Source organism: Hippocampus guttulatus, chromosome 4 (genome assembly GCF_054856545.1).
Source record: "Hippocampus guttulatus isolate MCC_2025c chromosome 4, RoL_Hgut_1.0, whole genome shotgun sequence".
In the NCBI taxonomy this organism is placed as follows: domain Eukaryota; kingdom Metazoa; phylum Chordata; class Actinopteri; order Syngnathiformes; family Syngnathidae; genus Hippocampus; species Hippocampus guttulatus.
In genome coordinates, this window is record NC_141264.1 from 20,221,946 (window position 1) to 20,503,050 (window position 281,105).

Below are 281,105 nucleotides of genomic sequence, written 5' to 3' on the forward strand. Positions count from 1 at the left end.
CTGTTATTCTGTTGTATGGATAGCAACAGGTGGATACACAGGTTGATTACCATCTGCCATCTAGAGCATTTCATTGTTCTGCCTGTCACTACTGGCATAGAACCACAAAATATTAATCGTAGTACATATTTTAGTGCACTGTATAAATCCCATTTTAAAAAACGATATAGGATGGTTTTGGATTTGACAGGGTTTTTACAAAGTATTGTGAATGTCAACATTCAGGCAAAATGAGCCAAAGCAAGAGTTGCATGTGAGAAATAATGTCAAGTGTTTATTTATGTACACAAACTATCATACTACAGAAATATTATCCACATCGAAGAACAAAAAAAAAAAGCGTGAGAAAAAGATATGTTAGGCTTTTGCCTGTTTCCCTGGTGCTGTTATTCGTTGTAGCGCGACAGCTTGAGTCGGGGGATGATGTTCATGGACTGAAGCTCCTGAAAGAGCAGCTTGCAAGCGTAGGGGATGCGCAGCGACGACACGTGACATGACGACTTGCAGTAGTGACACCTGTGGAAGGTTGGGGAGCAACCGAATAGTAAGACGGTACCTGGTACCGGGCTGTGGATCATTTTCTTGAGGACCACAACATTTATAACAATTAAAACAGGGGAAAAGGAGTGACAATTTAAGACTGTCCATCCTTCTAGGACACCTGTCCACTTGGACATGCAGTGCTAATCCCCCAAAAAACCCAAATGTCTTAAAACCAAATAGACAAGTAACTTTACATGTGACTTACATTTGTCTTGCACTACAATTATAATTAATGGTGCATTTCAGCATCCCGATGTGTGTGCATCTTACCAGCCAGAATAACCCAGAAGGCCACACTGCCCGCACACGTCCACCTCAAAGGCGTCACTGGAAATCATGAGGCGCTCCAGCAGTAACATGCTGGCGCCGTAACCGATCAAACAATCGCGCTCCATCTCACCCAGGCGCAAACCTCCGTCTCGAGAGCGACCTTCGGTTGGCTGCCTGAAGACGAACCGGGGGGGGGGATTCAAATGTGTTCTTTGTCAGAGTCCCTCGCAAGGGCGATGGAAGTAAAAGCTTACCTGGTCAGGACAGCTCGGGGACCACGCGCTCGGGCATGCATCTTGTCCAAGACCATGTGCTTCAGTTTTTGGTAATACACGGGTCCAAAGTAGATGTATGCCTCCAGTGGCTCACTGAGGGGATACAATATTTGTTACAATACAATACAGTTTCTTTTAAAAACTTTTTTTTTTTAATGACTGGCCCCCAGGCTTTGAGTTTGTCACTTAATGGTATAAAAGACCCACTATGCTAACCCAACAACCAAGGGTTTGAAGCAAACAACAAAATAACCACACACTGTAATTATTTTTTCCGGCGCAAAGGACTCCCTTGCCAAAAACAAAACAACTAAACACACAAATATAGATAAATAAATACACAAATACATAAATAAATAAATACATCAATAAATGAATGAATGAATGAATTTTAAAAAATCCCATTCAAGGGCGTCACAAAACTTCTGAAAAAGAAACCAATAAGCACAAGAACTCCTTTTGTACATTTTTTCACAATAGTTAATTTACTCCAAACTTTAATATTATTGTGTTACTATTTTTGTCCTGCATATCATTCCAAAACCGCCAAAATACACGTTGCAGTATAAGGCACTATAACTAAGGCATCGGTGTAACTAAGACGCCTGCCATCGATCGCAATCGATTAATTTTCAAAATCGTTCAGCCCTAATAAGATGCAACATTTCAAAATGCAATGTGATATTCATAGTGATGTTTACCCAGTGATGCCAGAGGTAACGTAGTCCTTCCCCTGGTAGTTGTATCCATAGCGGATCAGGTCCTCGCACACATCCTTCACTTTGCTGCCCCCGAAAGCCGTCCCGTAGTGGAAGCGTCCGTCCAGGACTCCCGCCTTGCCGGCCAGCAGCTCGATAAGCTTCCCCACCTGACACGAAAAAGTTTGTGTTTATTAGTGCTTCTGTGTGTCACTCATATTCCACTCCTTGATACGATAAGATGCATTAGATCAGGGCTTCCGAACCTGTATAAAGCCTGGACACACATTTTAAGATGAGAAAATGATCTCCCACAACACACTGGTTGGGAATCACTGCATTAGGGAACACGTGTAACTCCCAGCTGAGGGTGACTGATTTTGGCAATTTGGCTAAGGTTGCCCCCGCACAACCCTTGACCCCACCACATAAAAGGCCGACACCTACTCTCCTTCTGGGGAGATGTCCTCCGCAGCCAAACATTGCTGAGCGCTCGCCATGGCGATGGCGGCGGCTAGCAACCACGCTGGCACCGGCAAGTTGAGCAGTAAAGATCACTGCTGATTTTACAGGCAGAGATGCTGCAAACGTTTTCTGTGAACGTTTGATAAAACTTGCAACACCCTGGTGGCGTCCGTCGCCATGGCGACAGCTATCTGTTTGTGCGGTGCAGTCATACTGTCTTTCAGTCAAAAGGACTAGAGCCCTGGGTGACAATGATAACCTCAGGAGGAGATAATGAGGCTTTTGTAACCCTAATGGGATACGCACAGATATGGTTTTCAATACAAAAATCTGTCACAAATTGGAGTCGTTAGTATGTTTTTCTTGTGTGTCAAAAGTTCTCTATATGACAATTTCCTTCGATTTGTTTTTTAAATCTATCCTTGGGGTGCACCCCACCCCCCGCGAACTGTTCCCAAGTCGATCGCGGGTGGTGTTACAGGGAAATTGGCGGGGGGGGGGGGGGGTCTATGTCTGTGTGTGTGTGTGTTATTAATGTTATTATATTTTTATTTGTTTGTGCACACTGCACCATAAGCATCCTATCAGTTTCACGTTCACAAAAAATATATACTGTATATTTCAAAAATAAAATGATAAAGGAGTTGACCTTTAACCAACTGTGTCATGTGACCTGCATCACCGCAAGTGCTTAGCGGTCAGAAATCTGCAATTGCAGCTTGCGATTAGAACTGTTGCACTATATCTGTTTTTTTCCTTTTGCTTTTCTTTCTTTTTGTTTTTTAAAATTCTCATTCAAAGTTCGTTTCATCTGCAATTGACCGATGGCACTGGCGAAGAATGGGTAACTGGAGCACCAGGAGAAGCATTTCAAAACGGTACACGTATGAACAATAGTTTCTGCACTTAACACACTGCAAGAGTGCGTTTCGCATTTTCTGTTTCGTTCATGTTAGGGGCCATTATGGCTGTTGCTCATCATGGCATGCGTGCGTGTGTGCACGTGCGGGAATGGGTCGACCGCGGAGGATTGTTGCTTGAAAAGTAGATCTTTGGTTGGGCACCCCTGAACTATCTCCCATTCAAGTGCAATGACACCTTGACTTACATGTGGCTAATTCCGGGTTTTTCCAGTTACGAGCTATCGATTGGTCAATATTTTGCTTTGTGTTGAGAGTCAAAATGTTTGATGCACTTCCAAAGGTTTATTCAACAATACCAACAGACAGACTCACAAATACAAAATGTGATCAGCTCAAATGTACTTACATTTCAGGGTAATTACGCCACTTGTTGCATAACCAAGCACTTGACAGCCCAAAATTGTACATTGGAATGTGCCATGCACTCTCTCTCTCTCTCACATGGGAGTAAGGTCATAATTAGAGTAAATATTTGCACGGAAAACACTTGCAAGCCATAAGTACACAGCAATCACATATTCCCACATGACTACGTATTCCTATGCGTTAACTGCACACCGTTCGTAACCTTGGAACTGACCATGTTGGCACGGTCGTAAAACGAGGAGTAATGGATGCTGAAAATAGCATACCGTCATTCGGGAAGGATAGCCGTGTGGGTTCATGATGATGTCGGGACAAATGCCCGTGTCACAGAAAGGCATGTCCTCTTGAGGGACGATGAGGCCACAGACACCTGAAATATACAAACGTATTGTTATTATTGTAAAGCATTAATAGTACAGCTTCGTTTTTGTCAGATGTTTATCCGTTTACTGTGTTTCTGTCCTTTTTTGGGTTACATTTTTGCCTGAGTTCTGTACAAGGTTTTTGCTGGATTTTGTTTTGCCGGATTTTTTAATTGAAGTTTTTCTTGTATTTTTGGCTTTTTTTTTTTGGCACATATTTTTAATTCAACCTACTGCAGGAGTTCCAATCCTATCTTTTTCTTAGTGTGGACTTCTGCTGGATCATTTCCTCCCTCATGTGGACAGACGGGCTCGCCTTTATGATTCGTCAAGCAGCCCCGTAGACGAGAGTTTAAGTGGGAGTGCAAATGTTTGCGGAGGGGGCCACGGTACTCTTGCCTGGCCAGGACAAACAGATTTTAGGCCCATTTGCAAATGAAAAAAAAAAAAAAAGAAAGAAAATCGGGAACACAGAGAATGAGATGCAGAGCAGGAAATGGAGAAAAGGTGCTTAAACTCGACAGTGAGAGCAGGATTACACATGGCCAACCCTCAGCTCAACTCAGAGGAAGTGGAGGGTGAGCGTTTGGAGAGGAGATATTGAAACCTCTGCACGTGGGAAAAAAAAAAAAAAGATAAATCCTTTTTTGGCCTGCCTGGCCCATGTCACTGACTGCTAATGTTGGGCAGGATGTTGCGACAGGATGTTGACCGGCAACAAGCGCTGCGTTTTACTGGAAAGTCGTCCAGCAGCAGGAAGCTGCAGTCTGAATGGGAGCGGGAGGAAGGCCAACATAGTCAAAGGAGTGAGGGAGCGAGTAAACGTGTCGAAGAAAAATATAGAAAGTGGGGTAAAATAGTGGGGAAGGTGAACGGTGAGGACCGGGCAGCGGTTCCCATGGCAGACGTGCTCTGTGTTGTTTGTTTTGTGTGAAAGTGGATGATAAAAGAGGCATGAAATCAGCAGAGAAAAGCGAGACAACAGTGAGGGTCCAGCGCCCTTCATCACAGCACTTACAGCTCCATGCCGGCGGCTTGCACAATGGACCACCCCCCCCTCTTTCTCACTACGTCCAACACACACACACAACCTACAGCTGTGTGTGTATATGTGTGTGACCGGTAAATAATTAACTTATTCTGCTCTGTTGACCGGGACTTATAGAACCAGTCATGAGAAGCTGGAGGACACTCACATTCACTATCTAATTAAATAACAAAAACATATACTGTAGGTTATACAAAAAATTAAAGAGACCACCAGCAACCGGAATATTCAAAATTCGGATCAATACCATCATGGCTACTACAGCTGGGAGATTTATTGATTTTAGTGATTCATTTTAATGAATTTATTATTTTTCATGCTAATTTTATTGATTGAAATGCTGGGAACTTTTCATAAGGAGTATGTGAGTCCAAGCTGCAAATATTTTGTCATGGTGATGTGATAATGGTAAATTATTGAACATTCAAAATACTAATAATGTAACAAGCTAAAAATAAGAGATTTTGCTGCTGACAATCTTCTCTACAGTAAGTGACCACCTTGACAAAAAACCCCACCCGGACTAACCCTTCAGTGACCCCGCGCTCTCCGTCACGATGCGAGACAGGAGACATTGTCCCGTTCTGAGCTGACCGCCCTGTGGCCACCGCCTTAATGAAGAGAGTAAATTATGCACGGCGCCAGTTAGCTTTTTTTGATTAAAACATCATAGAGGCACCTCTATAGGGGAGGTTCCGGCCGCCAACAATGAAGGTTGTAAACACTTTTTTTTTTTCGGCCAGAATACTGTTGGGGTGTAATAAATTTGCATAGTCTGGCACAGGACAAAGAGCCAATTAATTGAAAAGAGCTGTTGAGGGATGAGGACACATGCAGTAGGGAGGGAGGGAGCAAGGGATTCAACAACCTGTGGAGTTGTCTTGTACAACAGGTTTCCCTTGCCCCTCGCTCACCTTTCTGCCCGTGCCGACTGCTGAACTTGTCCCCGATCTCGGGCCTCCTGGTTTGCCTGAGAAGAATCTTGATGAGGAAGGCGTCTTCGGCGTTGGACGAGATCATCACCTTCTCAATGTATGAGTCTGTTGAGCCCTTGTAGCTGCGAAGCGAGAGGGCAACTTATTATTTATCGCAAAAAAAAATAGCACAGCTGCACCTGATGGTGATGCGCCTTAATTCCCAATGTTCATTGAGCGAAATTTTACCTTAAAAAATCTCACAAAAAGGTACAGTGAGTAGCAGCTTTTATTTTTGAAAAATAACACAAAATTATATCAATGCAGGGAGGAAAAGAGTAGTGAAAGAATATTTTATAAAGAGTAACTGTTTGTTAGGATAAGTCGAATCCCACCAACAGCTGTTTTGTTGTATGTGTGCCTTGAGGAGGCGTTGCTGGGTGAGTGACGTAAGAAACATGACTGATTAGTTTCGTGTGAATTTTTCAACGTGAGAGCTGGCTTATTGTAGCTCTTTGTTAGTGTTCTCTAATATTCTCAATGTATCGCCATAAATACTGAAACAATGACTTTGACTAACTTCAAATCAAATTTGGGCTTGTTTAGTTCAAAGATATATAGTTTTTTGTATGAATGGCAACAGGTGGAAAGACGGGAAAACTGTATCCTCAGCCGTCTAGTGGAAGAGCATTTCATTGTGTCTGCCTGTCACTCACAAAATGTCAGGGAGGGTCCAGGGTATGGTATAAGTTTTGCCTGAAGTCGCCTGGGAGAGGCTGCAGCTCCCCGCAACCCTGACAAGGATAAGCAAACGGATGGATGGATTAAGCTCACCTGACGGGCACTTCTCTGTATTGAGGCTGGCCTGGCTGGGTGCTGCCCTCTAGTGGCGTCTGAGTGACGGTCGGCATGGATTTGTTTACCAGCAGCTGCTTGTTCTCAACTCGCTCACCTGCAGCGCAACATGGGAGCACAATTGCCAGAGTTCAACGCACTTGCAAAGGGTCCTCGGTTTATGACGTCAACAACAGTTTTGAGGTTAGGAATGGTGCACAAATAAACAGTTTGCTGGATAGTGTGAAAATACAGGGTCGCACGGCGCATAAAAGCGTGTTCAGTTACTGACTGACTTGCACTTTTGTGTTAGATTGTTTCATACTTTTTGTTTTACCTTCCCATCCTTTAATGGAATGGTGCAAAAATGTGGTCCATTATTTTGGTACTTTACAACACATTTGCTAAAGGAAATGCAAAACAAGTGATCGAATTATACTGCTGAGTGGAAAACAAACAAAACTTGTAACATTCTAATTCTAAATATTTGAGAAGGGGCATCGATTACTTGCGCTTTCCGCGGCAGGGCTCAGCTCAATAAAGTTAAATACACCAAATCATGCTGGGCAACATCCGGTCCTCCAGCTACTCACCTGGGGAGCAGATCCCATCAGCATCCAGGACATTGTGTCTCCAGATGGGCTTCCTGGTGGCAGCATCAAGCATGGGGCCCAACACCTTATCGAAGGTTTGGTTGGTGTAACGCCGAAGGGTGCACTTGGCGTTTTTGTACACCAGACAACGACCAAAACCTGAAGGGAGCGTCGGTATTAGTACTGGTGGAAGATGAGGGACAGCAATACCATTAATTCATTCACTCCCAAAGACGTTTTTAAACGTCTTTTCAGACATGGTCCAGAATTGGCTGGTACTAAATGAGTTAAAAGCACTGACCTACTACATTTACAATGTCAATTTGAAACTTAGTTCCATGAAATTAAAATAATTTGACAACAGTCAATTTTCCTTACTTCATAGCATTTCCCTTGGCTAAATTGCTTCTAATCCATGTATGAGGATGTCTAGATTTTTTTTTGTCCAATCAGATTTCAGCCTCTATGTGTTGCCACTAATCAATCTGCCCAGGGGCTTCAAAACACCAATTAGCAATGGGACGGGTTGCTTTAACCAATCAGATTTAAAATTTGTCCTCACAGGGGCCAGTGTGCTGGCCCGGGCTGACATCTGCATTTCTCTATCTTCTGATTGGGTGCTCAGCCCAAAACTTGTTACAACCAACTTAAACAAGCAAAAAACCTCAGTAGCGATTTAAACACATTCATAATAATTTCATGTTGTTGTCATCTTATTAGATAAAGATTATGCTGTTATTTTTTTATTTTTGTCCAGGATGGACTTCAGGTGTTCCTTTGTCAACTGTCCCCCACCTCTGTCCAGCGATGCTTTATTGAGGACAAGTGCATCCTCGATGTCGTAGCCGCTATAGCTCATCACGGCCACGGTAGCGTTCTGACCAGCAGGAAGCTTCTCAAAGTCGATCAGCTCAATGGTTTTGGTTTTGACCATAGGCCTCTGCGGGTATGCCAGCAGGTACATCAGCGTGTCAATGCGGTTCCTCTGGTTGTAGCCAATCGTACCTAGAGACAGGAATGCTCACTTTTTATTGGCACCGTCAGAGAGATACTCATTTCAAAATATATTTGTTTTGTTTGGTTGTAGCTTGATGTTGCGTAGGAGTACACTGCATTAACTGAGAGCTACTTCAAATACGGATGTCTTTCAGCGCTATGGTCTGCTAGGAGAGATGCAGTGTAATTAACAGCAATAACAAGAAGCAGGAATGTCCTGACCTGATCTCGAGAATAGATAATTGTAGTACTCACAAAGCAAAAACAAAATAGATGTCTGTGAGTATTGTTATATGCTCTGTTTCTATTTTGACATTTCTTGGACATAAAAGGTTCATAATTACGAAAACATTTATGCTAGTTAGCCCAACCCATTTCCCCTGCTAGCATTAAGCTATCTGATTTTCACTACACCAAATTATGAGGATAGAAAATCAATAGAAGTGCTTTTTATTCTCTTTTGTTTTATGTTACAGGTTTATGGTAAAATTCAGAGCTTGAGGCAAGCATGCCTTACTTCTTTTTTTGAAAACTATTGATACACACTTTCTCCATTTTGCTTCAGTGTTATGGTACAATCCCTTACAATATATAAGTTGCGAAAGTCAGAACAGGCACTCAGGAATCTGAAAGCTACCACCCACGATAAATTAGTAACCTCCTCTGAATTTTTAAATTTCTCATCGCTTTGATGGCCATTTCAGTCAACTCCGAATAAGAATTTGGTTTTTTTTGGGGGGGTGCAGTTTTACTTCGCCAGTGAGGCGGAACTGGCTGAGTTATGGCATAATTAATGGCCTCCCCGGGAGTCTTTGACATTTGTCACATGCGATTACTTGACAATTGGGCTACAAGCGCAGAGCCGGTGATAATAGGCCCAGGCCGCACAAGCAAGATTTGCACATGTATAGGCTTGTCCACACAAAACAGAGCAGGCCGAGGATATTGGGCCAAATATAGTTCCAGTCTGTGTTTTTTGTAAAGATGGGGGGGCGAAAGAGTTGCAGTGGGGGTTACGAATGTTAGCAGGGCCGTTTGGGGAAGTTGTGGTTACCAGGGAGCTGCGGGTGTGCTCTTTCGCAGCTGAGCACACCGACCCCCCTGAGCACAGCCAAAGCAGACACAATGAATTGCTAATGACACTCGGGCTGATTGGCAGGGAAAGGGCCTCCGCACACACACGGTACAATGGAGGACCTACGCAAGCGCTCCATGTTTGATGTCCATGCGCATACACTCACATGCAAACACGTACACAAGGATACACAAAAGAGCGAGAAGCACAGGAAAAACACTTAAATGATTGTGTTGTGCCCTATACAGTGATTTTGTTGCGCTTTTGAAATGTGTATAGGATTCCGCTATCCAGTGCCATCAATGTAGCCCAAAATGCATTTAAAAAGTAGTGAATGGTCAATACAAAAATGTTAGAAAAATATTCTATTACCTAATATAATTTTTTGGTTTTAGAGTGAGGATAAGAAACAACACTTTGTGAGTGTCTCTAACACTAATATTGTATGATCACTTTGCTGTAAAACAGAGTAAACATTTTTTGCGTTTAAAAAAAAATGCATTCCATCCCACATTGCGCTGATAATTGGGTATGTGTTTGAATTTGGCACTAAGCAAATTCACAAGTGGAGCACCACATAACAACACGGATGGACATAAAATACTTGGCATTAATTCTGTAATATATACTCAGCTTAAAACAATTTTATAATGGGAGAAGGGAATTAATGGAAGACCCTAAACACAGCCAATGAAAAGCAGCAGATTTAGTAGTTTACAATTGTGTTCAAGTGATATTAAACCACTTTGATGGTTTGAGGTATGGCGCCAATCTCAAGGGGGGATGTTTGAGAAGGAATTGGAAATCTTCCTGAACCGACGACTGAAATTACTTGCTCGAACGTGTCGCTCTTACCCATGGCCTGCTTGCCCATAGCGCACTGGTATGTGTTCCTGGGCGACTGGTTGTGGTGGGGGTAGGGAATGAGGCCGGCGCACACCCCCAGAAGCGTGAAGGGCTCGATTTCCAAGTGGGTTGTGTCTCTACAGGGGAAAATATCAATAAAACATAAAATGCTGATGATTTTAGAATTGCATTTATATTTGGCACAATAGTGCTCTTGCTTATGTATGTATGCATATATGTATACAAGTACAGTATGTAGTGTGTTCCAAGTACCGTACCGGTACGAGTATCGTACTGTGAATTTTAGCTGGTAAAAATTACACGATACCTAATTCCAAGTCTAAGGCTTGAACACGCTAAATAAAAACCAAAGTTAAGATGTGTACATTACCACATTCACAGCTATGCCATGGTATTGTTCCGTGCCAGCATCAAGATACTTTATGCGGTTACAGCATCAAAGACAAAATATTGGAAAAGCGACATCCCTACAGCTCTGTATGTGACATGCGATCTAAACTAAAGTAATGGTAAAATATCCATTTGGAGTAATTTTTAGGGGGAGCTTTTTGTGTCTGTTTTTATTGTACTTATTCCAAAACAAGGACCTTTTTTGTTGTTTTTGTAGCCCTTCATATGGTTTCGTCGATTGGGATGAAATAACTGTATAGCATAACACGCATAACGTACAAAAAAAAGTCTAATATTCCATGCGCAGAATTGAATAGAAGATCCTTGGTCATTTCCATCAGTCGTTATTTCAGAACAAATCGGTGAACACTACTCACTTGTCTATCATGTGCTCGTAAAGGGCGATTTGACAGTCGTTCTCCTCGTTGACGTCCAAGTACTCCACCAAACCTTCGTGCAGGAAGTCCTCAAAGGATCTGGGGTGGATAAAAATGTGTATCAGACAAGCACCAGCCAAGGCCAAGCGACAGCTGCGATCTTAAAAATGGTGGGCATTACCTGTAGCCTTGCGACAATTCCTCAATGTGTTTGTTTTTTACCATGGGTTGACCCTTTTTGACGATAATGTACGGCCTACAAAGGGAACAAATGTGAAGACTTGACCTTTACCATGACTTTCTAGTTAATTCAACCCGTGACCTGACCTACCTGCAGAGGCGTCCTCCATCCGATGAGATGTACACGCAGCGGTCGGCCATATTGGTGGAGATGGACACAAACTCGTTGATGAATCCAGCCCTGCGCATCAGCCTGAAGGTGCTAACAAGCTTGGGATGGTCGCGAATGACACCGAGAATGTTTCCTGCAGACAAGGGCAGTGAATTACATCAAATACATCGTCTATGTTCCGCAGTACGACATTCACAAAACGTTTGACATATTGGTGACATTTCTGGATGAACCCAGAATGCATAGGAATTTTTGAGTCCAACTGGTCAATGTTGCAGTAATTTTTGGGATACCAGCTCACCCCCGATGCAAATGAGGACATGTGTTACACAAAATAGAGGACTAGATGGATTACGCTTACTTTTAATACCAATCAGTAGAAATCTTCACTGATGCTTCAAAAAAGTGTCATCTAACTGAAGATTTACAATTTATGTAAGGTGCAATAAGTGGCAAGCTAAAGATGGAAGTACAATATCGATATTAAAAACTGGGTATCTACAGTATGCGGAGTCAAAAACAATAAAATGGCTAACAGCAAAGTAATTGGCATTTTTACAGGTTGCAAAACTGCAGCATGTATGCCAGCATTCTCGCAGTACTTTATTTAGTTTTAGTTAATGCTGTCAAATGAGATAAGATTTTAAAGGCTTGAGGTGGGGTGTCCACATTTGTAACCATAATTGCAATTTGCATTAGGTTCACGATGTGGGCAAAAGGAGCCGTTCTGAGGTTCTCTTCATATCACATCAAACAGGCGAGTCAGTAGAGAACAGAGTAGACTGTGTGTGTGTGTGTGTGTGTGTGTGTGTGTGTGTCTGTGCGCGCGCACGTGCATATGTATGCACACCGAACACACTTGAACACCTGCTGCTTGTAGTTAATTAAATACTACAGCAGCTAACGACATGTGACAGTTATCAGTAACCACACAAACACGGAGTAATTAAAGCGCAGTAAACTGCTGCTGTGAAATGAATGACACATTATAGAAAAAGGAACATTTCCCTGATGCACTCACAAGGAGGATTAAGAGTTTGCTCTGGAGTGATCTAAAGCAGTGTTTCCCCAACCTTTAATGAGCCACGGCACATTATTTTACATTTGTAAAAGGCCACAACAAGTATCCTGAAATAATGAGGATTTCATCTAAATTCATTCATAAATTCCTTTTGTGCGTATTTGAACACGAAGCTATTCTGTTGTGTGAATGGCAACAGGTGCAGACATAGTTTGTTACTTCTGCCATTTAATCGAGGGGCATTTCATTGATAAGCCGGTCACTAGAAGTCGCTGATGTAGACAATTTGTTTGTAGAAAATCCTTTTCAGACGCCAGAATTAAGTGAAACTGGATCATTCACAGCGGCACACCTGTTGATCGTTCATGTCACAGCGTGGTCTAAAGCAAAAGAGCATCTCATGCTGTTGCTCAGCGCGCGCATAGAGTGAATGTTTTACCATTGAGGAAGACGAGGAAGACGCTGGGGTAAGAGAGCTCCTCTCCACACAGCAGCTTGACGTCCTCCACACCCAGGTTGAAGGCCAGCTTGATGATGGGACCGTCTTCCATGTCGGTGGTAATGTGCGTCATCAGAGCCAAGTTCTTCACCAGCCCGCAAGCCTACCACAACAAGTTGACAAGACATAGCGTATTTCAAACCAAACGTTCCCATTGAAATTAATTGAAATGCCATTAAAATGTTACAACCCCATAAAACACCACTTTGTGTTTTAAAATCAAACGCAGAACATGCATCGGCAACAGAAACTCTTCCTTGCCCACAAGCAAAAGCATGTAAGTCATGGTACCACTTAACCAGGAGCAACAGAACCAATGAGGAGTGCATGAGCGGGCTCACCTCGCCTTCAGGTGTGTCAGACGGGCACAGCATGCCCCACTGCGAGGGCTGCAGCGAGCGCGGCCCGCTAACTTTGCGGGTCTTCTCGAACTGCGAGGAAATCCGGGTCATCATGCCCAGAGCCGAAATGTAGGAGAGGCGAGACAACACCTGCGTCACACCCTGACGGTCCATCTTGAACCTTTTCAATGACCAATTCCCCTATGACATGAAAAATATATGGATGTGGTTAAAAATCAATTGAATTCATGCTTGATACATCCATTCATTTTCTCCAGTGATTGTCGCTGGTCGTGAGCCAATTGAACGGCGACTGTAGCGTAAAAAAATTCACACTCACATTCACACCTAAGGACAATTCGGGTCTTTAAGTTTAATGTAATTAATAGTTGAGCCCTACTTACATGTGACAAAGCCAAACAACACCTAAATGAGATGTGTCGAGTCAGTAATGACACACATGCACACAGAGGTGCAGAGACACACCCACACATACACACTCAGACGCGCACACTCACAGTGGAAATGGCATTGATCATGCCGTTGGTGATCTGGTCCTGCCTCATGTGCTTGACCACATCAAACTGTGCCGCCCTCTGTTTGGGGATGATCTGGTCAGCAATCTTCTTCAGCTCAGAGTTGAACTTCTTGAACAGGTCTTCAAAGAGCAGGGACAGAAGCTGCGAGAGGCCAAAGTATGTGCCCATCAGTTTTGCTTCAAATGCATTCAGAGATGTCAGTCAGTGTGACTTGTGTGATTTTACAGTTATCGACAATAAACAACAAACGACGAGATGGGCCAGAGTGATGTTTGCTGTCCCGTCTCCCTCCTCCCCGCCCTTGCCTTAGCATACGTTACGATAAACAGGCTTGAAATTAATCAAGAAATTAAGCTTTCGTTGCACAGCCAGGCCAATTAGTTGAATGTCAGGGAAGCATAATTGGAGAGTGAGAAGATTGTTGGAGTAAGCCCCTTTTAAAAGAGTACTCCCTCCCAGCTCTTGCTCTAGGTTGGGGAGGGGGGAAATTAAAGGCCTTAAGACAGCAATAATGACATTATCAGAGCCGGGCCTGCGGATTAGCTCAATCGCTCTAGTCAAGGCAGCATGTCTATTGTCAGCGTGCTGAAAAATCCCCACCGTTCTGCAGCTTTGGGATTTCGGTGCCACCGCATATCTCCCGCCTGACAAAGGCAGGCTGCAATACAAGCAGAGTTGGTGGGGGTGAAGAAAACAAAACAGGGAAAAGCAAAGCCGGGGAAAAATAATGAGTCTTATTAAAAGGAGGAGGCAGGAACAAAAGATATAGGTGAGCTTTGAACCGATTCCTGTGTAAATGTTATTCTTCTCTTAAAATCTTCAAAACACCAAAGAAAAATCTAAGTACAAACAGAGAAGATCACCGTGGTTGTTGTTTGATGGCCACTGACCGTTTTTGTGTGTACCGGTATATTTTGGCAAACAATTGTGAGGTTTGTCATCTTTTGATGACATTTAGGTCGGATGACCATGAGCTGTGTGCACCTACCATCGGATACAATTTGTTATATCCACATACGAAAGAGGGCGGATTACAAAAAAAAAATAAAAAATAAAAAATAATAATAATTTTTTTTTAATTATGCTGTTCACATTGACTTGAAAAGACATCCAATACATGTTGAGTTAGATTAAAAATAATAATTTTAATTGGAATTGACCTGCAGTGGGAACATAGCCATAATGTAACACATTGAAGTGTAATGGTGTACAGAGTCGTACCTGTCCGGCCAACTCGAGACGTTTGTTGCCATAGTAATCTCTGTCGTCCACCTTGTTGTCCCCTTGAGCCAGAATCACCCTGCGTACCATCACCGCCAGGTAAATACACTTGGCTCTGAAGTTAAATTCTTTGACCTGTACACACACCATTATTACATTTTGTGCACCTGACTCACTTCACCAAGAACACACACATCTGTTTTCATTATTCCACATACAGGCACATGTGAGAGAATCAATGACGCCAGCAGTTCCCTGGCCTCCTCCATTTTGGTTTTCTTGGGTCCTCCCCACATGCGCTGCCTGCGCACTTTATTCCCAAGGTACTTCAGAGCCTGAAAATAACACAAGACTTCTGATCAAGACAATCATTATTTGTCAATATAGGGTCATTGGTGCGAGCTGACCCCGATTTGTACGCATGTCGGAACCTGGTGTAGACTATCACTAACCCAGTGCCTATTTGTCAGGCTGTCTTTGACATTGAGTTTTATTTGTTTGTTGTTTGCTTTTTGTCTATTTTTTGCCAGAATTTTGGCAACATTTTGTTGCAATCTGAATATATTGGACTACGTGTGTTGTTTGTTGTTGGTGCATTTAAGCTTCCATGACAAACTTCCCAATTGTGACATTTGGACTGAGGCAGATTACTCATCATAATCTGATAAATGCATTCCTTAGCCTTATCTGCCTTTAATGATATAGATTTAGGTCTCATTGTGCATGATACAATGACTCAGTGAACACCCTGAAAAGAAATGAGGGAGGCAGAAACAGGAGCGCGGGCAGCAAATGGTTGCTAGGACGCAAATGATGCCTCATCAGTGCACCGGGTTGCTCCTCTTAATGACATAATCTTTAGGAGGGAAGAAAAACACAAACAAATTGTATTCACGGGTGTCAAAAATAACATGACTTAACAGGCTGAAGGTGACAAAGAAATTTAAGGGTCTTCTGTCAAGAGGCGACATCCTGCTCTTCAGTAGACACATCCCATTCAGTGACATCACTCAAGTGACTCGGTCATTATTCTCTTACAAAGACATTAATTTAAAAAAAAAAACTGAGATCTCATCGGAGCGTAATTGTGAAAATAGTCTATTATAATGTAGTACGATAATAATATTTGGTAAACCTCCAAAATCCACCAGGTTCCAGAGCGCAGTTTGAAACTAATAATGCCAAAACGATAACAGACTACGTGTCTGACTGTAGTTGTAGTGGTGTGCAGTGAACCCTCGTTTATCATGGGGGGGTACATTCCGGACCTACCCGCAATAGATGAAAATTTTAAACACAAATTAAGACACAGTTTTCAAATACATTTAAAACCTTTGCAGTAACTCTATAAAACCAACAACTGAAAACAATGTCAGGTACTCCAATCGGGCCTTTGCTGATTTGACCAAAAGGGGAGGAAAAATGTTCAAATACCACCTGATTGTCAGTAAGTAAGCTACCTGGGTTTGTGTAAATATTTGGGCTTTCTGACACTCCTCCAAGCTTGGGGCAAAGCTGGCCATGACGTGCTCCTCTGTCCCAATCATCTGTACGATCTCCTGGTCACTCTCCACACCCATTCCCTGAGTGAAAGACACCCACAAGCTGTGTTCATCAATGGCTAATACATTTATGACAAGATCAATTGTGAAGCCTTTGCCAGCTCCTCTGATGAGCCAACAAAATGCATCCCTTTTCTGTTTTGCTTTTTTAGAATCTGAAGCACCTGTGGGAATCTCTGTGAAAGAACATTTGAAAACTGAAAGTGGAAATTACACAAAAAGATTTGTGTCGACAGGACCTCACTGTGGAGGTGAACACACAGTGGACTTCTTACATCCACAAAAAGTGAGCAGAGGTGAACCAAGAAGAAAAATGTGTGTGCGTGTGTGTGTGTGTGTGTGTGTGTGTGTGTATATGGAGTCACAGGAATTGTCTGTGACATTTGCTTATGGAAATGTGAGGCTGTGGGAACTGACACGCTCATCGCGCACTGGACACATTTAGTTGAACCTCCTCCATTTCCGTGGAGAGCCCCAGCAGGATGGGAGACAAGCGCATGCAAATAAAGTGAGCACACAAAAGTGATAACGTCAGGATAATGACCCTTGCTCGGAAGACAGTCGGCGCTCAGGGTTGACGTGAGATTTGCTCTCGGCGGGCAAAGAAGTTAATCATGATGCCAGCTGGCAGATTGACATTTTAAAGGAATGAAATCAGACAAGGTGCAGCATACTGAGCTAGTGGTTAGCATTTCACAGTTTTGAGGTCTGAGTTTGAATCAACAAATGTCTTCATCTATACGAGTGACAGTACAAATAACAATTTCTTTGGTACTCCAGTACGGTCCTGAGTCACTTTTTTCTTTCACTTAATGTAGGTACAGGAGTTGAATCAGTACTTCTACTATTACCAGTCTTTTTTTCAACTTAAGTATAAAGTGTGTGTACTTTTCAACCATTGTAGCATAACAACGACATGCTGTAAAAGCAGATGTGCCAGTTTTGGGTCTTGCAACTTGCTTAGCTAAACTGATGAAAGACTCGACTTGGTATTCATGAGACTCGACCTCATGGATAATGATTAGCATAAAGGATATACATGTTATTTTATACTCTCAGTTGTTCATTCAATCCTAGGTGTAAATATAGTCAGCAACGTTGTATTGGATTGGATTGGATAAATTTGCAACGTTAACCAAAGTGATGACTTGACTTGGTTGAAATATAATAGGGACTCAACTTTACTTTGCCACAGGGACTCAGGACTTGCTTAAAACGTGAAGGAAACGAAGTGGATTTATCCCAGTTGAGTGGGAAAAAGAATGATCTACCTTAAGAATTATTTAGCTTAGGATAAGGGTAACTTTTCTGAAATTCAGTTTTTAGTTGATAATTAGCTAGGAATACAGTACTGAAATGAACTGCAGTACTCTGATGTGACGACGGACCTCAAACGACTTCTGCTGGGAAGTCTTTCAGTGCGCTTGCCTCCAATGGTGATATGAAAGTGGTCTTGCGACGCCCCCTGGTGCACGCACCTTGAATATAATGGCGATGGGCGCATCCTCCGTCAGCGTGTTGTGCTTCAGGTAGAATCGTCCTTGTTTCACAATCATGTTTGTTCTACTTTTCTTCTCATGGGTGGAGCTGGAATAGTTTGGGAGGAGGGTGGAGGGGTGTCACAAAGGAAACGGTGATACGGAAGACAAATGTATCGCACCAACGCTGCACCAACAGAAGAAATGTGAGTTTGAGAAGAGACGGCCAATTTCAGGTACAATGAGTGCTTGGCACTGCTCCTTCTCTCTAACTCTCGCTCTTTGTTCCTGCTTTCTCCAGGGGGAAATTTAACCTGTGCCTTGGTGGCAACATCTGCGACATTTTGGTTGCTCCACATGATTACTGAACAGGCTCTGCTTTTATGTTTTGATTCTAGGTAACGTGAAGTATTTCTCCTATTTTTATCTGAGAAATGTTTTGATACCCCTTTGAATTGTTGTTTATGGATTATACTAATAGCAGAACATCAGTTGAAAATTCATTTAAAAAAACACCAATAATTAAATGCATTTGACATCTTCTAACTTGTACATTGTGTTTTGTTTTGGGGTTGTTGTTGTTGTTTTGGGTTTTTTTTGCATTTTTGACTGATACACAAATTCACCAGGGGATAGAATGGTTATTTTCTTCACCGTATGTCTTATGCAAAGCTGCTATGTAGTGACGCTTTCTGCTGGTTGTCTCTACCTGGTAACTGAGGCTCCCACCGCACCTTTCCTGTCCTGCTCCACAATTATCCTGTTCTTGGACAGCTGCTCCTGGATCAGAATGACTTTCTCTTGACCTTTTACAATGAAATAACCACCTACATTGCCAGAGGGGTTAAAAAAATTCATACCTCATGCGACAAAAACAATGGCATATTTAAAGACTGAACTTAGTTTTAACAGTTAAAATGACACCAAGTACCTGGATCAAGGGGACATTCGTTGAGTTTGGAGAACTCCAAGGGTGTCTTCCCTGTGAGGACACAGTTGGAGCTTCGCAGCATGATGGGCATCCTGACCAAACACATTCAAATTAATACGTTAAAATTGCTGAAAGAGGTTCAGATTTATCTGACAGCGAGGCGGATGGAGCCCTTGAAACATAGGTGTCAAATTCAAGAAATGACAAACTAGTGTTGCGGCAATTCCCCAAAAAAAGAAAAGATTTAAGATAACATATTTGTAATTAATAAATAATCATTTTCAAATGAATTAAGCGAAATTGGATAATTTCTCAAGCCACCTCTGATCATATCTGAGAACACACTCAAGGTACTTCTACATTCAGTCATAACTTTCCCGCTGAGGACAAGCATAACTAAAATGTGGCCCATGATGAAAACAAGTTTGACATCCCTGACTAAAATTTATGGGTACCTTCCAATGGGCAGAGCATTGCGGATGATTCTCTGAGTGCCGCGTGTGTACTCTATGTCCACAGTGATGGGTGCCGAGTAGGTCATGTCTCGGAGACGACACTAGCACAAAGAACAAAATTGGAAGACTTGCATAAAAACACTGAATATTTTCAAATAATAGGTGGTATGCTTTCTCTTTTGTTCATAATGCAGACTAACAAAATGAAATTATATTTAATTCAACAAGAAAACATTTCCAAACCAACTGTGACAGGTTTTCAAATGCCCTGAAATCGATCTGTACATGCTGCTATTCCCACCAAGAGTTAAAAGGAGGGCTCGTCCGGGATTTGAACCCGGGACCTCTCGCACCCTAAGCGAGAATCATACCCCTAGACCAACGAGCCACACAGATCCAGGCAAGACAGATGTCTACAAAAAGTGGTGATGTGGCACATCTTCAGGCTCACTTTGGACAATAGCGCCCCCTATCGAGCACTTTATGAAAGCCTGAGCCAATGACACATTTGGTACGATGGCGTTTTTTTTTGGGCCACACTGAAAAGAAAATATAGATGAGACGACAATCGTACAAAGAAAAAAAAAAGTAAATTCAAAGTTTAAATTAAAAATATTAAGACTTTTTCTAGAACAGAAGTTATTTTAAAGATTATTTATATCAGAAAAATACATTTGTTAATTTTTATGAAATACTGTATATTTTTTAGATAAAAGTTTTGATTAGAAAAAAAAATTGTGATTTATTTTTAAGTCATATATAGAGGATGGAAAAACATAAGAACAAAGACATTATTCAAGAAAAATTGATATTTTTACATTAAAAAATTTCTGGTTTACAATATGTTAAATATTAAGAATATTTGAGGATAAAAAGACAGAATGACATTGTGGTGTATTATCTCATAGTGCAATTTATTTTTCTTTTCAGGGTGGCACTGCTTTCGACTGGATTTACATACATCGGGATTTTTTACATTTTCTTCTTAGTAATGATAGAAAATGTCACAGATGACATGGCAAGTGTTGGCCTTTCTAATTACAGTATCCCAAATAATACAGTATTAGTATATTGTGTATTAACGTTTACAGAGTAAATTGGCTTACCTCATGAGGGGAGACTGGCCGGGTTACGTTGAAGCTCTCTTCTACATCAGGCATACCTATGTAGATATTGAGATATCTGCAAGAATAAAGGGACATTAAACGGAACGTAGCAATCAAAAATTTGGGAGGTCAATGTCTAGAAATATCAAAGAGTGGAAATGAGCTGGCTAATAAATGTGGAATGGTTGGTGAACTGGTTTGGTGAACTAACAGATAAATTTAAAAAATCTGATCATTAGAGGAATACAAATCATGGAAAAGGTCATTGGTATGTCCACATTTTGAATAATGTCAATATTTGTCACTCTGCAGCCTATTGTCCAACTAGTCTGGTGACTTACTTGATGTACCACATCGGGTCCGCGTCACTTGTTATCTTCTCGTTGGCGCTCATGATTTTCTTGATCTGTGGAGTGGGATGTTGATCGTGTACATTACAGGCTAAGGGACACGCACATTTATGGACTCACACTAACCGATGGTCGTTCACGACATACGACCACACAGACACACTCAGATTTACATACATTCAGACACACTGGGTTGGGCTTGGGTTTTACCTCCACGTTGATGAAATAATTGAATGAGTCGATGTGCTGCTTCACCAAGCCTTTCACCTTCAAAACAAATGTCAGGAATTCAATTTTTTTAAATGTGACTTGATTTGGAGGAATTGCATTATGTTGTTTGGTGTGCATACACGTGTGCTAGGGGGTCATTCAAATATAAAAAAAAGGTAGACATAGAAGGTTCTGTGTGTTTTACCTTCAAAAAGGCAGGCAACAGCTTCCATTTTTCCTGTTGAATTCGACATACATGAAACAAGTTTGTCATTGACCATGATTTTCTGGATTTGTAACAGTTTTGTCATGTCGGGTTGCTGGCAGTTACAAAACTACAAGTGTGACGAAAAATGGAAAAAAAAAACATTTGACATTTAACCTTGGAGAACCCACGGGGACAAATTTGGCCCCTATAAATTCTGCGACTCAAATGCTATTGTTAAATCCCATAGGGTCAAATTTGGAAGTTAGAGGTTAAAGAAGTGAAATATTGTAATTATTTGATCGCATCTGTCCTCTCTGAGCTCATCCGCCCCTACACACCTGCCCGGCGCCTCAGGTCTGACATTATTAGAAGTACCAAGAACTAAACTGAGGCTCAGAGGGGATCGAGCCTTTTCTGTTGCTGGTCCCTCTCTCTCGAATGACCTCCCACTGAACATTCGGCAAGCCTCCAGCTTTAAAACCCGCCTCAAAACTCACTTGTATTCTTTGGCATTTGACTCAGCATGACTCAGATTTGTTATTGGTTTTGCTGTTCGGTGCTTTCTACCGTCTTTGTTATTGATTTATTGCTTTACTGTTGTGTATGTTAGTTGCTCCATGTACAGCACTTTGTATGCACCGATGGCTGTTTGAAAGTGCTCTATAAATACAGTTGAGTTGAGATGAGTTGAGTTCTCTAGGGGGACTGAAGATACTGATGGTAAGACCGCACGAATAAAATGATTTGGATGGGGCCTTGACTGATAACAGGATTCGACTTGACTTGCCAAAGACAAAACGACTTGGAAGTTCAATTCGTGTGACCCCATCTTTGCATATTTGAATCGAACTCGTGGTGTCAACATGTCGGCGTGTTTCGACTTACCTCTACAGTGCTGACAGGAGCCGCCAGTTCCTGCTGGGACATGTTACAAAACTCGCCTCCCAGCACCTCCATCCTGACTTTAAATCTTTTAAAGTATTTTAAAATGTTTATGTTAAACTCTTCACCATTTTGTTAGTGTTTATTTGCTGTCGGAAGTCGCTGCAGCATGCCTCCAATTGTGTGTTTCACTATAACACATCCGTATGGGTAGCGAAAAAAAGATATTGTTCCGGCATAGGTAAGGTCCCGCGCGATGAAAACCGAGAAAATAACACACTGTCGTTTCGCAAACAGTAAATAACTTTAGACTTTCATCCGCAAAAAAAACCCATAAAACAATGAAATCCAATACTATTTTCTTTATTTTGGTGCCCTGCCTTGTGTTTACGGTTAGACCGCCGAGAGGAACGACAGTTGATGTCAAATAACACATTTTTAAGAAGTACATTCAAAAATTATTTGCAAATAATAAACCGTAATATCACGTTCAAGTGAAGAAATTCAGACAACATGACAATCAAAATCAATATTGTTTGGTTCACGTTCTGCCTGAGACCATGGTGCGTCACTGTAAAACCACCGCGTTGCTGGGAATAATTAAAAGTTCCACTGTTAAACTAGGAAAATAATTATATGCTGTATTAAATTGAGAATATTAGCATTAAAATTGTATTTGGCGTGTGATGTGAATAAATTAAAACGTGACTTTTAAAAAATGCAACAAAAAGCCAATATTACTTGTGTTTCTTTTCTTCCCCTGTACTGTATACTGATGTCCTAACCGTAGTACAGAGGCTGAACAGGCATATAACGTTGTCTTATTGCACAAACTTTATTGGCTTCCAACTTAACACCCACACAAGCGTGAAGAACGCGCCCTGCTATAACTGCCCGCTACCCTGCGCTACAACACAGAACGATCACACTACATTTCCCATATGGCAATTTTTCTTAAAGGGACAGGTAAGGCCTGTAGCACTTAGATTTGCGACCATCCGCCCATCCATCCATCCATCCATCCATCATTTGAACCGCTCTATCCTCACGCGGGTATCGGGCGTGCGCAGGAGCCTATTCCAACTGGTTGCCAGCCAATCGCAAGGCACACATAGACAAAACACCCACCATTCACACTCAAAATCACACCACGGGACAATTTAGATGTCCAATTAACCTCCCGTGCATGTTTTTGAAATGTGGGAGGAAACCAGAATACTGGGAGAACACCCATGTAGGAACAGGGAGAACATGCAAACTCCACACAGGAAGGCCACAGCCCAGAATCAAACCATGGACCTCCCCACTATGAGGCAGACGTGCTAACCAGTCAACTACCATGTCGCACACTTTTCCACCAGTTGTTCATGATTAGACCTGCATGTAGTGAGGAGGCAATTTTTTTAACAATCTGCTGTAGGCAGGGAACACCCTGAACCGGTTGCCAGCCAATCGCAGGGCACACAGAGACAAACAACCATACACACTCACACTCACACCTAGGGAAATTTTTGAGTGTTCAATCAGACCTGCCATGCATGTTTTTGGAATGTGGGAGGAGTACCCGGAGAAAATCCACGCAGGCCCAGGGAGAACATGTAAACTCCACACAGGGAGGCCGGAGCTGGAATTTAACCCAATACCTCTGCACTGTGAGGTCAATGGGCTAACCACTGGGCCGCTCGAACTGGCATTAGTGAAACATATTTTCAGTGGTTTTCGTGATATGACTTACATGAAGAACTTTGGTCGAACTTATGCCATTGGTGGCTGAACACTTACCAAAACGCAGAAAAGAGTGGGCTCGTCCGGGATTTGAACCCGGGACCTCTCGCACCCTAAGCGAGAATCATACCCCTAGACCAACGAGCCACAACTTTAGGTGGAAGGTCCCCATTAAAAAAAAGAAACGTGGTAACGTGGCAAAGTAGGGTAAAACTGCGCCCTAGTGTGGTCGTAAGTAGACATTACAGTTTGGAAACACGGATGATCACCGGTCACGACATTCGGGGTGCCTTTTTGGCTGTGAGAATTGGAAGGGAGAAGGCGCATTAACCACAGAGGCGGACAAACTCATCTATATCAAGAAAATTTGGGCTCGTCCGGGATTTGAACCCGGGACCTCTCGCACCCAAAGCGAGAATCATACCCCTAGACCAACGAGCCACATTAATCAGAATAAAGTCACCATTTAAAAAATCATAAACTCAGGCACGGAGTAAAATAGCGCCCTCGGTATGGTAACATGTAGACATTACAGCTTAGAAACACGGCATATCACAAGTGCAGAGATTTTGGGGTGCCTTTCTTTATTGCTGTGAGAATTGGAATGGAGATCGCGTATTGCCCACAGGGATGGACAAACTCATTAATATCAACAAAATTTGGGCTCGTCCGGGATTTGAACCCGGGACCTCTCGCACCCAAAGCGAGAATCATACCCCTAGACCAACGAGCCACGTTCACAGCTTCAAACATTCACAGATATAACAAAATGACTACACTACAGCACAACCGTATAAGATGCTTTGTAATATGATGAATTCCACATCCGGTGGGCATTGTCGTGGCAGTAAATCTTAGTGGTATGGGTGTTATAATTAACATCAAAAAATTGTTTCTGAAGCCAAACGACTCAAGGTTCGGTTCCGTCGGATTGATTTCGTTGAAGACAATGTCATGTTGCGGTGTGACGAATGAAAGCAGAAGAAGATAGTTGTGTAGGTTCCACATGCTGTGGCCATAAATAGCATATTAACTACCTCTTTTCTGCTAGCTATATTTTAAGGAACAATAACCTCAACCCCCTAATGCATTTTATGCGACAGCGAGCCAAACACGCCACGGTGGTCTACTGGTTAGCACGTCGGCCTCACAGTGCAGAGGTGGAGGTTTCGATTCTGCCTCCGACCTTCCTGTGTGGAGTTCGCATTTTCTCCGTGTCCCTGCGTGTGTTTACTCCAGTTTCCTCCTACATTCCAAAAACATGCATGGCACTCCAAATTGCAAACGGAGTGTACCCCACTTAGTGCTGGGTGAAGATTCAGCACCCCGACCCTTGTGCGGATCGGCTCTTTTTCACCAGGGGATGACATACATTGCTGCCCTGCTGAAGCGAGGTAACTCCTGCAACATATGTTCCTCCACTGCATCACGGTTCATCAATCGCGCCCACTATTTTGCTTCCTGCAATCATGTTTTTTACTATGGCTGAATAACTTAATCGGAATAGAGTAGAATTAAATTTTGATGGAAAATGCTGCATCTCAATCAGTTATATTTTTCAGATGTTTTTTATTCATTTTTGATTGAATGTCAAGATAAATTCAGCATTTAAGAAATGCAGTCCATGCAAACATATAGTTTCATGAAACATGAAAAATCTGAAGTGATAATGCCACAGATGTGTTTGCATTATTGTTGTGATCTGATTTATGATTTATGTCTACACTTACCACACACATCAACATGAGTTCTTCACGTGGGAAAAGCTTTCGATGGCACCACTAGTAAACAAATTGTTGTTTGACCAAGGCAAAATGATTGAGAAAACAGGGTAAAAGGCTTGAATGATGCCAAATGAGCTAAACATTTTGAAAAGGATATTTCCTGTTTCCTCCTCAGAGAAGAACTCCCTGTAGAGCACATCAGAATGGGTGCCCCTCCTGCTGGCTCCGCTGTATGAATACACCACAACGTAGTCCAAATGGATACCATACCTGTCATTATGGACGAACTTCAAGATGCTAGACCACCCCATGTTCTGCTGAGTAAAGAAACACAAGGTATGAAATCATAAATGAAATCAGTTGGACAAGACACCTAATTTCTGTGCAAATAAGAGTTCAATTTCAACTTACAAGGTGTGTCAGAAAATGTCAAGGCAATTAAATCAAAAATCAGGGCTCGTCCGGGATTTGAACCCGGGACCTCTCGCACCCTAAGCGAGAATCATACCCCTAGACCAACGAGCCATGTGCTTCTTGATAATTGTTTTAGGATAAAACATAAAACTTGGTGATGTGGCAGGTGAATACCCGTGTCAAACAGCACCCCCGCGTGGTCATACCTAGACACTGCTCATGGTCCACTCAGGTCCAAAGAGGGGCGAGATTTACTACTGCGGGGAACCGGTATACCCGAGGCGGAGGACGAAGACCTGGTTAACATCCAGAGGGATCGGTCCAGTGTAGTCCGTTGTTTTATGTTCTATTTTGGAGAATCATCAACACGCATGAGTCTGTGGGTACTCGTGGTATGACAAAAAGGTTCGGCGGTACCCAAACCAAAAAAGGTTGGGAAGCACTGGCTTAAAAGGTTATAAATGCCACACAAAAAGGGATGGTTTCATTTAACTAAAGTATCTTAATATTAATATGTTATATAATATTCATGAACCGGCATTGTCGTTGGAGTGAAGCTTATTGGTAGTGGTGATATCCTGCAAGTAATCATTCAGGGTAGAAATTGGACAATTAAACACACGTTCAAATATTGACAAGTTTCTAACGCTGCAAAAAATAACACATATTTTGTCATCAGCAGAGATTCCCGATAACAAAATGCTGCTTTGCTCTGACCACATTTTGTATTAGCTTTATCGACCCCGAGTGTCCACACGGTGTCCCTGCTAGTCTTCGTACGGGGTCTTCTGGCTCATGTACTCAAGTAAGCCATGGACCGTGAGGCTGTTCGAATCCACTTTTCCGCTTGACAGGATTCGTTAAGACACCAGAAAATGGCTTGCGAAGCTAAACGACCCAAGGTTCGGTTCCGTCAGATCGATTTAGTTTAAGACAATGGAACGTTGCGGTGCGACGAATGAAAGTACGAGTAGATAGCTTTGTAGGTTATACGTGTTGTGGCGATAAATAGCATATTAACTACATCTTTTCTATCTTGCTAGCGTATGGTAGATATACAGTGATAATATATTTTAAGTAACAGTAAACCATCCCAAATGCATTTTATCTGACATTTAGCCAACCACGTCGGAAGCTAACTTCAGTCGCGTGCGGGTGCGTAGAAGCGTACATGCATTTTTTTCTATCCAAAACTTTATTGTCACCTGCTGGTGTACAGAGAACCAAAATACAGTACTGATTCCAAGTGCACAAAACTTTGTCACTCAGTTTGATAGAAAAACTAAATATTGAGTATGAGAAAATCAAAACCGTTGATGAAAACATTGCGACGAGTACCGAAATATTAATCGAAATATATTTAAAGTGATTATGTTGTCTTGTAATAGAGAGAGCAAAAAGTGTCCCCCCAGAGTACTTTTTGTTTAATATTTTTTGAACCTTTGGTCACATAATCTCCGCCGAAGTGGTAAATTTACCTCAGTAATGTTTTGAGTTCAATGCTCTTTTCAATGAGCTGTCGTGACTTCGGCTGTATATTTTATTTATGGTATACATGCCATTTGAGGGGTTTGCAAAACAGTTTTGGTTCTTTCTTTTGTGCAGGTGGACAACGATGCTTCCTTGCAGAACTTCCTCCGGTGGTGCGATTGCGTCAGTCTAGTGCTCAGCAAGAAAGTACGTGCTCTCAAGAGCAGAATCCTTTCTTGTGTCTGTCGGATCAGTGTTTCCCCAACAGTGATTGAGCTAAAACACACATTTTACATTACAAAAAAAAAATCACGGTGCACTCCCAAACAAAAGTGTCACAGAAAGTAGATATGTCCCTTCTGCAATCAAGTGGAACATTATTGATTTGATCTGCCTGTCATAATAGGTCACAGGTGTTGATCTTTGAACAATGATGGAAAGTAAATATTGTAGTCCCGTAACGTGAGCAATTTTTGGACCATTGAAGTGAAATGGAATACTTTCCTGCGGCACATAGGGCGATCTCGAAACGGAATACTGGTTGAGGAGAACTGTTGGATCATTTCAATTGTTGATTCAGGTCCAAGTGTGTAAGGGAGGCGTGGTGGCTGACTACGGGATGGTAGCTCAGGAAGACATCGGGGAAGGCGAGGTGTTGTTCACCATCCCCAGATCGGCTCTTCTTCACCAGGGCACGACACACGTTGCAGCCCTGCTGGAGCAAGGTAACTACTGCAATCATACAGTGTTTCTCTGCTGTATCATCAATCGCCCCCACCATTTGGAAGATTTTCCTGTAATTTTTTATTTTTTTGGACTAGAACAAAGTATTTATATATTCATTTTAATTTATTGCTTCATTCTTAATTGTCATGGGAAAATGACCTTGAAAAAAAAACAGCTTGAAAGAGAGACCCAACAGTTCGCAGTTGACTGATCAATTTCCGAAGTCAAACCCAATTTTAAAGCCCTCGATTCCTCCTCAGAGAAGGACTCCCTGGAGAGCACATCAGGGTGGGTGCCGCTTCTGCTGGCTCTGCTCTATGAATACACCACAACACAGTCCAAATGGAAACCATACCTGTCATTATGGACGGACTTCAAGATGCTAGACCACCCCATGTTCTGGTGAGTAAAGAAACACAAGTTAACTGGATGAAATCATAAATTAAATCAGTTGGACAAGACACCTAATTTCTGTGCAAATAAGAGGGATCAATTTCAACTTACAAGGTGTGTCAGAAAATTTCAGGGCAATTAAGTCAAAAAGTCAGGGCTCGTCCGGGATTTGAACCCGGGACCTCTCGCACCCTAAGCGAGAATCATACCCCTAGACCAACGAGCCACACAATACACTTGGTTAAATTTCTGGGGTCTGACATCAAACTTGTTGATGTGGCAGGTGAATGCTCCTTGGTTGAACAGCACCCCCGTGTGGTTATAACTAGACACTGCTAATGGTGCATTCAGGTCCAAAGAGGAGCGAGATTCATTACTGCGAGGAACCGGCATTCCAGAGGCGGTGGACAAAGACCTGGTTAACATCAAGAGGGAATACAGAGATGTAGTCCTGCCCTTTATTTCCAAGCATCCTGACATGTGGAACACCCGTACGCACACTCTGGAGCTGTACACTCAGCTTGTGGCTTTTGTCATGGCGTACAGGTTGGTCAAACATAGTTTTTTATGCTTGTACTGTATTGAACATGAAATTCCACCCCTTCTTCCTCTTCTGTTAATGCATACACTATAGTGAACCCCCGTTATGTATTTTCTACAAACATACAGTTAAATAGAAGGCAAAGAGTGAAGTTTTTGCCACATTTTCTGCTTTAGTGCAATGGATCTTGTGCAGCTTTGTCTGTTATGGGCACTGTGGTCATCTGGGAGCAGTATAACACAAATATTCAGCTATACGTGGAGACGGTCTCAACTTCTCAGTAAGACGCAGTAATAGTCCATTCTTCTCAGGAGATACAAATGCGTGCCTTTGAGCATTTTAAGCATTTAATATTACTTAAAGCATTGTTTCCCAACCAGGGGTACCTCTGGGGCAGGGGTGTCAAACTAATTTTTGTCACAGGCCACTTTGTAGTTACAGCTTCCCTCAGAGGGCTGCTTATGGTGGTCAAATCAATTAAATGTTTAATTGTCTCAATTTACTATTACATATACACAGTGACTCTCTGTGTGCCCTGTGATTGGCTGGCAACCGGTTCAGGCTGTCCCCCGCCCACAGCCCGAAGACAGCTGGGATAGGCTCCAGCACCCCCCGTGACCCTTGTGAGGATAAAGCGGATTGGAAAATGAATGAATGAATGAATGAATACATATACACAGTGAACTGTTGTTAACTGTTTGAAATCATAAGTTAAACCGGTTGGACAGAACGCCTCATTTCTGTGCATCTCAGAGTGATCTATTTTATTTAACATGGTGTGTCAGAAAAGTTCAAGGCAAATAAGTAAAAAGTCAGGGCTCGTCCGGGATTTGAACCCGGGACCTCTCGCACCCTAAGCGAGAATCATACCCCTAGACCAACGAGCCATATGATATGTTGTAAATTTTTTAGGGTTAGATATCAAACATGGTGATGTGGCAAGTGAATGCTCCTTGTAGGTCAAACAGCACCTCCGTGTGGTCATAACGAGACACTGCTAATGGTCCATTCAGCTCCAAAGAGGAATGAGATTCACTCCTGTGAGATACCGGCATACTCGGGGCGGTGGACAAAGACCTGGTTAACTTCCAGAGAGAATACAGAGATAATGTCTGGTGTAATCTGTTGTTTTATGTTCTGGTTTAAAGAGTTCTAAAACTGCAATGCAATTTAGCCTGTCTATGGCGTTTCACATTGTTTGTTAGTATTAAGTTAAACGGACTTTACAGTGTCGAGCTATCCGGTTGTTTTAAATACACAATGTGTAAATTTTGTTTTATGTTGAGTTTGACAGTAAACCGAAATAAAGGCCTTTTCCTCTCCTTTTGTAGCTTCCAAGAGCCGCAAGAAGAGGATGATGATGAAGATGATGAGGAGGACTCACCCAATCCACCCATGATGGTTCCCATGGCCGATATGCTCAACCATGTGTCCAAACACAATGCCAATCTGGAGTTCACGCCAGTAACTAACTACATGTTTGTTTAAAGGACACCCTATGTACTCTTTGAAACATTTTCCAGGTGTCTTGAGATATCTCTGACATGCTTTTGTCAACTCCCGCTGAAAAGTTTTGCTTCTGACCTCTGCCCCCTGACTCCCCAGGATTCTTTGAAGATGGTATGCGTGCGCCCCATCAATAAAGGCGAGGAAGTGTTCAACACATACGGGCAGATGGCCAATTGGCAGCTGCTGCACATGTACGGCTTCACCCAGACGCACTCCGACAACAATGCCGACACCGCCGACATCCCCGTCGTCAACCTGTACAAAGCGGCCACAAAAGGTTCATCTCTTTATGATAATTCCGAGAGCAAATATAGTGATCCCTTGTTTATCGCAGCTTATGTGAATTTAAAAACCATTCTTAATAGGTGTTTTTTGTTTTTTGGTGATTGTGTGTTGCTTAACCAAACCAATTAATAACGAAAGGCCGCTAGCTTCATGCTAATATAGAGTGCAAAACACCAAAGACAGGCTAACGGAAACTAACATATATGTTACGGTAAATATCTCAGTTGGTCTTGGGGGATCTTCTGTGCCTCTTTCTCTTGATCTTGATTTTGTAATTGCACTTGAAAGCTCTATGAGCTCTATTGAAAGAGATACATCTCTGCACTCAGCACTGAGCTCTATTGAAAGAGATACATCTTTCAATAGAGCTCAGTGCTGCCACGCATGTTGTGGCACAACATGGTACAACATCACAATTCAGACTTGACTTACCTAGATATATACTGTAATGACCGATAAAAAACAATTTACGAAAAATTCGCACTATAGTAGAAGCACGACCGATGAGCTGCAATTTAGCAGGGAAATCCCCTATCATAAATCATCATTTCACTTTACAGAGCCGGATGCGGATCAACAGCTGTTGGCAGAGATGTGGGAGTTGCTCAGGGATAAAGAAGCGTTTGTTTTCGGCAAAGACGGCTGCTTCACTCACTCGGAGCTACACAGTATGCTCAAGGTTATGCATCATTCATGCCCAATTCATTTTTTAAATCTAAATTAATACCATAGAAGAACGTACGCATTGATGTGGTGTGGATGGTTTCAGGTGTTGTGCATGTCCAGCGAAGAGTTCTTGGAGTTCAAAAACAATGACGGATGGGAGGATGACGAGGATGAGGATGAGACTATTTCTCAGGTCTTCTCCAACGACGGGCTCTTGGAATTAAAGAGCAAGTGGAAACGGCTCATCCACGAAGCGGCACGTTTGACCATGATGGGCTACCCCAACCTGGACGAGGACCGGGTCCTGATGGAGGACCAGGCTTCGCTAGAGAGACTAAGCCGCAGGCAGATAAATGCACTTCTGGTCCGATATGGGCAGAAAAGCATCCTGGACAAAGTCATGAAGCTCACAAAGTCATGAACGTGGAACCCTTTCTTTCCTTCATCAATTAAAGTTTCATCCCAATGTATATGTAGGTTACTTGATACAGTTTTACACCTGCCACATGCTGAAAACCTATTTCGTTATTAAAGCCATTTTAAAGAACAATGGACCCACACATACTCGCTTAGCACTCATGGATTTGCTAATTTTCTTTTTCAAGAGTTTCATCTCCTTTTTTGTGGAAAACATTGAATATGAATTCATTTTTTGAAGAATTGGGGGGTATCAAAAAAATAAAATAAAATCCCCAATGCATTTCAATGGGTGTGAATCATACAAAGATTTTCGTTCCTCATGGACTAGCCTGTTCCCTATCCCCCGCGAATGGTGGGTGTCCACTGCAATTCCAAGTGTTTACAAAACAGTTAATCATAACATGTACATGATATGCTGTATATTTGCATATGCCTTTGAGAGCTGGAGGCCTGATGGGGTCGCATTTGCCAATCAGCCGTGGCTGACAGTAGCTCCCGAGTGATACACATGATAGTACATTACACTACATAGCTATACTAGATCACCCCAATCTCCATAGTAGTATTTTATAGACAAAATGTGACGAAGATACATTACAATCCTGATTTGCAGTCTGAATGCTTTATTAACTGTATGTACGCATACTGCAATTAAGTAGCAAGAACTAAAGGCAAACTAGAAAGGACTACAAAATACACATGGACCAATACATTTACAAAACATTCAAAATGTTACAAAATGGGCTGTATTGGTCCTTCTGTTGTTCTTCAATTTGAATCTTTGTACAAATTGTCAACATATAAGGTCAACCATTTTCACTTTGCACAATTTTACAAGAACCAGGGAGAGAGACGTGTCCGTACCACCCGTCAGTAAACCATCAGTAAAGCATCTCCATCCGACACCACAAACACGAGCCCCTCCCCCGGGAGTTGAAATTTCATCTTCAGGTCCATTTAAGGACAGGAAAAAAAATAAAATAAAATAAAGCAAAACGTTTTTTCTTCAATTATTTTTAGCTTTCAGCCTCAGAGCAAACAAGGTGAAGGGCAAAAAGGATTTGTGAGAGGGAAGCAAACCAAAAACTTTGGTAAAGTGAAATTATGTTCAGATATTTTTTTCCGTCTTTTTTTTTAACGTCAGTATACAATTGTTGCGACATGTTCCCCACTCTCCACTTATCGACTTTCCCTTCCCCCCATTATTTACATCAAAGCGTCAAAAAAGTAAACAGCATTTCTCACATCCATTATTTCCTCCCAGAAACGGCTCGAAAAGGGATGAAAAAAAAATGTAAATCTTCAGAACCTGGAGCAGTAGTCCTTATGTCCACATTTCTCAACAAAGACTGTGGTTGCCAGTTTATCCAGTGCTGCCAACAGTGAAGGGGGAGGTGCGTACGTCTCTCTCGAAGGCTACGAGCTGTATGTGAGCCAGGCTAGCTGGCGCCGGTTCCTTCCATCACCTGCTGGGCCTGCTTCTGACCCATGCAGCACTGAGCCACCGACTGGAACAACCTGATTGAGGACAGGGGAACATTGTCAACACATCAAAGCCAACAAGCAGAGCTGGGAAGTATCCAAGTACAGTGGGACCTCGATTTCATGCCCCTTGAGCCATTGGACAGAAAATAGTGTCTAGTCCATTGCGTTTTAAGTGAACCCTTCTAAAGCAGCTGTTTAAGTCTGGTAGTTTCAGAATTGGCCATAATTGGTGCAGCACCAGTAAACAGCGCTGTGGCAGCATCAATAGAGAGAGTGGTGCTCACTTATAGATAAGGGCTCATATGTATAATATATAGGCTTACAATAGACTTGAGCGGGCTAAAAAAAACACCATGCCAACATGTCAACCATTTTGGCAGGGGCAATGACCCCCCCCCCCCCCCCCCCCAAAAGTAATGGACATTTGGTCAGCACTGGTGTAGACACGCAGCTCAAATCATACATTCCTTTGTGATCACGGTCATACCTTTAAGTACAATGTGGCCCTCGCCAAAAACCAGTTTGACACCCCGAGACTAAACCTACTTTTCAATCTCCGGGGCACAGTGCACAAAGTCATGGCTCCAGAACTTGAAAGCGGGATTCTTGATGAGCTCGATGAAAGTGATGAGGAGACCCCACGGGTGGGGCCGGTTCACAATCAGCCGCTCCAACAGGACCCTGTGTAAAAGGATGCGTTTTAGCAGTTGCATTTGTTCTGTGACCAAACCCACAACTATTTACTCAGATATCAAGTGAATTATCTCCATTGAAATGCAATTCATCATTTAATGATGTGATCGTGCCTGCACACGAGAGAGGAGCCGAACTGACCTGGTGATCTGCTCCTGGATGGCCTCAGTGTTTGCCTCGGCAAACAAATAGAGCATAGTGCAGCTGAAGTAATGTGTGTGGCTGTTCGGGTAGCGCAGCTGATTGGCAATGGCGTTCAAGAACAAATAACGTCCTGAAAAGCAGCACATACGTGTTTCAGTGTCATCTTTAAGACTGCCCAGTCATGTGCGTGCACCCAGCCAAGTTACCCTCTGTGTCCAGGTCCACAGCCAGGTTCTGGAAGATGTCCATGTGTGCAGAGTGGGTGATGGTGCTCATGGAGGGCGTGCTGCCCTTGTTGTGGATGTGCGCGATGGCCTGGGTGCCCACGTACAACACTAAAGCGTTGATCAGCTGGATGTTGTAGCGGTTTCCTGGCTCGTTCGAAACCTGACAGACAAACAGATTTTAGATTTCTAACAGCCCCTTCCCAATGAGGGTGGGGCAGGGGGAACACTACCTGTAGATTGCTGCGCAACTCTGAAAGGAAAGTGACTGGCGAACGTGTTTTAAGATATGAGTCCAGATCCTTCTTGAACTGGGAAGGCATCACAGCTGTGAAGTTGGTGAGGATGCGAGGAGCGATGTTGATCTCACTCAGCATGTCCACCTGCACGACATCACAGACACCCAGCAAATGCAGGCAAAAAGATCGTTATGGTGGTTAAAGTCAACTCGTCTGTAAACCCCTAGTGTGCAACCGTTATCGGTCTGTCGTCTGCATGTGGCAGCGCCTTCTACCTTGAGATTGGGAGTGAAAGGGTCAGGAAGCCTCATATTGCGCGGAAAGGCACTCAGAATGAGGTTGCGCAGCTGAATGCAGTTGGGTGGGATCACGTCACAGAACCCATAATGGTAATCGCACAAGAACTCTGGGAAGTCGTGCAACAGGACCAGCAGTACCCTCAGTGTGCCCTGAAAAGAAAATTAAAACAATTAGGGGTGTGGGAATCTGCTAACTTGGCTACACAAATATTTGGTTGACAAATGTATGCCTCAAAACTATAATTAATCATTTGTAAACTGTATTTGGGCCACTCTGAAGCATATTTGGCCACTGTCCATGTTTACCACACGGACGCACGCATTCAGTCAATGAGAACTGACTGCCAGTGAGAAATACTGAGAACGACAACAGACTGCCAAAAAAATAAAATAAACGACAGGATGATGGAGTCTAAATAGGATTGTTAGCGACAGCCCTAAAACCAACACAAATCAAGAAACCATTGTGGAAATGAGATGAACACAAAGAGGAACAGAAAGCACACCTTGTAGAGGATTTGCATAGGTTTGTTGAGCTCTACATTCCTCAGGAAAGGTGCCAGGTACTTGAAGAGATCAATGAGTAACTGCGCATACATCGGCCAACCCTGGGAGACAACGAAACATTGAGACTCCAATGATGTTTGCCATTCATTCATCTGCACTGCGGAAACATGGGAAGCTAACCTTCTGCTGTGGCGTGTGTGCAAGCATGCGGGCGATGAAAATGCGATGAGAGATCAGTTCAAGCCACGCGTACACAAAACCTGGTGCCTTGGTGGGTCTCAGGATGTGGAAGGTGTTGCTTAAAAGAAAGAAGGCACGGTCAATTTCAGTAAAACAATCTTCCAAAGATGAGAGAGAGAGAGCCTCCTGCTAAGGCAGCTGTAGACGCCTGTCTTACCAGAAGGCGGTGAGCGTCTGGAAGTTGATGGTCTCCAGGACGTGCTCGGGGGCGTTCAGCTCCAAAAGCAGCATGATGAAAATGCGATGGTAGGGCAGCTGCTGGAATTCAGTTTGACGCACATCATGATCCTGGATCAAAACCCCAACAACGATTCCCAGCACCTAATGGAGGAATGCAGAAGGTGCAGTTGTGGGGAGCAAAAATTGATTATCTCCCATTACGTGAGGAAGCTCCTGTGTAAATTCATAATCCAGGGAGGTCCTCAGTTGATGACATGAGTGACATACGAGGGTACGAACAGGCATATGCAGTGTGGTATGAATAACACGATCACGCAACAAGATACACTCGAGTAGTGCCGAACTTGATGAAAGCAATTAACTGCCTGAGCCCATTCATACACATTTCGACTTAAAAAAAGTTTGGTTATGCTGCTGCAATTGGAACAGAACTCAATTGGAAACCTAGGACCACCCGCCACATGTACACAATGTACCTTGTTGAGGAGGTTGATCTTGGTCACAGTGTTGGAAGCTTCTCCAGAATGCTTGACAAGCAGGGCTATGAGTCGAACAAAGGCGTCCAGGTTGTGGTAGCACTTGGCTCTGATGATGGCTGCGCTGGCTGTTGGGTTGTGCTGCTGTTCAGCCTGTGCACGGTAACTGATCTCCACACACATCTCGGTACACAACCGGAAAAAGCGCGTGATCAGGTCATCCGTCTTCAGAATACCTTGCTGGTGCATCTGAGTGGCAAAAGGTCAGAGACTATAAAGTCATAATAGTGGTTATCTTTGCTTTTCAAAGAGTTGCTGAATACCTGGCCGACAAAGGCAGAGAATGCTTTGGTGCTGTCCCGGCCCGCAGCAGCCGAGTGGTACAGGTTGACCCATTCCCTCAAGAGATACTCTGCCTTCTCTCGTAAGCCGGGAGGATCGTCGTACTCCGAAGCCTGGGAGATCCCAGAGTGCATCATGAAGTTTGGACCACCGTGGGCCCGGTCAATCATGGCCTCGTAGTTGGAGCGGACAACATCCATCAACTGTGGAAGCCTGGGCAAAAACATTGAACGTTTTGAAATACAAAGCAAGATGCTGAAACTTGAGCTTGCCATGTACTAAAACACATGTAAACAGTGACTCTCCTTTTATCAGGGGGAATACGCATCAGTCCCACACAAAACACGGGAAGAGAACCAAACTTTGCATATTTAGCAAAGCACAGAATTAAGTCTGATGTGTAAGGTCAATTATACAACTTCATACAACTACTATTTTCGCACACGGAGCAGCAATACATACAAATAGAGCAAACTGTGATACTTCAGCACATCACACTGCTCTGTTGTGACAACTAATATTAAAATGACAAAATGTGGTACTGTATGGCACTGAAAGGGTCTCAAAACTTTTACACTATTCATTGCAATTCAATGAAGGCACTCAACTCAGGTAAATCCAGACTTGCTTGTATAATGTAAAGGCCAACATGAAAACAATCGCCTTATTAATTTGTCATTTTGTGGCGCCATGAAAGCCGACCCGATATAACAGGTTCACTGTATTCCAACCGTGTCATTTACCCTTCTGGTGCATTTGCTCGAGAGTGTGCACAGGTCCTCATTAAAGTCTCAATGGTGTGCAAGAGGTCCGCTTCGGTGACATGACTGACACTGCGCTCATCCACCAGCAGCAGCTTCACTAACTGCATCGCAAACGCCACAGCCATGTAGTGAAGTCCATTCTCCATCGACTGAAAGCCAACAACCACGGAACAATTTGTTAACTTTAAGGGGCACCGCACACTGGTTTTGCCGCAATTCAAAACCCGGGTTATTAATGAGCAAGACACAGCCACACGCAATGCACCGCTAAGCGATAGAAGTAGAGTACACTTGTTTCAAAACAGTACTTAACCATATTTATAATTTTATAGGTACCATGAAAGAAATTGTGAAGCTTGTGGTAAAAACATAGTATACGCGAGCAGCATACATACTGTACCAGTTACAAATGAATGTGAGCGAGCCTTGCCTTTCAAGGAATTCACATTTTTTCGTCTAAATGCTAACGCAGCTCCTCTTTCTGTAGCAACCTGCGTTTTCCTTGACTGACAGTCCACTTCATGGATTTAAAAAATAATGATACGGTACTACATAGTATGAGGAGCCTCAGAACAGAATAAAGACTCATGACACACATTACAAGGATTTCTTGTGCTAGAGCGCCCCAGGGCGAGGGGCCAACTGTCATTTTTTTGCGGTGGTTGGGTCCTAGTCAGAGTCGGAAGCATCATGCGGTGTGTGGCCACACTAAGATTTTGGAATCCCAAATCAAGACCTAGTACAACCTCTTCAACATTTGCAGTGAGACAATTCTATGTGGAGGTTTGTTGTACCTGGGCCAGGTGTAGATCATACTGCTGCATATTAACAAGATGGTTTCGGATCAAAAGCTCCACCGCCTCAACATTGTACTTGTACTCATCCCGGCACTCAATTAGACACCTGTCAATAAAAAACAAAATCAAACAAGTGCTTTACTGTGTTAGATTGTGGTGGGCATAAATTATGTTTCCATTCTTTGCCATAACAACAGAAAACTGTCGTAACAAGGATCGCCTGTATTTCCAAACTGAAATGACCATACACTCACCTGGTGATCTGTTTGTTGCACCACTGCGGTCCGTATGCACGCCCATCCTGGAGGGCTTTAAGAACCAGCAGGTGGCACTCCCGATACCGGAGAAGCAAGTCATTATCAGCCCCGCTTGTGGCATCCAGTAGACCTTCCACAGCCTTCAAAAGGAGAGGAAACATGGTATTAGGCAACATTGAATTCTAGATCCAAGTCTCACACCACATTACAACTATGGGTTCAGCAGGCCGGTGAGCAGAAAAGTGTTTCCCCCAGTTATAATCAGGGTTCACCTAACGGAGCCCTGCTGCATTGTAGCTTATTTTTGTGGCCCACATCCACTGGTCTAGAACGAAAATGTCAGTTATAGCAGAGAAACCCACGGTTTATACCTGCGCACGCACTTTTATGATCATCCAGTGCTTTAAGCACCACCTCTGGCCATCAGTAGGGATACAGTAGAAAATAAGTTATGCGTGTAAACGATGGTTCTACAAATCCTGGATGAACGTGTTTTTGCAAGAATATTAACGGACTGCGCTAACGGTATGGCGTGCCAATACAGGCTGCCTGGTGTGCTTCACCGGTTGGTCACAAGTAACTTTGTTGGTATTAAATCTTGGATTGCACATGCGTAAATTATCATTCTATTTAACAACTATTTACAGTAATATAGTGACAGTAATGAAAAAAAAATTGAGAATTTCCACCCATTGCAGGTGGGTCTGGAACATATCTGCCGCAATAACTTGAGAACTTTTAAAAATTGTCTCTGCTACCAAAGAAAGCCTCAAGTCTTACCTTCTGCAGCAGTCCAAGAGCTGCAATACCGTCCCTGGAGTTTCTTGCCAATGCCACAGCCTCCAGCAGGCTGCGCAGGGCTTGGGTCAGGGGATTCATGGAAAGCGCCTGAGGGATGGCGTGAAGATGCTGTTCCAAGTCTGCCATGCACTTGTCATAGATTTGGGCAACATCATCTGTGGCCCAGGCTTGTTGCTGATGACAAAGATAATTGCAAGAAACCATCACACTACTTTGTGATGTTAAGGAGCATTTTGTGCACATTTACTTGACAAAAGAAATACATACCTTCATTGGTTGAGCAAGGAAACCAGTTGGTTGAGAAAGATCATTACTGGGTAAGAAACCAGGAACATTCCTTGCAAACTCCTCATACACTGCTAGCTGCTTGGGGTCGACTCCTCCCACCTGAAAAACAAAGACATTGAACATGAATGGTGAGTTAGGTGGATGTATAACTAAATTACTATTAAAATGAAGTCATCAGTTGAACATTTACTTTTAGTCTTATCTGCTCTGGCATACGTTCGGCCTGGTAAGTCAGAACAACTGGATCACAGTAACGCCGTCCTTCTTGACGTGCATGCTTCCTCAACTCAAATTCCTGGATGACAAGGGATATACAAGTTGATTAGAAATAGACAGAGTGCACCAAAGGTAAGCTCACTTTTTAATGAACTTCTGGGAAGAAAAGTATGAAAACAAGGAAGGAAAAATTATGAAGGAAACAAAGAATAGTAAGTGATGGAGGAGACGAGAAATGTCTCAAAATAAGGCTGGAGGAAGGAGCTGCCTCACTCCATCATGTAAAAGAAATTAAAAAAAATTTAAACCATGACCCTTTGATATTGAAACCATAATTTTTCAATGTACACTGTAGATATAATTTAATAAAAGCATTTTGAGTGTACACCCAAAATCTTCGCATCCATCTACACTTCGCTGCGTAAACACTATCATATAATTTCATGGTAAAGCTATGTTTGAAATTCCATAAGAATTTGGAATTTGACCAAAAGTGTTTTGGGATCATATGTTGTAGGCTATTTATAATGTCAAATATGCTTATGCAGTAGGAAAATATACTCATTTTTAGGACATTTTAAATCATTTGCAGAAATTTGCGGTCGGGCTCCTTCCCTTTGCTCCTACAAATAGCAGGGCTCCGTTGTATACAAATTTTTGGCTCACCATGTATGTATACACTGATGGAAAAAAAAAAGGTAGAATTAATTTGTGGTTGGTAGTAAGAAAAAAAAAAACTGTCTCGTTAGGTCAAAGCCACAGATGCTTGAATGTGACCTTCCCAAGCCCTTACCGTGGCAAGCCTCTTGTCCATTTCAGGGCCAGCCTTCTCTACCGCCGTCTTCTGAATAAAGCAACATGCTAGTTCACAGTTCTCCTGAGAAACCCTGGCTGCAGCCTCTTCCATCATTTCCCTCTGCTGTGGAGTTGGTGCCTGACAAAAAAACAACCCAAAAAAAACAAAAAACAACAAAAGGTGAAACATTTGAGTACTTTGTCAAAGAAGGTAGGCTGAAGCAGCAGAACTAAGTTTACCCGCAGCGCAGCCGCAAAACTGTTCTTGAGATTAGCAGCAATGCTGACGAGCAGGGGCTCCCGGCAGGTGATCATGGCCATGCCGGCAGTCAGGTTCCTCATCATGTGGTGGGCCGCCACACGCATGCGGGACTCCTCCGAATCTAGCGCGAAGTCCTTCCGAATGATTTGCTCGCATGTCGTCATTGCGATTTTGATAGAGCGGTCAACCACCGGGTGCACCAGCTCCTGGACAGCACGCTCAACTGATTGCCTCACACACTGCTTCAACTGAGGATGGGCTTGTAGAAGAGGGATCTAAAGAGAAAAAGAAAGTGAGGGAACATCGAGAAAATTAGTAGCAATTCCCTTAATCAACCTGGACTATAATATACAGGGTGATTGAGAATTAACTGCCCATTTTAAAATAAATATACTACAATTAATGGAGAATTGAAATTACAACACCCCAAAATATTCAAAAAACCCTAACAAACATTCAAACACTCTCTCCAAAATACGGGGAGGAAAATGGAACCTCCCAACCCCGCACAAAAAAATAATGTGTGTGTGCTTGACCCAATTCAACCAATACTTACGTTGGCATTTATGTTAATGTGTGGTGCCAGGCCTGCCAGGGCATACACATTGATGTCGTGATAACTGAACTGTGGGGTGGGGGGCCCCGTGGTTGTGCAAGGAGCGGTGGTGGCAGCTGGAGTGGAGGGCGGCGCTGAAAACGGAACAAAGTCTCCTGTTGGTCACAAAAAAGTCTATTTAATATCAGGGAAAAAAAGAAGAAAAAATACAGGCAAACAGAAAACACGTTTTACAATAACACATTAACTTGTGTCGAAATACAGATTGACCTGATGTGGAAACTGGGAGCATTTCGTCCGGAGGCTTTGCTTCTTTCTTTGGTGCCGACAGCTGCTCCTCAAGACTCTTAAGTTTGTCTTTGTCCTTCAACAGGTTCCCCGGCTTTAGGTCATTGATGTCCAGAGACAAGTTCTTACAAAGAACTTCAATCTCAAATTTCAGGTTAAGCTGCAATTAAACACAAACGTCATCCCGTCTTCAGTGTTTTCAGGTTAAGTGTGATGCTGCCAATTAATGTTAACATTGCAAAAAAACAGCCACATTTTTTTCAAGCAGTTTTTTAAAAAAAATGCCCAAGACATTTGTGCAATGATATTCAAGACTCAAAATGACTCAAATGTTTCTTTAGGCTTCCAATACCAGTAAAATTACCTTGAGGTCATGTTCCTGATGTAGCTCTGCAAGAACATTCATGATGGCCATGGTCCAAGGATTCTGAGGCCTGAAAACCTACAAGAGTGAAAACAAACCATAAAGTTGCAGGCCTGGGCTGCGGTGATCTTTCTCAATCCATGATGCTTACCATGCTTCGTAGGCTGGACTCCAAAACTTTGGCCACAAAGGGAACCACATAAAGTAGCTCCTGTTGGCCTTTCACATAAGCTTCCAGTAGCAGCGACTTTATTTCCAGATCCTGGAAAAGTTATGGGAGGAAAGATTGAGCCATTTCAAATAACTGGGGCAAGGGGAATATAAAGTTATTTTAAAATCCAACTGAGCTATCAAGGGATCAAAGATGTTAACACATCTTACTGTGTAAAGAATAGGCTTGTTTTTGGCCAGTGTAATCATGCCCAGCCAGTGACCAAGGTTCTTCAGCAATGATCGATCAGAGAAATTGGCAGCAGCCTTGTCAGATGTCAACAAAACCTAAATGGAGAAGAGGAGGTGGCTTATAGAGTAGGCAGCAAAACAGTATTTCCAGGAGAGATCCCACAAATATCCAACCTTAATGTTCCTGTACGTCTCTGTGAGGACCATTTTGACAAACTCGGGATTCTTGAGCGTGTCCAGAAAATTGGAGTAGAGACTATGGAAATTGGGCTCAATGCTGACACGCTTCATCACCAGATATTGAGACACCCACGGCATGAACTCTTCCTTCACAGTCTCTTTCAACTCCTCGACCTAATTAAAACAGAGTATTAGAACAGCTTCTCTTCATAGGCTGCATGGCAAGTTGATATTTTCACCACATTTACCTTTTGTGTCATGTTTGACTGAGAAAGGTTATTGAAGATGAAAGCAATCTTCTCCTGGACATTGTCCAGGGGTTCGACAATCCTTTCCGTTTGGTCAGTGGCCACCAGTAGAGTGTCAATATTTGTAGTGTTTATGGAGGGCTGTGAAGGAATACAAGGTGCAGCTTAGTTTACCTTACAAATTTTGTAATGAAGATTCATGAGTTTTTCCAGAATATAGGCACGGCCGAATTTTAAAGTCAGGCGACGCAAGTCTTGGTACACGACTGAGTGCCACAACTTGTAGGGCAGCACAGAGGTCTTTCAGAAAAGACACAACGTAAGTGTATGTCCCTTTAGTTTAATACGTACAGGACCACATTTGCCACTTAAAATTCACGGTTTTCACAAACCAGATAAGTGTGATGGCATACTGTGTTTGAATGTGTTGCTGCTTCACGTGTGTGTGTGTGTGTGTGTGTGTGTTAAGTAGCAGTGATTTATAATGACCCTAGCATCCATGCTAAATTCTGTGACGTTTATCATGTTTGGCTTAAGATAGGGGGACTTTTGTCAGATAAAATTACGGTATATGGTTTGGTTGTACATTTTGGTGTTTAAAACTAGAGTTAAAAATGTATTTTTTACAGAAAACTTCAACCGGGAGTTTCAAATAAACACCTTAATGCAAGCACGTTGTACCAGTTATTTGAAGAATTGCGCGATTGAGTCTTATCACTTCCTCCAAATTATGTTACAGGCATCTCCCATTTCTTGACAGCGAGAGTAATGGGCAATGAATACTTTAAGGGTGTTTTACAAGTTTCTGTTTTTACAACTAAATGTGTTTAAAGCGTGGTGGTGGGGGGTCACTTGTTCACTGTTCAAACTCACAGGCACATCCTTCTTGAAGCTGCTGGGTGTTGGCCTTGTGATGGTCGTGGTCTTCGCGGCCGTGGTTGTGGTCGTAGTGGTCGTGACAAGGGTACTCGTCTGCCCCGGTTGTGGTGCTTTTGGAACACCGGGCTGCTGTGTTTGGGCTTGAACCTGTGCCAGCGCCAGACTCCCTGGGGTGGTGATGGAGCCTTGCATCTTCACCGGGGGGTCCCGTGACTGTTGGCCATACTCAATATACTGCACACACAGGATATTGGAAGATGCAGAGCGTAGGATTTAATCTGTCAGTAGCCTCTCCCTGGAGACAATGCTAGGGCATCTAGTAGAGCTGAACGATTAGAAAATACTGAATTGTGACTTTTGGAAAAAGCCCGTGGGCTACTCATGCAGTCCTTAGAAGAAAAACGTGTCCTGGCTGACGTCACCGATTTCAGTTTTTTTTTGAAGCGTGTGCATTCTGTCACTGTTCGCTATCCTACCTCCTAATTTGCTGTTCATAGCCGGCCTCTGTCTGCTGAAAAGCGGTTCTAGACAGTCTTCTCTGAAAAAGGTATTGTACAACAAAGCACTTTTTCTGGGGTTTGGATTAGTTACTTAAATGGGAGATTCTGCACCCTGGGAGGATAATGTTTACACCTGCCAGCGAGCATGCGCAGCTCGTAGTAGCTTGAGCCTCAGAGCAATGCATTAGTGCGAAGTGTTCTCTCCAGTTCACAAGCAGCAGCTTGGAACTGATGGGTGTGCATGAGCCATCACGAGTAGCACATGCCTCTTCTGACTGATGAGTTCGGAGTGAGTGTGAGAGAATAGTTGACACAATAGATTCTGGGTCAATAAGGAGTGCCACAAAATAATCATAATTTAAAAAAACAAAACAACTAACGATTATGTGGTCACACTGTCTGGAATCGCGCTTTCAATCAAAAAATACGATTAATCGTTCAGCCCTAGCATCTGGACTTAAAAATGCTTTGAGCTAAATTAAGGAAACCTGGTTACCTCTTGTAAATGGTGGGGGAACTGCAAAAAATGACCGATTGATGCAAGATGTTGACAATACTGGGGATAGTCCTTCAATCTAAAAATCACATGGGATTTAACAATTTTAGCCATACAGAAAAACACCTGTTGAATTAAGCATAAATTTCAATACCTGTTTTTGAATCGGTCTAGGGCAGCAATTCCAAAGTAATACATTTTGGATCCATACGGTTTTCTTAAGGCTTCAAGCACATATCTGAGTGCAAGCCCGAGAGCCATGTAGGTGACAAGACCCTTTTCAATGATGCCACCAAACAGGCAGGCTGTGATGTGCAACTCCTTGTCTGGATATTGTGGGAAGAAGCGGTACTCCTCAAACAAGTTCCGAAGCATACAGTTGAACACTTCCCGTTCCCTCTTGATGGTGGAATCTTTGAATCGCTGCAGCATCTCTAGAACCTGTAGGATGATAGTTTTGCTGTGACATATCCATGTTAATCATTGCTGTTATAGTCCAGGCAAATAAGTTACACCTCAACAGCCAGCATACTCGATGTATATAACGCACAATTCACAAGAGAATGCATTTAGCTACTTACTTCATCAACAGACATCGTCGGGTGAGGTGGGTGGTTGTAGATGCGCTGGAAGTAACTGTTGGCTTCATCATCTATCTCCTTGCTAAAGTGCTGGTTTGCCTCGGGCCAAACCTGAGAAAGGTCAGCTGGGAGGAGAATTGTACAGACTTGAGACAATTTACAGGAGGGCAATGATTTCATACAAGCAAAGCGTAAGCCATGTAATTTTGTCTTGTGTGGAAAGTCACATGTACAAAGGTGCATCATAATGAATTATATCAATATATGATATTATGAAGTGTGGGTCTAGCACCACTCATGGTGCGCCGACTCCTAGAGGTACGCAAAAGAGTCAGGAAACTTAATGTTTAAATAAACTGCATACTTTACAGTGGCTTGAATTTTTCTTTTAATCCAGTACATTTGTTAAAAAAAAAATCCAGCCACGCATCAAATCAGTCTTTCTTACTTCCATCTCAAAAACACCCGAGTCTGGCCCTCACTCTCAAACCCAGCTGCTAAAACACTTATCCACGCCACCATCTCAACCTTGACTGCAGTAAAAGTGTCTCGTTCGTCACCCTTGGTTTCTTGAAAAGCATCACTATAATTTGAAATTGTTAATAAGTTGTAGCTCCTTTTGCATGAATTACTGTAACATAAGTACCGGTAGTCTACATTCTTAAATATTCTAATTTTGTGAGATCATCATTGTATTTTAAAATACTTTAACATCTATGCGTTTAATGAATCTAAATACCGATTTCACCTGTTGACTTGAACTACTGAATGAACTTTTCCTGTCTAATTTACTGAGATGCACCTGTACACTTACAGATTCACAAGGATTAAAAAGTAAAATAACTAAAGTGGGGCTGTCAGCTGAAGCAGACAAGGAATGGAAGACTGGACTGTATTTCCTCTACAAAATATTTGAAAGGTTAAATGGCATTTCAGGGGCAGGGGTGACATGTCCAAAACATAAGACAGATTGTTCTTATATGACATTTGTCAACAAAATAATGGCCCTCTAAAATATAGGTTTGCAAATGCAGTAATAATGTGACAATTGCAGAGGAAATACAGTGCTGAGCAGCGCGGGGCGAGGCTCTCAGTCACACCACTACCACCGCCACTTACAGGCCTTCATCTTACTCTGCTGGAAGGTAGGTGGGTTCAGGCTCGGTGTGCTCATCTTTCTGGTGCTGAATGGATCAGTGCTTACTGCTGGCATTCCAAGACTAGAACCAATACCAGTGCCGATCCCTGAGCCCAAGGGACCTGGAAAGAATCATCAGAGATTTCATTTCATGATCTCCTCGAACTGTCAACCTAGTGGCGTTAAAAAAATCTGAAATTTACTTCCATTGTGGATATTAAAGGAAAACGCTTTAAAAACCACAGTACCAGAGTCCATACCAGGGAGCTGCGAGGACAAGCTGCCAATACCGCCAAATGGTGTGCTTGGATTGGTGTTTGAGAGAGGTGGGAATGCCTTTGCTGGCGACTGGGGATTGTTGAAAGCTGAACTAAGGGAGGTGGGGAAACCCTGCATGCTCTGAGTGTGGGAGGTGGCTGTGCCGCCCAGGTTCAAGGAGCCCATGCCAGTAAGAGGGTCCGTCTAATGGAAGCAAAAGAAGGAATGTTGGATTGAGAATGAGGCAGGAAGTTGTTCAGCTAATAGAGTATAATAGTTTTATTTCAAAAACAGTGTTTCCTTCGTTGCGTCACTGCGCGAGTTAAACTCTAAACCGACCTATGATAGGTGAAAATCTGTGATGGGAAATTTAAAATTTTTTTGGGGGCGGGGGGCGACTTCCCCTTTAAAAGGACACTTATCTCTCACAACTTTAAAAGCCTGTGCAATGGCTGATATGCAGCTTCTTCCGGGAAAAATTGGCGTGGAATTCTTATTCATCAATATACGCAGTGTTACAAGGAAATTGAGGCAGTATAATATGTCGTTACTCGGTACGGAGAGGTGACAAAGCAATTTTGTACAGCGTGATGGTTGTGCCACAGATGTACCGTATGTGTCAAAGTTAAGATACCTGAACAGGAGAAATGGCATCCTGGCTGCTGGTGCTGGGGGCCCGACCTTTAGGCATGACTCCAGGTGGTGGCTGACGGGCTTTGTTCATCACGTTGCTGCAGTTGGCAACCATGGTCAGGATTGTTTCCGACAGTTCTTGCGAAACACTCCTGAGGGATAGGTAACAACAATTTCAGTTGGAAATGTTGCACTCAAAAGAACCTTTTTAAGCAAAGTGCAACACTGAACTACAGGAGGCCCCTCACCCAGCACATGACTGAAGACAGGCCAGCATGGTGGCTAAGGTCTCTGGAGGCAACTGAGAACTTTTAGGCTGGTCCTTGTCTGGGGCCAAACCCCCCATAATGGATGGGCATCGCCTCTTAAGGAATGTGACGCAAGCTTGGATAAAAGGTTCCTGATTCAGGAAATAAATAAATAAATAATACTTCCGTATAGATTCCAACTGGTGTGCTTGAGACATTTACATAGAGACATACCCCGTGCTCTCTAATTTTGTCAGTCAGCCATTTATCAAGTTTGAGGTATTCACGGCGAGAGGCAAGTGCAGCAAGGTCAATAACAAAGGCAAACGGAGTACCATTCAGCAGCATCGAGAGAGACTGCAGAACAAACAAAATCATACTGGCATGTGGGTTAGGCATTACAAAACAATCACAAACATAACTGTCCATTAGCCTTCCATTAAATAAAAGGAAGCTTCTACATATTTATAGTATTATAATAAAAAACAAACAATATTGTGCCATATTCTGTATCAATGCTTTTGGTGTCTTTTGACAAACCTTCAAGTCTTGGGCCACATCCAGGATGCGAGACAACTTGGCTTGGTCATACTGCTCACCTCTCATATACCACTCTGCCATTGAATGCATAATTAACTGACGGATGGAAGGAGACTGTCCCTGGAAAAAAAAAAAGCAATCAGATTTAGTACAATGTTTACAATAAATAAATAAAAGTGCAGCATTTTGTTCTTCCTCGAATACCCTCTTATTTCCGTGAACGCTGTGAGGGAGAAGAAGTCAAGCTAACCGCAGCAACGATTGGTCATGCTATTCATGGCAGTAACACGCCGCTAATGTGGTGAGAAGGCCAATTTCAAAATAAACATTAGCTTACCAAAAAATACGGACATCAATTCTTCAGTATGGTTTTATTTTGAGTTGTTCCCGGCAGCATTTCATTGCGGACAGGCCGACTTTACTCATCGTCCAAACTGTATTTGGGCAGTTTGTATTTATATCAGCGTCACAAACTGTTGCTATCGACGCCAACAACACATCGCCATCTTGAAATAATGTTCAATCACTGAATAAGGGTGCAAAGTTTAAGTGTGTTTTATGCATATGGGAAGTGCAAAACGCTTTTTTTATGGTGGCAATAGCATGGATTTTCACCTACTGCATGTGGATCTTAAACCTATCAACCAGCGATAGAGGTTCACTGTATTCCAGACGAGCCAAAAGGATAAGGGACGAGAAGTATAACTATACATCTTGATTTGTGGACATCAGGTATCCGTAACAATAATTGACCAAGATACGTTTAATGACCAACCTGTCCATGCCAGGCATAGTGCAGGATGATAGCAGAGTTAGGGTGGTTGCCCAGAAAGATTGGCATCAGGGTAGAGATGAGCTCATGGCGCAGTGTATGCCAAGATGTGGAGATCTGCAGCAATGCCATAACAAGCATATCCGGGCAGTGCTTGATGGGGAAGCTGAAGAGTTGCTTCACCTGCTCGTACTGGCCAACCTCTGATAGCCTCAGCAGGCTTTCCACCAAATCCAGACTTTTCCTATGATGAGTTCAGAAGTTTCAGGCACATGTGTGATATGCACTAAGTTTGTGGCTTGGGCGTTCCATGATATTAGGACACATGTCTCAAAATGGACCAATTCCATACCATGTTGCAATCTCCCTGTTGTCATCCTCCGGTGGTGCTTTAAGGATGTCGATTGCTACTGTGTGGCAAGGGTACTCAGCGAAGCAGAACACTTCAGGGCTCATAAGAGAGTGCTGAATGAATGATAACTGGAAAACAACAACATAGGCGTTTAGAGATTGGTAGTCAACATTTTTACATGTTTAATATGATAGATCCATTACATCTGCAACAAATTATCCATATTGTGGTAAACGTGACATGTAAAACTACACAAGTTAACCTTGCTGTAATGTTACCTGTCCTTCTGCGTGTTTCCATGGCCGATATATGAGATCAACAGGAAAGACCTCCATGCCCAAACCCCGTTGAATGCCATACACCACTATGTGCAGGCCCTTACTGTCCCGGATTAGGAATCCTGCATGATCCAGTTCGTATGTCACCTCTTTGAAGTTCAGGTTTGGATTCTACAGGATTGACATGATCAAAGTGAGTATTGGCTGGAGGTGAAACATTAATAACAGTCAGAAAAACAACAACCACTCATTATTGCAATAAATAAGTCTTCATATTTGACTTGTCTGATTTTTATGAGTGCGATGCCAAAGGTCGGATGTGGCTAACACTGGCCCTACAGCATGTCAAATACTGGGAACTCCTTTACTCGCACACTCCGTCTCCATCCACAGGTGTTTAATCGCGTTAGTATGCACAATATCATCTTAATGCAAGAGTCGAGTGCTCAATTATTTGAATGGAGTTATGCCACGCTTTCGTTCAGCTTGACTATGCCGCACGTGTGCGCATTCTTCTTCCATCGTTGGTATAAGCAGCTTCTTCTGCGTTGGTTTAACTGCTGCTTCTTCGTGTTTGGAGTTGGCTGCAAGCTGACTACGACATGCAAAATGCTGCAGTCGGAGTTTGATTTTTTTTTTCTCTATCGAACATTTTATCGATGGGATTTTCTATTGATATCGATCCTGTGTCTGTCAGGATAGATTATATTGAACTATCAAGCAACCCTATTAAAGGATATTGTACCGTTTCATGTTTAACATGTTTGATTGCTATTCCATTTATTAGTTATTTTAAATTCGATGACTGGGACTGTTATTAATCAATATAAAACCGCTAATTTAATGTTATGTACCTTTATTCGAAGCATGGTATCTAAGAGTGGTGACTTACCACTTCCTTAACCACATCGATGAGCACCTCAACATTCCACGTGTGTGCTTGTGAGCTGTCATTCTTATCCTTCCCATCACTCCAGATGCCACTTCCAGGTGCAGAGATTGACTAAGAGAGAATAGAAATCGCGCTTGAACCTATAGAAATATTGTGGAGACAAAATGCATACAACCAACTGACTCACCTGTAGGGGGATACCATCAGTTAGGCCAGAGTGGGTACGAGCCATCATGCCCAGGACCCTGGCTACCTGGCTGGCTGTCACCTCCCTCACCCCATACTGGAGGATTATGTTTCTGCACTCGTCCAGACTGAGTAGAAAGGACAAACGGATCAGTACTGACAACAAAGGGGAGCACACAACTTTGGTACCAACTCAAGCCGAGAGCAAAAATACCTGGCACAGAAGCCATAGCCTACTTCCTGCATGAATTCTGCAAGAGAACTCTCCATTATGGTCTTGGCTAACTCCCCGGAGTCAGGCAGGATCCTATCCATGAGAATGTCCCGTTTTTCAGGGTACAAAAGTGGTGCGAGCACCACAGGGCAGCGCTCCTGCGGGAAATCTGAAACATAAACAAAGATGACAGTCAATATTACCATCCCCAGTGGCGGGCCTTCTCTGTTAGCCTAAACACTATCAGAAGCACAACAGCATTAAACTTTTTCATAACATTCCCGGAAGTCTGTTATTTTCACTTTGCATTATTTTTCTTGGATGCACATTTTACTAGCCAGTCAGATTTCAGCATCTATATACCGCCACATCACTCCCAATCTCATATGTCCAAGGCCTTCAGAATAAGTAGTGCAATAGACATTAACAGAGGAACGCTCTCTAAACTATCAGATTTCAAATTTTACGACACGAACCCACAGCGCTGACTCTCAATGATGTCTAAAACTTTCAATGCGTGTATTTCCTGATCAAAGCAAGCCAAAATTTAGCTAGTAAAATATTTCGTGGTAGGGGTGTTTTTTAAGACGATTCACTACACATCTCAATGCATGGAATGAGATACGATCCATAAATGGTTGATTTTAAAGTGGAACGATTCGGCTCAATTCAGTGGAATTAGAATTTGATATGTTACAAGTCAGTCAGATTGTATGATGCAGTAAGTTTCTTATCGGCATTTTACAATATGAATGAATTTGTCAATTGGTTAATGTAGATGTGGCGTTTCTTTCCAAGTTAGAGCTCTCACAAAAAGACGATTCGATAAGTTACTCGATTTATATATACAAGTGGAACAATGATTTGATGCACCCATCTTTTAAATCAAAGCTGTATTTTTCAGATTCAACTCTTTTGTTACACCCCTATTCAGTAGCCATCGGCACATTAATACATGCAATAAACAGTATCTCTTGAAAGATGTACTTAAAATATATATTTCTGTCATTGTATTATATAAATTGATACTGAACTACTCCAAATGATGTGTGTGCCAGATACAGTACGTGCTGCAAAACTTGTACTGATGGGTTCTATCAATGCAATGACAAAGTGGTGTATCAAGAGGTGGGCTGCCGGATAGATCCCCACTGAAGGCCCAGGTACCAAATGCAAGGCCCATCACTGACCATTTAAACAAAAATTATATGAATTTCAAGCGACATACTGTATGTTTAATGGTTGACATCTGAACTTTGAGGACCTGTCCCAGATCGCAGGATTCAACTTACCTCGGCAAAGTGTCTTCAAGAAGGCGTCAATCTGCTCCTGTCCGACCCCACTGGCTCCCTTCTGGCCAAACAACAAATGGGAGAGCAGCAGGTGCAAGACCTCTATAGCGATGTCCTGGAAGCCACCTTCTTGATTTCCGCCAAGATCTGCGTCAATGTATGACCGCAAGAGGTCGGGGAGCTTCTGCTTTATGAACTGTGCAGCTGTGGAAGTTTAAGAAAAAAAGTCAGGACACAAATATATGATTTTTTAAAATGTTTTTTTTTTTAAAGCAGCACTTTTAAATCAAGCTCTAGAACTGCTTACCAAATCCCCGGAGGTCAGTGTTGCAAGAGTTGAGCAGTGCAAGGCCAAATATCACCTAGAATGTAAATGATTGCAAGGAACTTTCAAAAAGCACTTTCGCCCATTTCAGAATACTGTACATTTTTTGATTTATTATTTTGGCCCACTAACTGCAGCAGTAGGATTGAGTGGCTTACCTCTTGAACCTTGCTGAGCTTAAGAACTTTACTGAGTTGAGTGAATAAGTGGGCAGATGGTTTCAAACTCTGAAATAAAACTCATGTCAATTTCTCATTTACTACTGAATATGACAAGAAAAATTGCTGTAAACAAACTATACAAACACTTTGCACTGTTTTATGAATATTAATGTAATTTCAGGTGGTGTTACGTCAAAAACTGCTCCATACCTTTTGGTAGTGCAGGGGATTGTCGATGGCGTAGCACAGAGTCGAGATAAAGTTGGGCTTTGATATCAGTGACACACACTCCTGGATCAGAAACTGTGTCTTGGCCAAGTTGGAAATACAACATGCCGGGGAGGAGACCGCAAAGAGAATAAAGGCATATGAAGGACAACGAAGGGAAAGGTGTCAAAAGAATCAATGAGATGGTAAAAAGTAGTCTGCACAACATATTCTATATCCATAGCCACAATCTGCACAAAGTGTGTGAAAGGAGAATGAATTAAGGGTGATTTAATTAGCCCTGAAAAGACTATTTTAACAGTCAGTCAGATGTCTCTTGGAAAAAAATTATTGCGAAATCTATGCTAACCATGTATGCTAAAAGTTTTATGTTGAGAGGGAAGAAATTTCATCTGTGCTGTATGTTACACATACGTACAGCACATTTGACAATAATGTTGTATTCAATGAAATTAAATTCAAAGTCATAATCAAATACTGTTCCACCAGATGACAGAGGTTTAATCTGTATATCCACTTTTTTTATGAATCGTTTTGCTCAGTGGTGTGCCGTGAATTTTTTCAGATGCAAAATGTGTCTTGGCTCAATAAAGGTTGGGACAAACTGCTTCGTGGCAACTGGATTCACTTTTCAGACACTGCATTGCAAACGATTGACTGCATTGATGGATTTAGTGGACTCCTACTGTGGATGGAAGCATACCATGCCAACAGGGACCCCAAAGTAATTGCGGACTACCGGTACTTCATGAAGACAGTGATGTGTGTCGGAGGCTGTCCACAGCATCACACACATTTGCTAACATTTACATTTCAAACTCCTCATACTCCTATCAATGTGATCTTGGTGTGCCAAAATAATAGTGTTTCATTTAACTATTGCAATATTACACTTCGACCTTGAAAAAGTGACTTGTAAGTGCCCTATGTGATATTTCCAAGATGATAACTTTAATTTTGTACTATAATTTTTTTATTCTTTTGAGAGTGGCCATAACTCTACTTTGCAATATTTAGTGTCAGGCTGACATAAATAGGGGAAATTCAATGGTTTCTGATTTTTTTTTAATTACCTGGTGAAAATCCTTGCCGCTGCTTTTACCATCGCCACTAAAATCCACATGTGAGAAAAGACAGCGAAGTAGATGCCTGTCTGCCTCAGGACCGTGACGATTTACAATCTGGAAAAAGGCCCAGCGATTTATTAACGCTACACCTTCACAGACTACATGCTTGTTGATGTCAAAGTGTTTCTTTTAAAAACACTCACATGCTGTATTTCTTGCTGGCTGGCTCTGTAGTTTTTCTTTGTCAAATTGTCCACCAGATAGCTGATTTGAGACAAAGCCAGCGAGAGCGAATCAAGATTCATTGCTGGTTGGGGCGGAAGCAGGCGGCCGAGCACGGCGCAAAATCACCATTATTCCCCTTTAGTCACTTCAGTGATAGGTTACTTTTTCTCCCCCCCCCCCTAAAAGGTGTTAAAAAAATGGTGACGTCCAAATGAGGTTTTCTGTCAGTGGCTCCCGGTCCCAAGTAGTCTTTCAGTTTAAAATAAGGTTCAGCATCTGCAAGGAAGAGATTTAAAAATTAATAATGAGGCTATAACATATGCAATATAAAACAAGTATGTTTATGAATTCTCCATTGCTTCCATACTGGTCAATAGGTGCAAAGTAAAAACTCCAGATTTGTAATTTTTCTGTATAACAGAAAACCAATTTGCTGCAAAACACAACTATTCACATTCAATTGGGTATTTTGCCATAAGGTGCCCCCCCCCCCCCCCCCGCAAAGGTGCCATTCACGGAGCAGCAGCTAGCCTTGGCCTCCGGCTGTTAGCTGGTTGATTTGACAGTGAACAGACATGTGACGAACGGTTCTAGTAGAGGAAGACAGGTAAATACTGCTTGTGGGGGCGACATCAGAGAGAGCAGGGTGGTAACATTCAAGATGATGCGAAGAAAGGTCCGGATTAATTTAGGAAATAATGGAAGTCAACAGCTGATCAGTTGCTAACGGGTAGTTGCTTTACATAAGGTGCAGTGACCAACTGAAGCAATGCAGTCATTACCACTACATTTAAAAATTAGATGATCTATGTATCCCTGACTAAATGCCATAATATGGGTAAAAGGAATTTAAAATTGGTCTTTTTATCAAACGGTGACAGTCTGACAGTCACACAAGTGTCCTTCTAGTTGTGATGCATTTTCTCCACTAAACCAAATTATCAGTAAGCTATTTATTTCCACGGGTAATGTTTACAGAAGGGTGTGAAATGATCAACATTTGGATGGGTACGATTAGGGCTCAAATTATCATGATAGGCAATTACAAACGTTTTTTTTAAGGGAGAGGCAGGCCTTATTGGCAAATATATTACTTTTCTCACCGGATCTTGGCCCGAAACAGCCATCAATAGCGTGTATTTACCAACTCCTTGTCATGCCAAAATAGGATAGGCTTTTTGAGGCCTTTGGGCATGACATCTGAAATTGTTCCATTTAGCAGATTTCAACGTACATTAATGTGACATTTAACAGGTCGGGCACATGAATCTGGAGATCTACGACACAAAGTTTGGTGGCTATCTAATTCAGCACGGGAACTAAACCCCCAAAACGAGGCTGTAGATTGTTCACACTAGGCCTCGGTTGAGCTAAAACAAGAGGCAGAATCGACAGCTCCTTCCAGATAACACACCTCTATTTTTCCCATAATTAAAAGGTACGCAGACAACAAAAAACATACGAACGTTCACATAATAGACAGGTGGAGACGCTATCCCGCACAGGGACAAAAACAATCAAACAAAAAACAAAAAAACACCACAATGAAACAAAGGACAAGTGCATGGAGGGAGCAAATGCTCCGCGAGCCATAAACAAGCAATCGAAATGCTGCTGTAATTGATTATCCAAGTGTCCAATTGGCGTCCTAATTTCATACATATGATATAAATTCGAGACGGTTGACTGCTCTATTCAACATTTAATCGAGATTTCTAGAAGTTGGGTTTGTTTCCTAGCGTCGTGTATAGAGCATATCTAGCCGTCGAAGCTAACAGCATATTATAACGTGACCTGACTTTTAGCCGATTACCTTTAACATAAAGAGCTCGTTTAACTAATTTAGCAGTATAACACAGCGACAAAAACGGCCACCGACATTTAAAAAGCCAATTAATGTCGTACATATAGGAAAGTGTTTAGTAAAGCACAGTCCAGCGGTCCTTCACGCTACTATACTGAAGCTAACCGTGCTAGTATCCCAGGCCCAAAACAGGGTTAGCATTGTTTGCTGCAAACTTTTGATGAAATAACTCTTTAATATACAACTGTACTGGGATCTTATTCGTAATTAGGTCAAGAAAATCTGACTTACACATTGGCAGTCAACTATAGAAACAATCCCTATGGATTGGCATACGATAGCATTAGCCTTGTTAGCTCATCTCCAACGAGACCCGTCTAGTCTACGGAACTGCAATCACTTGAGATGCAAGCATCTCGTATCCAACAAATGTATGCGACCTCGACTCTAATTGCACTAAATATTAAAGTGGAGTTTGTACAAGGTACAGATTCATCACATACGAAAATTAAACACGAGCAACTGTCAACCTCAGTAATTTGATCGTTTTGATCATTTATGACAGCTGGTTCCAGTAAATAGTCCATCCCCGACGCTGGTGGCTAACCGCCGTCCTGTTGATTTCAAATCGCTCCAGTACGCGTTAAAATCAACCTGAACCCGCGCGAGAAAAGGACATGTCAGGAGGCATTTGGTCCAAATCTCACCGTGCTTCGACGAGGGTGATTCAGTAGCTCATTCCTCCTTCGTTCTCTCCAAACAAACTTGGGCGAAATGGAAGAGGATCGCGGCGCCTTCAAGTGCAGTTTGATTTTCAAAATAAAATGGCGACTGTCACCGTCGCGGCGCGCTCTCGACGCAAGAAGAGTGCGCGAGCGTAGGCGTGCGTGCGCGCGCCAGACAAGCAAGAGTCCTGCGCTCTTTGCGCGTTCACCTGCAAGTGCGGCAACATTTGTTTTCAGTATCATCGATAGATAGATAGATAGATAGATGGATGGATGGATGGATGGATGGATGGATGGATGGTGTAGATCTGTTTATTATTTTGGTAATGTCCCAATTACATAGCCATTCTAACCCGCTGTTTTACCACCCGTCCACAAGGTGTCGCGGGAGCTCTAGGTTTGATTGGCAACACGAGGAAGCCGGTAACGCATTCTTGGTGCTGCTGAGTAAAAACTATTTTCAAGCTCATAAACGGACTGGTCTCTTCATATCAAAACTACAGATGGATGGATGGATGGATGGATGGATAGATAGATAGATAGATAGATAGATAGATAGATAGATAGATAGATAGATAGATAGATAGATAGATAGATAGATGGATGGATGGATGGATGGATGGATGGATGGATGGATGGATGGATGGATGGATGGATAGATAGATAGATAGATGGATGGATGGATGGATGGATGGATGGATGGATGGATGGATGGATGGATAGATAGATAGATAGATAGATAGATAGATAGATAGATAGATAGATAGATAGATAACCTGTAGGTCGGTTGGTCAGTAGCCCTAACCCTGGAAAGAAAGGAACCATGCGAATAACATGGTTGTATTTCATCACCCTTTTGGTGCCAGGACTACAAATCAATGGCGCAGATGTGAAAGCATGACTGGCTAAGTTAACCATGTTGGGACTGTGGCCATTACTTGAAAGTCGCTCTGGAGCTTCAGGATTTTTTTTTTTTTTTTTGAATGAGACAAGTAACAAAAAATTGTCTTAGTTGTTTAATTTCACACTTGGTGCGTTGTCAGGCACTCCAGTAAACAAAACCAACTGTGGTACCTTGAGTTCCATGACCAAGCTGGTAACTCAATCTGAAGCTACCACTATTTATATACAAACAATGAATCTGAAGCTACCACTATTTATATACAAACAATGAAAATACATTTTCCAAAATATGACCCCTTGAAGTATCGACAGTTCCTTCCATGTATTTCATTGGATCTTTTTGTCTGCAGCACTCTGAAGATTCTGTGGATCAAATAGAGTATTATCAGTGTCAGTGAACGCATAATCTTCATGAATGTGTCCATGTTAATTTACCTGGAGCTGATGATGCTCGCTCAGCAGTCGATCGTACTCCTTGGCCAGACCTTTGGTCTGACTTTTCATGGTCTCCACTTCAGCATGGGATTTGTGAACGGCTACACACACAAGCAGGACTTCAAATGAGTTACTTTGGGGTGTTCCACCCTCCTCTGTGGCATTTCAGCTTTTATTCAGCATTTTTTTTTCCATTCTACCCCGCCTACTGCCTGAAACAGCTTGGATAGACTCCAGCATGCCTGCAACCCTCGTGGGGATAAGCGGTTTGGATAATGGATGGATGAATTGGAAAATTCTCGATTTCATTTCAATGTGTCGTTTGAGGTTTGGACCGCTGCATATGGCTGCCTCTACAAACACTAACATGACTGTTTCCATCAGGTAAGTTGATTGCTTCCCTTATGTTTTAATTAATTGTATTTTCTAACATATTCAACATCAAACCTGTACCATTTCATTTTTGGCAATACTCCATGGTAAACATTTTGTGCTACTCAGTTCACTTCGCTATCAAAACTGTGGGAACAAGTTGTTCTGAAAGTGTCTCTAAGAGGCTAGCATGAATAATCACCTTCTTGTGCCATCTTCAGCTGATTGGACAGGCTCTCGACTTCAAGCTTCAGCTGATGATTCTTTTCTGAAATGACTTTTTCCTCACCTAAGAGAGTCTAAGGATCAATGGTTACATTTACCAAAGTCACACTTTACAATATAAAGTGCTGTCATGAAGCTATGATTTCTTCTGACTTGTTTGAGTGCACGGTTGTCCTCTTGATGTTGGTTGGCGGCTTTGGCAGCGTTCTCCATCTGCGCTTGAAGAGCTGCATTATTTTCTGCCGCGACAGCCACCTGGTTGAGCACGATGATAAACCGCCGCATGACACTGGAACATGAAATACACAGAAATTCCAAATGAAGAGATTGGGGGGCAAAATTATATCACCTTTGCATTGGGAATGATATATAATACTAACAGCCACAGGAAGAGTGAGAAGCCCGCGATGTAGAGGTTCCTCTGAGCTCTGAAGAGCCTCATGTGAAGGTGGTCGAAGAGATTGGAGTTCACATTCACCTCTTGTATGGATTCAGGGCTTGAGTACTTGTGCACCTCACGAGCTGCATCTGAGGGTGGCAGAGGTGGCAAAAGTATTCTACTCACACTCTGTAGTAAAACTGAAGTTGCAGTCACGAGAAAAGTATCAAATGGACCAGTTTTGATGTCTTAACACAATTACATTAGCAAAGTGCTTGTGCTGAAAAGAAAGAAATAAATCCGTGACACGCTATCAAAATTACATGTTCCCATATTCTTCCTCTAATAATGTGAAGTGACACATAAAATAAATAGATAAACAGCAAAGTTAGTCAATGACAAAGTGGGGGGAAAAAAAACATCTTACCGGTACATAACCGTGTGTGTGTGTGTGTGTGTGTGTGTGTGTGTGTGTGTGTGTGAGTGTGCGTGTCTCAACTCTCTGTGATTTTAGCCCTCTCTGTCCTCCAAAATGGGTTGAAAAAGTTAAAAGAGTATTTTGACAAAGTAATGAGGGGAAAGTAACTTTGCCCACTGTGTATTCAAATGCAAGGTGTTTGAGTAAAAAGTCATCAGAACATTACTCAAGTACAGATACCAGAAAAATCTACTGGTGGAGTAACAAAGAACAGTGCACTTGGTTACTTTCCTTGATCGGAAAGTGGGCAAGTCTCAATCAATACTACGGTCAATAGCAATACATCGGTAGCTTGGACCAGTTTGCAGTAACAGTGGCTCACCGAGGAAAAGAACAATGAGAACCATGATCATGGTGAAGAAACACTTGTTCCAGTAAGGGGATAACCACGTCCATATTTTCCAACTGAAAACCAAGCGCCATCTGCAAAAACAGGACATCAATTTTATATCGACTGCAACAGGTCCAATCTTTATAGTGTGACCTATAACTGGGTTTAAAATTAACCAATTACATTCAAACTCAGGGTAAACAGGAGTCAGCACACGCAGATCACCATTTAAAGTGCCCCTGAGGAAGAATATTCAGTTGTCATTTGACTTGTCTGTCATCAATTGCTACAAGGCTGTGGGACATTATTTGTAGGAAATGAATACATTTTTGGACAAATTAGGTGAATATGTATAATTTCCTTTTGCCCACCTGTTGATCGCTTAGAGCACACCAATATGGGTTGGGAATAACTGTACTACAATTCATGTTTATTCCAAATAGTCACTTTTGCACTACTGTATATACTCCACCTCTGTGCTGATATGAATGGGACACACAAGATGAGATTGATGGCTATCTCTGCATAGAGAAAGAAGGCCACTGCCGTCCACTGAAGAGTCATCCTGCTCTGCTTCCTGGATCAGAGATAGACAGGAGGGGCACTTTTCTATTTGGATCAAGAAGAAAAAAAACAGCTTTGCAAGGTAATCAAGTGGGTACATGTAAGACAGTGTGTTGAGGAAAAAGTAAACGGATGATTTTGGGCTTTGATGGGGACGTAACGTGAGAATGTTTTACCTTTTAATGGCTTGTACACAAATAGCTGAGTGTCCAGTGTCTGCCATTGCACCAAATATGAGTTACTCTACCAATGACATAATCAGTTAGGCTGGGAGCATGCAAGGGGCAAGGAGGGGATATAGTCCCATCAGAAATCTCTCTCGCCCTCCCTCCCAGCAATTTATTTACAAGTAGCCATTCTGTTCCAATACAATTCCTGTGTCCGTGTTTGTGCTGCAGCTGTCCCTCGCGTGTGTTTGTGAGGGTCCTGCCTCTCCCTTTATGACACTGACTGTTGGTTTGCAATTAAGGAATATTCCATACTCTGATATAACTGTCAATGCCTGTAATCACAAATTGTGCCCAAAGACACATATCTTGATGACTAGCCTGGTTCTTTCTTCATTACAGTATAAAGAGTCAATTTCACTTGAGCTATCACGGACAATCTACCTTTTAGAAAGATAATACTGATTTCACAGAGCTCTCAGTGTGTGTGGAGTCATAACTACAAGCACTAACAAATCAAATCAAATATAAATCAAAACCTGTCATTTATCAAAGTAGAATTTTTGAGACCGTGATTGTTTTGGCTTTTTGTGTATTATGCAGGTGTATCTAAAACATTGTCCACTGTTACAGTTGTCATAGATGGCAAGAAGCACAAGGGATTTCCAGACTTTTTCTATTTATAGGCTTTTTCTCACTCGCCCACCAGCGTTTAATTTCATAACTCCAAAAGCAAGAATGATATATATCTTGTGATCAATTTTGATTAAACAAAGCAAGCTATAGCTATAGTTTATAGAAAATTTGACTCACCAGAAGTTGTGTGAGCACAGCACATCCAGAAAGGTCCATGCACACACACTCACACACATATATGCACACACAACAGCTGCATTTGTGCTACACGACAGGCTCATATGTCAATCACTTTATGAGCACAAAACAGTTGCCCACGGCATCATGAATTGATCATTGGTCAATTAAAATTATTTTCTTTTACAGTACATATTTAGAATATGTGTTTGTATTCGACTCTTACATGTCACGGTTAAGTACAAAAAGAGCAATGTGAACTTAGGCCTTTTTTTGCATTATATTGTGAAATGATATACAGTATTTGCAAAAATAATAATGCTCATTTCCCCCAATACTGAAAGAGATATTAATTAATAACAATAGCAATATGCTCGATGGCCCCAAATTGCAAAACGCAACACACGCGCACAACACACACACACACACACACACACACTCACACACACACGCACACGCACACGCACACGCACACGCACACGCACACGCACACACATTTGTGCTGGGCATGTCATTTTACTGTTTTGTGAATAGGGAGAAAAAAGGACCACAGCGACATCGAGTGGTCAAGAGACAAAATTACATAAAGACGCTAACCTTTTCAGCCACCATTAACATTCGCGGAAGTAATCGAGCCAATGTTTTGATCCAGACGAGGGGAAGAAAACATTGACCTTCGCGTGGATAACGTGATCTTAAACATGGATGACGAATGGGAAGACGAGGTAGGTGCTATTATCAATGTATATACATGCTTTTGGACTATCCAAACATGAGTGCTTTATGGCCAGCATATTCGATTTTGAAGGGGTTTTACGACACGTGCATGAGTTTTGTCCGCGAAGTGCATGTTCAGTTATTGGTTAACATGCGGCTGTTTTTTGCGCTTATTTGACATATTAAAACAAATACACATAAACACCTAAATGAGGAAGGGGGCAAATACTTTTTCACAGCACCGTAGATTAGTCCTTTTTGATATATGATAATATGTATGTATGTGTGTCCAGGAACAGCTCGTTGTTGTCGAACTCTCTGGAATCATAAATAATGATGCTATGTTCAAGTCTTGGGGGACCTGCAAAATACTGGTACGTTTTGACTGTTGTGGTGTTTTACGACGACATTAAAACAACAACAACAACAAAAAAGCGGTTGTCTATCACTAGGATTGTTAAAAGCAGAAACTTATTTGCATTTGCCTGAAAGGATATTGACAGTGAGCAGCCAATGATGCAAGTGGGGCAGTATGTGTTTGCAGGAGAATATGAAGGTAAGGCTCTTCACTAATGTGGGAAACAAATGAGTCAGAGAGACACGGAGAATACCGGAAACAAGTCTTTGAAGAGAAAAAAAAACGCGCCTTTTGTTATTTGGCAAAGAGGACAGGTAACATATGTAACCAAATGGATCAAGATGTGTAAAAAAAACCCCACTCTAATACACTAATTAGTCTTTTTGTAGATCTTCACACCTTACTAGACAGTGCCAGATTGTAATCAGAAAAATGGGAGTCATCTTGTAGTCGGTCGGATAAATGCAGGTGTTACTTTGCTCTTCACGGAGGTCAGGGTCACTACTGAAATCAGTTATTACACTCGCAGGCATGATAATGTTCTTTGAAATAAAACGGTCCCTTCTACAGGTTATTGCTTATGTAAAATGCACATCACAAAGCATATATAATAAGAAATCATAATGTATTTGCTCTTTTATTTAATGATACTACTGATCACTTTCCCTTTCAAGATGCCCTGGGAACATGCGTTCTTTTTGAGGAGGGACCAGGTAATGGTAACGTCTCCACGCACCATGTCTTCTCGAAAGGGTTACTGGCGCTGCTTTTGTCACAGTTATGCTTGAGCTTTGTGTTTGTGTGTGTCTATAGGAAAAGAAGGCAGTGTATCTGAGCTCAAATACAAGTGTCACACAGTGAAGAAACTCATGATGCAACGGGTCTTCCTCAGTGAGAAGAAAGAAAATGAAAGCGATGCAGGTAAGAGTTAGCTCTCCTGTCTGGTTTCAAAATCAAACGAGTGTACTCTAAACCAGTGATTCAACCATTGTGGTGCGTCACTTTTGTGTGGTGAGAGATCACCAGGTGTGTAGCAAGGAATTATCATTTTTTTCACTTAATTGATATGCAAATGATTATTTACTACAAATAATATATCTCCTACATTGTACTAACTTTTTTTTGGGGGGGTGGGTCCTTTGCGCCAGCTGGCGAAGGCGATAAGCAGGGCGACACAGTCTGTCAGTCGAGTGAAGAAACAAAAAAGGAGGATGAAGACCTGGCAGCGGGATGAGATGAAGAAGCTGTCAATCATCCAAGTGAAGAAAAGACCTCTGTTCTTGAACTTAAGAAATTAATGTTAAAAATAGAGTCAGTATCGTGTGAATCTGACGGAGAGTTTAATTTAGTGTATTTGGTCATGTAATATTCCAGAACTCAATAGTCATTACAAACGCTTACTGATGGATCAAACAAAGACCAAAAGGAGTAGACTGAAGTCAAGGCTTCCATTGTACACGTCCTGCACACTGTGCCAGATTTTTTGTGTGTCTTTATGTTCGTTTGGTTTTCCTACTAGGTTGACAGTTGAGGTACTATGGTTGAATGGTTGAAAGGCATAGTGTGCCTTTGGTGTTCTCAACAGACTCACTCAGTTATCTTGAAAATGTAACGGAATAATGATAACTGATTAGAAGTAGCCAAACATTTGCACACCTACCAGTACACCAGTCTCTTTCAATGCGTTTCCTTCATTTTATACATTTTTTTCCCCATTGGATGTACTTAAATTTGCCATGTCCTGCATACTGCTCTGCCACCTACAGCATGTATTACGTGGTTAAATGAAACTGAATCTTTATTTGAAGTTATTTAATAAACCATTCATTTTGATAATAGATTTTCATTATCATACTGAACACTTTGCATCTGTCCTTGTCTATTTGGGGCAACAGCCCCTTAAAGAACTATTTTAATGTGTTTATATATTTAATATATATTTATATATTTAATGTGTTCATTTTCCTTTTTCGCTGGAGGCTAAAATGGTGGATCCCTGCAAAATATTTACACAATGTTTGAGAATTTCCATCATATGAGTCTGGTTGGATGTTTTCAAGCTTAACATGTCCACTGTCACAGTTAAATACTGACATCAAGAAGAAATCTGAAATATATTTGTTGATAATTGAACCTTTCACATATATTTGTAATTTGTCATCAATCACAAGGATTTCCACAGAAAATATGAAAATAGCCAAAGTGGTTCTATTCTTCAAAAAAAGGAAATAATTATTTTACATTTCACACCCAACCATTACAATCAAGAGTTCTCCAAAATCTTAAACGTCATTTAATGAGCATTTTTCACGTTCCACCTGTAGGTACAGTAGTTGGAAATCATTTTGAATGAGAGGATAACGTTGCCTTTGAGGACGTGGCGGTTTTCGGCCAATCCAATCACCAATGCTCACAGGATATGGACCAATGAGCGAGCGACATGCCACCTGCGACCTCGCAATGCCATTGGCCAGTCGGCACTCGACCAGCGGAAGTGGACGGGTGTGTTTCCTAGAGTTGAGTCGACAGCCACATCGACGAAGTATTCTGAAGACATTGGTAAGTGTGCTTGGAGTAAATTCGGGCTTTAAACACAAATGTTGAAATCAAACGTCGCTAGTAGTGTTTGTATGACTGATATACAATCTTGAAATTAAATTAGCATTAGACGTTGTAAGATTTGTGAAGAAAAATTGTTGCGCTAAGCTAGCCGGTGGATTGTAGTACTAAGTCAGTTTTGAACATAACCCTCACTCTTTCCTGAACGGAATCGTGTTCACTTATTCACCAGTATGTATTTTTCAGGATTTGAGCACTAAGTCAGTTTTGAACGTAACCCTCACTCTTTCCTGAACGGAATCGTGTTCACTTATTCACCAGTATGTGTTTTTCAGGATTTGCCAACTGTTCTGATGTGTTATTATTATTATCAAAGCGTCATCCCGCCGGACGTAATCTATATAAAAAACAAATAGCTATGCTGCCCTTATTTGTAACTTGATAGTGCCGGTCTTCTGCATTTGCGACTCGAAAACAAATCTGAAATTCTGAACCAAGCATATTTTTGATGAAATTTGCTGTGTTTGTTGATGGTGATGACCCAGTAGTTCCTTAAATATAAGGGTTGAAAGTAAGGTGGCCATACCCCTTTTTGCAGAATGTCAACATTCAGCATAGAGTAGCTCCCAAACCCCTGCTCCGATTGACCTAAAATCTGATATTTACTGTTGTGCCATCACGATCAACAAGTACAGTAAGTTGAATTAATGACTTCATCAAAAACCGCTTGGTGAAACGTGCAGTGATTTGGCACAGAATGAAATAGCTCAAAGTGTCGTTGTGGGATGCCCATTCGAAGCAGAGAGCTGTGATTGAATTTCTATTCCTTTGTGGATCCACTTTTGGAGTCAGGCTCAAAGTGATGAAGCCATGTCTTATCTCAAGTCACTATACCTGAGGCTCCAAACAAGCTTTAAAATTGGCAGCAAACACATCTACTCCTGCAAAAAAAACAAAACTATTTTTCAATACTATGAATTCAAGATGTTAAATATCTCCAATTAGAGTGGAAGTGTTTCGCAGTGTCATCAGGACACACCCTTGTCTTTTCCTTCCCATGCTCACAATGGAACATAATTCACCACTTCACCCTCTCCAGGTGCATCTACTTTGGCTGGATGGAGCTGCGGCCGTTTTTAATGTGCTTTGCCCTCTGCGTGGTGTACGCCACCAGCAAGCCCATGGAGAAGAAAGACCGCGTCCACCATGATGACCCTCTCAGCAACAGGGAGCATGACGACACCGCGAACTTTGACTATGACCACGAAGCCTTCCTGGGCCAGGAGGAGGCCAAGACCTTCGACCAGCTCACTCCTGAGGAGAGCAAGGAGCGACTCGGGTAAGGTTTCTCTCATAATGTGGGGCCAATTTTCACAGTGGCTTAGAAAAGCAAAGATGGAAATTCCATTTGGTTGAGTTGCTGAGAAATGTGTGGAAGACTGGTGCCAAATATAAAAAGTGAAAGCAGGACTTTGTATCACAGTGTATCATATCATTACCATGAAAGACACCAAGAAAGTGGCTGCGAACAGATGATTTCCAAACCGATAGTGTCAATGTAACTGAACTTGGTTGCAAGTCAGAACAAATTGTACTCACGAATTGTGCAGTGATTAAGTCTGTCATCAAGGTATGACCAACTAAGATAATAATATCATTTACATGGGCTTGCCATGTTTGTGTTGCCTGCACGGCTTCAGGCCATCCAACCACATACCTACCACCTTTCAAATTTGGCGTTGATGGAAAGGTTAAACCAACCTAGGACAATCATTTTGGAGAGGGAGGGAACGAATGAAGCACACACAATAAGAATAAGAAAACCTTTATTAGTCTCGCAATGAAGAAATTCCCGATTCACAGCAGCAAAGTTATGAAAGGAAGAAGTAGAACAACAAAATATAGGAGCTGCTGGAAAGGCAGCCACTCTCGCGGCGCCATTTTGAAGTCAAAATAACAAAAATAACACAACACAACACATTGGACACAGACAGTCGTGCAATCTTCACCACTTTTCTGCATACACTTTGTTGTCTGAAGCAGTTATAGATGAAAGAGGAGAGGATCAAAGTGTCCTTTCACCAGTGGATCAGAGACGTCATGCAGAAAATGTGCACACGTACTTAACCATATGAATAATCTAAAATGTACCTGTGGATAATACAGTGAGGCTCGTGGTAAAACCGTACAAGCAGTCCACGCCTCGCCGGCCCATTTATCTGAATAGGAACAATTATTGGCTTTAATTATGTCCACACTTTCCTCATGATTACCGCCTATATTCTAGTTCTGCAGCAACCTGTGTGTTCCTTGACTGACACACCAGCATCAAGCCACACACCGCATGCATTGGACAAAATGGTTTAGAACAAACAACGCACACATTGATGCAGTTAACGCACACAAACACTTACATTGTAGCATAAGATAGTTATCATTGAAGTACAGTTGCAATTTTCTTTTAGTCTTTGTTGACTTTGTCGATGTCTTTTTTAACCAAATTCTAAAAACAGTATGTTCCAAAGATGCTTGGTTTTCCCCAGTAGTATTATCTTAAGGTACCACTGTAGTTGTATAATTTTCCATCTTATATTTTGGTGTATTCTTAAACTTTGTGTTTTGCAATCAAATGAAAAGCAGCAAGCATGGCGTTAACAAACCGTGCCTGCTTGTGTCGGATGACCAAATATTGTGACTTGCAAATATATTCTTCTCGGCATAGGTCTGCTTTTCACCAATTTGCTTTTGCAAATGCATTTCACCAATTTGCTTTTGCGGTGTCCGCAGCATCCTTGTGGAGCGCATTGATGAAGACAAGGATGGTTTTGTGACAATAGAAGAGATGAAGAAGTGGATCAAACATGCGCAGAAGAGGTGGATCTACGAGGATGTGGATCGCCAGTGGAGGACGCATGACCTCAATCAGGATGGCATGGTGTCATGGGAGGAGTACAAGAATGCCACGTATGGGTACATTCTCGGTAAGAACATTCAGCCGCAGGTTTAACAGTCAGCCGCAACACCGCCCAAACTCAGTCACACACCTTTAACCACAGATTACCCCGAACCCGATGATGGCTTCAGCTACAGACAGATGATGGCGCGCGATGAAAGGAGGTTCAAGTTGGCTGATAAGAATGGTGACTACGAGGCTAACAAAGAAGAGTTCACTGCCTTCATTCACCCCGAGGAGTTTGAGCACATGAAAGACATCGTGGTGATTGTAAGTGATAACATCGGCCCAGCGGGTAACACCACTGTCACAGCTATTTAATTATCTTTTTTGCCCTGCCCTCTTTTCTTCCCTGTAGGAAACTATGGAAGACATTGACAAGAATGGAGATGGTCTAATTGACCTGGAAGAGTACATTGGTAAGTCATGTTTGGGCCTGAAAGAAGATAGACGTCATTCTGGGTAAATCCACGGGATTTACTTAACCGTTTCAGCTACAGTGGTTACTGCAATGGATGACGGATATTGCGAGAGAACACTTTTGAATAAATTTGCTTCTGTCCATTAGCTTGTCCGGGACACACAAATGGAGGTCCAGGGAAACAAGACAAAACAAGGAGAACCTAACCAAGATGTTGTTGACCTTCCCAGGTGACATGTACCATGAGGCGGGCGCTGCGGAACCCGAGTGGGTGAAGACGGAGAGGGAACAGTTCACCGAGTTCCGGGACAAAAACAAGGACGGCAAAATGGACAAGGAGGAAACACGAGACTGGATCTTGCCAGATGACTACGACCACGCCGAGGCCGAGGCCAAGCACCTGGTCCACGAGTCTGACGCAGATAAAGTAAGCCGTCGCGTCTTATATTTCCTCTCTGCAGTAGGACTGGCTAATATGGCCTTCAAATAACATCTCAGATTTCTTTCCACAAAATTTAGCCACTGTAATATTCTGCACAGTTTGAAATTTACCTTTCAGCTTTTAATATAAGGGGAAAAAATACTGAAATGATTGAATTGAAATTGAACACAAAAGCTAAATGAAAAATGTTGCAAGTTAAATGAAAAACATGGCGAAATAAATGTGTCAAAACGGTTAAATACAATTGACCTCTATTTAAATAATGTATTTTCCCAGTATTGACTAGTCTCAACTTCTACAGAGGTAATGGAAATAAACATTTTCACTGTGGCGAGGATGTGAAAATAACTGTTTACTCTTGGGGCGGTCCCTATTTGTCAAAAGAAATTATAAAAATGCTCCTTAATGTTTTTAATTAACATTTTTAATGTTCAACATTTTAACATCACAATATAATCGAAACGCAGCACCCTCACAACATTCAACCCCCGCCCCCAAAAAAAATGCCTGTGTTTTAAGCTGTAATTAAAGCTCCTAGACACGTTTTTGAAAAGATGACCAGACAGTTGGAACAGTGGCTAATTTGGTCACACTCCCTGTGGTTATAACCTTATATAACTTTGCAGCCAATGTTATTAGAAGCAGTGCACGTCACCGGCAGCACGTTTTGAACTACATAAGCTGCAAAAAAAAAAAAAAGTATGTATGGTAATTTTATTTGAACTTTCCTTTCACTAGGATGGCCGCCTGACAACGGCTGAAATTGTGGACAAGTACGACCTGTTTGTGGGCAGCCAAGCCACCGACTTTGGAGAGGCCCTCACTCGGCACGACGAGTTCTAAATCTAAAACCATCCACAAAGACTTCGTGTCCACTATGCCTCATTACTTCTTTTCACAGTGGACATCTGTTTTTATATATACATAAAAACACACACCATGAGGTCATTTAATTTATTTAATTTCTTGAATGTTTTCTGTCATGCGCATGCACGGACACACACTACTTTTTCAAAGCAGAATTATTTGGTCCTGTTTGGATCAAAAGATTTTCATGGTGATAAGTAAAGGTCACCACATGCAGAATAGTGTGGGTGCGTTTAGAAATACTTTTTTTTGCAATGCACTGGACAATAACTCCGCCCCATTTAATGATATTATTGTTAGGGTGTTTGTAACAAGGGCTAAATTGGATAATGTGGGGGAAAAAAAATGAGCCATTTGCTCACTTTTAGTTGAAGGGACCTAAATTTATGGACAGAATGATGCTGTGTCCTGTCATCGCTTTGTGTATGTATTTGCGTGGACAGTGCATTTTCTTGTCTTTTTGACCACTGACATCCACTACTCGGCATTGTTTTTCACTTTTGTTTTTTTATGTGCCAAGTCAAAAACACAATGCCTTTTCTCCATTGCAAACACATCACTCAAAATACCTTTGCAGTGCTTACTTATATAATCACCACCACCATTTACAACCACTGTTATTTTTCCATCATACTCACTTTTTTGGGGGCTTTTTTTAAAAACTGGCTCACTGCATAAGTAGCCTTTTGTAGGGATTTAACTGTAAATATGTTGTTGGTCTGCAAACTGAGCTGACGATCAAATACAGTTTTTGTGATTGAAAACATTTGAATAAAAATACATAAAAATTGATCTTTATTTAAATTGTATAGAATTACAATGAATTATGCTACAGCTAATTGAGATGATGTGGAAATAGCTCCTATTGTCGCTCACACAGGTTTGACCTCCCAAATCCTGGGTTTGACCACTTGTGTGGAATTGTACATCACATGCTGAAATAAACTGTACAATGGATAAGTGGTAACACAAGATGCACTAGTCTAAAGTACGGTTTTATAAGACATACAGCTAAGGGGTCTTAGGGTTTTCGGGTATTGAGGAGACAAGCTGTTGGCAACTTTACTATTTGGCCACGATAAAATGGACGTGAGGGAAAAACACCTATGTGGCGCAAAGAAATACAGACCCTAAAACTCACATTTGCAGAATTCGCGAGCTGCTAAATGTTCTAAATTGTCACACCAGCAGTTTCTGTAGCCCCCCTGGCAGATCTAGTACATGTAACGTTAGCCGATGGCTGGTTCGCTTAAATCATAGGTGTCAAACTCGGGTCCTGGAGGGCCACTGTCCTGCATGTTTTCCAAGTCTCCCTGTTGCAACGCACCTGATTCAAATGAACAGGTTCAATGTCAGGCTTCCGCAGAGCTTGCTGATGATCTGTTCATTTGAATCAGGTGTGTTGCAACAGGGAGACTTGGAAAACATGCAGGGCAGCTGCACTCCAGGACCTGAGTTTGACACCTATGGCTTAAATCTTTTACACGTGTCCAGAACAAATGTGTGTGTGTGTGTGTGTGTGTGTGTGGGGGGGGGGGGGGGTTACATTGAATGTTACCTTTTCTTGATGTTTGTTCAAATTAATAAAGTGTGTAGTCTTTCATCCCTTTTCAATCTTGTTAATGAATACATTTGCAACATTCAGTAAAGTATTATTGGTTGGGGGGCAGGGGGTCAGATTTGCTTGAAATGTGCGTTTTGCTTTTTTTATGGACTCCCAGGAGACATACCAAGGTAACCATTTGATTTTTAAAAAGAGCACATTTGGCCCAGCCTCGAAATACTGCACTAAGTTTACTCTAAGATGCCATACATTATCATGCTTACACTTAAAGTGAGGCCGCACGCTATTGGAAAAACATGCAATGTGCGATATGGGTGTTGCATAGTGCAATTATCAATATTGTGATATTTAACTGCTACCGCAATAAATTACATTTGTTTCACGCAGGAAATTAAGAAAGCTCAGTATTCTTATCTAAGTAAGTTAAATGTCAAAAGGATGGCGATGCTCAGTGGCTTTGCAGTTACTTTTGCGTTGTCACTGTTCTCTACTCCAAACGCAATGCAGGCTTGCATAATTCACATTGAAATGAGTCCCTTACGTTAAATCACCCAATGTGCAGGTACAAGTGCAAAGTTGTGTTGCTGCATGGACCGCCGAAACCATTCGGCAGCGAAGACGCGGAATGGTGGCCTATGTTGATTTCATGCAAATTCATCCGACCGATTATTCGATGGGATAATAGGATGACAGATTCTAAAAAAAAAAATCTAAATTTAGCTTTGCTATCAAATACCCAATTCGTCATTTAGAACACAGCCACCCCCAATTTGTTTTGCCACATATGTAGGTCGTTTTGCAAGAATCTTCCAAGAAACCTTCCTACCTATAAACTATTAAAAAAAAAAAAAAGTAAATTATAATGCATCTCAATGCACGTCATTCTTACATAATCATACAGGTCCCATGTAAAATGTTACCATTGTTAGCATAACCTGTAAATACAATAAAACACTGCCTTGGCTTAGGTTCCTGAGATTTCTCCTCGAGTAGGTCTCACAAAATATAAAAAAAAAAAACGGAACTCTTGGAAGCCAAACGGGGTCGAGACAGCTCAAACTTTTCCACACCTTTCCCAAAAGCACTACAGGAGCGTGCATTAAAAATAAAATAGAGATTAAGAATTGTATTTAAAATTTAGATGTTCTTAATCACACAAAAATGTAACTTTTATTCCATCAGCTAGGTTTTCAGACCAACAGTTAGCATTAACATTTAGAATTAAATCTTTACAAAGGCGTCTTTTGCCATGATTATTATTATTAAAAATTATTTTTTACATGACAAAAATCTCGTGGTACATCAGCAACCAAAAATAGCAACGTTTATACTGTGATTTCTTGACCTTTGAATTTTTTTTCTCAGTAAAATAATATAATACTGTTATGTTTCAGTTGGTTACGTTTGGTTTTGATTCCTCATGTGCCCTTTTTTCGCCACCTGTTCTCGTTATCAGTGTTCCTTGTGTGTAACCAATTAGCTCCCTCAACCCTTTGTGTCTTGTCCAGGTGTTTCTCGTTGTCTTGTCACTTAGCTTGTATTTACCGGTAGTTCCCTGAGTTTCTGTCAGTCTTTGTTGGGTCATTGTGAGCTGTGAGTATACGTGTGCTCCTGTCATGTTTTGTTTCCTGTTATAGTTTTGTTTAATTCTTGTGATTTCCAGGCATTTTTGAGTACTTCGACTTAGTGGTTTTTTTTTTTTCCATTGTGCTCCTGTGTGTATTTTTTGTTAAATACATTTTGGTCAATCCACCCTGCTCCCCCCTGCCTCCCTGCTTTTTGGGGTCCTACAACTACCATCACACAAAACGTGACAAATACTATGTTCTTTTATCCATCCATCCATCCATTTTCTGAACCGCTCTATCCTCACTAGGGTCGCGGGGGGTGCTGGAGCCTATCCCAGCCGTCATTGGGCAGTAGGCGGGGGACACCCTGAACTGGTTGCCAGCTAATCGCAGGGCACACAGAAACGAACAACCATCCGTGCTCACACTCACAACTAGGGACCATTTGGAATGTGGGAGGAAACCGGCGGACCCGGAGAAAACCTGCGCAGGCCGGGGAGAACATGCAAACTCCACACAGGAAGGCCGGAGCTGGAATTGAACCCGGAACCTCTGCACTGTGAAGTCGACGCACTAACCACTCGACTACCAGGCCGCCCACTATCTTATTTTACTTTTTTCAATTTTTGTTAGTGATGGTAACTTATTTTAAAAGTAATTGGTGTGAAACTTTATGGTTGAAAGGCTCGACCAAAGCGATACATTCAATACGGATCCAGGTGAAGGTGCAGAATTCATGCAGAGTGCAGAAAGAATATCAACCAGTCGTCATTCGTCATTTAGAAAATTCTCTTTAATAGGAAAGATAAGTCTGAAGTGTGGACAGGCTAATTAATTCCTACAATTTGAATCGCGAGTGTTCACTATTAGGATAAGGCGCCCCTTGTGTCCACTGTGTATCCATTTCTTCCATCACTGGGTGAACGTGATAAACATGGGGTTGCACCGGGACATTACCCTTAGTAGCTCAGCCTCATCCGGCTCTAATTCGCCCTCACTGTTCTTGTCGGCGTCTTCGTCGCCCAAAATTCCATCGTCATCCTCTGAGTTTTGCGGAAGCTCTTCCTGCTCCTGGTGTTCTGGTTGCTCTGGCTGGTCCAGAGACGTGCAGGGCTGTTCCTCCTCTTCGCTCCATCTCTGCTCCAATGGTTCAGGTGAGGCGTCCACCATGACCAGCATGGCCTTCAAGGGTGCCTGCTCAGGGGTGGGCGGCGGCGTGTTTGTCTGTTTGGCTCGGGGCGAGAGCAGTTGAGGCGAGTGCACAGGGTTAGGGGGTGATGCCGCGTGAGGCTTGCTGAAAGGTTTCTCGATCTCAGCTGCGGCGATCCGAGTCTGGCTGCGGGGGACGCTAGCAGATGAGGGCGAAGGGCTGGAGGGGGTGTCTACAGAATCCTCGGTGGTGTTCGTTTGGAAGTCGAGACAAGTGGATGGTCCAGCTGCATCCAGTGGAGGCATATCCGAGCTGCTGTCTTTGGGCTCAGTGGGGTTGATGTCCACCGAGTTTGGCCTGAAGGTGGACAAGCAAGACACGTTTCTGGTGGGGGTGGCGACACTGTTGCTGAATGTGATGGTGGTACACTTGGCTTCAGCCAAGCTCATCGTGGCATCAAGGAGGGCTGTCGGGTTGTTGTTGTTGCTGTTGTTGGGCTGGACCGATCCATGGCAAGATGAAGAGTCTTTGCCCGAGAAACTGAATGAAGGGTTTGCAGTTCCGTAGTCTTCACTGCTGAAGCTGACATCATCCGCACGTGCCGTGCCACTGCTCGGATTCACCTGGCGTAGCAGTTAAGAGGTGAGCAGGGGTGTCTGGAATTCTTCCACCATCAGTCAATTGCATCCATTCTTTATTTCATTTTTTGGGGGATTACACTATTGTATCAAATCACTAATCCATTCAATACATCCATTCACTAATCATCCAGTTCAACAGTACATGGTGGATAGACACGGCGGCGTACTGGCCTTGGGCCATCAGGTCACAGTTGATGTCCAACTCTGCTAAATTAAAATGGCATCTGCTCATATTTTTACTTAACCGAATATTTTTTGGGGCTAGAAAGCAGTAGAATTCATCTAACTAGAATCCCTGCATTGTTTGTCTATAATTTCTTTTGCCAATAATTCAAACATGAAGCATACTTTAACCAGCCATCTATGCATCCATTTAGTCATTATTTCCTCCATCCATGGTAGCGATCCATTATTTAAGATGCACTATATTCATTTCCAAAGAGAAAAATTGTAATACATCCATTCCTAGATTGATCCATGAATCCATTTTTGTTGAGCAAGATTTTGTAGATGCTTACTGTAGGGTACTATCTCTACAGTTTAGCTGTACTTCACAACTCACCAGTTGGAACCATCGAAGACTCTGCGGACAAAACAAGCGTGTTCAGAACACAGAACACTTGCATGCTTTCTAAGCTGATGCCGATTGTGCCGACATCTCACCACATTGGGGTGCTTGCCCTGGGCCACGCAGCCCCTCTCCAGGGGGTCCAGATGGCCCTTATGCTTCCTCTTGAGCCACAGAACCAGCATCACGGCGCAGCCTACCACCGTCAGGAAGGCCGTGGTGAGGAACAAGGCTTTGCCTAGGGTGCAACTGATGACACGGTCGTCTACCAGTGCACTCAGAGGAACTGTAATGTAGCGTATACATATGCTGCATAGATTTTATGTTGTTTCACTTTGTCAGGCATTTGAGGAGGGTTCTTACTCACTTGACTGGCTTTCGGATAATACCTCCACCACCACAGTAGAAACAACGGTGTCACCTGACTCCCGGTCTCTTGCCATTACCTGCCACACATTGATATTGTTGCTATATTGATGTGCGTACACTTTTTGTCTTAAGGTGCATTGTTTGTGGATGGATCTTCCAGCATGAACCATACTGCTTGGTCAACAAAGGAGTTGCTCAAGAAGAAGCATGTTCAGGTCTTGCAGTGGTATTGGAGTTTCCAAGAAACGTAATGGATTTTGAGAGTTTTGTATGAAGGTGTGGGTCAAAATACCTCCTGAGCTATGTGTAAACCTGCTGATCAACTGCAAGAAATGTCAAATCACCATGCTTACCAGTGAAGGTTTCGCTACTCAATCCTTACCTTGAGTTAACTCATTCAGTACCAGCCAATTCTACATCAAGTCTGAAAAGACGTTTAAAAACGTCTTTGGGAGTGAATGAGTTTAAAAGTTGATGAATTCTTTTGAAAGTGAGAAAACCTACAAATTTTACCCGGGTATTAAGTTGTTAACCCTCCACCACCACCACTGTACACCTATTTTTCAGTGGACAGCAACACATGCAATGATTCAGTTTTTGGTTGCTGGGGCTTACGTGCAGAAGGTGCTTTTGTCTTGCTTTGAGCTGATTGGCCCGGGCAATGAGGAGCCCCTCCTGCGTGACCCTGTAGATGCTCGTGTGATTGGACGCGGGGCTGAAGGTGAAGTAGATCATCGGATTAAATCCCTGCAAAACAGCATAGGGAGGACAATTGAACAACGGCCAAGGACTTCATTGTACTGTGGATGCTTTGTAGGTGGACCTACATGTTTAAAGTCCTGATCCTGCACATGTAACATCAACGCCCTGTTGCCGTAGGTATAAACCAGGGAGGCGGGATTCTTCGCCGCTGTCACAAAGCCGTGGTATTCAGCCATGTCGAACACTGGATGAAATCGGTTCACCGCCAGCACACGGACCAACACAGTGGCAACAGAGTACTTCCTGGGGTCGTCATCTTGAAAGGCCTGTGTTAAAGAACACTGAATGAGTCCAGTGAGAAGTACTCAGTGGCGGGCCAAGCATTTTGTACCTGGGCCTTAAGTGGTGACATAATCGACTTGAGCCACTACTTACCACCACAGCCAAATCAAGTCATAATTATAGAAAATTATACGAGACTAAAAGGCAAAGCCTGCGATTGGCTGGCAACTGATTCAGGGTGTCCCCCGCCTACTGCCCGAAGACGGCTGGGATAGGCTCCAGCACCCCCCGCGACCCTAATGAGGATCAAGCGGTTCGGAAAATGAATGAATGAATAAAAGGCAAAGCATACAACGTAAAAAATAAAATAAATCATCCACATAGAAATAGTGCAGCCAAAAGAAGAACATAATTAAGAGAGAAAACTGTTGGGAATAAATTAAGTGAAAACAATTTTACTGCTCAATTATTCAAATTAAGTTTCTAAATGTAGATCAAACACAACACCTCTTGAGTACATGATTTGAGTCAATCTCACCATGACTTGAAGATGCAGTGCTGGCGTGGCGAGTCTGTCATTCACCGCCCTGGTGAACCTCACCTCTCCTGTCAGTCGGTCCATCAGGAAACGGCCGTGGTCGTCTCCTGGCACAAACACCACAATATGGTTAAAATTCGGGTTCAAAGATGATCATTAACTAATGTTACTGCACACCTGAGAGTATGGCATAGTTGACTGTGGCACTGAGTCCTCTGTCTCCATCCACTGCATGGATGGGACCAGGAGAAAAATCCAGTACAAAGTCCTGCATCAGAATAAGACATACAGCATGTTTTTTTTCCTTTTTTTTTAGTAAAGTACACAAGTACAGAACATGCCAGGGAAACTAACAACAAGCATACATATCTGGCCAGGATTGTTTGAATTAATTCCTGGTTTACATCCACGGGGGATACTGTTTGTTGCAGACATTTTCCCTTTGATCCCACAGGTTAATTCAGTTCAATTTTTTTTAGGTGTGGAGTCTCCCTATTTATATGTTTGTAGTGAGTGTGTCCATTGGAGGTGGTTGCACTAGGTTTGTTTTTGTCCATTGTGGCTGGTGACAACAGAAGACAGAATGAGCAGAATCACCATCAGGAAGCCTCTTGCTAACTGTTATTATTCTTACTGGACCTTTGTCAACTCCGCCAAGCGAAGGGCCACTACATCCGAGGCCAAAGTTGCAACAGGCTGAAGCCAGACGACAACCAACCTCTTTGCCTTCTGTGACATTGACGGTGTACACTGGACTGGTGCAAATCCGATTGGTACGATCCTGAAACAGGAGCGTGCAGGGCAGGAACTGAGGATACTGGTCATCTACATCCTGGACGTCCACCATGATGTCGGTGCTAGTGTTGAAATGCTCAGCCGTGTTCATTTCCTGTCATAGAGTGGCATTTTTGATTGGTAGACATTAGCAGTGTCTGTATGTTAATCAATTTCCCATATGAATGTGGGAGGAAGGCTGAGGCTGAAGGCTAAGTTCTGAAGCTTGTGCAAAACATTCAAACCTCATACAGGAAGGCCAGAGTTGAGATTTGAACCCTGAAACTCAGAGCTCCAACGTAGACGTGCTAACCACAAGACTGCCATGCTGCCCTGACGGCATTAAAAATCTGTATAAGAAGAGGTCTTACGGACGCAAGGATGGTGAGAAAGAGCTGAGTTTTGGTCTCATAGTCGAGAGCTTTGGCGAGCATCACCTCACCACTATTGTGAAGATGGATTTTGAAGTAGTCTGCATCAGGCTGCAGAATACATAAGCATACATTATACAGTATATCATCATACACTGCATTATCTTCTTCATTGTAGATCAACTTACAGATGACTGGTCAATGGAGTAAATGATGTGGTCATTGTCTGCATCAGTTGCCTGGACGGTAAACACGAGCGTATCGACTGGAGTCAGCTGTACAACACAGTAATGTGATTAATTACTAAAAAGTGCATCCCCCCCCCCCCTTTTTTTAATATGTCTGAGTGTCCTACCTCGCTGACAACAACAGATCGGATGGTGTCTTCTGTAAACTCAGGCCAGTTGTCATTCTCGTTGAGAACCTCCACTATGATCCTGGAAACGCTCTGCAGTGACAGTAGCAGACACAAATTTGTGACTATAGTCTTGTGAATGGAGGTTTTTCAGGTCTCTCTGTAATTTTTGTTATGACAGCTTTTTAATGTTATTTCCTTCATTTGAAGACACTTTAGTACTTTCTACTTCTTACTTTGTCAAAATAGAATCGTCACTTTTTCTAGCCGTTGTATAAAACTGCCAGTAAAAATAAGTTTTTACTTTTTACATTTTTGTATTCCTGTAAATTTCAAATTCACAATCTGTTTACAACTGAATCCAGGGATGAATCAGTACCACTATATTTACTTATAATGATTATGTAGTACTTCTACTCAAATACAGAGCCTGAGTACTTTTACCACCTCTGCTCTTTTGATGTAAAGAGTGTACCTGAAGCACGTCGTCTTCATAGCATGACAATTCCGCCAACAGCACAGGACCCTGCAGCTGAAACAGAGGAAGCTAGTGGTGTAGTAGGAGTAGGACACGTTACAAACATGTCAGCTTGCCGCTAGCTTGCTTAGATGACTTAGACTTGTTCTTGGTTTTACTGTTTGGTGCTTTCTACCGCCTTTATTACCGATTTGTCTTACTGTTTATTGTGCATGTTAAATTGCTCCATGTACAGCACTTTGTACGCAGCGATGGCTGTTTGAAAGTGCTCTATAAATACTGTTGACTTGACTTGACTTGACTTGCTTGTTCAAATGATTAACAAGACTTAAATCTCGGTGTGTATTTGAGGAAAGACGAGAGTGACAGTTAATCTGGTCGACCCTTTGACTTTCAAGCAGTTGGCTGGCTGGAGGATCAGAGAGATTGTGAGGCACCTTAACATTTAATCCTTTCATGTTTTGCCATTCAAGTCGATAACATTGACAGAGAGATGCATTTAGAGTTATCAGGAAACACCTCTCGGTCAAGAACTTTCTCAGGTGATGAATTCAAACGTATGACTCCTCCATCCAAGAAGAACCAGTCGGCGTCTTTCCCGTCTAGTCTCCACTCAATCCCCTCGGCCGGTGTGTCCACCATGAGGTCAGCGACCACTTCTCCACAGAGGCTGTTTTCCGCCATTTTGGAATAGATGTCCTGGCCATCCAAGCAACCTCCCCATCCTGACATCCCTGCATCGCACACGAGAAAGTTCAGAGAAAAAAAAGCACTCCTTGGCTTCATGGAGGTTCACGTGATGTACCCGCAACTGCATGAAGATGCAGGAATAGCGTCAGTATGAGTGTCCACTTCAGTCCGGCAATGGGGGCCATCCCTAAGCTCAGATGGGCCTCAGGATTTCGAGGTAGCTGAATGATGCAAATTACAATACAATACAATACATGCTGATTTATATAGCGCTTTCACAACAGCGGCAGCTGTAACAAAGCGCTTAACAAAACAGTTAACATAAAGTAAAATAATAAACACAACACATAACATAAAACTCGGACAGTCGTGCAAATTAGGGTTGAGAAACAATCAATAGCAGGCCAAGAGTGTCTTCTTGCTATTAGCTAATGGAAAGTCAGGAGAGTATTTATTCGATATCAAGGATGTCAAAGTGGGATAGGCAGATTAGAAAATGGATGGATATCAAAGCCATTTATTCGATATCCTTGGTTTCATGAAAGAATCACCACCAAATACAGTTTGATTGTATTTATGGTTTAAGTTAATTTACATGTAATCTTTTCGAGATGTTTATTGAACAATAATTATTTGGTACAATGTTATTGTCCTTTTATGGGCTATACATTTTAATGTAATCATTATTTCAATTCAGTTTTATTGTTATTTACTAATCTCTATATTTAAGTGCAGTGTTACTGGAAGTTTGTAGTTTTAAACCAGCAAGCAAGATTTTAATGTACCCACACTTCACAACCCCCCCCGCACCCCAACCAAGTCAGACTAAAGCTGCGCCCCTTACCGATGTGCATGAATGCGATTCTCAAACATGGCCTGTCATAGTATCATGTAATCATGAAAGTGTGTGCCTGTGATCACAGAGACTGCTGCCCATCTCCAACAAACAGTGGTAGTAATAGTAAGCTAGCATTTGTATTGTAGCTAACATTAGCCACACCCGCTACCTCATGGCATGACTCATTCGCAGTAAGTGTCACAAACAAATGTAAATAAATGCCTGAAATCCATTGTAAATTATAATTGAAGACTTTTATCAGTTTGAAGGTATATTTTATTTTTTGGAATATACTGTACATTCAATCAAAAATTGTAAATAAATAAAATAGGCAGTAAAGGCTTTTGTCAAATAGAATTTTTGCTAATGCTGCATCGCTTCTGATTCCTCTCAGTTTGCAGAAGTCCTGTTGCTCTGCTTTTATTTCTTCTTCTTATGCCCACTTTTTACTCTTTTTACTTTTTAGAGGTATCCACCAGTGGAAACTAAAGAAATCCAACAGAAAAACTTCAACAAAGCTCCTGAAGCCCACATTTACAGGTCAGCATGAAGGCATGTGCATTTGATCGGCTATGCGTGTGTGAGTGTGTGGCACATGATTAGTAAGTTATGCCTTTTTTTGTCTGGTCAGTTTTTTACTCCGGTGCAATGGGTTCTTAAAAAAAAAAAACAACAAGCAACAACAGCAAAAAGTCCCTTTATATTAAAACGGTGCATAATTTTCTCTGGCGTAAGATAAAATTAAATATACTTTTCAGGACTAAATCCTCTGCTGCGCTTTAGATGAACACTTAGGCCGACTACACAACTGTATTTTTATCATGTGCATGATGGTGATACTTTTAACAAAGTTTGATAACCACTGTACTAAAATACAGAATTCTCAAAGAGTGTGTTTGTGTTAAAGGTGGCTGTCAAGAAGATCTCAAACTGCTCAAACAGCTTCTCATACTGACCTGCTGTTGTCAAATCCTATGCGGTGGGTGCATCAGCCTCCATGTTCGCTGTCCGGATGGGAAACACATTGCTGCTTTACAAATGCAAGAAAATGCCACTTTAGGACCAACTACTTCAAAACAAAGGTGGCAAGAGAACACGCACCCGACCCACCAACGCCTCCGCCCGCGCACATTAAAAAGCAGACAGCAGCTTACGGGGGTGTATCGAGGGATAAACGTCAGCTCAGTGGATAAAGCCCTCCAGGGGGTGGGGCTTACCTGGTCAGCGGTAAAATGGAGCCAATCAGATTACGATGCCCGCAAGATGCAGGCATCGAGGGCCAGACTGTTGCTATCGGTGAATTTAAGAGATTTGTCTGGCTCAAAAGACACCATTTGACCTTGGGAAACAGATTGTTATGCAAATGAGGCACAGCAGTCGGGTCGCAGTTGATTATTAAAAAATGAAACATTCCTTTTGTAGCCTATCGAGCACACACAGAAAGAGCTTCTGCCTCACTTTATTTAATTTATTTTTTGTTTTGCTTTTCCTGCAGGTGTGTTTTTTGTCGTCGTGGCGACAGTTCAATTGCCATGAGAAAAAATATCCCTGTTATCATGTTGGTTTAAAAAACGCAAAGCGCGCGCATTCAAACAACGCACCTGAATTAACTTGATGTTTTCTTTGTGTTTGAACAAGCGAGCCGGCAACAGGTGAGATGCAATTATGAGAGCTGACCACCAGATGTCACCAGAAATCAGGGTTGTCGTTAAAGTATGTGCCCAATCAGCCTCTTCAAGACATAATTGTCACACAAGTTAGAGGAGCAATATCAGGTATTGTGCCGATGCCAGCATTATTTGAAGGTGTCGGTACTTGTTGAGACTTCTGATACCAGCCACTGATACTTATGGCAAACGAAATCTGACATCCAGTAAGTCCTTCTCAGCAGTTTTTGGCGCTATACTACAGCAGTTTGACAAATTGGCAACTCATCATCTGCTTCAGAAAGAAAGGTTTTTGTTCACAATTTCTTTTTCATGATTCTCACCTCCATTATGCATTTTTGGTTAATAAAATCAAAGTTAATCAAGTGATTAGCTACAGCATATTGCCTGTTGCAGTGGAACACTTCACCCGGGTGACATTTTGACTCTGCCACAAATTATTCCTATTGCCATGATTTCCTTTGGGTGGAAAAAAAAACACATGTTTCTTATCCACTGGGTATCATGGCTCCTCTCCAGTCTCCACACCAGGTTTAGCTGATAGCCAGGGGGATTGAGGAGAGAGAGAGAGTTAGGGAGGGAGGCGGGGGTGTATGAGAATCAACACTGCTTGCCGTGATGGGTGGAGAGTGTCCCAACAAAACGAAGGAAAAAACAAAGGGGGGAAGACGAGGGTGGGAAAAAAACCCATTGAGAAAGGGCAAAGAGTTCCCGCTCACCTTGCAATTCCTTTCAAAAGCAAAAGAAGAATGAAGACGGGAGAAGGTGACAGTGAGCGAGGAGTGGAGCGGTGAAACAAAGTATGCTGTGTGGCCTTGTGAGGGAATCCAGATGTTTTATGTCCACGCTCTCTGCGTGCTCTTTAGTTGAACCTCCAAACTCAATGATATCATAGGGCAGAGAATGGAGAGTGTCCTAGTGTTGTTGTTGGACATCCTGTGGGTGATGGCAGTGTCTGCACAAGGAGGGTCTGCTCCATATCAGGACAATGGTAAGTGCATTTCATAATCCTTACAACTTTATTCCAGCAATACTCCAAATGCACAGTTGCCGGAATATATTCAACTCGATCAGAGTAGACGACCACAATTGTTCCTCACCAACCACCCATCAAGAAGAAGAAAAAAGTTGACTTTAATCACTAGTGTGTTCTTGTGTTCTTGTCCATCTGCTTCCACTTCAGTGTATGATATGACATGCCTTTAACATTTGGGCTAACTCAGACTTTTGACATGAGGTCATACGAATTAAACATGGATTTGAAAAACATCACACAAAATGAAACATGTGGATATGCGATTTAGAAGAAGCATTTTATATATTGTTGTTGGATTGTATTGGTGACGTCAACCTGTACTCCCAATATGATGCATTTTCTCAATTCACACAAAATAATGGTTTGCAAACATAGTTTGGAAATGTTTGCTTTATTGTCATTTTTTTTAGTTTTTTTCCTTTCTGCCAAAATACAACTGAGTGGAATCATTTGGGATAAAAATTTTATGTAAGGTGGCCCGGTAGTCCAGCGGTTAGCACATCGACTTCACAGTGCAGAGGTACCGGGTTCGATTCCAGCTCCGGCCTTCCTGTGTGGAGTTTGCATGTTCTCCCCGTGCCTGCGTGGGTTTTCTCCGGGTGCCTCGGTTTCCTCCCACGTTCCAAAAACATGCATGGCAGGCTGATTGAGCACACTAAATTGTCCCTTGGTGTGAGTGTGAGTGTGAGCGCGCACGGTTGTTCGTCTCTGTGTGCCCTGCGATTGGCTGGCAACCGGTTCAGGGTGTCCCCCGCCTACTGCCCGAAGACGGCTGGGATAGGCTCCGGCAGTCCCCGCGACCCGAGTGAGGATTAAGCGGTTCGGAAAATGGATGGATGTTATTTAAGTAAAATAAGTGATGCATACTTTTATTGGATATATTTTTTAAATCACTCATCACCCTATTACAATATATGCAATGTGCATCCATCGTCCATCCATCCATCCATCATTCAACCATCCAACAAACTATCCATCCACCTAACCAAAAATCCAACATCCTTCCATCCATCAGTCCAACCAACCAACCAACCAACTAACCATCCCTCCCTCCATACCTCCACCCATCCATCCATCCATCTCCCATTGCTATCTCTGCCCCACTGTGAAGTCATACTGTGTTCACGTTGCATTCCACAAACGTTGTAATAGCCTGCAATAAGCCTGCATTACATCCGTTATAAATCAGACTCCAAAACCATTGCAAATAATGCCTCACCTTGCTTATGTTAGCGTGTCAGTGCTCCAGCATAATGTCAAGTGTTGTATGTGTTTCCTTAGTGATTGACCTGCTGTCAGCTCTCCACATATCCCACCCAAAGAGCGGCGTGTCCAGACTGCACAGTCCCACGGGGGCCATGTACAGAATCCGTCCCAGAGCGCCTCACCTGACGCTCTCCGCCCAGTATTCCCGAATCCTGCGCTCTGAACTCCAGGGAAGCTTGGGGCTGTATTTTGTGGGCCAGCAGCTGCAGCGCACCAACGTCACCCTTTTGTCTCTCTCCACGTCGTCATCATCCGTTCTTCTCCAGCTTACCTCCTCCACCCTGGACGATGTTCTGCATGTGGACTACCGGGCGGGAGGGGCCGTCCAGGGTTTTCTTTTACCCGGAAGGAACCCCTTCTCTTCAGGGGAATGGGTGCGGTTGGCCGTCAGCCTGGAGCCAGACAGGCTTGTGTATTTTGTAGACTGTCAAGATGTACAAGTCGTCCTCATAAAACCAGAGCAAAGGTTGCAGCTGGAAGTACCGCAAGATGTTGTTGTCACGCTGGGAAGCACACCAGGGAGAATAGACAGCAAATTTAGTGTAAGTTCTAGCACACGTGACAGATTTCGAGATTTACCTTGACACCCCCCCACCCCAACCCACCCACCTCAACACACCCACACAGCAGAATAATCACTCAGGATAGTCTTTAGAGACATGCAGTAATCGAGCTTTCCAGACTTTGATCTGTAGGATGGAAAAATGCCGCAATACTACCTGAAGTTCAACCACATAGGTAGATGCATCCTGTATAAAGGATATCAAAAGAGTAGCCCACAAGATGCTTTAACAAGAAAGTTACAAACCAAAGGATTGAGACTAAACAGCCGCAAAGCGAAGTGAATAAGGAAAGCAGACTTCAGTGTAGTTAAAATTAGTTCTCCATAGCAATGGGAAAAGGGGTCAAGTGGCCTATTAAGGATACATTTAAACTATTCAAGATTTATTGTCAGATCAGAGAGGGAGACGGAGGGAGATGAAGGGAGTGAAGTGCCTCAATGGGATGTGTTTTGTTTGACTTCTTTGCAGGGTCAGTTAAAAAAAGCAGAGATCTCAATGAAGGCCTACGAGACACGTCCTTGGCACTGTGATAACATAACAGGTAAACATTTCCAACTGCTACAGAAAAGAAATATGAGTGCAAATGGGTAATTATGTTTCAAATGAAAGATGAGCTGCATCCATGCATGTGTGTGGTCTTCTGTATGTGTGATAGTTCGTTTTTCAAAAACGGATGTTTAGAAAAAATAGATTAAATTAAAAAATATACGTAGTTGAAAATCAGATATGGAAAAAAATGTATTTTAAAATCAGACGAAGATTTAAAATGTCATGTTAAAACAAATCAGAAGACAAACATATTACCGAATTAAATCAGTTAAAAAATATGTTGGATTAAATCTTGAAAATGATTGAAAGAAAAAATGATTGAGGGGAGATTAAAAAAATCTATTAAAAGAAAAACACGTGCTTTCCATATGTCCTTATGTTAGACATAGACTTTTTATGTGTGATGTCTCTTTGTTGTGTTCTCCATGTCTGTCCATGCGCCTTTGGCGTATGGTCAACAATACATTGTGGAGCGCCAGCATGAGTTCGTGACAATTTAACAATTTCAGTACGCTGAAGGCCACTTTGACAGTCATTTCCTGCCTCTTGTTTACATTTTTAACATCTTGTCTTGCCATCGGCCACCCGCTAAGCAAACACTTAAGTCCATTAACTCGGCGTGGTAACTTTCCAAGGCCTTGGGCCAGGGGTCCACTGAACACTATATTTACATACTAGACCCAAATGTGCTTTTCTTTATCGAAGCAATGCAAGGATATCTGCATTCTCTGTGTCTTATTTGTTATTTCTTCTTCTAGATGCTCTGCCTGCATCCACTCACAAGCACAGTGCAGATTCACATAATGACAGCGGCTCAGAACTGCAACGGGAGGCTTCTTCCACCAGCAGTAAAGCCAAAAGGAAGCACAGGGCGCCCCTCCAGAGTGCTCATTATCTAACACACAGCATCCAGAGTGAGCAGCTGCAAAGGGGAGCGGTCCTGGGCCCACCAGGACTCCCTCAAGGGGGGAAGTCCTTTTCGCAGGCCCACAGGGACGAGGGCCTGAGCAGGCTGGAGAGACGGCTGGAGGACCTGGCTCGTATGCTTGACCAGTTCCAAGCTCAGGTGAAGAACACGCGTACTGAAATCTCATTGGACAAAACACACACACACACACACACACACACTAAGACGCGTTTTGAAATGAAGAAAAAAGTCAGTTGAAAATGAATTGTTCTACTTTCACCTAAGCTGTCAACGTAGATCCATGCTTCTGATCATTTTTGGCCCAGCGGAGGAGGCCTTGAAGGCCCTGACTGTGCCCCACCAATATACTATATATACAGTACATTCATGCTTTTATTTTAAAAATAAGGACATGTACAGGTGACCCCAATCATTTGAACAGTAGTGTGTTCATTGTACACAATAGTGTACACCCTTAATACAGAATGTATGTTGTGACAGAACGAGGAGCTGCAGTCGCGAGTGCGCCACCTGGAGGGATGCGAGTGTGTGCGGCGGTCATGTGTGTGGGAAGGCGCAGAGGTTGAGAACGGCCGACGCTGGCAGACCGACATCAGCACCGTGTGCACATGCACGGCCGGAACAGTCACGTGTCAAGCCAACATCAGAGGTACCTGTATATGTGCAGTGTGTGAAATCTGGGAATTAACGTAAAAGTATCAAATAGAATGAATATTTGCATTCCAAGATGATTCTTCTAGCTTTCTTTGATCCTTAAATACAATTATTCTCTTGTAAAATACAGCTGTTGAACAAAATGATCAAAACTGACTTTACAGGCATCTTTCTTATTCTTCTCATAGAAACAATTCCCAAAACCTCTCACTCACAAGTTTAGTTCTGCCCTTGGGCACCATAATCCAGCAGCGTTGATTTGCGAGGCTTTACCTTTGACAGCCGTTTTATAAATATAGATTATGTATTTATTTATTTATTTTGTTATTTAGGAGAACACAATTTTAAGATTTTTTTCCTACGGAGATCACCAAAGTTGCAGATGACACAGGAAGCGCTGGTCAAGGTCTTGGATCAATACAAGCTCTGTTGTCTCTACTGAGACAACTGTGTTGGCGTGTGTACTGACTGGTCGGCTATCTGGTTTCATCCCATTAAAAACATTTGGTGCTTGTCAGTCATGACTCACAGTTCACAGCTGGCAAGCGATTATACATTTTGTGCGGTTTTTTTTGGGCAGGAGTTTTTGTTTTTATTGGCTCTAAAATGGGATCGGGAGAGGGAGTGGGGGGGGGCGCACAGGGGTGTTAAGAGAGATGTCCCTACATAGTAATCATGGGCCTAATCCTCTATTATGAATATGGCCTCAGCAGTTTATGCTCTAATAATCTCAGGCTGTACAATAGGTGTGTCAATTTAGGAGAAGTGGAAGAAAAGTTGCCATTTGTAGGCATAGTAAAGCTCCATAAAGACATGCTTGGATGAATTTGGTGCAGAAGTCAACAGTGACCCCATCAGACAACTTTGGGGTGAAATCAAAAGTCCTGCTTCCATTTTCACTCCCTGTATAGGTCTGGTGTCCAAATACTGATGTCACAATCTCATTGACACTTATGGACAATTTAGTTTCTGAAATGAAGCTAACATGCATGTTTTTGAAACGGGCATAGAGGGCAACCGCCCGGAGAACATATACACTCAACCAAGTAGATTCAAGCCCGGATCTCCCTACCGGAATGCAGACACGCAAACCACTCCCAAGCCACCAGTGGCATGTGAAGCACAGTTGATGCCTGGGGCGCCCACAGGGATATGTACTATGCCCCCTAAAAATGGATGCAAGATTTATAGTCGACATGCATCTGGTGGACAGTGTTACCTAGCAAAAGACATTTTGTTGCCTAGTATACATTTTTAGTCGACGAGGGGGACGCACGCCAACACTCACAGGCGAATGCTCAGGGCCGCCCCTGCCCCGCCACTGTCTACAACTTGGCCTTTTCAGTGTGAACAAGGTCCTCACATAATTATTTCCCTTTGCCTGCTCTTCCATCACCCCATTAATTGTTTGTGCATGTTGGACTGATGAGATTCCAGATGCGGGCACTCCATTCACACACACACATACTTTGATCTCATTCACGCTTGGCTTGCTAGAGGAAATGTTTGTTGGCTTCAGGCCACTCCATAGTCTTCCTCTCTCTGTGATTACTACCTCTATTCCCGCCCCTCTCACACACAATTAAAGTCATTATCTCCCAAAAATTCCAAGCCAAGCAAAAGTCATTTGATAAACTCCCACAGAAGCACTGATGTCACTTATGTGTGATATGTGATCGACAGGAAATCCTCCAGATAAGTGTGGCCCCCGAGGAAAGCCCATTGAGCATTTGTTCTATATCATGACCATCTACTCGTGCACCCTTCGTCCTCATTCGTGAGACAGTTGGGTGCACAGTCAACGAGTGCATAGTTTTACCTCACTAGTGACATTTCATTGACCTACTAGTACGGCATGCAATAGATGTCAGACTGCGACACTTGTGATGATAAAGCGGATCAGAAAATGGATGGATGGGCTTGAGCATTTATTTCGTATCGCTGATATCAGCTGCAGTCGAATGCTTATTTGTCCTCACTAGTAAGACAATTCGGCTTATTACTGGAAAGGACCATGTCTTACTAGTAATGTTTTTTTTCCATTCCTGTTTGACGTTTTTACACATTAGTAAGACAACTATGACATACTAATTGCACAACTACATATTACCAGTGAGGTAACCCAATAAGTGAGCATTTTTGTGGGTCCGGGAAGCCATTAGTGCGTGTCATATACCTACCAGTTGGAGTGTGCAGCACAGTAGGTAACGAGTACATTTCAATTGCGTACTGTCGGCCAAAAGTAGCAAAAATGGTCACTGTTCAGACACAGTCTGACAAAAAGTGTCCTCGTACATGGACCTTGCAGTGAATATGAAGAGAGTAGCCCACTCCCTCCTCACAAAGAGAAATGTGTGACATCACAGACGCACCCGCCCTGTCATTACAAGTGGAGCCAGATGTTGCCCATGCAGTTTGACCTGGTGAAAACCTGCTGCTGATGGAGAGGGGTGGTGGATGGGGTTGTGGGGAATGACACCATTATTTCCACGTTCGTCTTTATGTGGCTCAGCAGCTGCTACTTGGATCTCACACACAGACGTGCGTGCATGATACACGCTACTGTATAACTCCAACATGATGCTTTTTCTCCTCAGACTGTGAGCCACCCGACACAAGAGTACATAATGTGTCCCACAGTGCCAACACGTGTGGGGTGAGTTTTTCAATCACTTACATCCACACCAGACACCACATCCGCAAATTTTGTACTATAGTGTACTACCAAACAAGAGATGTGATTTCAACACAAGGGGAAAAAAGTTGCATATTTTAAAGAAAAAAAATATTGATTTCAGTAGAATAAAGTAACAATATGAGAAAAATGTAGGAACTTTATAAATAAATGTATAAGAGGAGTTAATTTTCCATTAAAATTAAATACACTAATAATATAAGAAATGAAAATAATATTCCTGGAAAAATAACATGACAAGCACAAAAATACAACTATTACTTGAAAAAAATGTAATTGCAACAAATGAATCGCCTGTGAAATATTAATAGTGCCAGTGAAATATTAAAAGACAATCTGAGAATTAGCAATAAATTGCATTTAAGGAAGAAATCATAATTAAATCAATAGTCTGAGTAAGAAATCGTAATGTTGTGTCTCGATACACTTAGAACTGAAATGATTTTTGTTTTATGTAACGCAGGGGGGTGAGAGGGATTGTTCCGGCGTGGCGTGCCCACCGCTGGACTGCACCCAAAGGGAGAGCCTACCTGGAGAGTGCTGCCAGCGATGCACAGGTAACACATTGCGATGGCAACCTTTGCTCAGATAAACCCCACTCCACAACAATCCTATATCTTGAAGAAAATAATTAATATCATTTTGAGAAAGGGTGGCCCGGTAGTCCAGTTGTTAGCACGTCGGCTTCACAGTGCAGAGGTACCGGGTTCGATTCCAGCTCCGGCCTCCCTGTGTGGAGTTTGCATGTTCTCCCCGGGCCTGCGTGGGTTTTCCCCGGGTGCTCCGGTTTCCTCCCACATTCCAAAAACATGCGTGGTTAGGCTGTTTGAACACTCTAAATTGTCCCTAGGTGTGAGTGTGAGCGCGGATGGTTGTTCGTCTCTGTGTGCCCTGCGATTGGCTGGCAACCGATTCAGGGTGTCCCCCGCCTACTGCCCGGAGACAGCTGGGGTAGGCTCCAGCACCCCCCGCGACCCTCGTGAGGATCAAGCGGTACGGAAGATGAATGAATGAATGAATGAATTTTGAGAAAGACCTTGGACATTGTAGCGAAAATGCTTTTTATATATTTATTTATTTATTTTAAAGGTCTTGTATTTTAGAGAAAAAAGGGAATATGGCATCATATATTTGATAATGTTATTATATTGTATAAGACAAAACGTATGTTAACGAGTTGTATATTTCCAAGTAAATGAGTTCCATATTTTTAAGTTTGTGTATTTCTTTTTCAAAAATAATAAAAAATAATAATCTTGCTTGATAACACAAGATTCAATTTGTGCGGTCAGGCTGCATCCACTCTGGCGTGCGTTATGACCACGGAGCAAAATGGAGGTCAGCTGAGAGCCCGTGTGATGTCTGCCACTGTTTAGTGAGTGTTTCCCAAACTTTTATTACATGTGAAAAATCTCACAACACACCACCAAACACAAATGGCCCCAAAAGTACATAGTGTGTGCTCGTGGTGCAGCAAAAGTAAATGATTCCGCCTGTCAGCATACGTCGCTAGCAGAGAAAGATGAACCACAACAATAAGTGAAATTTCATGTTGTGCTCTGGTCCCAGGAGGGTGACATTCGCTGCGAGAGGGCTCCTTGCCCACCGTTGCCCTGTACCAACCCGGCGCCTCCTCCACACCATTCCTGCTGTCCAGTGTGTGAAGGTGTGTGTGTGTGTGTGTGTGTCTTGCAGGGCTGTAATAGTTTGGGATTTTAAATTAAGCTTACAGTTGTGTTTTAAAATTCAGTTTGTTTTAATTAGCTTCTAGACCTAATTTGCTACTTTTTATTCCCATGAAAATGCTTCGTTGTAATGGACTTGTCATTGGTTTTAGTATTAGTATTGGGTTTTTTTTTTACTCATATTTGGAATACATGTTAAGTGCAAAATTAAAAAAAAAAAACTTCTGTATGTGCTGTGTAATAAAGTGCAGTAAACAACAATTCTCATACTTTCTTCTATTGCTTTGGATGTCCAGCAGTATATATATATATATATATATATATATATATATATATATATATATATATATATATATATTAAACTAACCCTGAAAGCTCATGTATGATATTACCTGATAAAGTCAAAAACAAAGTCAGCTTTATAAAGGCAAATGTAATGACAGTTATATTTAAAAGCATTTTTGTGTTTATTTCATGAACAAAAATGTTTTTTTTTTTTTCGTTAGTTTTGGTTAGCGAGTATAATCTCGGTCTCTTGTCATGTAAATGTGCGTGCGTTTGCGTGACTGCAATGGTGTGTCTTCCAGGCTGTGGTGTGAATGGTCACCACTTCCCAAATGGAGCGACGATCCCGAGAGGAGATCGCTGTGAACAATGCTCATGTGTGGTATGTCCAGCAAATCAAGTGGCATGTTTCAAGCGTGACTGCTTAGTGAACACTAACGTTATGTTTCAGGATGGCAATGTGGCATGTTTACCTCATCCGTGTCCTGCCTTGTTTTGTCCAAATCCGGTGCACCACGCCGGAGACTGTTGCCCACGGTAACGCCTACTGCCCATGAATCGATCAATCGCTTCTATTAGACAATGACAAGCGTCCACAATGTTTGTGTGACTCACAGGTGTGATGAGTGCGAGTACGAGTCTCGAGTGTATCTGGATGGACAAAAGTTTCCCTCCACGGATGACCCTTGCATCGAGTGCCGCTGTTCTGTGAGTTGCACTTTGAGTTAGTAGTGTTGAAGGTTATTTTATTGCAGGAGCTTTTATTACGTTGATGTGAGTGTGATGCAAACAGTCCATGTGTTTTTGTCAGGCAGGTGAAGTGTCCTGTGAGCGCACGGAGGCGTCATGTCCTGCGCCACGTTGCAGCCACCCGGTGAAACGCAAGGGAGAATGTTGTCCAACGTGCAATGGTTTGTTCTCTTTGTTTGGACAAAAAGGTTTTATCATTTGTAAAATATGCCATTGGCTGGCAACGAGTTCAGGGATCCGAAGACAGCTGGTGTCGGCTCCAGCATGCCCACAGCCCTTGTGAGGATAAGCGGATTAGAAAATGGATGGATGGATCATTTTTAAAATATACACTCAAGAGTGTTTTTTTTAACTACTTCTGAGAAACAAAATGGTATATTAAAAAAAAAGTAATATTTTCATAAAGTTAGAGACATAGAAAGTTAGACAATTTTAAAAAGGTGATTTTCAAGAGCAAAAAATCTCTCTCCACATACATATATATATAATTATTATATTATATTGATGTATTCTCCAAAAAAATGTCAAGCAATATCAAAATTTTTTTAGGATAAAATTTATATAGTTTTTAAAATTTGCATATAAAAAGCAGTTTATTTTCAGTGTTTATGAGACAAGAAGTTGTTCATTAGCAAGAAAGAGCTTACATTTTTCCCAGAAAATAAAATCTATACTTAAAAAAAAATCTGTATATTTTTAAGTTAAAAGCTCATGTATTTTCAAGAAAAGTTTACTTTATTTTTCAGGAAAATTTCAGAACTTTTGATGAAAAAAAGTTTATTTTCAAGAAAAAAGTGGTACCTATTCAAAAAAGATTTTTTTTAAAGAGTTTCAAGATTTGAGTAGTTTTCAAGGAAATAGTCATATTTTGTAAGAAAAGAGCCATTTTTCTGGTAAACCTTTGGAAAAAAATATTTTCAATGAAAAATGTGAGACAAATTTCATCTATTTTCAAGATTTTCTTTTTGTCAATTTTCATGAAAAATGTCCAAATATTTGCATCATTTTTTTTCTTGTACTGTTCAGAAACAAGTTATTTTTTTGTATCTAAAATGTATACAGTATATTTAAAAAACAATTGAGTATACTTTCAATACTTTCTGGACACGTCTGCTCGGACAGAGTGCGAGTTCGAGGGGCGGGTGTACACTGATGGAAAGGCGTTCGTCCCGCCTGGAAGTGGCCCCTGCCTGCAGTGCAAGTGTAAGGCAAGTCCTCACACACCCACCGTTTTATATTCCTTGAAATTCCGCATGGCTCTGTGACGTGCGTTTACCGCATTACAGAGCGGCAACGTTGTTTGCCACGAAGAAAAGTGTCCTCCTGTGAGATGCTCCAACCCCGTACGAGATCCGCATCGCTGCTGCCCCTTCTGCAAAGGTAAAGCTGCCCTCAATCGGTCGTAGTGGCCACTTTATTAAGCACACCGCAATGAATGGATGTTATCATCTTAATCCCCACGCAGAATGCGTGCTGGACGGATCCGAATACGGAGATGGCTCCGAGCGGCACCCCGAGGATCCGTGCTCTAGCTGCAAGTGTGAGGATGGAGACCCCCAGTGCACCAGCATCCACTGCCCCCCCATCACTTGTTTGCATCCCACCAAGACCGCAGGTAACTAAACATACAGTATATGTTTGTAATATTCTCCCTGGAAAATATTGCAATATGATAAAAATGTGTAGAAATCTGAAATAATAATAATGAAAATTTAAAATAAATCATTCTTGCAAGAAAACATATGAATAATATAAAGAAAAAGTCAATCCTCTAATTAAATTTTAAGAGTGAATTTAATATTTAAAAAATTGTCATGAAAATGTGATATTTTTAGACGAATGAGATGTATTCTTATTATTATTATTGTTATTATTATGGATTTATTTAAAAATCAAATCATTACATGTAAAAAGAAAAGTATCATAAGAACAAACGTGAAACAAATATAACTATTCCTTTATTGCATATGACAATATAAAATATTACAATATTTCTAAAAATAAAATTAAAACCATACTATATTGAAAAAAAAGATGACAAGCATTACAAACTACAAGGGAAAGTCATCATCATAGTGGAATAAAGTTGGAATCTTGAAAGGCAAAAAGCTAGTGTGCGCATGCGTGTGCGTGTGTGTGTGTGTGTGTGTGTGTGTGTGTATGTGTGGTGCGTTCCTTTGTCAGGCTCCTGCTGTGCAGCGTGCGACAGCTGCACGTATCATCGCCGTATCTACGGCAACGGACAGACGTTTGGGACGCCCGAGCAGCCGTGTCACATCTGCACCTGCCTGGTGAGCATGCCACCAACACATTCCCATTCACACTCCTTCCTGCTCACCCTGCGACCCTCAACACCCCCGCCGCCATTTGACCCCACCTCCCCACTCCAGCACGGCACTGTGGAGTGTGAGAGAAGACCTTGTCCAGCACTCAACTGCAGTAACCCATACACAGTGCCCGGAGAGTGCTGCCCTAAATGTCCAGGTATCTTTCAGTAGTGTCTGGGAGCATTTCATGAGTGTTTCAGCAGTCTACGCGATAGCATTCCAGTATGTGTGAGAGGGTTTCACTAAAGTGCATGAGAGTGCTTCGGTCATGTGTGAGTGTCTTATATTTTTCATTGTCTATGCGAGAATATTCTGGTAGAATGTGAGCTATTCCATTGGTAATGTGAGAGTGTTTCAGTAGTATGTGAAAGAAATAATGTTTTGAGTAAATAAAGTGAAGGAGTTTTAGTATTGAACGATAGCATTTCGGTTGAATGTGAATGTGTTTCATCAATGTGTGAAAAAGTAAAAAGTGGATGCATGAGAGCAGTTCAGTAGCGTAAATGAGTGTTTCAGTAGTGTTCAGTAGTGTGTGAGATATTGATGTTTGGGTAATTTGTGCGAGTTGCTCAGGGTTTTTTAATGGTAGGTGAGAGCGTTTTAGCAGTGGATGTGAGAGATTTTTTTGTTTGTTGTGTGAGAGCGCTTCAGTAGTTGTTTGCTCATGACTGTCACAAATTTTCAGTTGTGCGTGAGAGAGAGTGTTTCAGTAGATGGTGTTTTCAAATAATATTTTTTAGTAGTTTGTGTGAGAAGCGATCCTGCCCAATTGCCTCATTTTGCTGTTGTCTTTGCTTCTTGATTCCAATCACTTGGCAAGACTGCTTGTTGGAGAATCACGTGTTTGTGGACGGCCAGGCCTTCCCCAACCCGACCAGCGCGTGTGAGGAGTGCAAGTGCGCGAGCGGGGCAATTGACTGCCGGCAGGCTCAGTGCCCTCGGCCGCACTGCAACGCGCCTCTCTCGGGCGCCTGCTGCAGAAACGACTGCAACGGTGAACATGGCCGTCCATCCATATAACATCACTCACGTTACTTAAAGACCCTCACACTCACTCTCACACCGACTGACCCGTTGTCACACATGCCCCTGAAAATTCTCGGACGTACGCCCATCTGTGGGACGGAGGATGAGAAGAAGACAAACTAAGCAAGGACGGGAGTGGGTTTTCGTCCGTCCCTTTAATCGCTTTAAAATGACAAAGACGGATGGGGAAGGAGAACGATTATTAAAGGAATAAGGAACGGAGGGACGATGACGGAAGGGTAGCCAGGTCACGGACGGAGGACGGACCAGCAAAATAGCGTAAAATGCCAATCTCTGCCATTCAGGATGCAGCTATGCCGGGAAGGAGCATCCCAACGGTCACCAGTTTGCGCATCCCACTGACCCATGCAGGACCTGCAGCTGCATTGTGAGTATTCACATCCGCAGCCAACTAACTCTGCCCTCTCATTTGCTCACGCCCATGTCACTCACCAAGCCTGAACCCGCATTTTCAAGCCACTCACATTGAAAGTTGCAGATACTACAGTACATTGTGAGGATGGGGACCTTAAGTGAAGAAAAAAATATCTGCACATAACATGCCCGATTTGTATTGCAGTAGCAATATATCTTATCTTATCTTATAATCAATTCTAAAAATATTCAATGCCTGCTGCTATGAAATATTTCTGTAATTCTCAATATTTTTAAAATCACATTTTATTTGTGTTCTATTTTGAGGGGAAAAAATATGTTATTATTATGATTCTTTTAACGCGAACAACATTCTACTAAACAAGCAACAACAAAAAAAGGGGTCCATATGTCATTCATTTGCTAAGACACCCTGCCCCTCCTCCCTCAGTTTGAATTTTGAGAAAAAAAAAATTGAACTGCGCTGTCTGCGCATTTGACTTTGGAAGTTCACCTGTGTAAGTACAAATTTAAATTAAGGTGTACAGTACTTCGGGAAGTCATTTTGTCTCCTGCAGAATGGAAACGTCCAATGTCTTATGAAGAGGTGCCCACCCCTGTCATGCTCCAACCCGCACGTGTTGCCTGGAGACTGTTGCCCTCAGTGTCCTGGTGAGGAAGCGCAAGCAAAAGCACAATTTGGATTTAGAAATGTACTATTCAAAGCCAGCGCGATTGTCCAACAAGCCCACTTGGAGACATTGTTTTTTTTTTTTTCCATTGCCTCATATGTGGCTTGGTGTGGCTGCAGCGCCCCCTCTGGATTGCGAGTTGGACGTCCAAACGTACCGACACGGCGAGCGCTTCTACTCGCCGTCGGACCGCTGCCAATTGTGCTCCTGTGCCAATGGCACCGTCCACTGTCAGAGGAAGCCTTGCCCCTTCGACTCGTGCTCCCATCCTGTCACGCGGGATTGCTGCCGCACCTGTCAAGGTATGACGGTGGGGCGGGGGGTGGCATCGTCATGTTTTTCAGGCAGGGTGGACAAAGAATGGCCCACGGGCTACAATGGCTTAGTCCTTGCTTTAATTTGGCCCACCGAGCATTTATGTTATCAGGACTACTGTAATATTTGTTGCAATTATTTATTTGCTTCTTATTCTCTGAAACGCTTTCATTTAACATCCTTTATTCATTTAATTAAGTCCTTTGATAACTACACCAGTCCGCAGGAAATTTTAATCCGAGATGTTATATGTGTAACTTAATGTATTTTTAACGCTGATTTAAAAAAAAATGTCTTGGCTTTCTTTGTAGCATATCAGGTTTTTGAGATATTCTTTTTTTTTTTTTTTGTTCTTAAGCCTGACCCATAAAGGTTTGCATGATACGGATTTTATCACCGATTCTAATTTAGCGCTATGACGTTCCTGAAAAAAATTCCACCTTTAATTCACAAATATTTGCCCTCATGTGTTACTGGCTGGCCAGGTTGGTTCCACAACTCAAATTGGATGGATGGATTAAATGTTTTACATCTGCACGTTAACTTTTTTTTTTTTAATACTTCATTTATGAGTGACCCAATTTGAAAATACAACATGGCCCCTGAGCACAAAGGCCATCTCTATTTCCGGCAGGCTGCCTGTACGAAGGTCGAGAGCGAGCCAACGGGGAGATGTGGGACGACGCCTCGGACCCGTGCGCCGCCTGCGTGTGCCACGAGGGTTCCGTCAGGTGCGAGAAAAAGCGCTGCCCCCCGAGCAACTGTAAGCACCCTGTGCAGCGGCACTGCTGCAAGTCCTGTGACGGTAAGGAAACCTTGAGCAAGTGCTCACAAAATGGTGGGGATCAAACTAGGCTTTCGGGGGTAACTTAACGTATTTCATTGTCTGCTTTGGGCAGCCTGCTTGTATAACGGGAAGGAACATGGCGACGGCACTGAGTTTGTTGACGACAAGGACCCCTGCGCTGTGTGCTACTGCTATGCAGGCGAAGTGGTCTGCACCAAGTTGCCTTGCCACGGAGACTGCCGCCACCCGTACAAAGCACCCGGACAATGCTGTGCGGAGTGTGAACGTGAGTGAGTTGGAGCAAGAAAAAAATCTTAGGGGAGTAATCTTATATTATTCTGAGAGATGAACTCTATTTTGCTTTGGCGGAGAAATGCTTCTTTTGTGACCACAAGGTCAAAATATTTGTCTTCATTGGTCAGGCTGCTTTTACACTGGAACGGTGCTGGCTAATGGACAATCCATTCCTGACCCAGGGAATCCTTGCTCCGAGTGCACCTGCCAGGTAGCACACTGACACACACACACACACACACACATATACACATGCCATGACAACTTCACACACTATAAAATGTCTGCGTTTGTTTTCAGACTGGCACTGTGCGTTGTGTGAAAAAGTCGTGTCCCGTGACGCTGTGCCCTCACCCGGTCACAAGCACGTGCGGTTGTCCCGTGTGCGACGGTAAGTCATCCTTTGGCCCCATACGTTGCATATTGTGTATGAGAAATGACGGTGAAAAAAAGCGCCTTTAAGTGCATGTTCACGACATTGTCATGTAATGTCAAATTAAATCATTGATAGTGTAGTGAGTAACACGTAATTGTACTGAACTTCAGGGTGACACTGGAATACATTAGATCAATATGAAATAAGAACTTGGAGGCTATCTATGATGGTGGAAGGTATTGTGGTTGTTCGTGGCATTGTGTTTGTTTACAAAAAACATAAAAAATGCTTAATTCTATGGTAATTCAATTTTCTTTTATTTATGTCTTTTTTTTATTGATGGATAAAGGTTTTTAATTTTTTCATGTACAGTATTAATATTTAATATATATTGAGTTTTTCCCTTTTTTGGGGATTTTTATGTTGAATTTTAGCCTTTATTTCTTATTTTATTTTTTATTTCCAATTACAAATTCATGTAATATATTATTGATACAATTTAGAGTCGATACTACTATTTCTTCTAATAATTTTAGTTTGATTTATGATTTTATTTTAATGTGAAATTGAATCCATTTTATTATATTATATCAATTAACAATATAAGAACATCTGGATTTCCAACTTTTAGCAAGTTTTCAATGATCAATTTTTTTAAAATCAACAGATTAAAAAAAAATACTGTATATATGTTTTGCCCTGCTATATAATGTTTGTCCATTTTTGTAACTTGTCTGTTTGACATTTTCTGTTCAATTCGTTCAAAACTCAATCTTTTTTTTTCCTTAGGCCAATGAGGCAACTCAATTTCATTTCTGGTCACAATGTCATTCTGATTTCACTCAGAGGGCAGTTGACTGTGAAAAATAATAGAAGTCAATACACTTCTTTTCTGCTGCAGACTAGATTAGAAATCAAATGTTAGCGTTACCACCAAATATTTGAGTACACAAATACTGTTCAATTTATGAGAATGCATTTGAGACTTTTTTTTCCACAAAATGAAAAGAACAAAATACATTTAGCAAGAAACAAAGTAGTGCTTGCTTAAGAAGCCCTCACCAAATAAAGTGGGTGCCAGGTCTGGCGTGGGGGGCGATCGAGTTTGACACCTTTGCCTTACAAAATCAATTTTAATTATTTTTCTAAAATTTATGTCGGCAAATTATTTATATCCTGTCAAAGTGATCTCAATTTTTCTTCTTCACAGGTTGCCACTACCAAGGGGTGGATTACATCGACGGGCAAATCTTGGCAGGAGGAGAGAGCAGCTGTCAGGAGTGCACATGCTCAGTGAGTACCAACAATCACCGTCACGATACACAACCAACACACTTAACGGTGCCCGTGCATGTTGCGGTTCCTCTCAGAGGGGCGAGGTGGCTTGTACGCAGAAACGATGTCCCGCCGTGTCCTGCTCTCATCCGGCGGTGGACGGATGCGCGTGCGGCGTTTGCGACGGGTGTCACTTTGAGGGGCGGAACTGTTTCAACGGGGAACGATTTCCTCATCCAACAGATGGTTGTCAGCTCTGCTCTTGTCTGGTTGGTACCAAACACTTTGGAGTTTTGTCACTACGAATACAACTTAATTTTCACTATTTCAATCCAGCAAAGTACATGTACCGTGCATTACAGTTGTGCAGTACAGTTCAATTGTATTTAACTTTGAAGTGCAATACATTTGCATTGAGTACTTAAGAAATGTTTGTATTTACCTTTTTGAGTACCATTTTTTTCAATTGATACATGCAATACATTTGAATTCAATCATCCTTTCAATTTTTTTATTTATTTTTTATGTGTGTGCGCCCAAATGCATAAATTGCAAACTTCCCCAGTGTGGGACAAATAAAGGTTATCTTATCTTATCTTATATGTGTGTGCGTGCAGAATGGCGACGTGGTGTGCTCACACGTGTTGTGCCCGAGCACCACCTGCTTGCATCCCGTCACCCCCCCAGGCGAGTGCTGCCCCATCTGCACGGGGACGTGTCGGCATCACGGGAGGGAATATCAATCTGGCTCCACCTTCCCGTCGCCCTCTGACCCTTGCTCCTCCTGCTCCTGTCTGGTTAGTCCTCTTACAAGAAACCCCCTCCCCCGAACCTGTCGCCCTGGATGAAAACCCATTTAAGCATGTATTCCATATCCAGGTTACTAGTTTACTCTTTGTCTTCACTCGTAAGTCAATACAGTGCACTAGTAGAGTGTCTGTGTTGTACTAGTAACATGTTCTCACTCGTAACGCTGCTTTTGGCTCAGTTGTCCTACTCGGGTGCAAAAACCTTACGAGTAAGTAAGACACAGTCGTTCTACTAGTGCACTGAATTGAAGTGAGATGTGAAAGAATTTGATGCCACTCGTCATACCAGTCACAACTAGTGCACAGTTTTGCCAAAGTTGTCCTACTAGTTTGCAGGAAGGCAGTAGTCGGGGGGAAAAAAAGTTACTGGTAAGACTCAGCCGTTTTACAAGTGCAATGAATTGTCTTGCGAGTGACGATAAAAGGCATACTAGTACATGGACCTTAAACTGGACCTCAAGGAAATTGAATACATGCTTGTCCCGGCATCCTGAAGGAGGAGGTGGTGAGCTGTCAGAGGAGACCTTGTCCCGTGCGATGTTCCCACCCCGTCCCTTCGGAGGCCTGCTGTCCCGTGTGCGACTCCTGCCTGTACGAGGGCCTGGTCCGCTCCCACGGCCTGGCTTTTGCGCCCTCCTCCGAGCCTTGCCAGCGTTGCACTTGCGTGAGGGGCACGGTCACCTGCGTGCCCCTCGCGTGCCCGCCAGCGCCCTGCAGCCGAGCCGTCACCATGCCGGGGCAGTGCTGCCCTGAATGCACAGGTACGCTACGCACTGGAGGCCGATGTAGTTCAACTGTCATGATATAAAACACAAGGCATTGTAAAGTGAAATGCTGCCCCAAAGTCACACAGTAGCAGTAACAAACAATGACCATAACATGACATGTAAAAGAAGTCTCAGGGACCCCAAAATAGAATAGGAAAAGAAAAATGATCAATTCTATGAAAGACAAAATACCAAACAGCAGTTCCAAGAGGGGCCATCACAGTGCCTTATTCTCAAACTCTAATAGAAACATCGTCATCCGTTATAAATTATGCAAACTGTGCGTTGTAAGGATGTATGCTGGATGGACAAGAATACCGCGATGGGCAGAAATGGACCCTGACCTCAAACCACTGCTCTACATGTACCTGCCAGGTGGGAATCGTCATCCTTTCCCTCAATTTAAGTGGTTGAAATTTTCAAGGGATGACATCTTGGATATGTTCCAGGCTGGCGAGGTGCAGTGTGCGTCACCACAGTGCCCCAAGTTGGCTTGCATGCATCAGCTGACCGAGCCGGCGGCCTGCTGTCCTCGCTGCAGAGGTAAACGCCAGCACATGGTCGCCAACGCACAAGTGGTGGGAACTAGCCAAGGACACATATGAGCCTGTTTTGACAATGTAATGAGTAGAAAGTAAAGATATCTGCTTTCAAAAGTGGAGAGTAAAAGTAAAAAGCGGTCCGAAAAATGTGTACAAATACCTTGAAAAATCGATTCACATTTATATACAATAATCAAGTAGGGCTGGGAAATTCAATTGTGATTTCGATTTTGGCTAAAGCTAAACACACAGCAAAAATAATTACGGCCATTGACTAGTACATTTAAAAACCAGAAACTTCGTTTTATAAACATCCCCCGCGGTAATGCTAGCAGTCAATTAACATGCTAATAGAGAATTAGCGTTAGCTGTGACACGACTGTGTGCTGCCAGGTTGCATGTACGACGGAGTCGAGTACGCGGAAGGAAGCAGCTGGTTTGCCGACTCGTCCCAGTGCCGCAGCTGCATGTGCGCGGACGGGGTGACGACATGCTCAGAAATCCGTTGCCTGTCCCCATGCAGCAACTTCATCAAGGTGCCCGGGGAGTGCTGCCCCATGTGTGCCGGTAGGACAATCCAGTGGTGATGGTCCGCTATCTTGTTTGATTGTGTCATGTGATTTTTGTTTGTTTGTTTTTTTGCGGAGACTGCGTGTTTGAGGGCAAGGTGTACGGCCCAGGAGACAGCTTCCATCCGGCTGGAGACCCCTGCCAGGTCTGCACCTGTGAGGTAGGAATAACATGGAGATTTTCTTATCACTCTCCAATTCAGGGATGGGCAACGTCCATGTTGGAAGGTGCCACATTTTTCATCAGTGCTTTTGGAGGGGTGGCCCATAGGACCAAGCGTTTCCTAATCAGATGTACAATATGACAAATATGCTATCTCAAATATGGACAAAATATGTGCATATGTGTGAAACGTGTGCTCTTAATGTATTTAATCTCTCATAATACATTTTTCATTGGGTGTATGAAAGATCCACTATCCTCACCCAACAACAAAGGCTTGGAAGCAAACGAAAAGTAACCTGTACATACTGTAATTTTGCTTCCAATGCAGAGGGATCGCTTGCATATAAATGACCATTCAAGGTTGGCACAAAATAGCTATTAAAAAAACAACAACAACAACGACAAAAAGAACAAAAACTCATTTTTATCAATTTATTCACAAAATCAACTCACATGAAATGCTAATCCTATTCAAGTGCTATGCTTGTCCGGCATTTAATTTCAGATCTACAAAAAAATATTAGGCCTCCTCAAGTTGCACTCTCTGAATTTAAGACCAGTGTAAGCACATCGAAGACATGTTTGCCATCTGGTGATCGTTGATATTACAACTTGAAACTACTTTCAACCACTGCATATTTGCAGTTTCATATTTTGGATTTTACCATTTTTTTCAGAATTGTTTTTGTCTCCCTTTCCCTCTGCTTTTCATGGAAAACATGTTTTGAATGTTAAATCAGTATTTTTTGAAGATTTATTTGGGTTGGGTTGGGTTCTGCTCTACTTTAAGTGGATTCTTCCTGAATTGTAAAATTTGGGCGCTCACATCACTCATTACAGCCACAAATAACCCTTTTAATTTAATTTGAATTGTCTTGGTGTTCAGCACTGTTTGGGACACCCTGTAAAAGAAGTCGACATTCTTTCATGGTAATCATAGACTAGAACATTGGTGTCAAATTCAAGGCCCGCGGGCCAAATCTGGCCCGCCACATCATTTTATGTGGCCCACGAAGGCAAATCAAACATGTCAACTTCCATGATGCTTCCTAAAATCTCTACCAAATTTAAACATTCTCATATGTAATAAATAAGCATTTTCTTGTGACCAAACCCCTCATAACAGTAACTTAAACAATAGTTGAATAATCCGTGATTTTTATTTATTTATTTTTTTATATGGTTTCAGTCATAACAGCCCTCCAAGGGAAACGGTAACTAAAATGTGGCCCACGACAAAAATGAGTTTGACACCCCTGAACTGGAAGAACGAAGAAGTGATGCAAGCCGCGTGTGTATGTGTGTTAAATTCAGGTGATGCCAGACGGAGAGCAGCATCTGCGCTGTTACCGCAAACAGTGTCCTAGTTTGGTGGACTGTCCCAAGAACAACATCTTGTTCTCTGGACCCGACTCCTGTTGTCCTGTCTGCGCACGTTAGTAGTCGTCATACACAAACTGCACTATTAATTAAAAAACACTTGATATTGAAATGCGGTTGCAAGAAATGATGTGTGTGTGTGTGTGTCCAGAGCCTCTGAGTAACTGCACTTCTACACTGATCGGCAATGAGGTCCTGGCTACAGACAACCCCTGTTTCACCTGCCATTGCAGGGTAACACAACACGACACAAAATGTGCACATTTTGACCTTGTTTTGCAGCGTGTGTGTGTGTGTTGTATAGGATCAAACATGGACGTGCCTGCATCGAGGCTGCCCCCCACTGACTTGTCCTCCCAGTGAGCAATTCACCCCTCCAGACTCGTGCTGCCCCGTGTGTAAAGGTGACGTGATTGCAATCCTGCTCCATCTCTCCTTTTGTCAAAGGGGTGTTTCAAATTTCGCTGATTTTCTGCTTCCGGTGCAGATTGTGTGATCGAGGGTCAGAATCGACGAGTGGCGAGTGGCAGCAGCTGGACGGACAGTGACGACAATTGTGTCACTTGCACCTGTAACGTAAGTCGTACCTTGCTTAGGGTTGCAAAAATTCTGGATTTTCTTTTTCAACAAATTTGTGTGTGTGTGTGTGTGTAATGTTGTTTAGTTGGGCTACATTGAGTGTAGCATTGAGGAGTGTTCATCCGCGCCCTGCCCCGATGGTCAGAAGCAAGTGAAAGTTGCAGGGAAATGCTGCCATGAATGTCAAGGTAACACAAGCAGCCATCTTGTGTTTTTTTTTTTTTTGCCGAATGTCACAAGGTGTGTTTCTGTGTGTGTTGTAGACTGGGCCATGTCATGTGTGCACCTGGGCATGGTGTACCAGGCCCACGAGCAGTGGCAGGTGGACGAGTGCACTGGCTGCACTTGTGTGTCTGGAGAGGTGCACTGTCACAGTGAACGCTGCCCTCCCCTCAGCTGCAATACGGTCAGTACCCACCGGCAAGTAAAGCCTCGCTATTCCCGAGGTTTGGTTGCGGACCAACAGCCAGGACTGACTTCATTGTGTGTGTGTGTGTGTGTGTGTGTGTGTGTGTGTGTGTGTGTGTGTGTGTGTGTGTGTGTGTGTTAGGATGAGATGCCATCGGTGGTACCAGGCTTGTGCTGCCCTCACTGCATCCCCCGGCCGGCCACGTGCATTGCGTTCGGTGACCCTCACTACCGCACCTTCGACGGGCGCATGCTTCACTTTCAGGGGACGTGCACCTACGTCCTGGCGCAGGATTGCCACGACGGAGACTTCAGGTCAGAAGGTCGCCATGGCAACGGGGGGGGGGGGAGCAGTGTGACACTTCGATGACGCCCTTCTTTCTGCTTTTCAAAGTATCCACGCCACGAACGAGGACCGCGGACGTCAAGGAGTGTCGTGGACCAAAGAGGTGACGGTCTTCATCGGTGATGTCACGGTGCAGCTGCTGCAGGACTGGCTTGTAAAGGTCTGTGTGGAAAAACAAAAACACAGAAAATGGAACGCAATGCCTTCAAACTCACTCACTCGCATTATCATGCCATTTTTTTCATATTATAAAACAGTTCACACCACGGCTGAGTGATTACGGAACAAAAAATGTTCCTGATTCATTTGCCCAATTGTGCTCCTCAGGTAGACGACGAGACAGTGACGTTGCCGTTCCTCCGAGAGCCCTACATCTACTTGGAACGGAAGGGCAACACCATCTTGCTCAACAGCAACATCGGGCTCAAGGTCTGCTCTTGTTCTATTTGGCGACGAATTACAAAGTATTCATAGCGCCCTCCCGTTCAGGTCCAGTGGAACGGCCGTTCCCACCTGGAGGTGAGCGTTCCGGGCTCCTACAAGGGACTCACCTGCGGCCTCTGTGGAAACTTCAACAACTACCACCAGGATGACCTCGGCATGCCCAGCGGACAGATAAGCCTGTCGGAAGCCGACTTCGGCAACAGCTGGAGGGTAAAAGAAATGGGAGAGAGGCCAATTTTTCTGACTGACTGAAAATATTTGGCTTTGACATCCAAAATGATTGTAGTGATGTCAGCAACACAAAAATAGAGAGCTGTCCATGTCCATCTTTTTTTCTTGTTGATTAATTCTAAAAATCTCGGGTTATTTTTTCTGGAAATTGTGATTTCTGGATGTTGATGCAAACTATTTGAACATATACTTTATTCTATTTTTTTTATTCCTCACACTTTTTTGACACGCATGTCCTTCCATGTAGTCTATCCGATTGACATGATTCCAATTTCCGCATACAGTATTCCAAATTGGTTTCCCCACATTGTAGAATGTGGACCAGCAAACAGCTCAGGCTTACTTTCTTTTATTTTGTCCAAAAAGATTATTCTGCAAAATAACATAACAAAAAACATAAAACAAGAAATGCAAATGTTTTACATGCATGATTCCTGTCTGCGTACATGCCATCAAAGTTCGCCAACAAATGCGTGCATGACTGTGCTACACAGGTGACAAACGGAAGTCACTCCCTGGCAACCTGCCGCCCGGGCGAGGATGTGGACCCCTGCAGGGAGGCAGGCTATCACGCCCGCAAAAGCGCCAACGCCCGCTGTAAGGTCCTCAAGACGGCGGCATTCAGGCCATGCCACCGCGTGGTGCCCCCTGAGGCCTGGTACGCCGCTTGCGTCTACGACCTGTGTGCCTGCGGGGCCAACACCGATGAGTGTCTGTGCGACGCCCTGGAGGCCTATGCTGGACAGTGTCGGGAGGCCGGCGTTGTCCTGCAGTGGAGGGGACCCTCACTGTGCGGTGAGTCGCAAGGCTTGGCTTTCCAAAAGCAGCGCAAAAGGAGGGAAAACAGGGTCTGGGACAGTGTTATCCGAGAGGAGACTGAGGGCACTGTGAAAATGCAGCATTGCAGCAAAGTGGCATATGGAGTGGCTGGTTTTCCCAGGGGAAATGCTGAAGGAAAAATACAAAAAGAGAAGGTTATATTATTATCCAAGAGGAGACTGGGGGCAGCAAGGAAACTAAACACTGTAGCAATGTGGATACAATGGATTAGTTAATCTTGTAAATGCTGAGGAAAAAAGACTAGGGTGTTTTTTTTTTTTTTTTTTTTTACTTCTTGGCATGTGATAGGGAAGCATTCTTATGCGAGAGGAGACTAAGGGGACAAGTCTCCTATTGGCTAAAAATACTTATACCATATGCAGAGAAGTAAATACAAGGGGCATGTACTAGCAAAAGTGGCAACCCCACATTCTCCACTTTGTTGAAGCAGTCCTTTTCCTTATCTTCTCCTCTTGGATGCCGTATATTGTACTGTATTTCCCTCCAATATGCCAAGAACGAAACACAAAAGGCACTACTTTTCCCCCAACCAATTCAATGTCAAAACAAACAACTCCAGTCTCCGCTTTTTTGCAGTGCTTAATTTTTCATCTTCTGTCTCTCCAAAAAATATTTTATTACCACAGAGTATTTAACATTCTATGAGACACTCATATTTTACAGCAAAGTTGAGACTGTGGAGTCTTCAGTTTTGGTCATGGAAAAGCCCTTAGTCTCCTCGTTTCCTTACCACAGGCCGAAAAACTACTTAATGACTCCACAGTCTCCACTTTTCTGCAACACTATGCTTTGCACTGCCCTGAATTTGGGGACTGTGGAGTTGTTGGTTTTCGGCACGTGGTAAGGAAAGCCCTTTATTTATCCAAGAAAAGGCTGGTGGCAGCAAAAACGTGGTGCGCTGCTCTCAATATTGCGATTCCGTATGTGATTTTTTTTCTCAAGGTCTTCACATTTTTTTATTTTAAACAAACACAAGCAATACATTAATTCAGATAAACAATATCAGGTATACTATATATAAATGAATGAATAATAAACAGTTTCCTGACGCCCCCAGCGGTGAGGTGCCCGGTGGAGAGGGGCTTCGTGTTTGACGAGTGCGGACCGCCGTGCGCCGTCACCTGCCTGAATGTGGGCGCTCCACTGGGGGTGCTAGAGAGCCACTGCTTCAAGCCCTGCGTGCCAGGCTGCCAGTGCCCTGCCGGCCTGGTGCTGCACAACAATTACTGCATCCATCCCAGCAAGTGCCCCAAGATCATCCACGGCAACCAGTCGTGACGCGTCGTCCGCCACGAAACGCCGCAGTCATCAATCCATTCACGATAGCACACGTCCGTCCTCACTTGAGTCGTCGGTAAGCTGGAGATGGCCCGGCTGAGATTCGGACGAGAAGTGGGTTGCACCCTTGATTGGTTTGCATGCCAATCACATAGCTCCTACAGACAACAAACCATTCACAGCTACACATGATTTGGAGTCTTCAGTGAAGCCAACATGCATGTTTTGCAGGAGAAAGCCAGAAAGTCCAGTGCCAGAGGCAAAATGCAAAACCCTGAACCTTCAAACTGTGAGGGTGACGCGCCAACCACTAATTCCACTGTACTCCCTACATTCAACAGTGACTGACTATGCAGTGCTATTTATATAGACCACGTTCACTTCTCATTTTTTGTTCTTTTTTTTTTTTTAAATAAACACATTTCTACATGTTCAAGCACTTGTCACATTATCTCAGGTTTTTCGGGGGGGGGGGGGGGGATGAATAAAGCTCATACAACTACTACCAATGCCGAATGTCTATCTGGATTTTCCAAATAACATGGGTCAGGTCAGCAACAAATTTTAATCAGAGATGGCTTTGTGTCCCTGTGGAGTTTTGACGGTGATTTCAATAATATATAAACTTTTTTCCAGCACATCATGTTTTTGAGATATTTTCATTTTTGTTGTTTAAGTTTGACCTATAAAGTATGCACACTATGAGTCGTAATTTATAGTTATGACGTTTCAGCAAAAGATTCCACGTGTTGCTGAACCCCACCTTTAAGGGCACGTGCAAAACAAAAGCGGAGCTCGACGGACCAGTTTCACTTCAAGCAGGGGTGTCAAAATCATTTTTGTCGTGAGCCACATTATAGTCAGTGTTTCCCTTGGCAGGCCGTTATGACTGTCAAGCCATATAAAGAACTCAAGAATAATGGTTTATTCAATTATAGTTTAAGTGACAGTGATGAGGGGGTTGGTAACGATGCTTACGTGCTCACAATACATTTTATTACATATGAGAATTTAAAAGTTTGCAACATTTTAGCAAGCCCCCCGGGCACTTGAGTTTGACATCTATCTATCTATCTATCTATCTATCTTTTATGCTCGTTTATATATATATATATATATATATATATATATATATATATACTGTATATATTTTCAATTGAAGTACTGTACAGTAGTTATGTTGGGTGTACGTCTTTAAGGGCGTGGTCAAGTGGATGACATCGGGTTGACAAAGTCACTTTACATTAATTAATGATTCCAATTTGCTCATGGGTATCAATCTAGGCGTGGGTGGTAGTTTATTTTTATGTGCCCTGCAATTGGGTGGCCCAGGGGTGCCCTCTTTTTATTGCAAGAAAGTCACTTTTTTGAAGACTAAATTGGCCATAGGTTTGAATGTTAGTGTGTTTGTGGTCATGTATTGTCCAGCAAGCACCGACTGCTTCAGGATTATCTCAATCAATAAATAAATAAAGGGAGATTTGTCCAATACATAGGCGGGTTGAGAAAATAATTAACAAATATAAATATCAAATATATTGCTGCAGGTCTTAAGTGGGGCAACACAAATTTCTGACGAGGCTACAGCATCTCCTACCCCCGGTATAGCGTCATCCCTTCTTTGTAAGGTAGGCCTACGCCAGGTTCTTCCCACATTCCAAAACATGCATGTTAGGTTAATTAAAATTCTCTAAATTGCACCATGGGGTAAATGTGAGCTGAAAGCTTGTGTGACTATGTGAACATTTTGCCTTGCGATGTTGGGGATCGGCAGAGGCTCACCTGCCAGTCGAATAAGAATAAGCGCTATAGAAAATGGAAATGGACAAAAAGGGGGGGAAAAGAAAACCAGAGATCAGGTTGTCGTTATCTAGAGTTTTTTTAAAATATTTACCTCTTCTACAAATGAACAGGCCAATGTGTCCGTTTTTAAAATCAAAAGTGGCCCTGCCCACCCGTGGTGTATATTGGTCTTCATACAAACACAATTGGTCTCTGCATTCGAGCGTCACAAAGAGCGTCATGGCACGTAAGGCTAATAATAAAACCTGATAATGGCCCCGTGTGAAGTTCTAGAAGCCCCCTCCGCCGCCCCCTAGAAATGCGACTGCTCTGGTTTGGGGGCGTCTACGTCAGACGGGGGACTTTGTGTGCGAATCTGGCAACCCTGGACGATCCCAGCCGGCTTAGCTTGTTTTCTTCCTCACTCATTTGAACGTCCGTAGGAAGTAGCCGGCTCCCAAGCATCATGTCAAAAGTCGCGGACACGAAGCTCTACGACATCCTCGGCGTCTCACCGTCGGCCTCCGAAAATGAACTGAAAAAGGTGAGGACGTTGCCAAGTGACAATGGTGATCTAGTGATGTGGGACACCTGTAAAATGGGCCTAGACTAGAAGCTGCTTACCCAACATGAGCTCGGTGGCTAACTCCCTAAATGGCTTGTCGACGAGAAAAACTGAAGCAAACTGCACGGCTTCACCTACGGTGACGGTGGGATACATTCCTGCTTGGTATCTAGGGAATATTTCACATTTAGACACTGAAAAAAATATGTCTGCCGAACGTTAAAAGGAAACTCAAGTGACCACGAGTGTCGTAGCTCACCGGATATTAGACGATACATTTCAGGAAATAGTCGTCGCCATGTAGCCATGTAAACGAAGTCTAAATTGAATATAGTAATACAACGAGCATTGCTTTGTGCCCCCACATTTTGTGTCGATCGCGTTCCCTTGCTTCGTGCGGGGACATTTCGATGTATCTTAAATAATCCCAATGTGAATGTATGGTAACGATTATTGTTTAATAATCTTTTAAGTCGATGCCCTAATGTCATGTATCTCACATCTATTGGTATTGTCATAGAAAATTGAAGGAATTCAGTTTTTTTTTCTTTAAAGTAAAGAAAGTTAATTTAAAATTAAGCCGGTCATAACGCCTGATGTTCTAATCGTGAAATTGTAGATTCTTAACTGCCATGAATCAGTTGATTATTTCACAATATCAAAAAAGATATTATACTGTTTTGCTGTCGTGCTATCAGAAGAGTAGTTTATTGAACAAGTTAAGCACATGAGATGGCATTTCAAGATGGCTGGAGGTGTCAAAGGCAGCAATGCTCCTGCTGGTGCCCTGATGTTTTTGACAGCATCCAATGACTTGATATCTTCAACCTTTTAGAAACATAGCTGGTACCTGACTGAGATTAGTGCTCTGGTTAGTTCTTTCTTGTAGGCTATTAGCAACTTCTGTGCCAACCTTGTTTTACAGGCCTACCGCAAATTGGCTAAAGAGTACCATCCCGACAAGAACCCGGATGCTGGAGACAAGGTATGAAACACTTTGATGGGCTACATATGAATCCCATTTGAAATAAGAGAACTGCAAAATTTATGTTTTAAGATGTGTAGGCATTTAGCTGTCTGGACAATGTTGTATGGAACATTTTAAAATTCAAAACTGCCATCCAAGTGATGGAAAAAAGGTCTCTGTATGTTGTATAATTACAACAACAAAAATGCTTGCTTACCCACAGGGCTCATGTATAGGGAACTGTAGCAAATACTGTACTGTCATTCATTATGGTTTACACATTCTTAACTCATAGAAGTGTAAATACGCATTGTATGTTGTATAGTATAACGTTGTTGGCTCATTTTACGGTGTACAGTCTGCTGTAAATGTATTCATTGTGCAGTGGTACAGTCGCCTGGCTTGTGTGCTGGCAGCGTGGGACCGGAAACATGTAAAGATTAAAAAGTATTGGGCCTAAAATTGAACCTCGGGAATCCCACATTTAATTTCATGGACTCTGAAGGAACAAGTATACATACTATATGAACTTTAAGAAACAGCTGTCTGCGATAGGAATAAAACCAATATAATATGTGTGTTGGTCGCTTTTCTTTTTGTACTAAAAAATGGGAGTTCAATAACAGAACAGAGACTTAATACCCACTGGAAGAAACGGGTATGCAAAAATTAATTTGTCTTTTGGTAGCACATTACATATTCTTTTGTCCTGTTTGACATTCAAAATAATAGGCTTTGTTTTGTTTTTAAGATAAAGGATTAAAGTTTCATTTTAGGTTTTTGTGTGTCGCTAAAGCTCTGACATGGCACATAACAAACAAAATTGTGTGTGTGTGTTTCATTATGTCACCCAGTTTAAAGAAATCAGTTTTGCATATGAAGTACTGACAACCCCGGAGAAGAAAGAGCTTTACGACCGCTATGGAGAACAAGGGCTACGAGAGGGCGGAGGTGGCGGGCCTGGCATGGACGATATCTTCTCTCACATTTTCGGTGGAGGACTCTTCGGGTTCATGGGGGGACAGGGCAGAGGACGCAACGGAGGACGGAGGCGAGGCGAAGACATGGTGCACCCTCTGAAGTAATTGAGACCTTTAAAAAGGGACACGTTTATGAAAAAATGACTTTTTAATTTCTTGTATATAAAATAGATGGGTCTCTTGCAGTGCCAGTGCACACATCAAGTATGAAATTACACAATCACATCAATTTTATGTGAGGTGTCTTATTTTATTATTAATAAAATATGTTTTAGAAAGCCATGAATTTTTGGGATGTGGGCGAACTGGGTGTCTAATTTACACAATTCCAACACCCCCATACCCCATCCATGCACCCGCAGTTTCTCTACCCATGACTTGGAAGCTAGTCTAAGATTTGCCATTTTCCCAAATGTGAGTGACATTGTGTTGCATACTAATGAATGTTTTTTTTTTCTCCCCCGCCATAGAGTTTCACTTGAAGACCTCTACAATGGTAAAACTACCAAACTCCAGCTGAGCAAGAATGTCCTTTGTGGTACCTGCAATGGGTGAGTCTTTTTTGAGTGTTTTGTACTGTTACAGGAAGACAAAGTACAGTGCTGACATTCTGTCATTTGCTATCCAGTCAGGGGGGCAAGGCGGGCGCAGTGCAAAAGTGTGTGCCATGCAGAGGACTGGGTATGAGGGTGGTGATTAGACAACTGGCCCCTGGTATGGTCCAACAGGTGCAGTCAGTCTGTACAGACTGCAAAGGAGAGGGTAATGTGACTGCAAGCAATTCACACACTTTCATGTGGGGGATCAAGAACTCATCATCCCAAATATTGGTCCGCCTGTTGTGTTTGTGCAGGCGAGGTCATCAGCGAGAAAGATCGCTGTAAAAAGTGTGAAGGTCATAAGGTGAGTAAGGAAACCAAGCTGCTAGAGGTGCACGTGGACAAAGGCATGAGACATGGACAGAAGATCACCTTCACTGGGGAAGCTGACCAAGCGCCGGGTGTGGAACCTGGGGACATTGTCCTGGTCCTACAGGAGAAAGAACATGACGTAGGAAAAGATTAACACTTACGTGATACATTTAGGAGGTCATCATTTGAGTCGAGGCTCACATTTGATTTATTTTATTCTCCATCTCAGGAATTCCGCCGGGAAGGCAATGACCTTCGCATGGTGCAGCGCATTGGTCTGGTCGAGGCTCTGTGTGGCTTTCAAATGACTCTCTCGCATCTGGATGGCCGGCAGCTGCTTGTCAAGTACCCACCCGGAAAGGTCATAGAGCCAGGTACGCATACCTAATTACCAGTACTCCGGAACCTGAGAGTGCCTCAACTTCAAAGTTCAGAGCTACTCCCTGATTGATTGATTGCTTTTAATTGCACAGCTGCATCAATATTTTGGGGTCCGCGGATTAACATTAGTTCCGGATAAGTGACACATACTTGAATGTTCACAACATATGTCGACAACAGATGGAAGAGTTTTGTGTTTGATCATATGTTGTACACACCTGTGTGTGTGTTTATAAATTATCTTTATTTGTGTTCTTCTGCACTTCTCTGTTCCTAGTGAGACTCTTGGCTCAACAAGTACTGCAATAGATGGCCCCCTCAGCGAGGGTGTTCAAAGTATATACATGCAGTTTTAAATTGTGACAAATAGTGGTTATAACTTCCATTCATCCATTTTCTAATACGCTAATCTTTGCGAGGGTCGCAGGCGTTCTGGAGCCTATCCCAGCCGTCTTCAGGCAGTAGGCGGGGAACACCCTGAGCTGGTTGGCAGTCAATCGCAGGGCACACATAGCCAGACAACCATTCACGCTCACAATCATACCAATTTATTGTGGTCCATTAGCCTGCCATGCATGTTTTTGGAATCTGTGAGGAAATCGGAGTACCCGGAGAAAACCCACACAGGTGCGGGGAGAACATGCAAACTCTACACAGGATGGCCGGGGTCTGGAATCGCACGATTCCCAACATTTCTCTTTGAGTTTTACAACTTGTTAAAATTCATATGATCTGGATTTGCATTTGAAGCAAAGTTTCCTCATTATGTGTTTGAAGTTTTCGGTATCAAGGGTAAATTGTTGCGATTTGTGGTTACGGGACAGATTTGCTCCAAATGACAAAACTTTGAGAATAGGCGATGTCCCCTTAAAATGTTCATACTTACCTGTATTTATAGTTTAAAATATAATACCCCCTAAAAATAAATGCCTTTCGGGTTATTTGATGATTTTCTATTTTTGTGTTCAAATATTTCTGCAGTGTGTTTATGGGGCGCCTGAAACTATATTTTGAAATGTTTTATGTGGTCTCTATATTGTGGATTTCCACCAATTGGTGGGTCTGGAACACGGTAAATGGTCTTTTTGCGTGTGTGGTGTGTGGTGTGTGCTAGTACACTAACAGTCTTGTTTTGCTGTCTCTTCAGGCTGCATTCGTGTGGTTAAGGGAGAGGGAATGCCACAGTACAGAAACCCCTTTGAGAAGGGAGACCTCTACATCAAGTTTGACGTGCAGTTCCCCGAGAACAACTGGATTAGCACCGAAAAGCTGAACGTGAGTCACATTAGTCAGACCCATTGTAAAAGCACCAACGCTGATAACGATCACTCATCACTCTTCCAGGAGCTGGAGTGCCTGCTTCCGAGCCGCGCCGAGGATCCCCTCATTTCCGCCGACGCCGAGGAAGTGGAACTGACGGATTTCGATAGGAGTCAAGGGTCGGGCGGGGGCGCCAGGAGAGAAGCCTACAATGACAGCTCCGATGAGGAGGGCGGCCATCATGGCCCGGGGGTGCAGTGCGCACACCAATAGAGAAGACGTTGATGCGTTTTTACATGCACCATTCCTCCAGCTCCACTTTTGCATCATTATTCAAGACTTGACACACATGCACATTTCTCTCCTGTCGTGGAGACACACCCAACACACACACTTCGCACCCTCCTCAGTTCTATGGTGCCCATAAGCGATGCTGGAGTTGGGGTATCTTTTTGTGTTTAGTGCTCAGCAAAGCCTCAGGCCAAAACTTGACTCAGACCTCAGTTTCGGCTGTTTACTCTGACAAACAGCGGTCAGTCTAGCGTTAAAAATAAAAAAAAAAGTGAATAATGTTGACTAGTGTACATGGTTTAGTGTAATCTTTCTCACACACAAAGCATGCCGCTTACTTGCTGATGACGTACAACCTGGGTCCACACACACACCGCTGACGTTAAGCCTGAAGATTCCACATAGCCTCAGCCATGATTTTCCAAAATGGTCCCAAGTGCTGTCACCTTGCTCGAAAATAACAAAAGTCTTGATTTGTAGTACCTATCTTTTTAAAGTTTTGTTTCAGTGTTTCTTGAGACCACTCAACCTGATCTGTGAAGTGTGTGGGTGTGTGTGTGTGTAATACCAAAGCAGCCCGCCAAGTCGGAGCTGCTTTGGAATGTTCCGGCTTTCTCGGGTGATCGCTACCGCTGCCTTGTTAAAGCTGTATAATGTGCACGGATGCTGTCAAACTTGAATGTTTGCCAAGAAATCTCCCACACACACAAGTCGACAGCTCCCGACTCATTTCACAAGGGCAAAAGACCGTACATTATTTGAGAAAAAAAAAAAAACTTGCGTTACTACAAGATTTACCCCCCCCCCCCCCCCCAAATCAGCCCTTTTATTGCGTTAACGAAACAGCGCCCTCTATCATACCAATCTTTCAGCGGCCAACTGTTTATGCGGTAAAGACTTTATGGCGCTTCTGTGTGTACATCTGGACGCAGACTACAGGAAGTTGTCATTGATTAAGTGGTATTACTGTTCATGCTCATGTTTGTCCAGGTAATTAAAATGTATAATAAACAATCTGCAAGTCCACCCGTTGTTTACGTACAAAGAGTTTAATTTTCAAATGAGGGAAGTAGACAGTGCCGCACGTTCTGCTTCTCGCCACTCATTCTAATCCGTTGTCTTGGTCCAACCTGTCTTCAATTCCTCTGCTTTGGAGATTCACTGGAGCCAGAAGTTCCTTGAAGCCGACGGTGTTCCTTCAGGAAAAAAAAAAAAACACAAAATGCCGGCGTTTAGAAAAAGTGAGATATTTTGCTTCCAGGGGAAATTTTATGTTGAAAAATTCCCTGTAACCCATCACAAAGAGGACTTGAGATACCAACTAGTTGAAGCGGGTCCATTCATGGTTTGAATGGCCAATTTTCTCATTCAGCTTGCTAGGGAACAACAAATTATGCATAACCCAAACTGTGTGTGATTTGTACTGTACATACCTTTTTCTTCTGGACTGCATGATAAAAGAGCGTTCCCTTTTGAGCTGCTCCAGTTGTTCTCTGACCAGCGTCTTCTGCTGACTCTTTTCCTCATGAACAGCGAATGCATTGATTTGCCATGTTTTGTAATTAGTAATTACAAATAACAAACATCTTTACTTGTGGTATGTCTTTACTGAGGTGCCTCATCCTCTCTCTCTGCTTAGGCCCAAATAAATCCTCATCCGCCTTCCTGCTCTGGATGATGGACAAACGTTCTTGGACCTAAAGCAAGAAAGGTCCACATTATCATTATCATCATCATCCGATTGACATCTTACTCACCCTCAGCTGCTGCCTGTCTCTGTCCCTCTGCTGCTTTCTCTCCATTCGGCGGTGCACGTCCACCAGCTTCCGCATGGTCTTCTCTCTCTCCACCGCAGACATCGGTTCTCCCGGTCGGCCGCCCTCCCTCCATGCCGATCTCTCGCTGAGGCTGCAGTGGCCCTTCGGTGGACCAAACGGGAGGAAAAGTTATGAAAGTGAAATCATTCAAAGGTAAAGTTGGTTGGTGTCTTTATCCAAGTTGTACAGTGATGTGAAATTATTAATTCTAAAATGATTTGCAAATCACAGACTCTAACCTTGACTTGAGCTTAAGGTGGTGTCATAATCCCCAAATTAACCGTAACTGAAAGACTAACTATTTAACCTCCCAGACACATTGCTTCAAAGTAGCAATGTACCTTTAAGAGAACCAACGACTAAAAGTGCTATTAATCATCTTAGTGTGTCTTTGGCTGGATGACTGTAATGCAGCCAGTGCTGAATCCTCTCCTTTAACATTTTTCAGTTGGTTCTGCTCACCTATTGACCCCCCCCCCCTTACTGGCTGTATATGCATGATTGGAGTGCCATTTTCTGATTCTGCCATTTTCCAATTTCTCAAATGGGCTCGCACCACCTCACCTATCTGAGCGACTGCTTCCCCACCTTCCCGCCTGGTGCCTCAGCTCGGCTGACCAGCTGCTCCTGGGGTTACTGAAGTCTAAGCGGACGGAAGTCCAATGGGGATATTGCTGGTCTCAAACTGTATAATGACCTCCCGGTCCACATTAGACCAGCCCATGCTCAATGTCCACTTTTAAAAACCTGCCTCAAATCTATTTATATTCCTCGGCTTTCAGCACGTGAGACATACTGTAGCCTGTGCGGTGGGCTCAGAAGCTCGAAGCTCCTTCACCATGTCGCTGTCCTCGTCAGTTGTCTTCCTATCCCGCGAGTCAGCCGAGGTCTGCCGTCCACACACAAGCTTTGTGTGCAGGTCGTTTTCTTTGCCGGATTCATCCGAGTTGAGCTATAGTGAATCAAAAAAAGGACGCGAATGACAAGCGGCAGTATTTCATGGCATATGTGTGACATGATTTAGATGAGTACCTCCACTGGGCCGCGGTGTTGCTCTGCAAGTTGAGCCTGGCTTATCACTCCTTCTCGGCTTTCTGCGGCCGCGTGTTCGGGTGCGCCGCCTTCACCGCAGGGCTGCACTTGGACATCAACAGCGTGTGCTGCCTCCCCGTCGTGTCCCGTGTTGCCCTTAAGCCGTGCGCTCCAAGCCAGAGTGATTAGCGAGTCCTGATCCTCACAGTTCTTTGTCTCGTTGTCTTGTTCCTCATCATCGGGTCCTCCTCCGTCAACTTTACTGGATGAATCTGGAACACACAAAATCTCCAAATAGGGCAGACCTCCCAGGGTCACGCCACAGTCTGGAAGGAGTAAATGTAAATCACTCACAGGACACTTTATTAGCTGCACCTCAATCAAAATATCTGTCTTTGCAATCAGAACTGCAAAGTACAATGAACAAACCCAACACCGACTGGAAACGGAACCTGAGGCCTAACCCGAATTTGAAATTGCATCAATTGCAGTTTCCGTTGTTTTGGGTGGTACCTGCGCAGACACCCTGTTTATCAGGTACGTCCTCAGATTGGACTCCATCATGTCGTGTGCCGATCGTATCAGCTGCCGTCTGAGATTCAAGCAACCCGGTGGTGAAGTTCTGGGCCTCTGCAGCTCCACGAGACTGATGCGGGACTTGCCCCTGGCCGCTCAGATTAACGTGTGAAGTAGATGAAGAGGCATCTGGATTGAAGAGTTGGAGCAGGTTGGCGCGCAGGTGTTGTGCGTGGACTTCGGACTGGTACTCTTGTCTCAGCTTTTGGAGATGCTCATTCTTAAACCAAGTCAAATTCTTGCGTCACTTTCTTGTCGCTGGGTTTGATGACATCATCGCTCACATTACCCCATCCAACAGTCCCCGAAGGAGTGAAGATGTATCCCTCTCCTGGATCTCCAGGAGGTCAACCAAGAGGAGCAAGGCGGCTCGCTCTAGCTGGTCTTCGGTCCACTCCGTAGGGGGGCTGCTGATGTCACAGTCGGGTTGATTCTCACCCCTGGAGCAAATTTGTTGCAGCCTTTTTATGCAACCTATTAGGCAAAGAAGACTTTTAATTTTCCAGGCGTGAGGTCTGCAAACCAGTTTAAAGTAATAATATGAAGACGATACTTGTTTTAAGAGAATCTGAGGGAGCCGGTCTTAGCACATCCGCCAAAGTGACTCCATGCAACAGGCGGACCAGCTGCTTCCTCTCCTGCTGCTGAGTCAGCACCAATAACGGCAGTAATGACTGCAGGTGGAGTTAAAGGATTCTATTTAGGATGTAACGCAAGAGACTTGGTATATTCACACCACAACATCTTTTGGATTACGTTCCTAGCCAAAACCCAAATGCTCAACCCTAACCCAGAAAACAGTAAATCAAAAACCCAACCCTAACTTGATACCCCAGGTCGAAACCCGAACCCGAAAATCTTAATGCCCTCCAACATTGGGCAGCACCTGCTGTGATAATCCTAAATCGTCGTCATCTTTCATGTGCCCAAATATGTCGTCATCACCGCGCAGTAATGCGGCAGCCCGCTCTTCTCTGCACGGACTGTGAACTTGTGGCCTGCAAAGACACGGAATCATCTTGTGTCATATTGTTGATATTGCAATTGTTGCACCTCACCATTTGTGCCAGGATTGTCTGATGGCCAAATATGCATCATAGGCTGTTTTTTCTCTTTGAGCTCCAAGTGTTGCTGAGCGAATGTACAAACACAACAGTCTCAAGCTCTCCTCGTCCAGCCTACAAAGGCACAAGAAGCAAGACTGAATCATTGAAAAAAAAATGTCGAAAAGGTTGAGGTGTTATTTGTACCTCTCCACTAAGGCTGTTAGTTCTTCCCTCTCTTGTCGTCGACACGCGTTTAATTTATACAAGAGAGAAACTGCAGTGAAGCTGGACTCTGGACAAACTCTGGAGGACAAAAGTGATTGAGTTTACTTTTCAATTACATTCCAACGTTGGTTGATAATAACGAAAAAAGTCGTAATTCTTGGAGGAACAAATACATACAATTGTATACAGGCCTGGCCCACAAATAGTCGAAAAAATTCATACAGTTGATGCACCTCAAAATTCTTGAAAAACGCGGATAAACTGCAAATCAATTCCATTTAAAAAAGGGTGTTGGATTCAATCACCTCACCCACAAATATAATTTAAAAATGCCTTTTAAAAAAAAAATCTCAGGGTGTCTGTTTTACAGATTTAGTAACACTGATGAGAGTGGGGGAAAAATATAAAATTAAAAATGTCATTTCAGAATATAAACTGGTCATTTCATGAGAAACGTGTCATGTTGCAATCAATGAAAGTTATAGAACATTATAGTGAGGAAATATTTGTAATAAGATTTTATTTTTTCAATTTGTGTTATTAGACCAAAAAAAAAGTTGTAATGTTATGAGATAACAGATTCATGAAATTACGAATGTTGTAAAATTAAAGTCGCAATGTTTTGATTTTTTTTTTAAGTTGTAATTGTAAAATGTAAAACCGCAGGATAATTAGTTTCAAATCCCTACTTTTAGGATAACAAAATCTGTTATTTAAAAAAAAAAAACTCCCAACAATTCTAAAGTCGTACGTTAGATTTGCGATGCCATTCCAGTTGTATTGCAGGTCTTATTTTGCTACGAAAAAAGTGAACCTGTATATCGTGAACGCTCCCGGCAGCTCGGCCAAAGCGACCATGTCGTCGGACGCCAAAGCTTCCTGTGCGAGCTCCTCAAGCCAAAGCTCTTCCTGGTGACGTCGCCATGGCGACAGAGCCTCCCACGCATGGATGCCTGTGTCATCACCGCCGTCACCCCAAAAAAAGTGGAGTTCCAAATTGTGAGGGTGGAGAAAAAACAAAAATCAATGGCTTGTATAAAATGTTGTCCTTACTGTGGTGTTTCTGCAGCATGTCATCATAAAGCAAACGGGTCACCGCGTCGTATTTGACTTCGTTGAAGAGGAGCACGTCTGAACAGGACACCCAGCCCCAAACTTCACCTCTGACCCCTGGCGTTAGAACTGGCCGGGGGCAGGCCAGTATGCTTTGCACGCCTTCTGTCACCACTCTGAACTCACACACACACACACACACACATGCATCCACGCAAATGCATTAATGTTAAGTGGTCTTGTTAAGGACCACTTGTCCTCACAAGGGTCGCAGGGGGTGCTGGAGCCTATCCCAGCCGTCTTCGGGCAAAAGGCGAGGAACACCCTGAACTGGTTGGCAGCCAATCGCAGGGCACACATAGACGAACAAACATTCGTGCTCACATGGGGTAAAATACATTGGGGGAGAGGATTATATTTTCACCGTTTTGATTGACACCGTTTTGTTTGTTGATCTTAAATGTGTTGACTTTATTGCTGTAGTTTGTGCGGCACTCTACTGTGTGCTTTTGCTAATATTTTGATTCTCTTACCTGGCCCAGCTCTGTCGAGCTGCCTTGTGGAGCTGCCACACTCCACTCATGTCTTCTTTCGCTCGTGTCTGTGTCGAAGAGCAACATACGTGAATGTGGATGATACATAATACACCACATTGCTCAATAAACATGATTTATATTCTATAAAGTAGCATACCTGTGCGGTTCGGTGTGGGCACTTGAGCACAGGGGCATCAGCGATGGCAGGAGTCTCGCATAAATGCAGCTCCTCCAGATGGCCTGCATTGAGCAGCTGCACTTCCCAGTATAACTGAACACATTCATAAATTTCCCATCAAGATTATTGCTTGGTCGCTTTTTTATTTGTTTATTTTTTTGGGGGGTGCTTCAAGCCAAACTTTGAGTTTAGCAAGCTTCACATATGCCGGCCGCTCAAAACGGTCAAAACACACAAATACAAAATGAGAACATTGGTAAGCCACATCTGTATGCTTGTTGAAAGAAGGAATTAACCACTAAGTCAAGATAGCATTGTGTTTACCTTTTCCTTTTTCTCCTTCATTTGCTTTATTTCGATGAGAACATCCAAAATACGCTCACCAACGCACGACCCCTCACTGTCACTTTCTGAAAGCTAATAAGATCAAAGTTTGTTCATGTTACTCATTTAGCCAAATTTTTTTTTCCTTTCACTTCTAAATGCAATTTAGCGTATTGGTTCTCACCTTTTTCACGGCCGTGCGCACTTCATCCTCGGTGCAGGCGTCACGAAACACTTTGCGGTAGAGGCGACTCGCATCCTCGCAGGAGAATTTGTCTCCTTCGCTCACGCCCGCCGACTGATGCACAGCAGCCATGCACGCCCGCAAACGGCAAGATGGAACCTCGTGAAATGAGTCCAAATAAAAGCCTTTCTTACCTGCTGCATGATGCACCACCTGCAGGCCTATGAATTATACAAGCTGTTGCTATGGTTACCATAGTCACCAAGAGGACAAGGAGGATCAAGTGACAGAGTATTCAAAAGTGGACTCTTTTCTTTTCTTCACAATTCTACAGGCAAGAACCTTCATGACAACTTGAAGTCATTTTAGGGATTAAAAAAAATACATGTACAAAAGTATTGACAAAGTTTGCTCCATACTTTGTGGATGCACATTTGAGAGCAATTACAGCCTCATACTAAGTGAACAGTGGTTTTGTAAAACAGTCAAATGTTCTACCAGTAAATTGGATGCTAATTTGAATTTTTACCACAGTGTCCTTATTTGTCAGTCAGAGCGCTTCTTTTGCTACATTCGGTTCACATCGCAGTCCGCTGGGGTCAAATGGCTCAAGGCTCCCACCACATACGATTTTATGAGACATAAAATTGTTAGCCGTTTGGGATTCTTTGTCAAGAAGGGGGAAAATCGGATTAAAAACAGCCCGATTGTTTTTATGTGCGTATCCAACCTAAAATGTCCAAAGAAGGGGGATTAAAAATAGGTTGCACCTCAGCAGAATGACAACACTGCTCAACAAATGTTCATAAAATTGCAATTGAACTTTTCTAAATGATTTTTTTGCAGTGATTCAGAATCGACCCTAGTTTTTTCTCTCTAACACATCAGGTGTTCATAATAATAATCTGTAATAATTCTAGATGTATGATTTAAACTCTTCGGCTGAAATTGTGAAAATTGAATGACACTCCCTAAAGTCATCACCACAGTATCTATAGAAACCAAGTGGAATAATCATGGCTTGGCTTTGTGAAATATTTCGGTCCGAACCTATCTGTAATTTTCCTTGTGTTGAGGTGAATTATCACGCGACACCGTAGTTGTTGTTATTTTACATCCTCTTGACTAACTCTAACTGCTGACAGCGTCCCCTGCACGTCGTCAAAATGTCACCAGGCTGACGCTTGCACTGCTTGACGGACACCCGAATTTATGGACTACGTTTTATCTTCTCCGCCATTTTGATCGGTGACACCACCGGTCGTCGTCGCCCGCCCGTTGAAGTTAATTTCGGCCTGTGTCGGTGTGGTCCACAGCGTCTCCAAGACCAGCGCGCACACGGCGAATGGATGGTGACGGGAGGACACTGCAAGCGTGAAGCTAACATACGCCACAATTGGAATAGAAGAGCCCCGCTATGGGCCGCTGCGGGTGACCTCACAGCCCAATCTTACATGATGACCCAGGACAATGCCGACTGAAAGGTAAGCCTCGTTTGCCATATAAAAAAAAACATCCACATATATCTATTTTTAAAGAAAGTCAAGTGGAAATTGGTGACGCAGAGCCCGAGGAGGCTGACCGAGGAGGTCAGCTAGCTAGCTCGTCACATATAGCACCGCTTCTTAAATAGCTTCGGGATATAATATGTAAAACGTTTATCTTTCCTTGACTGTCACGGTATGAGGTGAACACGTCGGTCGCTAGTGGAAACTCTCTGGGGAATGTGTTGTCAACGGAAGAAAAACAAACAAAGCGCAGTGTATGAAATCAATGGCAATTAAAAATGTGCTGTTATGGGTGTTATGGGTGCGTTACATGATGAGTGACGCTATTTTTCAACAAGTCTGCTCTAGCGACTTGCCAACATTTTTTTTTACAATTAAGGACTGTATAAGATTTTTATATTTTGCTCAAGCATTGTATCACGAAACACTCTGAAACTACTGTCTCTCCTGATGACTTTACGTTGGTGGAGCTAGACACATATTTTACAGGAGAAAAATCACGCCATAGGTTGCTCGGACCAACCTTTACAATTTTTTTTTTAACTTATAATCCTTGACGGCAGCAATATTGAATCAACAGGCAACTGATGAAGTCTACTGATGGTCCGCAAAGAGACTTGAGTGTAAGAAGCAGAGAAGATAGAAATAACTAGCCTGTGAAGACGATGTAATGATCAAGAATGTCAATAATATCTGTTATTATTAGACAAAAATAGTTCTTTTCCAAGCCCCTAATTTACACCTCCAGAAATTAAAATGCAATCCTCACGTTTAAGATAGCCCACCATATTAAATCACATTATTGAGGAGAAAAATAAATAAATTACATTATTTTTCAAAGTGAATCAGCTCTAAGGTCAATCAATGTTAGTCAATCATTAGTTTCCACAAGTTTGCAGAGTTGTTTTTATAGCACCAATCAAAATGCCAAATTCTCTTCATACAGCTAAGAGCACACATCGCTGCGGACATCAGCCATGTTTTGGAAATTTGACCTGCACACAGCTTCTCACCTGGAGGCGTTACTGGACAAGGAGGATGTCACGCTTGCTGAGCTCATGGACGAGGACGATGTGTTGCAGGAGTGCAAGGCTCAGAACCGAAGGTCATTATTATAACATCTCGGTTGGCTCCATTGTTGGCATCCCGCTGAATCAACTCACTTTTCTTTGTAACTTCTGTTAGACTCCTCCTGTTCCTATGCCAGGACCAGTGCATGCAGGAACTAGTTCGCAAGATTACTACAGAGCCTCCTGCTGGGATAGAGGAGACCAAGCGATTCAAGTATGTGCCATGGAAGTAAAATACAGTAGCTTGACTTAAGAGTGTCCCAATTTAGGAGTTGCCAGTTTACTTGGTCATTGTTGTGAGACAATCTGAGTCGTGGGCGAGCTTTGAATATGTTGCCAACAACTGAGGTACTGCAACCCCTCGCATGTGGCCAAAAATGCTGTAGTTGTCAGTGGTAGCTAATGCTAATATGTTAACAGTGCAGCTCTGTGTACCTTATGGTCTTTACATGATAGTGTTTTGATGTCGCTTGAAAGCTGCTCTGGAACCTTGAGCAGTCTAGCTGTCAAGTCATGTGCGGAGAAACTCTGAGAGCATTATTAAGAAAATAATAATGTAACAGCAAGAGAGAAGTGTAGAACAGCTCACTCACAAAGACCTATTTTCACATATCGGCATCTCACGACAGATTTTGGAGCTTTGGTCATTTTAAACCTGATTGGTGGATAGGCAGGGGTCTCCAGGCACTCTGGAGACTCCACTATTCGTATACAGTACAAGTAACAAAATGTCAATTTCAGAATCAGAATAATTTGAATAATATCTCCCCTTTTAGCTTAATACGTTGCTGTTGCAACACAGTGTCATTCTCAGTAGTGTAATGGTTACATAGGCAAATTCTGCCCAACTCAGTCAAATCATGTTTCCGCTTTCCATGTTACAAGCCAGGTGTGTGTTGTTCATTCACAGGTATTCAAATATCGCATGTGAGTTGTTGACAAGTGATGTGGGCGTGATCAACGACAAGCTGGGGAATGAGGAGCCTCTCCTGGAAACCCTTTATGCCTTCCTGGAGCAACCCTCCCCTTTGAACCCATTACTGTCGTCCTTCTTCAGCAAGACCATTGGGAATCTCATCGCGCGAAAAACTGAGCAGGTAGCACCCACCAAGTCATGCATTACCTATGAGAGATGAAACATGATTCATTCCCATCCGTCCAAGGTTCACAGGACCTAATTGTCCCAGCTTTCTATGTATTCAGAGATTGACTAAGCTGCTGTTCCGTGCAGTGGAACCTGCTACCTCAGATTTGTTCATGATTCAAATGATATAAATAATCTGTTCTATGTTCAATTGCCATCATGAAACCTTCATGTATTCTACTCGTACTGGTTTAAATGACCTTTTCAACATTTTAACTGAGAGCTGACTAAATGTAATTGGCGGTGGTGATGTTCTCCTCAGTTTTTAAAAAAAAAATTAAAATTTGTTTTTTTTAGTCGTAGTCATAATTTTAGTCATTGAAAAAAAGCAACACTCGCAATTTTCGATGTCAGTCATTGTCCACTGTACCGGTCGTGCAGTGTATCGTGTGTTTTGCAACTTACACTTGCACGACTTTGTGACATTGGTGTCTCTGTTCTGTTGTGATCAGGTGATTAGTTTCCTGCGGCGGAAGGAGGGATTTCTCTCCTTGGTTCTAAAGCACATCGACACGTCAGCCATGATGGATATCCTGCTTCGGCTTATCAGCTGTGTGGAGCCGCCCCCTCTTCGACAAGAGACTCTCGCTGTAGGAGACAAAGAAATGCACAACAACAACACAACACAACACACTCACATTTTCCGCTCTAATATTATTCTCTGTTCATTGCTTACAGTGGCTAAATGAAGAAAAGCTGGCCCAGAGACTTGTCGAAATCATTCATCCGAAGATGGATGAAGAGGTACATGCACATTCTTGTCATTTTGCAGCGACTCTATAGGAACCCCTGTTTGAATTGAATACATTGGTACCTTGACTTCCAAGTGCCCCAACATGCAAGTTTTTCGAGCCACGCCTTGGTCAATTCGAGTTTTAATTACGTTACAAGCAAACTTCGGATATGTTGCATCTTGAATGACTTGTGTATAAAAAAATGTAGCCAATTAATGTAATATCCTTGCATGTGGGAAAGGAGAGCCACAGTCGGCAATGCACTGTCAGTCATTAAGTGAGTGAGACAAACAGTCAAACATACAAATACAAAATCATTGAGTTACACTTGTATGTCAAGGTACCACTTAAATACTTTATCAGCACTCTATAGCTTCGCTATTGACAATACTGAGAGTCCACGTCGGTGTGTGTTATTTCTGTCAAGAGGCAGTCCAACGCGTCTCAGACTTTGTGCGACATCATCCGTTTAAGCAGAGACCAGGCCAATCAGCTTCAGGAGATGTCCCAGCCTGACCCGTTGCTGACCGTGCTGGAATCGTACGACACACCGACAAACATGCTCTTAATCGCGCTCTTTGGACGGGATGCACCCAAAGTTGATGGATGTCTCTATTCTGCAGGCAGGAGTGTGTGGAGCAGCTGCTACGGAACATGTTCTCCGGAGACAGGACTGAGAGCTGCATCGTCAATGGGATTCAGGTTCTGCTCACTCTGCTGGAAATCAGGAGGCCTGTGTGAGTTGCCAAATTTTCTTGCTTTTATTAACCTTTGTGTCTTTCTGTTGGTGTGAAATCGCCCAAGCTCTCCATTTAAAGCTCCTGTCAATTTGTGTATGTGTTTTTTGGGGGGTATGGGCAGCGTGGATGGTGTAATGGACACTCAGGGGTTTGAGAGAAGTTACACCATTAACAGCAGCATCCTTTTGGCCATTCAGCCACACTTGCTTCATTTCCACCAGCTACTTCTCGAGCCTCCCAAAGTATGTAAATAAGACTCATAAACAGGTTTGGAGGGCTTCATGAGAGCAGCACAGTCACTTTGGTCTCTTTACCTCATCTAGCGAAATCCTATGCGGACCACTTTGGGTGTGCTGGAGGAACCTTTGGGGAACACGCGGCTACACGTAGCCAGACTAGTGGCCTCCCTGCTCTACACCAGCTCCGCCAGCCATGCGGTCATAGCGCAGGAACTCTGCCGACTCAATACAATGGACCTGCTTTTGGTGAGGCCAACCCGCACTTTTCAATGTATGCTGTTGTTCCAAAAGGACCCCATCGTACTTTCAGAACTCGTTCTTCAAGTACACGTGGAACAACTTCCTGCACCTCCAAGTGGAGCTCTGCGTGGCAGCCATCCTGAGGCCCTGTGCTCACGAAATGAGACTTCAACCAGGGCCCCTTTCCCAAGACAACGGCAAGCCTCCTCAGGACATGTCCCAGGAGCAGGTTTTGACGGAGGTCGTAGGCACCCAAGACAATACTGCACATAATTTATTGGTGACTCATGTAGGTAACTTTAACATGCTGATGGAAACTCGGTGCTGTTGTCTTGACAATTGATCACCCAATTTGTTTTTTTAAGTTGTTTCAGCATTGCCGCCTCGTTCAGAGAATTCTACTGGCCTGGGAAGAGAATGATAAAACCCAGTAAGACTAATTGCGGTTATCGGGCTGTTTACTACTGTATGGGATGATCTAAGGGCGGAAATTGCTTTTAGGTCAGAAGGTGGAATGAGGAGAGGCTACATGGGGCATCTGACCAGGATTGCCAACACAATTGTCCACAATCTGGAGAAAGGGCCGGTTCACACCCAGATTAGTAATCTCATCAGCGGTATGTGTTCGGCAATAATTCATTTACATTCACTCCATCACTACTTGACTATCAGTTATATTGCGTGCACCTATGCTAGTTCATGGCCACAATCTACACATTCAACGCCATGAAATAGGTATAACATTCATGTGAATTTGTGGATTTAATAACATATTCATGAACAATTTGGACATCTGGGAAAGCAAATTGGAGCACAACTTCGCCAGAAAAGAGAATCGTGATGCTGTCTGCCTGACCCTCTATAGAAAAGATGCCAGTGATTTGCTAACCCAAATGTCCACAAATGATTAGCATCATCATTATTATTTCCTTCACACATTACACTCACTTTGTGGGCACAAATTAGCACTGTGCATCTTAAAAGTAATTTTTGCCCCCTCCATGGCCTGCCTGGCTCTGCATAATGCTGTTTGTTGGTTTTGTTGTGTAGAGCTACCAGTTGACTGCAGAGGGCGCTGGGAGGCTTTTGTGAACCAGACACTTTCATGGACTAACAAGAGAAACACCATAGATCTGGTACATACTGTACATGCAATACATAACCTATTTTTTGATCGTATAAACTCTCATTGTTCTATTTGTGTGTTTTAGGTCGGCAGCGGTAATCCACGGCCTTCCTCGGAAGATGACATGGAGAGCCCCTTCCCAAAAGAACTGACGCTCCAGCAGGTTTTAGCCCGGACGTGAAATGTAACGAGTGTCTGATAGGATGCTTTCTAAGCAAACTGTATTCGTATGTATGCTTCAGGCTTTTTCGGACTACCAAATTCAACAGATGACGGCAAACTTTGTGGATCAGTTTGGTTTCAACGACGATGAGTTCGCTGATCACGACGACGGCATTGGGTGTGTGTACTACAGTGGGCGTGCATTTGCTACTTGGCCCTTACCTCACTATACTTACTCAGCGAATCCTTTTCTCATTGTAGGGCAACATTTAATCGAATTGCAGAGATCAATATCAACATTGATGTGGGCCAGGACAGTGTGAGTTTAAGAATCACGCCGATTATTATTATTATAGTTTAGTCTGTTTTTATACAATATGGTGTTGCTGTTCTTTATGACAACACAAACATTTCTTTTTGTTTTTGGCATGTGGAACGGATAAATGACATTTCAGTTTATTTCAATAAAGAAAATTGATTTGATACACTACCGTCAAAGTAAATTTAGTCACAAGCTTGGTCAAGGGAAAAAAAAAAATCAACTTTGTAGGTAAGGTACTCCTGTATAGGAATAGGGCAGATGGACCTGCAATGTAAATACAATCCTATTTTCCATCTACCAGCTTGAACCTCTGACAGTGACACGTATACTTTGCAGCCCAATGCAGCTTCGTTTGACGCTTGCGCCAAGGAGAGAATTCAAGCCTTTGATGATGACGAAGAGGACATCTGGGAGGAAAAAGAATTCAACTATGCAACACAAACCAAGTCCAGGAACAGGTTTGCAACCGTTTGCGGACCCCGTTTTTGTCATGGTATATCAATGCTGATTTGATCTACTCCGTCAAGGTTCGGTGGGTCGCAGGTAGCCCAAGGCCAAGCCTCGAGCAAGGCTTGTGATGGGTCGGCCACTTCTGACAAAGCGGCAAGCTCAGACTCTGATGAAGGAGAAGAGCTGAAAGGTGACATCGACCCTTTCTCCAGCCAGGCAGAGGCCACAAAGAGTGAGAGACAGCATGTCATCATCATACCATTGTTTCGGTCGCTCTGAGGGAATGACAGGTTTTGAGTAAGTGCCTCGTGTACTTTGTTCCCCAGACTCCGGCTGGATTGCAGACTTTGGGGAGGTCAACTCAAAGGCTCCCGCGGCAGGCGTCGGCTTTGCAGCCTGGGACAGTCCCCAGCCCGCCGCCACCGAGACAGACGACAAGGGCTGGGCCAAGTTTACAGATTTCCAGCCTTTCTGTTGGTGAGCCTGCAAAATGCCCGCCCATAGCCAGCAATACTATCGGAGCTGAATATTTTACAGTCAATGTCTCTAACCACCATGAGAGTTTTGTTTCCGCTCATTGACCGCACAACTTGAAAAGAAGCAAACCCCTAAATTCAGTGTCAAACTATAGCAACGTGCAGTTAGTGGCATTTATGAGGGGCAGACCAAGGCCAGGGCGACATTCCAAAAGAGAAACCACGAAACATGCTCAGTGAATTTATACCCCAGTACAGAACTACAGGCATCTCATCCAGAAGAGTCCGTGTAAATTAATTAATGGCTTAGTGGGGTGTGCATGGTCCCAATGTAACAATAAGATGGTGTTCCTTCGCTATATTGCATTGTTTTTAAATGTTAATAAAAAAAAAAATTTTAATTTAAGCAATCAGTATTGGTTGTACAGTCAGTATACTACTTACTATAATGCCCTCGCTTGTGGGAAAGGAGAGCCTCTTGCAACACACTTGCGCATAGGTTGCTGTCACCCATGGCCAGATACACACACGTTGACTTGCTGACATCACACGCTACCCCACCTAGCCCCCCCCACTCTTAAAAGTACACGCATGTACCGTATAGATAATACAATACATACAATATTTTTTCATACATATAGTATATACGTTATATGTTTGCAGTACATTTTGTTGTGTTTGAAAAGTGTGTTTTCATAAATTGAAGAGTGTTAATATGTTAAGTGTGCGGAAGGAGTATTCAAATAAATTAGTGTTTTATGTGGTCCCTATTGCAATGTTTCATGGGTGTGTCTGGAACCCCGCAATAATTGGGGGATCACTGGAGGTCGGTGTGCTTTTTTTTTTTTTTCCCCTTGCTAGTCTAAGGTGTCACCCGCTGAATGTTTGGATCATGTCGGAAATTAAATTTAGAGCTGGGAATGCGAGGAATGTGACCTCCCAGACTTTTACCCGACTTCTCAAAATGGTTGCAGTGTGTCTGTTGTGCTCGCACTCCCTCAAGTTTTTGACATGATATTTATATATGCCCAGTTCTGAAACAGGCCCCCGATGCAGCTCGCCTGTGGACTCGGACCTTAGCACCAAACCAAGCCAGAATCGTAAGATGTGGCTGCCTGTTTTTCCATCACAAAAATAAAAAAGTTTAAAAGTGAAGTGAATCCATCCAGGTTCAATAAATTGGACTATCTAATCTTTTCCCTCCAGCCTGCGTGTGGAGCATATGCGGGGTGAGGAAAGCCCCCCTTGTGGCTTCGGACAGCTCCTCCTCCAGCAGCTCCGACACTGATGAAGATGAGAGTAAGACGGGGGGCGCGTCCACCCACACGGAGACCATCAACACGGGTGATGGCAAGGAGACCATCCGGCTCACCGTGGACGCCAAAAACGAGCGCGCCGTCTTCAGCAGGTACGGGACGCGTTCTCAATAGACCGATGCTCTGTACTCCTTATCATACAAAATCTGCCATCAAACTGCATGGCTCGGTTCATCCATAATGTAAGAGCTAACCTCTCTCACACTTTTATGTATTGGTGAGACAATGTTCAGCACCAGCGACTGACAATTCAACTGGAATTAATCGATAACATCGAAGAATCAGCCTGGCCTGGTTATGAGTTTGGTGTGCGGTGTAAGAATATTTATTTCAAGTATTTTCTTACACTTCGTTTACATTTCAAATGGCCTCTGAAAACAACTTTTCATCCCCCCTTTTCATCCCTCAAAGCTTTTTCCCTGTGCCTCCCTCTCCCTTTCTTGCTGTTTTGATATCACCCCCACCTGTCTCTTCCCACCTGTTACGCCCCCTCCCCTCACCCTCAGAGTATTCAGACCGGCCACTAGACGGTATGTGAAGCGTGTGATGATTTCCTGAAGTTTGTATGACAAAGCAAATGCCGTTCATAACTAAAGACGGCACGCGTGTTTTGCTTGTTGCCTTGAGCAAGGATGGATGCGACAATCGAGACTAATTCATCAGTGGACTGCACTAACCCACTACATACCCTTACATTAGCTTAGCTGATCCCTATTCTCAACACCAGTCAGGCTTTAGCACATCCACGAATAGCAAAAGGAGTGTCTGTGGCCTCACATGTGTGGCGCAGATGTTTGCAATAATGACATATCCAGTGTATCGTTTCCTATTAAAAACCCAACTGGTGTCTTCCCTGTGCACAGAGCAAGTGGGGAAGTTTTGCCCACACTCCATGCTTAGAACAAAAATCTTTTCAATCCAAGTCAATGCATTACCGCGCAGTTTACTAACAAATACCACCCTCTTGACAAGCATGCACAAATTGATCTTTGTTTGGGCTGCGGGGAGGCAAACCGTCAAGAGCAGATAACCGCCGAGAGCTTTTAACCAGGACCTGCGACCACTGTTTGTTTTCTTTCCTTTGGGACCGCACTTCACTCTCTATTTCCTTCCTTGGCAAGAACACGGTTTGCTTTGTTTTGAAGTCACGCAGAGAAGACAGCAGAGGACAAAGGGGAAGGAAATGAGCCGGATGCGGAATCTGGAAGGAAACACGGAGACTGTCCCAGTCCAACGAAGACCAGTCCCACCCAGCAGCCTGATGCTGTCACACAGTAAGTAGTGTCTGTGTACTTTGAACACACGGTAATGGAGGAATGTTCTCAAGTTGGATCTCGGGGCGTTTGTTTACTTAACTCCAGAGGGAACAAGGCATGTACAGTATTAGGGATGAGATATTCAACACCCTATTTCCTCATATACCGGCTGGAGGTATTGGTTTACTAGAGTGCCAAGAACAACAGGCATTTAAAGAGGTATGGTATTTCAAAATGGCTGGGGGGCATTTATTTACTCAACTGCCAAGAGTGCACTCTTTAAATTCTCCCATAAACATCAGCTTTACAGATTCCAGATCCACTCTTCAGGTGCTCTGTTGTACTAAAAACGTCTGCTCCACAACACAATGGAGGGAATTCCAGTCAGCTGTCCCGAGGAAGCAAAAAGGAGGCATCCAATTAATTAAGGAATGGCATCCAGCACCACGATATGAGGAAACGTCACGCATGCTCAGAATGTTTCATTTTAGAGGAGATAAACACGAACAATTGTGGCCCGCTTCCATTCTCTCCATTGTTCTCCTGCGCTTGAACATCCTCTTTGTCACACACCTCCGAGCCCAATGCTGTTTTTCTGCTTCCCCGTCACAGTCAACCTAATTGCAAATCTGTCCCTTTTTGATATTGTTTTACAGAGAGAAGCAGCCCCCCGCCAACGGACCGGCCTAACCACATCATCATTCTCAACGATGACCCTTCCACGCACAGCCACGCCTTTCTATGATTTCTCTCAGCGGCCATGTTTGCCAGCCCAGTGGCACGTCTGAATTCATTGCTCGGGAAGCATGACCAACAGCCAAATAGGGTAACACATTAAATGATCTGCCCAAAACAAAAACAAAAGTCGGCAAGGGGGGCTTATCTTGCGCATGAATCGGAGCCTGGTTTGAGTCTCCCAGCAAAACGAATTTTTCATTTCATGCGGATGGAAAGCTGTCGAAGCATTTATTCCTTATCCTTGATATCAAGCTGAAGGTCATAGGAAAAAAAAAGTGACGAATATCGTTCTATTAGTGCGCGCTAGTTGGTTTATTAGTGTGCTGTACTGTGCTACTCGCGAGAACAAGAGTGTATGCGCACGGACCTTAAAGTACATATCAAAGATATGGTGAGAAATATTTTCAACATCATGCCCGACTGGGCCTATTAGAAATCATGCGTGTCACTGCTCAAGTTTAAATGAGTGCGTGTGAGTGTGAGAACGCTCTCTTGAGGTGCAGAGGTTACTCTCAGGTCTGAGTTAGAGGTATGCCCGATATAAAAAGAAAGTACATTTGTGTAAAACACGCGCGCACACACACACATATACATACATACACACACTGTATTATAAAAAAAAAAAAAAAAAACCCTCCAAAAGACACACAGATGTGCATGTCCCCATTCATACCCCCGCCCCCCACTCCTCCTCAGAAGCTGTCAGTGAACTATTGTGATATTTGCACCTGTATTAGATTGTGGCTACTCTTGGTAATAAACATAATCTAAATGTAGAATATACACTTATAATCATATCTATTTTTGGAACAAAAGATGGAGAAACTGATTGTGTGCGTTGTATGTGTGTGAGCGTGCTGTTGAAATGAGGCAATAATGACGTTTTGGAATTCCAGCAGCAGTTCCAGAGGACAGCGTGCGCGTGTATGTGTCGTCTTCCATGTCATTGGGATAATAACGTAGCACATTAGGCAATCTGCTGGAAAATCTAATCTGTTGCATCGCCATTGCCATGTTGTTACTCATATGATGTCAATGACAAAATAAAAATGGCTCGTTCCAAGCAGAATTACCCGCACAGTGGCCAGGGATCTTTGTTTGTACCACTCCAGAGAGTAGAATGCGTTTATTCAGGATAAGGTGTTTGTTTGTCTTTCCACTTGTTTCAGGGCTGGTGGTGACCCTGGTTACTTATTGGCTCTGTGGATTTATTTGCTGGTAGTCCACTTGTGGCATGCCTGCCACACATTTCTGGGGTTCAGGGTTCAAATCTCGGCTCAGGATCCCCCTGTTTGGAGTTTGCGTGTTCTCCCGTGCTTGCAAATGCGCGTTAGGTTCATTGAAGATGAAATTGCCCCCAAGTGCGAGTGGTTGCTTGTCTATATTCCCCTCTAAGATTGGCTGGTGACCAAGCCAGGGTGTATGCTGGGATAGGCTCCCATATAAAGACAAGCGTAATGGAAAATGGACGAGAAGAATCTTTTGGGTTGATCTGAATCTGATTCACAAGCGCTTTTGGTGAAGGCTTTATTACAATGTTGAATGGTGCTCATGTTATTTACAGTGCACACGTTCGAATACGCTTTGCTTTCTGCCAAAGCCTTTGAGTAGTTCCAGCTTCTATTTTGGCAGCCATTAAAATCCAAAGCAGTGGTCTGATTTGTTTTGTTTGGTTTTGTCGTATTTTTTTCCAAAATGAATGTGACGCTTTTGCTTGTTCCACGTGTGAAGTGCACAAAGAAATCAGGATTCAGGGAGAAGGAAAACTGGGCTTTTTAACCACTGAATATGTCAAACAGTGCAGGAGGTTGCTTTGTCGACGTGACTGTGTAACAGCACCATGCTTTGTGGGCATCTCAGTGGCTGTTGCTCATTCCAAGGTGTGTGTCTGTGTGTGTGTGTTTGCGGTAGAAAATAAAACTGTGTTGTAAAATGCCTTTCTTTTTTGGTCGGAAGCTAGTGTTATTTATTTATTTTAGTATTTTTGGAAGCAATGTGTCCGTTACTCGTTGTCACTTTAGCTTGTAAATTCATATACAAACTGAATAAATATGTCCGAAGAAATGTGAGTCAGTGTATGTGAGGCCTACTGTGACACGCATGGACACACAATGCACTGCAAGAACGGCAGGCTCAAATATGTTTACCTTGAGGGCAGGTGGACTCATAGATTACAGAGCTTCTTGTTCCACACTATCGACCGCTGCTTGGATGGCACTTGATTTCCCACAGAAAGTGCTAAAGTCTACTCCTTTATTTTGAATATTTTTAACCCGTATATAGACAAATGGAATGAGACGTGCCTACATACTTCCCCTTATTTTTTTGCTAAACAATTTAAAACAGTTTCCAGGTGTCGCACATTATCCTTTTTTTTGGCCTCGCTAAAATTAGCCTGCGTTGAGTGTCGACCGCTGCCCCCCGCCGCTGCCCCCCCGCCTTCTCTCTACTCTTACACTCATGTTTTCACAGCATGCTGAATTCGGCCTGTTTTGAGGGGATGGTCCCATCTCACGCAAATGAGCAACTGCTCTGCTCCACTGCGGAGCCAATACGGAGTCAGGCTTGTGTTCCCTGACAACAAGGGAATGCACCACCTGTTGATCCCGCAGTCGAAAGTGAATGTGGACAATCAATTGGATGTCGCTTATCAGAAGTTGATCTGTCCTCCTAATACTGCAGCTCTTATCTTTTGGATTTGACATGCGTTGCCTGTTGGTCGCTTGAAAATCTTAAGATTTTCACCTAGCCTTCCTAACAGGTCATGGGCAGGAAACGGCTTTAATAAGCATATGTAACTGATATTTAAGAAACTGCTTTTTTTTTTTCATTGTATTGAGCAGCCAATCCTTGATGTACCTGCTGATATTTGTACGAGGAAGGTTTGAACTGAGTTTTGGGGCACATTTTTAATTTTTTTTTTTTGCCCTAAAATGTTTTGTAAACTTGTGCTACTGTGGTATTTGTTTTTGATGTTGAACTCAACCGCAGAACTGTGAGTCAGGTCTTGCAAACCACAAGTACACGCTGCCATCATCGGATCAAGTTTTACAAACAACACTCATTGCTCTGGACATGTTTGTCCATCCTCTCTTTTCAGTCACTTTTACTTTGTCATGTGCATCTGTTCCTCACACACACGCACGCACGCACGCACGCACGCACGCACGCACACACACACAATCATTATGGAAGGCGAAGGGGTGGAGTTGAGTTGCGTATTTCAACTAGTGTTGGAGAAACCTGCCTGTCCGCTCAGAGCTTAGGAGGCGGGCGCTTGTGGGGCGTGGGACTCCAGACAAAGAAGACACACTCACTCACTCACACACACAGAAACAACGCTCACGCGCACACGACTGGAGTCAGACAGCTGGAAACGATCGTCAACTCCTGGGACTATTTTTTTTTCCTTGCCCCCCCGATCCTCCTCAAAGGCTAACAAAGTTGTCAAAAAAAAGGGGGGGGAGAGGTGTGCTTTCCAGCTGTGTTTATCCATAACTTGTGTTAGCATATGTTGTGCGTAAAAGTGCATGCGTATTAGTGTGCTCGGGATGGAAAATAGGGGCTGGCTCTGCTCTTAGCTCTCCGCCATGGGGGGTTGCCATAGTTACCCCACCGCCACCAAAGGGGACAGCAATGCACCTCCCGACGTCTGCGATGGCAAACTGTAAGTTGTGCTTTTACATTTTCTTCATTAAAAAAAAAAAAAAAGAAGCAGGAATGCGCTCCAGATAAGAGCTTATGTGTGCATTGCATATTTGCGCGATGGCATCAGTGGATTCCTCCGGCAGACGAGTAGGGCGAAGCGAAAGCAGGGAGCTGAAGTTACTGTGCAAATGTTTGCTCTTTGAATACATGGTGTTGATTCCAACCCTGGCGACAGGACAGCAGCAAAAAGGTAAACATGCGTCACCTCCACTTGCGGCGTGTTTATGCACAAACACACCAGCTGTGGGTGCATTGTGTGTTTGTGCGCGCTGCACCACGAAAGGCCCTGAGGCCTCAAAGGGGTTGAAGGCAAAGAAGTCCAGGCAGGACAGGATGTTCGCTTCATTTCCTTCTACCAAGTAGCATAGTTCTTTGGGGGAATTTCCACGAAGGGGTCCCAAAATGGGCATGGTGGACTGATCGTTAGCACATCTGTCTCACAGTCAAGAAATCCCTGGTTTGCCCTCTTTTGTGACGCAACTTTTTTTTTTTTAAATTAGATCAAATGTCAAGTGTGCAGCATGACTAAAAGAGGGACGACCTGCCAGAAGCATTGAGTGCGTCTGTTGAATTTAACATGATGGTGGAAGCCGTGGTGAGCACATCTGCCTCGCACTTCTGAGGGTTCCAGGGTCGATTCTCATCATCTGTAGAGTTTTATGTTCTCCCATTCTTGTGTGGGTTTTCTGCTGTTAGTCTGACTTCCTCCCATCTTCCTTCCAATCCCAAAACATGCATGCTCCAGCTCACCTGCAACCCAAATATGGACAAGGGCATTAAAAAAAATGGATGGATATTAAAATAATAATTACAGTGCTTTAGGAATTTGTTGTCTTCAAGGGTAAACATGACTTACTCTCTGTCGAATCATACAGAATACTCTTTATAAGTACACTAGTTCCGGATTTATTTATTTTTTTAAGAAGAAAAAAAATTAAGCCATCAGAATACATTTTATTCAAATGATTGAACACAATTTTTTTTAAGGGTCAATTAACCCTTTCAGGGACAGCGGTTATCAGGTTACAAGTTATCATTATTGGTGCATGAAAGGGTTAAAGATGACACTCAAACCTTGTGCTATGTAGTGCCTGTCAAATTGACCACTCCAAAAAAATATGACAATAATTATAAAAAATTAAAAAAAATAGACATATTTATCTAAAACTCTGCTGCTTGCCTTATTTTCTGTTTATTGTAAATGTAAATTTTAAAAGTATATTTTAATAGATTAAATATATGGAGGCGGCCCGGTAGTCCAGTGGTTAGCACGTCGACTTCACAGTGCAGAGGTACCGGGTTCAATTCCAGCTCCGGCCTCCCTCCATGTTCTCCCCTGGGTTTTCTCTGGGTACTCCGGTTTCCTCCCACATTCCAAAAACATGCATGGCAGGCTGATTGATCACTCTAAATTGTCCCGAGGTGTGAGTGAGGGTGTGCATGGTTGTTCGTCTCTGTGTGCCCTGCGATTGGCTGGCTACCAATTCGGGGTGTCCCCCGCCTACTGCCCGAAGACAGCTGGGATAGGCTCCAGCACCCCCGCGACCCTAGTGAGGATGAAGCGGTTCGGAAGATGAATGGATGAATGAATAAATATATGGACCTGGTAGTGACACACAAATGTCTAATTTACAGTATAGCTACTTCCTATAAGAAAAGACTGAATGAGCAATTTTAGTCGTGCAAATTGTTGACCAAACGATGACAAGCTGATTTTTTTTTTTAATGTTGATGGTTTAAACCTATTGACGGTCACATACGTTCATTCATGAATAGTTTGAGTGTACCAATGAAATCAACATAGCATGTGGGTTAAAACACAACAATTCATTGATTGACTATGGGAGGGGGGGGGGGGGTAGGGTGCCCAATCGATCAAGGAAATGTACAGTTGCCAGAGTTGCCTGTCCCTTTTGCGTACCATTTTGGTCATACTATTGTTGGAGGTCTTTAAGCACATTTTTGGGGGGCTAAAACACAAAATTCAAAGAAACAGTGATACCCTGATTTATTGTAGGCGGTAACCACTGGAGCCAAATAGTGTCATATCTGTAGACCGCTGCTATATAAAATAAAAAATATAGCCGATATAAATCTATATACTAAGTGACGGCTAATAACTCGGGAAACTGATAAGTTGAGGCACTCGGAAGTCAAGGTAGCACAGTTAATACTTTTCATTGCACAGCACTGATGCATTTGGTACTAAAAAGACTTGCGATTCAATTGTGAAATTAAGACTTTTGAGCCCCGCGTGAACTCTACCTAGTAACACAAACATGTGACATATCTAAGGCGAAGAATCCCAGCAATTCCAGCAATCTACATTGTTGCATCCGCTAGATAGCGATCAAACAGCACGTTGTTTTCTTGTCACTCACAATGTTCTCTGTTGGTCATAATTGACACGAGTATTTTCTTCATCAGATAATATAAATAGTTAATTCGAAGTGTGTCTCGCTGATATGATATCCAAATATTTAGAAAGCCATACAACAGGGGAAACACAAGACAGGTCGGGATATATTGCTCAAAGAAAGTTGAACTGAAATGCACTGCTTGGTGGAAATGTGGATTAATCACACTCTCGGTAACTTTGCTGACCTTCAAGTTGGGCTCGGACCATTAGACTACTTATCGCTGGGAGCACGAGCCCCCACAGAACAGATAGGAAGCGGGAGAGGTCACTACAAGTAAACGCCCAGCTGCAGTCTAAAAGCAGTCACGCAGCTGCACGATTCCATTCCAAATAATAGAATTACAGTGGTACCTTGTCTTACAATTTTAATATGTTCTGTGATCAAGCTTGAAACAGGTCCGTGTTCCCCCGCGAATAGGGGAAAAGCTGCATATAAGCGACGTCCATTCGTAGGCGGGGGGTTAACTGGATATCAAATCCATCCATCCCTTTTCTGAACCGCTTTATCCTCACGTGGGTTGCGGAGCCTATCCCAGCGGACTTCAGGCAGTATGCCAGCCAATGACACAAGCAGCCATTCACACTCAGCACTAAGGACAATTTCGAGTGATCAGTTAACCTACTATGCATGTATTTGGAATGTGGGAGGACACCGGAGTACACGGAGAAAACCCACGCAGGCAGGGGGAGAACATGCAAACTCCGCACAGGAAGGCCGGGGCCCGGAATCAAACCCGTGACTTCTGCACTGTGAGGCAAATGTGCTAGCCAGTCGACTACCGTGCCACCATATATCAAATCAAATTTGCCAATTGAATTTTATCGAACTGTATAATATCCATCCATCCATCCATTTTCCGAACCGCTTGATCCTCACTAGGGTCGCGGGGGGTGCTGGAACCTATCCCAGCCGTCTTCGGGCAGTAGGCGGGGGACACCCTGAATCAGTTGCCAGCCAATCGCAGGGCACACAGAGACGAACAACCATCCACGCCCACACTCACACCTAGGGACAATTTAGAGTGTCCAATCAGCCTGCCATGCATGTTTTTGGAATGTGGGAGGAAACCGGAGCACCCGGAGAAAACCCACGCAGGCCCGGGGAGAACATGCAAACTCCACACAGGGAGGCCGCAGCTGGAATTGAACCCGGTACCTCTGCACTGTGAAGCCGACGTGCTAACCACTGGACTACCGGGCCTTCATACTGTATAATATAAGATAAGAAAACCTTCATTTGTCTCACAATGGAGAAATTCCCAATTTACAGTCGCAAAATTATGAAAGGGACAAAGTGGAAGACAAAAAGTATATAAATAAATATAAAATATAAATAAAAGCTTATTCAAATGGGTGAGTGGGGGTGAGTCCAGGTTTTCAGGACTGTCTATTCCAGGGTGGGCAAACATTTTGGCTCAGGGGCCGCATTGACTTTTAAAATTTGACAGAAGGGCCAGGTCAGCACGAGCTATGGTACATTAAAAAAAGAAAAAACTGCATTTGTTGACAGTCCATATCAAACATCAACAGAACAAAAGCATGAAAGTACTATATTAATATACTTTTTTTAAATGACAAGAGTGTTGTTGAAGACCTATTTTAGCCTGTGCATTGCTGCAGATGGGTTGTGATCAGACCAGTAGAAGTAGAGCGATACAGAGGTCCTAGGTGGTTGAAAAGACCCCCCCCCCCCATATTTCTGCAACTTCAAGTCAATGCGCCACCTGGCGGTGAAAGGCCTGTCATTACAAGTCCAATTGAAATGAATGCAATCATTCACATTGAACCATAATTGTGGACCAACCTTTGGCGGGCCGGATTAAAAAGACCAACGGGCCGGATTCGGCCCGCGGGCCGTAGTTTGCCCACCTCTGGTCTATTTAATCATATCCATCGATCCATTCCTCTATTTTGTAAACTGCTTATCCTGTTAACTCTTTGAACGCTGTTGAGGTGAAATGCCATCAACTGGATTCCTCAACTCTACAGCCCGAAGCCAGCTGGGATAAAAGAATACAAATAACAAATGTGTGTGGTACTTCACTATATGCAACAGGACTCGCTCCCTATTTTCTGCAAATAGCAAGGTTTACCGTCATCGCTCTGAACTGAGTGTCAACATCAACATTGCACAATTGCCAGTAGATGCGTCGTTACCGAAAGAGAGCAAATTGTCTCATCTGCTGATTGTTTCATAACCCCCGGCACTGATCTTCACAGGGGGATCAACAACAACATCCTGGAGACGCGTCCGTACCTCCATCAGGAGTACGCGTGCCAGCACATCAACCTCATGGACATGCGAGCGCTCACGTCGCTCCCGCCCGGCGTGGACAAGGCCGAGTGGTTGGCCAGCAACAGTGAGTAAACGCTTCATTTTCAGCCACTGAAGATGATGTGCCGTTTCATTTGCCCCCCTCCTCTCCACAGCCGTGTCATTTTTCAAGCACATAAACCTGTTCTCCAGCGCACTGTCGGAGTTCTGCACTCCCAGCACCTGCCCGACCGCCTGTGGACCGGGCGACACGTGAGTTAACGGCGCACCGCACTGTGAAATGGAGTTGTCAGATAATATGGTTATTTATGGTGTCGTTATTTTGTGAGGTGAACCTTTCAAAGTCATGTGTGTTTTATGCGTACTGCTGCTGTTGCTGCCACCACATAAAAAGGTGAAACCCAGTGAAGCTTTATGGAACATTTTAAAGAGACATACAATAAAACCTCGCTCTATTTTCTGTCCGCTTTTCAGAATTTTTTTTGTCCTTTCTGTGGAATCGACCCCTAGCTCTTTTGTTGGAAAAAAACTCACCTATTTGCAATTCTTTGTTATTTTTGAAACGCCATAATAGGATGATAATAACAGAAAGAGTAATAATAATAATTATACAGTGGAGCCCTGCATACACATGGTTAGGCAACTATGGATTTACCTCATCACAGATGTAAAAAAAAGAAAAAGAATATTTCAAAATAATTTGAAGGAGGTAACTCCAATTTTTTATGGAAAATGCTTTTTGTCGCTATGTTGCTGCCTATTGAAGTATTTGGGGAGGTTTGGGGTGAGAGTCCAAGCGATAATGTTCTTGGTTTTGTTTTTTATAAATTACAGGTACATTTCCCCACCCCCAAAAATGCAATTTATACTCCAGTGCAATTTATAGCCCTGTACTGACTGAATTGTGATGTGACCATTCGGCTTGTTCCAGGACATAATTTGGGAAATAGGTCGTTCACAAAATTTACTTGGTGAATTTCACTTTGTGTCCAAGCAGTCCAGAGACCCGCCTACTTTATTTGGATAAGACATCCATTTTCCAAAATATGTCCCTCTGACTGATCTTGCTTTCTACCCTTAGAGTTTATGTTTGGACTGATGACCATGGCAGGAAGCTGAAATGCTCAGCTCCTTTGTACTTCGACTATGCCATGTCCTACATTCAGGACCTCCTTACGGATGAAGAGGTGTTCCCCACAAAAGCAGGTACAAGTCCTGAATGTACACAGCAACTTTCACTGCACTGCTCATTGCCTTTTTAGGTGCTGTTTGAATTTTAGGGGTCCCGAACGTGACCTCCCAAAACTCAATCAGTGGCGCCCCCTCGGGAGTGAAACAAAAAATACCCCCACAAAATTTGTTACGCTAATTGACACGAATTAGTGTGGTAAAATATGGAACTCTATATTGGGACACACTTACACACACACACACACACACACACACACACACACACACACACACACACAGTATATTTATATAGATATAAATAGGGATTGGGAATTTCCCAATACACACACACACACACACACACACATTTTGGTCTGAAGGTGCCAATTTGGGTGAATTCCAGGGCTTGAATGAACTCCTATGATGAGCCCCAATCGTAACCAAGCATCAAAGACAGATGGGGAAGATGATAAATCATAAAACCTTTTTGCCGACGTCATGTAGGCTGAGCTATTTATTATGTGGGCAGAGCATTGCGTCAATGTTTGAGATCGTAATAGCTTTGTGTTCAACTAAACAGGCCCAGATTCCACAGAGTAATTACTTTGGTGAGTAAAGTGAGACAAGAGCATTATCATTACCGTATTTATACTCTGACGGTTTAGTTTGGTGGTGTGCCATGAGATTTCTTTCATGTAACATGTGTCTTGACTCAATGAATGTTGGCATGCACGGCACCGGGAAATGTGCCCAAAATCCCTCTCAAGCGTTTACCTTTCAATCTCAGGCTCGGTCTTTCCCACCGGCTTCATCTTCCTGGTGCAGAAGGTGTTTTTGTTGCTGTTCAGGACTCTGGCCCACATCTACTGGTCCCACTTCAGGCAGACGCACGCGCTGGGCCTGCACGCGCACCTCAATACTCTCTTCACGCACCTCACGCTCTTTTGCCGGCAGCACGCGCTGCTGGATGCAGAGGACATTGAACCACTGCAGGACCTTATCTTGGCGCTGGGATTGCAGGGAGGAACCTATGACAAGAAATGATAGCAAGGATTACCTGGGAAGCCGTGCTTTGGTCAACAGTATCTGGCTCTCGTCGTGTAGAGTTTGCCTTGTGATCTGGTCATGAAAAAGCCAAACCATTATTTAATTGAAAGAAAAACCGCACAGGATCGAAGGACTTAAGTGACAATCGAGTTGAACCTGCAATCATGTTAAACATGTACACCCTCCATAAAGTATGATATAACATTGTCAAGACTGCATGATACGCACACAGTATATCCTCCGCTGAATGATGTATGGAATGACTTAACTTGTGTTTGTATGCATTCTTGTGCCAGAAACATTTGTGTTTGAAAAATAAATATTACGTGTATAACTCCTTTGCCTGTTTAAATGCTAAATTGTCAAAATGGTCATCCATCCATCCATCCATCTTCTATTGGGTTTGTTGTCATTAGGCTCACGGGTGAATTGTATCCCATTACAACTGACTTGGGGAATAGGCGGGGTACACCCTAACCTGGTCAACCAGTCAATCACAGGCAACATAAAAACAATCAATTCACCTACCAGTGTTGTGTCCAAGGACCGGCAACCCGAGGCCAAGGCCAAGGCCAAGGACTTGGAAAATTTTCCGAGGCAAGGCCAAGGCCAAGGACTTGAGAAATTTTCCGAGGCCAAGGCCAAGGACCAAGGACTTGCCTCCAAGGCCAAGGACCAAGGACTGATTTTGAAGCTGAGGCCAAGCCGAGGACATGTATAAAACAATGCTATCATACCACTTGGCAGGTCTTCATGATTTGCAACACCCCTCCATCATAACCCCTTGCACTCCCTAACGCTTGAATGAATTGGTTTTATTCAAAGAGTAGAAAAGTCAGGGTACGTGTTATTTATAGTGAGAAAAACAAAAATAAAAGCATATGATATACATTTATGAATTAATGTTTTAGTGCAGTAGTTTCTTAATCTACGAGTCCCATCTCAAAGTTTCATCCGCGCAATTCCTCAGTTTGCGGAAAGAAATATCCCAGTCAGCAAAATTGGTCTGGCCCAGCTCTGGGGCAGACACGGCACGTACACTCGGCCCACATACCTCAATGAATGACGAATGAAAAACGCCTTACTATACATGGTCGTTTTTTTCGGCTAAAAATTTCGTCCAAAAACACCTTACTATACATGGTCGTTTTTTTCGGCTAAAAATTTCGTCCAAAAACGCCTTACTATACAAGGTCGTTTTTTTCGGTCAAAAACGCCTTATTATACATTGTCGTTTTTTTCGGCTAAAAACGCCTTACTATACATGGTCATTTTTTTTCGGCTAAAAACGCCTGCTATACATGGTCGTTTTTTTCGGCAAAAAAATTCCTCCAAAATTGCCTTACTATACATGGTCGTTTTTTTCGGCTAAAAATTTCGTCCAAAAACACCTTACTATACATGGTCGTTTTTTTCGGCTAAAAATTTCGTCCAAAAACGCCTTACTATACAAGGTCGTTTTTTTCGGTCAAAAACGCCTTATTATACATTGTCGTTTTTTTCGGCTAAAAACACCTTACTATACATGGTCATTTTTTTTCGGCTAAAAACGCCTGCCTATACATGGTCGTTTTTTTCGGCAAAAAAATTCCTCCAAAATTGCCTTACTAGACATGGTCGTTTTTTTCGGTCAAAAACTGGTCGTTTTTTTTGGTCAAAAACGCCTTACTATACATGGTCGTTTTTTTTGGTCAAAAACGCCTTACTATACATCGTCGTTTTTTTTCGGCTAAAAATTTCGTCCAAAAACGCCTTACTATACATGGTCGTTTTTTTCGGCTAAAAATTTCGTCCAAAAACGCCTTACTATACATGGTCGTTTTTTTCGGCTAAACATTTCGTCCAAAAACACCTTACTATAAATGGTCGTTTTTTTCGGCTAAAAATTTCGTCCAAAAACGCCTTACTATACATGGTCGTTTTTTTCGGCTAAAAACGCCTGACTATACATGGTCGTTTTTTTCGCCTAAAAAAGCCTTACTTTTTATGGTACATGGTTGGGGGGTTTTCGGCAAAAAACGCCTTACTAGATACATGGTTGATTTTTCTCGGCTAAAAACACCTTACTATACATGGTCGTTTTTTCTTTTCGTCTAAAAACGCCTTACTACACATGGTCGTTTTTTCGGCTAAAAACGCCTTACTATACATGGTTGGGGGTTTTTTTCAGCTAAAAACGCCTTTCTATCCATGGTCGTTTTTCTCGGCTAAAAACGCCTTACTATATATATATACATGGTCGTTTTTTTTGGGCTAAAAACGCCTTACTATACATGGTTGTTTTTTTGGGCTAAAAACGCCTTACTATACATGGTCTGGGGTTTTTTTTCGGCTAAAAACGCCTTACTATACATGGTCGTTTTTTTTCGGCTAAAAACGCTTTTCTGTACATGGTTGTTTTTTTCGGCTAAAAACGCCTTACTATACATCACTGGTGTCAAACTCATTTCACATGGTGGGCCACATACGGCCTCGGTAGATGTCAAGTGGGCCAGAACATTAAAATGATACCATACTTTGCTATAAACAACCAAAACAATATGTCTTTCCTTTGTTTTGGTATAAAGAAGCACAAGAACATTTGGAAAATGTTGAAATTTAATGAACGTATCTTTTACAAAACATTTCATGAAGCACCTTACATTTCCTTCAACAAATGTGCAATTTACTTTTGTCATTCACATATATGCATTGCAACTGATCCCACTGATTGTACAAACTTTAACAAGAAATCGGTATTGAAAAATATAGTAATGCACTTTATGATTAAACAAGATTTATAAAGAAAGGAAGTTTTAAACCATTTACACGTGCATATAAAATCGAAATGTAATCCCTGCCTACACCTTACAAACTAAGGAGAGTGCTATTAAATGTGTAAATGTGAGAGTGCTATTGATAGCGTCTGCTGACATGGGTCTGTCTCAGTGACGGACTGAGGCTGCTGTTGTCTTCTTCTCTGATCAAAACAGTGCTCCCCAGCGGATACTAAATGAATTGCATCTTATTAAAAATATTAATTCTGTGTCTTTTATGCATTTGTGTGTGATGAATGGAATTCCGCACCGGTGTGCAATTGTAAAACAAGGCTGTTTGTTGAAAAAATAAATCTGAAACTGCATTTAAGGGTGGCTAAATACTGGCTGGCCATATACGGGCCCGAGTTGTAAATTGATTTCTGGCCCAAATACTTCACTCCGCAACTGGCCCTCATCTGGTTTGCCAGAGTCAAGCCAGTGCCTCCTTTGCCACTCCTGGGCCGTGTTCGGCCCACATGCATTATGCCAGTGCCGACTCAAGGCCAGCTGTGCCAGCTTCATGCAGAATCAGGGCCAGGTGCCTTTGCTGACTGGGTAGCAACCCGCATGCGCACATAACGTTATCTGTTGCACCCCCCCACCCCCCAACACCGAAAAGAAAAACAAAACGAAAGTAAATTAGAAGAAAGACACTCACACACCACAAACACACATACAGGCACAGTGAAATCGCGTTGATCACACATTCAATCCGTGTGCAGTGACTTTTATGGTTAAACTATTTTTCGGTACCGTTAAAATGACGCCACGGAAACGACATGCTACCGGTAACGATTGTTACCGTGAAATCCTCAGCCTTTGCGTAGTTTTTTTTTGTTTGTTTATTTGTTTTGACTGAGAAATTTACTTGCGTCCCAAAAAATGCACATTATTTGGAACTGTGCGTCCCGCGGGAAAATTATGCGTCTAGGACGCGGGACGCAGAGGTAACGAGATGGCTGAATCTCTACACATTCTCTGAGTACTACTATTATTACCACTCCCACTAATACTACATTAATTAATTTAATACCTTCAACTTCACAATAATAATAAAAAATAATTAAATCAACCATGATTTTAAACTATGTATTATCAATATTCATTATTCCAAACATGAGAAAGCATTCACATACCTGTCAACTTTTCGGAGCGCCAACCTGTATAAACTACCAAAAAAATCCTTATAAAGAGCAAAAAATCCTTATAACATACCAAAGCATTTTATATGTCAAAATAACGGCAGAAAAAAACCCATGAAATTTTCAATTATATTTATTGTAGATCTCCATAATACAATGTCTGGTTAATGTCTAATCATCATTCTACTTAGTGGCATTACTGTGTTCAGAGTTGTATTCCTGCGTTACTTTTTTCACCAACTCCAAATGATTTGGAGCTAGTGAAAAAAAACCCGGAAATTTTCAGAATCCGTATGATTTGTGCGATACGGCCATATACGTAAGATTCACCACAAAATCCGTATGAACTATGGCTAAACCGTATGAGTTGACAGGTATGCATTCTGCAAAAATAACTGGAATCGAGTAAAAGGACTCCAAATCCCAACGGCCAAACCCGAAAGTGAAGTGCCGACATTATTGACTCCAGCTGTAACGCAAATTACTTGGTTCAAACAAACATTCCAGTGCGACCGCACAAACGTGACGACTGTGCAAAAATAACAAAAAAAAGACACCACTGTTACAGAAAAGCTTTACACAGTATTTAAACTGCCGATCGCGAACGGAACGAACCGTGATTGAAACGAACTGTGATGCCGCTCTTTACACGTTGTACTGACGATCAGTGACAGCCCCGCCCCTTTAAAAGCGTCAAGCAAAGTTATCAACGTGGGTTTCCCTGGATGGATTTTGTTTCATTTCTTTGTGATTTTTGCGGTCCTCTGGCCCACTTTATACCTGTGGACGAAGGATTAGGGGCTCCAATTCCTCGTTGTATCCGAGGACCGGCAACCCAAGGCCAAGGCCAAGGACTTGACTCTGAGGCCAAGGCCGAGGACCAAGGACCGCCCTTCGGTCCCCGAGCCGGTCCTCGAGGCTAAGGACCGGCTCGAGGAACACATCACTGTCACCTACATGTATTTTATAGTCTTCAATGAATCGAGCCGCATAGTTTTGGGATCGTGGGAGGAGCGTGCTCATTATTGGTCAAACGGCGCCGCCTGCTGGCAACAATGTATATACTATGAGGTATATTCATTACAGTAGTACTGCGTATGTTTGCAATCCTGCATTGAAGAATGCTACCAGCGATGGAAAACAGGCTGACCATAGAATAAAAAAATGACACTTGTTGCAACAACAAACGAAAATAGAAAACTAGAAGAAGACACAAGGGAATGTTCGCCGTGAAGTTGTGTTGGGTGTTTAATCGCATTAACGTGAAGAGACCCACCTCGTAGGTTACCTTTTCATCAATATTTTGCGTGTGTAGTTGACAGTAAATCCCGAGACTCGTTGCGTACACCCTTTTGCATTTAAAGTAGTTATTTCTGTTCCAGGCGCTGGCACTGGCGTCCCAGTGTAGCTGGTCATCTGAAGGCACAAAGCCACAACAGCTGTGTGAACACGCAATTTAGACATGGCAATGTCTTAGAAAGTTGGAAAAATTAGCCCATGAAAACATTTTTTCCCATTGCTCCCCTAATGAGCCTAAAATGAAAGTAATGCTAATCTTTTTTTGCCGATGATCTCCAATACGCTGCCCAACTATGATGTCACGGCTCGGCTATTTTTTGGGGGGTTTGGTCCCAATTTCGATCGGCAACAGGGGGCGGTACTGCATAAAATGTCCACCTCATTGGATGCCTGAAAATTGGTGTATTCATCATTAAATTATATTGCACAAACACAATAGTCATGAGAATACATATAAGAATGATTATTGCAAAGAACATTTTTACCTGATCGATGGGATTCAGTTTTGTGGTAGTTTCAACAAGAGCAAATTACTGTATTTACATTTCCAATATTTGCTCTGGGGCTTGTGGGGTGATTGTTAGAAAATAGAAACTAATCAGAAGAGGACCAACATCTCAGAATAATTGCTGTTTGGAATCAGTCATCCGATGCAAAGAGTAAGGTACGCAAACATGTAAGCACACTGCTCTGAGATTTTGTTGGATGAGCTTTGTGGGCACATATTATGAAGCCTGAGTTGAGGCTCACGGCATTGGAAAGTGAGCTTAAGAGTGTAAAGCTGCAAAGTGCTGAGTGAGAGACACCCCACAATTCAGCAGTTTAATTAAAGGCTGAAACCACTTTCGTCGCGTACAGGACGCCCTTCTAAATCTGCTTCACAGTCTTAGCTCGTCACCTGTGTCCTCCGTTCGGTACTAAAACACTGAACGGGAGACTATGGCTGGGAATCAACTCAAACATGTTCAAACTTTTTGTCACCCTTACAAATAAATACACGTCGTCTCCAATACTCCCATTTTATGGGTTACGCCCTTTTATATGCATTTTATAGAGTCATTTTCACCTTCTCGGGCTGAACGTTTGGAGGCCCGAAAACATCAAACATAGGGTGGGCAGTTAGTTCCAGCAAGGCAATTCTATGCTGACATTAACACTTTTTAAACTGAATAGCGTTCACATTCGTTAAAATGCCAAATATCGGTATATCCCTATTCAAAACTCTTGCTTGCTGCTCTCCCAGCGATTTTATTATTGTCATCCGTATCAGCTCACATGTAGGATTGACAAGTTCATGTGAATGTGGGTCAAATTCTATCTAGACACAATTTCACTCCTTTCAAATTATTTTGGCAAAAGTGGTTTGCCCATGTTAATGCCCATGAAAAGTTTCCAACTTACACAATTGTAGATTGGCATTGAATATGAAACTTTTAAATTCTACAGTATATGCGTGTTGTTCATCTTTCAAATGCTATTCAACTCACCGCAATGCACAGTTCATTATACGAGCCCAGTGTTGTGCTAAGCTTGTACAGGTGTTTTTCAAGGGATTGTAAGACACAGAAAGCCTGCCTCCTCCTCCGGTCCTCACTCCTCATCCTCTTGCTCCCTCCTCAATCATACTTTCGAAGCAAGAAACCCAAATGATTCCAGCTGCTCCCTCTCAAAAGAGCACTTCTCATCGACTGAGAAGTCACTCTATTTAACACAAGAAATTCCCCAAGTTAGAAGCCACCCGGGGACAACTGCGGTTGTTTTATCATCACAACCCGTGTTAAACGCACCTTCCTCCTGTGTGATAAAGGGGCTCTTGTGACTCTGTTGAGCCGTCATGTGTGCGCTGCTGCCGGCGTGGACGTGTCTTCTCTTCGGCCTCCTGCCCCTGGAAACCCAGACTCGGGCGCATTTGAGCCAGAATGTCCAGAGTACCAGACACAGGTAAAACGTTTCATCTCATGCCGTAGCTACTAAAAAGGCGCTTGAGAGGCAGTTCTGCTGAAGACAATTGCACCATTTAAGTGCGCGCCTAGCAGTGACGTAGAACGTAACCACGAGCAAATAGGAAGCACTGTTATATCGTTGTGTTTTAATAGCTCTTCTATTCATACGTGTATTTTGAGTAGCCTGAATGCCAAAAACAAAGAAACAAACAAATAAAAAGTATCAGACTAGTAAACGATACCTGGGTTAAATTAGGACCCCAAAAATAGTTTCCCCAATGGTGCCTTTTCTATATTTTTGTGAGGGGAGCAGCTATTTGAGAATGATTATTTTCTTGGTGTTTTAGTTATCTTTTGTTGTTTCGTGCATGAACTAAGAGTATTGTTGTATTAAAAAAATGAAATGCATGAAAACCTATAGTATACATACCTGTCAACTCATACGGTTTAGCCATAGTTCATACGGATTTTGTGGTGAATCTTACGTATATGGCCGTATCGCACAAATCATACGGATTCTGAAAATTTCCGTCCCCCCCAGAATGGTGCTAGTCTACTCGAATGCTTTCATTTCCAAAGTAAATATGAATGGATGCTGTAACTTCGAGCCGATGGGTCAGCATTTGGAGTTGGTGAAAAAAGTAACGCAGGAATACAACTCTGAACACAGTAATGCCACTAAGTAGAATGATGATTAGACATTAAGCAGACATTGTATTATGGAGATCTACAATAAACATCATTGAAAATTTCGTGGGGGTTTTTTTCTGCCGTTATTTTGACATATAAAATGCGTTGGTATGTTATAAGGATTTTTTGCTCTTTATAAGGATTTTTTTTGGTAGTTTATACAGGTTGGCGCTCCGAAAAGTTGACAGGTATGAGTATAGTACAGTTCACGTACTGTATAATATATATTTTTATAAGCATTTATGATCAGGCATTTGTTCACCTGTACGCTTAATTTATAAGAGACAAACTTTCCATTTGACGACGGTCCGTTATTTTCGAGAAGTCTACTGATGTCACTTATAGATAGATAGACAGATATAAATGTGGCAATCTCAGAATACAGTATACTGTATCTAGTAATACAGTATAGTGTGGATGGATTTAAGAAAAGGAGACAAATTTGAGATTGAATGACGTGCTTTTTTTCTCTCAATCCTTTTTTATTTTCTGGGTGTTTTGTTTTATATATACAGTATATATATATATATATATGTATGTGTACACACACACACACACACATACCAAAACTAAACAACACAAACATTTTGATTCAATGTTTTTGAAAAGGACAAATAGCATTGCTTTGTAAAAAAATAAAATAAAAGTTGAATGACAGTATGTACTGTAGCATTCGTGTTGGATGTATGCCTGTAAGGAGCATCGCCTAGTGACATCAGAAGCTAGAGTCAGATTGGCCAGTTAGCAACTCTGCGCATGACCGTCTGGGAGTTGCAGCTGACAACAGCTCCTTGTGTGTGACCTCATTTTGTATTTGACTTTTGTTCCTGTTCAGTAAACGGCTAAAAGTGCATCACAACTGTGGCTCTCCTTGCCCACATCTTAGGGCATTACAGGACTTGAGTTATAATGTCAACAAAGTTGGCTTATGGGGATGTAATCAACAGCTTTCGTGACACGGTCACAATAGCTTCTCAGGCGTTGCAGTGGAGTACAGCAAAGTTGTGAGAATGAGGAATGAGGTCACTCCTTTCAGCGGCCCAGAGGTGAGACGGAGGTGAGGGTGATTTAGCGGGTTTTAGGACAAGGACACGTGTTTAGTTGAGGGGCCGTCTCGCCGCCAAAAAGCCCCCTAGTGAGATGAGGTAGACTACGCGTTTTGTTTTTTTAATATGACTGTCATTAATAAGTAATAATGTAATTTCATTGAAAAGGAAAATATTTATGACTACAAAAATCTGCTCCTATTTTATTTTATTTTTTTGTTGCACAGTGAGATCTTGTTCTCAAGCTATTACATAAGGGGGAAAAAACGAGCTTCATAAAAGTTTGCACAGCAGGGGGTCCCCTGAAGAACAGCGGCTGGTGGGAAAGAGGAGGATGAAAGTGAGCGTGACGGATTTAACACAATGCTGTCACTGGCAACAACCACGCTAGAGGCCCCCTCAAAAAAAGAAAGTAAAACATGGAGATATCTTCTTTAAGAACAAAGGATTAAGGACTGTGACAGGATCAATCATTACCAGGAAATGGAGTGAAATTTGGGGGTTGTTTTGGTGTTTAAATATACAGTGTTTAATTCTCATTTTGACAGTAAACTTGCTTCACAAGAGCAACTGATAAAAGTATCGGTTTTAATCAGTTTTTAATAAGTTTAGGGTGTGTTTTTTTTAAAGTGTGTGGGCTAGATAAAACTATATATATATATCGGGTTTTTTTCTATCACAATTTACATTGAGCAGCACTGCTCACTACAAAGAGTATGGATTTTGTTACCATGACAACGAGGGGTGGAGCTGTCTTGCTCCACTTGCTTGTAGAAGCGGCATCCCAGAGTCTGATGAAGAAAGCAAGTGCCAAAAAAAAAAAAAAAAAAGGCAAGCACTTCAACACCGAGCCTTCGAAAGTACACGTTTCACTTGGTGTGCAGATCGGTTTAATGCGGGGACATGCAGTGGACAAATTGCCAAATACAAATACCACCTCCATGTCGATAACAGCGTTCTGAAGCAATCTAGCACGTTCGGATCAACATGCTAGATTGCTACAATGCTCACCTGCGCATCCAACAACACTGCGCCTCTGCTTAGATTTTGGCTTTGGCACTATTGTATCTTCATGTAGTCCAACCAGCGCTTAGAAATCGTAGCTCTTGACACTGACCACTGCCAAATAATGGGAGGAGATGCTATGTATTTGAGTGTTGTTTAAATTATCGCAATTGTGACGTCCAAATCTGTAAAAAAAAAAAAGGGGGTCTCACTTTAGGAAATGGCGGCTCATTAAGTATTTAGCTTGATTCAGTAAACAGATGAAGAGTTGCTAGACAGTGACACTCAGAGCTGCTATTCATTTGAGTCTGAAAATCTGTAATTCCTGGTCACCACTGTGAAATCCAGAAATGCCCTGGAATGGGAAGAGAAAAAGTTAAGTGTATTGGGGTATTGTCATGATTGGCGAGACAGCAGCGAGGTGAGAAGAAAAGTACTTGAAAATCCCTCTTCAGAGTAAGTGGTCGAGCCTTTTAACAGACATTTTTTAGGGTGGGGGGGGGGGCTTCTTGTGCAACCCTCTAATTCCATTGTTGATTATTGGAACGATGGAATCTTGGAAATAGCGCCATAGACCACAGGGTCCACAAGTCAAATACTTAAACCTTTGATGAAATAGCCGCAGGACTCGTGAAGATGATGAATCAAAAATTCAGTTGAGTGTCATAAATTCAGAGGGAGACGTTAATGCGGTTTGCAGTGAAACCTCTGCCTTTTCACAGTTTACTGGTACTCTTTTTTTTTTTTTTTTTGTGGGACATCCCCAGCTATTTGCTCAAAAACTGACCGAAATATTCTTGTGTTTTTTCTCGAACTTCCTAAGAGGCCACAAGTTGGTGCCCAAGCCTGGCTTATACGAATGTCATAATTGGTGTCAAAGAAGTATCGTTAAAATGATTGAGAGAAGAAGACTGGGAAGTAGCGAAAAAAGGGGACGAGCCGTGGAATTTGCCCAAAATGGCTGACCTCCTGCTCATTTTTTTTAGTATGAGTCCTTGTGATGTTTTCACGCATTTTATTATGAAAGACATGCCTTCGTATTGATGGCTGAAGCTGGTTTTGCGGGATGATATATTTTAAAACTTTTCACATGCCCCTATCAAGTGACCCGTGGGGGTTTGTGTTTGGCACAACCAAATTGAACAAAACGTTCTTTTGTGTTTCCCAGACCATCCAAATGTTTCAAACACATGGCACTGCCTACGTCAGATTACGCCATCGGCCTTGATGACACCGTCACCCTGGCAGAGAATCGTTTTATCTGGCGGGTCCTCAGGATGAAGGAACCCTCGCCGAGGTGGTTTGAAATGGAGCGGGAAGCATGGCCAAGCGCACGGGGTAGGTCCCGAGGACGTCGCCACGCCGAAAGTCGAAGGACCCACAGGCAGATGATGAGGGCGGGCTGTGTCCTGGGCACCTGTCAGGTGCAGAACCTCAGCCATCGTCTCTATCAGCTGATTGGACGCAGAGGCAGGCATGACTCCTCCCCCATCGACCCTCGTAGTCCTCATAGCTACGGCTGAGACTTGCACTTTGTCTGTTTGGGATTTCATTTGTTATCATAGACCTGCTGTCCATTTTAAGTGACCTTAATTTGACCTCAAAACTCTTCAATGCACATGTCCAACTGTGGAGCGTATCAGTACTCCATGCTGAATTTGTTGTTCTCGAACAAGAAACTGAATGGCAAAATTCACAACTGGCGTTTGATCGTTGGTCAATACAAATCCCCATTCTATGAGAATTTTAAACAGCCTTCCTGAGGATGTTCTCGGAAGAAAATGGACATTGAGCTTAGAGTGTCATCAGCAGGTTGCTACAAAAAGACTGAAGGTGTCACAGAAAGTCATAGATGGTCCATTCATGTATTCAACCTGAGGCATCCTATATTGAAACATTGAACAGTTAGACATGTGCATTGACAGCGAATGGCTGGCGACCAGTTCGGGGTGGACCCTGTCTTCGAGCGGTAGGCGGGGTAAACCCTGAACTGGTTGCCAGCCAATCGTAGGGCACACATAGATGAAAAATCATTCACGCTTCCGCTCACACCAATTATTACAATTCAGAGCGTTTCAATAATCTGCCGCGCATGTTTTTGGAATGTGGAAGGTAACAAGGACTACCCTGAGAAAACCCACGCAGGCACGGGGAGAACATGCAAACTCCACATCGAACTCTGCACCTCTGCACCGTGAGGCCGACGTGCTAACCAGTCACCCACAGTGCCGCCAGTTAAAATGACCATTCAAGGCTAATTTAATAATTCATTAATAAAAGATCCAGATTATGAAATAAATTATTACATTAACCTCATTTACGTATGACCTTGCCTACTTGTCCATTTTAAAAATCAAATGTGGCCTTTGAGCACAAAAGTGCTCTCCAGATTGGGAAAAATAAAAGGGCATCAGATGGTTATTGTACTTGATTCCTATTGGTGGCAGTAATGCACATTTGACCATCCACTTTCAAATATTTCTGAAAACATACGTCGACACAGATACATATATATCAATGTTTATTCTTTGTCACTGTACAGTATATTACTTTTTTTGTTGTGACTAATGACTGAAGAACTTTGGTGTCTTAAAGGTCTTTCGATAGAAATAATCATACAATAACAATGTCAACTGCCACACGCCCACAAGCAAGCCCCCCCCCCCACAACAGGTGGTCACTTCCCCACTTGAACCCAATGCAAGCAGATCTTGAACAAGTTAGGTGTTGCCAGATCTTCACCAAAATTGTTCTTCCTTGGCTCATGTGACAACTGTGTTAACTAAATAACTGCGGTCGCAACGGTTTTCATGCTAGGAGGAGGTATTGCTCAATTTGACATTTTGTCCTTTTAGACTAGTTAGTTGAACCTCAAGTTGTGCCTTTGACTTTCTAACAACAAGCCACGCAAGCAGCCAAAAGTACCATCCGTTCACTGACAACTAATCAAAAGAGAATGGAATTTCCAATGGAAAACATTTTTACTGCAACTCATGGAAGGCTTCCTTTTTTGCTTTAACTGAATGATTTTCCAGGCCTGAACACTGTCTGCTTTTGATGTCTTTTAATTTAAGCATGGTGGATTATTCAAGTGATATTTGAGGTGAAAATTACAAGGCAAGCACTGTATTGATTCTCGTATTGAGTATTCCTGTTACGAAAGATGTTCTTTTTTCTTTATACAGCGCTAGCATTATGGAATAAACACAAGTGAATCCTGTGTGTGTGTGTTTTGGTTTCTTCATCTTGTTTTGAGGTACTATGCTATTGCTTTAAAATTGATAATAGCAACATTCATAATTGGGTCAAGACACGGGGGAAAACACCCTCAGTCACTCACACTCTGTCCTTCATACACGCCATATTCACTCGCAGCTCACGCACACACACGCACACACACTAGTGATGGGACGAGCGACACTGGTGCGTCAGCACAAAGCCGAGAGCGCAAGAGTGAAACCCCGCATTGGTGCATGTATTGCTTAAAGAAAGAATCACATGACCAATACAGGAACTGAATCGTTTGTATGTACTGCGCCAAAGTGTGTTTATAAGGACACAAACTGTATCAACATGTCGTGGGTTTGTTGGCTGGAGTTTTGCGAAATTATGGATCGTTCTAAGAAATTTTCCCCAGTGTGGAATAATATTGATCTCGGTAAATCTTTTTCTCCTTTGAGCATTGTTTACTGTTATATACAATTGTTTTACGGTGGCGCATTGCGCCCACTTTATCAGTTTATCAAGTGAATGACCTGTTATACATATGAGAGTCAGTTAAAGAGCCTTACAGTTGCTTTATTCATTTTATCTTATAATTGTGAGATCCTCCATAATTGAAGTCCAACGCTCCCCGTCAGAAGCAAACACACCCAGAAACCAAGACCCTTTACAATATTGGAAATGGAACCAGAAAACATATCCACATCTGCATCAACTTTCATTTAAAACTCTCTGCTCACTATCGTCATCTGAACCATGTGAAAGAGTATTTTCTGAGGCTGGGGAGCTGGTGTCTAAGAGGAGCCTTGAAGCAAAGACACTCCAAAAACTTTTGTTCCTTAATAACATTTCATAAACTAATCACTTTTTTGTCTTTTATTTCACGTGATTTAATAAAGATTTTCTACATAAGTTATACAATAATAAACAGAGCTTGAAGACTGGTTGGACAGTCGCGGGCACTTTTTGACATACAGTCAAAAAGTTTGACATACAGTTTACTGTAAGCAAACAAAATCCACCTTCGTGCATGTTAAGACACCACACAAAGGTAACATATTGTGGAAAATCGACTTTTTGAAACGCTTCAATGCAAATAATTGCATCTGTGGAGCAGCTGCCCACCCATCAAATGTGAAATGGCACAACCAAGTCAATCTTTTATGAGCTGCGAATTTCCCAAAATGTGTCCGTGACTCAGTAAAGCTGTAAAAATGAAGGCAAAGGCCCTGTTTGGATATCTGTGAGTTACTAAGTGCCTCACTGACGCGTGTCTGTGCCCTCTGTTGCCAGTGGAAGTTGATCTTGTCTGTTCTGTCCTTGATGGATCTCATCACTCTGAGCTCGAGTTCCGATGGGTGAGTCAAAGAGGAGGCACTCATCTGTATGGGTTTTGCCACCGACCTCAATATCGCAATTTCCGCCCTCCTCTGAACACACCTCACAGCCCAAAAAAAAATGGTGCTGTTTTAACTTTCACGCCTTCCCAATTGAAGCGGATGTTTCAAGTGAACACTTTCTCGGGTTTTGATCCAAACCAATGTGCCACAGTTCGCCAGAAGGAGGCCAGGTCTTCTCTACTGTGATAAATGGCCACGAGAGTGAGTTGTTCTGGTGAGAGTGAAATGAAGTCCCTTGAAAAGCACGACTTTCTCGGGCCTGCGTTTGATCATTTCTTATGCATTTTTTTTTCTAGTCTGATTTTGTTTTGGAATCACTGTACGTATGCCTCTCTGGGTAAGTCCCCTGTGGGTGGTCAACAAAAAGGGGTTTTGTTGTTGCTGCTTGGCATGTAAAATCAGACTTTCAAATGGAAAAGAATAACCGAGCGCTTCTCGACGGGTGAAAACAAGGTAACGTGGGCAGGATTACATAAACACACACAAGGTCAAGGTTGAGCACAGACATCACGTTAGATTCACTGAAGTCTGGTTAATCTGTGACCGGACACAAGCGGACGCAACATATAAATTGGCGCAACAACAATAACTTGTCATCTACAAGCATGAGCGTCATTAACTTGGTAAGTGGGCATCTTCAGTTAAAAAAATTCTTAAATAAAATATCTACCGTAAGTTATGGAAAGCAAAATTCAATTTTGGGTTTGTTTTTATACCTGCAGGGTCTTGACCCAAACCTGACACCTAAATCCGAAAGGAAAGACTTCCGAAACTTTGAGGTAAGTTCAACAAATTAGACATTTGGAAACACAGTGTTGTCAATGTGTTACGTTCATGTACCAAGCTCAAACTGAACAGATTTAATGATTGTACAAGATTAGAAAAATACAGGGGCATTTTCAGTCCTGAATTCCTACCTACCGAACCGGTAGTTTTGACATTAAATAAAAAATATTTTCTTTGTGTAGTATCATTTCTTGAGATGTTTTGGGTTTTTGTTAGCTATAAAAAAAAAATGTAGTTACTCCTCAGTCGTAACCTTCGTCTTCCACCATTAGTTATTATTACTTGGACCTTTCTGTATGAATGTGAAGGAATGCATTGACCAATTGTTTTACAGTACATTGCATTTTGCTACTCGCTGCACATTTCATTAGGTACACCTGCACAAATCGATTCACAAGAGCTGTCGTATATTCCCTGCCAAAAAAACAAACTAATCTCCAACACACACGACATTTCAAAAATGTCATTGTTCACGTCCTTTTTCGGAATTAAAATCTCAGTTGCTGTACATTTGAAATGCGCTGCATGTTACTGACAAGTTTGCAACCTTGTTGCGTTCACACATTTCAGACGGGGAGTGTTGCCGAGCATGTGTACAACACATACAAGCTGATGCACACTAACCAGAATGTGGACTTTGTCAAGCGAAAGGTGAAAGCGCACAACACCAACACAGATTCCCTGAATCCAAGTTCTGTGATTTTTTTTTTGTTTTTGATTCATCGATTACCAAGTGAGTCACCAAGCTAGGACATTGGTTGTCTCATGCAAATGAAACTGCTCGCCCCTCCTCATCTACTGCAGGGCGTTCTTGCTGTTTGCTAATGCTCTTCTTTTCATCCAACAACATTGTCTTTTTGATTTGCTTACAACCAGTGGACCTTTACTTAAGAGTGCTGCAATTTACATTTTTTTTTTTAAGTTCCTAGCCTTCGCTTGGGCATTTGGAGTTTTAGAGGTTCCACTGTTTGGTCCAAAATCAAGCCATGACTGTGCAATTCTGACATTCAGACAGCATCCCAAGAAGAGTTATGAAGACTAGAACAGAAATAAATCAAAGGTTCCGATACCTTTGGGCCTTCCCCGCAGCACTTGGAATGGAGCGGCTGCAGCCACGCCGAAATGTCCATGATGGACGCCGTCATGTCTCTGGACCAGCTGGTGGACGAATCTGATCCAGACGTGGACTTTCCCAACTCCTTCCATGCCTTCCAGACGGCCGAGGGCATCCGCAAGGAGCACCCGGACAAAGGTGTGTGGCTCCAAACATCTTTGTTCAAATTCATCAAAATGTGACGGTTAACAATAAGAGACAAATGGACACCTCTAATCAAATAAACAACAGTTGATTAAATAAATGCCACGGGGTACTCACCATTGTGAATGGAGACTGATTCGTGTATGCCTTGAATGTCTTTTTTTTTTTTTCAGACTGGTTCCAGCTAGTTGGTCTGATTCATGATGTTGGGAAGGTCATGGCGCTGTGGGGGGAACCGCAGGTAAGACGTGATTACAATTGTTATCAATCCTTACCTACTGTTGGGGTCAAATTTGACCCATTTGACATATGACAACAATAAAAATACCCTAAATGTTGTTCTTGGGAATTGTGAAACGGTGATCCTTGCACATGCTATAAATGTGTGTACTGTACTTTTTTTTGGGGGGGGGGGGCCTTGGCGACAATTTTCAAGAGGGAGCCACTAAAATCCTGAGAACTGTCTGCATCTTTACCACATTTGCTCTGAAACATTAAGAATGAAGAATATGTACGTTAATGTTACACAGACTACATTTTGCATCATTTGATATAGAAAATGATGAGGACATTCTCAAAATTGACTCGCAACATTCTCTGTGTGCATGGAAAATACACAGTGGGCCGTGGTTGGTGACACATTCCCTGTGGGCTGCGCGTTTCAAAACTCCATTGTGTTCCGAGACAGCACCTTCCAGGATAACCCAGACGACACAAATCCCAGCTACAAGTAGATATTCGCCCGTTAAAGCTGACACCTAAACACATGATTGGTTGTCAAGGTTTGAAGGGCCGATTTCTTCTTAAGAGAAAACTGATGGTGCAAGTGAAGTACAGCAATTTAGTATTTAATTGCAAAATGTCTTCCTTATTAACAGGAGACTCACCATTTTGTTAAAGTTGACGTACTTTTCATGCATTGTTTTCGTCAGCTCTAAATATGGAATCTACAAACCAAATTGCGGGCTTGACAATGTGCTTTTGTCCTGGGGTCATGATGGTGAGTACCGGTATATTTATTTAAAGTATGTTTTTTATCACTTCAGAGAGAGAGTTCTGCCTTTACAAATACATTAAAGCTTAAATAAACAATCTTTATTATTGTGGTTGTACGTAGTCAGTGTGACATATTTGATTAGAAATTCATATATTTAAACATTCTAAATAAAATGATGAACAATATCATGCAATTTTACTTTGGTATTTCACATTACCGGTAATAAAATCTTGATTTGTAATCTAAGCCTGAAATTACACCTTCCATTCCTGAAATATTTAGTTGTGAAATTTATCTCTTTGAGAAGCATTGACGTAAAATGTCAACAGGAATCCTCACAAGAAGCATTGTGGATGTTAATCGCCGTGAAGTGTGTGTGTTTTTTTTTTGAATGGGCAAAGAAAAGTGTTGGTCAACTGTGGTTTGATCATTTTTTAACTGTGAAAGTAAAATTAATTAATATGGCCAGCAGGTGGCAGCATTGAATCTGTTTTAGATGAGCTCAAGATGTTTGACGTGTTATTAAAGCAAAAACTGATTAGCATCAAAGATATCTTTTCACAAAACGCTTTTCATGCAAAATACGTGAATTGATGAAACCAATCTGTGTTTTGGTGATGTTTACGCGAAAACAGGTCGAAACTAACTTTTTCTGTGCGATTGAAGAACGGTCTAATCTTTCATTTTGTAGTTTGCGTTTACTGTAAACGCAAAATTATGTAAACGGTTTACATAATCACACACAATATTCTGTGAGCCTTTGAATAGTCACAATGCTCTAAATTGCCTGGCTCTCGATTTTTGTTTTTTAAGGGCTGCCATTGAAAACCTAAAAGTTCAATCAAGTTAATTTATAGCGGTAAAAAGGAGACCCTAACCCTCCTTTTAGCCCTTAACCACCCAAAAAACAGTACCGTTGTCTCAACACAAAATGGTCTCCTGAGATAAGTTGCACACTCTTAATTCGTCGTAGCATTTCATATTAGTATGATGATGTTTCTTATGCATTTAACTTGATTTGACTGATATAATTACAGTAAATATTCCAAGTCTTCTTCATGTCTTGTGTGCCTCAGAGTACCTTTACCGCGTTCTCCAGTTCAACAAGTGCAGCATCCCCGAGGAGGTGAGTAACCTCCTTCGTTGAGTCATCTTCCCTCGAGGTCACATGCTGACTCAAATCGCCCTGTGATTTGTGTGCCGTCCACGCAGGGCCTCAACATGATCCGCTACCATTCCTTCTACCCTTGGCACTCCCAAGGTGACTACATGTACCTGTGCAACGACAAAGACCTGCAAATGCTGTCTTGGGTTAACGAATTTAAGTAAGTGGCGCACAATTAGTTTGAATAGTCTCTCCAAGTCCACTGTTTACACATACAGTTTAGGTCAACATGATTAAAGCCCTCTTCAAGAAATAAAATAATTCCTATTATGACATGATGACTATGAGACAAAACTGTTTTTAGTTTAGGTTCACAAGAACAAAGTCAACAGCTGAAAAACAAAAATGCAACCGGTACTTTTTGACTGCAAAACATGTATCCCACCATCCTGGTTTAAAATGTTTTTTTTTTTTTTTAAAACAAAGGAATACCTCACCCCTGTTTAATGCTGCGCTCAAGGGCCATGTTCAAAATTGGAAAACAGGCATATGGGCCAGGTCATTTTTAAATGAGATTACAAAAAAAGTGAGCGTATGGAAAATGTTACTTTATTTAATAAGACTAGTTAACATAAGCCAGTTTTTATGTTCTTTCAGAAACACCCAAAGATGCCACCAAACCGTTGGTTAGTTGAAAAGTTGTCACAGAAGTATGTCGACTGTTCTAACATCCTTCAATGTTTGGGAGGAGCTAAATTTAACCTGGACTGTTACTGGAGAGATTTGGCCGCATTTCTAAACAGTTTTGGCATATATTGATTGGCTATTAATGAACTAAGTCAAATAATCTGTAGGTCATTTATTTTAAAGGGTCATATTGAGTATTTTTTTTTATTAGTCTGATTGTATAATTCACATCCATATTACATAATTTACCATATAAATTACGATTGTCAACATTGTGCGGTATTTACATAAATGTCAAAATTTATATCGGAGCGAATAACTTTGACCTTAACTGTACATTTGTATTTGCGTGTGTTCCCTGCAGCAAATTCGATCTCTACACAAAAGTAGCTGAGCTGCCTAACGTGAAGAAGCTGTGTCCATACTACCAGTCACTGATCGACAAATACTGTCCTGGGATACTGAAATGGTGAAATAGCGCCACGAGAGCTATTCATTCACCACCAAACAGCCCATTACGAATTTCCAATATGTAGTAGCTATACATAGTTTTTTTGTGAAAGATATGAATGAGTGCTTGAATGAAAATGACTTTCAGGACAATCATTTATTGTAATTCAATACTGTATTTTCTTTAAAAATGTTTTTGGTGTTGTGCACACAAAGAAAAGGCATTTGTGTATGGAAAAAAAGTGCTGCATTGACAACTTGACCCACAAATAGAAAAAAAAAATGCAACTTCGGGGTTCGTATCGGTTGCTGACAAGTTAGTGTTTTCCCCAAATATAATTAAATCATCCATATGAACATGTACACCAGAGAGCCAAAACAGAAACTACAAATATATATACACACACACATACCTCTTTGCTCAATTTGGTAACATCAGCCCCTTTTTCATCACTGTTCTTCCACTTCCGACTCTACTTTTTCCTCCTCTTCATCATCAGTGGTGACCCCCTCTCCATCTTTCTCATCACCATCCTCCTCAACCTCACCCACGTTTTCACTCCCACGCTCCTCTTCGTCCTTACGAGGTTCGTCATCCTCATCCATCGTCTTTTTTGCGTTGGGCGCAGTGTCTTTCTGATCGGAATTGCCCGTGACGTGCTTTTGTTTCCTGGGCAATGCCAGCAGCAGGCACAAGGTGGCGCTGCAACCAACCAGGGTCCAGATGAGCACAGGGGCAGGGAATCCCGACACCTGGGCGCGCACCCACTGCACCGCCCGGGTTACGGCGGAGTTCAACTTGCGGCGTGGTGGTGCCTTTTCCTGCGAAGTTGTTATTAATACGATAATGTTTAGACTGAAGTCAGGCAGCATCTTTTTTTTTTTTTTACGCCATTGAAACTCATTGAAATGCCGTTAAAGTGCAAGAACGAGAACAGGCGTCACACTAGGTTTCATCAAAAGGTGCCTTCTATGCCTGCCTAAACATCAGAAGCGACTACATTTACATTGATTTGAGATCAAGGTTTGAAGTTTTTGTTATGTCATTAGATAAATATTGATTCTCAACTTCTCTAGATTTAGGTGGGTACGTTTTGTGATTTTTGTACACTATTAAAGGTTTTTATCATTTTTGACATGATGGTAGCAGCATTAAGAGGTGAGTTAGGTCGGGGGGTAAATCCTCAAGCGCCAAATGCACCCCTCCTCCCTGCACTGAGTGACCACATGCAGTGTGTGTGTGTGCGTGTGCGTGTGTTTTAAGTGCCTTGAGTCCATGTTGAGTCAGCATGCCCTCGAGGAACGGGTGGCCCAGATGCACCACAGGAAAAAATTCATCACTGTAGACCCTCCTCCACCACCTCTGGGGGTATGATCTGTACAGAGGCAGCAGTGTGTTATTCATTTTCTTGTGACTCAACCTGTTGTTCAATATGATCTCTGTGAGCTCGTGTTTGATTTTGAAACTGTCTTGTTGCCATTGGTCAGGGTTGGAAAAGAGATCTTTGATCTCAATGCAACTAGCCTGGTTAAATAAATCGTAAATCTTTCTCGCTCTCATATATGTTATTTTCAAATGCTTTTAAGCAAATGCAGTGGCTGCCAATTGCAAAATTCATCAAGAAAACTTTTATTAAAATCTGCCGATTACCCCAAATGTGTTTTATTAATTTTACCAGATTGTGATGCAATAGTGGGATTCATTTACATTATCCCACCCACACACTGAGTTCCATTGCACATGACTTGAGAGCTTGGCTGGGTGAAGATCAGACATTTTCAAGCAATGGTTTAACAACTGTGCATATTATCAAAATATGTCAAAGTGGGTGAAACTGTGCCGACGGAGGCTCGTTTGAATGTGGCAATTTGGATTCACTATTTTCGACTCAGGACTCAACAAATACCGGTAGCCCAAATGGCGCTCGGTCGGCATAGTAACAAAAGTATTGGAAAACCACGCAATAGATCAGGGTGGGTGACCAGTAAACCCGCAAAACAAGCCGATTCCGACAAGGAAAAAAAGCGTAATACATTATCGAGACATCTGGGGATGGTTTTAAATTGTGGAAGAAAAAAATGCACAATTGGTCGCCTGTAAATCAAATGGCAACATTATTTCAGAAATCGCACTAAACTTGCTTCTTTTGTGGTTTAAAAGTCGAGGAGAGTGGCAGTGTGAGTATTACTAACCCGTCCTCTTTGGGTTCCGTGAACCAATATCTGTAGCGGTGGGCTCGTACATAGGTCGGGGGCTTCTGGTGGAAAGGGTAACGAGTGACATCCGCCTGGATCAGCTCAATGACTGTGCAAGACAAATTACGTGCCGGCCATGAAAGACAGGAAATGCACAATCATTGCGAGCCTCTATACCAGTGACTCCCAAACATTGAGCTGGGGGAAATTACCCGTTATCATTTCATCAGTGTGAAATTAATTTTTTTATTTACTGAAAGTAATCAAAATAAATTTGTTAACAGGCAGAACAATTAAATGGCAGAGTGTTCAATTAACCCCAGCATCTCCCCGCAAGTTTTCAGAACTGTCCTTACCGTCCATCTTGCCCTGCAGCAGTCGGTACATGAGGCTGGTGAACCACGGCGCCTGCGAGGAAGTCCCGAGGGCGGCGAACCACATCTGCCAGTCCAAGCGGGGTTGGTGAGGTGTCACAAAGGGGGGCGGAGTGCTCAGGTTGCCAGGTTTGTACATAAAGTCGATTTCCTGCAAGGGAAGATGGGAAAAAAAACGTGACACAAGAACAGATTTGGGCTACAGTATGTTTGGAATCGATAGTGTGTTGCAGATGTGAAATCAGTGAACAGCATTTTGAGCTTGAAAAAAATGCATGGTTGAAGCTTATGTTCAAATCAAGTTGTCAATGTCTATTTGAGTCCTACTCATATTCACAAAATGAAAGTCAAACATAAATCATACAATTACAGCTAAATAAAATTGCAAATCAAAAATGCCGTCTGCTTCGGTGTTATGTCGGAATTTAAACCATGCGTGGCTGGATGTGGTGAAGTACACTGCCGCCATCTAGTGGCAGAAATCCTGAAGCTCACTTGAAAATCCAAATTCCAAAAAACAAAGAGCAAAAAACTATTTAAAAAATTATTTAAAAATAACAAAGCGACGGATCCTAACTCAAAAAGTTCTTTAGTCGGAGAACTTGGAAGTCAAGGTACAAGTTTATAATATTTTATTTTATATAGAGGAGAATATAGTTGCATTTTTTTATACTACTACTCTCGCTTGCCATGATGTCATTGCTTACTCATAACTAGAATGTCCTGGATCAAAATCAGCTGGGAGACCTATTACTACCATTATGTTTTCAGAAGATGAATGTATTTTGCAGAATTAAGACAAACAAAGCACTTTGTCCATCCATGATGTGAGGGACACATTTAAGGGCATAATGAGCTAACAGCAGATAACCAGTGAAACTTACATAAACAGTATTGGAAAATGCCAACCTCCCTATATAGGACACTTTAAACCTCTCACCGTCCAGGTGACGCCGTCGTGACTTCCCTCTATGACGACCTCGGGCCGCCCACCCACGCCAGTCATCCTTCGGAACAACCCATACGAGTTAACCAGCTGGTAGTTATCCACAAGATTGTAGACTTGACGCACGCTGGGCCACAGTTTGGAATTTGAGTCATATTCTATGTAGGTGAAAGGCATCTGCAAAAAAAAAAAATATATATATATATATATATATAACAATAATAATGGCAGAAACAATCCTTGCTAGTAGACACATATTCAGTTATTCAAAGTAAGCCAGCAAATCAGGGCGATCCAGCAAAGCAAGCTCCACACTTGGATGACTTTAGTGTGATAAAACGTGTGCGTGTCCCAATACTTTTGATGACGCAGTGCCTGCATGTTGGCAGTTAACGCAGACAGGAAGTTCGACTCACCAGGCTGATGGTGAACATGGTGGCCGCAGCAGCAGCAAATGCCGTCCATTGGAGAGTAGACCACAACCTCCTCAGAAAACCAGAGACACACGCACACCTGGGAAGAAAATTTGTTTTGCAAGATCACAACAAGTCACAATAAACAGTGACATAAAAACAAACAAGAGGAGTGGTACCTGTACATGGCTCCAAGAATCTCCCAAGTGAGGGAGAGAACACCGATCCACACGCATGGGAATGTGACACTCTTCAGAAAGTGGCTAAAGTGGTGGAAGGTGAATGCTGAAAGAGTGATTTTTAAATAAATAAATAAGAATTTGGTACGAGTACAATAAAAGACCTCCGATAGTCACATTACCCATTTTGGAAGTGATGGCTCTTGCTGTCGTGTCTACTTTCAGGTCAAAACAAACGATTGCGCCAAAAATAATCAGAGACAAGACAGTGAGTTCCAAAATGTTACACAGCCAGGACCGCAGTTTGGACTCTGAATGGAGGATAAAATGTATGAAGTAGTATTAGGGTCACACAAAATAATGTCAAAGTCAAAAATTTACAAGAACAAAGTTGCAATTTTAAGCAGCATGGTGAACTAGTGGTTAGCACGTCTGGCTCACAGACAAGACATCCGGGTTCAAATCTACGTTGTGGAATCCTCATTGAGAGGAGAGGGAGTGGAAGAGATGCATAACAAGAAAGCTGGGTTCAAATCTCTTCTTGCAATAATATTCAGAAAAAAAGGGGTCATAAATCAGTGGTTCGTAACCTGGGTTCGATCGAACCCCAGGGGTTCGGTGAATCAGTCTCAGGGGTTCGACAGAGCCTCTGCCATGGAGGGTAAGACACACTCGACTACAGATGTCAATTAGTTATGACACGCCCGCTTGGCCATCGCTGGCTGCAGATGATCACATGACATTGCTTGTCCAATCAGTGCTGCGAGAAATTTAGTTCACTCAGTAGTCATCGTGTGACTGTCGTGATAGTATGTTATAGAATTTAAAAAACCTATACTTATGCCATGTAATTTTAATTTACATTTTTTTGTTTTTAATAAATGTGTTTTTTTTAAAATGTCTTGACTTTGTAAAAAATCATATTTTATTTCTCACTAATGAAGGGTTTGGTGAACGTACATATGAACTGGTTGGGTTTGGTACCTCTAACAAGGTTAAGAACCACTGTCATAAATTAAAGAATAATGTGAGGGAAAAACGTTTTAATAGTAAAAAATTACCATCAAGAAAACGTAGGGGGAAAAAAACCAACTGCAGCTTACATTTTATAAGATATACTTTGAGGAAAATCAAAATATTTTTATTTTTTTATTTTGATATTATGAAAATATTTCAACATTGTGAGAAAATGCTAGGAAATCTTGGTAATAAAGCTAGCATAAATACTGCATAAAATAGACCTGGGTTGAACTGAGGCGAACTTTTCTTTTTGTATTTTGAGGTCAACTTTTTTGTAGTATTTTGTAATTCTGTAAGTGACCACCACTTACAGAATAAAAAAATAAAGTTTCCGAACGTAAAAAAAAAAAAAAAAAATTCCTTGTCCATTAAAACAAACTAGGAGTGTGATTTACTGTTCAGGGTTCATGGTCTGTCTCACTTTTGTGTTTGGCGTGTTCTGATGTGCGCAGCCACGAGCGTACGTGCCGGTCGTCCAGCAAGGACAAACAAAGGGCCATGGTCAGAAGATTAAAGAAATTGTAGTTGCCCGACAAAACGATCAGCACTTGCAGCAGAACCTGCACAGAAAAATGAAAAAAAAAAAAACGACACAGTATATAAATCATTGAAATGACATGGAAAAATGACTTCAGGCACATGTGCTCAAGATAAGACACGTGGCACAGCTCACCTGCAAGTAGAAAGCGCCGAGTCGCAGTCTGCGCATAGGACTGAAGAAAAGCAGCGGTAGGGCAATCTCAATGACGAAGGCGCCCACCACGCTCAGCTTCTGCCACCACACGGGCAACTGGTGGGCAAACCAAGCCAGCGGGGTGGGAATACACTGGGTTTCATAGTGGTAGGTCATCGCTGGTTGATGCAAATATTTTTAATGTGGTTAATGCGATGTATGATTTTTGGCTGCTCATTTAAAGGCACAAACAACGAAACACTAATACAAAATGAACACTTGAAGGAGCTGATGTAGGCTACGCTCATCTCCCAGACACTCACACTGAACCAACCAGCCAACCCGACTCCAGCTTCTGTCTCTTAATATTGATGTCAATCACTGCAAAGTTTGTCTACACAACATATTACGTTTTCATCTTTCTCTATTCCTGCCAATGTTTATGATAAAATCATTGTTTTCACAGTTCGAAAGAGATCTCAGGTATGACTGGCAAGAGGTGACATACCGGTTAAGCCCCACCAAGTAGGACAGCGTGAGGTGAGTTTCACCACTCCAGAGGCAAACATGAGGCGAAAGAGCAGCCACCGGACCAGCCAAAATGTAATGCGGTCATGCTCGTAGACCGCTCGAGAGCCCCTAATGAGCGTCATTGGAGCCACAAGGATGCAGAGGAAGCCCGCCTCCAGAAGAAGGTTGTCCCTGGAGAGGTTGGGGGGGGGGGGGGGGGATAAGTAAATAAAGAGAGAGAGAGTGCTTCGTCTGGGGTTTACAACAGTGATTCTCAACCATTGTGAGACTCATGAGAAATCAGATGTGCTGCAGGAAAATATCCACATTTTAGGGCAGAGCAATTAAGCACCATGAATGCACCGTGTTGCTTGTGCAGTAGGCTCAGGGAGGGCAGAATAACCAATGTTATTCCTGACGTGAGTGTGCTATTCCACAGAAAAATACAACACTTCTAATGTATATTGGTCATGTATAAATCCATCAAAAGAAGTTGTGTGGGATTCTGACATTTTATGAGCGTTGACCACTCACCATTGGAAATAGAGGAAAACCTGCCCCACCTGCCACAGAAACAAAGTGAGATCGACACCACACACATCATCATCATCATCATCTCCAGCAGTGTGTCAACAATACCTGGTACATGGACAAGTACAAGGCCCAGAGGCAGAAGAAGACCACGCTGTCCCGCAGCGCCGATACCAGAGTGGCGGCCAGGCTGAGCGCCGCCCCCACCAGGCACAGTAACTCCATTGCCGACTGCGTGTCAAGGCCCAGGTGGGGGCTCAGCCACAGCAAGGTGGGCGAGGCCAGCAGCTGCTCGCCCAGAGGCTTGCCGGTGAAGCGCAGCTGCTTACGAGCAGGGAGGAGACCCTCGTTGCCATATAGACCTACAAAAACACCACCAAAAAATGATTGAAGAAAAACACTAAATTCATTTTGTGTGATTTGTCTCACTGTCGTGAGTAAAAATCGAGCTAGTTTGCCTTCACCAAAACATACTGTGAATTTAACTTAGCAGGCTTGGAAGTGTTTGTTTGTCTTCATTTTCTGTAGCCTGTGCACTTTGTTTAGCTGCTGGTGTATACCATACATTAAATTCAACTGCTGTTCCCAAATTCCTAAACACTTTGAGAGAAATCATGAGGTATGGCGCAGAAATGATCCAAATTTCAGTTAAACGGTCCAACAATAATTTATTTGTTATTTGAATTGATGTGTACATTTGAGGTCGTTAAAATCTGAATAGTGGCCCTAGCACATTCCCCTCAATCACCACTCATTCGTGTTCAATAACGTACAAGACATGACTAACCCGATTGGATCCGCATATTTCCTACCTCGAACCTGCCCATGTAGTGTACTGGGAATTGTGGGTAATGTAGTTGAAATCGTACTCAGGAATGTTCTGTTAGCCTCACTTTTAAAAGGCGAGGAGTATTACAGAACCTTCCTGAGCCACGTACGCCGCTTTGCAGAGTTCTGAACTAACTCAATTAACAAGGTAGCTCGGAAAAGCCGGTTACAGTGCGTCAATCTTATCCTCCCCCAGAAAATTGTCTTACCTGGAATTTGCATATATAAAGAAACAAATGCAATCAAATACAGGACCGCCATGCACCAGAGGAACATGCGCCGTGGCAAAACGATTTCCCCCATTTTTGGGAGTGAGCTTGAAGATGGGCGGGACGATCCAGCAACCGTGGGACGTTCGAGTAGCCTGCCTTGATAGGAGGCGAAGGAGCCGTCGACAGGCAGCGCGGGTTTCCTCTGCTTGGTCAACTTTCTGGGCCCACCTTCAACAATACTTTCGTTTATGATGAGTGACTCACTAGCGACACTCACAGGCGCGGAGTCCTCACGAGAAAATGACAAAATGTCGCGAGAGGACCATAATAATAGTTCAAGTTCAGTCGGCAAATAACAGGCAACAACCCCAACCCAATGATTATGATCATTTTATTTGCCGTTTTATCTGTATTACGAATGTTTTTATTTGAGAGTAATGCAAATATGGCTTTTATATACAGTATTGGATACAATTTTCATCAAAATAGGGGGAAGCGTTCCGTCTCGAAGATTGCATTTCAGACCATCCCGACATACAGGGCTTTGACGTTAGGAAGTCAACACCCGAATTTTTTACCAATTTGGTTGTTTTATATTCATGACCAATGAATCCCGATCTATTCATCATTCACGGCAATTAGGACTTTAATTCTGCGTTAGCGTTGTTATCCGAATAGGGCCGTTATGACGCGTACACTCGGATTACGTCGAAATGGAAGTGTATCGTATCGTTCTCTTCTTATCTACTATTCTAATATTTTGACTGAGGTTGCGACTTTTGAAACAGTTCGGCAAAAAAAATAAACCCATTACCGACCAAGGTAACCGTTATAATGTGGTTTTGTTTGGTTGGTTTTAATGATCCTAGATGCCATCACAGTCAAATTTTTGTTCAACTGAGTTTATTGTGCAAGTCTTCGGCAAGCATTATAAATTCATGGCGATAAAAATTTGGTGTACATACGTCTAGCACATTCAAGTTTGGACACAAACACAGGAAATCATGCACAACCTCTTTGTCGCAAAAACAAACAAAAAAATAAAGATTTATAGTACCACTAATTCCAAACATGCAATTATTGCACTTACAAAAAATAAAAAAACCCAAAATTATTAGAAAGCAACATTTACAGCTTACTATGAAAAAAAAAATATTTCTAGCACTGGACATCATGAACAACAAACAAACAAAAATCAGTAGCAGGATGAGGACTCAGAATAAACATGAAAACACCAACAATGTAAAATGAGCAAAGAAGTTTGACCTCGAATAAAAAGCCATGATTCCTTTGAATATATACAATTTTTAACGGGGGGGTTTTTTTGGGTGGTAAAACCATAATTGTATGAATCACAGCAAATAGATTGGATAGGACGGGGCTGTGACCTGATTCTATGACACTCAAGAATTGTGGTAGGTGATGCTTCCTGGGAGCAATACTGTACTGGAACAGGTTTACTAAAGGCAGTCCAAAATGGACGTGGCAAATTTGTGCATGCTGATGATTGTTGCTTTCAAATACCTCCTCATAATTGTCAATAACTAAAAACATAAAATAAAATCTGCGCAAATTAGAAATATTATATAGTCCCTTGTATCAATGACTGAAGCCCGTATACATACAGTATATCAAATAATTGAGAAATGTGAGGGGTTCTTTTTATGATCCAAGGTCTGATGATCGGAGGTCTCTAAAATATTACCCTGAGTGAGTTTTGTCATTGTCATTGTCATTTATAATAAATAACACAATTTATTTGTTTGACACATTTTTATTCTGGATACCTTGGAAATATATTTGATAATTTGGGTGTTTTGAGCACATTTCAGCAAAGGCTTGATGACACTGGTCAACAGCGAATTATAATCAGTTGGCTCTATGTGTCCCTATATTTATTTTTAAAGCTGATTTAAAAAAATATGTCTACTTTTTTTCTAGCTAATCAGGTTTTTGAGATATTTTCATTTTTGGTTTTTAAGTTTGACTGGACGAGTTGTAATTTATAGCCATGATGACGTTTCAGAAAAAAAATCCACCTGTTGCTGAATCTAACACTAAATTTCTAAATATTAAACAGCACGCCCACGACCTTCGTGAGGATAAGTGGATTCGAAAATGGATGGACAGATGGATATTTCTATATTACATATTAATGTTAATATTCTTATGATGTGTGTGAGGGAAAAAAGAGGGCATCAGCGCAAACATTTTTTGTTTCATCTCGGATTAAAAATGTGTTGACCAATGTAATTGCGTTGTCTCGCAAAAGATTATTTTGAACGATTCTCCTGTTGTGCGGGGTACGGTACGTGGTTTTCTTTCTCCCAGATCTGCTCGGAAAATGATCAGATATGAAAAATGTTAATATTAAACCTGTGCCATTTTAACAATTGCGAATTCTCTTTGGGCAGTGTGGATGCCCTGTGGCACCATGCTGTCCCTTCCCAGTTCAAACTTGGTACTAATGACACATATCTGGATTGGGTAAGGAGACGAGCGATTGTTGGTCAAATATCGTGTGTGGTGTCATCTCGAGTACAACACATACCATAAGGGCATGAAGAACACAATGAGTCCCCCCCCCCCCCCCCCCCCCATCATCGTGTGGAGATTTTAACATTTTAAATCATTTTAGATGTTAAAAATGAGTGTGTGGTCATAGCTGGTAAGCAAACCTGAACGATACTAGCAGGCAGAGAATAGATGCTTCTTCTTTTGCTGTTATTATTAACAATTGTGGTGTGTGGAAATACTCATGTGACAAAAATCCATGTCAGTATTTGTAATTTTCTTTTGTGCGCATGTGTTGCTTCTCAAAAGCATGATCCAAACTTTGGGATATTTGACAGAGTTAAGGCAACTGAAGCTTGCTCTCATTTGGACGGCTAGACTATTGCGGTTGAGTGATGGCAGATGTCATGTGGACCCTTCCATTCCGCTCGTGCACGCTTGTCCGAGGCTTGTTGCGGAAGACGCGGGCTCCTGATCCAATTCCCGCACGCAGATGACGGCATCGCCACTCACATTGATGAGACACTGAGCCTGTGTGACAAACACAAATGGGTGGATTATAACACTGGAACAAATCCGACGGTACAGCAGTACTTTGCCTTCAGACTAATTTGTTCTGTGAGCCAGTTAACTATTTACTCATGTCACATGCCATTAATCTCTAGCAACCATCCAATACTCCCAATTTTTATTTTTTTGGTCATGTTTTTAATTAAAAAAAATAGCACAGTATTATATCAAAACATTATTAAAAATATAATGAAATAAACTAGGTTTATGAAGTGTCATCACTGTATGTACTGTAGTTTTGAGTATTGCTCGTGTGCCTTTTAGCCCTCTTGTGTTCATCCTTTTGACTGTTTGTCCCGTTCAATAAACGGTTGAAAGTGCATCAATAGCAGGGCTCCACTATATTTCATACAAGAAATTAAGAAGTACATTTTCCATATTGTCTTTGTGTGTGTGTGTGTACCTGGTTCTTATTGGGATTTTCCATCAACACACACTCCTTCATGCTGTAAGACACAACGGCATTTCCCCCCAAAGCTGCAACGTGGGCGCGAACCATGGCAAACACCTCTGCAACGAACGAATGGAGGAAGCCGCTCACGCCGCCTTCCTGTAAAGGTGGAGAACACACAAGACTAGCTCTGGAGCCACCTTTTTTTTGGGGGGGCGGGAGGAGTCAAGTCATTTTGGCCGTACCTCTCTTAAGGACGTGGTCTCTCGAATGAAGAACATGTTGATGATCCCCAAGTATTTTACCACACGTGTACCAGGGAGAAAGGAAAGCGGTGTCATCTTCACCACCGTGACCGAGCTTCCTCCAAATGAGCAGCGGTTGGAGCGCAGCGAGCGGGACCGGCTCTCGGTCAGCGGACTGGAGCGCTCCAGTGATGAGACTGAAGGTTCACAGACCGCAAAAAGCTCATTTGCAAGGGATGTTGCTAAAGGAAGCTCTATTTGTTGCTGACTGAGGTTATAACGTTGCATAATTGTGTAGAAAAGTGGGTAGATTACATAGTGGCATTAAAAAAAAAGATAATCTCTCTAAGCAGATAATTAAAAAAAAAAAAAGGAACTTATTTATCATTACATTTTACTAAGCGTTGACAGCAATATACAGTATTATGAATAAATTAATCAGACTATGGTGTTCAAGACTGGTGAGGCCGCATAGAACATCATGTTTTGAAGCAGGAAATGCGGTTTTCACCAAACCTAATTTAATTTTGGGATTCATGAAACGTGATGTCACAAACAAAAAAGTGTGGGTACATGTAACTATTAAAACACATGCAGTCATGTGGATGGTGCGGGTGGTCAGACAATCACTTTCCATGCGTGACAGGCGGACAAGACAGTTTACAGTGTCTGCAGACAGACACGCAGACCTGGGAACAGCTGTGATGTACGTTAACTTGTGTCAGGGAAACGACAAGGTGACAACTCTTTCGGACCCGGCGCGATGGGAAACGAATGTAGACAGCTAGGAACTGAGACAGGCACAAGAATAATGCACAAGCCCGCACGCGAAAGGGCGAATTTAGGTGATATGGCTTGTCTCAATCAAGCAAAAAAAAAAAAACAAAAAAAAAAACAAAAAAAAACACAGTGAGCAATTGCTTTTTCACACTAATATTTTTCTTCCCCCCTTGGTTAATGAAATGATCATTCAGAAGCTGCATTTTATATTTCCTTGGGTAGTCTATGTGTGATATTAAAATTGGTTTTATTAACTGAAACCTTTGTGTGTGATAAATATGCAACAAGCACAGATATCAGGAAGGGGGCAAATATACGTTTTCACAGCACTGTACATTGTACAAGCTTGACGATGATTGGGAAAATTGCAAAGACCGAGAACTATGTAGTACTGTGCAACTGTCTTTCATTCACCAATTCAGTTTTCTTGATTTTTTTTTTTTGGGGGGTGTGCCAAAAACTGTGCCCACTGATGAGGCATCACTATTTCAGGTAACAAACATGACAGTGAATTTCACTTGCTATCTGTATTTGCATGTCTCAGAGTGTGCAAGTGTGCCTAAAATTGTGGCTTGAGAGTGCAACTTTCCTTAATATTTTGACAGAGATCAAACGGCGGTAATATCTGCAAAGGAAAACTTTGCATTGGGAAACAAATCACAACTCCTATTTCCCATCATCAAAAAGACAAACTGCTGACTGGATAAATCCCAATGAGGGATGAGCCTTAAACACTATCCAACAAGAAGCATGTGCGAGTGTATGCTTGTGTATGTGTGTGCTTTGTATCTTTGCACGTGACCAGCGGAGTGTGATCGAGACTGTGTCCTCCTACTTGTCTTAACTGATCCTCGTCTTATGGTGTGAGCTTTCAGCCTAAGCAGCTCTAGCCAGGTGCTGCATCTGTCTGCAAAGGAACCGTAATCAACGGAGGTAGCTGGAGAGAACACACACACACACACACACACACACAAAAAACCCACAACCACACAAAAGACAACAAAGAAAAAAAACCAACAACAAAAAAACAAAAACAAAAAGAAGAACAGAAAAAGAACACAAGTGGATGAGGTCTGGAGCCATGTGGGATATTTCTGTCCGAGACATTAGGATGGTCAGTCAAAAAAATGAGCCTGTGTTGTAGTTTTGGTAGGACGCAGGTCAGGGTGGATACATATGAAAGTGCTTTGGGGGTGGGGCTTACCTCTGGATGACACAGCACTACTTATTGGGACACCTATGGGCAGACACACAAACATCCAAGTCTTCCTTTGGGATTAATACGCAAGGAGTGTATGTCCATTCATGTTCCAGGGCTGGATATACACTGCAGGTTATGTTTTAATGTCAATGTCAGATTTTCCTCTATATACATGTATATTTTAAGGGACAGCAGTCAGTGACAACATAGGAGTCAACAATTATATCATAAAGGTGACATAGTCGCTCGAGTTGGGCGTGGCCTGGACTAACTCTTCATATTACTCAATTGTCCACCATCGAAAATATTTTTGCCTATTCGGTGATCGACAAATCTTGACTATCAGATATTTAGACTTTGTAACGCAGTGTATTTGGACTGTATTTCCGACCGGATTCTAATGTTAAGATATCTGACTCCATGCGGGGTTTTTTTCTTTTTCTCTTTATGAGCCACTGGAGGACAACAACAACAAAAAAAAATCAGAATCGTCTCACTTGAACCGAGCAGTGTAAATCCATCCTGATTGTGCTCAATCTAAAACAGATTTGCATCAGACGACATGACACTATTATGCACTAGTTTCACAACAGATGAGACCAAACTCTGCAACGTGACATCACTGACCATTTACCTTCCGTTTGCACAATAACCAGCTGATTTTGGCAGAGTTTTGCAGCCGGAGTGAGTAAAGAGACTGTACCTGAGGTGTTAGCGGAGGAAATGGGTGACGAAGCCTGTTAGTGAAACAAAGGCTGCGTGAGGTTAATCTTGAGAAGAAAGCTTGATCCTACCTGAGGTTTTTGACGGCAGCTGCGTGTTGGCGGAAGGGGAGTCGACGCAGAGCTCCAAGGGGAACTGCAGCTGCTCTTCAGTCTCACTGCACCCTGAAACACACACACAGACACACATTACTTGAACATTCAAGTGTTGATATCACAATTGGGTGACATGGTTCAGTGATAGAGTGGTTGTTTCTCAACCCAGAGGTTGGTGGTTCGATCTCTGCCCGGGGGACCATGTCCAAGTGTCTTTGAGCAAGAGACTGAACCCCCAGTTGCTCCTGATGCTGTGTCACCAGTAGGTAGAAAAGCACAATATAAGTGACAGCCTATTTACCATTTACACCATTTGAGCAGCTTACACCTAGCCTGGGTTCCCTGATGGACAACACGAAAAAAAAAAAAAAAAAAATGAAGCCTAAAGCCAAAAAATTTGCATTAGCTAATGAGTGGTATCAGCGTTATAGAGTTTCCAATGTGTACTTGAAATTAAAGGCAAACTTAAATGATTGACCAACAAGTGATCCTTGCACCCACAAAGTGGGACCTACCTTTGGTGATGGGCCTGTCTGCTAGCTTCTCCTGGGTCTGGTCCTTGTCGAACGTCATGGCGACCGCCGTCACAGCAACCTGCCAAGCAGACGGACAACTCAGTGCAAGTGTGAAAAGAGGATTTGCAGTTGTAAATATGCGTCAAGGATATTCACTCACCTGGATGAGTTCTTCTTCCGGCACTGCTACGGTGAAGTTGAGATGACAAATGCAGCAGGGGATCATAGAGCGCAACTTGAAGTACAAACTCTGAAATAAACACAACAAATTGACCATAATCAGAATCAGAATCATCTTTATTGGCCAAGTATGTAGAACACACAAGGAATTTGTCTCCGGTATAAGCTTTGCCACTTGTTGTCAAGAAACAATTTGCTTTTAAAATATTTTGACATTTTACAGCAATTAACTTATTTTTACACATTAATGAGCATTCGTAAAAATTGACCAACAGAAATTACTTTTTGGTATGTCTTCATTTAAAACCCAGATTGAATTGCTTTTATGTCTCGTTTTACACGACAGTTCCAAATGTTTAAGTATCACTTCAAGATTTTCACATGGCAACAGTTTGTCCCCAAAAGAGATTTTATTTCATTTACTCTTGTGCCTCGTGAGAAAAATCTAAATGCAAATAAAGCTTCAACGTGCCACTTGTATTTGTCATACACACACCTTGAGCAGGTTCTCACACAGGTCAGTGAAGATTTTGTTCAAGCCTTGATTGGTGAGATTGGCATTACTCAACCGTAGCACCCTCACTGATGTAAACATCTGGGAAAAGAAATCACAAGTTACAATTGAACGGTTTTCAATTTTGTTCATCTCGTGTGTGTGTACCGCACTAAAGCAAGGTACACACATCGTATTTGGCAATTCATGCTGTGCAACTACACATGGTGGATGGAGCATTGCGCCGAGAGACCTGTATTCCCGAAGTCCAGTTGTAAATCCCAGGCATGACCTCAGTGTTGCAGCTGTGGAAACCTAAGGAAAAAAAAATGACGTGAGCATGGGATTAAGGATCAAAAGGTGCATTGTAATGATGACTCGGGTCACATACCCGTGGGAGGCGGGGCATCCGTGAGTAGGGAGTGAATATCTTCCACGGCATCGGTGTCATCAATCTATAGAAGGGGTGGATAAATTTAAGTGATCAAGGACCATATTTGACTTTTTTGTTTCTTTGTTTTGGTTTCTTTTTGTTTGTTTTTAACAGATGGTCCAGGTTATTCATAGCTAAGTTTGCAAAAGCTTGTCCAATGTTTAATTGCCATGTATTTATTTGCTCATTTGTAAATTGTTTAATTAAAATGAATTAATAAAAGCATTTAAATGGAGTGTTTACTGTAATATATTTAAATTTCAGGGTTTATAATAATGAAACATTTTTAAATTAAATTAACACAAAATGAATAAATGCATTGCTGTGATATATTATAGGATGCTTGATTAAAAAAAAAAACAATACAGAACTTATTTTTTGTTGGAAATATAAAAATCAAGAGTTCTGTAATAATTCATTCATTCATTCATTCATCTTCCGAACCGCTTTATCCTCACTAGGGTCGCGGGGGGTGCTGGAGCCTATCCCAGCTGACTTCGGGCAGTAGGCGGGAGACACCCTGAATTGGTTGCCAGCCAATCGCAGGGCACACAGAGACAAACAACCACGCACGCCCACACTCACACCTAGGGACAATTTAGAGCGTCCAATCAGCCTGCCATGCATGTTTTTGGAACGTGGGAGGAAACCGGAGTACCCGGAGAAAACCCACGCAGGCCCGGGGAGAACATGCAAACTCCACACAGGGAGGCCAGAGCTGGAATCGAACCCGGTGCCTCTGCACTGTGAAGTCGATGTGCTAACTACTGGACTACCGGGCCGCCTCTGTAATAATTTGTATTTTTAATTTAAAAAAATAACGCACTCTTGATTCCCCTCCCCCCAATTTTTTTTTCAAATAAGTCAAAAGTCCTATAATATTTGTATCTTTAACTTAGCTTTTTACTCTAAAAAATGGGTCATTAAAATATGTGCGCTAATGGCTCTCAGGCTATACTTTGCTCACCCCTGATCAGCAGCAATATACAAATAAAACTTAGTCAAGCTCTTAACACTAATCACCTCACTTTCATACCAACGCACACACCTCCAGGACAAAAGCATCCTTCTTGCCGTGAGACAGGTCCAGTTCTGAAAGCTCGTCTGAGCTTTCTGAGTGGGAGCGGAACAGCCTATTTCGTGGTCTGGGCTCCGGGATGGGAGAACCCACTACTTCCTCTGTCAGCTCCTACGAAATAAGCAAAAAAAAAAAAGACAAAACAGCCGAGCTGGTATGAGTAATTTATGTAGTAGGACACCACTGCACCCCCCCCCCCCCCACACCTCCATCAGTAGAGGGACTATGTTAATAACACACCACATGCTCACTCACATACCACCATCAGTCACCAGGCCACTGGTGTTAATTTGAAAATAGATCTGGAGTAGCACACACACACGCACGCGCACACACGCACACACACACACAGGATGAATGGGCAGGGAAAATGGTCATAATTAACAAATACAATGAGTCACAATGGCTCAAGCTGGTGCCCCAAGAGGCAGCTGAGGTGGGTTACATGTAGCCCGCTCCCGAACGTCATTCGTCCCTCCCCAGGCCCCAAGTTAAACGGCTCTCACAAAGGGGTGAAGTGTTGGTAGAGGCTGTGATAAACAAGAGTGAAGCATTTGTCATGCGTTGCCGTGTCGCACAGCGATCAGTACCATGTTTATGTCGCTGAGCACCTCAGGGTCCAGGGTAAATAATTTCTTTAATGACCAGAGAGAAATAAAAGGGGGTCAGTTTTTCAGGACGTACAGAGAACAGAGACAACAGATGACAGACTGTAGAGCAATGTATGAAGACTTGAGCCCACAAAAGATTATGGACAATGTTTCTGTCAAATGTATCCAGGGGGAGCTGCAGTGTTCAATTCTAGCAAGGCCCCAAATTCCACAAGGCATTGGAGGGTCCAGTCGGCTTTGAACATACAACCTAATTCAGAGTGAGGAATGAGCTCACATTCCACTCAAATGAAGAATTTGTGCCAAATATGGTTATTAAACACCAGCTTTAGTATGAAATGTAGAATAGTTGTTAACCAACATCCAAAGGGACACACGGGCATCCGCAAACTGACATCATAATGTATATGTATATATTATTAATATATTAAAGAGCTTCTATGAAAAATAAGGTGTATAAAGCAGAGATCAATGGCTCTCTGAGTGAGTGTAGTGGATCTCACCGGCGGCGTGATCTGATAGAGCTCTTTGTTTTTTGCGATGGTGTCGTTGATCCTTTTCTGGATGGTCAACATGTGGTGCTCGTTGCTCAGGTCACCCGGAGTCTTCCCTGCGATCTGAATGCCTCCCGGTGTAGGGAGGGCGGTCAGATACACTCCTGTGGCAGACTGAACACATAGAGACTTTTGATTAAAAATAAAATAAAATAAATAAGTGGACAGGGCACTGCTACGAAGAGTGAAAAACAGAGTGACAGAGTGACTGACAACCCCAATGCAAAAAAACATGATCCGAGAACAGTTATCGTTTAAAACTCATTTTAGAACAAACACTTCAAAAGAAATATCTTATAGATTATTTGATTATTTAAAAAATGCACCACAATTACCCATGTACATGCACTTAAGAGTCTCATGTAATGTCTTCCACTGATATGTTTCAGCAAATGGCTGGGGATTGGTTTCAGAGGGGAATAAAAATTATTAACAATCGCGGAGATCGAGACCAAAAACTGCCGTGACAAGCCAAACCCCACGAGTGGCACCAAAGATGTTTGAGATTGTCTTTAGATGTCACAGGATGGTGGCAAAGCACTCCTTATGTCTAAATGTATGTGTGTGCGGGTACTGTATATCTCAGTTTATCTTCGACATACTTTCCTTGACACCATGATACCACCAGGTGGCGCCAAAACAATACTATGATTTCTTTGGATCAAACCCATCCAATGGGCAAATTTTATGGCTAATATTGGAAGACAGGGTTTCATAAAACTATCAATAGCTGTTTAGTGAACTGAGACTATTCAAGACGGAAGTGACTGTATTTGATTAAAAAGTGGACCTACGGCCAGACCCAGCAGCATGTTCTCGCCGACGCTGATCTGTATGTGAAGGCCAAACAGGGCGTTCATGCTGCGCAGCTTCAGCTTGTTCATCAACTGAGTGTGCAGTTCGTATTCCATAAATGGAAGCAAGTTGGAGATGGCCGTGGCATTCACCTCCCCCTGAGCTCGCTTCTTCAGACGGCATAGTCTGCGAGGTAACAAACACTGCTGTTAACTTGCATCGACTCAAGTGAAGGATGGATGTGCTTGCTCCCAGCCTGCTGGGAGGTATCATACCTGGCCTGAATGAGACAGCCTTTCCCCGTGACGGCAGCATCAGATGGCAGGTCGATTGTTGTGAACAGAACATCGGGTACCTAGCAAAAAGATCATTACAATAAAAGACGCAAGCATGTTGAGGGCCCCAAATAAGCAACCGATTCTTTGGAAGTCTTAATAAACACAGTGACTCCAGTGATAGTGCTCAGGCCCTAACCAAGGAATCAATTTTATTTCAACACTGTGAAACAACTGAAATGTACTTTGAGACCTTTTGTCGTCTGCAGAGGTAGCAGGAGGTGAGCTGGGCGGGAAAGGGCATGTTGAACTCATCGTATGGTATGTGACAGAAGCCGCAACTCGAGGGAGACGGCTCCTCAAACCTGGTGTAGGTGACAATTTGTTGTTAGACTATACAAGCGAATTCACACACAGAACAGATACATTTTATAGACAGTACCTCATCAAATTAATGAAATCCAATGAAAGAGATGTGAAAAAAACCCCATCCTATTTTACTAAGATAATGCTCATAACTTTTAGATTATTGCAGTCACCCAAGTGTGCAGATCACCCCTTCATATTGTTGCATTAACACAGTGTCAATTCAAATTGAAGTCTGGCATAACCATCTCTGAAAAGTGAGACTTACTTTTTTTTTTCTTTAAACGAGGTTGAGTTAGAGTACTGAATTCTTACACAGGTGTTCTTACATTTGACAAATTGTACCAGACTTGAACAAAATGTGTATCGAAGTATATCATTCAAGGGTGAAATGTTCATCCAACCTAGAAACAAGGGTACCTCAAAATATTGGTGCAAAAACATCGGGTTAAAGCAGACATCCAATTTCATGCCTAGTTGGATTTGACTTGAAAATATATATTTTTTAACACTCCGTTTGTTCATTTATTTCACAGGTGACAAATATGTAAGCCTTTTTCTCTTGTTTCCGACTGTATTCCGCCAGCCTTTGCATTAGCCAACATTAGACTGTGCATAGTGGACATGACAAACTGGGGATCAAAAGCACCTGTGGTCCATGCTTGCAACGTCCAAGCAGCCCTCACGCATATAGCGAGGATTCAAGATGGCTGCCGTGCCGGACGCAGACAGGATGCATACCTCTTCGCTGCATTTGGGGGCATGAGAGAGATGGAAAAGGAAATTAAGTGAGGGTAAAAAAAAAAAATAGAGGCATACATCCAGAAAAACAACCGTTTTACTTGGGATGATTATACAGTCCATACCAGATGCTGGTACTCTCGCTATACCCCACGACAGCATGGCAACCAAGAGCTTTGGCATGAGACTTGATCTCTTGTCGTATCTCCTCCCACCAGGCGTCGCGGGTTTCTGGCTCATCTGAAAAAACACACGGCGCCTCAATCAGCAAAACACGAAACATGACCGCTGACTGAATCATTCATGAGACTTTGTTATCTACAAGACACACTAATCCTGACTGTCGAAAAGCAAACATGCCAACATGGTATTTGACACACATCTCTCTGGTGTGGTCTCAATTTATTTACTCGGAGCACCAGAAAATAAACAGGCGACTTGTATTTTCTGGTTATTTGTGGAGTACCACTGTTTTCAAAGCAGGACAAAATGAATGTTCATCATTTTGTAGAAAAAGGCGAGAATGACAATGGTCATGATGAAGGCGAACACAACTGAGAAGATTACCTGTAATTGCTTGTACGGGGTCCTCGGTTAATGACATTTCAAGATTAGGAACAGCACGCAGCATTACAATATGTGGTCACGCAGCATAAGGCGACGTGCTCAGTTAAGGCCCTACCTCTTCTGCTTCTTTTTAAGATGACTTTACATTCATACCTGAGACGTTTTTTTTTTTCATGCAAAGACTTACTGTGATTATGACATTTGGATCTTATGAATGAAATGATAGCAGTCAGAGTCTTACATACCGCATGTATGGTTGCGTCTGGTGCATTTTTATCAAAAACAAATGTTGGTGATGTTTACAGCACAAGTTCTGTTTTTAGTTTTTCAAACAAGTATTTACAATAATCACAATATCACTACTGCATTAGTGTAGTTCAGGGGTGTCCATCCTTTTTTTTGATCCAAGATCTGCTTTTTAAGAAGCCAACCTCCTGGGTTTGACCAGCTTACACGTACGCACGCCATGACGAGCAATAGACATAAGAGACCCTAATATGAAGGAAACCCGAAAAAATAAAGTAGATACAAGGCAGGTAGCTTTCCGAGTTTGTAAAAGAAGCGAAAAAAATAATATCACGGTCAACCTTCAAGGGACCCCGGACAAAGGGAGGCTGGGATGCACTTTTGTAGCATGTGAAGTATAAAATAATCACGATCGTATCGCACATGAACTGTTTGAAAATGCTGCTCCAGATTCCCTTTCTTTGTCAATGCCATCGGTGCATTGGAGATCAAACGGACTTCTTCGAATGATTATAAACTAAATATAGACATATCTATATATCGCTAACTGCGATTGGAAACTGCTGACTTTTTTTTTCTTTTCCCCATACCAGCCTTGCGGTTGGGACCAGTGCACGATCTACCCGGTTGATCACGATCGACTGGTTGGGCACTCCTAGTGTAGGTTATTGATGGATTGATGGACTTATGGCCCATCCCAACTTCCGTCCATATTGGGGTTATGTTGTGACCAAAGCAACAGAAGTCAATCATAAACAGAGGACCTCTTCTCTGTGTATAAAATGTTGGATAATCATTCATATTGCCTTGCTCTGCATTTTCTCAGCCCACTTTGCGGGAAAGGAGATTTTGTGTGGCTAAATCAGGAGAATTTAGGCTGATGAAAATTCTATCCATAAATTATAATCAAGCCTTCATCATGAATGGGTGTGTTTCAATAGTCTCATGAGGCAGTTATAGCTCTTAAATGTGGATGATGCTTGTAATAGTTGGAAGTTCTGGTTCGCATAAAGGGAGCTACAACAGAGTATTGAGTCGCACCCCACTGGTCCACATGCTGAGTGAGATAAAACTCAGGATTATTGGAATAGATCCATGAGAGGGAGCAGGGAAAAGAATCAAAGATGAAGTGAAGAAAATGAAGGCCGATGACTGAATGTCAGGCATCCAGCCCACAAGCGGCTTCCTGCAAACCAAAAGCAAACTGTCACGCAGGCACTGACTTGCACGTTTATAAGCAGAGGCGGGCCATATTCATCCACCAAGGTCCATGGTAATTAAAGTTATTATCCCCCAAAGCACACGTCTTTCTTTGCATCCCAATCACTCCTTGTTTTTCCAATTTTCCTAAATCGTCACTTTTCCCTTCACCCATCTGCTCCTCCCTTGTCGCCACATGAATACGGCCCAGTGACTTAGGAGTTCACATGCCTGGTCAGTGGTTATTTGTCAACCTCCTAAACCTCAACGGGGAGAGTGAGTGGGGGGGTGGGGGGGGGCACAATGCAGAAGGACAGATCCAGGGACAACATTAAGGGAGAGCTGCAGCACGATGAGCCGGCCGGATGGTTGGAATGGGTGCGGGGGGAAATTATCAGGCCAGGCTGGGAGGGGGTGAGAGCACAGCACATGCTCGACTCAGCTCTACGCACACGCACACGCATTCACACAGATAAAGAGAGAGGAGATGACAGCTCACTGAGTTTTATGCAGGGCAAGAACTGAATTGTTCAGGAGGACAACTGGATTTAAAATCGACAACCAAACTAGCCTCCACATCACTGAGCTGCCAAAACTCCCGTGGGTGAGAGCAGTAAAAGGGGGGGGGGGGGGAATACCTGCCGTGACACTATTCCAGTCTAGCAGTTTGTACGAGCGCGTGTTACCCAAGGCTGGGCCAGATCAGACCATTAGTACAGGAAAGAGAGAAAGAGAGAAAAAGAGAAGAGACAGTCTAACAACACAACAGCAGCACTCCATTTATACTCGTAGAAATCAAACAGACAGCGCTACTTCACACTTACTATGCATTCATTGGGAAAATAACATAATAGAAAGAGGAAGTTTTTGTCTCCAGGTACAAACTGACCTTACAATATCAATAAAAGTAAAGTTATGAATGACAATCAAAGGCTTTCCTGAATTGTGTCCTGCTGACCAAACAAACAAAAGATATTCCAACATCCCAACATTTAAAATGGCATCAACTGGCCTTCCAAACTGCATACACGGTCAGTTCAGTTCTGAACGAAAAAAATCAGTTCATAACGTCTGTCTATTTGCAAAAAACAATGAAAACATGGCCACATGCAGTTGTACAATAAAAGGATAATTCGATACAGAAACAACAATCAAATCAAATATTTTTTTTTGTCATTCTAAGTATAGAAAATATTCTTAGCACTTATTTCACAAGACAATCAATTTCGCACTGACCCTGCAACCAAATAGTTGTCCGAACCCAGCCTTCAGCATTCACAACCGCAATAGCATTTAAGACTAAAGAAACATTAAAATTGATCTGTTGGGCTTCCCGTGATGACTATTGAGGTGGCTCTTATCATTTGATTGGAAAAGTCTACTCAAACTCTAAATGCTGTGACCAAGAGACACATTGCACATCTTATTTGGTACACCGGCAAAATCAAATCACATCCAATTGGGAAACCAATACGTACACTTAAAGTGGTGACAACTTAATTTTCAATTACATTAGGTGATAGCTGTGACGTTAAGCAGCTTCCCCATGAGTGTGCTGTTCTTACAGAGTTCAATAAATGGCTAATCAGTACATATGCAACTGTGGCACTTCATTCCCCATATGCGAGTAATTAAGTAGAGCGGAACCTGGGTTTGGATAATCCCTAAATTACGCATAGTACGTTTTTTGATTTATATACAGTATATTTTCTGAGGTGGTGACATTTTGTCCCAGTTTTCATCGATACAATTGGTTTCCATACACTTGAAAATGGTCCGTACCAAAGTCATCTGCCATCTGCTTGGCTACTAATTTTCTTGGAATTAAAAAAACCCCAAAAACATGATACATCCGGGGAGCAAACCAAGTGTGATATGGTGGGGGAACCCTGCAAATGCAGTACTTTGGCTTCCAATTATCTTTGTGAGGAAATGATTTCTTGATTATGGCACTCATATTGGATCTCATTAGATTGCGCAGGTGTACCTGATGAAGCACCCGAGTGCTACGAAGATAATCTGGCAGCTTGCCCAGTGCCGGCTGCAGCCAAAAACACCACACAGAAGCAGCAGCAGCAGCAGGCAACAGACTGGAGCCATGCACCACTTAACAGTAGAGTGCCTCAACTCTTAAGGATCATCACACACACAGTAACACGGCAGGCGATGGCACACACATTGAGCTGTCACATGTCACATCAACAGCCAGTTAAACAATACACAAGGTGACAGTGGCCTTATCCATTAAACCTGTACAGTGGATGCTAGCCGTTGTTGCCTGGAATGTTACTAACTAACAGCATCCCTCTGTGACTGAAAGCATTTTCACCCGTATCAACTACAAGACTATGATGCTGTGACTTTAGAGTAACCAAACAAGTAGAAATATACACACGGAAGAAAAAAAAAAAGCTGTTCAACAATGACATGACTAGACTCAGTGAAAGTCTAACAATGTTTTTGGGTCACTAGACCACAATTGGTTGTGTTCAGGAACTAACCGGGGTTGTGTATGCGGTCCAGCAGTTTGACTGAGCGAGCGCTGACAACTCCGCCCACGTGGAGCAGAAAGGCAGGTGGGAAAGACGTCAATGTGAAAAACGGGAACTCCTGGAGACAAGAGAAATACCAGTTGTGGAAAAAAGAAAAAAGAAAAGACATGATCTACTTACGTCTCTAATGGGACACAATAAAGCAACTGTATCAAAGTTCAATAATAGGCGAATCAGTGTGGTTACTCCCAGAGGTGCAGACGTACACTCCAGCATACTTTTTTTCCCCTTCTTCGGCTGCTTCTACACTGCAGGCCCAAGAGATCAATTTTGATTTAATACCTGAATGATATTTTCTAAATTCATGTGCATTTCAAATGACACATACCCGATATCAATATGCCTCGATTTACACTGAACTCCACCAGTATTAACACTGGGCAGTGACAACTCAGAAGTAAACAATGAATAAATTAATAAGACATAATAAACATGACACAGCCTTCAGATGGGCTCTGGCTGACTCATCCATATCATCCATATTACTTCACTGGCCAACATCAATAATTGTATTGTTATTTGGGCAGATGTGGGTGCGTTTACGTCATTCAGCAGTGTATTTTGAATCTGATATCATCAAGCATGCATCAGTGAGGTTCAACCAATTTGAGCTTTTTGATATTTATCCAATAAAAAATGAGATAATCACCAAGAAGAAGCCTGATTTCGATCTGCCGCTGTCTAATTCCATGCCTTTGTTTCTGTTTTGGTTGCAATGTAGCACATCTGAATTGTGCTACTTACAAGCTAAATAAAATAACAGTTGGGTTACTTATATTATGCAGTGTAAATCCAGCCTAAAATGCTTGAGCTGATAGACAAGAGTCAGAATACGGTACAGTGCGGATCTATCCAAAGCAAAATACAACCAAATCAATTTAACATGTAGTCAAATTCACCCAAAACTTGGCATTATTAAGTTAAGACAGATCTTTTTGATACAGCTCTTTTATTTGATCTTGGCAGGTTGTGCGGGTATAATGAATAACCTAAGGTGTAGGATGGAAAAGTTCAATTTGCCATCCAAAAGCAACGTCTTCACTTGAACTGATTCTAAATGGGTAAACTCGGAGAAGACGGAAACCTAAACCGTACTGGATATGTCAGTTTAGGTTAGGAATGTGCCAACATGCAGCAGGAGTGGTGTACTCCCCCTCTCCTAACCATGCAAAATATCTACTTGCTCCAAACCTGTATGGCATTTCAAGCAGATCTGGAAGAGACTGAGATAAATGGTTGATCAAGTGAAGCTACAATTGTATACTGTATTGTCTAATGTCAAACAAATTATGCAAATCCATGCATAACACCTGGGCAGATACTTAGCCTCTTGGTATTCATTCTATGTTGCAGTGCTGATTACAATTGGCCAAATCAACCAAACGTAAAAGTGCATGTTATGAATATGTGTCGTAGGCAAACAGGATTAGGAGAACAATTAAAGATTTGCTCTCTTCTAATCCGGCATTGAACATGGAACACTAAATTTGACCAACAGCCCGTCCAGGTTCTGAGCTAGGCAAGAATGAGATGAGTGTGGTCATTCCTGTCCTGGGGAGGAGTCAAGAAGGAAGAGGAAAAGTTTGATGATGGTTGGGAGGGGAGTCCAGAACACAGTCACGCACCCTTTCAAACCTGAAGGCCACACAACATCCTGTCCAACCCTCCACCCGAGTCTTTTCAGAGTGAAGGGTAGAATAGGTGGGGGTGGCCGTCAGCTTGTCAGAGGGTTACGCGGGGATATGGATAGATAGAGATCGACTCCCATTCGACATACCCCGGCATTTAAATACAACGCAGAGGAGGATGCTCCCTGTGAAGCACAGGTCATTGAGGGAACAGAGAAGAGAACAATGTTTGCTCTTGCACACACCTGCCCCCCCCTCCAAAATAAACAAAAAAGTTGAGAGGAAATCACATCTTGAGTTGCCTCAATTATTACACAAATGTGTGCATGCTAAGTCAAACCATTTTTTTAATGTATTTGTAATTGTGATGGATCAACGTACCCTCTGCTCCAGAGCCGTCTGCGTCTGCTGTCTGAGCAGCGTCTTCAGGGGTCCTGCCTCCTTGCCGGCACTGCCCCCACTGCCCATTCCTGGTCACAGAAGAGAGAGTCTCATGTCACTCGAGAACCAGTTCCGAGATTACGTGAACAAAAGTGTGATGTAAATGTTAGGACAAGTCAAAGCAACCATGTTTCACACACAATTGAGGAAACCAGCTCCTTTGGCCTTCATACAAGCCTGTACTAACTAGCCTTAAAGTAAAAGAAAAGGGAGGGGGGGGGGTCATGCTACATATTGGGATACTGTAATTGTTTGTTTCAATAAGTTATTGAGTCAAGGTACATTCACTACTCACAAAAAATGTGGTAACTGTTGTGTATTTCCAGTTCAGCTATTTGTTAGAACAGAAACTTAAGACAAAACAAAAGTAGGGGAAAAAAATGCAACAGTTGGACATTTTAAGTCAACAGGTTAGAGAACATCAAATTAAGTTTACCTAACCTGATGGCTTGTTCGCACTAATAATGTGTCAAATACGGCCATCATTGTGTGAACTGTTTTTCATACATGTCTGTATGATGTAATTTTAGGTAATTTGACCCTGCAGCTCAAATATATCGCCATGGGTGCAAATATCTCACAGTACACGTGCCAAGTAAAAATGTCAAAAAATGACATATACTGACATTTCAATTTACTCACTTAATATTAAATCTGTCCAGTTTAATCAAACAAAAAGCTAAGATTCAGATTTGCCTAACTGGCAAAAGATGAATACACAGGTTAATTTTATCTTCTGCATTCTAGTGGAAGGGCATTTAATTGTTCTGCCTATAACTATTCATAACTGGCGTAGACAAATGAACAAAAAAATTATTAATCATATTATAGTTATTCTTCACTCAAATTTGTTTATAAAGCCCTTTAAAAACAACCACATCTGTAACTTAGTAGTAAGTGACAATTTTTTTTTTTACCAAATAAATGAGACGTCATAATTTCCAAAGGCACACAGGATGATCTCATGCCACACTAACGTGGGCGGGGACTGTTAGACAACGCTTGCGGAGTTAATGGTGAGTGGACAGATGTCACTTGCACTTGTGTTGTTATTCCAATTCCGTGACATAAATGACACATGGCAGCCAAGCTGTACCGGAGGGCAGCAGAAAGTCCTCCGTGAAGGACACACTCTTTCTCAGAAGGGCAGAGTCAGAGTGGGTGGAGGAAGGAGGGGGTAGGTTGGTATTTCTCGGGGTGGACCCAGAGACACCCACACACGCTGAGCCAGAGAAAGATGAGGAGAGGACAGGGGAGCTGGGGCAGAGGAAGATGCGCGGCCTGCGCCTGACGGACTGAGGCTCCTCTGACAAGCACCAAGTCAGGAGCAACGGGGAGGAAAGAAGTTCAGGAGGTGAGGAGATGAGGATTAAGATGGAGGCGGATATCTTACGGTCACTTTTCCGCTGCCTGCTTCAGTTTGGCCTTGCTCTGCTTAGCTCTTTAGGTGGGCCACTGTTTACAATGAAACTGACATTCGAGGTTGCAAACGGCTCGTTATTAACTAGTTTGTGCAGGGAGCTAAGAATGTGTAATAAGTGATCACACGGTACAAGAGGACACGCTCAATTCCGACCATGATTCATTATTTCGTTGGTTTGCTTGACACTCATGGCCTGAAAGACTGAATTTTTTTTTTTTACAATTATTGACAGTAATTGTGACATTTGTAGCGTTCACACGTCCCATTTTATATTGGTGCTGCCCCGCAAACTAGCATTTAGGTAAATTTTTAAACCACCTCCTGAGCAGGGTTAAATATGCTCCAGTTTAAGCTGTTTTCAGGGGCTACACCGGTATAACTTTGTACGTGTGAACGCTCCACAGGGGTCAGCCCCGGTACCACACCGGAGTAAAAGTTGCCGTGTGAACACCCCTATTACTGCTGCGTTGACGTCAGTCAGTGATGAGTTGACAACAGAAGGTATGAATGGAGACTGGCTGTTGAATACGTCAGCGTCTTCCTGTCCTTTAGTTAGTGGGAAGAAAACAGTCGAGCTCGACTGTCAAAACAGGTTCATTTTTACTTTTATAGTGGAGTACATTTTAGAGCCTGTGGGTGTTTTTTTAATTTAGTTTTTTAACTAGTCGAATCAGTACTTCAACAAAAGTACTTCTACCAGCATTTGTGTATTTTTCCAGACTTCTACCCAAGTATAGAGTGTGAGTATTTTTGCCATGTCAGGCTACTGTAAGCAGTACCAATGGAAAAGCAATGGGCTGACCAGGTACTATGCAGTGGAAAAGGGGCAAGAGCGGTCTGTCTACAGTACACTTGGAACTACGCTTGTAACCAAGGTTTTAATCTACTTAAGAGACACTGTGCTTCATTGAAAACATCACAACAACAAACAAACAAAAACCCATAACTAATGCACAAACATCTCGTGTGTTTTCACCACAGGTTATGGACCACATGACAGAATAAGATGCAAAAAAATGATCATAATAAGAAATAAACTAAACATGGAAAAACACCAGAGAAGCACCTCAGTGTAGTGGTGGAGTGGTGTGGGGGTGGAAAAAAAAAAGGGGGGGGGTGTTATACATATTGATGGGGGTGATGCCTCAAGTGCTTACCCGTCTTGGGCGTCAAACTGAGGTCTGTGTCTGATGATGAGGACTGGCGGCTGGCTTGGGGGGGGGAGAAGGGGGCAGGAGAGAAGGGATTGCTGGGGAGGGCTCTGAAAGGGGTGAGCGGGCCGGATGACGAGGGAAGGTCCTCACCAAATACTGGCCTGGTGGGAGAATATGACACAAACACACACACACACACAAACACACACACACAAAGACACACCCCCAATCAGTCACAGCCTCACCCTGCATGTGTGTGTGAATGAGTGGAAAATGTTTGTTCTTGCAGGAGGTGTGATTGAGGTGCTACACATGGTTGGAGAACAAAAAGAAAAAAGAAACAAAGCAAGTGTGAAAAGCAAACGTAGGACAAAGATACAGAAAGATCAAAAGACACACAAAACGAATTAAAAAGCAATCAAAACACAAGTAGGATGTTCTGAAGCATGTGTCCCTGTGGACTGAAGCACAGGTCAACACTTCTCTTGGTACTCTTGAGGGCTGTATCAAAACAATTCCCTTTTACTGAACGCTCCTCATACAGCCGCAATAAAGTTCCTGGGTCAAGTTGACCCAGGAACATAACATGGTTTATATTGCATTTCAATCAAGGTTGGGGGGGGGGGGGGGAGTTACCTCTCACAGGTCACGTTTCAATGAAGATTTGAATAAGAAAAATAGAGGTTAAAACTGTATTTTTAAATGAATACTGGAAAGGCTTCATACTGTACATTTAAATGGGTCAGGTTGACCCGCAACATAACACGGCATTTAATATTATGATGGAGGTTGAACAACTGCAGCACCCTGACAGGCCTAAATTAAGTACAAAGTAAGACGATTATAACCACCACCATTGCTGTCAAACAGCCCTGGGTATATTACACTGTAGCACAATAATAATAAGGGCCCCTAAACTGACTGAACCATGCGGCAGGAAGCAAGATAGGAAGTTATCCAGTCTTGAATGTCTTCTTTATCAAGCATTTAAACGACCTAGAGTACATATGAACATCACAGAAGATTAGATGTCTCCTCAAGCAAGGTGCACACAGAGCGACAATTGGGCCGTTCTCGAGCAATTTCTTCCTTTTGCAATCAATAGCCAGATCGGCAGCTGTTGTAAGATGGCTCTGTCGCTGATCTCTCGGCCCGACAGACCGCAAATATATTGTCCTATATTGGAACACCGGAAACACGCCAACCTGTCAATTTTTGAGAAAATTAAAGAATTTCAAGTGGTCGACAGCTAATGGTATAGGCTGGCAAATCCTTACGTGTGTGTGTGGTCAACACTGAGTTGGGCTGAGCAACAGACTCTGATAGTGACATAAATTGAAATGCTGGGCAATCACAAAGTTGTCAATCACAAGTCATTCGGCACAATTAAAATGACAAGGAGAAGAGTTTGCAACTGCAATGTTGACATCAGATAATCTAACAGCTTCTGTCATTTCGTCTTGGCATTGAATGATAGCACACAGGCGACGTTTTCCTCGTCACACATTTAAAAAAAACGGTTTCGACCCCACTAAACTGACTTCCTTCCTTCCCTGCCTCTGCATACCAGAGAAGATGAGTGTGGGCACAGAGACAGAGAAGTTCTGGGACAGTCTCTGCGCGCTGCACGCCGAATGCACTGGGCTGTTGTGGGTGGAGCGGCATCCATGGGCTAAGGGAGACCTGGGTCGAGGAGGAGCACGACACACAGTAGGAGAAGAGAAAGAGAGAGAGAGAGAGAACCAGAGAGAGAGAACGACCAGTCGTGATGGCCACACACAGTAAGAATCGTATCAGTCCTGGTGCAGCCAGAGAGGAGGAAAGAAGGAAAGAAATGCACACAACAAACAACAACAGATCATCTCAACAGACAAAGAGAGGGTGGAAAAGGGACAAATTTGTTCTCTCCAAGCCATGTGAGCCACATGCACGAGAGGGATGCAAAACACAACAGGGCTAACAAGATGTCAAGATGTGTCATTAACGTTCAGAAACAATTAAATGAACTTCACGTGTAAATGTTAAATGCACCTTTTAAGTTCAAATTTCCCCCGGGAACTAAATAATAGAAACTTTTTGTGAACGGTATGAGACATGTCACAAGCGCATGCAGAGCTGAGAGCAAGCAAGCTATGTGCGAGCAGACGGATTAGGGAAGGTAATATTTTCAGGGTGTATATTTGTAGACTGCACGTGTGTGTCTCAGGATGCTGTGTGCTGTCACACAACGCAATACAGGTGACTAATAGCAAAGCGCGCACACACAGTGGAAGACAGGCATTTTGTCTGCACACTCTCCCTCGCATGCTCATTATCATCCCCAAATGTGGCACACTTGCATTTATTCAACATGCTGGATTGCTACTCACTCCTTTCCGTCCTTGGAAGGGGAATTGCAGGCGTTGGAAGCAGGAGCTGTGCTGGGATGCATGTGTGTGGTGGCATTGGCGATGGCAGTGGCGGGCGCAACTCCGGAGGTGATTTTGTCCAGAGTGCAGGCGGTACCTATGGCCCGCACCACCAGGCCCGACTCTCCCTCCAAGTCGAAACACTGCAAGTAGCCCACCACTGCATTCCCTCCCATCTCAAGCACTTTGAGTCCGATCTTCCTCTGCAGCTCTCCTACGGCAACATACAGGTGTTAATAACATTGGGTTTAAATCAAGAAAGAAACAACCATCTGAAATTAGATTCTGCTGGAAAAGTGATTCTCACAGTTTTCAACATTTCTAAATAAGAGGCCAAAATTGACTTTTTTTTTTTGTTTCTTGTCATTAATTTGTACATTTTTTTGACTGATTCAAACATTTCAACTTTAAAAAATTCAGGTTCTATCTACTGCAATTGATATTCTAAATGTCAAAAGCCAAAATGTAAATGTCATTTCTACATTTTTTGACCATTTCAAACCATTCCAAATTTAAAATGTGCCAAGTTAAAAGTATTAACCTGCGCGGGCACTTTTGTGCCTTGGGAAACAATGGTCTACAAATGGAGATCATATTTGTTTCCCTACCAGACATGAGCGAAATGAGCCTCTGGCGGGCTTCATTGGATGCTCGAGGGGTTCTGATGCGGTCAATCCATTGGTATTCGGGATCTTCGTTCACCACAAGCTCCTCGACAAAGCCGTGGACCATCGCCGCCCGGTAATAGCGTGGTATGGAAGAGGCTGCCATGCACAAGTGATAGGGCCACACATTATTTCTCTCCTTTGCCCAACTTTTTCATTCAATGGATGATAATTAGAACATGGACGGCCAGGCCGTCTCTACATGTGCACACAAATCCCTGAATACAGTGAATTCTCTAAAATCTAAAACCCTTGAAGGGCTCAAAATTGAGAGAGGCAAGGTGAGTTAGCGGTTAGTACAGCTGCCTCACAGGTGAGAGGTTTCAAGTCCCCAAATGATTACTAAAACCCTGCTGCAACCTTTTTTTCTGTGTATATTTATAATCTATTTATATCATATCTAGATAAGTTAAATGTTTAGAAGGTTGGTCCATGTTTTTTATTATTATATTATTTATATCAATGTTTCCCATAACTTGAAAAGATGAAGTGGTAAAACCACAGATTCGGTTGCATTTTTGTTGTAATTTAGGACTGACCGATTTATGTTTATGCCACGCTTGTTGGGTAGAATTTTAGGACGTTGGCATCGTGAACTCTTAAAAGACTACAAGTCAAACCTCGAACTGAACCACATAAATGTGCTGACTTTCATATTAATTAGGACTTCATTTGTATTTATTTTATTTTAAGTGCAATAAATCTATAATAAATATGGCTTATCGTAATATTGTTTAATTTATTGGTTGTGTTTGTAAAATAAATAAATATACAAATAAATAAATACATGGGAAGAGGACCTTGAAAATGTTAATTATTAAATCACAATATGAAGAGGGAAAAAAAGCCGCAATTAAAATGTTTACGGTACTTTTTATAAATCGCTCAGCCATACTGAAAACGATTATGTTGATCCTTCAGAGGTTTCACTGTATTATTTTCTGAGCAGTATTGTAAGATCGAGTCAAAACACACTGCAGAAAAACTTGACTCCACAGGAGGATTGTCTGAAGCGGTTCAAGTCATTGAAGAGCTCTACTTTGATCAGGACATTAATCTCTCCACGGATACCTGACAACAAATAACAGAGATGGGGGATATGAAATAAGTGGGAGAGAGGCATGTTGAATTACACGTATATGCTCTTCGAGTACCGTGAATCGTGTCATAGATGGGAAACCAGCCGGAGATGACGGAGGCGGCCTCACTGCACAGCAGCGGGTCAATGTCGATGTAAACCTTCCCGATGGCGTCGTTTGCGCTGTATGTGTCGTGGTCCAACACGGTGATCTGCAGCGGCTCATCCTGCAAGTCCTCATCATCAACCTACACATCGACAGAAGCATTTGAAGGCTCCACTACGGAATACACAATTCAATACACAATAACACAGGAGCTGTTTAAAGGAACAGCTCTTCTTAGAGATTTTACCTCAAATTTGAACCATTCTGAGTTCCACTGTGGATTGAGAGATTTGGGGTAGACGTCTGTTTTGAAGGTTATGTTTCCAAACTTGACCTGCATGGCAAAGAGATGAAACAATGTCATTTTTCAGTTGGAATAAATACAAACCTGGCAAGCTTGAAAGGGGACAAATGTCACTTTTTAGTTTTTTAATTGGTTGTACACAAATATTTGGATCTTTGTTATCTATTTACGAAAAGTGTCTGCATGAGCTAACCAATCTGAATTTTGAGATGCACAGATCTGAAGTCTAAATGGGCACTTGTTTTTTCCCCCTTTCACACTACTTCTACAAATAGTAGTTGCTCACCCGCAGGCTGTTATGGGTAACAAAAGCCACAGATCAGGGAGGAGGGTGCTCAGTTGCTCATTTCATGAGACAAAATGTGGTGAGCTCAGAGAAGCTAAAAAAGGGTGTAATTCTTGATACTTGGGGTATTTTGACAAATGTACCTCAGAGACATGTTATAAAAGCACATGAGAATTGCTTCTTCAGAGAAAAATTACTACTTGAATGGCAAAGGACTTTTTTTACTTACCTCTACAAAAGCATCTGTAAGCTCACTGGCTCTGTCCATGACAGGCAAGTGGCGACCGGCCACAATTTTTGCTTTTAGTTTCCCAGGCATGATTCAAATTTAGGTTGATCTGCGAAGAAATCACATTAGTATTCAAGGGGGTTGGCATATCTATGTAACAACAGGGGTTTCTCAGTTTACGCTAGCCCAGAGATATGACATTTCGAGGTGGTAAATGATGTGCAATGTAAGAAAATGTCAACAGGGTGCACTCAGAGCAGTATTTACCATTTTTGTTTTCTTGTATTGTTTTATTTTTATTCCCTTAACGTGTTTAATATAAATATTCACTGAAACTACAACATTTGCAAGTTACAAATTGCGCAATGAACTAATTTGCTGGGTGGTTGGAGTATGTAGTCACGAGGTCACAAGATGGCATGCTCAGATAACGTGAATACAGTTTTTTATTGTGCCGTTTTAAATTTATGTTCTTGACACGTTTTCATACATCTGTTCCTTCCTGTTGCTATTAGCTTACTATTACATTGTGTTAGCAATAAGCATAGATTAGCGATACACTATGGCGCATACTGATTTGGTATTTCCAGACAAATATTTACTAAAATTATAAGTTAGGACACATATAATTACTGTAAATAGGCGATTTTAGTTAATAACAAGAGGAAGTTGTTAATTTTGAAACTGTAAGTGACTTCATTTCGCAAGCATAAAATCGTATCATACCACAAACTATATTGATACCCCGGTGCCTTCGATTTACGTAAAATACTGGTTACGCCGGAGACTGCGTCGCAAGCCGAGGACCCCCTGTATATGACACCTGCAGTAGTCCTTGAATTACATTTGTTTTGGACAACACCACAAAACAAAAATTCACTCCGGGTAAATCCAATGAGGACACTTTACGTCTTTCGAAAACGCTTCCGACTCGCATACAATGTAGTAGGTAATTTAGTTGAAGAAAGCCATGGCCAGCTAAATGGCTTTAGCCTACCCATGCTAACTAAGAAAGCTACTTAACTCCTGTATCCAAAACGGCCATGTTTCAGCAAAGTGCTACCACGTACAGTAAATAAGCACCGAAGATAATCTGTAAAAAATGGTTCGTCCTTACCCCGGACCTACGACAGCCACAATTAGCTCGTCAAAGAGCCGCGGAGGGTTTGGTTCTCCCGGACATTGTAGGTGACAGCCCGTCGCTCCCGAGACCACCGTGTCCGTCTGGCTCCCATAACACGGGGTGTGCAAGTGCTCAGTGCAACAAGCAGGACAACGTTAATGCAAAATTGGATGCACGCCAGATGCTATGACGTCAAAAGACAATTTTAGTGGTATTGTTTTGACATTACGTCCGAGCTAAGCGCATATCGGACAAGGTAACTAGAAGCTAGGGTGGTAACGATAGCACCCATTGATGAATGAGGTTTGGACAATGTTGCCTTCATAGTCACTCGTAAAGATACCTTTTCAGTAAAGACGACACCAATCTACGGAGCCCCTAAGGGGACATAGGAGGGAAAAAACTTTGTTGTTGTTGTTGTAATAGTAATTATAAACACAGACATCCAAATGCAGTGGGGAACAAACTGGGCAGGGAAAGTGAAGCGAGAATTTTTATCAACTCTACCTGAACTGTTAATGCTCTTATAATAACGGTGTGTTATGTTACAATTTAAAAACGACATCACAATACTAAATGTGCTGCCACTTCCTTTGAAGCTGCTTAGATTTTACATTTGCACAAAAGAAAATGCTCCAACATGTCAACTGGATGAACACAGTGACACTCCTTTATCTGTCACCAACATGGCGGGACAACGTTGATTGAAGATGGATCTCACCGTGACACAAATGATGCGCATAGAAATGTACAGTATTGGATCACGGACACTCGTCTGACAGTGACATTGGAGTGCCACCTGTTGCAATTTTTGTGACGTTGGATTGAAGTAAAACCGAAGTGAAGTCATTTTGCTCTTTCAAAAAACTAAAATTTAATCAGAACAAAATGTCAAGTCATTGCAGTAATCGAGCCGGGATGTGACAAAGGCATGAATTACCATCTCAAAGTGTTCATGTGAGAGGAGAGGTGTGTTTACCATGACATGACTTTAAAATTGCTGCAAACAATTATTTTGAGAGTGTTCATTGTATTTGTTGCAGAGTCAGCATTTGCAAGCAAGGTCCAAAACACAAGGACTTTCTGAGACTGGGACAGCAGAAGGGGCAGGAAAGTGTATGAGTGATTAGCACATGTCTCACAGTTATGAGGTTCTTTGTATGTGAAGTTGGCTTGTTCTTCCAGTGATTGCAAGGGTGTTCTGCAGGTACTCCACCTTCCTTCCAAATCCCCCCCAAAATTCTCACGTCTGTTGAACTTTTTAATTTGTTTAAAAAAAATCTTTCCCGAGGTGTGAAAGTGCAAATAATAATAATAATAATACATCTTATTTATAAGCGCCTTTCAAGACACCCAAGGACACTTTACAATCACAAAAAACACAAAACAATACGGGTTGAGCAGCGGCAGCCAAAGGCACGTGGGACAGACTCCAGCTCACTCACAAAACTTAATGGGGATACGTGTAGAAAATGAATGAAAGCTTGAAAATAACTGCCACTTTCATTTCTTTCAATTTGCCCAATAGGGTTTGAAGTTAAGGTTGTACACAGTTGATCCATTATAAATTGTTAAAAGTATTTGCACTGATGGAAGAAAAATAAAACGTGTTTTTTTCTATTTTATATTGCATTTGTATGTAAAGGCTGTTTGTTATTGATTTTTGTAAGAATTTGTGAATGTTAATAAACTTAGTTCCAAATCGTTCCTTTTTTAACACAAGACACCACCTATTGACGAAAGTCAGAAGTGACAAATACGTAGTTATCTTTTCGGGCAAGTGTTCTGCCCTTTGGTCTGGCTTCCATTCGAGCGAATTATTCAAAGGCTCAGCCAGCTCCTTAGTTTAGTTTCTGCTAGAGGTTCACGATTTTAGGTATCGCGTGATTACAGCACCTTGCCAGTTTCCGGGTTTGCGTCCTGCCCAAGGCCATTCCTTCACTAATAAATATAGCCATTACAATGCAAACGTTCGTTGTCTCTGCTGTTTTTCTTCCTGTATAATAATGTATAATTTGATCTATGATAATAAAACGTTGGTTTGTCAAAGCATTATTGGTGATAATATTCATTCTTGGTTCGTGGTTACTGACTTGATCCACAATCACTGAACCAAATTGGATGCTGAATAGTATTCCGGCATCCCTGTACAATATTCCTCTTGGGCTTTCCGCTTAGAGGACATCCTAGGCGTGAGCCTCAGTAACTGGGGAGAGAAAGAAAAGTCAGTGCAAGCTGAAGTCCAAGAAATGCTTTTGAAATCTGATTGAAAACAGACCCTGAGAGAAGACTCACATTGTACAAAAGTCGAGAGGAACATTGCAAGTAATATATATCCTTTGGAAATACAGTAATAATGACAAAGTAAATTAAAAGGAAAATAAAATTCTGCAATGAATCCTTCAATATATAATGAATGCGTCCAATAATGGATTTTACACAATGAATGCAGTACAGAGTCAATCCCACCATGCAACATGACTGTGCTGTACTCGGTTGAAATAATTCCACTGTACCCCAAGCAAGTTTATTCAGAAAAAAAAATCTGTACAATCAGAAAACGCAGACACATGAAAACACATGGCTCAGCTCATATCAGAAAGGAGCAATTACCACTTTTTCCTCCACTGGGAATGAAACTTGTATTAAGTGTTGATTTAGGCTTGCTACATTTCCCAAAAGAAATAAAACTACCGGTCCTGAGTTTTTTTGCCGTTTTTAAACAGAAACCCCTTCTTTTTAACATCCAGATCATCTTTGGCTAATATGACACAATATTACTATTGTACTATTATTTTGAATAAAGCAAATGTTAAGACTTCAAACAGATACATTGAGGTATGCACTTTAAAAAAAGGCAACAATAAGTTAAGTTTTCCATCATTTAAATCATCACGTACACCATCTGCTGACAAAAATTGACCATTTCACAGAACCCCCCCAACTTTTCCAGTTGAGACTAACGTGAAAGATTTAAGACATTGATGTGTATTTATCCATGGAGTGTTGCGTCCGGTAAAGTATATTGCCGACGGCGACATACACTACACCGGCATTTATGCGCTTGCATACTGAGTTGAACCTATGTTGGCTTGTACCTTCCTCTGTCGTACATCCAGTGAAAACAACTCTGATGTTATCAGTACCATCGACATGGCGATGACCTTCACTGGTCACTCTGTGCCACCCTGTTGTGCTGATTAGTAGTCACAAAAATTGGAAAGCAGCAGGCTTCAGCTGTTAAAGTGCTCTGGGCGGTCCTCGAATAGGTTTTGACCGGGTCAGCTTGGACCGGATGACATGCGATGGTTCCACATGCCGCGCTTGGAGTGGTAGTGGTGGAAGAAGTTGCGCAGATGGATCCGCTCCACCTCTAGTCCGGCCTGGAGTATCCTGCAGCAATGAGACCACAAGGGGAGAAAGAGAGTGAGTGTGTGTGTTACTTTTTTTTTTCTTACACTCCTTAGAAAATTTGGGTATATTCACCTAACCTAAAATGCATTATGCCCTTTACAATTTTTTTAATTTGACCTTCTCTAAACTTTTAAAACACAGACATATTCACATGCTCGGCGCGGGCTTATGCATTTTATCCATCGGTAAATGTAGAATTATAAATATGTTGAATATTTCTTCAATGAGATTTTATACTGCCCGACAGCTGAAATAATAAACAACAAATCTTTTCATGGCCTGGGACTTTTGTCCACCACTGGGTGTACGGAAAATTATTGTTAAGCGTTTAAAAATGTTTAGTCTTCAATTATTCGAAAAGTGTTTCAAAATGAATATAGATTTTTGAATTACACCATCTGTATTCTAGTTTGTATCCTTCGTCATTTTTTAAATGAATACAGATACAAAGAATTTGAATTGTTTAACTGTCGACTATTATTTCGCTGCTTTGGACTGATGCTTTTAAGATTTGGCCACGGTATCGTTTCAGTACCGGTAAAGCAGGTATAATATCAAAGTCAACATGTTGGTGTCACGGCAACCCTAGTGGATGTATATGACAGTAAACTTGTATATGACAGTAAACTTGAACAAACCGGTCGAGGAGCTCCCAGTCTTCCCCTCCCCAGCGGTCGGTGAACTCTTTGGTGTTCATTCCTCCCACCGCATCCAGATCAGACTTATAGATGCCCAGTAAGCCAAAGCCGTGAACCTCCCAATAACCTGCCACACAGAGGACAGTGTCATGCTGCACTCAGTTTTTTTTCTTGCTCCTCTCATACCTCTGCCTTCCAATGGAGTTGCCCCGCAGTCCAGCCTCATAAGCACGGGCGCAAAAGCCATGAATCCCTCTACACAGTGTTTCCGAATGCTATCCATGATGGAGGGAGGGAAATGGATGTGGAGGTCGCAAAGAAACACAATGCTGTGGTCGTCCTGAAGGCAGGGGAAAAGGCAAAAAGAACAATGTTCAAACAGAGATGATTTTTTTGATTCAAGAGCTCGGGCACGGCCGCTCACATCTATTAGGTTGACGCCTGCTTGGAGACCAGCGGAGCGCTCAAAGTTGCCACTCAGCTTCACATACTGGTACCTGAAAAAAACCCCATAGACTGTCATGGTGTGAGGATACGCTGACCGGACACTTTGTTAGCATGATCTAAAGCGGTGGTACTAAAGGATTTCCAGACAAAGTACACCCTCGAAAAATACTGACATAACGCTATCCAACCACCATTAAAATACAAACAATGTCAAGAGGGCTTTTGCATTATAAATACAGTGAAACTCCTCTACAACGAAATCATGTTTGCAGCAAGAAATGTTTCACAACAGGGGTTTTTTCACTATATCAAATTTGATCTAGATGTAAACACACACACACAACCAGATGTGTACACGCACTCACAAACGGATGTGTACTCTTTATTTTTATTCCAATAGTGCATAAACTTATTTGACACTTCATATAGTCAGTGTAGAAAGAAAAAAAGGGAAAGAAATTGCGAAATTGACAATCAACATTCACTTTCACTTACATCAATTTCTTGGATAATGTCTTTTATTTTGCTTCCTCCGTCTTTCATTTTGATCACTTTTACCCTCTTCCAGTGTCAGAGCTCTTCTTGTCTTAGCTTCTTGACATCCAAAGGTCCGTTTTGTAGGCATTTTAGCAATGCAACGTTCTTGCTGCGTCTGAAACTAACAACAACGAATACTTCCTGGACTACTGCGCATGTGTAAACCAGTGTGGTGGTTGCTGTTGCTGAATGAAGCAGTCGAGGTCGCTGTTGGATTAGACTTCGTTGTAGTGAATCTCATCATGAGGCAAGGGCAGAGAAAAAGATTTTGTATAACGCAACAGGGGTTTTTCGTTGTATGGGGGGGGGGGGGCAGGAAAATGGGAATGGTGTTAATGCATGAAGATTTTTTCACACTAGGGGGTATTTTCGCCCATGTGGATTTCGTTGTAGAGGAGTTTCACAGTATGGCTATTATTGCAGCAATAGTTTGCAGTGATATTGAGCTGCAGAGCATCACCATTAACACTTTCAGGCAGAACTTTGAAATGAGATCACTTTGCCTGGACAGGGAGGACTTCTTGAGGGCTGCTCTCACATCCATATCAGTGCTGTTATAGTCAACGATGATGAGGTTAAAGTTGGTGTCACCCGTCGCCTTGAACAAGCCCGCCATGTCGTAGATGAGCCGCTGTACCCAGCGAGCCTGGTTTCTTACTGAGGAAGGCAGACAAGCACCACGGAGACATTTAGTGCCTACATACACCTTATTTAGTTTAAATAAGGTTTAAACTTATATAGTTTGGGGCCACCACAAAAAAGGACAAAATCCGACTTCAACGGACAGTTAGGACGGCGGAAAAAATCATTGGCACCGCCCTACCCACTCTTGAGGACTTGCACACTGCAAGAATCAAGACAAGGGCACGGAAAATCCTCCTGGATCCCCCGCACCCTGCCCACCACCTTTTCCAGCTACTCCCCTCAGGCAGGCGCTACAGATCCATGCGCACCAAATCCAGCAGACACTTAAACAGCTTCTTCCCTCTCGCCATTAACTCCCTAAACAGTCACTGATGTAGTCACTCTTCTTGTACAACAAATACTGCAACTGGTCACTCTCAAATGGTTCAATGATTTTCTGCACCAACTGTACAAACTGTCATTGTATTGTATTCTACCACTGATCACTTTAGCTCTGCTTGATGCTTTGTTGTCACTGGCCGGTACCACCGCACTACAGTTCACTTACATTACGAAATGTCCTTCCATACTTATTTGTCATGTCTTTGTTTACGATGATACTAATGCAGCGTGTTATACCGGAGACAAATTCCTTGTGTGTTCTACATACTTGGCCAATAAAGATGATTCTGATTTCGAATCGACGATTCAAGGAACTTGATGGGCCAGGTCATTCATAGCAGAGGTTTTTCTTCCAGATACAAATACAAGTTCCTCACAATAGACAAACCTGCAGTTTTGCACAGAATTCCCACCGATTTGCGTTCATGCAACAACCAGAATTTGAGGTCACCTTAAACTAAGCGTACCACACCTGGCACGATGAAATGGATCATGGCCACGGGGTTCCAGCGGAAGCCGATTGGGTTGCACAGCACCAGCTGAGGTTTGGACCGCTGGGAGTCCAGGTCCTGGCTGCGCGGGTGATGTCGTATCGGGGTGTAGATGTAGTGCGACAGGCGCAACGGTTGGCCCTGGGCGTCCTTCAGCTCCAGTTCCAGGAGGTAGCGGCTGCCCTGGGCGCCATCTAAATGCTTTTCCACGTTAACCACACGCACCAGTTTGAAGAGGCTGCACGCACACACAAACAAAAACAAATTAGACAGAAAATGACGCCATTCAGAAAATGAGACACTCACTCTCCGTGGTTCTTGTTGAGTTGAGCCATAAAAGCTGTGACAACGGGCAGCGCGTCGCTGGAGTGCAGCAGCAGGTTTCCCGAGATGTTGCAGCGCAAGTTAATCCAGTCGGGGCGCATGGCCTGCAGGTCCACGTGAAGGACCTGGAAAGTCTGACTCCAGTCCACGTCTACGTCCAACACGGGTGCCGGGCTGAGTTCCTCGTCTCCCCCTGGTCCCCATAAAGTGTCAGTGTCGCTCCACCTGCTATCTCTCCTACGCTCCTCCTTGTTGGGATCCTGAATGGGAGCCGGCTTTGGGGTGTCGGTAGGCTGAAGAGACTTTTTATTCGTCTGGGTTTTCTTAATTTTAATGTCCACCCGTTTGGAGTGGATGTGCTTTGGAGCAAGCTTCTTTCTGGTTAAGAGGGGCTTGAGCTGTTGTGGTTTTTCCACTGTTTTAAGGTTTGGCCCCTTTGCAGATTTTTGTTTTGGTTTTAAATTTGGTGCTATTTTCACAGGCCCCTCCGGTTTCACCGCTGGTCGCTTCTGCCGCTGGGAGCTTTGCGTTGCCACCAAATGAGCCATCTCAGCTACTTTCGTCTGCTGACGTACAACGCCTCTATCCATCTCAGCTTTATCACGACTGCCGTAAGGTGACTTCTTCAAGGTGTGGTTAGAGTCGTTTAAAGGCAAGGAGAAGAGTTTACGCCGACGTTTCAGGGAGTAATAATTGTAATCGTCCCCATAGTTGGAGGGATGATGCCGATGTTTGGCTGCTTTGGCCTCCATCTGGCCGAGATACGTATCCTGGCCAAACTCGTAGTCCTCTTCCAGAATTGACTTTCTCTTCTTGAAGCCGTAGTCTGACATAAGAAGACAGAGAGAAGGTGTGAACTGGTATTCTAATGTAATATAGACAGACAGGAAAAAGAAAATGAATTAAAAACATTATTTTAAAGAAAATCATTTGATAAAAAGAAGAAAATGTACAGTCATTAAAAGGAGAATAAAAGAGTTAAATAGATATTTTTTTTTAAAGAAGAAATAATACCATTGGCTCTGTTTTTCTTTTCCAGCTCATCAGGTCGATCTAGTCTCATGTATCGAGAAAATCCAAACCTAGAAGAAGTTGCACGTTTAAATGTACAGTATACAGTACATATTCCTTTCCATCTCTCGAGTGAAATTCTCTGTCATAATCCTTTTTCCTGACTGAAAAACATTTAGGTTTAACATCATCAGATGAAGCAAGAGATCAACATTTTTATTTAATATTTAGATCCGATGCACAATTGAGTAGCTAACAATTTTTGTGACCCGCCTATTTTTCAAAGGAGCAAGAGAATTGGAACATGTTGGGAAAAAGTTCGCTGACAGCAATGGGTCGCAGCCTTGATGCAGGTATTGGAACAAACAGATTCAATCTGAACTCTCACGCAAATCTATGATCTCGGTTTATCTGTTCCAATTATTCTGCTCAGGAAATAAAAGATAAAATGTCAAAGACAAATGATTTCAGTCTCCGAAGAAAAGTAGACATTTATTGTTACAGACATTTACTCACATCTTCATGTAGTGAGGGTTTTCTGGGTAGAAGCAGCTGTCCGCTCCTTCCATGTGCGTTAGTCGAGTGTAGTCGTTGGGATATACGTAGGACATGTGGACCTGGGGAGTCATACTGTCAGTGACCACAACATTGGGTACAGATGCAAGAAGCGAATGTGACGCTGTCGAAGAGCCATATGAAAAATTTTATCTTTACTAAAATAAGAATGTCGAGTAATGAAGAGGCATTCATAAAATGAACACCCACAGTGTTCACCCCCGAGCGCAGGGGTCCCCAACCGCCGGGCCGCGTACCGGTCATTTGGTGGCGGGCCGCACAGAAAGAATAAATAACTTACATTCCTTCCGTTTTATTCATTTCGGAATCTGAAAGATTTATTTTGAAAAATTACTGAATTCTCTGTTATATTTGTCGACCGTATGTCACTGTTGACGCAGGTGAACGCGCGCTTCTCGTCACGTGACAGGTTACCGCATACAAAACAAACATCTTTGAAATGTTTTTTCAGGAAAGGGAAAAGGCCCAGCCAGGAAACAGAAGAGGAGCCTACGACTTTCAAGAACGAGAAGGCTCCATTTAATCGACAGTGTCAGGAGTCCTATTTCAAATGCTGCTTTATCTCAACGGGAGATTCACACGCACCAAGCCAACTCTGCATAATAAGCGGCGATGGTGAGTTGTATTTTTCATGCACTTTTTATTTACGGCGTATCTTATTTTGAAGGCAGGTTTAAATGTTACCATAGCGACCAGAGAATGTAGCGGTCAGATAGGACGTTCCTCGTGTCAAGATTCGTGTTTATTCTGATTGTTTCGAAAATACCACACTTTTCATGCAGGTCATATCATATTATATTGTTGTATCTATCCGGCCTTAAAGGCCGGTCGCTGAAAATACTGTCTGACATGAAACCGGTCCGTGGGGCAAACAAGGTTGGGGACCTCGGCCCTAGCGCATTCAAATTCAAATGTTAGTCTGGGTGTGCAAACGTAGCTTCGTGTAAATACGGACGCGATACATACAAACTGGAGTCCTTGGTATCGAGTGAGGGGGAAGTCTTTGATAGTGTAGCTGGGCTTGTATTCGCAGCTGGGCAGAATGCCTTGCAGGAAACTGTCGTCGATCAAAGGCACTGGCGACAAACATGGCACACCGATGTCAGGGAAGGAAGAAAGGGAAGAAACTTTCAAGTCTGTGAAACAGTCCCGCACCTTGGTGGAGAGCGTCTCTGGGGTCTTCCCACAGAAGGTCTATCGTGGCGGCGTCGTGCTTCCGTGAAGCGCGACGTCGGTGGCTCGCGGCCGTCTGTGGGATGTGCGCAACGTCGTTCATAAGCAGTGCTGATTCATCTGCGGGAAGAAGGCGCAGGGTGGTAAAAAAATAAGCAGAAGCTTACAGGTGATTTTTTTTGTGGATCATGAGCCAGTGTGTGACAGGATTATTATTGTTCAGTGAACCCTCAAACATTTGTGGTTTACGATTCACAAATTCACCTTTTTGTTGTTGTCCCCCCCCCCCCCACACACACACACACACTTTCTACTATGCCAAGCGCAAAAAAGCTCACCTCTTCACATTTTTCTCTCCAAAACACCCCAAGATACCACAAGATGATGTCCAAGCAGTAAAGTAGTAATTAATATCAAATATGATACATCTCGACTGAGGGACTAACATTGATGTACGTTGGGGAGGAGTAAAGTTTCATCTGGGTGGTAAGTGGAAGTTACAGAGAGTCTTCGTCGCATGTAAATGTACATGATTTAGAAATCGCAGCATCTGTGAGCCATTCTTTCGAATGTTGTAAGATGAGTTTTAAATGACATTAAACTGTTCTAGGATTATGTATATTTATAAGTTTAAAACAATAATAAAGGTAGTTCTATTTTTTTATTTATTTTGTGTGTGTGTGTGTGTGTGTAGGGGGGATTAGTGATTATGCCCCAACAGTAGGATGTGAACTCCCTGTGGAAGAGAACAGAAATTATGGAACAAAGAAAACAAAGTAGTACTGAGCATCTCACAGACAGGGAGAGACTCTGGACTAGTGCAGATTGTAATGGAAACAGGGGTGATGGCAGATGGTGGCGGACTTTGCCAAAAGGATGAAAATGGCTGTCGTGAACACATTCTCCCAGAAAAGGCCGGAACGTAGGGTGACTTACAGAAGACTTCAATGTCACTTAAAGGAAGCTTCTTACTGCAAGGTGGTACCTGGGGAGAGTGTAAATCTGTATTGGACACCTGAGAAAGGAAGAGTGTCGTGCTTTCAAGAAGAGGTGAGACAGGATTGTCGGTGGGCAGGAGGAGCCTCCAGAAGACTGGACCTCTACAGCCAAGGTGATCTGAGAGACTGGCAGGAGAGTGCTTGGAATGTCTTCTGGTAGGAAAAGGGGAAAAGGAGATTTTGGTGGTGAAAGCAGAACGTGCAGCAGGAAAGATGAGAAACATCTGTACAGGCTGGCCAGACGTGAGAATGAACAGATGTACAGCAGGTTAGGGTGATAGAAATGGAATTTTGTTGCCCGATGCAAATCGTGTGCAAGACAGATGGAAATAAAATAATAAAATAAGCAGTTGATGATGGGTGAAAATGAGACAGAAGGAAAAGTAGAGGAGAGTTATTGGGGACCAGTAAATAATAATGATTGGGAAGGAAGAAGAAAGACGGGCGCTAAAAAAGGATGACAAGACATACCCTTGGAGGTATGGAAGCATCTGGGAGAGTTGGCTGTGGAATTTTTGACCAGGTTGTTTACTAGAATTCTAGAGGGTGAGACAATGCCTGGCATGCGCCCCTTTTCAAGAACAAGGCTAATTGCGCAGAATTATGGGAAGTTGATGAGCCGCACAATGACAACGACAAAGTCAGCTGGGATAGGCTCCAGCTCATGTGTGACTCTCATGAAGACAAGCTCTAAAGAAAATGGGATCGCCTTGCTCAAAGGAATCTGATGGTGGGCTTTTGCACGTCGCTGTGTATTATGACCTCAATGCGCATGATACTTACTGGCATAGAGAGAGATGTACTTGGACTCGATGACCATAAACCTGGAATCCTCATCCAACAGCTTCCACTGTGGCAAAATAAACAAATACAGTTTGGTTATCGTGTCCACTTGAACGCTCACGTTAAAAAAAAAATAAAAAAAAGTTGGGATTTTTTTGGGGGACTATAAATAATTAGAGGTACTATTTGAGGTACTTACAGCCACTTCCACATGGTCAGTGCCTTTGTCATTCTGCTTGTGGATCACTTCGAAAAAGTATCTCCTATGAGCAGAAAGCCTGGAAAGCAGAAGTGCCGGTAGTTTATTTTAGCAGGAACATGCAATTGTTAATCCTTCAGCTTCACAATTTGATTGTGTGTTTGAGTTGCTGTGCATGTTTACACAGAGAGTGGAGGGGAAGTCATAATTTTATTTCCTGCTGAATTTCTTTGGTTTGCTGAAAGAGAAGACAAGTCTCAGACTCGATTTATATTGATAATAGTAAAAGGCGGAACATCGTTCGCCAAGAGCAAATGTCAAATGGCCAGACTGCAAACCAAAATTAAAGAAAGCTGTGGAGGGAGCAGAAAACTCATGTTCCCAAAAGATAAATGAGCGACAATCACTCCTGAGCTGCATGCAATCCGGGGGTACCCAACGACGAGAATAGTCTCATTGCCGTGCTTGCCAACAAGCATTTCTCCACCAAGTACTCACTGATTTTGCTGGGGGATCAAGTACGCATTTCACTCCAAAAAAACGATACTTTGCAATTGTGTTTTTATCCATTTTTGACCTGCACACAACCTATGACCAGAATTAACAAACAAGCATATACATATACTTTGAAAGTGAGCAAACTCACAAACTCAGCAGGGGATCCGATCATAATTTCCCCCACTGTAAATGTATCACAATGGCTCATAATTTCCCATATTCGTGCCATGACTCATCGTATCACGTCTTCATAGCTGAAAAGAATACGCCGAGCAAAGGTGGCCACCGTCTCGACTATGAGACAGCTGCAACTTGCAAACGGTGCAACCAAGCATCTTGATATGTGTGACCAACAAAATCTTCCAGCAGGTTTCAGCCAACCACACGATGACTAAACATTCCGTGACACGAGCAACAAGGGCATCCAAAAGTTGACTCATAGTGACTGTTTCCATCATCTCCCGATTCTACCATACATGTTTGAAATTTGAGGCTGTTTTTTTTTAAACTTATTGCAGCACTTTAACAAGCACCACTACAGTATACACTGCATTGCATTCCATTTTTTTGTGTTTCTTGGTATTATTGATGAAATATTTCGATGCTTTATGTATATCAGTGTCTCCCTACTTTTATTGAGTCAAGGCACATACTGCGCATTGGAAATAATATTTCACGGCACACCACTCGCAAAACAATTCACAAAAAGTGAATGTATGAGTGAATTAAAAACCTTTCATCAAGTGGAAGAGCGTTTGTTTGTTTAGCTTTAGCCTGTTACTATACATGGTTGTCACAGACAAATGAATGAAAGCAGTTTGCTTGAGAAAATTACTGATTGATTGATTGATTAACATCATATCCCATGGCACACCTGATGATCTCTCACTGATGTGCCACAGCACACTGGTTGAGAGTCACAATTTCAGGTGTCTTACGTCTGTGAGATTGATCAAACTAACCCATGGATTTATTTATTTATTTATAAAGGAGTTATTTTGTTGAACTCTGCCTGTTTAGGAGTGGTCCTGTCTCCTTGAGCCCTTCGCTCAGCCTTGCTGCCAAGTCCGGGGAGGCAAAACATGGTGCGGGAATGGTACGATGCAAATGAGCGTCACTGTTGCGCCACAATCCAGCAAAATTCAGTACAGGGCCTCATAAATATTTTGGTAAACAGGTAGCTCACAAAATGGACTCACTGAGTTCCTTTGGAGATCTGACTGGCATACTTCTCAAACTCGCCTGGGGCTGTCCACTCAGACCCAGTCTGAAAAGACAGGAAATAATAGAGAAGCCCACTTTTTCTTTCTTTTCAATGACGACAGCAAACGTTTGTACCTTTCCAACCCATGCGAGTAACCGCAGATTGGAGGGAGACTCATCCGTGCTGAGCCAGAATTCGGAGTTATCGTCAGAGCTCAGGGAGAACACAAACTCTCCTGAGGAGAGCAAAGAAATAAAGACGCCGCCATGAAGTACGATTCACGACGGCAAAAAAAGATAAATAAAAGTTGTTATACCGTCGGTGTAAGGATGTAAATAACCGAAGATCCGGAGCCCGTAGTTGGTCCACTGTGGAGAGACGGCGAGCTTGTGCACTGTGGTCCTTGACTGCAAGAGGAAAGAAAGGCGGTCAGGATCTAAGGTCATGGGAAATGAAGATCTAGCAAGTGGATGTGGAATGTACCCAGTCTGCAAACAACTGTAAGCATGGCTTGGGCAGAAGTCACTCAGTGTTGAACAGTAAGTGTGTTGTGGAGCACTGACAATAATACAACAGAGTGGTAAATGACGCCGTATATCCAACGAGTGAGAGTGTAGCAGTTGCAGGGGCTCGCACTCACGTGAGGGTACAGCGGGTAGTGCAGGTTGCGACGTAGCCTGTCCGTGGAGCTGCCGCACCAGTCCTCAAACACATGCAAATTGGCCCGGCCTTTATACTGAGAGAAGAGAGCGTTATCAGTCACTCATCAAGCAAACGTCCGACCTACTTCAGCAAAACAGAAGCACACAAACGCACACTTGCGCCCGCAGGTTAACGGTGCCACAGATGTATTTTTTTTTTTTTTGGCAGTCTCTGTACTGTCAAGGACCCACACACAAACTCCGTTCTAGCCTATCGGCACAATCTGTGACACACTGCAGAAACTTTATGAAGCTTTATTTTGGTTGAAACCGGAGGGTGACTTTCTTTATCGTAAATTTCTAGTAAATTTCTAGTGCGAAAAAAAAAGAAGTTATTATTGTGGATCATATCATAACTAGGGCGGCCCGGTAGTCCAGTGGTTAGCACGTCGGCCTCACAGTGCAGAGGTACCGGGTTCGATTCCAGCTCCGGCCTCCCTGTGTGGAGTTTGCATGTTCTCCCCGGGCCTGCGTAGGTTTTCTCCGGGTGCTCCGGTTTCCTCCCACATTCCAAAAACATGCATGGCAGGCTGATTGGACGCTCTAAATTGTCCCTAGTGTGGGCATGGATGGTTGTTCGTCTCTGTGTGCCCTGCGATTGGCTGGCAACTGATTCAGGGTGTCCCCCACCTACTGCCCGGAGACGGCTGGGATAGGCTCCAGCACCCCCCGCGACCCTAGTGAGGATCAAGCGGTTCGGAAAATGGATGGATGGATGGATATCATAACTAACCTTAAATAAAGGCCTATGTCATTTTTTCAGCATTTTTTTTCAACACAAAGAAAATACTGATTGTATACATTTATAATACATTTATAATGCATGAATAGCAATCATTGTACAGTATCTGTCTGAGGGTGTAGGCAACTTCAGTAATGGTTGCCAACATCATGAGATGCTATTGCAAAAAAAATAAAAAAATAAAAAAATTCCATCCTTTCTCTGAGCCGATAAGGTTGTGGGGGCGCTGGAGCCTGTTTAAATGTTATTGGGCAAGAGGTGGGCTTATACCCTGAAATGGTCGCTCGCCGATCGTAGGAAATACAAATAAGACAACCAACCATTCACACTCACTCCTGCTGAAGAGTGCTATCAACTTACAACACAATTTTTAAGCCTTATTTGCAGTCATGTACTGTACTTCTAAATGCGGCAGTCTTGAATGCATATGTAGGGTCAAACAAATTACCCCAGGGCTCGCATTTTTGCAGCTTTTTGTAATTCCCATTTTATCATTTAGTCAAGACAGACACATACAGCTTGTACAGTACCTATGCAGGTCGAAAATGAGTCAGTTTTGTGTGCGGATCAAAAATATTCAACATTCTCGTTGAAAGTATCACGGCTGCTCGGATTCCTTTGGAACTTGTTATATAAATGATCTTGGAACAGGTGCGGCCTATGAAGTGGTTATGGGCTCAAGTGCAGGTATTGGTCGGTCATGCATCTAAGGGTTGACAACACTCTTCTTTGTGGCGTGTAAAAATTTACAAGACATTTTTACTTTACAGGCTCTTTAAGTGAGAACGGGTCTGCCTCACAAACAAAAGAACAGAAGGTAAACAGAAAACCTTTGTGACATCTGCTAAAGACGCCACGTTATTTGAGCTCGGCGTGTATCCTGCAAGTCTTATGTACTGTGCATACACTATAAGCCGACGAGAACAAAGCAGCATGAAGACAGCCTCCTGGCGCGTCGTGAACGTAAAGTTTCATCAGTCATTATAATTACGACTTCACAGTCACAGTGGTAGGTTGCCGCACAAGGATGTTCATTCTGCTAAACCCAATATTTGTTTATGTTCAAAAAGCTGCAATTCCTGCCAATCCACACTTTTGTGTGTTAAAGGCAAGGCTGCTTTATTTATATAGCACATTTCAGGCACAACACCAAAAAGCTTTTACAGACAGTACAGTTAACGTAGCATAAGAAGCAACGTAGCATACCAAAATGACTAAAAGAACGGACAATGATAGCTTTGAAACGCATTCACATAAACTTGAAAAAAAAAAACATACACTGTATGTAACATTTTAAAAGTAGAAGAATTAAAATAGGTTTTCTAAAAATGACTAGAAGTGAAATAAATAAATAAATGAGAAGACCTTAATCAAATGATTTCTGGAGGGGGGGGGGGAATTTTTAATCTTGATTTAAAAGCCTTTACACTCTGGGCTGACTTCACTGCTGTTTGCAATTTATTCTATTTGCATCAATCTTAACAACTAAATGTAGTCTCACCATGTTTACTTTGAATTCTGGACTTCACGAATTGACCCAAGTCTGCAGATCTCAAGAGGCCTACTGGATTTACATTCGATGAGCATTTCATTTCATATTCAAGACCCAAACCATTTGGTGATTTATCGACAACGAACAGAATTTGACAATCTATCTATTCTATAATACAACTCGCAAGATAGCTTGGCAGATGGACGGACAGACAGACACTTACTGTGTCTACTTAGCTAACTTCAAAGATCAAAACAGAAACATAAGCTAACTAGAGGGAATGACTGGCAGACAGACATGTGGAACAGAAGCGCAGATGCATACAGACAATCCGTTGAATAGCACTTGTGGCATTCTAGTCACCTCATTTAACAACATTTTGTTCATTCCTCACCCCAATTGTATTTATTTCTTTAGGTGAACAACGATGACGCTAACTTAGCATCCTAAAGAAAAAAATGGGACCTGGACATGTTCAGGCAGTTTACTTTTAGAGTTCACTAATTGTCATGAGTACAACAGACGAAATTAAAGAGGAAATCTACACCCCCCACACACACGTCATTGACACACGCATGCACACCTCTGGTTTCCAGGCTTGCGGCATAAATCCAGAATCCTCCAGTGGATGGCCCACTCCAACCTGGAACACACACTTCATTAATGTCACTGCCTTCATAGCTTGATACATTTTGGTTTCCATCACCTTATTTTCCACACAGGCACGCTGAAATGCAGACACACTTGTGCACAGACACACATTCGCACGCACGCACGCACACACATTTTCGATGACCACCACATTTTCCGGGCTTACCCTCTGGTCAAACGTGGCGCTCCCCCAACCCCCATGGTCATCTGCAATGGAACAAGCAGGAACCAGTAAAAGAAGTTCAAAAAGGGTGTCTAAAAATAGACCGCACTTTGCTTTCGATTAATAGCTTGACACAAAATTGCATGGACATGGATATCATTTCAGTACACATGAAAAAGTGTAAGGAAGGAAATAGTTTTTTGAACAGTCATTTTGGGTGAATTCTAGACTGGTACTTTGATGAAGTCCAGCCATGCACTCAGTTTCTTAAGCGTTTACCCTCGTCAGTCGGACACTGAGGTATATAATAAATATATTATGTCATGTAAAAAAAAAAAAAATCACACTTCTATCATCTTTCAATTGACACAGTTTTAGTGTAGCTGAGACAAGACCAAGGAAACAGCGCTTTCAAGGCTTCGTAAAATGAAGGCTGTTATTATAGAAGAGGCGGAGACACCCACACCCACGGGGGTTTGGAGCACGGGGCCACCTTTGGTGAAACGCGTAATGCTAGGGTGGTGGTTCAGAGTATTTTTATCTCCATCTGGCGCCGCACAAGGCCCAGCAGAGTACAGCAGAGATTGTACGTTGCTAATTACGTCACGCATCGGTCAAGCAAAATGTAGAAGGCAGCAAAGAAGAGCATGAAGACAGAAGCATATGATACGGTGACAGCCCCCCTTTTTTAATTATTAACAGTGACCAATGTTTTGATATTTTTCATTTTTTGCTGCTATTTTGTTCAATATCTTGGTATTTATTATTAATATTTAATTAATTAATAATTAAGTAAATATTTTCTATTTTTTTAAAGAACACTCCAAACAATGCATCAACTGTACTACTTTCCTATCCTAGTCCAACCCTACCCTCAACCCTTTACTGTATGTGAAGTGACCCGAACTTAAAAAGCCCACATCCCCCTGAGCGGCAAACAATTGCAAGTGTTTGCGAAGGCAGCCAATGTTCCGCTCCTCTCAGGGATCGTCAGGGTTCGCAAATGTTCGGCAAACGTTCGCCAGACATTTGCCTGTACTTTTCTTGTCGATAAGCAACTACACCCTTCGCCATGAGTCTGGAAAAAGGGCAATTGCTAGGTAGATTTGTGTTTTCTTTTCTTCCACGGTTCAGAGCATCACCACCTTCAACCACTCACAGCCATTCCACCTCGTGGTGGGACATTTATTAACTAACCCACCCGTGTGTTCATGTAACCTGCAAAAGATTAAAAAAAAAAAAAAAAAGGAAAAAAACGTATTGGTCATAGATGAAGCGTGTGTGCAAAGAGACACGGCTGTGGTAAGCGGCGCGTGCTAGCTTCCTCTCAGCTGCCAAGATATAACGAACGTATTCCGGTCCTGATTACAGCATCAAGGGAAACCACAACAGCAAGTGTTTGCATTAATGACGACAGAGGACGGAAAACTGACTCGACAGTATTCGGATGATGTATCCGCTGCATGCGCCACATGCAAGGACCAGCTACACTCGTTTGCAAGCGTAACAAGGGTGCTTCGGGATATATGTACACACTTTGTGTTGCCTCTGTAGTTGATGCCGTGGGTTAAAATGATCTCATTTGCATGATAACACTGTTCCCACAAAACTGGCCAATGTTAAAACAGTCTCACCAAAAAGAGTGTTAAAATGAATCATCCCAATTTTAAATGCAATTTATTACATATCTCACTCCAGAGTTACGTCCGGAGCCAAATGACCTACATAAAATAAATTGTTAGCTCTCTCTCTCTCTCTCTCTCAAATCAGATTTCCAAGTTCAATTCATTTTTCCCGCTAATTTGCGAAGTAATTTTATAAAAATAAATGACAAGGATATGCCGTAAAAAGATATTTTAATTCATATCTTCGAGAAATTTTGTAATACGTTATATTTGTCACCATATAATACAGTATTTTATAACCTTTCAGAATGAAGAGATAGGTTCAGCAACAGGTGTAATTTGTTTCTGACCATCATAACTAGAACTTACAACGCATTGTAAAATCTGTATTGTGCAAACTTTTATGGCTCAAACTCAAAGGGCAAGTCAAGGCAACAATGTTCTTTATGCTCTACGCGGACCGCTATTTCAGATGCTATTTTGACATTATTCATCCTCTCAAATTTAAATGAACAGAATTATTGATTTTTCCTGGGAAATGACCACTTTTCATCTTTTTTTGGACCTTTCCTTGAATTGTGCTGTTAGATTAAATGAATAATTCGGTGGTTCAATTGACTACAGAATTGGTCAACATTTTATTACATATATATATATTTTTTAATCGCATTTGCACCAACTGTAGCCGATGTTGGGCCACTTACGTGTTTACCGCACCAACATTTGCTGCTCACAGGCCGTAGCGACTTCTCGGGAGCAATACTTAAAAATGAAAAAGGTTCTCAAGATTAAAAAAGGGACATGGGAAAGTATAAGTGTGACGACAAACTGGCCGGACGGCCGGCAGACGCCTACGATGGAGGCAATAAGATCTTTGGTGCTGTTTCAGGTACTGAATAAGCTGAAACCTCGTCACAGTACTTCCCATCACTTTTACATCATTACAGAGTAATCTATGAAATAATTGATCGGATAGTCGAATCTAAAAAGATTTGTAAATGACAGCCCGAGTTTGGTGAATGCACGTATAAAACCTTCGGAGTTCAGAATCTCCAACAATGTCCATCGCTGACCTCAAATTTACTGGGTTCCAAATTGAATTCAACAGGAAAATCTTTAAAAACATAAAAATGAGCATGAAAGCATTCAAGTCCTTTGCATTCCACAATGTGACATTTTTTCATTTTCCTCTCCGTTGTGACTACCGTCAAGCGCCATCGTCACTCCAATGTAAAGGTGAGGAATGTAAAGCGAGGCGACCCCCCTGCCTCGCATTACAGCGCTCAGCATGTGTTTACATGTCAGGCTTTGTTCAAAGGGAGCAAACGGTGGAGTGTATGAGTCGTGTTGTCATTTCCACTCTGTTCTCATCTGCATCCCTGACACCCTTCTGTTAAGACTCACGCGGTGCAAAAAAAGGTAAAGACAACGACAGGAAGTGCGGTTAGCCGACACGAGACGGCATTTCCCTCCAATGTGGAGAGTAAAACTGTGACGTGAACTACTGACCTGCCCCAGCCCCCCAACAACAGACCCCACAGACACCTTTCTCACGGCTGGCGTGTCTCTTTTCAAAGGAACCTGTTTTCTTGTTTCACCTGTGTTAGGCTGCACTCATTAAGACAAATTAAGTGTGGAAAAAAAAAATCAAAAGGCTCGATGAGTTTGTCCATGGTCCTGAACGATTCAGTTCATCTTAAAATGCATTTCATTTCATTGGATTATGCACAACGGTGATCAGATTTATGCCAGTTATGAGTGGAGTGAAATATACCCCCCCTCCCCAAAAAACCCCATCTGATTTCAAATTTTAATTCATCTTTCCCCCTCATTGGATTTTATTTATTGGAGACGTAAATGACAAGGACATGATTGAAAGGGGTTTTTATTTTTTAAATATTTTGTTCTTTCTTGAATAGACATCTCCATAAAATGAGGAGCTCAAGAAGCGTCGTCTTATATCCCCAAATTATTTGTACCTCCTCCCACCTCTGGCGATGTGAGATGATAAAATGAGCCCCTACAACTCATCAGCTGAAGAATCGGAAGGCCAAATCTAATTTCGCAAAGAAGTACAGAGATGAGCTTCGAAAGTTTGGAAACACAGTTTTGACCGATGAGACCAAAATTAACGCCTAACAAAGAGATGGAAAGGCTCAAGTATGGATTAAGAAAGGATCTGCTTGTGATCCAAAACACACAAGCTCAATTCGCATGGTGGAGGTAATGTCATGGCTTGGCCTTGCATGGCTGCTTATGCGAACACAAAAAAAGGACTTTGTCAGCAGTGTAAGCTCTTAAAACTGGCCAAGTCAATCACTAGATCTTAACCCAATAGAGGATGCAGCAGGGAAAACTTGCTTTTAATGCTAATTGACGTATTTTTATTTTATTTTAGTATTTTTACACATTCCACCCTATGTTTGCGCTCAGCATCACGCAGTAATTTAATGATTATGAGTAAAATATTGGAAATATGATCTACGAACCCTGTGAAAAAGGTTCGCTGCAAATCTTCAAATAGTTTGAGGGCTGCCAGTCCTTTTGTTTGGTTGCTGCTACCCATCGCTGTCTTTTATCTTCATCAGCGGGTATTTGATAAAAAGCTGAGTTTGGTTTACACCCTTGTCTCTTGGTACATATGACTGCACAGCAAGATATGACCATTTTAGGAGATAATCCCTTATATAAATCCAAACAGGACGACACGCTTTACAGGAGTTTCAATAGTTTCAACAGGTGCAAATTGTTATTTTGCTTTCTGCTGTGAGTTGCTCACCACATCTAGATGTCCATAATATGAAAGAAAAGGTGGAGTTGTGAATTTCTGTCTCATATCAATCTCTTGCTCTGAACCTCAAATTTCTTCGGTATGCAACAAAAACAAAGAAATTTACCTCGCCGTTCTAATCAATTTGGAGGGCATTGTAAATATCGAATATTTTTTAATGAGTTTTATAAGATTTAAAGGAACTACAACTCAATAAACTACACTTGAGAAATGGTGACTTTCAGTGAACTTAAATAGGGACTGATGAACAAAACACGTGTCTATTTTTCATCATATTTTAAGTCAAAAGCAAAGCAACATTCATCAGGTGATACCAAAGAGTCAATCAAATAAATGAAAGGTTAAAGTGACCAAGTGTTTTCTTAATGTAATGAGTACAAAGTAGCTATTATAGTAAATATGTGTGCTTGGGGTAATTATTTGACGGTCCTTAAAAGTAAAATTGAATGTCAACAATAGTTAAAACCTTTTCCGAAGTTGCCAAACTTACCGGTGCCTTCTCCCCACCGCGCTTTGGACACAACGGTTACCGCCGCGATGACCAGAATGGCCCCGAACAGCACACATTTGCCCTTCCTCCGCAGTTTCTTCACTGGGAAAAACGTGGTTATCATCCCGGCACTCAGCTGACGGCTCAACGGGGGTCATTCATCAGCTTTGCTGCTGGACGTCGTCGCTTTTGGAAAGGGACCGTCTCTTGATCCCAGTTTGTCGCCGGTGCTTCTGTCCCCGGCGAATGTGCGCTTTACTACCGGCCACCAATCTGTACCCGGTGCGCTCGTGACTCGGTCGCTTCCATTCCAGCGGCGAACAGAAACAAAGCGGCAAAATAAGTCATTAAATTGCAAATAAACGGCTTGGAGACTTATAAAATGTTGGTGTGGCTCGTTTGATGCCTAACATTTTCTTGCCATTTCCACCTCAACAAACACAACGGACGATGGAACAGTACCCACACCGCTTTTCAATTTGTCAGTCACAAGAAAACGGAAATCGACTTACTCTTTAAAAAACAAAACAAAGGAATTTAACGAACAAACTGTTCTAAAACCAAAGCATAATGACACAAAATTACTAATATGACTGTATCTTAAATAACCCATTGTTCACCCGTGGTGAAACTATCACTGGAACTGTTAATTCTGGTGCTGTTGTAATAAGAGTGAATTATTTTGAAAGAGCCTCCCCAACACACTGTTATTTTAGGATAGATTTCTGTCTGTTTACCTTGCCTCCCTAAGTAAAATACGCCTCTGTTTCTTTGGCCTGGATACCTGAAGCAGGTTGAGGTGATTAGGTTAGCAAACAGTTTCTCCTTTTAAAAAGACGCATTTTACAACCTTGTAAACATCGTAGGCGGTGAGGAGACACCAGTGTACATTATGTGTGAATAGAAAGATAATGCTTTGTGTTTCATTGGCATAGACCAGGGATGGCGCTACACCGGCGAGTGCACACAGAAGAAATCTGTGTCGCCTCGGTTTTGCTCCTCCAGCATTTTTATTTTATCCATCCATCCATCTGGAGTACCCAGAGAAAACCTGTGAAGGCATGGGGACAACATTTAAACCCCAGACAGAAAGGCTGGAGCCCGGATTCGAACTGTAGACCTCTGTACTGTGAACAAGTCCAAGTAAAAAGTAAGGTTTTTTTTAGCTTAATTTACCAGATAATTACATTGGTCGTGGTTTGCTTTTGTGTTCTATCTCATGCATTGATTCAATAGCAAACAGACAACCAGAGAGATGAACTGTCACCAACGCCTGACGTCACTTTGCATACTGTGATCAATCAAAAGATCATTTAAAAATTGAAATCATATTAAAACAGCCTTAATGAGGGCCTCAATTCTACTTTTGCTGATTGACGCATTTGGTGGGCTATCATAAGGACTCATGAAAAGGTCCGTAGTCCGAAATTAATATTTGCTTCTTAGCAACAAATTTTACGGCGCATACTTCAACAGACTCCGACTAGGGAATTTGGCCAAATTAGAAACGGGTATCCTAGATGTAGACAAATGGGCTATGCTATATTGTGCAGCAGCTTTTTTTTTCTTGCCCACGACATTCAAAATGGGTGGTTAGATGTTTATTTCAAGGTTTCCTCATGAAGGGGTGCGAGAACAAGTGTGTTCATTTTGCCTTAGTTTTTATCTGTGAGGCACAACATTGTGCTGATCCCACCTGTAAACCGACTCCAGGGTCTCCAAGGTAGCTGCTGAATAAGGTCTCACGGCTAGTGCACTCAGTTGTTGCTCATTGTTTAAAAATAAGGCACTTGTACGGAACTCTGAAAGCCTGCAGTTTTTGTATATATACAGCAAAACTGTGTTTCAGGCGAGGCGGGTTCAAACATATCAGGATGCTGGCCATTTATTTTAAGAATACTAAAATAAAATCTGCTACGTTGTTAAACAGATGGTTCAATTCTACCTCTGAAAGGATATTAGCAGATATTATCATTATTTCGTTTAGTTTTTTGTGTATTCTGAAGAAAAAAAACCGGCAAAAATTACTTGGGCCGTTCTTTTGAGGAAGGTAACGATTTGTAATGCGATTCTGCAGATAAAAAAGGGCAAAAACGCAGTTTAGAATATCACACAGACACGCAAAGCAGATTTTAACTTTATTGAATCCTTCCGCCAGGCCACACCACAACAATCCACACCCTTCCGACAGACCAAGTAGACCCTAAGTGGCTTTTCCACGGCAACGTCCTTTCAACAGGCTGAAAACATCAAAACTTCATTCACAAAGCAGAAAATTAAGACGATCGAACGAGGTCATGGGTCCTGTATAGCTGCTTTGATGCTTGTTTACGTGTTCGGATATTCCAGTTGATTACTTTGTCGTATTCACAACAATTCAGAACTCACAAGCACAATACTTTTGGGGAGGGAAAAGGGTTGAAAGTACAGTCAAACCTCGGTTTTTGAAGGTCTCTGTTCTCGAACAATTCGGGTTTCGACCAAAAACAAGTTTTTTATGCCTCGGAACGAAAATCGGTTCTCGACCTAACTGAGTGCACTTGAATGCGCCACTTGACTCCTCCCTGTTTCCTTACACGAGGAAGTAACGCTTCCTCGTAGCGTTCTATTGTGGGCAGACGTCTTCAATAAAGATTTTTTTTCTAAAGAACAAATGGGTTTTTCGAACAGCCTTCTGGAACGGATTATGGTTGAAAACCGAGGTATGACTGTACACTGTCATTAGTCCTGAAAGCACTGCTGGTTTGACCCAAACCTAAAACAGCACTTCTGGAGATTTCAACCAGAGAACTTGAGTCCAATGGCTTACCCCCAAAATCATGATTCCCTCCTGCTACATGCATGCAGTGTTCCCTCACTTTTCGCGGGAGGGATTCTAGTTAGGTAAGCCAATTCAAAGCAAGCTTAAACATAGTTTTGAGCCATTTCATCGTCCTCGTTTGCTGCTGGAGGCAGAGCGAGTGAGCTCCACTTAATTTCTGAAGGCAGATATTTACTATTCGGCTTGGGCTCCCCTTTTTTTGGCACCCTTTCAATAACAGATTTGAACAACATGCCAAGTTTCTGAACGGTCTGAGTGAAGCAGCGCACTGAACTTATTTCCCAACGCACCTATGATGAGGGAACGGAGTTTGGGGAGCAATGACCTAATAAGAGGGGCACACCACACTCTGCCTCTGTGAACACACACTCAAAGTAGTGCATGAGAAGCGGTAATTTCCTAATTCATGTTCTTGGTCTTTGTAAAATAAATCTCTCCGCTCAAAAAAATAAAAAGATATTTCTCGACTGGTCCGACTTGGAAGGATGAAAAAATTATTGAGAAAACCAGTAAAATGGTGAGGTAAAACTGCAATGGATGAAGTTATGGACACAAATGACAATAACAGAGCTGCGAAGTAGTGAGGGAACACTGAATAAACTTTTGGAGCATTCCAGCACATTGTATCAGAGTTCAGCCGTCGCCAATCGTGGAATTGATCACTAGGCCCATAAAAGCAGAGGCTTGAGAGAACAAATATAGTGCAAGGCGAATAGCCCTTTATGGCGAAGGCTTTTCAATTCTCCACACACACACGCACATTCACGCGGTATGCGCTAACGTAATTCAGCTGTGAAACACAGTTGTAAAGCTGCGGGTTGAGAGTTGAAGGGGACATGAGCACAGAAATATTAAAACCACATCACGCCTGCTCAGATCGCCACCACAATTAACGACAATGGCAAGAGGCCAGGATGAAGAAAGCCAGCAAAGTCAGGGCTCTTGTTGACACTTGCTTCTTGCACCCACGCATACCGTTACACACAAACACAAAACGGCCGAAGTAACAAAAGTCAGAAGAACATGTGAACCGTCAGAATTTACGGCGTGTTAGACTTTCGCGTCACCCTCTGCTTCCTTGTTAGCAGTGTCAATCTCCATATCTTCGCCGTCTCTGTTCTCCTTGCTCTTCACCTTCTCGGACGCTTCCTGCAAAAGAACAAAATGCCGCCAGGTTGGTTGAGCTGTTAAAGATTGGTCCACATTTAGCAGCAGTCTCCCATTTGAGGGTGGCAAGTTCCATTACCTTGGAATCCCTCTCGGCAAACTTCTGGAACATGTTGGCGTACGTGCGCTTGTCCTTCTCGTGCTGCTCCTTCATGTGCTTCTGACAAAGAACCATCTGGGTGAAGACAACATCGGAGGAGACGTCAGGGCAAGTAAATAAGGCGATAGCCTCACCTGGGTGGCTTTTAAACAGCACCCACAGATTGGAAAAAGGATCATAATATTGATACCTGTTTGGTGAGACGTGCAAAGTACTTGGACAGTGACGTTTTTTGTTTTTGTTGAATATTTATGAACAGCCATTCAGCCACGAATAAGGCAAAAGATCAGCAGGTGGTAATGGTGTATCATTTTAGAAATTTAAATTTTCCTACTCTTTTCACTGGGGGAGGTGGTGTTACTCTTGAGCAGATGTGCCCATTAAATAGATTGTGAGTTACCAGTAGCTCGCAAGGGGAGTGTTGGTAGCTCTTGTGGCATGAACTCAATCAGTATCATAAATAATTAAAGCACAAGTAGCACTAGCAACAGTAACACAACTACTGGGACCGGGTTCTGATCCCACAGCGGTGACGTCGCCTGAATTTTGAAAAACACCCCCATTTCTGACTCCCATGTTCACGATCTCCAGCCAAGAGAAGCAATAGTCACACATTGTGAAAACATGTTTAACTTCTTCCCTGGGTGCCATCATACCTGAATCTTAGCAGCTTTGTTAGCAGGATAAAGTTGAACAACGCGCTGAAAGTCATCCCTGGCTTTGTCAAACTCTTTCATGCCGAACAGTGCCTCTCCCCTTCGGAATAGTGCCTTCTCACTGGACTCGTCCAACTCCAGGGCCTGTGACCACACACACCAAACGGGCTTTATTTAACAATGAAACACTTTGGAGGCTCCATTGTTGTCAAGTGCAAAGTTTCCCATCCTTTAGTGATCCGAAAAACATTTTAAATCTGAGCATAAAATCCCACCCAAAAATACAGTGAAATGAAGATTTCATCTGATTTGACCTGACCACGGTTGGCATGCCATCACATTCTATTATGTTCAGGGCAACATGTTAATTGTGTACCTTATGCCACCTAGTGGAAAAGAATGTTATTGTTCTCCCTGTCACTGGCATCCTTTATGAACCACGGTAAGAGAATTTTGTAATTAAATGAAGTGAAATTGGATCGTGCCCTGTTGTGTGATGTCTTGCCTTGTTGCAGTTTTCCAGTGCTTGGTTGGGCTCTTTGAGCTTCAGGTAGCACATGGCCAGGTTGAGATGCGCAGCTAGTCGAAGCGCTTTGGCTTTTTCCTCCTCCTCCTCAGACAATCCCGACTCATTCTCAAGCCACGACACGATCCTCTTGTACTGCATGGATGCTTGCTTGAACATACCTTTCTGAAAGCCAACACAAGCAGTGACCGTTAGATAACATCCTCTTATTGGTGCTGGGCAATAATTCAATATCAAAATGTATCGCGACAGACGTGATCGATGTCAATAGAAAAGGCCTTTGACAAAAATGTTCGTGGCAAACACAACAGGAGTTTCTTTCCTCTGTCAAAGGTTCAGCCACCCATACATACCTTAAAATACTGTGTCCCCTTCTCTTTGACGACGACACTCTGTTCCAACTTCTCCGACGAATTCATCTCCCACGACTCTTTGGCCTTTTCCAAGGCTGTGAGCTTGATCTTATATTGCAAAAGCGCCCCGCCGGGGATGTCATATTTGGCATTTCCCTCGCTCCCAAAGCCATACCTCCAAGAAAATAAAACAAACATTTGTTATTTGGTGCATTTCTGACCTCTTACGGTTTCAAGTTGACATTTCCCAGGTGTCTTGAAATATCGGTGAGATCCCTTTTATCAGGGTGTTCGATTCCCCGTATTCCCGAAGCATCCCCCACATAACTCCCCAGGGGAACATGGTCGAACACCAGTCTACAAAGCACATGTGGACCCTCCCAGGGGTGTAGAGATGGTCCACTGTTCAGCGGCCGGGAGCCACACTGCTCCTGAATCAGAGATAGGACTTCCCGACAGACTCCATCACCCCTGAATACATTTTACCAGGGAGGCTGAGGTGTGCGATTCCTCTGGAGTTAGAACGACACCCTCCGGTCCCCCTTGATAAAGCCCCAAACAACTCAGCTCCTATAGGATCATCGGGACGCATGAACCCCACCACCACGGCATGGTGACGGCTCATGGAGGGCTCACTTTATTCCAGTCCAATTATTTGTACAAAAGCTACTAAAATTCCTTTTTACATCAGATGTTCCTTTTATCTCTACAATTGTGGCTGCTCACTAAGCATCAATCGTACTTCGGTTTGATGTGGAACAGAGCTTCCTCTCCCTCCTCCATGGCCATGATGGCTTTCTCCGCTCCAGCCGGCAAGCCGAGACACTCTCCTTCTCCAATCACGAATTTGAGTTCCCGCTCGTCAAACACGCGCCCCTCGCAGCTGCCCTCCACCGTCACTAAAGAGGAGATGATCCAAAATGCCATGCTTAGAATAGTCGTACTGGATCAATACTGGCCAATTCACAAGGCTGCAATATCAGTGTTTTATCAGAAGCGAAAACATTGTATCTGGAAATCGTAATAAATACGTTTCTTGTCAAGGTAGGATGAGAAATGCGTTACCTTCAACAGAGGATCCTTCATTCGGCTTGGCATATGGCTGCCCTTTAGTGATAATGCGACGGATAATCCCTCCATCCTCATCTTCGGTTAAATCCTCCCCGTGGAATTCAAAAAGTTCCACCTAGAGGTGAAGACAGCAGGGATGGTCATCAATGGGCACAGATTGTTCAGAATTTGGGGGTTTACGATTGTTCAGTTCAGTCGTGCATGGCCCCTCTAAATATTTGCCAGCGCAATTATGATTTAAGAATTATTGATTAAAATTCACGGTTAATTTGAATATCACATTATTCTGTGGCGTCGCGCGGTTAAGAGTTAATTTTCCACGCCGAACTACTCGGAAAGCAGTCAGACTGACAATCGTAAATGACAAACCCATTTACTCGGGCAAAGCTGATTCCTATTTTGCAATATAAAAATCTGATAACAGATGAATTAGCACGCAGGGGAAAAAATAAATAAATATATATACTGTATATATATGCGCACGTATATATACTGTATATATATGCGCGCGCGCACACACACACACTTAATTTGGACGGATTTCTTATTGGGTGGTGAGGGGCTGCTTGAAGATGAGCATTTCCCTCCTTTGCAGGGCATGATTATCAGACTTCGAGTACGTCTAAAGATTACACTTGTTCAGTATTTACAAATGCAAATCAGAGTTAGGCCAATCCATGCCATTTGGGTACAATAGACCCTTTAGAGGCAAGGGCACGCAAGTAAATGTTTTGTCGTGTGCGGTCTCTCACATTAAAAAGAAAAAAAAAATCAGCTAAGATGTTAAAAATTGGTGTGCATCTCGCTCGACTAAACTGAGGCAAAATGGACTGTGCAATTCACCACTGTTAATTCTCTCTCAATTTGTTTACTGCCTTAAGAGGAAGATAACATGGGAAGTTGAGTCGATACTATGTCCCAAATCCTCTGGGCAACAACACTGATAATGAAACAAGGCCAACTTGGATGCATGTCAAGGCTTACCTCAAAAATAAGCGTGGAATCGGGGGGAATTTTGGGTGGGCTGCCGGCAGACCCATACGCATACTCAGGTTTACAGATTAGCTGGCAGAGCTCCCCCTCTTTCATAGTAGCCACGCCGATGTCCCACGCCTTTATGACTTTACCTGCACACGCACACAGGGAAGACGGGTGAAAACATTGTTGTCGGCGTGACGGGGTAATGTCTTCTCCCAAATGAGGGGAAACAAACCTTTGCCCAGCTCAAAAGAGAACTTATCTCCCCGGTCTCTGCTGGAGTCAAAGGTGGAGCCATCCAGGAGGGTGCCCACATAGTGGACAAAAACTTTGTCCCCAGTCATTGGCAGCTCTGTGCCAGTGCCTTCCCTTTTCACCAGCTGAGAACATAAGACAATGAGGACATACAGTAGTACATTGTTTAGTTTGTTCCGTGAATTAAGCTTGCGACTCCATTTATTTTATATCACATACATATTCCTCAATGAAATGCCACTTATGTGTTCCGGACAACATATGTGAATGTTAAAAAAATGGTTTTAGAAAATGCATGCATGATATGGATTTTTTTTTTTAGACCCGTTCTGATATTCCCCAGAATAAAATCCCAATAACGAAATAATCGTTCGATTAATTTTAAAATTTATAGTGAATGAAATAATGTACTTTTTGGTGCCTTAACACTTAAAACAATGAACATGTGAATTACAGTCAAAAGCTGACTACTGCATTATCCTTTAGTATTCATTTTAATTGGACAATTCTTTGTCGATTTTTTTCATTCATTCATTTATCTGGAGGTGGGGGGGGGGGGGGGGTTCAAAAGCTAATTTTGACCAGCCGATTAATAAGTCAGGCCCCATTAATTACTGTATGTACAGTAGCATCTATTTGTTGGATGTGTACCTTTAAGGGTATGGCCTTGTCGGTAACAACAGGACCTGGAGTCGGATTGGCTAGCTAATCTGTGTGCGACCGTCTGTCCGTGAATGTTCTCATTTTCTAAATGTTCTCATTTTGTATGCGTGTGTGACTGTTTGTCCTATTCAATAAACAACCGAAAGAGTATCGGCACCTGTGGCTCTATTTGCCCACATGCATTACAGAACCTAAATTGCATCTTTTTTTATTTAAATTTTTTTTTTTTTTTTTACACTTCACTCTGGTGGCAGAAAATGTGAAGCTCTCTCAGAACCTAAATTCTGACTTGGCAACACTAAGTAAATAAAATCCTCCCAGCGACATTCTGTAATGTGAAAAACTCAAGTTGGCACACTTGTTAGTCAAGGTTCCACCCTTGAACCAAAAATAGTGTGGGGACACAAAGAACACTGTTTGGCAAAAGTCTGCCATCGACATGCTCATATTTTTCCATTTTGTTGAATTTGCATCACAGGTGTGTTTCAGAAAGCTCCAAGCATTCTTGGCAGATGCTCAATAACGAACATCACCAACAGGTTTTTCCATTATATGCCATTGCATTGAATAACTCAAGTAGCGTTTTACCCCATCGCCAAAATAAAATCAATTAGTGTAGTATTGTGGCGCATGAACGCCACCAATTAGAAATTCTGACCACTCGCATGCCAACAACTAATGAACATTATCGTAACATTCTCTGAACTTAAAAGGCTGCTGACATTGTAAGCCAATGCAAATCCGTTCCAGCGCTGCAGCCTCCTTTGGCTTTGACATGACACGTGCTGTTTCCGATGCTTCAGATTGGTTCTTTGGAACATCGCCCAACCCATGACAGTTGGACATCTTTAACAACTGCATCTCCGGACCAGTGGTTCGCAGCCTGCTTTGGTAGCACACAGATTGGTTTCCCCTTTTGTGTGACCTGGCTCAAAACTGGTGGGCTTGATCCACAACGCTGTTTTTCAGGAAGACACAGCAGGCTCAGCCCGCCTTTGAGTGAATTCTAAACCATCACAAAAGGTCGGCCATTTTAGCTGGTCAAGTAACTGTCTGAGAAAGTCTGCGTGGGGGTGGTTATATGAATTAACCTTGTTGTTTGTTAACAGTGAGTGCTGAGCTGTTCACACAGGGCAGATTTCAGAAAATGGCAGCCAACTAAATGATTTACACGGTTGTTTAATTTTACACTTGATGGCTGGCAGGCACTCCAGAGAAATATTTATAGACAAGACATCCATGCATTTTCTTTATCCTCATTTGGGTGTCAGGTGAGTTGGAGGACTTCCCAGCTGACTTTGTGACAAGAGGTGGGTTACTCTCTAGAGACTGTTTGGCAGCCAATTCATACACACCTACGTATGTGTCTTTCTTGAACAAAATACAAAACATGGATTTTTTTGGAATGCGGGAGAAAGACAGTAAGAGAGAAAATCCAGGCAGACCTGGTTTGAACATCTGAGCTGAGATTCAAATTCCAAACCTCAGAACTGTGAGATAGACTCGCAAAGTACAAAACCAATCACCACCAAGATTCACATGCACAACACCACCAACGCCCACTTCAACCTCTGAAAATGTTAAAGCAATCACCACAGTATTTTGGATTTTATGGACATGAAGCGGTTTCCTTCGTTTTAATATTTTCTGACACATGAATTTAGGTGGCGATTGGTCGTTTGCTAACCATAAGCCTGGTTAATTTTTGTACCTACAGTGAATCTCTACGGGGAAGAAAAAGCTTGATGCCCATAGCCAAAATACTGTGGCAATTTTGTCAATATTTTCAGGGGTTGAAGTGGGCACAAAGAGAGATGTGCATGTGAATTTTGGTAAACGATTGGTTGTAGTTTTCTGACACGTTAAGCTTTTTTTACATGAAACATTTTAGACTGTCTCCGAGTGTAATTACCCTATTTTACTTAATTGGCCCGACAGGATTTCATTGCTAAAAATAATGCTACCTTTGATCTAAACCAGCGACCTAAGCGTGAATAGCAGATAAATTAAAGTGTCTCTGTTGATGCGCTATGTGATTTATTTCGTACAGATATCCATGTGCTTTTGCTCATTAAAACTTGAGAAACACTGCATCAAAAAGCAACGTAAACTCGGATCTTTACACGTTTTGGTTGAACTACATAACATTGTTGTCACGTGCTCAACAACAAACAGGACCAAAAGGTTATTTATGACACGTCTCAACATCTTATTTGGTCGCCAATGTTGATGATTCTAGAAGGTTTACATAGACGTCGTTACATCGAGCTGGTTAGACGTTCCCACGATTAGTTACTAAAGACAATAAATAAACGGTTAGCAACCTGCCCGCGGTGCGTTAGCTGACGACAGCTAACGCTATTAGCCCATGCGCTTAAGGGGAGCAAAAAAGAGAGAGGCTCTCAATGTGAATAATTACCTTCAAAACACCTCCATCTTTCTTGGGAGTGATGTCGTCTCCTTCCATTGGGATGGCGTGGTGTCCTTCTGCCGTTTGCTCCTCGGCGGTCATTGCAAAAATGAGGCTACGCGAAACCTAAGCTTTACTTTAACTAGTACTCAAAAGCAATAACACCGACCTGGTGTGTTAACGCCTAGCTTATACGACTGCTACCTCTTGTTTTGACCAAACCGCTAGTACAAACGACGCTTTAACCGGTTGCCGAGCAAAGCGCTTACGATTGAATGTCCGTAAAGCGTGCAAAGCTCACGCGTATATGAGATCCTGTCTAGCACCTCAAGCAAAGAACTTTCCAGACATTCTGGAAGGAACCATAGAGAAGAACCAAGCGCTTGGGGTGTTAAATCAATAAACCGGAATCTCCAGAAATGGCGATCTTAAACAACCAATAATAGCACAACAACTGAATCTTCTATCAGCACAATACGTCTCAGTTTTAACTACTCACACTACAATATATTTAAAAAATTATATCAAAGCCAGACAAAACTGGAAAATGACATTTATATAATAAACCCGCCCTCGAGTGCTGCCCTTTTAGCAAAACGCGCACACGTTATATGTACTTGTTCCTTATTGGCCCGCTTCAACGTCCTTTGCGCTCTCTTGACGCGGGAGTTGAAACTACTCAAAACAGACAGATTTCCATATCCTTTGTCATATAAAGATGCCCTTTACTCCGAAATGATCATTTATGCTACCCAAAGTACCACTAGTTCACCTGACGGCATCGTAAAAGGGACTGTAAGTAATCCTAAAGGAGACGTTTTGTAGCGTTCAATCACGATACGATCGTGGTTGTGAATCTTGCTAAACTTGTTCATTGTGACTGAAAAGTGCGCAATCAACCAGATCTATTCTAGGTCGACAAAAGTGCGCTGAACATTTATTTTTAGAGGTATTCACTTCGTTAACAAAGTTATACAGTATAAGGAAAGAAACAAGGAGGCGTGTGGGTGTGTGCGTGTGTGTTTTGACCAAGGTGGAGACCCCAAAAGTGAAGGTTAGCCCCTTCTTTCGGCCTCCGACCTCCCCTTTTCCTTTCATACGATCTCACAACCGGGTTTGAAACCACAAGACTGACCATGACACCCTAATTTGAAACCTTAGCCCTTCTTTAAAACCCTAACCCTGGCTTTTAACCATAATTTGAAACGCTAACTACAAACTAACACTGGCGAGAAACTCTATTTAGAAACCCGAATCTTGTCTTGAAACCTTATTTTGAAGCCCTAATACTTGCCTTGAAACCCTATTTTTAGAGTACAGTAACCGCTTACTACCATAACTTAAAAGTGTTAGCACTGTAGCTTTTATTTAAATTGATGCAAATTGTAATTTGTGTGTCCGGAAAAGGTTGATGGATGTTACAGCTTTGAAGGCGAGCCGAACTGTGTTGAATAAATGTAATTGTAACAAGTGTTGTTAAGTGCGTTTTGTTTTAGAATTCAAAACAGTACCCAGGTGTCTTAAAAACATGTCAGTGGCATGATTTTGTCAAAATAGTCCAAGGAGGATTTTTACAGCATATTCCAGAGAAAGCCTGGGTGAGGGTGATTATTATGCTAACTATCCCCATTGTTTCATAACTTTCAAAGACATTTTTTTTTAGCAATAAGAAGATAACTTAAGATTTCCTGGCTTGTTTAATTTCACACTTGATGGACAGACAGGCACTTCAGAGGCCCAAATATTTGTAAACAGTCATGAAAAAGTCAATTCTAGTGTTGCAATACCACATGTGGCTGCCTTTAAGTGTAATGTGACACGTTTGGTCCTCAGGTTTGTCATCATGGCGAATGAGAGATCCCAATTTCCATTTCCTTACCAGCCTTACACCATCCAAGAGGAGTTCATGCGCTCCTTGTACAGTGCACTGGACCAGGGCAAAGTTGGCATCTTTGAAAGCCCCACAGGGACGGTACGCTAGTGTATTTGAGAGCATGATACGTTCAAGATGATTCCAAATGAAATATGTTTTGCCACTGATCCAGGGCAAATCTCTCAGTCTGATATGCGGAGCGCTGAGCTGGCTAACAGACTTTGAAATCAAAAGAAAGCAAGAAGCGGCCGCCCTGCTAGAGAAGGGCCAGACGTCACTTTCTCCGTCTGACCCGGAGGCCTCCGCCCAAAGTTTGTCCACAGAGCCAGACTGGATTACTAGTTTTGTACAGAAAAAGGCTGAACGGGATTTAGTGTCAAAGTTGAAGGTGAGGGCGTATCAGTTAAGCTAAGAAGTTAAGAATGATAGAAATCAGAATGCTCACATTGGTCTGTTTTTGTTCCGTTTCAGGAGGATGAAATGAAAAGGCAGAAGCGAGAGGAGCGCTTAGAACTGATTAGAACGAATGTTCAACTCAAGTATGCAATGAAAAGAAAGGTAAGCTCCAGTATCTTGCTTAAAATGATTGGTTGGTTGTCTGTGAGGAATTGGTTTGTGTTGTATGTTGTGTACAGTGGGTATGGAATAAAATCATTTGAAAACTCCGTGCATAACTTTTGCAAGTGGATTCAAAGTGCTCACTGAGACAAAAGAGCAACATCTGCACCTGAGGTTTACCAACGGAAAAGACCGAGATGACTCAAGGTGAAAAAAAAAGTGACTGTGAAGCTGAGAAAAGCTGGAAAATAAATCAGACCCACAGACTGATGAGTCAAAAGTTTAGCTTATTAACAAGCTCATTTGTGAAACTCATTGGAGGTAATGTGCCTTAGTCTGTCAGATCTTCTAGGACGACAAGCTCATTAATCTTCATTTATGTGCCACATAATGTCAGACTCAGAAATCTACCGAAGCATTTTGCCTGCTAATTTACCTTCTTAAGGTAGCAAGCTAATGGTACAAAGGAGTTTATCCGGGGCACGACTTCAACCCCATAGAGAATGCATTTTACCTGCTGACAAGGAGACTAAGTTTCTGATCGTGATATAAATACCTGGAAATAGAAGTTTAATTGTTGATCATGTGACATTCAGCTATGGATGTCTAAACTAGATTTTTTTTCAGTCTTCAGAAATAAAGGAACTGGCCTCTGCTCTCTTCAGCCCCCCCCCCCCCCCCCCCCCCACACACACACGTTTTAAGTTGGCTCGGTCGGGCCGCCTTCTAAAACTTTAATCTTGCACTGGACTCATTCTTTTTGTTAATATGAATATTGGTTTGTAAACAACTGGACTACTACAAGTGTATTTCTTTCTTTTGTCTGTCCGTAGAGGTGTGATGAGGATGAAGCATTCAAGTTGTTGCAGCGCACTAAAGAGGATCAAACCGACGTAGCGGCAAATCAAGATGACGAGGATCTTATTATCGCAGAGTATGAAAGCGACGACGATTCCAAGTCAAAAAGCAGGTGTGAACGGCCATTCGACTTGGAACCTTTGTGATGTAATCACACACCATAACGGCAGGATGTGTACATGTCCTCAGATTCTGCGTGGGAGAGGATGAAGAGGTTGACGAGCTAGTCGAAGAGCATGTCACAAAGGTCGTGTGATGTGTAGCATTATGTAGTGTCCCGTCATGTGAATACTGAACAGATGCATGATGTGTGTGTGTGTGTGTGTGTGTGTGTGTAAACAGATTTACTACTGCAGTCGCACACACTCACAGCTTGCTCAGTTTGTCCACGAAGTTCAGAAGAGCTCCTTCAGCAAGGACATCAGTCTGGTCACGCTGGGCTCCCGGCAGGTGAAACTCACACACTTACCAACCAAGCCACATACCTAATTTATCTACCCAAGATAAATACCAGCCTACCTGCCAAACAAACCAACATACGTAACTACTTGTCCAACCTACCTTTCTGCCAAACTAACATACCTACCGGTAGTAGGACTTCACAGTATTGGAAAAACACGTGATATCAATATCATTGTAGTATTTAACATGTGCCTAAAGATATTGCATTTGTATTATCGAATGAAAGAAATACTTTGTTTTCATGTAGACAAATGATCAAGTTCAATGTATTCGTGTGTAATTAATTGTAATGTCCCTACATACTGTTCACCTGTTGGATGGTGGTGCACATGACTGGTCAAATTCAGATAAAAGAATACAATTCCATATTAAAGTTATTGCGCATATTTGTTGTACGCAAATTGCACTGGCCACTATCGCAATAAGGATATTTTTTCGATCTGTTGCACAGCGTAACTATCTAATTATCTGACCTCCCAACCTACGCTAAACTAGCTACCAACCTGTCTAACCTATCTAATTAGCTCCCTACCTATGCTAGGTAGGTAGCTAGCTAGCTACCCTCCTACCTACTTGCCTGTCTGCCTACCTGCCAAACAAGCCTACTTATCTCCTAAACAAAGCTGCCAAATCACCCTACTTAAAGGAATTCCTCGACGGGAAAAAAAACTTTGTATTGCCCTACAGTATGAAACTAACCTACAAAATCAACACAACCAACCCACCATTGTAATCTACCAACCTAGCTACAGTTGTGAAGGTTGATGTTAGAAGCATATTCTTGCCGTACTTGGAGTAATTCCACACTTGTTCGTAATGTAGGGCGAAAACAGGATGTCAGCTTTTCTTTGTCATCTTTGATTTCAATATCACATTGATAACATGAAGAGTAACGTGTTTGTGCTCCAGTTTTGCATAAAATCTTTGCATAAACGATTCTCTCTTTTAAACTGAAAACATTTTATCACTTTTCTTCCTTTTTTAAATGTTTTTTTTTTTTTTTTTTGCCAAAACTTTCTCAATAGTCTTGCGTACAATCAGTACTTTTCAAGGGTGCTAACTAGCAACCACACCCATCCTTGGTGCTGCATTCAACAAGAACATAATTGTCTTACTAAATAGGAAACATGATGCAATGGAACCTCAACAGCAAACCTGAAGAAAATAAGAATGGAAAATGTCGGAAGCTGCCGCTAAACACAATGTGATCTCGCTTTCCAGAATCTTTGCGTCAATGAGGAGGTGCGACGCCTTGGCAGTCTTCAACGCATCAATGATCGCTGCATGGAGATGCAGAAAAACAAACACGGTAAGAAAATACACTTTTGACAAGCTGCACATGATATACCATTTATTTACCGGTACTCATGTTTTAAATTCATTGCTGAGGTACAGTGTCAGATTGGAGCTTGGTATCGACAGATATCCAAAACAAAGTGACTTGGACTTGGGTGACATTCCGAGTACAAATTATTTTTTACACTCAATCACATACAATACATGTTTTGATAACTTGGCACAATGGGGAGAAAACAAAACTTGGTTAATTCGTACCACTGCTTCCAAGAATGGTATGTCATTTGTAGAGAGGCCACATCACGACGATGACACTAAAAGGAAACGAGGCCCGGCGAAGAGTGGTTGTCCCTACAACAAGATCTCGGCGCTGCAACAGATGCGGGATGAGCTCCTGGGCAGCGTCCATGACATTGAGCAACTTCTGAAGCTGGGCAAGGAAAGCCATTCGTGTCCCTACTACGCCACACGCCTTGCTGTCCCACCGGCACAGGTTTGTACTCAACATTGTCATCCTCTTCCTCCTTTCATTGCTCATTCAGGGACTTCAGGTCTTATTTGTCCAGAAGCTGAATTGCTGGCGTTGCTTTTGTTTGTGCAGTTGGTGGTGTTGCCTTATCAGATGGTGCTGCATGAAGCCACCAGGCGGGCAGCAGGGATTCAGCTGAAGGACCAGGTAGTCAACAAGATTATCAAGAATACAGTATGTCCGTTTTACAATACCCAACATTAAAACGACAATGTGATGATTCCACGTTGAATTTAAAAAGTGTACACACCCTTTTTTAAATTTGAAAAGGGGTGTGTTTTGAAAAAAAAAGTATGTGTGCGCACACACACACACACACACACACACACACACACACACACACACACACACACACACCAGTAATGAAGTGGTGCATTGGCGACAGTAGAATGTGTTTGTGAACAGGTGTTGATCATAGACGAAGCTCACAACCTGAGTGACACACTCTCCTGCATACACAGTGCAGAGCTCAGCGGCGCACAGGTAAACGCACGACTTGCACACGGTGTGTAACCAACATTTTTATTTATTTTTTTTGTGAATGTACTGTACGCAACCTGAGATGTCCTAATATTGTCACTTGCAGCTTTGCCGGGCTCACTCCCAGCTCAGCCAATATGCTGAGCGCTTCAGGTGAGTAATTTTGACATCTGTACTTCTTAACTAAAGGAGACGTATGATGGAAAATTAAAATGATTAATTTTCCCGCATTGTGATGTCACAAGCGTGTTTTTTGACACCATCCCGCTCCTACACAGAGTTTCTCTACCCACAATTTTGAGGCTAGTTTAGGCAAAGATTAGGGCTGGGCGAAATATTGCTATCCTGTCGCCGTTATTTAGATATGAACATTCAAGATATTATTATCGAAAATCAAATCGCTACAAATCAAGTATGTGAGCTTATCCACAATATGTCTCCTTTTTTTCTCCATCAGGACCCGGCTGAAGGCGAAGAATGTCATGTACATCAAACAAGTTCTCTTTGTGATTGAAGGGCTGGTGCGAGTGCTGGGAGGTGAGTGAAAGCATTTGTTTTTCCTTTGGCGAACGTTGCTGTCACACATAATGATGTAAATCCTATCCTCTCAGGCAAGGTGGGTCAGAATCCACAGAGCCAGACCACGGAAGCAGGTCAGACGACAACACACAGACACAAACACACACAGGCAAAAATCTGAAGGAAACTTGATCAAGAATTCTTTATTTTTTTTCAGCAACAGAGATGCTCACCATCAACAACTTTCTGTTCAGAGCTCAAATTGACAACATCAACTTGTTTAAGGTAATCGTTAAAGCATTGAAACTTGAATATTATGAATATTTTTTTGAAAAATATATTTTTTATGTCTTGTTATTTGTTTATCTCCATCTGCTTCATTATGTAGATGTGCAAAATCAAAGACACAACAGGTTTGGGGAAACCCCCAAAACATTTTTTCTGATGAAATCTTCACACTATATGCAGAATGCTATGAAGGAGATAACGAAATTAGCATCGATGTTGTCATGTGATAACCCTGAAGGCAACAGATATTTACCACAAATGGTGCAGAAACACATGTAGACAGGTACTATACACACACAGGAATATTCTTTTTCTTCTGCGAAAAACCTCAAATAGTGCTGCGGCTTACTGAGCAGTTGTGACTTTCTTTAGATTCTATTTAATTGTTATTGCTGTATGTTTTTATGAAGTACAACACTGCAGAGTGTTATTTTTCATATTAAAAGGGAACAAATTAAAAGCCTGTCCATTCATTTCAATGGAGAAAGCCAGTTTTAGGTATGTAGTCAAGACACCACTGTGATATATTTTTAAAATCCAAATTTGCATACAGCTGTTGAGGCCGGTGAATGTGTTTCAACACAACTCAAACTGAGAATGATGAGTTTGAGTATGAGTCAATACATTATACTGTGTAATTGATCAATTTTGCTAAAATATAACCTAAAACTTGTCTTTCTCTTTGTTTCGCTAGCTGCACAGATATTTTGAGAAGAGCATGATCAGCAGAAAAGTAAGACAGCAAGGAGTGATGTTCTATGTGCTGCAATTGCAAAAAAAAATAAATAACCCAAACAAACTCACAATGGTCTCTCCTTTGTTTTCCACAGCTAGGTGGTTTTGTGGAGAAATATGTGGGTTCGGGCGTGACTCCGCACACTCCCATTTGCTCCAATAAGGAGAATCGGCGCACGGAGGGCTTGAACCGCTACCTTCAGTCCCTGCACGGCACCCAGAGCACGGCACCAGGTTGGAAATCAGAAAATTGTCAAATAGAACAATGTAATATTGCTTGAACACCCCTGTTGGTGTAGAACTACACCGGATCAAATTCAAATGTGCTGTGTTTGTATTTGATGCAGTTCTACAACTAATATGATTGCAATATTGTTAAATTAAATGTCAAAATGGGACTTATTATGGAAAATTGCTAGGATAGACTCCACCTGATTTGCAGACATAATAAAGGGCACGCATTACAGATAACTGATGAATAGAACTTCCCTTCTCAAGTTTGTAATTCAGCTCCTCTTGTCTGCAGCTCTGCCAAATGACCAACAGGGGTCATCAGAGGCACTGGCCGCTTCCCCCATGATGCAAGTAGAGGGCTTCTTCATGGCTCTCACCAACAGCAACACTGACGGCCGGGTGGTTATACACAGACAAGGTACTGTCTTAAACTCACAGCACTATAAACAAGGTCAGTAAAGGCACCAATAGTAAATTGAAGTGTGCAAATGTGCAGGAAATCTGTCTGAGAGCAGCGTCAAGTTCCTTCTCTTGAACCCGGCCGTCCACTTTGCCCAGGTGTTGAATGAGTGCAGGGCCGTCATCATCGCGGGAGGAACTATGCAGCCTGTGAGTTCCTCTTGGAAAAAAAAACATCATAAAATTCAAGGCAGGGGGCTTTTTACAGAACGGTTAATAAGAAACAAAAATTCATATTGTTTAGATGTTTACCCCTACCTAGGCAAGACCTATAGGTTGTAAAAAAAAAATAGAATCACTGATATTTAGTGCATTTCATACACAAAGTAACTCAATATGCTTCACATATTGTAATTAAAACTACATTTAAAAGAAGTTAGAGATTTAAAAGAAAAGTAAAGAAATGGAAAGTAAAACTACTAAAAGAGAATACAGTGCAAGAACAAGATTTTGGAAAACGTGATTTTTAAAATATTTTGAAAGACCTTAATCATAGGGATTTTTGAAAAAAGACGCGGCTTTGTGTAATTCACAGGATTTTACAGTACTCACCTTAACTTTATTTACAAAGCATTTATAAACAACCATTGTTGTGTACAAAGTGCTGTACATGGAGCAAAAATGAGTCATACAATAACAAAGACAGTTTAAATGACAACAACACAGTAAACACAAAACAGTCAGCACTATAAAACACTAAAACAATGCTAAACCTCGTACTGAGTCAAAAGCCATGGGATAAAAATATCTTTTAAAAATGGAAGTCAAGTCAAAAGATTTTCTTTTCAACATTTTCTACACGGCCCCACTAGGATTTCATTCATCGCTGGTGAGTCTGGAATGTATACCCCACAATAAACGGGGTTTCACTGTCATTACAAAAATCTGATTTCCCCTGATACTGAAAGCTGCTCTGTGCAGGTGTCAGACTTCAAACAAGAGCTGCTGTTTTCCGCTGGAGTGCGAGAAGAGCGCATCACCGAGTTTTCCTGTGGTAAGTGGGACCCCATTTGGCATCACGGCCACTCTGCTAAATATCCGTTTGCCGTTATTTCTGCTTTTGTAGCAAAGGACAGTAAAAGCGCGTTTAGTATGCGGAGGGATTCTCCTTTGTCCTCATGAGCATCAAATCAATACTTTTTAAGAGCTTTGAGGGCAACATCACTCAATATTGAGCCCTTGTTTGAATGGTGAACTAATATAGGGCGATAAACATTTGGCTCATTCCATTCTATTTATATGAAAGAGGGTTGTTTTATTGCATGTTTTTATGCCAGGCATAGTAAAATTCTTGGTTGCACCCTGATGACTACATCATGTCATGACATCTCAGTAAAATTGCATGGAAATAAGGTATTTTGTTGCAAAAGAAGAATAGAAATTGACACTGCGTGGGACAAAGAATCAAGTGTCTAAAAAAAGCATGTAAGCCACTGTTGGAGCAGACACAGTAATTTTATTCAAGCACAAGACCTGACACCATTATGCTGAAACTGATTTTAAATGGTTTCAAATGCCCTTCCATATATTAAATTAAGGTCACCGTTTTTATTTATTTATTTATTATTTTTTGTTTGTTTCTGTTATTTCATGTTCCATTCTTTTGTCTTTGCAGGCCATGTCATTCCACCTGAGAACCTCCTTCCCATTGTCCTGTGCAGCGGTCCATCCGGTCAGGAGCTAGATTTCACATACCAAAACAGAGACTCTCCTCGCATGGTAACACTCAAACATGCACACACAATATTTTTTTTCTCTCAAGTGGCACAATTATGTGTCATGGCAAAAGGAGAACGGAAATGGAATTTGATATCTTCAGATTGGGATCAGAGCTCTTCTAAATGATTAAAATCCAGTAGGTATTGGATATGGGACATATGTCTCTTGAAATGTATATGAAATTGAGGAGACAATCGGATACAAACATTACTGGTAATTAGGAATTACGCACTTGGCCCTGCTGTTTAAATCAAGGCTGCAGTAATGTAATTTTTATGAAACATGTTGTGCTTAATGACAGATGGACGAGACGGGCCGCATCCTCTCAAACATCTGCAACGTGGTGCCAGGTGGTGTGGTGTGTTTTTTCCCCTCATACGAGTACTCGAGGCGCGTTGTGGCCCACTGGGAGTCTGCCGGCGTTCTGACCCGACTCGCCAACAAGAAGAAGGTAGGCTTTGTTCAAGAGTCAAGCTGCCTTCATAAATCTTCATTAAAAGGTGTTGTTTTGTTTCACGTTTTTTCATTCTATCAAAATAAATTATGCTCTGGCTTTTCGTTTGCTTTTGGTTGAACTACAAATTGTATGACTTCTGGGGGCATCCACTGCATCAGGAAAAAAAAAAGTAAAACAATCCGCTTGAGGTTGCTTATAAAATTCTCATCTTAAAGGCAAATTTGATTTCTTCAGATATTCCAGGAGCCCAAGAAGGCCAACCAGGTGGAGCAAGTGCTGGGCGAGTTCTCACGTTGTATCCAGGTGAAGAACACTCATTTCCCATACTCACAAGTGGAATACTGCTGAATATGAACAATGGTACCCAGTTAATGGCGTTATGAGCTGTATCACAGCCATTTTTTTTGGTCTGTTTTTTATTTTTGCTTTGTGTTGCAAGCAAAAGTTTGACTTTGAAGTATACTTCAGCCATTTTGCCGCTAAATGGGGGCAGCAAATTTTAAATCATTTAGCCACTCTTAGTTCATGTGGTTAGCGGTGAAAGTACAGGTTCAGTTGAGTTTTGTGCAGCTGTTGTGACAAATTCTTATTTTTTTTTAAATTGTAGTTCCAAAGAAAATGAATGTCCTGAAGAAGCAGCTAACAACGTCAATTGAATTAAAGCTTAAATTTTTAGTAGAAGGGGTAGGACACTTTATAGCTGCGTACTGTCTAGTCTAATGTAAGCATGTACAGACTGACCAATAGGGGTCCCAGGATTGACCCCTGGAGAATTCCTCAATTCATTCAATTCGGTATTGCTGTTGTGGATTTCAAATAATTTCAAAGGGGAAAGCTGATTTGAGTTACAAGTGATTTGAGTTACAAGCCTGGTCACTGAGCTAGTTAAACAGGCATCACTGTACACTATGTCCATAAATTTCATGTCTCTTAACAGAGATGCACTCAGCAAGGAGGCGGCAGCCTAACGGGGGCACTGCTGTTCTCCGTGGTGGGCGGAAAGATGAGCGAGGGCATCAATTTCTCTGATGACCTCGGCAGGTAGGGGGCCTTTTTCTGAATATAAATACTTACTTTCACATTATTTGTAAAATGATCTCGATCTCTCTCTCTCTCTCTCTCTCCATAGATAGATAGATATTTCTATGCCAGCTAAATCAGTTAAAATTCTAAATAAGATTGAGATTTTATTCAAGGCATGTCGTTCAGCCCTATGTAGTTGACTTTTGTCCAATGTACTTGTGACTTCCAGGTGTGTGGTGATGGTGGGAATGCCTTATCCTAATATCAAATCGCCGGAACTGCAGGAAAAGATGTCGTACTTGGACAAACATCTAGTAAGACATCATCCTGATTTCCATTTCCATGTATTTTTTTTAACATGCCATTTCTTCATGGCTTTTTAAAAAGACACCTCGGAATGGCTTTTGGAATTGAGACAAAAATGTATGTCTCCTTTAAAACCTTGGAATATTCCAGACTCACAGCGGGGGGAAGAGCCCGGGCCAAGGACTCATAGAAAATCTCTGCATGAAGGCTGTCAATCAATCAATAGGTATGGTAAATCCTTTGATCTCTCCACTAGTCATTCAACTTGTTTATCATCAACAACAAGAGTTTTTCTTTCCTCATCTGAAAAGGCAGAGCTATCCGTCACCGTGGTGACTACTCTTCCATTGTGCTGTGCGACCGACGCTACTCCCGTCCCGCCACCCTCGCAAGACTTCCTGCGTGGATCCGGAGTCGCACCAGCACGCACCAAAGCTTCGGCCCCGCATTTGCTGCCTTGCGGAAGGTGAGGAGCAGGCAGAGATACAGGGGTCACTTGACTTACTCTAGGGGGGCCAAAACTTTTTTTTTTAATGTCACATAGAGTAATGCCTCTACATGTGGTCAAGGAGAGCCACAGCTGCCAGTGCACATTCATCCGTTTATTGAATGAGGGAAATATAAATTGAGGAGCTGCTGCAGGCCACTACTTACGCTCAGACACCAACACGCAGAATAAATGGCCAACCCGACACCAGATCCTACAGTAACTCACTACACACCGCAACCCTTATTTTTATTTAACGGTATTTATTTTTGTTGAATGACATTTTGACACAGTGCATGCTATTTCAGTTTATTAAATTGGGGAACATTGAATTACTGATCAAATGAACTTGAAAGTCAAGGTAGCGGGACTTAATTAGGTCTCGATTTACAATCAACTCATTCTCATTGTTCTTCCTTTTCAGTTCTTTGTGGAGAAGAAGCAAAATGTCGACTAGTTTTAACCCGCACTAGATTCCGAGGACTGCGATTCTGGTGTTGGCATGTCCTTCACAGCCACTATTTGCCAGAAATTCCTGCTGCTCCTTCAATGTTGCCGTCGGGTTCCTTGACCAGTGTTCTTCTCGTCTTTGGATGATTTTGGTAGGACATCCAGTTCTTGGTGCCTTATTTTCTCCACTTAATGATGTCTTCTTCTGTCTTATTCTTATTTAAAAGAAGTGTACCCTTTTCCTAACTCAAACCTTTGAAAAACAAGATCCTGATGCTATGGAAGCTCTGCACATCATAGCTTGTGCTCTAAGATCTGACAACAAACATGTCCGGAAAAGCCAACTGCAATGTGTTTGTGGTTTATCAGAGGCACTTGAAATGCTGGCAGGTGTATGCTGACTCATGAATTTGAATGAATGTGAATTGTCTGAACAAAGCCCCTCAGTTATAAAAGCGTGCACACACTTGTACAACCACATGATCTCATTTCTTTATTTTTACTTCACCACCGTAAAAGCTTCCACATGTTTTTTCGGTTGAGGTGTACAGGTCGCATGAGTTGTAGGGTAAAAGGTTTTAAATGATTTATCTTGGTCTCACCCAAAAAAAAAAAAAAAAATAGCATATGAACAAGGGTGTGTAGACTTTTTCTATCCACTGTGAGTCTGCAACATTGTTGGAACATTACTAGTTGCTGCGTGTCCAACTGAATTATTGAAGCGGCGACAATGCTGCACGGCTTTCATTTGCCACATTAAATATTGAAGGTGCATTGTTACGTAATGCAAACATTGGTTTATTGAAGAGAAAAACGTGTGAGCGAAATGCGTCGACGGCTCACGAGCATTGCTACTCGTGGTGAAATTCAAAAACTTGTACACGACCGACACCATTTTACAGTCAAATGTTATATAATACTTCTAGTTTGATACATTCTTTCTGTAATAAACTATTAAGTGCTTTTGTATTGTTCATAGAGTTGCAAAATTGCAGACACTTTTCAAAGTTGGGAATGAAAATTTCCCAACCCTAATTATCTGTACATTAAATCTTCACTGTCCACTTCTTCAGACCTCCCAGTCGTCATCATCCGTCGTCGTTTGCGGGGCGGGAAGCGGTGGGATGACGTCAGACATTCTCGCAAACGCTCCTCCTGTGCTGGCGGGGGGGTCGGTCGAATCCCCGCCTACCGGGCCCTTCCCAGAAATACCTGAAGAAAGAGAGGATGGGTCATTTTCATCTCCGCCAAATAGGCATCACGCTTGCGTTTTTCTGTGTACCTTTCCTGCGCATGGCGAGTTTGTTGAAGAGATCGGACATGAAGTCCCCGCCGGTAGTTCCTGCTACGACTGCTCAGAGATGACAAATAACAAGCATTTGTTAAGCGATTGTCTGACTCTGATAACAGACGTCGTTTGCTAGTGGTGCGTGTGACATCACAGGTGTTTGATCTTAGTTTTACTTTGAGACAGTGTGGTCATTATCTTCGCAAACTTTTGGCTACACTTCTCAATGAAATATTATTGTAATAACCACAAAAGGGAACAACGAGAGCGACTCACGTCACTAACCCGAGTTTGCTCGCTGGTTACACTTCACTCTCAATTGCACATCGGCGACGCTAAAAGCTGCCTTTGGTGTCGCCGTGAATAAAACATGCCCCCTTCCCACCTTGTTCCTGTTCCTTCTGTTTCTTCTTCTCCATCTTGCGCTCCTTGACGTTGCGCAACTTGGCTTTGCCAATGCCGCCAGCATTGCGGATAGACTCAAGGAGGCTGGCTCGGCCATCTGAGGGCTGGACCACCTCGCTGGGTGCCACAGAAACTGGGCCTATGGAGTCAGGGGAAAAAAGGTGAGGGAGTGTTTGGAATGGTTAAATTAATCTCATGAAGCTTGATTAGGTCTGGGTGATCTTGACTTTAAAAAAAAAGACAAAAGAAGAATCATGTTTTCTTTTTTGGGGGGATGTAATTTTTGGTATTTTTTTTCCACATTCTGGCAATAAAAAATAGCCTTTTCCGCTTGAGCAAGATCTTTCATCAACTTACCTGCACACAGAAATACCGCAATAGAAATCTATGTATATTTTCCTTAAAAAAAATACAATCGATTATCACCCAGCCCTACGCTTGATGTAGAGTTCTTTCTTTAATGATTGCCAAACCTGAACTTGGAACTTCGACTCCGTCTGAAGTGGTTTCTGCAGGAAGCAGCGGAGGGGGTGGCGGAGGAGGTGGACCTGCGGCAGTGGCAGGTGCAGGAGGAGGAGGAGGTGGCGGCGGCGGCGGAGGAGGAGGAGGGAGAACGCTAGGATGAAGCCCACCTAAAACAGGATGTGGTCAGTCAAGGAACACTTTGGCTGGTTTCACACTTTCTCCGACTATTTCAATACTTGCGCTGTCCTCCGAGAAGGCCGGAAGCTCAGGAATGATGTGCGTGGGTCCCGATGGGGCGAAGCCGGGACCCAGGTCGGCGCTGTAGGACAAGTCGTCGGCGATGCCCGGCAGGTCTGGCAGATATGACGGCACGTCAATCTCTGGCACCTGACCCAAGTCTGGCACGTAGAAGTAGTTCTCTGCCGTCTGTCAAAACATCGTCGACCATCTTCAAAGCACAGCTTTGAAATATCATCCTGGATTGGATATGGGAATGGATAATGGGAAGATTTTTGCTCCCAATTGGCCAGGATTAATGGCATCCACCATTCATTTCAATTCCATTTATATCAATGGGGAAAGTTGATTTTATACATAAATGAGTTTCTGCCCAGCCCCATTCGAGTTTTTGGTTAGGGAGTCTCAATACTCTGGGGAAAAAGGCCGTTCTCAGTTACCAGTCTCTCAAGCTGCTCTCTCTTTGTGATGGACAACGGAGCGTCAAAAGGTTTCTCCTCTTTTTCTGTCTCGATGGTCGTGTGCGTCTTGATCACAGCTCCCGCCAGAGGATCGAGGAAGACGTACTTCTTGTAGCTTTAACACATAATGGAAGGAGGGAATTAAACAATGTGTTTTGTATTTTATGTGCTTACGTGATGCAAATTAGGGACAAATATTTTGTTTTTGTACTGAAGTCGATTTTTCAGTTCGCTGTACTTTTGAGTATTTACGGTACTTCACGACTGTCCGTGTGTGCATGTGTGCGTGCACGTGGACTCACAGGTTTTCGGTGGTGTTGAAGAGCAACAACGAGCTGACGGAGGAGATGTTACGTGGCAGGCTGCCCAGCCCTTCTTCCGTCTCATCCTCTGACTTCTTCTTGTTGCCGGCACACACAGGGAAGTAGACCAGCTTCTCCTGCCAGGGAGACAAACAACGGGAGATGAGGTGACTTTTATCAATTCTGCTAGCAAATGTTTCTGTGGAACCTATTGAAGTATTTGATGAAAAACAAATATCATTGTGAATTTTTGTGCCCTCTCTACAACACCCAATCACACTGCAACTTTTAAAGTGTCATGTCAGTGTTGAAGTAGCTCGCGTTAGCCATATTTTTTTGGCCATGTTTTATTCCAGAAAATGTAATAGCATGAAAGTTAAAGAAAAAACATGAAAGTAAAATTTTAACAAATATTTTCTTTTTAATCATACAATTTGAAGGCTAATGGTGGAAGTAGGCCAACATTAGGCTTCCTTTGCTCTTTCAATGCTATTTATTGTTTAAATAATAATCTTCAACATTGAAAGCCAACACTGACACTAATTGCAGAAGCTAGTGTTGAACCGAACATTGGAAGCTCTGTTCAAAGTAACCTAGAAGCTAACATTGGAAGCTAACTCTAGAAGCTAACTCTAGATTTCAATGCTGAAAGCTAACATGGAAAGCTAACATTAGAGGTAACAACGGAAGCTAACTTGGGACTTTAATGGTGGAAGCTTTTGTTGAAGTTAATGTTGAGAGCTAACATTAGAGCATTCTTTGAAAGCTTACATTGGTGCTAACATTGGAAGCTAACATTGACCTTCCTTAGCTCTAACACTGATGGTGACATTGGAAGCTAACTTAAGACGGCCACGTTAAAAGTAACGCTTCAGCAAACGTGAGGTATTTCTAAAGGTCATGGAAACTAATTTTGGAATCTAAAGATAAAAAGTTGTTTGCAAAATAGGTATTTATAAATGATAATATTTGTCACGGAGTCACAAATGTTACAAAATAGGGAATAAGAAAGAAGGAATAGTACTTTTAAGCGTTGTAAAGTGGCAACAGACCCCAACGTCCTCACACTTAAATTAAAAAAAAAAATCTATAAGCTATTTATTTTTAAGGCTAATGTAAGATGACTTCGAATTATATTAAAGTGTTTTATGACCATAGTTTGAAGTATATCTCCGGTTGAAACTATTAATATTCGAAATTTGAAACATTTTTAGGAGGCAAGGAATCGCAAAATTGTTGTCATTTCGGTCAGAGCTTGGTTCCAAACCCCTGTAAATTGTGAAGGTTCACTGGAAAAGTCCAGGTAAATGCAGGCAGAACTGAAACAGATGTTTCTCCATGTGGGGAAACTGAATAATGCATGTGTGCACCAAAGGAAATTGCACAATGTGTTTTCTTCTGTCTCGAGACAAGACACTTGGAAAAATCTTATTACAAAACAAAGCAGTGCTACCGATGGAAACACTGTATGTGTTTCTTTTTCTTAAATGGCAAATGGAGTTCACTGATATCGCGCTTTATCTAGGGAGACATATTGTGCATTTTTGCTCCCAATTTAAAACAGTTCCCGGGTGTCTCAACATCAGGAATTCTAGTACTTTTCACTCTCTTTAGAGCCTTGCTGAAATCAGCCTGTTTAGAGGGAGTTCAAAAAAGCCACTGTTCAGACCCAGAGTATGGCTTTCATTACCATGACAACTCGGGACCAAGCTACTTAAAACAAAGCAAGCACAAACTGCTGTGTTCATGTGAGCCCCCATAAACAAACATGGATTGGTTTTTCACTTCTGATGGCAGCACTTAATGACCAAGCCACCAACTTATACCTGTCATTTTGAGCGTCTAGATACAACGGACACATTCCCAAACAATTCCCAACCACCATGTTCACAACTTCACTCAACATTCGTATGTGCCGCTTATCAGAAATTAACACCAATCTGCACATCCAAACAACACTACAGCTTTACTTATTTTGGCTTTGACATGATAGACGTCATCGCGTAGTCCATCTATCGCTTGAAAATGAGAAAGCCTCACCCAGCCTAGTTTCCAAATCATGGGTGGAGAAACTTGGTGTGGCAGTTGTATTTTGGAAATTAACTGCTGTGTCACATCATAATCTAATAGAATTAATCGCAGACACATTCACATTAGGGGGAAGTAGGGAGATGACCTGTAGAGTCTTCTCATCGAAGGGTCGAAGTTTGTTCTGTATTCTTTGTCGAGGGCGGGCTTGCGATGAAGGGTCGGAGGCTCCGGTGAAGATAGACAAGTAGTCCTGGAGTCGGTCTGGGGCCGGGTACTTGGCACTGGAGAAAACCTAGAAAGAGAGAACTTTTTAAAGGAGACATTTAATCTGTTCTCCCCCACTCCTTGAAACCTTTTCCAGATGTCTATTTTCATTGTTTCTCTGACAACCAGGGAAAAAGATAGGGGTGTGTGACGAGGATAGTGGCTCCTTGTGGCATAGCAGCTCAGAATGTTCAGGGAAAAAAAAGTGTTTGTCCTGCATGTAATAAATCCAATCAAAAATGAATTGCTCTTGTTAACTAAAGGTTGAGCAGATTTCAAAACTATGGCGTCGGATGTTTCTCTTCCAACGCCACTGAAGAAGTCAGCTTTACAGTCACGTCTGCCCAACTCAAGAGTGTGTTTTTTCCATTTGTTTAGACTTTACCTTGGTGGCTTTTTTACTGCCTTTGATCCGGTCAACACGAGCCTGAACCAGTCGGATCCGGTCGTTGACGTTCTGCAGTTGGCAGCGATTTTTCTCGACACTTTCGGACACTCTATAAACACCACACGAGGCCAAAAAATATCTCAGTTCTTTTTAGAAACTGAGTTCCTGAAACTTGAATGTTGATAATTGTATGCAAAATTGTGTGGAGCTTACCTCCGAAAGATGTCAGTAGATATGGTTTCCAGGAGGAACAATGCATCTGCTATCTGGTGAACAGCCTCCTCTCTTCTCAAGTCTGGCTGGATGAGAGGCACTGAGTACACCTGACCCTCCAGGCAGAGCTTCTGGGTCATTCTGCATTACAAAGGGTAAAACAAACCAGAGGTGAAGTCAACATGGGTCACATCATCTTCATGTTACCTGGTTATGACAGTGAAAAAACACACACCAGCGTAGGTGTGTAAGAGTGGAAACCCTACGAAGTGCTCATGTGTGGGTGTTTTAGGTGCGACAGAGCGTACATGCGACAGTAGCAAGTACGAGTCTTCAGGGAAATGCACATTGGGTTCATCAGCTCATTTCATTAGCATTCGCACTCAACTGACTCTCACATGACTGTAGCAGCAACAACACATGATCCCGTAAGAGTATTTCGGTATGTCAACCCTTTAAATGCATAATCGAACGTTTAAACGGACAATACACACTCATATCGAACGAATTAAAAAAAATAACATACCGTTCATATTATACTTTTTACACTATCGTGGCGATCAAAGCTTATGAACGTTACAGTAATTGGAAAGAAACGCTTTATCAGTCACATTGCAAAAACAATTTGAAAACTACGCCATATGAAAAACAAAATCCTTACCTGACCATTGATTTAGTGTAATTGCTAACACATTTGTATATGGAAAACCGCTATGCTAACAGCACTAGCAAAACAACGGTAGGTTTACTTCCGCGTCCACGTGCCATGTGACTTCACGATTCTTCATGTTGCGTTCAGTTACCTTCGGAAATGTTTTTGGCAGTTGAACCAAGATGCACGAGGCAAAGGCGACATAATAGTTACACTGGAAATGACATTAAAAAAACCCACGTTCTTACAAGTTCCAGGCCATGTATGTGGAGGGTCAAAACTAGGTTAACGCGAGCAAAACAATTCTCCCTTCACTTGAGCGTCTACGTGTCACGTTATTTTTACTTTGCACGTCTACTTAACGATGTGAGTACTTTTTAGTCACCTTCGAACATGCGTAAGCACGTTTTGTGGCCGATGTGTAACCTTCAGGTGCTGCTTTGATGTCTCACCGCCTGTAGGGTTCGTGTTTGTCCTGAAGTTTGATCGTGCCTGTGCATCAGTGCCTCCTTCTCCTCCTCCTCTTTCCTCTCCCCCCTCCCTTCCATCACAGCTGGATCTAGTTCCTCTCTTCAGCACCTCTCAGCGCAGTGAGAGAGGGAGACAGGAGGGAGGGAGCAGGAGGCGAGCACTGTCGCTACATCCTTCAAAGAGACGAAAAAACAACAACAACGCAAGGAGAGCTCGTCTCTGTACATCCTCCCTCTCCTCCGCGTCCTTTTTGCCCCTCTCTTTCTGGCCATTGTCCGAGCCTCGTGTGTAGGATGAGCTCCAGCCTGCTGGAAAATCCGGTGCAAGCGATCTTGTACCTGCGGGAGCTCACCACAATTGTGCAGAACCAGCAAAGTCTCATCCAGACGCAGCGCTCCCGCATCGAGGAGCTGGACCGGCGGGTGGATGAGCTCATCGGGGAGAACAGGCACCTGCGAGATGTCCGCGTGCAGCAACATCAGCATCCTTACCCCGCTTACGCTCACCACCTCCTCCATCATCACCATCAGCTTCACCCCGACGTGGGCTGCCTCCATCACCTCCACCTCGCTCAGGACCCCCAGACCAAGAGCTCCGCGACGAGCTCCGCGCCGGAGCAAGCGGCTGCACCGGCACAGCAAGTCGACGGGGCCGCGGTGGTCCAGCCTCCTTCCGCGGAGCCTCTGGACCCGGGGGAAATGCAGCTGGTTCCGGCCGAGCCGACCACGAATTCACCGGTCGAAAGCGAGCCGGAGAACGGCGGGAGTTGCAGCGGCTGCCGCTCCTTGGTTCCGATGACCCCGACTACCCTGTGTCGGTCGCTGGCTCTCGCCAAGACATCCGAGTGAGTTCATACGCATACAATTAATGCATTAAAATACAAATGGGCTGTATCCCATTGCTTCACATCCCAACAAGATTATCCCCTTACTTTTATTTTGTAGTTGACCAAAAATGTTGTTTTTATCATTATTATCATCATTAGCCTCAACGCACATTGAGCGATGCTCAGTTTGAAAAAATACGTTTGAACATTTTGTGCGCGTGTGTGTGTGTGTGTGCGACGTGCGTGCGTGTGTGTGTGTGTGGGCGCGCGCCCGTGTGTTTGTGTGAAAGAGAGAGAAAGAGAGAGGTGGATTATTTAAAAGCAAAACTGGATCATTACGTAACAAACAGCTGTGAGCCTGCTTATATATTTGCTATGCATAAGCCTGTAATGTATGTGATTGTGTGAAGCATTTGTCTGTCGTGCATGTATGTTGTTAAAATGTGTGCCTTTGTGTGTAATCCACTAGTTTGCGTGCGTGCGTGTGTGTGTGTGTGTGTGTGTGTGTGTGTGTCTCGCTCTCTCTGTCTCTATCTATCTATCTATCTAGAAATATTCAGGATGTTTAATGCTTGCATATGTGTCTACATTTGTAATGTATTAAAGTGTGTGTGCGTGTGTGTGTGTTGTACATGCATGAGTGAATGTGGGTCCTATAGGTGTTTGTGACGTATGCTTACGTGTGTGTGTGCGCGCGTGTGTGTGTGTGTGTGTGTGTGTGTGTGTGGGCAGCCTGGCGAGTGATGTGATGCGCTGCGTCCACGCTGCTGCTTGCCGTTAATGAATGTGCGGCTTGTTCAGGTCTCATGGGGCAACTGACGGGCCTCTGATGTTTTCCTGTTAGATGAGACCCACGTGCACCACGTGACCGTGAGCACCCCCATCACACCACTTCCCCTGGCATCATTGTACATCACTACATTATCTAATGAGAGGAAGGTACTCTTTTTTTAGCTTCTATAACACATTTGTCAAAAGTCTCGCGGGCCATTTGCAGCACGCCATCCATATTTTAGCACCCTGCTGCATGTTGCTGGCGTCACAATTTGGTATAATTTTCCACATATCCATTACATTGGTCATTCCACATGTGTGGGTGTTATTTTTTAAAATATATTATTGCCCAATCTAAAATGTTGAAAAATGCTGTGCGCCGTTTGACGTTTTGGTGGTCTCCTGAAAAGTGATGATTTTTGAGGTACAAGAATACTAAAAATAATAACTGATATGGCCCACCACACTATTTAAAACAAATATGGTGGTTTGGGGGAACAGCATGAAAAATGTGGGTGTCAGAAAAGTGAGGGCGTGAGATCTAAAACAGGCAGGATATGGCTCTTGAAGAACCGGAGTTTCCTACCCCTGGCCTGCCACGATGCTAAGCTCATTTCCATGCTTTCCAGTAACTTTTATATTACCGTTGCCCTAAGTGATATGGCCACCACATATATGCATGCACGCCCTTTGATGGGAAAGCCGCCCCTGCTAACATGGTTGCCATTTGTAGGCACATCTATTAGCCACCTCCAGTCTACTGTACAGTATATCCGTGACAATACATCTACCTGTTCTGTTGGATGAACCTCAGCGCTGTGTACTGGTGCTGCGGTGAATTGCGGCCAATTGTAGAACTAACAGACTTTGACAGCCGCTGTACAAAAGTGTGGTTTGAGTCACTGGACACAGTTTTTTTTGTTGTTGTTTTTTTGGATCTTATTTCTAGACATGCAAAGACGCAAAAAATTAAAATAACTATAGCTAGCTGTCTGACACTTACTAGCTAGCTAGATGGATGGATAGATAAATTCGAAATTGTAGTGCAATTAGTCATTGTGGATCCACAGCTTATGGAAGCTTGTGTACCCTCAAAGTGTTTCTTGGAAATGGAAGGGAGTTGAAAATGTTTGTTTTAAAATTTTCTGAATGAAAGATGACAGCATGGCTTTGAATCCCCTAACACCATTTGTTGCATCATGCTTTTTTTTTTTAAATCTCTGCCTCACATTTGAAGCTCACCGGGTTCCGCCACTCACTTCCTCAATGACTACCTATCAATAAAGAAATGTCAAGCAGACCCTCACACTCACTCACACAACACTTGAAAGAGATAGTTCGAGTGTGTTGAGGATTTTTCTTCATATAGTGTCAAAAGAGCCCTTCTCTGTTGGAGTCAAATACTGCTGGAGAATGACAACAACAACATCGTGTCTTGTACTGTTGCTAAAACACACCTACTTGTAGTGTACTACTCCCGCTGCTTACTACTAAAAGACTACTATGACTTGTGTGATTTACTACTATTACTACTTCTCCAATGACTCTACTAGTATAACTAAACAATCTACTACTACCACTGCCATCAATACTACTACTCAGGGTAGTCGTCTACTACTCCTACGTCTACATTACTATTACTGTACTACTACTACAGTACTTGTAATCATCATCATCATCATCATCACAATGAATAAAAATAAAAGTATAACTACTATTACTCCTCCTCCTATAGTATTATTACTCTAATCATACTAGTCTATGACTCCTACCTGTTATGTTCCGAGTGGATCCCACAAACATAAACTGGTAAAAAAAAAAAAATACCAGAAAAATGCGAAACAAACCAGAGTCGTGAACAAAAGGCGTAATAATCAGACAGCCAATTGTCGGTGTGGCACAGTCTTTAAAGGCAGCTGGTAAAAAGATGCATGAATACAGACAGGTGTGTCTCATGACGCCACCTAGTGGAGACAAACAAAAACAGGGTCATGACACTACCACTCCTCAACTTTGACGACATTACTACTTCTGGTAATATAGCAATCCTACTATACTCTTCTATTATTACCACACTACTACTACTACTATGACTGCTACTACTAAACAGCCAAATACTACTATGACTGTTATTGCCACTGCTTTTAGTATACGACTCCAACCTGTCCTCATCTTTTACGACACTACTTTACTATTCTATTAATCACAATACTGATAATGCACTTCTCCTATTGTAGTCTGCACCTCCTACTACTACTTTCACTCTCCTACTACTGCTATACTGTACATCTATTTCTACCACAAGGCTACTACTACAACTATTTGTCTACTACCGCTACTAATACCACGACTATTGCGCTACTTTGCGTCTAGTACTACAACTTTACGATGTCACGGATATACAGGACTTCATGAACTACGACTATGTTGAATAAATAATGCCTTTCACAGGACTCAAAAATCACTCTTGCACTGACAAAATGTAGCCAAATTATTAGAAACATCTGCCGGCGTAATGTTCTTCTATCCCAAACGCCAACCTCAACAATACATGTACAGTACAACAGTACATGTTGATGCATGAAAAGCTCTCTGTCAAGGAAAATATGGCATTGATATTTTTTATGACGATCTCTGGGTTCGATTATGTGGCGAGGTGTTTCTAATGAAGCGGCCTGTTGGCCTCACACCCCGCATGCGCCTATCAGTGTGTCTCCATCGAAATGACACGTGGACTGGTGTGTAATCTTTTTTTGGCAGCGTGTTTGTATATCTTGCATTGTTGCCAGTGTTGCCGGTGCACGTGTATGCACCCTGGGGGGTTTGCAGGGAAGAAAGAGGTTCAGAGAAAGGATTCTCTCCCCTCTCTTTCCAGCTGAGCCTTCCCTATCTGGCCCACTTAGCCCGTGGAGCGAACGGTAATCAGCCATTCTTAGGATGGGAGGGGGGTGGGGGGGAGCGAGAAATAGAAGATGCACGCTCAGTAACACTCTTTGATGGAAGCCTCCTCGGAGGAGGTTTGCGGAAGGAGCTTGAGGCTGACTTTGGAGTGGACCAGCTCAGGTGCAGGGAGAGGACCATGCAGGAAAGGGAAGAAAAGGAAGCGTGGGCTACATTTAGGGTGAGCTGTCGGCTCGCTTTATCTTTTCTGAACAAACAGTCCACGCCAAGGGACTGAGGGACATCCCGTGGTGTTAAGGGAAGGTGCACAAAATGTACTGGCGTCATCCTGAGCCTGAGTTGCAAGAGAGCCTCTTGGCAAGCGACTGATGACTGAACATACTGCACTTGAAGTAGCGGTATAAAAGAGCAAGGCCGTGTAGGCATGACGGCAACACTGGCCGACAGCAGAAGGCGCGTACTCTTAAAATATTCACCTGCTCTATTTGTACGCCGCCTTGGCTGCGGAAGGCCATTATGTGTTCGGTTTTTCATAAACAAATAAATGGATGGGAGAGCGTCTCTGTGTCAGACAGCCACCATGACCACAAATAAAACAACAAAAAATGAGCAGGAATTGAGATCTTATACGACAATTCCCTCACTAATGATCAACGTTTGCTTTTCAAATTACGGTGGCATCTCTGTCAAGGGATGCTGGCTTAATTTCTCCCACGGGAAATCACTGAAATGGGCAGCACCGCCAACTGCGAGTTAGCATGTCTACTTCATAGTTCTGAGGTTGGAAGTTTGAATACCAGCTCCGGCCTTCCACTGTGTAGTTTGAACGAAATGTTCATAGGTGTAAATGTGAGTGCGAATGCTTGTTTGTCGATATGTCCTCAGAAATCGGGTAGCGACCAGTCCATATTGTACTCCGCCTCAAGCTCCAAATCAGATGAAACAGGCTCAAGAGAGATGGACTATCGGAAAAAAAATGGCCAAAGGAAATCCATCAGGTCTGCCTGGCAGTTCCGAGGTTCTGTGTTCTAATCTCGTTCGGAGTTTGCATGATTTTGATCTCCTTGCATGGGTTCTCCCCAGGTAGTCTTTCACTCACATTCCAAAAGCATGCATGTTAAGTTTGGAGACTTTGAAGAAGCATTTCTTATTTGATCACATCATACAGTTGAGTGACTCAAATGTACATTCATTGCGCTAGCAAGAGGAGCTTGGAGGAGGAGCTGCATGCCAAGACATGAGCATGTGATTTACATTTCATTAGAGGCTCAAAATTGTCTATTGGTGTGAATGTTAGTGTCAGTTGTCGTTTATATGTGCCCAGCAACTGGCCGCGACAAATTTGTGCTGATTCAATACAAGCCAATTAACCTTGGTCACCACACACAAACAAAAACAAACACTTGGGGCCCTGTTTTTGAGGCCAGTGCAAGTCTAGTGCAAAGTACTGCACATGGGTGTAGTTTTCTTTTTTCTTTTGGGATTTTTGTAGACAGGCACAGTTAGACACGATCATTTGCGCCGTTGTGGGGGTGAACACAAATCGATTCGTGGCCAGTCGAAGCAACAATGCTAATCTCTCGGATCAAATCCACCAAAATCGTGATCTGCCAAATTCCCAAACCTGCTAAAAACTCGACTTGCTCAGGCATGAAAATGAAGATGTGGCAGTTTTTACGCTGAGCGCACGTACGGCTGTCTACTAAAATGGAGCCCGATGTATCACGTTGACTTCCTCAGCAGCATGAGCTGACATTTCCCATATGAGTACGTTTAAGATCCCTCCCGCTTCTGTCGCTGTCTCCTCTTGATTAGACGAGTCATTTACGCTCCGTGAACGACCTCCCCAAGGGGCTTTATAAACCTCTGAAAACAGTGGTTTCATCTCAAAATTGATTTTTCTAAATCTCTTTCTGGTGCTACTCTGAGAGACATGCCAATTAAAAAAAAAAAAAAGTGAGTTAAGTGCACAGTCGAGTTATCTTAATCAAGCAAGTTAATTAACGTCAGTCAGTCAGGCAGATGAACTTGCGTGCTACCAGTGATCAGATAATTGGAATACGGCTAGTCATTAAACTACGTGTTACCTCGTAAGTATTACCCACACTTGTGTTTTTCCACTTGAGGTTGGCGGTTTAATCAAAGGCAAAAAAAAAAAAAAGAGTGAACATTTAGTCATTCTTTGGACATTTATGGTTTCGATCCTCACAATTGAAATGCTCGAGATGGATTGAGAACTGTTATATATAATGTTGGAGTCGTATTTAGCATGTCCATGTCACACTTCTAAGCTCCCAATTTTCGATTCTTGGTTCAGGCCTTCCTGTGTGGGGTGTTCATGTCCCCCCCGTGCTCGTGTGGGTTTTCTCCAGCTATGCTGACTTCCTCCCACATTCCAAAAAACATCCATGTTAGGTTCATTGTATTCTCAAAATTGTCCAAAAGTATGAACGTGTGTATGGTTGTTAGTCAAACGTATGTATGCTGCAATCGACTGCAGTGACCAGTCCAGGGGTGGTCCTCCGCCTTTCAACGTACGCACCACCCCGAACGGGACACGCACTCTTGAAAATGGCTGGATGTCTGTGTAGTTTCCTTCTGGATGTGGAAGTTGCGGAGAAAGAGAATCTTTTTATAGCTCCGACTGTCACTGTGAGTCCTGGCGTTGACTCTGACTGCCTGTCACTGTGACTTTGCGTCACATACAATATGCTGAATGCAGGTCATGAGATGCTTTTGTAGTGCAGTCAAACAAAAATACATGTATGGCGGAGAGAGCCCCGTCTCTGAAAAGTGCATCTTTTTGGTGCGAGACGTGCAGTATCCCGCAGGTGAGGCAATCCATCAAAAGTATTTACATTGATGCTTCGCCCAAACCTTTCCTGCTTGGATACTTCATAGGGCAGGAGAACGAACTAGCTCATGTTACTTCTTCATGAATATGCAAATGTATCCGCTTACACCCCAGCTTCTACTTTGACAAAAACATTTTTTTTTTGTTTTCGCACAAGTACACTTCAGTAGAAGTACAGTTCCATGTGAGTACTTTCCCGCCCTCTGTTTACAAGTACAGCTAATGGTGGCAAACCTACTGGATTACTAAACTGAAACAATCCTTCCAAAGTATTTTGGGGGTTGTCTCTAGCCGAGATATCATCGCTCAAATATGAATTAAACTGTTGTAAACTTGTATGGGAAGGGAAATAGCTGAAAGTGACCATCTGTCACACTGATTTGTGGGCAACGGCTAAATTGCAGCCCTGAGTGATGCATCGTGAGTGTCAACATCTGGACGCTGGTATCAACGCACTATAAGCATTCTCAGCCCGGAATTGACCCACATAGGGTATTTACCAAGGGATCAGTGCCAAATAATCCTGAGGAGTTTAATGAAAGTCTCTTTTTTCCGGATCTTTTGGTGTGAGCTGGTCGGAGGGACGCTGACAAAACAAACAGACCAATAAATATCCTCTCTGGTTTGCAGAAATGAGACGGTGCTGCATCAGTTCTGCTGCCCCGCTCCTGAGCATCCCGAGGCCGACGCGAGCGGGACGTCCAGGTAAGACGGATGAATTGTTTGTGAGCTACAGAATTTTTTGTTTTTGTTTTCGAATGAGTGCGTTTTGGGGAATTTTAAATTCTTTTAATTTAGACAAGGCTGCCCGGTGGTCCAGTGGTTAGCGCGTCGACCTCACAGTGCAGAGGTACCGGGTTCAATTCCAGCTCCGGCCTGCCTGTGTGGAGTTTGCATGTTTTCCCCGGGCCCGCGTGGGTTTTCTCCGGGTACTCCGGTTTCCTCCCACATTCCAAAAACATGCATGGCAGGCTGATTGAACACTCAAAATTGTCCCAAGGTGTGAGTGTCAGCGCGGATGGTTGTTCGTCTCTGTGTGCCCTGCGATTGGCTGGCAACCGGTTCAGAGTGTCCCCTGCCTCGTGAGTATAAGCGGATCGGGAAATGAATGAATGAATAATATAGACAACATGGTGAATTGTTGCAGAGTTTACCTGACGGCTGAGTAGAAGCACTTTTTACTTTCTGGACTCGGATTTGGAACCTCTGTCCTCTACTCGCGCCAATCACATTCCTGCACTCCCCACTCCCAATTGAAGAGTCCTTGTCAGCCATGACTCCACTGAGTCACCATGAGGTCTGACATTTGTATTGCAGTCAGCGGTGCACAAAACCACAATGACTATTTGACTCACTTCTGCATTACCCAGATAAGCGCGGGAGCTACGGTAGCCTGGAGGGTTAGAAAGGCCTGGACCGGAACACTAATGGATGAAGCTCATCCATTGTCATGCTTTATTTACGCTCCTTTATTCCTCTCCTTTGTTGGATTTATTGCTAAATTGTTTTCCCCTGCATTATTCACTTAGTTATCAGCATCCACTGGGTCAATTTGGGGTTTACCGTCATCAATCTCGATCAATGGAATGATCTCACCTATTGTCTCCTTATTTGTAACGGGCAACCGTCATCGTCATTGTAGGTCTCCAACATGGCCATTACATGAAAGGTTATTATCATTATGATTATACCGAATGACGTTTTGGTCTGCGTGCAGCTGACCGCACGCATCGCGGTGTGTGTGCCTGTGTGTGTGTTTGTGTTTGTGTGTGCGCACTTGTGGTCACCGATGCAGCAGCATTAAACGCTTTATAACAAATAGCCATCAGGGCCTCGAGGTTATTGAGCCTTAGTGAGAGAAACGAGAGCCGATACCGTCGATCCCCAAACGTGCCCAGCAACACGGCGATGACGCAATGGCCGTCACTGCCATAGTAACGAGGGGACGGGAAAACGAGCGATGTCGCCTTCTGCTTGGCACGTGGGTAGTTGCGGGTTTTTGTAGTACAGCGATGAGTTCATGCGTGTGTGTGCGCGGGCGTGCCTTTTCCTTTTATTTTCATTATCTTCAGAGGGCAAATTGGATTTACAGGCGGCAGTCAAAATATGCAACAACATATCAAAGTGGGGATGAGGAAATATGAATCATAATCCGGGCTGCAACGAGTGAGCTCTCGCGCCCACTTTTTCATGGCAAATCCTCAGAACGATCATTAATATTTGATATCATTAAGACGGCGCAGAGGCAGAAAAAGCACCGCAATTTGCCATCGCCCATCCATCTCGGATACCCGCTTCCAATGAGTTTAAAAGTTGAAATGAATTCGGATCATTTCACTTGGGATGTGCATGTTACACATAAAAGATGATTTGATACATGTTGTGCTCGTGATACACATACACAAAACCCCCCGCCCAAAAAACCCCCTCAGGGGCAACAAATTTTCGATCAAATCTTGAGTGGTTCAGTTCAACAAAGTATTTTAATTGCCATAAATGTCAACAATTTCTATTCTAACTTATGTTCATGCTTTAGCATATACATAGCGATATGATTCAAGGACAGCACATTTTAAAGTGGAGCCATTCGATCCCGTTCGAGTTAATGCGCTCACATCTTTTAAATCAAAGCCAATTTTCTGATTCAAATCTTTTTTTTTGTTATGCCCCTCCATTTCATTCTTACGCTTAAAGGCACAATGATTGCGAATCGCCGGTATACAGGATCAGAAGGCAAATTTCTTCCTGATCGGATTCCAGATTTAGCAGCAATTTAAAATGAACATTGAATCTCCCATCCAATGTGTTCAGAGGCTTATATTTAATCATCATTCAATCTCGTCAGATCCGATTGCAATTTGTGGAGCTTATGAGGCATCTGATGACATTCTGCTGTCTTATGTGAGAAATGTTTTTTTATTTTTCATTTTTTGGTGTGATAATTCCATCCACAATGATATCGCTCTCATGAAAAACGTTTATGATTTGGAGATATCTTTTTTTTTTTTCCATTGTGCGGTGTTGCTTTCCTTCCTCTGTTGTTGTGACCGCACTGTTACACGCATAATAATAATCAACATGAGTATATCTTTTATTATTTATCATTTGTGTCATCACATAATGAATGAATTATTATTATTGTTATTTTTACTCTATGAAGACCATTTATTTTTTTTCTTTGCAATAGTTGGCCAGGTATTTAACTGGACAAACATTATAAATATTTCTCATTTTTAGAATGGTAACATATACAATTACTTATAGCCGACTAACATTTTAGCCTAATTAATACATCACTTATATGCACTGTTGTTGAATTTATAATTAAGTTGTTTATTGTGTGAGTATGATCAAATAATTAACTGCATCATTGATAAGGTGAATTAAATAAGTACAATGCGTATGACGTAAAACAGTCATTTTAATGATGTATCTCATTTCTGTCAGAAAATTTGATCACGAATATCATGAATTAATGAACCAATATTTCATGAAATAAATCAAATATTTAATGTCTGTGTAAACAAGTGTATTTTACAAATACTACTTATATTCTGTAATTTATGAACAGATCAATAAGTATTTCATGTGATGAATAAAAATAGGTAAATTGTGCACATAAAAGAAGACATTGTTTAACATTTATGTTAAAGTTTGAATCTTATATTTTCCGGAATTTTGAATGATGTCACAAAAAAAAAATCTTTTACAAATAAAATAATTAGTTATGTACATTTTGAATTTTTACTGCAGTATTTGGAATGAAATTAATTAGAACTAGCCAACTTTTTGATAAAAGAGTTTAAAAAAAAAGTATTGTTTTTTTTGTGTAAGTGTATATATGTATGTGTCTCTTTGAATCCAAATTTTTTTGACAGCTGTATGATTGTGCCTCATGTCCCACGTGCGGTGTGTGAGTAGGTTGCGGGGAATGTCTCACGCAGCATTACGGAAGCTTTTTGCAGTCCAGATGCATAAATTGCTCAACTCTTGCGTTTTAAACCCTCTAATGTATTCTAATGTACTCTAATGTATTCTGATTTGCCACCGTCTTTCCCCGTGCGCGTCCTCCTCTGGTTTCCGCCGCGTTTCCGTTCTATTTGCGACGGAACCCGACTCGCTCCACTTCATTTGAGAGACACAAAGCTTCTCCCCTCGCCTTATTTGGTGAGTGGGATATTGGCTAGATAACAAGAACAATGGCACAATAACAAGAGGAACTCGGAGCTTAGTGGAGGGTTTTTAATCTTCCTGCTGTTGTTCGGCAATCGGTGTGTAAAAATGATCGTCATTTTGTAAATTCTACCTCAACTCAACTCAACTGTATTTATCGAGAACTTTAAAAACAACCACCGCTGTATACAAGGTGCTGTACATGGAGCAAATACCATACATACAACAATAAACAATAAAACAATAAATGAATAACAAAGACAGTGGAAAGCACAAAAACAGTCAAACTAAAATCAAGTCTGAGTCATGCCGAGTGAAAAGCCAAAGAATACAAATGAGTTTTGAGACGTGTTTTTAAAGAAGGGCAGCGAAGGGGCTTGCCGAATGCTCCGTGGGAGGTCATTCCAAAGAGAAGGACTAGCAACAGAAAAGGCTCGGTCCTCTCTGAGCCTTAGTTGGTACCTCTAATAATAATAATGTCTGGTCCGCAGACCTGAGACACCGGGCAGGTGTGTCGAGGCGGAGGAGCTCAGAGTGGTCAGGTGGAGCGAGGCCATGTCAAGATAAGATAAGAAAATCTTTATTTGTCTCACAATGGAGAAATTCCCAATTTACAGCAGCAAAATTATGAAAGATTTGAAAACAAATAATAGGATCTTAAAAAGAACTCTAAAATGTAGAGGGAGCCAGTGAAGGGATGTCAGAGTAGGAGTGTTGTGCTCCCTCTTACGAGTACCAGTCAAGAGGCGAGCAGCAGCATTCTGGACCAACTGGAGACGCTTAATGGAGGATTGGCTGACATCCAAAGTATTACAGTAATCCATTCGGGCTACGTGTGAATACACTGAATGAAGTGTTTTGAGGACAAGGATGCAGGCAATCACAATAGTGTCATGGATGTGCGTCATGGGTTGGACCTAAAAAGCAGGGAGGCAGGAGAAGCAGGGTACGCCCAACCAAATGAATTCACAAAAAACACTTACAGGGGAACACTGGAAAAAAGTAACAAACAAACAAAAACCTATGACCGAAAATGACAAATGACAGCGACAACAATCCGACAAAAGACTGTGAACGAACCCCAAGGGAACTAAATCCAAGCAAACTGACGAGACAATGGAACAGCTGGACAATACACAAAAGGGTTGAGAGAGCTGATTGGTTGACACAAGGGACCCGGATGACATGAACAGATGGCAACAAAACCAAGCAAAGAAACAAAACTATCAAACAAAACCAAATGTAATCTGAACAAAAACAGAATCATGACACAATACATTTGTCAAATGATGATCAGAGCTCGCAGGGGACATGTGATGGAAAGTTGTCTTTTTAATTGCTCGTATAAAAAGAGTCGGCTCCCTTGAGTGCCTGCCCACCCATCAAGTGTGAAATTACACAACCAAACAAATCTTTTTTTGTGAGCCGTGTATTTCCTCCAGAATGTGTCTGTGAGCGACCCTTGTCGCGATTTTGCCAAACTTCCTTCACCCATGACATGGAGACTAGGCTGGGTGAAGATCCTATATTTTCGAGTGATGGACAGACGACACGGAAATGCTATCGTAACAAAGCTAAAAACGGAGCAGATTTGCAGTCTTGTTGGATGCGCAAATTAGGCTTAGCGAACAGTTTTATCAACTCGCCACAAGTAATGATAATCTGTCAGTGATTGAGGCCCGCTCATCCCAAAATAATTAAAATATAAAAAAACAATTTACAGATGATTTGATTGATAACAAATGCATTGCAACTGAGTTGTCTATGTCAAATAAAAATAGCAATTGTCATGCAAAACCGAGATCTCTGTATCTTAGCTTCTGTGTTTGGATTGCCACTTTAGCAAAGCAAAATGTTTTACCAGTAAAAATGTGGGGTGGGAAATGGGCTTTGAGGGGGGGGGGGGGGGGGGGATCCATAACAAGCCTCTTTTAACATATCAACAATTCAACTTTTTGCTTTGTGGTGGCCTCATTTTTCATTTGGCAGATTTTCAGTGCTGATGTCGTGTAAAAGAGCAATATTTGTCTTTTGGATTAAATAAAACGGAGAGTGGGGAAGTATTAAACGCAGCCTCAATAAACCCAGTGAAAGCTGCATTAAAATAGACATTATTAATAATAGCCTTTTTTTTAAATTTAAATTTCCCCATACCCTCCAGCTTCAGCTATATTGCAGACGATTGTTTGTGAAATATCTGCAGAGGCTGATTACGTTATCTCGCTGCTTTTTATGCAAGTCATGTTTGACTTTGAAGAGATTGTCTCGCAAGTGCATGCAGACTTTCTCATTCTCTTGCTCTAATTCATGCTAAGAACACTGAGCGTTTGCACATCGCAGTAAGCGGTTGCGATGCTGTGAGAGGGACATTGTTTCCTATGTGAAGTTTACAGTGAATACAGAGTAGTGTGCCGTTTTTAAGGTGAAGTAAGCTATTCGGCTATTCGCTCCTTGGCCTATGAAGTGAACATGACCAATCCTGCCTAGCAACAAATATGACACGACGAGGAACAATAATTTTTGCTGGTTTATGTGCTGTGTTTGGGGACTACCCGGTAACTACGTTGGAGTTTGAGTCTTTGGTGACATGCAAAATCGCTTGCTTGCAACTTTGTACGCAGCTCCTCCGCAAAACTCCTCTCGCTAGCCCGATTAATATATGATTAAATCTCTCATATCCGGCAAAACCTTTCTTCAAATTGAACATATGTGGAATGTGGAAGGAAGAAAACTTGCAAACTCCACACGGCAAGAGAATCGAACACCGACCCTTCGATTGTGAGGCAGGCGCGCCAACCACTAGGGCGATCCACCGGAACGATGTCCTTCGCGAAAGATCAGAATTGTCAGTCTAGATGGGATCGTAACCATTTCCCTCCTGCCGAAATATAGATCGAATAGATAATAATACATCAGAAGGCCTTATATTATAAAACAAAATTATATGATTATACTGCAAAGGCTTGAGAGAAGATTGAAATGATTTAAATGCGGCAAACTGGGATGGGATTGTGTCCTGCTATGGTCTCCGGCAACTGCAATCATTTCCCACCTGCTGCTCCTCTCACACACACGCACACACACACGCACACGCACACACACACTCGGCAGACGTGTTGTGAAGGTCATGGACGGAGGCGACCGCTGATGGCTATCCGCCTTTTATTCCCACGACAGCGGCCGGTTGCTGAGCCTGGAGGACGGCTCGTCCTCGGGAGGACGCGACGCGGAGGGCAGCGCAGCCAAGCGGGAGGGGCCCAGCGACTATGAGATCTCCCTGGAGAACAAAAACAAACAGGTACGTCCTTCTCGGCCCGCCACGGGCGCCATGCGATTCCTCTCTCACACACAAGTGAAACCCTCTCACATACACGCATAGGTAAAATGCTCTCTCGCAGCGTTGTGAAACGATTTACTGAAATTGTGTGTGTTATACTGCAATAGCTCACTGAAATTCTCTCACACATCATACTGAAACACTCTCATATAATATAATGAACTGCTTTGATGCCTTACAGAAACACAGTGCTTTCACATGCCAAACTAAAGTGATCTCACATTATCTATTTGTAATGTGATAAATAAAGATATTTATTCAGGGTTTATCCCAGCCATCTCCGGGCAGTAGGCGGGGGACACTAATCTATCCCTATTAATCTATCTTGTAATCTATAAATATCTTTTAGTGGTAATTTTTAGGGCCAGAAAACAGTCGTGTATATATATTTTTTTGTTTTGAGGTCTCATTTCCAAATGACGGCCAATTCATTGCACTGACCCGGGACGCTAGGCAAGTAACAGAGGACACTCTCGATCTCTATTACCTTTATGCATTTATACATACGAATCAATAAATCAGATTTGTAAAAAAAATTTAATATAAGGATGTTTTTGTGGTTATCTTTAAAAAAAAACAACTGTTTAGAATTTAGTGCTACCGTTGATGACGTCGTGGTGGTTGTCGGTGTTGTAATTGTTGTGGTTTTTTTGGGCTCCAGCACCCCCCGCGACCCTAGTGAGGATCAAGCGGTTCGGAAAATGGATGGATGGATGGATTTTAATATATTGACATTCTCTCACAGTTCATGTCATATACGCCGAGGCTCGCATATAAAATACTAAAAGGCTTTTGTGTAAAGTAGTGAAATACTGTCATGCATCATATGTTGAAATGTTTTCATATGATGGTGTTTGTTTGTTTTTTCTTCTTTCTTCTTTCTGCCTATATTCTTGCTGCTGGAGGCTGTAAATTTCCCCAGTGTGGGACAAATAAAGGATATCTTATCTTATCTTAATATAGGATATATCCATTTGCATATCATTAGTGAGCGATTGATCCTTTCAATTTGATGTGTGGAAAGCATTTAATATTTGACATGCATGCATTTTAGTGTGCTGTGTGAGCCACTTTTTTTTTTTTGGTCAATATTTTTCAAAATATTTTACACAATTATTTGTGCAACAACTCCCGTTTTTTGAAAACTGCTCACCCCATTTTTTTAAAAGACTTTTCTGGGTTAAAATAAATAAATAATGGATGTCAGTTATACGCGGATTTTTGTTGTTTGTGGGCAGGCCTGGTCTCGATGCCCCCGCGAATCGCGGGGTTCCACTTCAATCCTGAATTATGTACCTCATATCAGGGTGTGTTTTTCGTCCTGGGCAGGAGAGAGACGGAGCGACGTTTATATTTGAGCACGAGGGGGACTGGTGGTGAGGGTAGTGGGGGTGCGAGGATGACATTGCGTGCTGTAAAAGAAGAAGCCCATTCAGATCTATTTCTGTCTCTGTTGACATGAAAGAGAGAAAAAAAAACGAACACCAGTGTCTCAACATCCACAGTGACGGGAGCATGAAAGATGCTAGGTTGCCATGGCAGCAGCTAATAACGGCTTCCGTGTGTGTGTGTGTGTGTGTGTGTGTGTGTGTGTGTGTGTGTGTGTGTGTGTGTGTGTGCGCGCGTGTGCATTTTTGTGGGGTGTTCTCATGATATGCGGCTGTCCTCCTTTTCCCTATCGGTCTGATTTTTCTTCTTTTCTGGAAAGTTTGGCAGTGGAACTTTTTTAAACAATTCCTTTGGCGCGCCTGGTAATGACATCCAGTGTGAGCGCTGAGATAAAAATGATCAGTTTTGTTCACGTGATATATATTTGCTCACCGATATTTGCAAATGTGTGTATCAAGAAAATAATGTGTATGTGTAGTGTTAGGTGACTTTTACACCACTCCCCAAAAACTCACTCATTCACTCAGTGGAAATTTGAAATAAATTACCGACCCTGGTTTTACGAACATCAAACTAGATGGATATGTCATAACAAGACGCACAAAAAAGTCAGAATGCGCAGAATTGAAAAGGAAAGGGAGTACTGTATCACCATTTCTGGAAATTTTGCCAAATCCATTGAATGTGGGCAGAGCATTGCGTGAAAGGTTGACGATCATTTAAAAATGTTATTTTGGCTTGTATCAGTCATTCAGTCAGGCGCAAAAAGTCACTCCAGACAATTTATAGCTCGCTGTGTGCGCATCATTCTTGGTGAGGCTTTTGCCCTGAAAGGCCTTGAGATGAATATCGAACATTCTTGCAAAGTTGTCAGTGGTCACATATACCGGTAATAGGTGAAATGCGACAAACATGCTAGCATGCCCGATAAAGTGGCCACAGCACGGATTGTAGGCCACCCTGTCTGGCCCAATAGTCCCAATATTTTTTTTATTTTTATTTTTTGAGGGGGCCGGAACAGATTAATGACATTTCAATTCATTTCAATGTCAAAGACTGCTTTGACATATGATTGAAATAAGTTACGAGCCTGGAATGAATGAAACTCCTATGTTAAAATACTACTGTACAGTAAGCGCCGTGGCTCAATAAAGTTTGGAAAACACTGCATGAGTCAGATATAATAACCATAGGAACAGTGGTACATACTGTATATTGTTTATACCATCTGCCTTTTCAAGGCCCATTGAGGCTTTGAAAGGATAACAAATACTGCTTATTTGTAAGTGGTCGCTAACATCTCCTCTCTCCACCTTCCTCTGTCCAGATAGAAGACCTGGAGCAGAAGTACGGAGGCCACCTTATTGCCAGACGGGCCGCCCGCCGCATCCAGACTGCCTTCCGTCAGTACCAGCTCAGCAAAAACTTTCAAAAGATTCGCAACTCACTCTCGGAAAGCAAGCTACCCCGCCGGATCTCACTGCGCCAACCCAGCCCCTCGGGGCGGAATCGCAATAGTACCCAGAGACATAGTTATTCCCTCCATCCGGGAGGCGGGCAGATCCCGCTTCGTTCCAAGACGCCGCCACCGCCGCCTTGTCGCTCCACCTCTCTGCCCCCGTCTCCCGCGTCCGCACCGGCAGCGGCTGCCCCTCCGACCGTGGGACCGACGCCCTCTCAAAGCCCCGGACCCTCGCTCTCACAGCTGGAGGACTGCTTCTCCGAACAAGTAAGCTGGAGATACTCGGTTTCTACACCAGAAATGCGAATCCTGTTCATCCAAGTAACTGGAGTCTATCTCTGCTGATTTTGAGAAGCAGGGCACAGCCAGGAGTGGTCACCAGTCAACCGACAAACAATTATTCACCCTCATTTAAACATATGGACCATTTAGATGTTATCATAAGAATCAGATGAGCCATCTGCCTTTTGGCAAGGGAAGCAGGGCACTGATGCCAGCCTGTCACAAGGCACATACAGACAAACAACTTTTCATGCGTCCACATGTCGTCATTAATATGGTCTCATATATATATATCTATATATATATATATACTGGATATACTGTATATGCCATTCACTGCTTGAATCACGTGATGACTTCCTCCCACAAGAATTTTAAATCTGATGTTAACCAAAGCAAAAAAAAAAAAAAAAGAAAAAAAAAAGCTTGTTTCAGCGGTTTTACCGCATGATCTAATTACTAAGACACCGTCGCTATTCGTTTAGACCTATTGGTCTTACAAAGGGCAGATAATTAGCGACTCTGCTCAGAGTAGGAGTCCAGTTTTGTCCTTTATTCTGCACTGTTCTTTTTAAAATGTGCAGGTGTGTGTATCTTAATGTGTCAAGGTGACCAAAAAAAAAAAAATCCAGCCATTTTTTTTATAGCTCTTTTTCTCATGAGGCTAACACGGACATTGACATCTATTGTTTCAGTCTTCCAACTACCACATTGATTTTAATGAGTATCTCTTGACTCTGAGGCAATTATGCTAACCACTATCTCACCGGGTTGCACAATGTCATCTAAAATGTAAAACAAATGAAAGAATGCAGTTGACTTTTATGCTTTTTGGGACGTTCCACCTGAGATTCAAACACAGATTTCCTCACTGGGAGTCACTCTGGCTCACCACTACCCCACCATGACAAACCCTTATACTGCTCATGTACAAAATTATCCTTTTTTTTTTTGCACTTCCAGCTTCACTCGCTGGCCCAGTCAATAGATGAGGCCCTCCGTGGTTGGAGCGTATCTGAAAGTTCGGAAGGCCAGGGCCTCCTCATGGACCCGGGAGCCCTCCGCGCCGCCGCCGAGAGCGCCTGCCTCCCCCGCAGCGCCAGCTCCCTGCTCATGGCCTTCCGGGACGTCACCGTCCACATCGACAGCAATAGTTCCTACACCATCTCCTCGGCAACCACCACCACCACCACCACCTCCCTGGGCAACGCTGGCGGCGAGGCGGGCAGCAGGAAGACCTCGCTCAGCGGGATGGGCCTCGCCGGAGGAGAGTCCGCCGAGGAGCCGGAGTTCCCCGCGCCTCCTCCCAGCGAGGAGCTGGAGTATTTGGATCCGGGGTCACGGAGGGGCTCGGCCGTGCCCGTCCCGGCGGGCGGCCTACCGGTGGACGGCATATCGGACATAGCCGGCTCCACCTCCACGTCTACCTCCACCGCCATCGTCACCTCGGCCCAGTCCGACCAGCAGCCCGCCCAGATTTACACACAGTACCAGCAGTACCACTACACCCACCCTCAGCAGCTGGCGGCGGGCACCGGCCCAGATGCCCTCCAGGCTCTGGTGGTCTCCCTGCCCAGGGATCGATGCCAGGATCCAGCGTCCTGTCGCTCGCCCACCCTCTCCACTGACACACATCGTAAACGGCTCTATCGCATTGGATTAAACCTCTTCAATGTGTGAGTGGAACTACAGTACACCCCCCCCCCCCCCCCCCACAAACACACACACACACACACACACACACACACAGAAATGCACTCGTCTTTCTTCAAAGTACACTTTTTGCCCTGGGAGTTTCTTTTATGGGAGAGGCTCACTACAGACAAGAAAATAAAGGCAAAGGCATCAACGCGATAGAGGAGATATAAAAGAGAAGAGGCGGAGGGCATGCACAATGTGAAAGGAGCCATAAATAGAGGGAGAGCACGACTGGCCTTTCCTTCTCATCATTACTATTAGTTATTGCGAATTAAACTTGATTAAGCAGCACGCATCGCTGACAGCCGCTCTGGCCTGGACGCGTCCTCAAACTCTTGGACGCTCGGAGCATGAATGCACTCAGGTTTTCCTTTATTTCAAAAGCAATTTCTTCGTTCTGTCACGCACGCACGCAACGTAAGTATCCTCTTGAATGATCGAGCAGTTGCAAGCTCCCATATGAAAAAAAGCAGCAACGTTCCAATGCTACACCGATGAAGTGTTTATAAATGGTTTATAAATGGGTTATACTTGATAAAGGTTAATGAAGACGAGCAAGACTGAAAAATACATTTTCGTAGTTCGGATATTACATTAAATACAAAAGCAAACATTTTCAAACACATTTGAAAATGTCTAAAGATTGTCATTATGTTTATGTACACAGAGTAATAATAATAATAATAATAATAATACATTTTATTTATAAGCGCCTTTCAAGACACCCAAGGACACTTTACAATCAGGAACAAAAACAATAAAACACAGGTCTGCTGTTTCTACAGTTTCCTATTGCTCAAAACTCTTCATTATTACTAAAATAATTCCAAATGTTAAATCCAGAACATTTGCTTAATTATGGTGACATGAATGTTGGTATTTTTTGTCAGATTTTTTTATTTTTGCAAATCTTATTTTTCTTTAGATTCAATGTTTTATTTTAACCTCTCAAATATGAAATCATCACGAATTAGCATATCTTTGTACTTTTAAACGGTAGTGGCTCATGTTTGACGACAAGAAAATGATGACGTAACTGTCACTCCCCAAACAGCAAGCCCCGCCCTGCTTGTTGGTCAATATGACCGATATTTATAATATCGTGAACCTGTGTTTTTATTGAACGATTTTTCTTAACCGTTTGCCCCTTGTGGTGACAGCAACCCGGAGAAAGGCATCCACTTCCTGATCACGCGCGGCTTCGTGCCTGACACGGCCATCGGCGTGGCTCACTTCCTGCTGCAGAGGAAAGGCCTGAGCAGGCAGATGATCGGAGAGTTCCTGGGCAACAGCAAACTGCAATTCAACAGAGACGTTCTTGAGTGAGTTGGCGCGCTTTTCTTCCGAAATGCAAAATGTTGTGTTAAGTGTCTTCTGACACCATCGTTATTGTTTGTCTAACAAGGTGGGCGATACATTTCACTCTCGTTATATCAAATCAGAGGGAAGTTCTTATGGCTCAAATGTTTCAACATTTTTATTTTACAATCGGAAATGCATGGAAACTTTTCGTAATTATTTCTTGCGCTCATTTCGAATCTGCCCTGGCTTAAACGCATCACAGGTTTTCATAATCGTAATAATAATAATCACAATAATAATAATAATAATATGTTTAATTAGCATCAAAAATATGTTTCGGGACACAAAAAGCACATCTTGGATTAAAATTTTGCCGTAGACTGATATTCGATGACAATTTGAATTGGTGATGAAGTACTGCCTGCACAAGTGAAAATACAATCTGTAATCCGCAGTTTGCAATTGCTTTTTAAACTTGAGGCTCAACAAGAAACTTTGCCTTTTGTTGCCCTGGTAGCGAAAACTGCAGTATAGAGACGTGACTGCTCCCTCAAAACATGTATAGGGTGCAATGTGTGCAATGCACAAATCAGCAAGTGCAGTGCGGCAACTTGGTGATGAAGTGCTGCCTCCTTTAGGGAAAATACAAGCCATGCTTTGACAGAGCCGCTTGCTTTTTTTTTCTTTTCACACTGCATGCACTTCTGCCTCATAGTAACAAAAGCTTGACATTGACCTCGCAGTTGAGGGGGCAAGGTGAGCAGTGGCTTATTTGCATGTGACAGGACCGCACTTGCCACGCAGACTAATTTGCTATACAGTAATTCGGTGTCGGTATTTATTCATTCTTTATTCCAATTTTCGGACATCCAGCTTAAAATAGAATCTCCTAGTCGCTAGCGTTTGTTTGGTTTCCCCAGTGGAGACAACTTTAGATTCAATCTAAATAATTCACCACTGCTTTCTAGAGTCTTTGTAAGCCATTACCAGTTTTTATCTTTCAAGCAATTGAACCTTTGCCATCTTTTAAATGTTTCAGTGGGGATTGAAAAAAGGGTCAGAAGCAAAAAAAAAAAAAAAAAAAAGTAAAGCAACAGAAAAAAGTCTGTTCAAAGGCAGCAAAAGAATGGCAAGTGATGAATTCTGTTGGAAAGGGTCTTCATTTGCCTTTATTCGGTAATTCTCTGTTCCTTGCAGTACTTTTTGTACCATTATAAAGTGCTGTTCTCCTAACTTGGGCATAAAAACCAAGACTTCTTTTTTCATACCTTTAGCACCGTAAATTCTGACTAGATTGTGTATGTTTCTGAAATTAAAACTTCATTTTTGAAAAAAAAATACTTTTTTTTGCTCATTCATAAAAAATTCTTTAAAAAGTCCAATTTAATTTTTGTCACACTGCTGTTATTATTATTATTGTTATTATTTTCGATTTTTGCTTCTTGTAAATTTAACAATTATGCATCCTGTGGCATTCTGTTTTATGAATAAAATACAACTCTAGTCTCGTACTGATGCGAATGTATTTTTGTAATTTGACAAATATTTTCCTCGTGTCCGTCAGGCTTTTTCTTGAAGAAAAAAAATACAACTTAAGTTCCTTAACAGTACAAGTCATAGCATTAATAATTTCTTTACATAACCATGTTATTCTTGTAACATTACACATGTAGTTTTGTAGTAATATTACAACTTTATGTTCATAAAAAATGTATTGTATGTTGACCCATAAATTTACTTCTCATAATATTTCAACTTTATTTGGGGGAATTCACAATATCGTATTTTTTTGTTGGAAAAATACAACGTATTTTTTAAATCATACTTATAACTTTGCCGCTTTACTTCTCATAATCATACAGTTGTATTCTCTTAAATGTACAATGGTTTTTTTCCAGTCTATGTTTTTCTCTGAAATGTGTATTTCTTTATTCGAGTCTTTTTTCTCAATTCACTGCGGCCCTGAAATGCACACTTTTCTTCAAAAAGCTTCGATTTTTGCATCCATCCTTATCACATCCAAAATGGAGGGAGAGTTTTGTTTTTCAATTTTTTTGCTGATGTTTTTGCCATGACCTTTCCTTTCAACATTTTATCAGCGACATCATTCAAGTTGATGTTGGGATACCGGGCCAAAGACATGAATTATACAAGACCTTTTGCAGGTTTAGCACTTCCCACTTTTATTGACTTGTGCATCGACAGCTATGCTGATATTCTGGCTAGCTGCAAGTAATAAGCATGGGCGCACATGCATTTGTAGTGAGATATAGCCGTAGAGTGAGCTACTCGACACCCTGGAGTTGAATTAGGTGCAGCTCCGCTACTTTTATCTTCAGATTTCAATCAGCCTTCCTCCATTTCGAGGGCCTCCAGGACTCATTGTCATGTTTTCAAAGTTGTAGAAGGGTGACCAGAAAAAAAAAAAAGTACATAAAAGCATATAATGAAGAGACTTTTTGGAGTTGTCGTGTTGCTGAGAGCCATATCAAATTGGAATAAAGAAGGCTGGGGGGTCGGGGGGAGCTACTTTGGATCTTAAGAGCTTTTTGTCAAATGTTTTCCAAGGTTAAGAATGAGCTGTGGCTTGTCTGCTGCATGACTGCAAACCTCTTCAAAAAAGAAATGGAAAGAGATCACAATGGAAGCTGTTGTACAGTAGCAAGGAGATAGCTATATATTATTTTCCCTTCGTATATTATCCTAGAATGAATAATTTACATCCTGTACTGCATCAGTCATTATAAAGTACCAAAGAACTTTATATTAATTGTGTTACGATGTTATGATGAAGGAAACACATTTGAAGAGCCATATAACATTGTCCCGGTATATGTCCAAATAGTTGGCCACTTAAAGAAGAGCTCGAGTGTCAAACTCATTTTTGTAGCGGGCCGCATTGTAGTTACGGTTTGCCTTGGTGGGCCGTTATGAATTTTGGAAAACCATATAAATGTTTAATCCCGTCCACATATTACATTCACAGCACACACCAAATTGATGAATAGCTGCTTTTAAAATCAGAAGTCAAGAATCATGACTGTTATTGTGGATTACATATGACAATTTGAAATTTTGGTTCAGACTTTAGTAAGCATCATGGAACTTGACATGCTCGAGTTTCTTTCACAGGCCACATAAAATGAGGTGGTGGGCCAGGTGTGGCCCCCGGGCCTTGACTTTGACATCAGTGTCATAGAGCGTTTCGACATTCTACTACACACCAAATTGTCGGTACCCCTCTGTTAATGAAAGAAAAACCCATAGTGGTCACAGAAACAACTTGAACTTGACAAAAGCAATCATAAATAGATATTTAATGGAAATTAACCAATGAAAAGGTTTATGATTCAATGGGAAAGGGGACTTTTTTCCTCATTAAATAACTTTTTCTCATAATATTGCAGCTTTATTCTTGTCGAGGTACTCATCTTTCTCTTTGGATTCTTCACATTATACTTCAAGAAATACACTTTTTCTCTCACGATTGTACAATTCTGGTCTTCAGCGTTGGCCCGATTAGTCATCACATACACGCTGTCATGCATAAATGCAAGACGATTTCTTTCAAAATGCTCATGTTTTTATATCCGTCTTCATGTGAGGACACATACAGGATGGAGGGACAGGCTTTTTGCTGAAGTTGTTGCTGAAATTGTCAAAATAGGTCACTACACACACACACACACACACACACATATTCCTGGATGTGCTGCTGCCATTGGCACATTCTAAGCCTTTCATGTACCTCTTTGAATGTCATTATGTGTCTCGCATGTCTCGTATCTCCCACTGTCATCACTTTCCTCTTTCTGTGTGTGTGTGTGTGTGTGTGTCTTCCAGGTCAGTGCCTCAGTTATGGAAGTATGTGACTGTAAGAGGAAAGTTTCGTCATCAGTGTGTGTGTGTGTGTGTGTGCGCATTAGCTCGGACGTAACTGCCCATGTCACCTCCTACGTGCTAAATTGTTTCTTCTCTTTTTTTCCCTCCCTGTGTGTGTGTGTGTGTGCGTGTGGGTGTGTGTGCGTGTGTGTGTGTGTGTGTGTGTGCGTGCGTGCGTGTTTGCTGGCAGCTGCGTGGTGGACGAGATGGATTTCTCGTGCATGGAGCTGGACGAGGCTCTGAGAAAGTTTCAGGCTCACGTACGCGTGCAGGGCGAGGCGCAGAAGGTGGAGAGACTCATTGAGGCCTTCAGGTGAGAAGCTGGGGGCACTCCAACGAAACATTTTCACATGACGGGTTAAAAAATGGCAGCTGGTGTGCTCCGTGCATTTGGTATCCAGGCTGTCAAATAGAGATTGATTATTAAAATCGCGCCGATCATAACAGGCGTGACTTGCTTGTCGGATTTGGCTTGCTCTGACCAACCAATCAGATGACAGAAAATGCTGACATCATCGGCTCTGAGACTAAACACACAATGACGTGATGGGAATGAAGTAATGAAATTTTATTTTTCAAATATTAGACATTTCTTTGTTTTACTTTTTTGGGTGGCCGGGGGAATTTATATGTAAATATAGATATACTTCATTACAGATGGATATAGCTAGATATGTTTTTATTAAAATTTGAATTTTAACAGAATTTTCTACTTCTGGGATCTTTGAGTTCAGCGTTGCTCTTGGAAAACACAACAACATAAATCCATCACACGCTCATGACCAAAAGGGTCCCTTCTTTTCTGCTTTGCCGCCGGCAACCGGTGCTTACATATTCTGCACTAAATCAAAAAAATTAAATAAACATTTTAAAAAAGAAAGAGCAAAAGGATCTTTGATGTCATGTACCAGCCTTGGGGCTATTCGACATCCACATCCAGAGAGACACTTTAATAGCCCATAAGTGCTTGTGAGAGGTCATGGTGACAGGTTGTGATGAGAGTCTCGCTCTGGTATCATTAACTAATTATTCTGATTGCCTGCAACCGTGGGTGAACTTGCCAAATCAAGCACCGAAAAAAAAATGATGTAGATCACTGAGCGTACAAAAATAGATGCTCGCTACTTCACAACAACCTCCTGGCGACACTTTCCAAACACATTGTTGGCAGGGTTTGGGTGTATTATGAGGATGTGCTTCAACCAATATGTTGTGGAATTTTTAAGCAATCCTTTTTACAGTATTCAGGCAGGTCTGAATTTAGAGTTGCACGCCTTCTATGTAGTGTCGCATTGTGCCTCAACATGCCAGTCATTACTCGGGTCCACTGGAACAGATGCAGCATAATTAAGAGGAACAGAAAGAGGCAGAGAAGGTCCCCAGCTGAGCTCTGGTGATTGGAGTCGTTCCCATAGAGCAGAGAGATCATGCGCTACAAGCTCGCCAGTTTGATCTCTCTCCCATCTCAAATGTTACTTTTGACTCCTCTGTCCATGTTCCTTATTTGACGGTGCTAAATTGCTGTTTCCTTGTGGATTTTAGAGAATGTGGTTCACCTGATTAAGCCATCATTGTTCGCTCAATTTGGTCGATAAAACTTTTGTTGTTTGCCTTGGTTTCTCTTGAGTCCACCTCTGCCCCAATGTCAAATGGTGTTCCGCAGGGTTCAATTTTGGGTCCCCTGCTGTTTTCATTGGATTTACTGCAGCTGGGGACCGTTTTAAGAAAGCACAGTATTTCCTTTTACTGCTTCCCACATGATTGTCAGACCTATGTCCCGCAGAGGAAAAAGGGTATCGGTAAGAAATCAAGGCCTGGATGGCAGTGAACGTCTTGAATTTCAATGAAAAGAAAATAAATGTAATGGTGTTCGGTCCCATTGGCGCCTTTGTTCATCCTACCCTGTTGACTTTGGCTCCTTGGTGCCTTATCTTAAGCCAACAGTCTCAAGATTGGTGTTGTTGTTCAGGCCATCTTTTTTTTTTCCCTTAGGCCAGGGGTGTCCAAAGTCGGTCCTCAAGGGTCGCTGTCCTGCCTGTTTTCCAGCTCTCCCAAGAGCAACACTCCTGATTCAAATAATCAGGAACATTCTAATGCTGCTTCAGACCTGGCTGACGAGCTGATCATCTGAATCAGGTCTGCTGCAGCCGGGAGAGTGGAAAACAGGTAGGACAGTGGCCCTCCAGGCCCGGAGCTGGACATGCCTGCCTTAGGCAGATGGCTAAGGTAAAGCCTCTCCATGGAGCTCATAGTAAGGAGCACAGAACTCAGATTTTGGCCTCCCTCGTGCCTCCCTGTACTTTTGAGAGGGGATTGGGCTTTTTCCATTGCCAGTCCCTCTTTTTGGACTGACCTCCCACAAAACATTAGGCTCTGTCCATCTTTAACCCTTTCATGCACTCGGTAACCTGATAACATGATAAGATGACCACTGTAGTAACCACTGTCCCTGAAATGGTTAAAATGAGTTTGAAAACACATTTTTATGATATGGCTTTTGACTCGGCATGAGACTGCAGTCCTGCCGTCACTCGTAAATGGCAGATTTTTGCCTGGCCCAGCTGCTGAGTCATGAGTGGAGAAACTCTGTGTGGGGGCAATATTATGTAGATTATCGCCGGTGTTACATCACAATTCTGAAAAGCTCACTCACAAGCACATTTTGGGAATTGGGTAGCTCACAAACGCTCTTCTTGGTTTGATGATTTCACACTTGATGAGTGGGCATGAAATGCCGTGTCCTTCTATATTAGGCAAATTTAAGGCACTTTT

At 42.5% G+C, this 281,105-nt stretch overlaps 21 protein-coding genes and 7 non-coding genes across 61 annotated transcripts in view; 11 read left to right on the top strand and 17 right to left on the bottom strand.

Moving 5' to 3' along the window:
- Positions 1–247: 247 nt before the first annotated feature.
- On the bottom strand, positions 248–22,329 carry polr3b (polymerase (RNA) III (DNA directed) polypeptide B). Its single transcript, XM_086109869.1, has 28 exons — positions 22,155–22,329; positions 21,267–21,299; positions 21,062–21,118; positions 20,843–20,907; positions 20,502–20,577; positions 19,396–19,496; positions 18,941–19,032; positions 18,719–18,836; positions 18,010–18,118; positions 16,430–16,552; positions 15,188–15,304; positions 14,970–15,104; positions 13,728–13,889; positions 13,210–13,410; positions 12,809–12,971; positions 11,328–11,481; positions 11,178–11,252; positions 10,997–11,095; positions 10,218–10,345; positions 8,087–8,296; positions 7,292–7,450; positions 6,699–6,816; positions 5,865–6,007; positions 3,807–3,910; positions 1,790–1,956; positions 1,068–1,181; positions 814–987; positions 248–516 (listed from the first exon to the last, which is right to left on the bottom strand). The coding sequence occupies exons 1-28, from the start codon at positions 22,224–22,226 to the stop codon at positions 387–389; spliced, it is 3,399 nt and encodes a 1,132-aa protein (XP_085965995.1). The 5' UTR covers positions 22,227–22,329; the 3' UTR covers positions 248–386.
- On the bottom strand, positions 19,712–19,783 carry trnap-agg (transfer RNA proline (anticodon AGG)). The gene has a single exon. It is a non-coding gene; the product is annotated as a tRNA-Pro (tRNA).
- Positions 22,330–23,951: 1,622 nt separating the features above from the next.
- Positions 23,952–24,023, bottom strand: trnap-agg (transfer RNA proline (anticodon AGG)). The gene has a single exon. It is a non-coding gene; the product is annotated as a tRNA-Pro (tRNA).
- A 222-nt stretch (positions 24,024–24,245) lies between these two features.
- trnap-ugg (transfer RNA proline (anticodon UGG)) lies at positions 24,246–24,317 on the bottom strand. The gene has a single exon. It is a non-coding gene; the product is annotated as a tRNA-Pro (tRNA).
- A 220-nt stretch (positions 24,318–24,537) lies between these two features.
- trnap-ugg (transfer RNA proline (anticodon UGG)) lies at positions 24,538–24,609 on the bottom strand. Its single transcript has one exon. It is a non-coding gene; the product is annotated as a tRNA-Pro (tRNA).
- A 1,195-nt stretch (positions 24,610–25,804) lies between these two features.
- On the top strand, positions 25,805–32,074 carry setd6 (SET domain containing 6, protein lysine methyltransferase). 2 transcript variants are annotated; one of them, XM_086108634.1, is made up of 9 exons: positions 25,805–25,936; positions 27,620–27,691; positions 28,065–28,209; positions 28,471–28,612; positions 28,955–29,149; positions 30,476–30,608; positions 30,750–30,930; positions 31,499–31,617; positions 31,708–32,074. In XM_086108634.1, the coding sequence occupies exons 3-9, from the start codon at positions 28,104–28,106 to the stop codon at positions 32,023–32,025; spliced, it is 1,194 nt and encodes a 397-aa protein (XP_085964760.1). In that variant the 5' UTR covers positions 25,805–25,936; positions 27,620–27,691; positions 28,065–28,103; the 3' UTR covers positions 32,026–32,074. The 2 variants fall into 2 exon arrangements, with proteins under 2 accessions (XP_085964760.1, XP_085964759.1); XM_086108633.1 differs by lacking the exon at positions 25,805–25,936 and adding an exon at positions 26,770–26,916.
- Positions 26,054–26,125, bottom strand: trnap-agg (transfer RNA proline (anticodon AGG)). The gene has a single exon. It is a non-coding gene; the product is annotated as a tRNA-Pro (tRNA).
- trnap-agg (transfer RNA proline (anticodon AGG)) lies at positions 28,758–28,829 on the bottom strand. The gene has a single exon. It is a non-coding gene; the product is annotated as a tRNA-Pro (tRNA).
- On the bottom strand, positions 29,960–30,031 carry trnap-agg (transfer RNA proline (anticodon AGG)). Its single transcript has one exon. It is a non-coding gene; the product is annotated as a tRNA-Pro (tRNA).
- A 552-nt stretch (positions 32,075–32,626) lies between the features above and the next one.
- Positions 32,627–56,959, bottom strand: cnot1 (CCR4-NOT transcription complex, subunit 1). Of its 8 annotated transcripts, none has more exons than XM_086108632.1 (49): positions 56,848–56,959; positions 54,315–54,612; positions 54,118–54,225; positions 53,027–53,119; positions 52,814–52,882; positions 52,638–52,692; positions 52,331–52,534; positions 51,039–51,207; positions 50,826–50,952; positions 50,639–50,749; positions 49,747–49,917; positions 49,469–49,596; positions 49,120–49,360; positions 48,345–48,464; positions 48,039–48,161; positions 47,805–47,956; positions 47,558–47,708; positions 46,926–47,127; positions 46,662–46,787; positions 45,528–45,652; positions 45,101–45,387; positions 44,947–45,025; positions 43,945–44,184; positions 43,072–43,212; positions 42,818–42,997; positions 42,623–42,739; positions 42,393–42,503; positions 42,242–42,319; positions 41,860–42,037; positions 41,590–41,744; positions 41,012–41,308; positions 40,770–40,910; positions 39,951–40,055; positions 39,740–39,859; positions 39,452–39,646; positions 38,669–38,811; positions 38,412–38,520; positions 37,597–37,766; positions 36,835–37,066; positions 36,512–36,760; positions 36,013–36,176; positions 35,796–35,913; positions 35,615–35,716; positions 35,085–35,258; positions 34,804–34,953; positions 34,553–34,733; positions 34,344–34,476; positions 34,056–34,190; positions 32,627–33,542 (listed from the first exon to the last, which is right to left on the bottom strand). In XM_086108632.1, the coding sequence occupies exons 2-49, from the start codon at positions 54,414–54,416 to the stop codon at positions 33,464–33,466; spliced, it is 7,140 nt and encodes a 2,379-aa protein (XP_085964758.1). In that variant the 5' UTR covers positions 54,417–54,612; positions 56,848–56,959; the 3' UTR covers positions 32,627–33,463. The 8 variants fall into 8 exon arrangements, with proteins under 8 accessions (XP_085964758.1, XP_085964751.1, XP_085964757.1 ...); XM_086108625.1 differs by having other exon boundaries at positions 43,945–44,193; positions 46,647–46,787; positions 46,914–47,127; XM_086108631.1 differs by having other exon boundaries at positions 53,027–53,125.
- A 919-nt stretch (positions 56,960–57,878) lies between these two features.
- LOC147206502 (B-cell receptor-associated protein 29-like) lies at positions 57,879–61,605 on the bottom strand. The gene is made up of 8 exons (XM_086109386.1): positions 61,533–61,605; positions 60,461–60,597; positions 59,980–60,080; positions 59,181–59,328; positions 58,954–59,089; positions 58,778–58,874; positions 58,204–58,304; positions 57,879–58,131 (listed from the first exon to the last, which is right to left on the bottom strand). Exons 2-8 carry the CDS (start codon positions 60,550–60,552, stop codon positions 58,096–58,098), a joined length of 711 nt encoding a protein of 236 aa, XP_085965512.1. The 5' UTR covers positions 60,553–60,597; positions 61,533–61,605; the 3' UTR covers positions 57,879–58,095.
- A 515-nt stretch (positions 61,606–62,120) lies between these two features.
- gtf3c6 (general transcription factor IIIC, polypeptide 6, alpha) lies at positions 62,121–64,466 on the top strand. The gene is made up of 6 exons (XM_086110259.1): positions 62,121–62,257; positions 62,543–62,623; positions 62,742–62,805; positions 63,282–63,320; positions 63,421–63,528; positions 63,756–64,466. Exons 1-6 carry the CDS (start codon positions 62,234–62,236, stop codon positions 63,839–63,841), a joined length of 402 nt encoding a protein of 133 aa, XP_085966385.1. The 5' UTR covers positions 62,121–62,233; the 3' UTR covers positions 63,842–64,466.
- A 578-nt stretch (positions 64,467–65,044) lies between these two features.
- On the top strand, positions 65,045–70,641 carry calub (calumenin b). Its single transcript, XM_086109826.1, has 7 exons — positions 65,045–65,166; positions 66,266–66,505; positions 67,954–68,147; positions 68,223–68,389; positions 68,478–68,538; positions 68,771–68,967; positions 69,721–70,641. The coding sequence occupies exons 2-7, from the start codon at positions 66,285–66,287 to the stop codon at positions 69,823–69,825; spliced, it is 945 nt and encodes a 314-aa protein (XP_085965952.1). The 5' UTR covers positions 65,045–65,166; positions 66,266–66,284; the 3' UTR covers positions 69,826–70,641.
- A 3,115-nt stretch (positions 70,642–73,756) lies between these two features.
- Positions 73,757–81,903, bottom strand: LOC147206505 (protocadherin-15). 4 transcript variants are annotated; one of them, XM_086109901.1, is made up of 16 exons: positions 81,694–81,903; positions 80,015–80,120; positions 79,729–79,943; positions 79,207–79,263; positions 78,732–78,824; positions 78,565–78,651; positions 78,377–78,487; positions 77,950–78,012; positions 77,409–77,499; positions 77,232–77,338; positions 76,537–76,737; positions 76,325–76,456; positions 75,708–75,786; positions 75,436–75,626; positions 75,335–75,355; positions 73,757–74,754 (listed from the first exon to the last, which is right to left on the bottom strand). In XM_086109901.1, exons 2-16 carry the CDS (start codon positions 80,082–80,084, stop codon positions 73,894–73,896), a joined length of 2,379 nt encoding a protein of 792 aa, XP_085966027.1. In that variant the 5' UTR covers positions 80,085–80,120; positions 81,694–81,903; the 3' UTR covers positions 73,757–73,893. The 4 variants fall into 4 exon arrangements, with proteins under 4 accessions (XP_085966027.1, XP_085966026.1, XP_085966024.1 ...); XM_086109900.1 differs by having other exon boundaries at positions 75,436–75,536; positions 77,950–78,120; XM_086109898.1 differs by having other exon boundaries at positions 77,950–78,120.
- Positions 81,904–83,116: 1,213 nt separating this feature from the next.
- On the top strand, positions 83,117–109,092 carry kcp (kielin cysteine rich BMP regulator). The gene is made up of 46 exons (XM_086109897.1): positions 83,117–83,395; positions 84,722–85,248; positions 85,738–85,810; positions 86,577–86,884; positions 87,227–87,395; positions 89,998–90,056; positions 90,559–90,652; positions 91,388–91,470; positions 91,665–91,761; positions 92,368–92,447; positions 92,517–92,602; positions 92,683–92,773; positions 92,877–92,976; positions 93,938–94,023; positions 94,102–94,195; positions 94,281–94,430; positions 95,000–95,106; positions 95,206–95,299; positions 95,963–96,136; positions 96,474–96,556; positions 97,122–97,215; positions 97,355–97,537; positions 98,185–98,355; positions 98,450–98,623; positions 98,760–98,842; positions 98,932–99,022; positions 100,218–100,300; positions 100,378–100,551; positions 100,900–101,079; positions 101,588–101,852; positions 102,151–102,233; positions 102,308–102,401; positions 102,794–102,967; positions 103,048–103,130; positions 104,450–104,570; positions 104,667–104,749; positions 104,820–104,919; positions 105,003–105,091; positions 105,180–105,282; positions 105,358–105,500; positions 105,645–105,817; positions 105,897–106,008; positions 106,176–106,277; positions 106,338–106,502; positions 107,018–107,318; positions 108,421–109,092. The coding sequence occupies exons 1-46, from the start codon at positions 83,308–83,310 to the stop codon at positions 108,639–108,641; spliced, it is 6,288 nt and encodes a 2,095-aa protein (XP_085966023.1). The 5' UTR covers positions 83,117–83,307; the 3' UTR covers positions 108,642–109,092.
- Positions 109,093–110,660: 1,568 nt separating this feature from the next.
- Positions 110,661–116,804, top strand: dnaja2b (DnaJ heat shock protein family (Hsp40) member A2b). The gene is made up of 9 exons (XM_086108233.1): positions 110,661–110,967; positions 111,914–111,973; positions 112,810–113,036; positions 113,406–113,486; positions 113,564–113,697; positions 113,789–113,985; positions 114,076–114,220; positions 115,375–115,502; positions 115,572–116,804. The coding sequence occupies exons 1-9, from the start codon at positions 110,890–110,892 to the stop codon at positions 115,758–115,760; spliced, it is 1,239 nt and encodes a 412-aa protein (XP_085964359.1). The 5' UTR covers positions 110,661–110,889; the 3' UTR covers positions 115,761–116,804.
- Positions 116,805–116,814: 10 nt separating this feature from the next.
- Positions 116,815–125,416, bottom strand: LOC147206508 (uncharacterized). Of its 4 annotated transcripts, none has more exons than XM_086108231.1 (19): positions 125,271–125,416; positions 122,750–122,908; positions 122,566–122,658; positions 122,221–122,334; positions 122,061–122,128; positions 121,528–121,703; positions 121,289–121,427; positions 120,454–120,552; positions 120,262–120,381; positions 120,090–120,201; positions 119,757–119,877; positions 119,493–119,677; positions 119,141–119,423; positions 118,628–118,899; positions 118,392–118,547; positions 117,536–117,697; positions 117,371–117,475; positions 117,212–117,300; positions 116,815–116,974 (listed from the first exon to the last, which is right to left on the bottom strand). In XM_086108231.1, exons 2-19 carry the CDS (start codon positions 122,879–122,881, stop codon positions 116,881–116,883), a joined length of 2,520 nt encoding a protein of 839 aa, XP_085964357.1. In that variant the 5' UTR covers positions 122,882–122,908; positions 125,271–125,416; the 3' UTR covers positions 116,815–116,880. The 4 variants fall into 4 exon arrangements, with proteins under 4 accessions (XP_085964357.1, XP_085964356.1, XP_085964355.1 ...); XM_086108230.1 differs by having other exon boundaries at positions 117,212–117,294; positions 118,628–118,953; XM_086108229.1 differs by having other exon boundaries at positions 118,628–118,953.
- Positions 123,754–136,339, top strand: ppp6r2b (protein phosphatase 6, regulatory subunit 2b). Its single transcript, XM_086108228.1, has 24 exons — positions 123,754–124,233; positions 125,204–125,362; positions 125,443–125,541; positions 126,238–126,424; positions 126,924–127,061; positions 127,150–127,215; positions 127,633–127,745; positions 127,829–127,942; positions 128,067–128,187; positions 128,269–128,430; positions 128,495–128,713; positions 128,790–128,854; positions 128,926–129,041; positions 129,475–129,560; positions 129,636–129,713; positions 129,793–129,890; positions 129,974–130,031; positions 130,371–130,492; positions 130,562–130,716; positions 130,811–130,961; positions 131,993–132,060; positions 132,167–132,368; positions 133,422–133,550; positions 134,189–136,339. Exons 2-24 carry the CDS (start codon positions 125,235–125,237, stop codon positions 134,220–134,222), a joined length of 2,709 nt encoding a protein of 902 aa, XP_085964354.1. The 5' UTR covers positions 123,754–124,233; positions 125,204–125,234; the 3' UTR covers positions 134,223–136,339.
- Positions 136,340–137,503: 1,164 nt separating this feature from the next.
- On the top strand, positions 137,504–145,223 carry LOC147206510 (MOB kinase activator 2). 2 transcript variants are annotated; one of them, XM_086108234.1, is made up of 5 exons: positions 137,504–137,937; positions 142,618–142,757; positions 142,828–142,924; positions 143,754–143,878; positions 144,630–145,223. In XM_086108234.1, the coding sequence occupies exons 1-5, from the start codon at positions 137,861–137,863 to the stop codon at positions 144,884–144,886; spliced, it is 696 nt and encodes a 231-aa protein (XP_085964360.1). In that variant the 5' UTR covers positions 137,504–137,860; the 3' UTR covers positions 144,887–145,223. The 2 variants fall into 2 exon arrangements, with proteins under 2 accessions (XP_085964360.1, XP_085964362.1); XM_086108236.1 differs by lacking the exon at positions 137,504–137,937 and adding an exon at positions 137,995–138,178.
- Positions 145,224–151,962: 6,739 nt separating this feature from the next.
- On the top strand, positions 151,963–156,335 carry adm2b (adrenomedullin 2b). The gene is made up of 2 exons (XM_086109537.1): positions 151,963–152,069; positions 155,981–156,335. The coding sequence occupies exons 1-2, from the start codon at positions 151,963–151,965 to the stop codon at positions 156,333–156,335; spliced, it is 462 nt and encodes a 153-aa protein (XP_085965663.1).
- Positions 156,336–159,934: 3,599 nt separating this feature from the next.
- On the top strand, positions 159,935–166,267 carry miox (myo-inositol oxygenase). 2 transcript variants are annotated; one of them, XM_086109072.1, is made up of 10 exons: positions 159,943–160,057; positions 160,157–160,213; positions 160,791–160,871; positions 161,310–161,472; positions 161,652–161,719; positions 162,099–162,208; positions 162,411–162,478; positions 163,552–163,601; positions 163,688–163,800; positions 164,632–166,267. In XM_086109072.1, exons 1-10 carry the CDS (start codon positions 160,040–160,042, stop codon positions 164,738–164,740), a joined length of 837 nt encoding a protein of 278 aa, XP_085965198.1. In that variant the 5' UTR covers positions 159,943–160,039; the 3' UTR covers positions 164,741–166,267. The 2 variants fall into 2 exon arrangements, with proteins under 2 accessions (XP_085965199.1, XP_085965198.1); XM_086109073.1 differs by lacking the exon at positions 160,791–160,871 and having other exon boundaries at positions 159,935–160,057.
- lmf2a (lipase maturation factor 2a) lies at positions 164,856–172,821 on the bottom strand. The gene is made up of 14 exons (XM_086109071.1): positions 172,597–172,821; positions 171,668–171,921; positions 171,563–171,591; positions 171,027–171,220; positions 170,519–170,697; positions 170,267–170,405; positions 169,008–169,136; positions 168,826–168,931; positions 168,650–168,746; positions 168,228–168,410; positions 167,270–167,438; positions 166,911–167,022; positions 165,985–166,093; positions 164,856–165,539 (listed from the first exon to the last, which is right to left on the bottom strand). The coding sequence occupies exons 1-14, from the start codon at positions 172,688–172,690 to the stop codon at positions 165,168–165,170; spliced, it is 2,166 nt and encodes a 721-aa protein (XP_085965197.1). The 5' UTR covers positions 172,691–172,821; the 3' UTR covers positions 164,856–165,167.
- A 2,362-nt stretch (positions 172,822–175,183) lies between these two features.
- c2cd5 (C2 calcium dependent domain containing 5) lies at positions 175,184–200,907 on the bottom strand. 14 transcript variants are annotated; one of them, XM_086108869.1, is made up of 31 exons: positions 200,564–200,905; positions 199,447–199,555; positions 198,875–198,961; positions 198,598–198,769; positions 198,419–198,514; positions 197,387–197,542; positions 196,740–196,992; positions 194,374–194,531; positions 192,890–193,099; positions 191,734–191,822; positions 189,674–189,782; positions 185,285–185,399; positions 185,068–185,166; positions 184,306–184,417; positions 184,053–184,132; positions 183,777–183,963; positions 182,932–183,096; positions 182,408–182,452; positions 181,788–181,928; positions 180,698–180,761; positions 180,560–180,621; positions 180,310–180,408; positions 179,794–179,883; positions 179,634–179,712; positions 179,095–179,187; positions 178,935–179,003; positions 178,304–178,336; positions 177,935–178,006; positions 176,320–176,516; positions 176,087–176,233; positions 175,184–175,644 (listed from the first exon to the last, which is right to left on the bottom strand). In XM_086108869.1, exons 2-31 carry the CDS (start codon positions 199,534–199,536, stop codon positions 175,519–175,521), a joined length of 3,495 nt encoding a protein of 1,164 aa, XP_085964995.1. In that variant the 5' UTR covers positions 199,537–199,555; positions 200,564–200,905; the 3' UTR covers positions 175,184–175,518. The 14 variants fall into 14 exon arrangements, 13 of the variants coding, with proteins under 13 accessions (XP_085964995.1, XP_085964994.1, XP_085965001.1 ...); XM_086108868.1 differs by having other exon boundaries at positions 177,935–178,036; XM_086108875.1 differs by lacking the exon at positions 192,890–193,099 and having other exon boundaries at positions 177,935–178,036.
- Positions 200,908–203,074: 2,167 nt separating this feature from the next.
- Positions 203,075–223,011, bottom strand: b4galnt3b (beta-1,4-N-acetyl-galactosaminyl transferase 3b). Its single transcript, XM_086110029.1, has 20 exons — positions 222,544–223,011; positions 217,641–217,681; positions 217,407–217,466; positions 214,529–214,624; positions 214,205–214,295; positions 214,023–214,123; positions 213,884–213,951; positions 212,187–212,265; positions 211,988–212,054; positions 210,189–210,326; positions 210,000–210,109; positions 208,974–209,074; positions 208,461–208,528; positions 207,429–208,272; positions 207,104–207,360; positions 206,109–206,262; positions 205,046–205,118; positions 204,808–204,961; positions 204,622–204,748; positions 203,075–203,962 (listed from the first exon to the last, which is right to left on the bottom strand). Exons 1-20 carry the CDS (start codon positions 222,665–222,667, stop codon positions 203,851–203,853), a joined length of 2,865 nt encoding a protein of 954 aa, XP_085966155.1. The 5' UTR covers positions 222,668–223,011; the 3' UTR covers positions 203,075–203,850.
- A 1,657-nt stretch (positions 223,012–224,668) lies between these two features.
- Positions 224,669–234,073, bottom strand: fkbp4 (FKBP prolyl isomerase 4). The gene is made up of 10 exons (XM_086110051.1): positions 233,553–234,073; positions 230,451–230,595; positions 230,222–230,364; positions 229,232–229,352; positions 228,909–229,065; positions 228,167–228,341; positions 227,793–227,978; positions 227,288–227,431; positions 226,611–226,706; positions 224,669–226,513 (listed from the first exon to the last, which is right to left on the bottom strand). Exons 1-10 carry the CDS (start codon positions 233,643–233,645, stop codon positions 226,415–226,417), a joined length of 1,359 nt encoding a protein of 452 aa, XP_085966177.1. The 5' UTR covers positions 233,646–234,073; the 3' UTR covers positions 224,669–226,414.
- Positions 234,074–234,199: 126 nt separating this feature from the next.
- On the top strand, positions 234,200–246,754 carry ddx11 (DEAD/H (Asp-Glu-Ala-Asp/His) box helicase 11). 2 transcript variants are annotated; one of them, XM_086110047.1, is made up of 28 exons: positions 234,200–234,338; positions 235,377–235,515; positions 235,589–235,804; positions 235,888–235,974; positions 236,808–236,944; positions 237,022–237,079; positions 237,175–237,282; positions 238,516–238,603; positions 238,881–239,083; positions 239,192–239,266; positions 239,525–239,602; positions 239,706–239,752; positions 240,057–240,136; positions 240,211–240,252; positions 240,336–240,403; positions 241,101–241,139; positions 241,237–241,375; positions 241,668–241,793; positions 241,872–241,984; positions 242,756–242,828; positions 243,450–243,553; positions 243,855–244,004; positions 244,245–244,313; positions 244,948–245,051; positions 245,263–245,347; positions 245,490–245,565; positions 245,651–245,805; positions 246,251–246,754. In XM_086110047.1, the coding sequence occupies exons 2-28, from the start codon at positions 235,387–235,389 to the stop codon at positions 246,281–246,283; spliced, it is 2,682 nt and encodes an 893-aa protein (XP_085966173.1). In that variant the 5' UTR covers positions 234,200–234,338; positions 235,377–235,386; the 3' UTR covers positions 246,284–246,754. The 2 variants fall into 2 exon arrangements, with proteins under 2 accessions (XP_085966173.1, XP_085966174.1); XM_086110048.1 differs by having other exon boundaries at positions 240,342–240,403.
- Positions 246,755–246,756: 2 nt separating this feature from the next.
- On the bottom strand, positions 246,757–253,531 carry washc1 (WASH complex subunit 1). Of its 2 annotated transcripts, none has more exons than XM_086110050.1 (11): positions 253,368–253,531; positions 252,331–252,471; positions 252,115–252,226; positions 251,611–251,757; positions 249,435–249,571; positions 249,112–249,247; positions 248,671–248,860; positions 248,443–248,601; positions 247,950–248,108; positions 247,559–247,627; positions 246,757–247,488 (listed from the first exon to the last, which is right to left on the bottom strand). In XM_086110050.1, exons 2-11 carry the CDS (start codon positions 252,468–252,470, stop codon positions 247,346–247,348), a joined length of 1,392 nt encoding a protein of 463 aa, XP_085966176.1. In that variant the 5' UTR covers position 252,471; positions 253,368–253,531; the 3' UTR covers positions 246,757–247,345. The 2 variants fall into 2 exon arrangements, with proteins under 2 accessions (XP_085966176.1, XP_085966175.1); XM_086110049.1 differs by lacking the exon at positions 253,368–253,531 and adding an exon at positions 252,992–253,096.
- Positions 253,532–253,552: 21 nt separating this feature from the next.
- The window catches only part of iqsec3b (IQ motif and Sec7 domain ArfGEF 3b), a 40,812-nt gene continuing 13,259 nt past the window's right edge, over positions 253,553–281,105 (top strand). For 2 of the 3 annotated variants that reach the window (XM_086110046.1, XM_086110045.1), the window contains exons 1-7: positions 253,553–254,297; positions 261,439–261,513; positions 268,159–268,279; positions 271,035–271,436; positions 272,415–273,127; positions 274,310–274,471; positions 278,524–278,646. In XM_086110046.1, coding sequence (XP_085966172.1) covers positions 253,747–254,297; positions 261,439–261,513; positions 268,159–268,279; positions 271,035–271,436; positions 272,415–273,127; positions 274,310–274,471; positions 278,524–278,646 — 2,147 coding nt within the window. In that variant the 5' untranslated portion in view covers positions 253,553–253,746. The remainder of the gene's footprint in view (positions 254,298–261,438; positions 261,514–268,158; positions 268,280–271,034; positions 271,437–272,414; positions 273,128–274,309; positions 274,472–278,523; positions 278,647–281,105) is intronic. The other variant, XM_086110043.1, reaches the window with a different exon arrangement.

Coding starts and splice junctions, on each gene's coding strand:
- polr3b (XM_086109869.1), bottom strand. CDS start 22,226: ATGGAGGTGCTGGGAGGCGAGTTTTGTAACATGTCCCAGCAGGAACTG. Junction 20,578..20,842: donor GACCCGATGTGGTACATCAA/GTAAGTCACCAG, acceptor TTATTCTTGCAG/ATATCTCAATATCTACATAG. Junction 19,033..19,395: donor AATGCTCTGCCCATTGGAAG/GTACCCATAAAT, acceptor GTGTTTGGTCAG/GATGCCCATCATGCTGCGAA.
- setd6 (XM_086108633.1), top strand. CDS start 26,890: ATGGCTTGCGAAGCTAAACGACCCAAG. Junction 26,917..27,619: donor GCGAAGCTAAACGACCCAAG/GTTCGGTTCCGT, acceptor TCTTTTGTGCAG/GTGGACAACGATGCTTCCTT. Junction 29,150..30,475: donor GCTTTTGTCATGGCGTACAG/GTTGGTCAAACA, acceptor CTCCTTTTGTAG/CTTCCAAGAGCCGCAAGAAG.
- cnot1 (XM_086108624.1), bottom strand. CDS start 54,416: ATGAATCTTGATTCGCTCTCGCTGGCTTTGTCTCAAATCAGCTATCTG. Junction 50,953..51,038: donor GGCTATGGCTTCTGTGCCAG/GTATTTTTGCTC, acceptor CTTTCTACTCAG/TCTGGACGAGTGCAGAAACA. Junction 45,026..45,100: donor CTAGACCGATTCAAAAACAG/GTATTGAAATTT, acceptor TGTGATTTTTAG/ATTGAAGGACTATCCCCAGT.
- LOC147206502 (XM_086109386.1), bottom strand. CDS start 60,552: ATGACTCTTCAGTGGACGGCAGTGGCCTTCTTTCTCTATGCAGAGATA. Junction 60,081..60,460: donor CCATTCATATCAGCACAGAG/GTGGAGTATATA, acceptor CTGTTTTTGCAG/ATGGCGCTTGGTTTTCAGTT. Junction 58,132..58,203: donor GCGAGCATCATCAGCTCCAG/GTAAATTAACAT, acceptor TTTGATCCACAG/AATCTTCAGAGTGCTGCAGA.
- gtf3c6 (XM_086110259.1), top strand. CDS start 62,234: ATGGATGACGAATGGGAAGACGAG. Junction 62,624..62,741: donor GGGGGACCTGCAAAATACTG/GTACGTTTTGAC, acceptor TTTGCCTGAAAG/GATATTGACAGTGAGCAGCC. Junction 62,806..63,281: donor GTTTGCAGGAGAATATGAAG/GTAAGGCTCTTC, acceptor TTCCCTTTCAAG/ATGCCCTGGGAACATGCGTT.
- calub (XM_086109826.1), top strand. CDS start 66,285: ATGGAGCTGCGGCCGTTTTTAATGTGCTTTGCCCTCTGCGTGGTGTAC. Junction 68,148..68,222: donor CACGTATGGGTACATTCTCG/GTAAGAACATTC, acceptor CTTTAACCACAG/ATTACCCCGAACCCGATGAT. Junction 68,390..68,477: donor TGAAAGACATCGTGGTGATT/GTAAGTGATAAC, acceptor TCTTCCCTGTAG/GAAACTATGGAAGACATTGA.
- LOC147206505 (XM_086109898.1), bottom strand. CDS start 80,084: ATGGCCCCCATTGCCGGACTGAAGTGGACACTCATACTGACGCTATTC. Junction 78,488..78,564: donor ACTCCATTGACCAGTCATCT/GTAAGTTGATCT, acceptor TGTATTCTGCAG/CCTGATGCAGACTACTTCAA. Junction 77,339..77,408: donor CAACTATGCCATACTCTCAG/GTGTGCAGTAAC, acceptor TGTTTGTGCCAG/GAGACGACCACGGCCGTTTC.
- kcp (XM_086109897.1), top strand. CDS start 83,308: ATGGAGAGTGTCCTAGTGTTGTTGTTGGACATCCTGTGGGTGATGGCA. Junction 100,301..100,377: donor GTCAGGAGTGCACATGCTCA/GTGAGTACCAAC, acceptor GGTTCCTCTCAG/AGGGGCGAGGTGGCTTGTAC. Junction 102,968..103,047: donor GTGCTGCCCCATGTGTGCCG/GTAGGACAATCC, acceptor TTTTTTGCGGAG/ACTGCGTGTTTGAGGGCAAG.
- dnaja2b (XM_086108233.1), top strand. CDS start 110,890: ATGTCAAAAGTCGCGGACACGAAGCTCTACGACATCCTCGGCGTCTCA. Junction 113,986..114,075: donor TACAGGAGAAAGAACATGAC/GTAGGAAAAGAT, acceptor TCTCCATCTCAG/GAATTCCGCCGGGAAGGCAA. Junction 115,503..115,571: donor TTAGCACCGAAAAGCTGAAC/GTGAGTCACATT, acceptor TCACTCTTCCAG/GAGCTGGAGTGCCTGCTTCC.
- LOC147206508 (XM_086108229.1), bottom strand. CDS start 122,881: ATGGCTGCTGTGCATCAGTCGGCGGGCGTGAGCGAAGGAGACAAATTC. Junction 122,335..122,565: donor TGAAGGAGAAAAAGGAAAAG/GTAAACACAATG, acceptor GAATGTGTTCAG/TTATACTGGGAAGTGCAGCT. Junction 122,129..122,220: donor GCCCACACCGAACCGCACAG/GTATGCTACTTT, acceptor TCTTCGACACAG/ACACGAGCGAAAGAAGACAT.
- ppp6r2b (XM_086108228.1), top strand. CDS start 125,235: ATGTTTTGGAAATTTGACCTGCACACAGCTTCTCACCTGGAGGCGTTA. Junction 127,746..127,828: donor TTGCTGACCGTGCTGGAATC/GTACGACACACC, acceptor TCTATTCTGCAG/GCAGGAGTGTGTGGAGCAGC. Junction 128,855..128,925: donor GAAGAGAATGATAAAACCCA/GTAAGACTAATT, acceptor AATTGCTTTTAG/GTCAGAAGGTGGAATGAGGA.
- LOC147206510 (XM_086108236.1), top strand. CDS start 138,012: ATGTGTGCATTGCATATTTGCGCGATGGCATCAGTGGATTCCTCCGGC. Junction 142,925..143,753: donor GCCTGTGGACCGGGCGACAC/GTGAGTTAACGG, acceptor TTCTACCCTTAG/AGTTTATGTTTGGACTGATG. Junction 143,879..144,629: donor GGTGTTCCCCACAAAAGCAG/GTACAAGTCCTG, acceptor TTTCAATCTCAG/GCTCGGTCTTTCCCACCGGC.
- adm2b (XM_086109537.1), top strand. CDS start 151,963: ATGTGTGCGCTGCTGCCGGCGTGGACGTGTCTTCTCTTCGGCCTCCTG. Junction 152,070..155,980: donor GTCCAGAGTACCAGACACAG/GTAAAACGTTTC, acceptor TGTGTTTCCCAG/ACCATCCAAATGTTTCAAAC.
- miox (XM_086109072.1), top strand. Junction 160,872..161,309: donor TGGACTTTGTCAAGCGAAAG/GTGAAAGCGCAC, acceptor CCTTCCCCGCAG/CACTTGGAATGGAGCGGCTG. Junction 161,720..162,098: donor CGCTGTGGGGGGAACCGCAG/GTAAGACGTGAT, acceptor GAAAATACACAG/TGGGCCGTGGTTGGTGACAC.
- lmf2a (XM_086109071.1), bottom strand. CDS start 172,690: ATGGGGGAAATCGTTTTGCCACGGCGCATGTTCCTCTGGTGCATGGCG. Junction 171,592..171,667: donor TGTACTTGTCCATGTACCAG/GTATTGTTGACA, acceptor TTTCTGTGGCAG/GTGGGGCAGGTTTTCCTCTA. Junction 169,137..170,266: donor AGAACACGCCAAACACAAAA/GTGAGACAGACC, acceptor TCCTCCATTCAG/AGTCCAAACTGCGGTCCTGG.
- c2cd5 (XM_086108868.1), bottom strand. CDS start 199,536: ATGCCTGGGAAACTAAAAGCAAAAATTGTGGCCGGTCGCCACTTGCCT. Junction 198,962..199,446: donor TTACAGATGCTTTTGTAGAG/GTAAGTAAAAAA, acceptor TTTGCCATGCAG/GTCAAGTTTGGAAACATAAC. Junction 178,037..178,303: donor TAGTGCTGTGTCATCCAGAG/GTAAGCCCCACC, acceptor TGTTCTCTCCAG/CTACCTCCGTTGATTACGGT.
- b4galnt3b (XM_086110029.1), bottom strand. CDS start 222,667: ATGATAACCACGTTTTTCCCAGTGAAGAAACTGCGGAGGAAGGGCAAA. Junction 214,625..217,406: donor CGCAAGCCTGGAAACCAGAG/GTGTGCATGCGT, acceptor CTCTTCTCTCAG/TATAAAGGCCGGGCCAATTT. Junction 204,962..205,045: donor CAGGCGTCAACCTAATAGAT/GTGAGCGGCCGT, acceptor CCCTGCCTTCAG/GACGACCACAGCATTGTGTT.
- fkbp4 (XM_086110051.1), bottom strand. CDS start 233,645: ATGACCGCCGAGGAGCAAACGGCAGAAGGACACCACGCCATCCCAATG. Junction 227,432..227,792: donor CACTGGAAAACTGCAACAAG/GCAAGACATCAC, acceptor GTGTGGTCACAG/GCCCTGGAGTTGGACGAGTC. Junction 226,514..226,610: donor TTGCCGAGAGGGATTCCAAG/GTAATGGAACTT, acceptor GTTCTTTTGCAG/GAAGCGTCCGAGAAGGTGAA.
- ddx11 (XM_086110047.1), top strand. CDS start 235,387: ATGGCGAATGAGAGATCCCAATTTCCATTTCCTTACCAGCCTTACACC. Junction 239,267..239,524: donor GGATTCAGCTGAAGGACCAG/GTAGTCAACAAG, acceptor GTTTGTGAACAG/GTGTTGATCATAGACGAAGC. Junction 241,140..241,236: donor AGAGCATGATCAGCAGAAAA/GTAAGACAGCAA, acceptor TGTTTTCCACAG/CTAGGTGGTTTTGTGGAGAA.
- washc1 (XM_086110049.1), bottom strand. Junction 251,758..252,114: donor GCAGTAAAAAAGCCACCAAG/GTAAAGTCTAAA, acceptor CTCTCTTTCTAG/GTTTTCTCCAGTGCCAAGTA. Junction 247,489..247,558: donor ACTCGCCATGCGCAGGAAAG/GTACACAGAAAA, acceptor CTCTTTCTTCAG/GTATTTCTGGGAAGGGCCCG.